The sequence below is a fragment of the Balaenoptera musculus genome, chromosome 4, assembly GCF_009873245.2.
Source record: "Balaenoptera musculus isolate JJ_BM4_2016_0621 chromosome 4, mBalMus1.pri.v3, whole genome shotgun sequence".
NCBI lineage: Eukaryota > Metazoa > Chordata > Mammalia > Artiodactyla > Balaenopteridae > Balaenoptera > Balaenoptera musculus.
In genome coordinates this window covers 135,848,960-136,100,461 of record NC_045788.1, presented here as the reverse complement: position 1 = coordinate 136,100,461, position 251,502 = coordinate 135,848,960, and the positions used below count along the sequence as shown (strand labels likewise).

Sequence of the window (251,502 nt, the reverse complement as noted above, 5' to 3'; positions counted from 1 at the left end):
TGAGGGACAGATCAACGTGGGAGCCTCAGCCCAGGACACAATGAGCCACGCAGCTAGAAAGGGTCTCATGGGACCTGAACACACATGAGCAACCAAAGAAGCCAAGGGCTGCTGAGGGTTTCACATTTGGAGGCTGGGAGGATGGGGGCGTCCAGCAAGGCAACCAGAAGAGGAACACCCCGTGAGCAAGGAGGACCAAACTGGGAGGTTCTGGAAGCCGAGGAGAAGGGAGCGGCGTTCAGTCACCTCTTTCTATCTTCACAGTAACTTAGGCACCATGAACAGCTGCATTTAACAGATGAGGAAACGGGGCTTCGAACAGAAAGGCACTTGCTGAGGACTGCTGCATGGAAGTAGTAAACTGCCGGGTAGGGAAACTTACGCACAGATTAGAAAATTCTCATTTCCAGTCTGTAAGGTCGCAATAACCCTTACAGAAGAATATGCATGTTCCTGCTCTTTCTGCATAAACATTAAGACATCCCTAGTTACAGATTTCTCCCTGGATAATAGAACAGGGCCTTCTCGCCGAGGTTTATACTACGCACCCCTAGAGAGGTGTGCTGATTATGGACTCAGCTCAGATTAATTATTTTCATATAAAGGGAAAAAGGTAAATATGTAAGATTTCAAGAGGAAACCATTATATTGAAATGTGTTATCGAAATATTTTAAAACGATGGCATAGTAATATTTGTCCTCCTTTACTAATGCACAAAATGACATTATCCAGCAGGGGAAGTCTAATAAATACTGCAATTTCAAAGCAATAATAAGCATAAAGGATATTTTAAGAAATTTGCAACGATTGTAATTTGATGTGAAAATATCTGTAATTTTCAAAGTTACAAGCGTTGAAATACCAAAAAAAAAAAAAAAAAGTAAAGCAACTTGCTCAGGTGACTTGAAGACACTTAAAGCCCCCTGAGCATGAGAAGACATTCATGCAACCGGAAGTTCAATTTTCCTTCTGCATGTAAGCGATAGTTCATTAAAATAATCCCTAATTGCTCCCCGGGGACCCAGAGGGTGTTAAGTGTGTACATCTGGGGTGGGGACTGCAGGACAGCAGGGTGAAACTGAGCACCGTTCCTGAAGACAGCAGAAGCCTGGGTCCTCCATTAACTCTCAGAACACCCCTTCCTCTGTTTGTCCAATGAACACAGTGATAAACCTGGAACTTCTGTCATTTGCGCAGGAAGCGCCATCTCAGTGCCCTGAGAGGATGAATTGTACCACTCGTGTCAAAAACCAAAATCCAGCCGAGTGAATTTGAAAGATCTAATTGGTTTTATTAGGCGATTCATGAGTTAGGCATCATCCCAGCTAGCAGCTAGAAGCACGCTCACAGGGATTGTACGTAATGGAAGGTTTTTATAGGAAGAAGGATGGGGTGAGGGAGCTATTAGCAAGAGAAAAGAAAGGATTCTTTTTAAGTCAGTATATCTTTGGTGGGGGGGGGGGCGATGACAAGGGTTTGTGGGGTTTTTAAAAAATTTTTATTGGAGTGTAGTTGCTTTACAATGTTGTTAGTTTCTACTGTACAGCAAAGTGCATCAGCTATACATACACATATATCCCCTCTTTTTTGGATTTCCTTCCCATTTAGGTCACCACAGAGCATTGGATGACAAGGGTTTGATCACACAGATTGCCCCTTCTTCCTCTGGGGAGGGTTGGAGGGGAATGAAGAGGGCCCACGTGATGGTGCTGACCAGGTTTGGTATCACGGGCTTTTAGCACAAGTAATGCTGTCTGGGGCCTGTGGCTTTCCTTCTAACACCCCAAAGGCACTGTTCCCATCGGTGATAGACCGGCCAGGGGGCTCCTCCCGGTGGAGAAGCACCAGGCACCTGATACCCAAGTCGTGGGTTTCAGGCCAGGGACCACTGGCTGCGGTTTGCTTGGTCCTCTCACAGGAGGGATGGAGAGGCAGCTTGCTAAACCGAGGTAGGCCAACAGCAAAGGCAAACCCATCACACATTTCTTATTCAGGAAACGTCCGTTTCAGGCAAATGAACATTAGAACCGGCCATGCTCTGAAGCCGAACAGTCACGGTGGGGAGAGGCAGGAGCAAGCTGCGGAGGTCCCGGGGGCAGGGCTTGGAGCGGGGGGGACAAGTGAGTGAAACAGGCTTAACTAAGCCTTCGAGGATTAAAGAAACAAGCCACCTCGCTTCTCCTGTAGTATCCCCACTCTCGCCCAAGAGACACAGGAGTGTGTGTGTGTGTGTGTGTGTGTGTGTGTGTCTGTGAGAGAGAGAGAGAGATTGAAATCTGAGGTCCTGTAATATCTGAAGCCTTTTCTTGAATCAAAAAGCACAAAGCTATTTTCTGGGCAAATATCCAAAGGAAAACACAGAAATTTCATTCTAGTAAATTATTTTAAAATACCACCAACTGGCTTTCACAGGTGTGTGTGGCAGGGGAAAGGCATTAGCAAACAGCCCATTTCCTGCCTGAGAAAGGCCAGTGGAGGTCACCCCATCAATCTGGGAGGGCCCAGCCCCTGGGGGCGGATCACCTGTACCCTCCTCACACCTCTTGCTCTGCCAGCTGTGCCCCAGGAAAGCTCGGCACAACATACTCCTTAATTCTTTTCTCCTGAGGGACTTTCTGTTTAAAAGCTTGCCACCCTCCCATCCCTGCTGAGTAAATGATTGACAGGCTCGAGCTTTCCATCCCACCAGGGCTCCTGCAGGGAGTGTCAGCTGCCTGCAGCTTGTGGGGGGGGGGGAGGTCTGGGGTTGTTTTAGTCATCCCAGGCATTTTCCAAAATAAAGCATTTGCATAGGTTTCCTATCCAGCATAATAAATAGCAAGAAGGCAGGACTTAACAGCCAGGAAGTCACTGGAGAGTTTTGGTCTAGTGGCTCCACCAGGTGTCTGGGGAAGCTGGTGCCTGCCTTGGGGAAGAGCTCATCGTGACCTTGCTGAACATGGGCAGTGGGGTCCCAGGACAGTGAAGAGGTTGTGGGGAAGGAGAGACCCAGTGCTGCACTCGGGAGTCCTTGAGCCCAGCCCTCTGCCCAGACAACCCTCTCAGCAGGAGGGATGGTCTCTTTCCCATCCATAGCTCCATAGATATTTCTGCTATGAAATTCATCATTCACCTTTGTAGGCATTATGAATCGCTCCATAATACCCAAGCATAAGAATAACACCTGCCTTTGCTTTTTTAAAAAATCAAATCTGGTTCTGTTTAAAGCACAATGAGATACCGCTACCTGTGAACAGCTAAAATGTAAAGGATTGACGATATCAAGTGTGATGGTGGTGGTGGACACAGCTGAGAATACAGGTGGAGAGTCTACAGTTAAGAAGAAGGGCCCCAGGGGTTTGAGCGCAGGGCCCCACGGTCCGGAAAGCTGGAACTGAGGGTGGGGAACATGTCGGATTCAGAGCTCAGCAGGAAGTGGGACCGGAACTTGGCAGATGCCGTCGGGAAGATAGGTACTGGTTTTGGATTAGGACTTGTTTTCTCACTTACCTTCTTTAAAAGAAGAATGTGGCCATTAGCCTTTGGTTCTGGAATGGGATTGGGAATGGCCTACTCCAACTGTCAGCATGATTTTCAGGCTCCATATCTTCTTCTTTTTTTTTTTTTTTTTTTTCAGTTGAACACATTTTAATATGTTTAAGCGGCATTTTAACCTCTTTTTTTTAATTTATTTTTTTATACAGCAGGTTCTTATTAGTCATCCATTTTAAACACATCAGTGTATACATGTCAATCCCAATCTCCCAATTCATCCCACCACCACCCCACCTGCCGCTGCAGGCTCCATATCTTCTACATGGAAAATATGTCAAAGAGCAGAAACAGTGACTTAACATCTGAGAACATCCCAGTGGGAGGGAAAGAGAAATCATGTTTATTCCTCAGGAATACTGAAGTGCCCTGGAGTAAGCTGACACTCTTTTGTAACAATGTTATCAGTAATGCTTTAAACTCCAGCACACTGTTTATGTATTTGAAACCAAGTCTGTTTCTTGTTTTATATTTTCTCTCTGGAAATTGCAAGGAGGTGGTCTTAAAAGAAATAAATTAAACAAAAATAGGCAAAAAAAAAAAAAAAAAAAAAGATGGACCTGACCTAGGGCAGACCCTAGGGATATTCAACATGAAGGCTGACAAAGAGCAGAAGAGGAGGAAGAGGAGAGTGGAGGTGAAAATGCAAAATGCAGGGGGTTACTTGTTTATTGACTCCCCCCAGCCCTACCACACACATACAGAAGGTTCTCCTAAAGCAACTGGACAAACTGTCTGGGGAGAGAATGATTACCTGGGAAGAGGCAGGTAGTGTAGGTGTCAGCTTCTACTTCAGGCATTTGAGAAGTCCTTGGGATAAAACCAGCTTCCTACTCCCTCTGGGTAAAGGGAAGCTTTCCTTTTGAGAAGCCCGGCTTATGTAAATAGCACTCCCTGCCAGTTTCTGTATTGCCTTAAACTTCAGAGAAGCATCAGACATTTGAGGAAAGCCTGCAGCATGAAAGAGAGAGAAAAGATAAACAAGGAGAAAAAACTGACACCCGAGGAAACTGATAGTTCAGGGAAGAGAAGAAAAGGTTTTAAAATCTGTATTCTCTATTCTCAGAGAATTCAGGATCTTATTTCATCCATCACAACAGAATGCCATGGGAAAGATGAGAAAATGGAAAAGGCTCTCAAGTTAAAATTTTTCTAATATTACATTAGAAAGTAGAGGGATTGGAACATATAGTAGAGAAAATGTTCCAGAGCGTAGCAAAGATTAAAATACAAATAAAAAGGCACCATGAACTAGAAAACATCATATAAAACATATGAAAGACACAAAACATCATTGTAGGAGGTCAAACATCTGACAAATGGGAGTTCCTGAAAGCAATAAAGAAAATGGATGAGTGGGAAGAAATGAAAAAAATTTCCTGGAACTGAAGGGAGACATGAATTTCCAAATTTGTAAGGGCTTAACAAGTGTCACATGGAATGAATAAACGAAAATTTACACTATTAAATGAGATACATCCCCATGAAATTTCAGAACATCAAAGTAAAAGAAGCAAAGACCTTAAAAAAAACTCCCAGAGAGAAAAAACAATCCAGATCATATAGAAAGAATAACTGGCTCCTTCTCATCCAAAGCAGCCCTATATCCTTGTTAGTCTCTGTCTCAGCACACTGTGAACTCCTCTCATAGGCCTCCTCAGAATGTGTGATTGTTTTCTTAATTTGCACATGCATTTTTTCCTGACTCCTCTGTTAGATTCCAGGTCCTTCAGGGCAGAGATTTTGCCCATCTCATTCACTGTCATGTGTGTGAGACCTGGCACAGCCCTAGGCTGAAAATATGTCTGTGTTTTAACTGGAGGGGAGCAGGGAAGGCAGGAGGCATGAGTCCCTCCCTGGAAAGTCAGCAAACCAGCATTGATTCATACTACCATGTAAATGACTGCTACCTCAGCAACTTCAAGTACCTGAGGGTGGAGGGAAAAGGGCACCAAGAGTTACTTGGGTCCTACACCACTTGGCAGCCTACCCAACTGAAGAACATTCTTGGGAGAGGCCTCAGCCCAGCTGTCTTTGGAGCTTGAGTTAAATTCAGTCTCTTGTCCGCCCTTCCATGTTGGCCAGGCCACATTGGCATGGCAATCCTCCTCTTTTATGTGCTTTTTCCATTTCAGCCATCTACTTTTTCCACTCCTGAAATACGACACTGCAAAGGCAAAGCAGTGTGTGAGGGCTCAGGTCTTATAGGATTAAGAAACTCTACCAGCACACACCTTAGAGTCCATGGGTTCTATGAGAGCATTTCAAGTAGGTGAGACTGGAGAATTGAGAAAGTGTGAAATGATGGATGGGAATCCTACAGGAAGCCACAGAAAATTGTAACCAACACATTTTGAAGAGAAGAGAATCCTTCAAATTAAAATGTAATAATGACCCAGCAATTTCACTCCTAGGTATATACCCAAAATAACTGAAAATAGATACTCAAAAAAAAAAAAGAAAGAAAGAAAGCAGATAAACAAATCTTTGTACATGAATGTTCATAGCAGCATTGCTCACAGTGGCCAAAATGTGGAAACAATCCAAATGTCCATTAACAGATGAATAGATAAACAAAATATGGTATGTTCGTACAGTGGAGTATTACTCAGACACAAAAAGGAATAAGGTAGGAATACACGCTTCAATGTGGTTGAACCTCAAAGAAAACATGCTAAGTGAAAGAAGCCAGACACAAAAGGTCACATATTGTATGATTGCATTTATATGAAATTGCATGATGTCTTCAAGATTCATCCACATTGGGCATGTATCAGAACTTCATTCCTTTTTATGGCCAAATAATATTCCATTGTATAGATAGACCACATGTGCTGTGTGTGTTCCCTGCTGGACCAGCCCATTCAGATTGGAGGTTCCCAGGGATTGTGGGGGAGAAGAATAGGGAGTGACTGCTTAGAATGTTCTACCATTGCAGATCAGCATCAAGGCTTAAAGGAAAGGCTCTCAACTAAAGCAGCACCAAGCTTTTTCACAGCTCTGGACTTCTTTATCTGCTGTTTCTTCTACCTGGAATGCTCTCTCCCTAAATCTTCAAATGGCTTATTCCTTTCCTTCATTCATGCTCCTACTCAAATGTCAACTCCTCAAAGATGCCCTCCTTTCCTCACTAGGAAGATCTGGAAGCTGCAGACAAGTGGCAACTGTTGGATAAAATAAGTGCTAATAGGCAGAAGAAAAATCTTACAAACCAGCCTACAAGGCATCACTCCAACTCAACTTCTCAAACCAATGCAGAGGAACAAACTGAAATCCAAGGGTAACCCCACATGCACAGAGCAAGATAAGACATCAACCCAGTTTCCAATAGAGTCAACAAGTTCAGAGAGAAACCACAGGGCCAGAGTTTCCAGAATGCAGCTGTACATAACCTTGGTCCTCCTTCCAAATCCTCAAGCAGCTGAAGATCTAAACAGAGAATAGAAATTATTAGCATCTCACATTCCAAAATAAATGCTAAGGGGAAGGTTCAAATAGTGCTCAGGAACACAGGAAAGAGAAATTCCACCAATATTATTTTTGAACAATCAAGATAATAAACATCTCAAAAAATTTAGTCATGCCTCTTTGCAATCTATCCCTCTCTCCACCCTCATCCCCAAATAACTACTATATGGTTCCCTTTATAGAAAACTCTAGACAGATCTTAATGTTCTCACCACACACACAAAAACTATAATTATGTGGTATGAGCTAGAGCTATGGTGGTAATCATATTGCAATATATAAATGTATCAAATCAACATGATGTACACCTTAAACCTATACAGTGTTGTATGTTATCCATATACACTGTATATGTATTGTTATATGGTATACATATACATTGTATATTGTCATACATATACATATACAATGTTATATGAAAATACAAACAGGAATAATTATACTTTGTCACTTCTTATCATTATGCCTTCATGTCCTTTTCTTGCTTTATTGCAATGTGTGTAACCTCCAGAACAATGTTGAATAGAATTGTTGAAAGTGAGAATCCTTGCTTTATTCCCAATCTCAGAGAAATCAACTGTCTTTCACCATTTGATATGATGTTAGCTTCAGTCAAGTATATTTTAGAGAAGACTATATGAATGATACAGTTCATGAATTCTTGACCATTTGATAACATATTTCTGTTGCCTTGTCATAGGAATGATAACTTGACTGGCTATGGAAAATTGGGTCATACACAACCCCTCAAACAAAACACTCATTAGACAGTGCTCCAGTTTCTTCTTTCATTTAAAATTGCTAAGGAGAAATCTGAAGTTAGACTAATTTTCTTTTAGTATATAACCTTATTTTTGCCATATTCCCTTTAACCTTGCCCTTTCAATAACTTCACTCAGACTTTACAGTTCTTTATTATTTTTGTCCTAAATAATGAAGGACTCTATTGATGTACAAATGTATGTTTTCCTTCATTTCAGGAAATTCTGGTTTTTATTATACTTTTTAGTTTTTTATCTACTCATTTTGTTCTACTATATTTTTTAGGTCTACAAAATTAACTGTATATTGGATATTTGGGTTGTCAGTCCTCCGTATTGAGGATTGCTTTTTTTCAGATGGAAAGGGTCGTCATCTTGATCACAGTGGTAGTTTCACAGAAGTGTGTGTGTGCATGTGTGTGTGTACATAGACTGATCTTGTATACTTTATATATGTGCAGTTTGGTGTACTTCAATTATACCTCAGTAAAATTGCAAAAAATTTTACTTGAAAATGTAATCTGAGAGTTAAAATAAAAATAAATAACTCAGAAGTGGGGAAGTCATAGGATGAAATATCAGCTTTGAGTCTTGAATCTATTAAATATAAATTACATCTAAATAAGCAGACATTCTAATTACAAGAATTCTAATTCCTGGAAAAGAGGAAACTAATTATTTTTAATTGACAATGGTATAAAGTAGGACAAAAGCTCCAGAACAAGCAAATAAAATTGGGGAAGAAGAGAATAGGTGGTCCAAAAGTGCTAATTTTCTCATCTTTCATATGAGAAAATAAAGAGGGACGATTGTGCTACTGAAATTGATATATTGGGAAAAATAGGCTTAAGTATACTTTATAACTTTAAAGTTATTTAAAGTTATAAAGGTAAATACTGGAACCCAAACAGACTATATGTCTTCTAAATTCAAAGGAGAAAAAAAGTTAACATAGCAAATGTTTAGAAACAGGAAAATAGAAAGGAAATATTAAAAATACACTCTTATATGTTTTCAGTTAAATGTAATCATTTATAATAAAAACAGATAACCTTACTAAAAGGTGAGAATTCTCATATTGGATTTGAAAAAATCTGGACTTCCCTGGTGGCACAGTCGTTAAGAATCTGCCTGCCAATGCAGGGGACAAGGGTTCGAGCCCTGGTCCGGGAAGATCCCACATGCCACGGAGCAACTAAGCCTGTGTGGCACAACTACTGAGCCTGCACTCTAGAACCCGCGAGCCACGACTACTGAGCCCACGTGCCACAACTACCGGAGCCTACATGCCACAACTCCTGAAGCCCGCATGCCTAGAGCCCGTGCTCGGCAACAAGAGAAGCCACCACAATGAGAAGCCCGCGCACCACCACAAAGAGTAGCCCCCGCTCGCCACAACTAGAGAAAGCCCGTGCGCAGCAACAAAGACCCAACGCAGCCAAAAATAAATAAATAAATATTTTAAAAATCTAAGTATATGCCCATGTATTAAAACAAAATGACTTAGAGAAGTTGAAAATAAAATTACAAACAAAATGATAGGTAAATGGTGAGTAAAATGATGACAAATAAAAAGAAAGCAAGGGAAGGTGTATAATATTAAAACCAAAGAAATTTGAATTCAAGGAAAACTCACTAAGTTATACATAAGGGTCACTTCGTCATGATGAATTTTATAATCCACAATGAAAAGATCTTTCTCATGAACAGGAAAAAACTGGCAGAAACACATTAATGGCACAATATTTTAACTCACTATCATCAAGTAAGACCAAACAAAATAAAACAAAAAAAAGTAAAAAAAACCCCAAAAAACCAAAAAACAAAAACCAGATATAAATGGTCTGAATAATAGGATGAACAAGGTTGATCTTATACATGTATGTCTAATACTTCGTCCTGAAACAAAAGAGAAAATATAGCACACTGTCTTTTCAAAAACAATAGCAAACGTGTACAATTTTACAATATATTAGATCACAAAGAAAACCTCAATAATTTCCAAGAAGTGAAATAGGAACCACATTCTAAAGCTATAATAAAACTAAAAATAATAAAGTTGAAGTAAAAAAAATATTAATACCCAAGCTATCGGAAATGTTAAAAAGAAAAGTCTGTTTTTCCTTGTTTCAAAAAGGAAATCAAACTAGAACTGCAGACTATCTAGGAAATTACAATAATGAGGATATTATATATCAAACCCCAGGGGATAGGGTCAAAGTTGAAGGCAAAGTAATAATCATATCCTTAAACACTTCATGCAAAAATGAAGCGAGCATTTGGGTGGGGGAGGGACTAGAAAAATTAATACAAAACTTAATGAAAACATAAGGGGAAAAAAACAGAAGAGTTGATAATGAATTCAAGATTTAGGGTTTTTGAAAAGCAAAGTAAAAAGGCCACAAACTAGCTTGATCACTTTTTTTAAAAAAGGCAGGGATGGGAGAGCACAAATACGTAAAATCGGGATCAAGTAAGGGAAGCAATTATAAAACAATACTTTTAGCAACCCTTGCCAGTTAATGGTCTTCTGGGAAAGTGCATCTTACTGAAATTGGACTGAAGAAAAGATGCGAAGGCTAACTCAGTAATTTGGGTAAAAATTGTAAAAGCTGTCAGTGAACTGTTCCCCCACAAAAACCTCATGCTCAGATGGTTTGATGGCAATTCTTTCAAACTTTGAAATAACAGGCCGTTTTGAGGCTATTTAAACTCTTCAAAGGCATGAATATATGGTGGTACCTTCCACTAAAGTAGATTGTGTGTGTGGAGGATAAAGAGAGGTAGAGTTTCTGTTGAAACTCACCAGCATGTTTGAATTTGGAAATGCTTTCTCAGCTATAGGTTCTGATCTCAGAAGACCCATATGAGCCAGAGACAGAGCTTGGGAGATGTGAGCATACAAGCCGAAGGTGACGCCTTAGGTAGGTGATCACCATTGAGAAATGCACAGAGGAAAAAGGGAAGGGAAACATCAACGCAGAAGGGTGGGTGGAAGAAAAATAGCCCAAGAAAGAAATTAAGGAGGATTAGCCAGAGATTTAGATACATGTCAGTGAAAGACAGACCCAGGGAAAGTGACCAACCGTCAAATGCTGATGTGGGCCATTCAGTAGAGAGGGCAGGGCGATGGTGAGAACACAGCCAGTGAGCCAAAAATCGGAAGTATTCATTTCACAAATAGTTACTGAACATCTACTAGAGACTAGGCACAGAGGAAAAAGAAAAGGATGTAAATTTTATGTCCCTTAACATTAATAAACAGGAACAATTCAAATTATTCATTACTTTAAAAAAACTATTCGGGCTTCCCTGGTGGCGCAGTGGTTGGAAATCTGCCTGCCAATGCAGGGGACACGGGTTCGAGCCCTGGTCTGGGAGGATCCCACATGTCGCGGAGCAACTAAGCCCGTGAGCCACAACTACTGAGCCTGCGCGTCTGGAGCTTGTGCTCCGCAACAAGAGAGGCCGCAACAGTGAGAGACCCGCGCACCGCGATGAAGAGTGGCCCCCGCTCGCCGCAACTAGAGAAAGCCCTCGCACAGAAACGAAGACCCAACACAGCTAAAAAATAAATTTAAAAATAAATAAATAAATAAATAAATAAAATAAAAAAAAAATAAAAAAACTATTCAAGGGCATGGAGAAAGAGAGAAAGGCTCCAGACTCTCTCAGGTGCTAATTATTCACCTACCATTTCTCAGGTCTAAAGCTACCCTTCTGTGGTCGGCTAGATAGAGGGCCTGGGACCACCTTGCCCATCAGACTCCAGCAGGACGCGCTAGAGGGAGGTGAGCGTCCGTAGCTGCCCATGGTTCTGACTCCAGGTCCCTTGGCTCACCCTGTACAAGCCTCATTGCACCTCCTCAGAGTGACACGGCAGACAGGTAGTGCCCCTCCTCAGAGGTCTAATCTCTGGCTCTGAGGGGGCCCCTCGTGTGCCCTTTCATCTCCAGCCCTGGGGGTGGAAGCTGCCCCCTGAACTCTGGATTTACCATGATGAACCCTCTTTGTTTTTTTCAGCCCATCAGTACCTGTGTGACAACCCCCCGTATTAAATCCCTCTGTTTGACACACCTAGTATGGTTTCTGTTTTGCTGGCTGAACCCTGACTAATACAAACACTGATAGCAAAGCCAGTGAAAAATTTCACACAGACACACACACACGTACACACCAGGCCAAGCTCAGTATCTCAGTTATAAATATTGACACAGATCCTTGATAAAATATTAGCAAACAGATTCCATAAAGATAAATATACACCATAAATAAAATGCATTTATTCTAAGTGGATCTCAGAGACCTCAGTAGGTCAAAGAAGAAAGAAAGTATAATATGACCATCACAAGAAGAGCCATTAACACATTTGATAGACTTTCACAGCCTTTTCTTTTCTTTCAGTGTAGTTGTTTTTTTAATTGAAGTGTAGTTGGTTTACAATGTTGTGTTAGTTTCAAGTGTACAGAAAAATGATTCAGATATATATATATATGTATACACTTTTTTGGGGTTCTTTTCCATTATAGGTTATTACAAGATATTGAATATAGTTCCCTGTGCTGTACAAAAGGATGTTGTTGTTTATTTTATATGTAGTAATAGTATCTGTTAATCCCAAACTCCTAATTTATCCCTCCCACACCTTTCCACAGCCTTTTCTAATTGCAAGAAAAAGAAGAAGAAAACAAAGTCAGAAAAAAAGCACATTTTTAGGTATAAAACAAGGGGACCTGCCTCTGGTGTTGAACATCGTTCTGAAAGTGTTGAACTATACTACTGATCTAGAGAGTCAAGAAGAGAAATAAATGATTGAAAATGGAGGGAAAGTTATATTTATTTCCTGATAATATGGTTGAAAGCCTAGAAAATCTATTTCAATAAGATGGCTGGTTAAAGAACAAATAAATATGACTTCCCTGGTGGCACAGTGGTTAAAAATCCGCCTGCCAATGCAGGGAACACAGGTTTGATCCCTGGTCCGGGAAGATCCCACAAGCCGCGGAGCAACTAAGCCCGTGTGTCACAACTACTGAGCCCACGTGCCACAACTACTGAAGCCTGCGCGCCTAGAGCCCGTGCTCCACAACAAGAGAAACCACCTCAGTGAGAAGCCCACGCACCGCAACAGAGAAAGCCCGTGTGCAGGAACGAAGACTCAATGCAGCCAAAAATAAAATAAATAAATTTATTTTAAAAAATAAAGAACAAATAAATGATAGATGATATAGGTAGGTAGATAGACAGGGATAGATTTAAAACTTTCATATAACAAGCAATAACCATTGTATTAAGATCAGGCAGGATCTAGTTAAGAATACGGAAACTGCGCCAGTTATTATAAGAGAGTAGTTAATATAAGGAATTAGTTAAACAGGTATTAGAGAATGGAAGAAGTGAAAAGGAAACTGTGGTAAGCAAAAGAGAGTCCCCCCATAGATGTCCACTTCGTAATACCCAGAACCTGTAAACGTGGAGGGTTACAGGGCAAGGGGGAACTGGGGTTGCAGGTGGAGTTAAGGTTGTTAATCAGCTGACCCAAAGTAGGGAGAGCAGCCTGGATTATCCAGGTGGGCCCAATGAATTCACCAGGGTCTTTATAAGTGGGCGGGGAGGGGGAAGGGGAGGGTGCGGAAGAGGCACCACCAGAGAGACGGCAGCGTGAGACAGACTTAGCCCAGCGTTGCTGCTGGCTTTGAAGATGGACAAGGGGCCCTGAGCCCAGGAATGCAGGCAGCGCCTGGAAGCTGGGAAAGGCAAGGAAATGGATTCTCCTCCCCTAGAGCCTCCGGGAGGAACCAGCTCTGCCTACACCTTGGTTTCAGCCCAGGGAGAGCGGCACTGGACTCCTAACCTCCAGAGCTGTAAGATAATCACTTTGTTTTAAGCCGCTATGTTTGTGATGATTTGTTATAGCAGCCGCAGGAAATCAATATGGGGACCCTGAATGAATACAGAGAAAGTAATTGCAGGAAGCAGCTGTCTCCGGTAGGGCTGGGAAGCACGGGAAGAGCTGAGAGGTTTGGAAGCTCAGAGGACAGGTCTGCAGAGCTGGGGCCCAGAACTCTGGGGTCTGAGCTGCTACTCTGGGACCTCTAAGGGGAGGGGGCTGGACCAGGGAGTACAGACTGGCGCCAACCACCCTGTGAGGGTGAGGGCCCTGCTAGGCGATGCCAACAGGACAGCAAGCAAAGGAAGGTGCAAGTTGGCCCCCCTCTAGCCTGGCAGTCTCCTCTGCGCTGCTGGTCACAGAACCTAGTGCACAGTCAGCTTTCAAAGGAGAAACGTAAGCGGGGGGATCCTTGCCTCGTTCCTAATCATAGACGAAAAGCTTTCCATTTTTCTCCATTGAGTAAATGTTCCTTGTGGGTTTGTTGTGTACGGCCTTGATTATGTTAATGTATCTTCCTTCTATACCCAATCTGTTGAGGGTTTTTATAGGAAAGGGTGTTGTATTTTATCAAATGCTTTTTCGGCATCTACTGAGATGATCGTGAGATTTTTATCTTTCATTTTATTAACGTGATGTGTTACGTTTGTTGATTTGCATATGTTGCATCCCAGGGATGAATCCCATTGGGTCATGGTGTATAATCCCTTCTATGATGTCCTTGAATTCGGTTTGCTAATATTTTGTTGATAATTTTGGCCTCTGTATTCATCAGGGATATTGGTCTATAGATGTTTTTTCTTGTGATGTCCTTATCTGGCTTTGGTATCAGGGTAATGCTGGCCTCGTGGAATGAGTTTGGAGGTATTCCCTCCTCCTCACTTTTATGGAAGAGTTTGAGAAGGATCGGCGTTAATTCTTGTTTGACGTTTGGTAGAATGTGCCCGTGAAGCCGTCTGGTCCCGAGGTTCTCTGTGTTGGGAGGTTTTTGATTTCTGGTTTAATCTCTCTGTTCTTTTGGTCTCAGCACTCTTATTTGATATGGTGTTGGGAGTCCTAGCTAGATCAATTAGGCAAGACAAAGAAAACAAAAAGCCATCCAAATCGGGAAGGAAGAAGTAAAACTGTTATTTGCAGATGGTATGATTCTGTATATAGAAGTCCCTAGACTCAGTGAAAAAAACTGTTGGAACAATGTAGGGAACAAACGTATGGACATCAAGGGGGGAAAGTGCGGGAGCAGGGGTGGTGTGATGAATTGGGAGACTGGGATTGACACGTATACACTAATATGTATAACATAGATAACTAATAAGAACCTGCTGTATAAAAAAATTAATTTAATTAAGTTTTTAAAAAATTGTTGGAACTAATCGATGATTTCAGTAAAGTTGCAGGATACAAAATCAACATGTGGAAATCAGTTTGAGGTGGATTTTTCCATTACTGGCAACAGAAACATACCCTAACTGATACATAAAACTGCAGTTATTAAAACAGTAACTGGCTCCACAGTAGACAAATTCATGGATAGATTTATAGGACAAAAGAGAATAGAGAAAGAGATTCATCAACATATGGAAATGTATTAAATAATAAAAGTGACTTCAGGGAATTCCCTGGCAGTACAGTGGTTAAGAATCTGCGCTTCCAATACGGGGGGGTGCAGGTTCAATCCCAGGTCAGGGAGCTAAGATCCCACATACCCCAAGGCGCGGCCAAAAAAAAAAGTGACTTCAGATTAATTGGGGAAAAATAAATTACTCAGGAAAAGGTGTTGAAGTGGCTGGCCAGCTATTTGGAAAATGAAGCTTGACTTTCAACCTCACTTCTGACACCAAAATAAAACAAGTCTCATAGAGCTCAAAGATTCACTCTTAAAGAAACTATAAAACCTAGAAGAAAAGGAGTGAATATTTTTATAGTCTTGGAGTGACAAAGGCCTTTCTAAGCAGAAAGCAAAAAAACAAGAAATTTAACTATATATAATGTAGAATTTAAAGTTAGCAAAAATAACACTTAAAAAATCAAAACAAACTAGAAAAAATTGTAATACATATATAAAGGAGCTCTGATAAATTGATAAGAAAAAAACTGAAAAGAAAAATGGGGAAAAGATAGGCATACAAATGGCCAATTAAAAAAAAAAAAGAAATTAATGGAGATTCCAAATGAAAACAAGATATTTTTCAACTACCAGCTTACCAAAGATTTCACTTTATGTTAAACTGACACATACACTGTTGGTGGGAGTGTAAATCAGTATAATCATTTAGTAGACATTTGACAATACGGATTACACTTTGACAAATGCATATCTTTTGACTCAATGGTTTCTAGGCCTTATCCAAAAGGAATACTTTCACATGGTAGCAAAAATAGTTGCATAAGATATACCTTGTAGCATTGTCTTCATTAGCAAAAAAGAAAAGGAAAAAAGTGAACAAACGACTCAGGAGTGCATGACTGGGGGAATGATTAAGGAAATATGCTAAGTCCACTAGGCATGTAATAAAACCTCTTCCCAGGGTCGCAAATGGCCTCTACTTTGCCAAAACCACTGGTCATCTTACCTCTCGGCAGCCATGTCACACGCGGACCACCCCCTCCTCCTGGAAGCCTCTTCTTTAGGCCCGAGGACACGTGGTCACCTGGCCCTCCTCCCGCCCACTGCTTTCCCTCCTGCAATGTCTTTGCTCTTCTTCCCTCCCAGACCCAGATCTCTGTCCTTGACCTTTGTTCTCTTCCTTGACTGATGAGATCATTCAGTCCATGATTTTAAAATCTCATTCATATGCTGCTCTTTCTTAAATCTGTATCTCTCCAGAGCACCAGGTATGACTATTCCACACGTCCTCCATTTCTCTACTCACAAGTCCCCTAGCATCTCCAGCAACACGGCTAAAAGAGAAACCAATGTTTCCTCCCAAACCCCAAGGTCCCCCTATCTCAGCCCATGGTATCGTTGGCCTCTCAGTCCTAGAACCTAGTGTCATTCTTGTTTCCATCTTTGTACAACAATTAGGCAGTAAGACACTGGGAAAGTGCTACTAGCTGTGGACCTGTTATCCATTCTACCGTTTTTTCTTACTAAGAGAACTCCAGTTTTCTTTGGGGGTAGCAATGTACTCAGATAAACACATTTATATTTCCTAGCTTCCCTTACATCTAGATTTGGGCCAATTAAATATAAGCGGAATTGCTAAGGCTTCCAGGAAGTCATTTTAGCAGCTTTTTGTCAATGCCTGGAACACAGATGTGACACTGGAGATTTGCAGCCACTTTATGACCACAAGGCAGCATACATGAAGTACTTGATTTTTATGTTTAAATCCTTGTGGCCTACACTCCAGGTCTGGCTTCTCTCACCACCTAAATTGGAAATTAGGGAATTCCCTGGCAGTCCAGTGGTTAGGACTCCGCACTTCCACTACAGGGGGCCTAGGTTCAATCCCTGGTCAGAAAACAAACAAACAAGCAAACAAAAAATTGGAAATTAGCTGCAAACAGACTTATCAATGTCCCCAAGGCTCAGCAAACCATAGGATCCTCTCCTGTTCCCTTAATCTTCCTGAATGTTTTTCTGCTGCAGAGTGATTTTTTTTAAAGGAAAATTCATAAATCCGAGAGCTGTCTGACCATCTAACAGTTGACACCATCTCTGATCCCCAGGTTGGAAAATGGAGATCCAATAACAGACATATACAGAAGAAACCGCCACTGTAACTGGTTATGAAGCTCGTAAATACGCCCAGCCAGGCACCTGGTGAAAATGTCATTGCAAATGGGGCCCACTTGGAAAAACGCTTTTTCCACTGAGCATTAGCACCGCCGAGAGGGGGATCAATCCCTTGGACTTGTTACAAAGGAACAAAAAAATGGACCTTTCAACTAGGCATTTTATTGACTTTTAACACATACCGGTCACTGCCTTTTGGTTTTTTGCATTTCCACAGTAATTTCCTCTCTCTACCCCACTTTTTAATCTCTAAAGATACATTTTTTTTCTAAATGGACTAAATAAATAAGTGTGAAAGGGTTGAATTCGTAGCAGGATATGGGGGACATGTTGGCCGCGGGGCAGGAAATGTACTTACCAGAGAATCGATAAAGCAATCTCTCTTTTGAGGGTATGCTTTTGAATTTGGGAAACAGCCTGAGTTTGTCTGGCAAGAGGAATAACATTCAGCAGCCCCAGCCCTCTGCAGGATGGTTCGATGCAGACGCAAGTCTCAGCAGGACAGCCTAGAAGGTGCTAGTGATACGCTGAGAGCCTGGGGAGAGGTAGAGCCCCTGTTACAACTCCCGATTACTGGGACTTGTTGCACCCTTCCACCACCTGGCTAATTCTTGGAAACCTCTCTCTCCTGAACTAGGACTTTGGCTTCCCTTTGATCTGGACCCTTCCAGAAGGGGCTATCTAGGGATAAGCCATTGCAAATTAAAACCCCAGATGGCATCAATTGACTTATTCAACAGTTGTCCTCCTTGTGTTTAAGGCGTGAAGAAAATAACCCTCTTTGCTCCCAGCGGTCAGGGCACGTATGCAGGTGCTGTCTCTAGTCTGGGTGTCATGTAAAGGAAAGGGAAGCCCCGCAGGTAGCAGAATCGTGTCCCCTCTGAGGCGGGGCCCCCCCGAGCCTCCGGCTGGATGCTGGTAACAGTAGCTCCCGGCTCAGCTGAGATGCTGGGGCTCGGGTTTCCTCCTCTGTAACTGAGGGAGCCAACTGAGCAACTCTGCAGTCCCAGGCAACTCTCTTCGTTCTATGGCTGCAAACACTTCTTATTTCATCCTAGGGGTCAAGGAGAAAAGTAAGAGTGGTGGGGTGCAGGGAGCAGCTGCAAGGGCCCATTAAGATGCCCTGCATCTCTCTCTGTGGGTGGGAGATTGTCAAGCACAGAATCACCGGGTCCAGACAGACAGATCCGCAGGTTGACCTTTGGAATAACCAAACCTGCAGCTGGGCCTCAGGCTGCCTACATTCCCGAGTTGGCGAGGTCTGGAAGGAAACCTCAGAAGTCTCCTCATTGTTTTGAATGCAGGTAACCTTCCTCTTAGGATGCCTTGAATGGGAACTGACCTAAGCAAACTACTGCTCCCGCTGGAGTAGTTTGTTCAGAGCCAATAGGGGCCACATGACCCAAGCACCAGGAATGGGAACATGGGTAGGTTGGTAGTAGGGGAATGGGTGATGCAAGGTGAGAGGTAGACGAATAGGTGGGGGAGAGGGGATGGTTATACGGCAGGTAGATGGTGTGCAGATGGATGGACGGATTGGTTGGAATGGTGGCTGGGTCATGGCAGGTGGATAGGCGGGCGGATGAGTGAGTGGCTACAATAAAGAGGCCATTTTTGGGACTTCCCCGGTGGTCCAGTGGTTGAGAATCCACCTTCCAATGCAGGGGACACGGGTTCGATCCCTGGTCAAGGAACTAAGATCCCACATGCCACGGGGCAACTAAGCCCGAGCGCCGCAGCTACTGAGCCCACTAGCTCCAACTAGAGAGAAGCCCGTGGGCCACAAGGAAGAGCCTGCCCGGTGCAACTAAGACTCTATGCAGGCTTCCCTGGTGGCGCAGTGGTTGAGAATCTGCCTGCCAATGCAGGGGACATGGGTTCGAGCCCTGGTCTGGGAGAATCCCACATGCCGCGGAGCAACTAGGCCCGTGAGCCACAATTACTGAGCCTGCGCGTCTGGAGCCTGTGCTCCGCAACAAGAGAGGCCGCGATAGTGAGAGGCCCGTGCACCGCGATGAAGAGTGGCCCCCACTTGCCACAACTAGAGAAAGCTCTTGCACAGAAACGAAGACCCAACACAGCCAAAAATAAAAAATAAATAAATAAAAGATTACTATTAAAAAAAAAAATCACTGTCCAAAGTAATGACATAGTAATATGTCTTCAGGGCAGAAAAACATTTAAGACTCTATGCAGCCAAAAATAAAAAATAAAATTAAAAAAAAGAGACCATTTTCGTAATAGCTTTTAGAGAGAAATGATCAGTGTTTACAGGGATTCCAGAAAATCCTCCGGCTAAAGAGCAGGCTGAGAGACAAGTGTTCCTCCTTGGTTTAATGTTTCCCAGCTTGTGAGCTCACTTTTCACAGAACCTGGCTCTTTCAGCCAAGTTTTTATTATTTCCCAGCTGTCTTTTATAGAGTCACACCACAATGCCTTTCTTATCTTAATGGATCATTCATTCATTCAACAGCTATTTATTCATTGTCCAGCTTTTGTCGGGCACCATACAACATATTGTTTCTATTTTTTTTTCCAAATAAAAGGCAAATGCTGACATTCTAGAGTAAGCAGACAAAAAGCATACAAGAAATAAATTTATAATCATACACTACGATCAATGCTGTGAAGAAAATGAGCATGAAGTCATGAGAGAATGACAGGTAGGTCTCAGCCAGAAAGAGGTCAGCAGGGACCTCCCCAGGAGAAGAGGTTGAAGCCAAGACCTGAGGGCCAGCAAAGAGCCAGGTGGGAGGAGAGCAGGGAAGGGGCCTCCAGTCACGGGACAGGGTGTGTGCAAAGGCCCCGCACAGGGAAAGAGCTGGGTGTTCAGGGGCAGATGGAAGGCCAGCATAGGCGCAGTGTGATGACCAGGCTGACCTCACGTCCTGGTGTGCTGGGACCATCCCAGGTCACACCTGTTATCCCAATGTATCTGCCCAAAGTGCCCTGGTTTGGGCAATCTATTTCACGGTCACCCTGATGATAAGGAAGAAGGAAACGATAAGAAACAAGTCAGAGAGGAGTGTGGGAGCCAAGTGCACAGGCTGTGCAAGGAATTCTGTCTATTCTATGCACACTGAAAAGCCACTGGATGCCGCTTCTGTAACCTTCCTCACACACACTTAACAAAGGCAGCTGGGAAGTTCGAGACCAGGAATTTCCATCCGTTCATAAATCAAAATATATTTATTGAGCATATCAGACACTGTGTTATGCACTGGAGATGAGGGACTTGCCTGGTGGTCCAGTGGTTAAGACTCCGCGATCCCAATGCAGAGGGCACAGGTTCAATCCCTGGTCAGGGAACTAGATCCCGCATGCCGCAACTAAATATCCCGCATGCTGCAACTAAGACCCGGCGCAGCCAAATAAATAAATAAATTTTTTTTTTTAATTTAAAAAAAATAAAAATGAAAAAGAGAAGGGAATTCCCTGGTGAGCTAGTGGATAGGATTCCAGGCTTTCACTGCCATGGCATAGGTTCAATCCCTGGTTGGGGAACTGAGATCCCACAAGCCGCATGGCATGGCCAAATAAAAAATAAAATAAATAAATAAATAAGAGAGGATATACAAATGGCCAATAAGCACGTGAAAAGATGCTCAATGTCATTAGTCCTTAGTGAAATGTAAATCAAGATAACAATGAGAATTACCACATGTATTCTTAGGGCTGCCATAACAAAGTACCACAGACTGGGTAGGTTAGACAACAGGAATGTATTGTCTCCTGGTTCTGGAGGCTGGAATTCCAAGATCATGGAGTGGGCAGGGTTGGTCTTGTCTGAGGGCTGTGAGGGAGCATGTGCTCCAGGCCTTTCTCCTGGGCTTCTCAATGGTCATCTTCTCCCTGTGTCTTCACCTTGTCTCCCCTCTGTGCATGTCCATCCCTGTGTCCAGATTGGATAAAGTCCCACATTAACACCCTCATTTTAACTTGATTATCTCCGTAAAGATCCTATTTCTAAATAAAATTACATTCTGAGGTACTGGGGATTAGGACTTCAACATATCTTTTTGGGGGGACATAATTCAATCCATTATGTCATATGACCCAACAATTCCACTACTAGGTATATACCCGCAAAGAATTAATAACAGACTCAAATAGATACTTGTACACAGTGTTCATAGCAACATTATTCACGATAGCCAAAAAGTGGAAACAATTCAAGTGTTCATAAACAAATGAATGGATAAACACAATGTGGTATATCCATACAGTGGAATATTATTTGGTCATAAGAAGGTGTTAAGTTCTAATACATGCTGCAACATGGATGAACCTCAAAAATATTATGCTAAGTGAAATAAGCCAGTCACAAAAAGAACAGATAGTGTACAGTTCCACTTACATGAAATATATAGAATAGGCAAATTCATACAGACAGAGTAGAATAGAGGTTACCAGGGGCTGTGGGGTGAGTGGATAGGGAGTTGGTGTTTAATGGGTATGGAGTTTTTGTTTGGGGTGATGAAAAAGATCTGGAGGTAGATGGTGGTGCTGGTAACAACATAATGAATATAATTAATGTCACTGTGTTGTACACTTTAAAATGGCTAAAATGGGGCTTCCCTGGTGGCACAGTGGTTAAGAATCTGCTTGCCAGTGCAGGGGACATGGATTCAAGCCCTGATCCAGGAAGATCCCACATGCCGCGGAGCAACTAAGCCCATGCGCCACAACTACTGAGCCTGTGCTCTAGAGCTCACGAGCCACAACTACTGAAGCCCGTGCACCTAGAACCTGTGCTCTGCTACAAAAGAAGCCACTGCAATGAGAAGCCCACGCACCACAACGAAGAGTATCCCCTGCTCGCCACAACTAGAGAAAGCCCGCACGCAGCAACGAAGATCCAATGCAGCCATAAATAAATAAATAAATAAATAAATAAACAAATAAATAAATAAATAAAACTAAGCCCAAAAAAATGGCTAAAATGGCTAATTTTATATTTTGTGTATGTTACCACAACTTTAAAAAAGAAGATCTAGTTCCTGCTTTCCATGAGCTCACAGATGGGTGGTGGGGTGGGAGTGGTAAACAGATGGAGCTGGAGAGAGAACTGCTTTCCCTCCTGAAATGCCCCTTGGGAGTGGGCTTGGTGACAGCATCCACCCTAGACAAGGGCTGGAAGAGGTGGCTCCCAGGCACCCTGAGACTCCGCTGGTGGTGACAGGTAAGAATCCCAGGCCAGGCAAGGGCTAGAGCCAGCTCCAAGAGAGACCAAGATGATTTCCTATCAATGGTTTTCAAATCTAAAAGCAAAACACTGTTGGGGACTTCCCTGGTGGCACAGTGGTTAAGAATCGCCTGCCAATGCAGGGGACACGGGTTCAAGCCCAGGTCTGGGAAGATCCCACATGCCGCAGAACAACTAAGCCCGGGAGCCACAACTACTGAGCCCGCGTGCCACAACTACTGAAGCCCGCGCACCTAGAGCCCGTACTCCGCAGCAAGAGAAGCCACTGCAATGAGAAGCCCGCACACTGCAATGAAGAGTAGCCCCCGCTCACCACAACTAGAGAAAGCCTGCATGCAGCAACAAAGACACAAAGCAGCCAAAAATATTTAAATAAATAAACATTTTAAAAAAATAAAATCAAATAAAAGCAAAACACTGTTGATGAAAAAAATTAATCGATCTAAGAAAGAAATGGAAATTTTTATTTGAACCAACCTGAAGATTATAACCTGGGAGACAGTCTTTCAGAAAGCTCTGAGGACAGTTCTGCCTGTCATAGGTTAAAGCACAGTTACATAAGTTTTTAAGACAAAGGTTTATACATCAAACAGCATATTATTGACAGTTTAAACAATCCAGATCTACACGTACAAAGTAAGTAGTGGGTCATGGGTCATTGTGGTCCCTTAAAGATTAAGAAGGAAGGTTATTTCTTAAGGAGTTGTGACCCTTTATGAGATTAAGAAGGAGTGTTATCTCCTAAGGAGGTCTTAATGCAGCATAATATCAATACATGCTAAAGGGGAGGGAGGAGGCCCAAATGGGCAGAGAAAATTTTTATGTTTAAATTTTCTTGTCTTGACATAAAATATGAATTTTATTTCATCAGTTTTCTCCTTTAGATCATTAATCTTTCAACAGAAAGCACTAGGTGATCAAATATTTGGTCCCTCGATATGCTAGAATGATTGCTTACCTGCCCTGGGTCCGTCTTGTCCCTTGATGTTGGTTCTTAATAACCTGGTTCTTTCTTTCCTTTTAGGGGGTTGTACTAATAAGATGTCTGGCAAGGGCTAACAGTCAATTGCAAGTTGTCCAATAGGACTTCTGCCAATTTTACCTTGCCTGTGCACTGTGCATGTTCATTAATTATATAGAGAACTATAGTTGTGATCAAAATTGACAATAGGAGTAACAAAGTAATTAGTAAAGTTTTCTTTTTTTATTGAAGTATAGTTCATTTACAGTATTGTGTTTCAGGTGTACAGCAGAGTGATTCAGTTATATATATATATATTTTTTCAGATTATTTTGCACTATAGTTTATTATAAGATATTGAATATATTTCCCTGTGTTATACAGTAAATCCTTGATGCTTATCTATTTTATGTATAGTAGTTGGTATCCGTTAATCCCACACTCCTAATTTATCCCTCCCCTGCTCCCTCTCCCCTTTGGTAACAGTAAGTTTCTTTTCTATGTTTGTGAGTCTGTTTCTGTTTTGTATATAGATTCATTTGTATTGTTTTTTAGATTCTACATTTAAGTGATATAATATTTGTCTTTCTCTGTCTGACTTACTTCAATTAGTATGCTATTCTCTAGGTTCATCCATGTTGCTGCAAATGGCAGTATTTCATTCTTTTTTATGGTTGAGTAATATTCCATTGTATATAGATACCACATCTTCTTAAGCCAATCATCTGTTGATGGGCACTTGGGTTACTTCCATGTCCTGGCTATGGTAAATAGTGCTGCTATGAACATTGGGGTGTATGTGTCTCCTTGAATTAGAATTTTCATTTTTTCCAGATATATATCCAGGAGTGGAACTGCTGCATCATATGATAGCTCTATTATTAGTTTTTAAGGAACCTCCATACTGTTCTCCTTAGTGGCTGCACCAATTTAAATACATCCTCACCAATAGCATACAAGGGTTCCCTTTTCTTCACATCCTCGTCAGCATTTATTGTTTGTAGACATTTTTATGATAGCCATTCTGACCAGTGTAAAGTAATACCTCATTGTGGTTTCAATTTGCATTTCTCTAATAAATAGCAATGCTGAACATATTTTCATGTGCCTGTTGGCCATCTGTATGTCTTCTTTGGAAAAACACCTATTTAGGTCTTCTGCCCATTTTTTGATTAGGTTGTTTGGGGTTTTTTTGATATTGAGTTGTATGAGCTGTTTGTATATTTTGGATACTAACCCCTTGTTGGTTGCATCAAAACTAGAATTTAATACTGGTGGTCCAGTGGTTAAGAATCCACGTTCCAGTGCAGGGGACGCAGGTTCAATCCCTGGTCCGGGAACTAAGACCCCACACGCCGCAGGGCAACTAAGCCTGCACTGCACAACTACTGAGCATGCGAGCCCCAACTAGAGAGCCCGCGTGCTGCAAACTACTGAGCCCACACACTCTGGAGCCCACGCGCCACAACTAGAGAGTAGCCTGTGTGCTGCAACGAACATCCAGTGTGCCGCAACTAAGACCCGTCGCAGCCAAATAAATAAATAAATAAATAAATAAATAAATAGAATTTAAGATTTTGGATATTAATCCCTTGTCAGTCACATCAAAACTAGAATTTAATATTCACTGAAACATAATCTTTTTTCTCTCTAAAATTACCCTAGTTTCTACCAAATGTAGCCAAATTAAGACTAATTTGTTTGCAAAATAAGTCTGGTTAATGACCACATAGACTCTTTTAAATTGTCTGTGCTGGAACTTTTCATAAGGAATCTCAGATTGAATCTTTTTTTTTTTTTTTTTTTAATATTTCAGCTTACTTTTTTTTTTTTTTAAACTTTTGGGTTTATTTATTTTATTTATTTATTTATTTATGGCTGTGTGTTGGGTCTTCGTTTCTGTGCGAGGGCTTTCTCCAGTTGTGGAGATCGGGAGCCACTCTTCATCGCGGTGCGCGGGCCTCTCACTATCGTGGCCTCTCTTATTGCGGAGCACAGGCTCCAGACGCACAGGCTCAGTAACTGTGGCTCACGGGCCTAGTTACTCCGCGGCATGTGGGATCTTCCCAGACCAGGGCTCGAACCCGTGTCCCCTGCATTGGCAGGCAGACTCTCAACCACTGCGCCACCAGGGAAGCCCTCGGATTGAATCTTTAAAAGGCCAGGAAAGCCACGCCAAGGACTTGTCACAGATTCCACCTGCGATATCATGGATATGGATGAATTCCTCTCTTTTCAAGGTCCCCATAATACCTTGAGATTCTTGTATCTGTTAGGAGGTGGCCTTTCTTATTTACCTGATAAGACTGCTGGGAACCTAAGAGTTTCCAATTTCAGGAGGGATCAGGTAGAGAGAAAAGATAAATGTTTCAGTTTCACTTACAAAGATATAATTTATCAAATTGCCATTAAGTCATAATTAGCTTGAGGGGAAAGATTTCCTTATATCTGGAAAACACCGATTAAAAACCAGTCATATTTCAGACAAATAACCAAAGATTTATAACCATATTAATCAGTTCACTCAGTCTTATGTAACTAATTCTTTTTTTTTTTTCCATTGAAGTATAGTTGATTTACAATATTGTGTTAGTTTCAGGTGCACAGCAAAGTGATTCAGTTATATATATATTTTTTAGATTATTTTCCCTTATAAGTTATTACAAGATATTGAATATAATTCCCTGTGCTATATACTATGTGACTAATTCTTGATCTTAATCCTCTATTAACAGTTTTATGAAGCCATCAGTATTTCCATTAGAATTCTTTAGTTTCTTACCCAGTTCAGCAGTATGATCTGAGTTATCAGAAACTCGTACTTGTCAAAAAGTCCTTTCTATGAATCTTTTTGAAGATGAAGCCCTTTTTTTGGAAAAGCATCAGGTGAAACAATAATTATCTACCTGATTATAATGCAATTGACAAAGAAACTTGGTTATTTCTCTGGCAAATATTTAAGATCATTGCTAGAATTATGACTGATAACATTTTACAAGGACATTTTCAACTTTTAGAAATTTCATATAATTTCTAGAACGTTTATATTAATGGCACTTACCCATACAATATATCCTAAGGTTTATCACCACTCATTTGACAATGCTTCCCGTGTAATTTAACTTACCAAATAAGCCTAATTAGTTTAATATTCTTCTCTCTGAGATGCTTCAGGGGCCCTCTCTGAATATTTAGGACTATTAATGAATATGTTTGGTGCCACACTAAGACATTTTCTGTTTGGAAGAACAAACAAGTAAATGTTTTCTAGAAACCATAAATAGTATTTACAAGTTTTTAGTTTCTCTGTAAAAGGAAACCTATGTTCAGTAACTAATGTTCCAGTATCTTATTTGAAAATGATCTGAATATTCAATGAATTCCCATTATTTAATTTAGAAAAACTCTAAAGTTTCGAGTTACCAAAATCTGGAGAGACTATTTTGGATAGACATTCCCAAAATATAATTATTTCTAAAGAGTTTACCTGTAGGCTCTTATCTCATTTACCTCCATTTTATTTACCTAAAATTTTCATACCAAGTTATTTTTCTTGCTGACAAATTTTGAAACAGGAATAATAAGATCTTATTTGATTTCTAGTAAACCTAGTTACAATAAAAGTATTATACTTAATGTTGATGACTCTAAAGACAGGTCTATATTAATTAAACCAACAAACTTGTTTTCTTTCATTAAAATTAATCTTAGATCATGTGATTCTGAAATTCATTTGGGTTAATTTCTTTTATATTTCTGAGTATTTATATAAGCACTTAACTTCCTTTAAGCCAATTAAATAGAGCTCTTTTACAAATTAATTTTGGCAATACTACACATCTACAACACACATGCATAGATACATACAAACAGACACAGAGACCCCATAGTTCCCAGTCCAAAATTTCAGCCATGATTGAGGTACAGTAATACAAAACCCATCAGTTACAAGAGGCTGGATTCAAACTGGGTCTCTGGCAGATGGAACAAATCAAGGTCACCTGTTTAGATGGCTAAATTCTTTTTACTAATATTAATAGAGAAGACACTTAAGATTTGTATTTGTCCTTGTCAAGTTCCAAATAACCTATCCCACTTTTGTTTTTTCTTTCCATAAGAGTTTACCTTCCTGAAATTTGCATTTAAAAAGATGGCCTAGATAAGAGTACATTTGCATCTCAAAGGCATAGGAGGAAAAATTCAAGTTCTTAAGGCCAGAATTTTTTTTCAATACTTAAAATCCTCTTAAGATAAATAGGGGAGGGACTTCCCTGGTGGTCTAGAGGTTAAGAATCTGCCATCCAATGCAGGGAACAAGGGTTCGACCCCTGGTTGGGGAACTAAGATCCCACATGCCGCGGGGCAACTGAGCCCAAGTGCCACAACTAGAGAGCCCGCAAGCAGCAACTACTGAGCCTGGGTGCTGCAACAAAAAACCCCACATGCCACAACAAAGATCCTGTGTGCTGCAACTAAGACCCAATGCAGCCAAATAAATAAATAAATATATATATATTTTTAAAAAGATAAATAAGGGAGGGCTTGGGAGTGGTAAAAGAATAGGTGGGCCTTTGGTCCTGGAGCCACACCTCTGGTCCTGTAAAGATTAGATTTGTAAAACAAGGATAGCTGTTTTTAATTCCTCAAAGAGTTGGGCGGCCACCTCAATGATATCAAAAGACTGACGTATCTATTCACCTATGTTGAAATGTTTTACTTTCTCTCATTTACTTTAGGCGAGAAGGCAAAAAAAAAAAAAAAAATTCCTATCAGGCTCTGGATATCAGCTTTGGTCAGTTTGCTCAGACCAGTGTCCTCCTTGGTAATGTAAGCAGATAGGGTAGGGGGTCGCTGGAGAAAGAGAACCAGGCATGGATTTCTTTACAGGAAAGCCATTTCTGGCCTAAGCTATTTTGTGATCTAAGCCTGGCCACAATGCTTGTCCTTGAACAGGTCTCAGTAACTAATGATCTTAAGGTAACAAAAAGAATGCAGAAACAAATGACCGCTATCAGGCTGTGAATGAAAAAATGTTGCCTGCCATATCAGTAAACAAAGGATGTTGCAGCCATCACGCCATCACATTACAGCCGCCCCGATGGTGAGCCCTGAGGGAACTCAGGATAGAACCAGGATGCCTGCCGTCAAGCCATCAGTCACTGCAGCCCCCCCCAGAGGTGTACCCTGAGGAGACTCAGAATGGGAAAGAACAGAATACTGGCCCTAGATAGCTGAGGTGCATATCAAAGAAATGATTTCAGTGAGCCCAGACTCTTGCCTCTTTCCATACATAGACAAGCACTAAATTCCTTAACTTGAGATGTCTGGTCTTCTTTAATTAACAGTAACCTTTTGATGTTCCCACTACCTGGTCTTTGTTGCAGAAAATCCTATAGATCCTGGCTCCTCTCTGACCTCTTTGGACCAGTTCCTCAGAGCTATCTGAGAGACTGCATCCCGGGCTTGAAGTCCTCAGAACATCCGTGGAATAAAACATACTTCTCAACTTCTAGGTCGTGCATTTTTTTTTTTTTCAGTTGACAGGCAAGAGAAATAACAATAGCAAAAATAACCTGTCAGTTGTAAAGACTCCCAGTTCTGTTTCAATGGTAAAGATAAGCCTGAAGCTCAACCACCAGATCAACTGGAAGCTAAGGGAGGATGATGACGACCTTTTCTGGCCCTCATGACTTCCATCAACTAAAGCTTGGACACTATCACAGCCCAAGCCGCTTCATGAATATGCATGTACCCTTAGCTTAAAACTTCCCCAATTTTTCTGTTCAGACAGATACTGCTTTGGGAAAGATCCCTGGTCTTCTCCTTACTTGCTGCAAGTAATATTAAATCCTTCCTTCTCCCATCTTTGGCTTGATTGTGTATTTTGGCTCAGCACCCAACAAGAGGCAAACCCAGTTTTCAGGTAACAGTAACCCATTTACAAAAGTTTTTGAGGATCCTCCCTGGGATTAAGAAACTATGGCTCTCAGTTCCATCTTTGATCTGAAGAGGCTCACCTACAGCTTCAGGTGGTCCCATTTCTAAAGGTAACTAGTTAAATAGTCTCTTCAGAGTGGAAAGGCAATTCAGACAGAGGATTACTAGAATGTGTACTTGAATAAAGGAGGATAGAGGGGAGAAGTAATTAAAGTTTAAGTACCTTTTGTATCATTAATCTTTCATCAGCTTTCTACAAGTCTTTCAATGAGGCTGTTTTGGAATTTTGAAAACTTTTGGGGCTGTAACTGAGCAGGGCCCTGTGGGGCTCCTGTGCACAAAGCCTTTCTGTGCCCCCCATTTCTTTGATTATAGGAAATAGCCTTCATTCAGCCTCCATGACCTTCCCTGAGTTCCAACAGGCAGATTCAAGCAGTTGTTAATTAGGCAAGGGAGGGGATGTGAGACAAGAGAGAAACAAATAGTCAAGAGAAACAATAGTGCAGCCTTGGGGCAGGGTCCTGGTTCCCCATCAAGGGATACACACAACAGTATCTTTGAGCTGTTTTGCAGCTAAACCCCCCCCGCAGGTGGAAGAAGTTAATGGTTAACGATGGTATGCTGCCCGCAAGCACTAGACCCCAGACCAGCTGGAACCAGAAGGTTGGTGATGCTGGCTCCCACTTACCTCACCACCAACCAATCAGAAGAATGTCCACAAGCTGATCACACCCTCTTTGCAACATTAGTATAAAATTTCTCGCTACCCTCTCCAAGTTGGGACACACAGTTTTTTGGGGTTTTTTTGTTTTGGGTTTTTTTTTTAATTAATTAATTTATTTATTTATTTTTGGCTGTGTTGGGTCTTCGTTTCTGTGCGAGGGCTTTCTCCAGTTCCGGCGAGTGGGGGCCACTCTTCATCGCGGTGCGCGGACCTCTCACTATCGTGGCCTCTCGTTGCGGAGCACAGGCTCCAGACGCGCAGGCTCAGTAGTTGTGGCTCACGGGCCCAGTTGCTCCGCGGCATGTGGGATCCTCCCAGACCAGGGCTCGAACCCGTGTCCCCTGCATTGGCAGGCAGACTCTCAACCACTGTGCCACCAGGGAAGCCTGGACACACAGTTTTGAGGGCATCAGCCCACTGTGGCCCCCTTTGCCTGGCAAAGCAATAAAGCTATTCTTTTGTACTTCACCAAAACTCTGTCTCCGAGATTGAATTCAGTGTCGGGGTACAGAGGCTAGATTTGGCTTCAGGGCTTCTGCATACCAATTAAAATAGGTACAATGTTTTAAGATGAGAGGCTTCTAAAATTTTAACAATTTTAGAATTCTTTCCAATTCAAAGAATCCTAGAAGCTAGCCCTATAAATATTCTCTCCTGCTAATCTAATTTTAGAAATTTACCACTCTAGTTTCCAGTAGACTCTGCAGGCAGGGATCCAGGAGATGGACATCCCCATCTTGGCCATTTCAGGGCAGAATTTCCTTTAATTCCCAACTAAGTACTTGCGACATACATAAACCCAGCTGGTATCCCCATAGGTGGCTGTCTGTCCACAAACTGTTTGGACTTTGAGGCACAATTTCCCATTATCAATTTGGTAGCCTAATTCAAATATGAGATATGATCTGAACAACTTTCTGAGGACAGCATGGTGGATGTGGCCTGCTTCTGAGTCCAGCTCCCTAAGCAGTTACTTTTGGGTCAGTTTGACTCTCTTTTTTTTTGGCTGAGCCAAATGACTTGCAGGATCTTAGCTCCCCGACCAGGGATTGAACCCGCACCCTTGACGGTAAAAGCACGGAGTCCTAACCACTGGACTGCCAGGGAATTCCCCAGTTTGACTCTCTTATGTGACTTGGTTTCTTCCTCCGATGGTCTAAAGCTGCTGTGGTCTTTATATCCTATGTCCCTGGAAGAGCAGTATTTACCTAATGGTTGTAGTGGGGTTTGCCTGTAGGACCCCAATGCATCACAAGGATTGATCCTTAGAGACCTCCACTAGGTTCTCAACCACCTGAGAACACCTTGTGCCCAGAAGGAGCACATGTCTCTTATTCTTCAGAGCTCAATTAATTCAGTTTCTCATTTTATTAGCAAAAGTTTTGTTCAGACCATATGTCAACTTTTTTTTTTTTCAATTTAAGCCAAATTTAACAAAAACCCAGCCGCCTATGTTTCCCTGGGCCTCCTACCCAAATCCCCCTAGGTCCCAGCCAAGGAAATGCACTGCTACCCCTCAAGACTCCAAGTCTTAAGTAAAAGGAGCTGGAATAAAATTTGGGGGATCATCACTTAAAATGCGGATATCAGGAGAACTCACCAGAACACCTGAGGAGTACCGAGAAGCCAGTGGGGCCCATGCTGGTACCAAGTGCCAATTCGGGGTAGACTCCAGGTGTCCTCTGATGGGTGTCTCTAATATCCTGCATATGCCATGCACATGTCAATGAAAAAAATTAATCAGTATTCAATCTAAGAAAGAAATGGAAAATTTTATTCATGTCAACCTGAGGTTTATAACCTGGGAGACAGTCTTTCAGAAGGTACCGAGGACTGTTCCACCCATTAGGGGTCAAAGCAAAGTTGTATTAAGTTTTTGAGACAAAGGTTCCTACATCAAACCATGTATTACTGACAGTGTACACAATCCGGATCTACCCGTACAAAGCAAGTAGTGGGTCATCGTGACCCCATACGAGATTAAGAAGGAAGGTTATCTCCTAAGGAGATCTGGTTAATGCAGCATAATACACGCTAAAGAGGAGGAGGCCCAAATGGGCAGAGAAAATTTTTATGTTTAAATTTTCTTGTCTTGCCATAAAATATGAATTTTATTTCACCAACACGGATGCTCAGTGAGCACCTACTACACAGAAAGCCCTGCACTGTCTCATTTCCTCCTTATGGAACCGAGGAGATAAGAGCTGTCTGCAACCCCATCTTTCCTGAGGGAAACCAAGGTGCAGTGAGGCCACGTAACTTGTCCACGGCCACCGTTGTTCGGTGGTGGGGCTGGGACTCGGGGCCGGTTCTCTGGGCCCAGGGCCGCCCCCTTTCTGCCAAGGAGAGCCCAGCAGATCCATCCTCGCAGGCGGGAAGGGGTCTCTGGCCAGGCCAGGCAGGGGGTGGCGAGCTCCATCTCCCCCTTGTGATCCCACCGAGTGTCTTCACAGCCCTCACAGAGCATTCTGGGCTCTGCAGAGCTCACCTCAGGACCTCCAGCACATTCCGCCAGTGCTAAGGTCTGCAGTGGGCACGGCCAGGGACAGAAAAGAGACCCCGCGTAGAATGACCGGTCCCAACTCCTCCAGCGTCGCAGAGCTGAGCCCTGAATGGTTCGTGCCCAGAGAAACCGACTTCCCTCCCAAAGGCGCGTCTCCACCGAAGCCCTACTTTGAATTCTCTCGTTTAGTTAAGTGCAGTATGACACCCCTACGCTGCATTGGAAAAGAGAGCTCTGGTTGCACAATTCCCCACGCTGCTGAGCAGACAGGCACTAGAAACCAACCAGAAGATGAAGGTAAAGGCCACACAGTGCCCCAGACCACGAGAGCGCAGAGGTGGTGTCCGCCCGCCCCGCTGAGCTCGCCGCCAGCACCCCCCAACGCCCAGGCCTCTGGATGGCCAGATCCTGTTTCTTCCATCTGCTTCATCAGCCAGGAAACAGGAGCCCCCGATTAAGCCAAAGCTCTGGACCTAGAAGTAAAAATAGCCAGCGGCTCACGGCTGGCGCTGAGATCAGACGGACCCGGTTCTGTCACTCGGGCCAGGCTGCTCCACGAAGCTGTCGTTTCTTCCACGGCTGCCACAGTTTCCACTACCCAGGGCAGGGCAGTGGGTTGGCAACCCGCACGATGGAGGTCCTGCTCTTTCTGAAGCGTGTTTAGCCTGGAAAAGAGAGCCCCGAACGAGAAGGTGGCGTTCTGTGAAATACTGGAAAGAGGGCGCAGGCTGCTCTGTGTGGACATGACCGGGGCCGGGTTTGAGTCCGTAGATGGGAGACCTGTCTACCTAGGCTGAGTGGAAATGGAACAGGCATCCTCACAAGGTTGAGGGCTGAGCTCCCCGTCACTGGAAGGGTCCAAGCTGAGGCTGAGGGAGATGAAGCAGCAGCAATGCACGGTATCCCCAGTTGGGAGGAGGGGGAATTACAGGAGCAGACCTGTCAGTGGTGGTCAGGGGCCTGGCCCCGGGGCCCTGCTTTCCTGGAAGCCAGTTTGGCATCTGCCCCTCATACAGCCCAGCGTGGGCACCTACCCTCCCGGGCTTCGGTCCCTCCTTTTCCTGTAAGAAGGGAAATTGGACAGACACGAGGGATCTCACCAGAACGGCTGCTTCCGGCTCTGAAACTCAAAATCTCTAAGGCCCACCCGAGAGTGCAGTCTTAGAAGTTCACGTCATCAGTAAATAACTACAGTAATGAGAGTCCGAGTCACTGCCGTTGTCATCTTGATCTCCAAAATGCTCCTCAAGTGTGGCCCCCTGACCGCACGCCAACCTTCTGGCCCAGGCCCTTCACCCCTGCCTGGACCACTGCAGTAGCTCCCTGACTGTGGTTCCCTGCACAACCCATTTTCTGCACGGCGGGCAGAGGGCTCTTTCTGAAACACAGGGGCGAGCAGGTCCCTGCAAGGGGTTCTCCTTTGCACTTTGAGTATATTCAGGCTCCTCTCCACAGCCCCTGCCCTGTGTCTAACCTCGTCACACACCATCTACTGGCTAGTTTGCAAAGCTCCAGCCACATGGGTGTCTGTCTGTCCCTCCGTTCCTGAAATAGGCCAGGCCTTCCCACCTTGGGGCCTTTCTGGCTGTTTCCTCTGCCCACCCACTCCTCATATTTCAAATCTTGGCTTAAATATCATCCCTCAAGTCAGACTATGTGAACACACTTTGAAAAATAGGTCCTCTCTCCCCAACCCCTGCCCCTGCCCTTCCCCACTGCAAAGCCCTGTAGTACGTGCTCCCGTAGAGGAGGGGTCACGCTCAGTGGTAAAGGTGTCAAGAGATCTGGAAAGGAGCAGTAATGGCTGATGTGCTTTTTGTTTGTTTTTTTTTAATTTATTTATTTTATTGATTTTTGGCTGCATTGGGTCTTCGTTGCTGCGCGCGGGCTTTCTCTAGTTGCGGTGAGCGGGGGTTACTCTTCGTTGTGGTGTGCGGGCTTCTCATTGCGGTGGCTTCTCTTGTTGCGGAGCACAGGCTCTAGGCACGTGGGCTTCAGTAGTTGTAGCTCTCGGGCTCAGTAGTTGTGGCTCATGGGCTCTAGAGCGCAGGCTCAGTAGTTGTGGTACCTGGGCTTAGTTGCTCCATGGCATGTGGGATCTTCCCAGACCAGGGATTGAACCCGTGTCCCCTGCATTGGCAGGTAGATTCTTAACCACTGAGCCACCAGGGACGCCGGCTGATGTGTTTTGAGGCTCAATGGGGGGCACCCTGCACCGTGCGGCCCACCCACGGCTTCTCATTAAATCCGTGTTGCAAGTCCATGAGGCAGGGGCTCTCTGTGATCTCATGTTACAGGGGAGAGACAGGCAAGGCTCAGCAAGGCTAAGCAACAAACCCTTGGCCACACAGCAAGTGGTAGAGCCAGGGTTCAAGCCCAGGCAGGCTGGCTGGCTGGCCCCAGAGCCTGTGACCTTCAAGCCCTGCAATTAACGAGAACCTGTGTTCTGCTGGGTTCAGCTATCACAGGTTAACTCACTGGTGCTTCTGGTTGTACCTTCTCATATGAACCACTTCCATGCTATTTCCAAAGTTCCTGTATTGTTCTTTCAGGAGTTCTCAGAGTATCGTGTATTCTCATTTCGTAGATTAGGATATTTGAGTGAAGAGAGGGCATTCTATACTAAACGTCTTCGAGACCAAATTAACCATGAATTAGGGATCTGGACCCATGGCTGTTCAGAGGCCAGTCTGCTGGTCAGCTCACCAGGCCGTGGGCATTCTCAGTTCCCAAGGTTGGCTCGAATTGGTGGTTGTGATGCCTAATTTTTTTATGTGAATTAATTTATTTTTTATTGAAGTGTAGTTGATTTCCAATGTTGCGTTAGCTTCAGGTGTACAGCAAAGTGATTCAGTTATACATATACATATTCTTTTCCATTATAGGTTGTTACAAGATATTAAATATAGCTCCCTGTGCTATACAGTAGGTCCTTGTTGTTTATGTGATGGTTAATTTTAAGTGTCCATTTAGAGTGTTTTTGGGTGAGGTTAACATTTAAATCTGTGGACTTTGAGTAAACAGATTGGATGAGGCCCACCCAGTTTAGGGAGAGCAATCAGTTGAAGGCCTGAATAGAACAAAAAGTCCAGCCTCACCAAACAAGAGGGAGCCCTCCTGGGTTTCCACTTGCCAGCCTCTGGACCGGAACTGCAGCATTGGCTTTCCTGGATCTCCAGGCTGCAGGCCCACACTGCAGATTTTGGACTTGCCAGCCTCCATAATCATGTGAGCCAATTTCTTGTAATACATCTCTCTCCCTCTCCCTCTCATTTGTGTATTTATATATGTATATAAATACACATATATATGTATATTTATACACATATGTGTGTGTGTATTTATATACATATATAAATATATGTGTATATTTATATACATATATAAATATGTATGTATATTTATATATACGCACACATACTATTGGTTCTGCTTCTCTGGAGAACCCTAATATAGTGGTTAAATATCTCCCCAGAAATCACTAAATTTCTCCCCTGAGAAAATGGAACTCTCAAATGGAACTCTCAGCTTAAGAGGAAGATACATGTCTCACTCAATCCTTTCAACGACCATATGAGGCACTGAAATGCTGGATTCCTATTTCACAGATGGGAAGATTGAGGCCTAGGGAGGTGACATAAAACGTGCCAGGTCACACAGCAGCTTAGCAGTTGAGACAGAATTAAAACCCCACACTTTCTAGCTCCAAAGTCCATACCCTTCCCACTGTCCTGGTCATGTATCCCACACCCCCTTCACACCATCCCACACACTCCGGCAGCCACATTTGTGGGGAGAACCCCACAATCACTTGGCCTCCTGGCCTAAGTTCCCCCGCCACCATCAAGGACAACTCCCTTGCCAGTCTTTCACGCACGAGCGTGTGGAATGAGGGCCAAAATTGTTGTGTGCTGGCTTGAAATCTAAAGCTGGAAGGGCCTTGACTGTCCTAAGCAGAAGTCCCCCTCCTGCTCTGCTCCCGAGGATAAGGTCCAGAGACAAACACTCCTCCGATCCCAGCACGGTGCCTGCTTTCCCTGAGTCTCGCGGGCCAGGCCCCTCTCAGCTCTCAGGGAATGTGACAAATCAGACTTCACCTTCGTTTTTGCACTTAACATCTTTCCACAGCAGTCCACGTGGTCCAGCTAACAGCTGCATTACATGCCACCGTATAGCTATACTGTAATTTAATTAATCTCCTTTTGGTAGACACTTGGATGACTTTCAGCCCTGTTTTCCATTTCAAAATATTGCAACAAATCTTTGTGCATATATCTTTGTATAGTTGTGAGGCATGGCGGATATTACATTTGTTGCTAACGTAGAGAAATGTCATTAAGACTGTATTTTTTTGGTTCAAAAATTTAAAACCCTTTTTGAGGTTACTGTCTTCCAACGCATTATACCTTTGACTACACTGAATATAAATACCTTCTAAATTTAGCTTATATGTATGTGAAACGCTCCTGGAGTGCTCTGCCAGCATATGACTTGGATTTATAGAACTCTTTGGAACAACAAAATAGCGTTTAACTACCTAGAAAGTAATAAACATGAAAAATGTATCGTAATAGATAACACACTACTTCCATAACAACGGGATTAAAAATCCTTTTTTAAAAATGCATGAAATTAGTTAATAAATTTGACAGTGGAGCGAAGGCCTAGCAGTATCGCCCTCTAGTGGCTTGTTGGAGTACTCGTTCCATCAGGAATCGAAATTCATCACTTCCGTAACCACATTCAGGAGGTGGGAGACCACTGTGCGGCGCTGGCTTTGGGGGAGGCTCCAGTAACACAGCATCTCCTCATTCCTGTAACTGCTGGGCTAGAAGCAGAGTGACACTGGACCTGGGGGGCAAAGTTTTCTTCAAGATTCACCCTCTTCTTGAGTAGCTGAATATGGAGGTTCTTTATGAAATCAATGAGCTCAAAGAATTTTAACTGCCCGTCACTGGTGTATCTTCAGATTTCACAACTCCTACCAGTTCTCAATGCTGACTGCCCGCTGAATCTCTCGGGTTTTTACAATGCACGTGCCCGGCTGGGTGTCTCCCTCACCTTTAGAAGCTGATTCCGGGGTCACGAGCCTGGACTTGAGTTGGTTTTATTTTGTTTTGTCTGTAAAGCCCCGCTGGAGATGTGGAGCAGGGCCAGGCTGGGAAGCACGGGTGCTGCCAGCTCCGCGTACTTGGTGGGCAGGAGGAGACTGGGAGAGCAGAGGGAAAGAGGGCCTGGAGGGCTGACACCCAGCACTGCACTCCTCCCAAGCAGGCACTTCTCAGACCTGCCAAGGGTGCCGACCAAAGGCAGAGAGCCCTGGAGTTATTACAAAGACTTGTTATTACACTGGAAAATGCCTTTCCAGGTAACCTTCTATGACAGAAGGCGACACAAGTCATTTGGGGTGTTAAGAAAAGAGGCCGGAGTGTGGACGCTGGACAGTCACCACTAAGCATTTGTTCTTAAAACAGCTTTTTTTTTTTTTTTCTGCGCCATGCAGCACGTGCGGGATCTTAGTTCCCCAACCTGGGATCGAACCCGTGGCCCCTGCAATGGAAGCGCGGACTCTTAACCACTGGACCGCCAGGGAAGTCATGCAAACAGCTTCTTAACAGAGGCCATACTTGTTGCTACAGCGTCTCTCAGAGCCGAAACCAGAGGGAAAATGTAGGACTTCTGTAAGGGATCCAGGCCAGCGAGTCCTTTCCTCTGCATCCTGACACTGTTTGTGCTGACGCGGGCAGGACTCGGGCGCAAACTGAAGAAAGCAGCCACCGCCTCTGGCGATGTAGCTGTTAAAGCCACCGTAGGTCTTGCTTAAAAGCAGGAAGTGGAAGGAAACAGCTGGGTGATGTACGGCTCGGCCTTTGATCTGGCATGCGAGCTGCACCAGCGATTCACAACTCAGAAGGATTTCACTCCCGCTGGAACATGACAGGGCGCCTTCCCGACCCCGATGATAATCAGAGCAACGGTCGGCCTCAGCCTGGTCTGGACCCCCCGACCAGCGCCCCCGGAGACGCGCACAGGCAGGTGTCGGGCCGACTCCCAGCGGCGAGCGTGAGGAGACGGGGAGGCCGAGTAGCTGGTGGGGCTCCATACCAGCAGGGCACTGCAGGCTGCCCTCGCCCGCATCACCCAGGGAACCCCCAGACACCCAACCCGACCCACAGAATGCATCAGAGACGAGTAGAGGATTCCTTGCCTCTGGGAAGTCCTAGAACACCTGACCTGCTTCCTTCCTTCCTCGTCCTCCCCTTTGTTCTGTTTCCGCCTTCCCGAGAGGTCCTCCCACTTTAAGTTCTCAGCCACTCTCCACCCAGCTCTCCTAACACCCCTCACCTTTCTTTTTCCCATAGTCATCTTCTAATATATATTTACTAGCTTTAGTGTTCGTCTCCCCCAGTCAGAATGTGAGCTGCAGGAGGGCAGAGAGCTTTGTCTGTTTTGTGCCCTGATGTATCCGCTGGTACCTAGAAGGTGTCAGATAAGCATTCCTTGAATGAACAGATGAACAAACAATTGAACACGTGGACGCGTGGATTACTTCCGCAATCCTCTCCCACTACGATCTGTTGAATGATGCTTCCCTTCGTGTCTGGCCGCCAGGGGCTGAAGCCAGTGTCCAAGGCCACTTTGGCCAAGCCTGACATAGACGTGGAACCCTCAGGGGAGGTGGGGCTGAGTGGGCAGCAGTCTCCGAGCCAAGGCAGCCCTACCGCCAGGCAGATCCAGTGGGGACAGTGCCCTCCAGGGGCCACAAGAGTTCGTGTGAGCACAGGTGCCTCTTACCTCCGTAAGCAAGGATCTGGTTTACCCTCCAGCCCTTTAATTCTGTTTCTCATTTCCACCCTCCTGCCTTTTCTCTGACCCCTCTCCCCTGCCAAAGGAGGCAGTTTTCAGAGCTGTGAAGAAACTTCCTCAGATGAAGCAATTTGTCTCTGAGAGAGAGAGCGAGAGAGAGAGAGAGAGAGAGACACACACACACACACACACACACACACACACACCAGGTGAGAGGGAGCTGAGACTGAAATACAGCAAAATAACCCCAAAGGGAAGATGCAGGCGTACTGGGAGATTCCACCCCGTCTCCTCAAGGACTCACGACCTACTTAAAAGGACACCGGCAATATTTTGGTAAGAAGGGTCAACAGCACTGTTAAAATGCAGAAGTGAGTGCTCTCGGCAGGGACAACAGACGGGGCTACAGGGGACAAAAACGGGCCCGAGCACTGGCTGCGACCCACCCTCCCACTCGCCCTCCTGCCTCTCTCCACAGGGGGGCCCTCGCCCTGGCGGGCACGCTGCTTGGGGAGGCGCCCCTGCCGACGGCTGCAGCCTGGCCTGTGACAAGCCTTCACCTCTGCTGCCGGCGGCCCTCGCTCGCTGCCGGACTCCACCAAGTTCTCCCCGAGCCCTCCCGCGTCTCCTCACCTGGCAGCGGGATTCAGGCACGAGCCCCACCCAACTGCAGATGCAGGATGGCCCTCAGCGGGCATACAGCCCCCCCAGCGGGCGAGGCTCCTGCCGCAGAAGGCCTCCCTTCCCCAGTCACTACCCAGATGGAAGCAGGTGGCTTTGGACGAGGACCCTGAGGTGACACCGCCTGGGCTTTTATTGCCGTGTCTGTAATTTACCGTCATGGAGACAGCTGACAAACAGGCAGTGGTGCCTATCGACGTGCACTTCCGCTGAAGGGGCGCCGGCCCCCTCCCACCCATTCCCGTCGCCCCTCCACTGGGGGTGGCCGGGGAGCCGGCCGGTTCACAGAGACAAGGGACCCATGACGACTCCTGTTGGCACGGGGATCAACCCCTGCAAAGCACACCGCGCTCCAGCCGCAGGCGATGGAAAAAGACCTTTTTCCTCTGAAGGGCTGACAGCATCTCACACATTATCCTTTCAGTTTGGCAGCCCGGGTAGAGAAGCTTTGCTGTCAATCAGTGATGAACCAGAGAGGAAGCCAGAAAGAGCTTTTGGTGCAAATGCACTTAACCAGCAGAGACCATCTCCGGGGAAAGCTTTCCTCTCACGATTTCCCGATCTTGGCTGCGCATCAAATCACCAGAGGAGCCTTAAAGAATCCTGACGCTCAGACCGTGCCCCAGACCAAGGAGGGCAGGACCTGGGTGTTGATGTCTAGCAGGTCTGTGGGTGACGTCAAGGTTGAGAACCACTGGTCAAAACAGCTGCTATTTGACATTTTTAAATGTCTTCATGTCGAACGTGACCCACACCTGCATTATTACAACTCTGCATGGATTCACCTGCCAGCTCTCCACGTGGTAAATCATCCCGCTTGCCACTTTCCCACGTAGAGAGAGGCAGAGTCTTTTTCTGGTTAACTGGGTTGTGGATTAGCAACAAGGTGATGCTTCTTTCCAGCTCTCTTCTTTGCTGCTGACCTGAGCTGACAAGGGTGTGTTCTTCCATCCTCAGCGGCTCCCTGCCAGAGCCTGGACCTGCGGGTCCTGAACTTGCCCTCTGATTTGGTTCAGACAGGGAAGGGGTCCTGGGTGTAGCCTCACGTGCGGGACTCACCGAGTTCGCCGTGCCAGAGGGACAGCATCGAGGGCCACGAAACCATCTGTAAACTCCTCGACGTGAAGCAGCCGCACCAGCTTCTGGGCTCCACCCATCACCACCTGTTGGTCACATCACCAGAGTCTCCTGCGCTAAGAGGAGACTCCAAACGCGGGAGGCCTCCTGCAGCGACAGCACGTCACACGTCTCAGCCCATGAGTCCGCTCTGCTCCCAAGAGGGAAAGGACCAGGCCAGCATCCCAGGGACCGAGAGCAGAGGCACAGACTGCTAAGGCAAGGTACTTTTTTTGCTTTGAAAAATCAGTCTAAGAAGTTAACCTATTTGGATACCAAACTGTATCTAAAGTAAAATCTCAACTCTCCCCCCTCCCCAAAATAAAATAACATTAATAAAAACATAGAAATTTTAAGGAAATATGCCAAAACAGTAACAAGGGTTCCCTCTGGTGGTGAGATGGGTGATTTCCACCTCCAACCCGTTTTTTCTACTTCACTCTTTACTAACTTTCTAGAATGTGCATTACCACCTTTAAAATCAGAAAGCAAACATAACAAACTTCCAAAAGTTAATCAACTATTTAAAAGCTAAGGTGATCTAATAATCAAACACTCTAAAATTCAACAGAATAAACCTTCTCAAATCACCTTCTCCTCTAATTAATTCTAGCTGTGGAAGGAGTCCACCCATAAAGTGTCCGTACTTTCAGACAAGTATTCCAAGGGGGGGATTTACTGATTTTCACACTAGGTAACACTGAACTGTTCCAGTCTCAGAAATTCATCAAAAAGAGAATTTAGTCTATTAAAATGTTCACATCTCTGAGGTAAAAATGTGTGCTAAATACAACAGCCAACATATTTCTGGAGAAAATCGGTCCACGTGTATCTTCTGTTACAGAAATCCATTTTCTAGTGTCCGTCAGGCTCCGTCTGATTCCACTGGTCTCAGGTGTGTTTGGTCTCGCCCCTCTCTGGGCACACGGGGGTCCCCAGACCTAGCAGCCTTCAGGCACATGACAGGTCTCATCAGGGGTCCAGACCTTGGGGACCTTCTCTGTGCTCACTGAGTCTGGGCCGCTTAAGCTCCGGGGGACTGACCTGAAGGTCTCCAGGCATCTCTAAAATGTGAACACACACGGGGTGGACACGTGAGTGAAGACGTCTTTAAGTCAAGAGCTGACGTTTACAAACTAAATTTCATGCGCAGACAAGGAACTGAACTGCCTGGCCAGGTCCTCTATGGATCTAAGGGGAAGATCTACCCCAGGGGTTCTCAACCCGGGGCGACTGTGCCTCCCGAGGGACAGTGGGCAGTGTCTGATGACATTTTAGAGCATCACAAGTTGGGGCAGGGGATGGGTACCGGCATCCAGGGGTGCTGCTAATCACCCTGCATCCACAGCGCAGCCCCACAGCGAGGAATGACCTGCCCAGATGCCAACAGTGCCGGGGCCGAGAACCGGCTCGACGCCATCTCCCAAACCCACCGTCTGCCTGGCAGGGAGCGCCCTGGCGGGAGGGTGGGCTCCCGGATGAGAATACACACGCAATCAGTGGGTTTAAACGACGGGCCTGGTGAGACGCATCCTTGCTTTCTCAGAACTGACTTCAAGCTAGGTGGTGTTCATTTCCAAAGAGATGGTATTCTATCTTTAATTATACTAAACCAGTAACAGTATCACTTACCTGGTTGAATTTCTTCTGTGGAAGGGCTGGAAATTACGCTGGTTGGTATACAATTCGGTGGAGTATCTGTCTTTAAGGGTATTAAGTTTATTCTCCTTGATGAAAAAAAGAAGTAAAAGGCCCTTAGTATCATAGGAATGGTTTGTATACAATACCAAATTTCAAAGGAAACATTTAAAACTTTCAGCTCATATCATGCAAGGAACTGAATATAATGTCAATGTGCCCCCTTTAGTAACTAAGGATCATGTATTAAGTTAAACCATCACATAAATAATAGTCAACTTAAACCTTAACCAGTCATCTAAAAGTTTCAAAACCCGTGTTTTGTGAACTACCAATGACATGCTAAACACTCTGCTAGATGTTTCCTACATAAGCCTATCAGACATGGCTTCCAGTGTGGAAAGCTCCAAAATATAGATGGTTCTTTTTCAAAATCCACAGTCTTAATTCTCAACAACTATTTTTTTTTTAAATTATAACTGCGAGAAGCTCGCAAGAAATTAAGAGGGGAAAAACTTTAATACCAAAAATATTTCTAAGAACACTTTCCCACTCCCTTCCCCCACCTAAAAATAAATTTAAAAAACATTGCTAAGGACTTCCGTGGTAGCACAGTGGTTAAGAATCCACCTGCCAATGCAGGGGACACGGGTTCGAGCCCTGGTCCGGGAAGATCCCACATGCCGCGAAGCAGCTAAGCCCGTGCGCCACAACTACTGAGCCTGCGCTCTAGAGCCCGCGAGCCACAACTACTGAGCCCACGTACCACATCTACTGAAGCCCACGCGCCTAGAGCCCATGCTCCGCAACAAGAGAAGCCACCGCAATGAGAAGCCCATGCACGGCAACGAAGAGTAGCCCCCGCTCGCCACAACTAGAGAAAGCCTGCACGCAGCAATGAAGACCCAACGCGGGCAAAAATAAATTAATTAATTAAAAAAAACATTGCTAGTCTGTAGAAAGAGATACAGAAAGAGCCCAGCATTACACCTAAGCCGCATTATGGATCCGCCAATGAAGTCGCGTGAACATGGCAGAGCGCGTGGGAGGTGGGCAGTGCTCCCCTCACCCCCCCGCCCCTTCCCCAGGCCGCCTCCCGGTGTTGGGCGGTGGGCGGGGAGAAGGCCGTGTGCAGGATCAGAGGCGTCCAGGGAAGGAAGCCTGGAGGCCGGCTGCTGCCTGACGACGGGGGCCATGCTGGGCAGTTCTGTCCGCTCTGCAGTGCCAGCCGTGAGCTCGGGCACGTTCACCGGCCAGACGGGCATGAACAGGGGAGAAAACAACAGCAGCGTCCCCTGGAGGCTATTCAGACCAGAGGTACCGTTCCCCATGAGCCAGTCTGCTGGACACGCCAAAACCACCTCAAGGAGATGCTCCTTTGACTTCCTACCTATTGTAAGTGCCTGTTACCGTCTGGGCAGGAGAACACGGGTAAAGAACGGGGACACGCGTCCTGTCCTGGGGGACTTGTACTCTAACTAGGGAAACAGAAGCATAAATCAAACACCTGCTATCGAATGTGACGTGTTGTGACAGAGAAAAGGGCTGAAGGGACATCCAAATGGGTCTTCTGGGAGGACTCTAATGTCACCCAGGGGAGCAGGTGTCCAGGGCGTCCCCAGAGGGTAAAGGCACAGAGGCCTCCAAGGGCAGAGTGTGCCCCGGGGACCGGACGTGCAGAGTCGGGCTGGAGGGTAAGGCACGCGGGACGAAGGAGAGTGAGGGGTCACCGTGCTGGGTGGCAGGCTGCCACAGAGCTGCTGACGGGCCGGGCAAAGAGCCGGGACCTCACCCGACAGGGAGGAGATGGAAGCAACAGAGGTGTGTAAGCAAGGAAGCGGCACTCTCAGGTGTGATGTTAGGAAACATCTCTCTGGCAGCTGTGTGGGATTTCACCTATCAGAGGGGCTTTCGGCTTATCCTGTCTTTTGACAAGGCAAGGCAGTTTCTGTTTCCACCACAGCTCTCACCGTGGTGTTGACTTGCTCCAGGCCTGCAGTGTGTTCAGAGTGACCCTCCGGGATGGGTGGGCTTTCGCATTCTGACTGCCGGGCTGCAGGGTCTTCTCCTCTGAGGGCCCTGCCAGGAAGCCTCTGGCACCGGGAGTGGCCACAGGCGTGTCCTTGGCCGCCGTGGGGGCCGGAGACTGTTTCGCCTGAGGGGGCGTCGCGGAGGGGCTGCTGGGGTCCCGGACTCTGCTGCTGGGGGTTCCCTCTCCCAGCCTGGGTCCTGGCGAAGACCCTGGGTGTGTCTGACTCTTGGTTTTCTTCGCTGTATCGGGAGTTCTCACGCACAGAACTGGCTTCTCTTTCAAGCGAATTCCAAGCTCATCCTTCTCGAACGTCACGAAGGAGCAGTAACCGTCCGTGGAGGAGATGGCCAGGAAGGCCCCGTCGCTGGACCTGCGTTCCCGAAACAAGAGAGGAAGCGAGAAGCTTTACCAAAGTCTACAGGCCACTCTTAGCGCCCTCATCACTGGCTAGGAAGTGGAAGTTCAAGCAAACTCACAAGCTTTGTCTGAAGGCAAAGCCGTCAAGGGAAAAACACGACTGAGAAAGGATCTGCGTGGGCTCCTCCCTCACGCCCTTTCGCCTCCCAACCCACCTCTGCTTCGTCATCAAATTCACCGGAATGAAGGTGAGATGACCTTGTTTTTTTTCTTTTTTTTTTTCCTCCAAGAGAAAAAGAAGATGAAAAGAAGATAAAGAGTGATAAAGAGCAAGAACTAGAGGGCAGGTGGGCAGGCCCAGCCTGGGCCCGAGCAGACAGTGGAGACAGAACTGGGAGCCCAGGGGTGCTGAGAACCCCAGGCAGAAAGGCGAGGGCAAAGTGACCCCTCAGGACGGGCACAGTTCTGGGGCCCCTCCTTGTCTGCGCAGCAGGGGCCCGCGTGTGTGGGCTTCCTCCCGGAGGGCCCAGCGAGTCCCCACAACACCAGGGACCCCGGGCCTCCCCTTGGTTTATGAGGATTAGATGAACCACACACAGTCTGCATGGAATCAACACCCACTGCAGTCACAACAGGAAGCAGTATTTTAGCAAGTTAGAAACAGCTTTCCTTTTTACATTGATTCCTTTAAAAAAAACTGGTAAATAAGGGCCAAAGAAGCCAACTGTAGGATGAAATGCTCCCTGACCCGAGGGGCAACTCCAGGGGAATGCACGCTGTGCCCCCCATCCACTCACCAGGAAATATCGCTCAGGGTGTGGTAATGTATGTTAGACACGTAACCAAACGGGAACAGCTGCTGGGTGTCGTACAAAAGCACAGAGTCTTCAGAAGCCACAGCAAACACCAAGCGGTACGGCAGGCTCACCAGCTCCACACCTGGCTCTGGTGACGGGCGAAATCCGGAACAGAGAAAGTCAAACAAGCAAAAGCGAAGTTCCCAAAGAAAACAAATTTCCCCCAAAAGCCCTCTCCCCAGGGACGTAAGTGATGTAATTTTACCAAATGCTTTACGGAAGAATTCAGTTTTTTGTATTATTTTATATAGGAATATAAGAATCAAGGAGAACCATGCAGGAACCAATGAGGACACTGTGTTATGATTCAACACTCATGGGCACCTGTGGTTCAAAAAGAAGAGAAGTAAAAGTTGTGTGAATGAGGCAAGTCACCCTGAGGGCTCACTGCCTGATAAGGAAAAATCAGGGTCACGTAGAAGCATTTCATGAAGTGATGTTTTAATGCTGTCAAGTTAATCATAGTCATTCACATAAAGGATTAGAAACTTAAAAACAGCTTCTGCGTCCGGCCATGGAGTAAGAGAGACCTGACTGACCCTTCACCTGAAACAATTAAAATACCAGGCAAAATACTGAAACAGGTTTTTTTAAGACACTGTCCATTAGGCCATGAAGGACAGCAATCCCTCAGAGACAGGAAGCGAGAGAGGTGAGCCCTACAATCACCTCCGCTTACTGCCTGGAGTTTCCAGGCCCAGCAAAGGTGGAGGGAACCCAGGCAGTGCCTGGCAGACGCCCTGAGCTGGGAGGCCAGGAGGCCAAGGCGACTGGAGCGCGTGGGTGGAGGAGCAGAGACAGAGCTACAGGGGCCTCGAGTCTTCAGCTGAGTGCTGACCAGTGCACGCACATGAGAAAACTAGCCAGGGCCAGAGTGAGAACCAAGGGAAAGAAAGAGCCGTCCCTAAGGAAACCGTAAGCAAAATGAAAAGACAATCTACAGAATGGGAGAAAATATTTGTAAATGATGTGACCAACAAGGGCTTAATTTCCAAAATATATAAACAGCTCATAACAACTCAACAACAAAAAAACAACCAACCCTATCCAAAAATAGGCAAAAGACCTAATAGACATTTCTCCAGAGAAGACATACAAACGGCCAATAGGCACATGAAAAGATGCTCAACATCTCTAATTATTAGAGAAATGCAAATCAACACTACAATGAGGTACCACCTAACACCAGTCAAAATAGCCATCAAAGCCATAAAAAGTTTACAAATAACAAATGCTGGAGAGGGTGTGGAGAAAAGGGAACCCTCCTACACTGTTGGTGGGAATGTAAGTTGGTACAGCCACTATGGAAAACAATACAGAGGTTCCTCAAAAAACTAAAAATAGAGCTACCATATGATCCAGCAATCCCACTCCTGGGCATATATCTGGACAAAACTATAATTCAAAAAGATGCATGCACCCCTATGTTCATAGCAGCACTATTCACAATAGCCAAGACATGGAAACAACCTACATGTCCACTGACAGATGAATGGATAAAGAAGATGTGCCATACACACACACACACACACACACACACACACACACACACACACACACACACAATGGAATACTACTCAACCATAAAAAAGAACAAAATAATGCCATTTGCAGCAACATGGATGCAACTAGAGATTATCATACTAAGTGAAGTCAGAAAGAGAAAGACAAATACCATATGATATCACTTATATGTGGAATCTAAAATATGACACAAACGAACCTATCTAGGAAACAGATAGAGAATCACGGACATAGAGAATGGACTGGTGGTTGCCAAGGGGGAGGGGGTCGGGGAGGGATGGAGTTGGAGGCTGGAGTTAGCAGATGTAAGCTTTTATATATAGAATGGATAAACAACAAGGTCCTACGTATAGCACAGAGAACTATATTCAATATCCTATGATAAACCATAACAGAAAAAAAAAAGAATGTATATATGTATAACTGAATCACTTTGCTGTACAGCAGTAATTAACATGACACTGTAAATCAACTATACTTCAGGGTTTCCCTGGTGGCACAGTGGTTGAGGATCTGCCTGCCAATGCAGGGGACACGGGTTCGAGCCCTGGTCTGGGAAGGTCCCACATGCCGTGGAGCAACTAGGCCCATGAGCCACAATTACTGAGCCTGCGCATCTGGAGCCTGTGCTCCTCAACAAGAGAGGCCACGATAGTGAGAGGCCCGCGCACCGCGATGAAGAAAGGCCCCCGCTTGCCACAACTAGAGAAAGCCCTCGCACAGAAACGAAGACCCAACACAGCCATAAATAATAAATAAATAAATAAATAAATAAAAACAACAAAACTATACTTCAATAAAATTAATTAGTTAATTAATTTTTTAAAAAAAGAGCCACCCCTGAAGCTCACACAAGGCTAGAAACAGCACATGTTCCCACCAGCCAGAGTGGAAAACCGCCCACTTCATGGGCATCAATTAGAGCATCCAGGTGGCTCTGCCTCGGTAGTAGAGATTAGCCCTAGACTAAATGCCCCTGTGATCCCACTTGACAAAGCCTAACAGCAAGACCCCTAAGATGCAAAGTGTTTCCAAGCAACCTCACTGCATCCCAGAATAAAGCTCAAGGATATTTATAAGGATGAAAGTATATCCGGCATCCACTAAGGTAAAATCCACAATGTCTAATAAAAAATTATCAGATGGACTTCCTTGGTGGCACAGTGGTTAGGAATCCGCCTGCCAATGCAGGGGACACGGGTTCAATCCCTGTTCCGGGAAGATCCCACATGCCGTGGAGCAACTAAGCCCGTGCGCCACAGCTACTGAGCCTGCGCTATAGAGCCCACGAGCCACAACTACTGAGCCCATGCGCCTAAACCCCGTGCTCCGCAAAAAGAGAAGCCACTGCAATGAGAAGCCCGCGCACAGCAACGAAGAGTAGCCCCCGCTCGACGCAACTAGAGAAAGCCCGCGCACAGCAATGAAGACCCAATGCAGCCAAAAATAAATTAATTAATTAATTTAAAAAAAATTATCAGGCATTCCAAGAAGCAGAAAAATATGACCCATAATGAGGAGGAAAAAATCAATCAAAACCAATCCTTTGTACACAAAGCCATTAAAAGAGTTATTGTAACAAGTGCATTCCACGTGTTCAAGAAGCAAGAGGGAAGGTGTAAAGCAGAGATACGTGAGGAAGACCCAAGTTGAACTCTAGAGATGAAGACTACACCGTCACAGATAGAAAATACACTGGATGGCACCAAGGGCAGGTGACACGGAAGATTAGTGAACTCAAAACAAGCTGTAGAAACTATCCACAGAGAGGAAAGAAACAAGTAAATAGAGCATCAGTAAGCCATGGGTAACTTCAAACAGCCTAATACATGTGTAGCTGGAGCCCCTGAAGAAGAAGAGAGAGAGGGGGGATGACAGAAAAAGTATCTGAAGAAATAACTGGCGAAGTTCTCCAAATTTGATGAAAACTATAAATTCGTAAATCTAAGAAGTTCAATGAACGCCAAGCACAAGAAACATAAAGAAAACGGCAGCAGGCACACCGTAATCAGATTGCTGAAAGCCACTGATGAAGAGAAAAATCTTAAAAGCAGCCAGTGGTGGAAAAACAGTTAAACAAAAATCCAATTCATATAATTTTTCCATAATTTTCCATAATTTTCACTGCATAGGAAATCAATAATAAATGACATTCAACCTGCTTCAGTAGAGAAACAAAGCTAGTATTTTTAGTCCTTTAAAGTTGCTTGCAGCAAAGAAAGTGTATCCTAGACAACGCAAAATCTGACACGTATTTTGATAACATCAGTCTTTGCTCTCAAGACTGACCAAACTGAACCAACCCACATACTCACCTCTCCCCACCCACCCTGGTGACCTGCCTCAGAGAACGTGACACACCCCTGTGGCTCTAAGGTACCTGCTTCCACCACTGGCCTCAGCTCAAAGTAGACGGGGCAGCAGCGAACAGCAAGCGTCGCCTTCCCAGGACACGGAAGATGGGCGATAGGCCTGCAAGATGAATCGCGGTTTTGCAAAAAGGCACCGTCACTCAACAAAAGCAAAAAGAAAGGGTAAACATTTCAAAGATTTCTTCAATTGCATACCTTTTAAGATTTTTCCTGGAGAAAACATAAGTTGTATTTGCTACGTTTTCACCGGATTCCACACATCCAGCTGGGGAAGCAGTAGAGGAAGGCAAGGCCATGTGTTATTAAACTGTTCATCAGCAAAGACGCAAGAGCATCAGTTCTGGTTTGTAAAAGATTTTCCCCAAAACATTATTACCTGGACAATGTTTCTGTGACTGAGGACAAATGCAAACACCCTGTCCCTGCCTGGGCTCAGCCCTTTACTCCAGTTCTACCCACCTGTCACCTCCCCAAGGGGCTCAGCTGCCCCAGAGCCCCTTCCAGGTCTGGGTGGGAAGAACATAAAGCAGGGAGCCCTGACCACAGCAGACCTTTGCCTGGGAATCCAGCCAATTCCTGCTAGTGAAGTGCTATGATCAGACCCCCGGCTCTCTGTCCCCTGGATTCTGACCTCAGTTGCCACCCAAAACCTGAGACTCAGGCCTTTTCCCATCAGCCTGATGGAGCCCAAAGGCTGCCAGGAGACCAGCCCTCTGCTGACATCTCCAGCCCCTACAGAAGCTGCCTTTGCCCTGGGGAACAGTCCACATCTGAGAGCCCTGCTACACTCACCTCAGGCTGTACTCAAAACCAGGTCAGATCCTGTTGGAGAATGACCGTCACACACAGTTACTCTTGGGAACATCTCCCTGTTTTACGTTAACATTTCCTGACACACACACACATATATAATCTTCCATGTGACCATTTCATACCCGCTGGGGAGGGCAGCAGACACAGCCAGTAGTCTTTCTACTCTCTTCCCATCTCACCCCATCCTTCCATCCCCAAGTAATCCATTTTAACAAACCATCAGGTCATTCTATATTTCCTCCATGCTCACATAATTGTTCCAACCAGTTATAACTCAATCGCTTGTATATTCATATGGTGGGTTTTTTAAATCTATTTTACAAAATTGGATATTATTTATACTTCTGCTCATTTTGCTTTTCTCAGTCAATTACTCATGACAGTTAACCTGCGTGACACTAATGCATCCTTTCTTCAGTAGCTACCTACTATGCACTGGTCTGAAAATACCGTAATTTATTCACCCATTCTCTGTTAACGAGTATTGTTTTGTTTTTGTTTTTTTACAACTAAGAGCCATGCTTGGACTTCCCTGGTGGCGCAGTGGTTAGGAATCTGCCTGCCAATGCAGGGGACACGGGTTTGAGCCCTGGTCCAGGAAGATCCCACATGCTGCGGACCAACTAAGCCCGTGCGCCACAACTATTGAGCTTGTGCTCTAAAGCCCGCGAGCCACGGCTGCTGAGCCCATGCGCCACAACTACTGAAGCCTGCACTACTAGAGCCTGTGCTCCGCAACAGGAGAGGCCACCGCAATGAGAGGCCCACGCACCACAGCGAAGAGTAGCCCCTGCTCGCCACAGCTAGAGAAAGCCTGTGCGCAGCAACAAAGACCCAACACAGCCAAAAATAAATAAATAAAATAATTAATTAAAAAAAAAGAACCTGTCATTAAAAAAAAAAAAGCCATGCCTGCAATAAACATCCTTGGACATATACTCTTACGTACTGTTTTCATTTCTTGAGGAAGTGAATGTCAGACAAGGGGCGGACTGGCTGAAGAGTACATGCATTAAACGGTTACCAGACTGCCTTCCCAGAAGGCTCTAACAATCCACACTCTCTCCAGCAACAGCCATACACACGCCCATCAGCGACAGATATTTTCACTTTTTTCCAGCCTGAAATGAATAAAGGGATACCTACTGACGTCACATTAACTTGCGTTGCCTTGACTGTCGGGTTTCCGAACACCTCCCTGTGTGTGCCAATTTTGCACATAGATTTGCTCTTCTATGAGCTGCCTTTTTGTACCTTTCTCTCGTTTTTCTCTTTTGGGTTTTTCTCCTTTTGTCTTTTTGTTCTTCTTGCCAATTTGGAAGAGCCATTGTATATGATATCTGTTAGCGCTCTCTTTTCTGTACCATAACCATTATTTTCCAGTCCCATCATATGACTACTGATTTTGCTTACTGCATCTTGTGCCATTCAAAAGCTCCACACTCAAATACAGCAAAGTAGGTCTATCATTTAAGAGCTTCTGGGTTTCCAGTCTTAGTTTGGTCTTCCCCAGTCCTAGAATGTCCTCCTAGATTTTCTTGCAAGAGTTTTACATTTTTACCATTTTTAAGTATTGACTTCACCTGCAGTTTATTTTATTTATTTATTTTTAAGATTTATTTATTTATTTATTTTTGGCTGCACTGGGTCTTTGTTCCTGCGCGCAGGCTTTCTCTAGTTGCGGCAAGCGGGGGCTACTCTTCACTGTGGTGCACGGGTTTCTCATTGCAGTGGCTTCTCTTGTTGTGGAGCATGGGCTCTAGGTGTGTGGGCTTCAGTAGTTGTGGCACGTGGGCTCAGTAGTTGTGGCACGCAGGCTCAGTTGGTCCGCGGCATGTGGGATCTTCCCAGACCAGGGCTCAAACCCGTGTCCCCTGCATTGGCAGGTGGATTCTTAACCACTGCACCACCAAGGAAGCCCACCTGCAGTTTATATATAAGCTAAGAGTCCAATTTAATTTTTTTCCAGACAGCTGGACACTCCAGAACCATTCACTCAATAATCCATTCTTCCCACTGAAATACCACTCAGGTCACCTATCAAATTCCCTTTTATCCCAGAATCTATTTCTGGATTCTCTGTTCTGATCCACTAAGCTATATGTTTATTCCTATACCAATACCATACTGATTTGATAACAATAGCACTACAGAGTCTCTGACATTTAGACAGGCAAATGCCTGCTCAAGTATTATTCTTATCTTTCATACTTTTTTACTATTCTTTGCATTTACTCTCCTAAACAAATCCGAGATGTCATCCAATTAATTAAAAAACCAAAAAGCCGAAACAAACCAACAACAAAAAAAACCTTAAATGGGATCCTAATTGGAAATCAATTATCATGTTAATTTTTAGAACACGAAATCTATTTGTTCAGAACTTGTTTTATAACCATCAATAAGACCTTCTAGTCTTCTTCATAAAGGCTCTATGCCCTATTAAATTTCTTCCTATGCATTTCCATGTCTTCTGGGGTTTGCACTGTTATGAATGGAACAATTATCCTTTTCACATTTCTAAGTACTTATTCTACTGTAGCAGATACAGATTTTATGTATTTTACAATATCTAGCCACCTTATCAAATTCTTTTTTTTATTCTGATAGTATTTTTTAAATCTCTTGGATTTTCTAGAAACACAATCCTATCACAAAGTTTTATCTCTTCCAATCTCTGTAATTTCATTTCCTGCATTTATTAACACCACCAAGAATAATAATGGTGGTGGCAGATACCCATCTGGTAGCCGATTTTAAATGAAAATATTTTTGGAGCTGCCATTTAGGAAAGGACCTGCTACTGAGTTTAGTAAACAACTTTCAATATACTTAAGCAGCTACTTATTCTTGGTCCTGGGACCCCCCTAGGCCAATGTCATTCTCACGTGTTCCCCAATGTCCTTTTACAGCCTAACCCACACATGTGTGTATGTTTCACACACTCTTGGAGTCTCCTCTGCCCAGCCTGGCGAGGACACTTAGTGGCAAACCTGACCTGTGCCCTCCCGTTTGGCCCAGCCCTGGGTCATGTCATCGTATCATACTCAGGATGGTATCTGAGCCATGGAGAGCAGGGGACGGTCTCCTCTGAGACCATGTTGGCAATAGCACTGCCCTGGCCGATCCTGCTAGACTCAACCTCTCGCCCTCCTGCCAACAATGACCCTGACGTGTCCTTGCTGATTCTGCTGACCTGTCAGACTTGACCACTACACTCCCACAAGTTATTCCAACCAGACTTGTCTGTGCCTAGACCCTGTCACAACAGGCTGCTTCATTATTGAGAATAAAAATGATAAAGGCACTTTATCATTAGTTTTAGAACGATGATCTCCATATACATGTCTAGGGAAAAGGCATTCATTAAAATTTTTTTAAAGTTGAATTTGCCTGCGGGAGTATGTTTATCACTCTAGTCTAGTGGCTCCCAAACTTGTCTGTACATTAAAATCACTGGAAATCTTCTCAAAATTCCAAAACCCAGACCACACACTCCAAACCAATTAAAACACAATCTCTGGGGGTGGGACCCAGGTACCAGCACTTTTTGAAGCTCCCTGGAGGTTTCAGCGTGTGGACAAGTTGGGGACCACTGCTTTCATCAGAATTCCCTGAGCTGCATAAAGCGTCAGAAAATCAGGAGCACAGACACCACCACTGCTGCTCTCACGCCCTTAGATCAAAAGCTTTGTTAAACACACCTGGTGTGAGGAGCAAAGATCCATCAGGAGTGAAACTAAGTCTACGAAAGAATGATTTCATGCTGTCGTCATGGAACATCCGGTAACTTCTCGCCTGCGGCACACAGAGTCTAAACGTTATTCCAAACCTTCGCATTCACAATAAAGGCTTACCAATTCCTATTTTTTTCTTTACATGTTGTCATTTCTTACTGACATAATAATAAGTGAAACTGAAATAAATTACATATCAAATAATCACGCAAGTCTGCAAGGGCAATCACTCATGAACTGATCGCCCATTTTTGGTAAGGAAAGCTGTGTGTGTGTGTGTGTGTGTGTGTGTGTGTGTGTGTGTGTGTGTGTGTGTGTGTGTGTGTGTGTGTGTGTGTGTGTGTGTGTGTGTGTGTGTGTGTCTACGTGTTTGTGTGGTTCTATAATTATTATACAAATAACCCTCTGTAAGAGCACACACCACACTGTCAACAGTGGTTTGTCCGGGGAATGAGACCGGGAAAAGGCAGGAAGGTGACTAGGAGCCCTTTGCTTGTTATCTGTGTGTTTATATTTAGAATCTCCAACTGAATGAACCCTTTTTAAAAAGAAAATAGTAATCCTATCATCTTTTCAAACAACAGTTCCTGAACACCTGTGTGGAACAGTTTTCGCTACCATGCACTGACACTTTATGAACATTATGCATTTAATCCCCAACCAGCCATGACTCTCCTAACTACACAGGTGACCTCTCGGCGCCGGCCAGCTCACAGCCCACTCTGCCTTAACGCGCTGTCCCAGGACTGGATTTGCACCTCATCTCTGCTTTGGTTTTTGTTGTTGTTGTTGTTGTTTGTTTGTTTTTAATTTTATTGAAGTATAGTTGATTTACAATGCTGTGTTAACTTCTACTGTACAGCAAAGTGACTCAGTTATACATGTATATATTCTTTTCCATATTCTTTTCCCTTCTGGCTTATCACAAGATACTGAATATAGTTCCCTGTGCTACACAGTAGGACCTTGTTGTTTATCTGCTTTGTTATAGTAACCAACTTGCTCCCTTTCACCTACTAGGATTAGAGTGCTATCTTCATTTGCCAGTTCTTTTAAAAATCAAAATCCTTTCCATTCCTGAGTACCAGCCCGATGGCCAGAGTCCCCCTCCACCTGCCAAGAAGGTGTTATCGCCACGGCTGTATCCACCTGCCTTCCTGTTGCCTAGTGCTGGGATCTTCCTAGTCAGTGGTTCCTGACCCTCGCTGCACCTCAGACCGCGGGGGCCCTGCCTGCCTCAAGCCAAATGAATCACAGCTCTGGGGGTGGGGCCCAGGCACCCTTATTTTTACATGCTTCCCAGGTGACTCCATAGTTCAGCCAGGGTTGGAAACACCATCCTCCACCATCACCTCTCCCCTGGCTCCCAGACGTCCCCACCTCCGTACAGGCCAGCCCAGACCACCACGCTGAGACTTGGTGGTCTAAGAGGAAGTCATACTGCAGTTCAGGTGTCGGGTCCTGGAAACCAGGGGTTTAGCTACGAGCGGTGGAGGAGCTCGCGACTTCCTAAGTCCCAACTACAGTACGGCTAAGATGGAATGTCAAACGCTTTGTACCTCTCCTTCAGCCCCTACTCCAGAGAGCATCTTTGAGACGTTAAAGGCCACACGTTTCTTCTGTGCGCTGTACACCCTCAGGGTCCTAAGTAAAGAAGAAAAGTCTGATTTATCTCTTCTAGTAAATGAATTATGTTTCACAGAGAAACAATCTATTACCAGAACTGAAGATTGCTTCAACAACTTTTGGCCTGCAAAATCATTGATCAATGACTTTCACACTTAACTGAATGACAGAGGCAAATATTAACAACCAAAAGGATATCACTAACCAAGTGGGGAAATATGTCATAATTTCATTCTTTATTGGACGTTTCAACTTGTCAATGGACATAAACTTGTAAGCCTGGCCCTATTTTTCAGGTCTTGGGCATCCGGCTCAGTGGCCATCTGTATGACTGCAGTGAAGTTTATTTTGTGTGGAATGGTCTCGCCCTCAGGGATTTGCAAGAGTAAGGAAAACAGCAGCAAGTAAATTGGTTGTTGGTAATTCATATTATGCCCTGAGCTAATCAAATTGTTTCACTCCTGACTGCCTGAATAAAACACTTATACCAGGGGACTTCCCTGGCGGTCCAGTGGTTAGGACTCTGCGCTTCCACTGCAGGGGGCACAGGTTCGATCCCTGGTCAGGGAACTAAGATCCCACAAGCCACTCGGCATGGCCACACAAAAAAACAAAAAACAAAAAAAACCACGTATGCCAGAAAATAAATGACATTTGGAATGTTACAGGAGATTCTATGAAAAATGAACACTTCCTTAGTGCTTTCATTCCAGGGCCATTTGAAATTCAGTTTGTTATAGTTAAAAGTAGTTGGATAAACATTATAAAGGACCATTATGACTGGTGAGTGATATGCTTGGCACCCCTGGGTTTTGTTTTTTTTTTTAATTTTTTGTTGCAGGAACACAATTAAATTATTGTGTTTAGGGCTTCCCTAGTGGCACAGTGGTTAAGAATCCGCCTGCCCATACAGGGAACATGGGTTCGAGCCCTGGTCCGGGAAGATCCCACATGCTGCAGAGCAACTAAGCCCGTGCACCACAACTACTGAGCCTGCGCTCTAGAGCCCGCGAGCCACAGCGACTGTAGCCCGCGTGTCTAGAGCCCGTGCTCCGCGACAAGAGAAGTCACCGCAATGAGAAGCCCGCGCACCGCAACGAAGAGCAGCCCCCGCTCGCCGCAACTAGAGAAAGCCCAAGTGCAACAACGGAGACCCAACGCAGCCAAAATAAAATAAATAAATTTAAAAAATACGTATTGTGTTTAAATGTACCAGTAAACACAGCCACAAGACCTCCTTTCAGAGAAGACAAAATATCTTATTTTCATATTAATTTAAATGGAGTTGTTAAAATCACTATAGCAGTAAACTCTAATCAAAAAAATGAAGTAACTATCCAACCCTACCACTAGTTATCTCTTCTTGCTTAAGTCATATTTATAAAAGACTTTTTCTTTAAAAGTTTCCCAAGAAGTTTAAATTTAATTCAAAGCTATTTCTGCATTCATTCACCCACTCAATAAAGATTTATTAAGTACTAACTTCGTGTAAGGCTCTTGTCCTAATTAGTTGCCAATTTCTTATTATGTTGTAAGAATAGCAGTAAAACAAAATGCTTTATATGAAAGCAAGAATGAAAGAATCAAAGCCAGACTGTGGTTTACATTGGTTAAGCTGTAATAAAATACCTCTGAAGAAAATTTCAAGCAAACAGAGATGAAAACAAGTTGCCAAATACTAACTTACCTGTCACAGCTCAGGGTAGCAACATACTGACCCAAAGGATCCCAGGTTACTCCTTGTACATAACTTTTATGTTCATTAAAAATTGAGATCTTTTGTCCTACGAATAAAGCACACAACACACACTTACCAAAACCCACTAATGCACAAATGGTATAAACTACAATTTAAGTATTGTTCCTTTATGCCGTTCCATAATTCAGCAGTTGGTAACTGAGACTCTACCAAACTCCACGTCAGGCTCTGGGGACCAAAGATGACTTCACATGGCCCCTCCTCCCAGGGAGCTCACAGCTCATGGTGGGGACAGACCCACCACCAGGCATGCATACTGTGACATGACGCAGAGGAAGAGGGCAGCTAACAAAGCAGGGGGTGAGGTCGAGAAGGAGTGAGCTCAGAGTTCGGTTCTCCAGGTCAGGCAGGATACAGGGTGCCGATGAGGGGAGAAGAAGGTATTCTGAGCAAATCCAGGGGGTGAAAGTCAGTTTAGGCCTCTGGAGCAGTGACAAGTAGCCAAGACTGCTGGTGTGTGCAAGACCCTCGTGTGCAAGGAAACGGTTCTGGGGGTTCGTGGTGTGGCTCAGAGCAATGCTGAGCTGGGAAGTGACCTGCATTATAAAGATGAAACTGAGGGTCGAAGAGAGCACAGAAAGTGTCACTAGTTAGGAGGTGACAGCAGACCAGGTGAGAGATGAGGGCCTGAACCAGAGCATTGTGACTAGGGATGGGAAAAGGGCTTTGGGGGAAACATTTAGAAGATAAAACCAGTAGCACACAGAGATTACCCGGATAAAAAGAGGAGGGAGTTAGGAAGCCTTGGCCACTCTTAAAAAAACAAAACCCAGGGACTTCCCTGGCAGTCCAGTGGTTAAGACTCTGCACTTCCACTGCAAGGGGCGTGGGTTCGATCCTTGGTTGGGGAACTAAAATCCTACATGCCGCATGATGAGGCCAAAAAAAAAAAAAAACCAAAAACCCAAAACCTTCTTCTCTGGGGAGTGGTCTACACCCCGTCACTCACTCTCCCGACCTCCTCACCTCCCACTCGCTCAACCCTCTGCCATGGGCTCCCGCTCCTCGCCTGCCCCACCCTGGCCCCGAAGTCGCCAGTGACCTGCCGGTGACTTTCGTGTGTAAAACACACTGCACAAACGTCAGGCTAACTTTCCTTCCCCCTCCCCTTCTTGAAGCCCTTTAGGGGAGTCTGCTGAGATTAAGGTGGCCAGGGGTGAAGAAGAAGGCTAAGGAGACCTACGGAGGTTTGCGGGAGCTGCCGGGGAGAACAGGAGTGGGATCGAACCTTGCAAGCAAAAGGGGTTGGGACCCCAGGACCCCATCTGAGGCTGGTGAGGACGAATTTGTAGCGGCCCAATCTGCAGGGTGGCCGGTTTGTGACCAGCTGTGCTCAGCCCGGGACCAGGAAACTGTCAGTATTGTAGCACCAATCCTGGGCTGGGGTTTTCTTGGTACGTCGGGTGGAAGAAAAGGGTCTATGTACATAAATGATCCCCTTGGGGAGCAAACTGGATAGAGAAAATAAGAGGTCAGAGGGGCCGACAGAGCAGGAATCGAGAGGGCTCAGGGGACCTGAGGGCTCTAGGAAGGAAAGGAGCAGGAAGCAGAGGTGCTGAGGGGCCTGAAGGCAGCGGCTCTGGCAGGAGAGCAGGACGCCTGGCTAAGATGTCACTGTCAGAGCACTTAAGTGACAGGCCTTCAAAGAGCCCAGCTACAGAATAGTGGACTGACTGACAGGACAAGTGTGGACCAAGTGGGTGTTCTTTTTAAAGGGCCACCTTGAAGATTATGACTCAAACTTTGAAGGAACTAAGGTGATGGGCAGGAGAAGGAATCACAGCATGTGAACTTCCATACATAAAAATGTACTGACAGGGGCTTCCCTGGTGGCACAGTGGTTAAGAATCTGCCTGCTAATGCAGGGGACACGGGTTCGAGCCCTGGTCTGGGAAGATCCCACATGACACGAAGCAACTAAGCCCATGCATCACAACTACTGAGCCTGTGCTCTAGAGCCCACGAGACATAACTACTGAAGCCCTTGTGCCACAACTACTGAAGCCCATGCGCCTAGAGCCCGTGCTCTGCAACAAAAGAAGCCACCACGATGAGAAGCCCACACACCACAACACCATACATAAAAATGTACTGACTTTAAACAATTTTGCCCACGTTACACGTTAAGAAAAAAAAAAATGACGGAGGAGGCCTAGGATGTGGTCTTGATTTCCACGCTCCTCAAAACTACTCCTTCCCCGCCACCCCCTGCTACCTACTGTGTTGTCCTAGGAGAGTTTGCCACATGCCATCCAAAGACATCTTTTTAAAGCATAAGTAGGGGACTTCCCTGGTGGTCCAATGGTTAAGACTCTGCACTCCCAAGGCAGGGGGACCGGGTTCGATCCCTGGTCGGGGAACTAGATCCCGCATGCATGCCGCAACTAAGACCCGGCGCAGCCAAAATAAATACGTAAATAAATGAATAAATATTTTTTAAAAAATAAGTAAAATCACATCAGTCTACTGCTTAAAACCCTTCAGTAGCATGTGGTCACACTTGGGTTACAATCTGAGACCCGACCCCTGTGGCCTGGACCCGCCACGCTCCAGCCTCAGGTCCTCCCTCCCTCCTGCTGCTGCCTTCCGTCGATTTCCTGTTCCTTGGACACAAGCAGCAGCTCCTGCCGCCGGGCCTCTGCACCGGCTGTTCCCATGAAATAATGCACACGGCTTGCTCCCCGGCTTCATTCCAGTCTCTGTTCAAACTCCACAAGCTCAGAGAAGCCTTCCCAGATCACCCTATCACTCCCGGACCCCTCAGCGCGCTATCACTTCCTGACATCATGCGTTTGTGTATCCGTCTGACACCCCACTAGGACGTAGCCATTGTATTCACGCATCCTCCAGCACCTGCAAGAGCGCCCAGCATGCTGGCAGCGTTCAAGATCATTACAACTGGTTTCAGGGGGTGCTGATGGAGTGTCCACGGACACTGAAATTATCCAACACACGGCCAGATTTGGGAAAAAGGAGACAGTGACGCTGGTCCTCCACATTGCCGAGTGTCTGGGATTGACGAGAAAGAGCATGACAGAAATGAGGCAAGACAGAGGACGCTTCGGCTGGACCGCACAGAACTAAGAACAGAGGCCTTTACAGCGTGCATGAAAACTGGGCTGATGCAGCGTTGAGACCACAGGGGACGCCAATGCCGCTGCCTGACTCCCGACCTGGGCCCTTGGGTTGCAGGAGAATCAGCAGATAAAGCAGAAGAGAAGAAGAGGTTTGGGAGAAGACATCAAGCTTGAGTACAGGCCAGCAGGAGGTAATAGTGGTCAGGCGTCAGCCACCACTGGCTTTTGGCATTTCACTGCTATTTTCGTACTACGGTAGCTTCTCACATGTTTATTGTCCCCTCAACTAGTGAACAGGTTCTTTCAAAGCAGTGAGGTGTCCTTGGCTTTCCTTGATGTCCCGAAATGGAAACCTGATCCCACCTACCCCAACATCGAGCATGCAGTGCCTCACTGATTATGACTTGCTAACTTCCCGAGATCCTAAGCTCCAGGGCGGCAGGGATCAGCCGAGTCCCGCCCCGCCGCCCCCGTCATGTCTGCGTCCCCAGGCGTGTGGGGTCTACCTTGCTTTGGCACCAGCAACTCATGACACCACTGCTAAGCCTCATACATTCTGACTGAGCCCTTAAAAATGCAGTGGGTCCATGGCATATGGGGTTAATCCCTAACCCGTCATGCCAAACACCTATTTCAGTTCACTAAAAAAACTCTTCTGAAGCCTTTAAAGGTTTGGCTTTTTAGACACTTAGAACAGTCCTTCCCCCGATAATAACAAAAACATATCAGCTACCTTTACTGACATCCCATACGATGGCCGTGTTATCCACAGAGGCAGAAGCCATTAAATTCCCATCGGTTGCCCAGCAAATATCATACACATCTTCTAAGTGGCCCCTAGAGTCCAAAGAGGAGAAAAAGCAATTCTTGTCTCAAGGAGAGAAAAAATTGTCAAAAATTTAAAAGCAAACTCAGGGACCATACATTACAATAGGACTTTAGGAATTTCCACTAGAGCTATATTAGCTATAGCTATAAACTACTACCTTCAAGGATATTTGAATCTTTAAAATTGATTCAAGTGTACTAAGGAAAATTTTATAAGACAAACTAAGAAAATCCATTTTAATCATATTTTTATCTTTTAAACTATTCCCGTATTACTGTCTTGCATAAGTAAAAGTTTTAAGTGAGATATAAAAGTCAAAACGCACATCAGCTTAATGCCTTCAGGTGGTAAAGATGAATCCCTCCCAGGTCCCTCCCGAGGTTACCTCAGGGTTTTTACGACAGTCCAGTTCTCCTTGTTCAGCTGAGCCTCATCCTCGTCCTGAAAAGCAATCTGTTCTGGTTCCTTGTTGTCATTCACCTTCCACAGCAGAATGACAGCATCTGTGGAGCGAGTCAGTTAAAGATAAGCCACGCTTTACAAAGCATGGCTCCTTCGCTTCTGGATTTTTAGGGTATTAAATAATATCTATGTTGTTCAATAGACACTATGGCCACAAGGATTTACTTCTAAGAATTCGGGCAGGAAAAGCAAGTTTGCCTTCCGAACAAAAACTCCAAAATCAAACCCATACCAGATCAGAGCTATACAAGGTCACCTTAAACAGAAGTGTCCCCAGGCCGGCAAAACACTACTGCAAAGCGACTGACTACATTAACAAATCCACAGGCATAACCTGTAAGTGGCCGAATAGGGAAACAACAACAGAGGCACCAACGCAAGGGTTGGCAAATCATTCCTAGCTGTGTAACCTACGGCCAGTCACCTCCCATCTTGATGCCTCGGTCGCCTCACCCGTAAAATGAGGAGGCTAACAGGGCCTAGCTCATCAGCTATCGTGAGGATTAAATGGTGCAAGTGCATAAAGCGCCTACCACACGATGCCCGGCACATGGTAAGCCCGTACATGTGTCAGCTGTTAACACCATGGACGTGTCAGATACCTTAGCATGATGTCATCGATTGTGTGAGTCCTCTAGCTCCCCACGTTCTGACGCCACGCTCACCACATAACCTTCTGACCAAGACGTGGCTCCCCTTCGAGGAATGCCCGAAGGAGGAGAGTGAAGGAGCCGGTGGCGTGGACACACACGTGCTCTCCCTAAATTAACTGGAATCCTGGGAGCTTGGCTGAGATGAGACTGGCCCTGACGGACCGGCACTCGCCACGTGCTGACTGACTGACGGCAGGTTTCCAGGCCCTCGAGGCCAAAGGACTTGGGCTGCCCCGTGCGGCCTCACAGAGGACGGCCCGCCAGCCTCCCCACTGCCCCCCGTGGTGCTGCCACTCCCCACCCCTCCCTCGACGGAAACACTGGACATCAAGGCACTGAATTCAACCAGGCTTCTCTTCCTCCTTCTGCAAACAACATCTGAGATTTCTTCTTTCTTTTTATTCTGACTTCTAGACTATGTTAGTTTTAGAGCATGATAAAAAGATTTACTTCTTCTGTATCATTTTATGCCATTTAAGCACAAGCAGAAAGGGAATTTCCTGGCGGTCCAGTGGTTAGGACTCCGCGCTTCCACTGCAGGGAGCACGGGTTCAATCCCCGGTCGGGGGACTAAGATCCCGCATACCGCGTGGCGCAGGCAAAAAATAAATAAATAAGTAAAAATAAGCACAAGCAGAAAATATGAACCAATCTACTCCCACCAAAGAAACATAATTTAGAGGGCTGTTTAGACAATACTCCCCAAGCCAATTAATTCATTAATTACACAGAGACATGGAACTGGGGCTGTGATCACTTACAGATGCTAAACTGACAGCCAAACAAGGCCAGGCCAGTCGCCTTGGGACTTAGAATGGTAAGCACCTACCTACTTGTCTCCAGTCAGCCCAGTGGGAGCAAGTGGGAAAGGGGCCGTTTTCAAACAGGTCTTCCCAGTTTAAGCTTTGCATTCTCCACCCCTTCCCACTCCCCACAACATTATTTTACTAAACTATCTAAATGACAGATTGAGAGGGTCAAGCCACCTCTAAAGTAACAAAGTATTGTCTAGCTCAAATCTCACTCTTCAACATGAGACACATAGGTATCTGGTTTCTGGAGAATCTTGAAGTACAATACTCACCATCCCCTCCTGATGCTAAAATTTCCCCATTTGGAGAAAAACGCACGACATTGACAGCTTTGGTATGGCGAGCAAGATTGGACAAAAATTCAACAATGGCCTTTCCATCTGGTCCTTTTTCTACCTTCCAGATCTGCTGATACGAACACATTCATTCAGAGAAACGTAGAGCGAGCACGCACCATACTGTACCGACGAAAACACCACTATGCTGATTTTCAGAAAGAAAACTTAGTCTTTCTTTTGAAATGTAAGAGGAAGGAACTCCTATCTGAAACATAAACCTACAGTCCCATTGCCTCCCACCTCCTTCTAGTGCAAACTGTTTCCCAGGAGGAAACTGGCTCAGGGTTCTACAGCAATGGGCATCCAGTGACATCACTCTAGGTAACAGGACCCCAGGAAGAAAGGTGCTCTCCTCTGCTTTCGTTGTTGACTCAAGGCCCTGAGAATTTAGCCCTCTGGCCTAGATAACTAAGTAGTGTGTGTCTGTTGACACTCATTATAAATAGAAGAGTGGAGAATGCTGCTTAGTAGTGCTTCCCTGGGCCTTTCTGCCTCGGCCCCATTTACCCTGACAGCGGTGTCCACCCCCGCGGAGGCCAGCCTGTGGATCCTCCCGGCGGCTCCGTGCTGGAAGTCCAGGCTGTACACTGGCTCCTTGTTATGCCAGGCGATCTCACAAGTGATGACTTTCATCCTCCTGAGTCTTCAAGGGTCAGAATACCGTTCCTCGGGGACCGTTCTTTCTCCAAAGACAGAGGAAAGCTGAAAATCGTCGGTAATGAGGTGAATATCATAGCAGGAACGATGTACTGAGCCAGGAACTCTGCTAACCGTTAACAACGCACGCTGCGTTGGGAGAGGATGTTACTGCTGACCTCTGACGTTAACACCCAGCAAGTTTCACCTAAAATGGTTCGCTGAGTCGTGGCTGTTCAGTTTATCCTCCTGCTACGTCCGGAAAAGCAAAATGGGATACCCGAGCAGAGGAAATCAAGGCACCGGGTCGGGCCTGGCTGGGCGCCCGCCCCCGCTTAGGGGAAGCTGCCGGGCGAGCCCGGAGAGCCGGGGGCGGGCCGCCTGGGGGAGTGGGCCGCGTGGGAGGGGGCTACCCGGGGGAAGGGGCCGGGGCCGCGGGGGAGGGGCTCTCTGGGGGGAGGAGGCCGCCCAGGGGAGGGGCCTGCCCGGGGAACGGACCGAGGCCGGAGGCGAGAAGGCAGCTCCCTTCCCGCCGCTCCGGACGGGGCGCTGGGCCCGGGAAGCCGGGACCGGACCTGGCTGGGAGGAGGCCGCTCGGGGCCGGGGCGGGGACCGGCCGCGCGGACGCGCGCTTCTAGGGAGCTATCCCGGGTCCTCGCGGCCGGCCCTCAGCGAGAGCCTCTCGCCCCCCAGGTCCGGCCGGGAAACCGCGGGGACGCGGAAGCCAGCGTGGGGAAAGCCTTACCTACAGGGACGCGGTCAGTCCCCGGGGCCGCCAGCTCCCGCCGCCGCGCGCGCCGGTTCCCGCGCGCTGCAGGCCCCGCCTCCGCGTGGGCGGGACTCCCGAGACTCCGCCTCCGAGTGGGCGGGACTCCCTGGAGGCCCCGCCCCGCCGCAGAGGATGGTCCAGCGCCGCGAGTCCTGCGAATCTGGGCTGGCTCCCGCGGGTTTATTAATTCCGTGCGGACAGATGCACAGGTGGAAGAAAGGGGGAGTCCATCGATTCATTCGTTCAATCACTTATTCCCTTGTTAATTCATTCTTCTAGCAAACATTTACTGAGCATCTGCTATATGCGGAACCCTGTTCCGGCCCTGGATACACAGTGGAGAGCGAAGCTGACTCAGACTTACCCTCAATAGAATTTACAGTCCGGTAAAAGGAAAAGAAGAGCCGTCCTGTAGGACAGGTGGGGAGGCTGTAACTCTTGAGACCCGCCCAAGACTACCAAGTCTTTCACTGGTGCAGCGAATATTTGACAGCTGTAACCTGTATCAGGCCCCCGTTTTGGTCACTGGTGTTTCAAACATAAATAAACCACAGAAACGGTCTTCGGGCTTCCTGTCATGTACACAAAAAATTATAATTAAAAAATAAAGTGAAAGGAGTATGAAAGGAACAATGTGCTCTTACAGTTCTGAGTACGAGGTTATTTTGAATTTGAAGGCTCAAAGAAGTTTGAAGAGAAGGAGGCATTTAAAGTGGGCTTCAAGTGATAGAGTTTCGGATGAGCAGCTCTGGGAAATGAGAATTGAAGGTAAAGAAACTCACTGTTGACAATAGAGGCACAAAGGAGCAATGGGACCTGGCAATGAATGGGAAAGGATGGATGGCTCAATGACCCAGAAGCCTTTGGACATGAATAAGCAGGTCATATGCACATAAGTTTCAAAGGCAGTTTCAATTCTCCTTCTAAATTAACTGGAATCCTGGTTGCATACATTACTCTGGGAGCTTCCCTGAGATGAGATTGGCCCGGATAAATGGACAATCTCCTTGTGCTAACAGCAGATTTCTGGGCCTTCAAGGCCAAGGGGCTTTGTAAAATGAGTGCTACCCTGTGCAACCTTGCAGAAGACAGCTTGCCAGCCTCCCCTAGGTGACTCTCCCACTCCCCACTTTTCCCCTCCTCTCTCTCTCTGGATATCTTGGCCCTGAATTCAACCAGGTCTCTTCCTCCCTTTGCAAACAAAAACTGAGATTTTGGTTTTTTATATATTTTTAAGATATATATTGGCTCTAGATCATTTTGGAGAATTCAAAACTATGTGATTGTTCAGTACCTGGATTGCTTACAGTATACCTCAATTAGCAGATGTGGTTACAGACACTTTTTAAGAACAGAATTTAACATTTTAAAGTGAGGTTGTAAATCAGAAGGCAGAAATAGATGCAGCAGGCCTTTTGAAATGGGATAATTTTCCAAATGTGACATTTTATCTGTGAGTTTCCCAGAGGCCAGGAAAAAAATCCCTTGTGATGCATAGCCTTAATTGATCAAAGGAACATACAGGTTCATCTGAGGAGCCAATTCTTCCTGGCTTTTTAAAAAAATTTTTCTTTCAGCATTTTTAGGAAAAAGAATTGACATGGATTCTTATATAAATGCTGGTTGATGCTTGTAGCTGGTTTCAAGAAAGGTATAGAAATTGTCTACAGATGGATGTCTCATGTTGACAAACATGACAGGAGGCTCCTTAAGCCTGTTTTCTACAGAAAGCTAGGATAATGTAATCCAGATATGTAGTTTTTAGATGTTCTCTCGAGTCATGGCTAGGATTTCGAGAACTTGGACTGGGAATGACTAATATGTACTGTAGATAATCTGATTGTTTGAAAAGCACACATAAGAGAAAAAAAAAAAAAAGGAAAATCCCACTCCTAGGTATGTACCAAAAAGAATTAAAAGTAAAAGCAAGGACGCAATTAGATATTTATACAACAGTGTTCATAGCAGCATTAATAGCAAAAAGTGGAACCAAACTAAATGTCCATGGACGGATGAATGGATAAATGAAATATGGTACATACATACAATGGAATATCATTCAGCCTTAAAATGGAATGAAACTGATATATGCAACAAGATGGATGAACCTTAAAAACATTATGCAAAGTGAAATAAGCCAGACACAAAAGAACAAATATGGGGACTTTCCTGGTGGCGCAGTGGTTAAGAATCTGCCTGCCAATGCAGGGGATATGGGTTCGAGCCCTGGTCTGGGAAGATCCCACATGCCGCGGAGGAACTAGTCCTGTGCACCAGAACTACTGAGCCTGCGCTCTAGAGCCTGCGAGCTACAACTACTGAAGCCCGCGTGCCAAGAGCCTGTGCTCCACAACAAAAGAAGCCACCACAGTGAGTAGCCCCCACTCGCTGCACCTAGAGAAAGCCCGCACGCAGCAACAAAGAACCAACACAACCAAAATAAATAAATTAAAAATAAAAAGAACAAATATGTTATGATTCCACTTATATGAGGTACCTAGAATAAGCAAATTCGTAGAGACAGAAAGTAGAGGCCACCAGGGGGGCAGGTGGGAATGAGGAGTTATTGTTTAGTGGATAGAGTTTATTTGAGATGATGAAAAAGTTCTGGAAATGGATAGTGGTGATAGTTGCCCAACAATGTGAATGTACTTAATGCCACTGAATCATACACTTAAAAATGCTAAAATGATAAATTTTATGTAATGTATATATTTCCACAATAAAAAAATTAATGAGTTAATATTTACAACACACACACACAAAAATATTACCGGAGGGATAAGTTAATGGGGATATAGATAAGACAAGATTGACCATGAGTTGGAAATTGTTGAAGCTGAGTGATGGGTACACATGAGTTCATTATAATAGTTTCTCTATTTTTTAAAAAAAATTTTATTGGAGCACAGTTGGTTTACAATGTTATGTTAGTTTCAGGTGTACAGCAAAGTGAATCAGTTATAGATATATCCACTTTTTTAGATTTTTCTCCCATATAGGCCATTACAGAGTATTGAATAGAGTTCCCTGTTCTATACAGTAGGTCCTTATTAGTTATCTATTTTATATATGGTAGTGTGTATATGTCACTCCCAATCTCCCAATTTATCCCTCCCCGCTGCCACTTTACCCCCTGGTAACCATGTTTGTTTTCTGCATTTGTATCTCTATTTCTGTTTTGTACATAAGTTCATTTGTACCCTTTTGTAGATTCCACATATAAGCAATATCATATGATATGTCTCTCTCTGACTTACTTCACTCAGTATGACAATCTCTAGGTCCATCCATGTTGCTGCAAATGGCATTATTTCGTTCTTTTTTATGGCTGAGTAATATTCCACAGTATATATGTACCACATCTTCTTTATCCATTCCTCTGTTGATGGACATTTAGGTTGCTTCCATGTCCTGGCTATTGTTAATAGTGCTGCAGTGAACAGTTTCTCTACTTTTGTATGCAATTGAAAATTCCTGTTATAGAGGGAATTCCCTGGCTGTCCAGTGGTTAGGACTCCAAGCTTCCACTGCTGGGGGTCCCGGTTCAATCCCCAGTCGGGAAACTAAGATCCCGCAAGCCACCTGCTGTGCCAAAAAATTTTTTTAAAAAAAGAAAGTTAAAAAAAAATTCCCTTTATAGAGCTTAAAATATCTGAAACTGAAAAAAATCAATCTAAGAACACAGTAAATTAGTGGGAAATGAGAAACTACTGGTTAAAGTGATGACGGTGAATATGGTGTATAACACTATTATCATATACTTTATATAACATAATTATATGTAAGTATTATAATAATATGTAATGATTTTTATTATTGTCCTAGACCCCTGTAATTCTCTGCCCAGGAAAAGAGGTAACAGGTATAGTTAGTTATGTCAGACTGCGTCTCTTCTCTGGCTGTCAGCTGGTTAGACAACTCACACTGTAAAGTCACACAGCAAGTTGGGAAGAGCGCTTTCTAGCGTCTCAGATGTCTGCATGAACACCACAGTTTCACAGATACTCCACCAAGGGAATCGCAAAAACATGGGACAACTGCCTATCCAGAAAAAAGAAAATGAGAAGCCCACATCAAATTACTTCCAGTCAGCCCTGCTTCGGATCACAGTACAAACTTTCAAAACACAGGCCACACAGTTCAAAATACAGGCCACAGTTTTCAACAGCATTTAACAGGAATGAGGGAGACTGATGACTCATGTACGTTGTGCATATAAAGCACCATCACACTTTGCTATGAAGATACAGCTGAACTCTGGATAATATTTACATAATTGAGGACACTCATAACCTAAATATTAGCCAAGTTGGGGTAAAAAGTTCTTTTGAGTCTATTCTATATATCATTACCATAATGAGTCCTGAGTGCTTTGCAAGAAATTAATACTGAACCTTGAGGTTAAACTTGTTTTACATGTTTGAAACAGGTAACTGTATTTACTCAGCCCATTCTTATTAGAATGCCTGTGTAGGAAATTTACTTGTGACTCACACTCCAGTTTTATAATGGTTAATTCATTCTCTATGACCACACTCACCTAAAAACTTCACCTGCATTTGAATGGCTTGAATTTACCAAGACTTGTCTTCACAGGTCTTGACTTTCTCCCTAGAGGCCAGTATATGTAAATTACCTTCATGATCACAAAATTAATGCTAAAAAAGCAATGCATATATATTTTCCTCTATGCCAAGTGGATGGATATTAATGGCATTCTTTTTGTGAGCTGTGACCAATGTCCCAAAGACAAATACAGGGACCTCCCTGGTGGCACAGTGATTAGGAATCCACCTGCCAACGCAGGGGACGCGGGTTCGAGCCCTGGTCCGGGAAGATCCCACATGCCACGGAGCAGCTAAGCCTGTACGCCACAACTACTGAGCCTGTGCTCTAGAGCCCGTGAGCCACAACTACTGAAGCCCCCATGCTTAGAGCCCGTGCTCCGCAAAAAGAGAAGCCACTGCAATGAGAAGCCCGCGCACCGCAACGAAGAGTAGCCCCTGCTCACCGCAACTAGAGAAAGCCCGCGTGCAGCAATGAAGACCCAACGCAGCCAAAAATAAATAAATAAAATAAATCTATAAAAAAACAAAAAGACAAATACAGTTGACCCTTCAACAACACGGGTTTGAACTGGATGGGTTCACTTATATGCGGATTTTTTTCAATACATTGGAAACTTGAGGGGAGATTACAATTTAAAAATGCAGATAAGGGCTTCCCTGGTGGCGCAGTGGTTAAGAATCCGCCTGCCAATGTAGGGGACACGGGTTCGAGCCCTGGTCTGGGAAGATCCCACATGCCGCAGAGCAACTAAGCCCGTGCACAACAACTACTGAGCCTGTGTTCTAGAGCCCGCGAGCCACAACTACTGAAGCCTGTGCGCCTAGACCCGTGCTCTGCAACAGGAGAAGGCACCTCAATGAGAAACCCATGCACGGCAACGAAGAGTAGCCCCTGCTCGCCACGACTAGAGAAAGACTGCGTGCAGCAACGAAGACTCAATGCAGCCAAAAATAAATAAATAAATAAAAATAATAAAAAAAATAAAAATGCAGATGAAGTGCATAACCTAGAAATATCTAAAAATTTAAGAAAAAGCTGGGGGGAGGGTTAAATTAGGTGATTGGCATCAACATATACACACTGCTATATATAAAATGGATAACCAACAAGGACCTACTGTATAGCACAGGGAGCTATAGTAATATTTTGTAATAACCTATAAGTGAAAAGAATCTGAAAAAATATATATAACTGAATCACTGTGCTGTACACCTGAAACATGACATTGTAAATCATTTATACTTCAAAATATATATATATAATAAAATGCACGATTTCATGTAATAAACAAACATAAGAAAAATTTAGGTATATCATGAATGCATAGAATATATGTAGATACTAGTCTATCCTTACATAGGTATAAGGTGAGTGATACTTAATATAAAATTAATGTAAGTTTCCTGTTTTATAACTTTGCTTTCAAAGGATTACATTACCATACAGTATGCTTCTCTCGTAACTGGAGAAACTGCATATCTACACAGGTAAGAGGTTTTTAAAAAAATGTAATGTTTCCAATACTGTATTAAGCATGTAACTTTAGGGACTTCCCTGGTGGTCCAGTGGTAAAGAATCCGCCTTGCAATGCAGGGGACATGGGTTCGATCCCTGGTCAGGGAACTAAGATCCCACATGCCACGGGGCAACTAAGCCAGCATGCCACAACTACTGAGCTCACACACCTCAACTAGAGCCTGCATGCTGCAAACTACAGAGTCCATGCGCCACAACTACAGAAGAGAAAACCCACACACCACAGCTAGAGAGAAGCCCGCACGCTGCAACAAAGAACCAACATAGCCAAAAAAAAAAAATTTATAACGGGCTTCCCTGGTGGCGCAGTGGTTAATAATCCGCCTGCCAATGCAGGGAACATGCGTTTGAGCCCTGGTCCGGGAAGAACCCACATGCCGCAGGGCAACTAAGCCCGTGCACCACTACTGAACCTGCACGCTAGAGTCTGTGAGCCACAGCTACTGAAACCCGCGTGCCTAGAGCCTGTGCTCCGCAACAAGAGAAGCCCGCAGTGAGAAGCCTGCACACCGCAACCAAGAGTAACTCCTGCTCGCCACAACTAGGGAAAGCCCGCCCGCAGCAACGAAGACCCAATGCAGCCAAAAATAAATTTTAAAAAATTTTATAACGATTAGTGTATAGGCTAGGCAACCGTGAAGCAATTGTATTGATTACACTAGGCTACCAAAAAGCAATCATATTCCTTGCTGCTTCTTCATTACCAATGCATGAATCATTATACCTATAAATAAATGAATTTCTTTTTCACATTACCTTTTCATTTTCAATGGGTACACATAACATCTAGTGTTGTCTATCATTTAAGACAATACAGATGTACATACTGAGATGGTCCATCTTGTAAACAGACGACGAATTTGGCAGTACAGTACTGCATTTTCCTTATGATTCTCTAACAATTTTTCTCTAGCTTACTTCATTCTAGGAATACAGTAAATGATACCTGTAACATAGACAAAACATGTTAATTGACTGTTCATTGTTGTAAGGCTTCCGGTCAACAGTTATTATAACTTTGGGGGAGTCAAAAGTTATACGTGGATTCTTGACTAAATGGGGGTCGGAACCCACAAGCCCCAAGTTGTTCAAGGGGCAGCCTCATATAAAAAGACACGAATCCAGTGGGTCTCTCACTCCATTCCAATGAGTCTATGTGACACTGTGCAAAGTAAGACTGAACCAACTTCTGAAAGCTAGGAGTTGTCTGGGTAGTGCGTGTGGCCACATTAACAGGCATTTAGCTTCTTCAAAGCAATAAACCAAAGAACCCAACAGAAAAGAATAGGCAGAGAATATGACAGGGTACTCAGAAAAAGGAATTAAAATGGCCAATAAAACATATGAAAACATGTTCAACCTGAGACAAAGAAGTGCAAGCTGCCATTTTCCCACATATCAGTAAGTTTGATGGAGATAGGAAAAAACACACTCATACATCTATTTGTCATAGGAGTATAAATACTCGCAACCATTTTTGGATGGCGACATTTATTAAGATAAACACGGCATACACTCTTTGACCTATCAGTGTTCACTACAAGGTATTTACATTCTGGATATGCTTTAAAAAGTATGTGTGGTGTGTATTTTCACAGCAGCATTTTTTGTAGTAATATCAAAAGACAAGAAATAAATGAGGGCTGGGAGCATATTCATGTCATAAAATGCTACTAAAGCTGTTCAAAAGAGTAATATGGAAATGTTACCAATTATATGGTGTGATACCTGTGTAGATTTGATACAAATATATAATCAAATATAAAGATACAAAATTTAATATAAACTGAATGCATATATATATGAATGTGTGTATGTATGCAGCTAATATTTTCTGGAAGGACACAAGAAAACACCTTTCACTTTATACCATTCTGTTGTATTTACATTTCTAACTTGGGCATCAACTCTGCTTCCCTCTCCCTGTCCTTGCTTACCCTAGTGAGAAAGTGGTCATGCAGATCCTGAGTTTGTTTCAGGAACCACTTGAGTTCAACACTTACAAAATTCATCACTGGAGGGTATAGATCAATAGCTCTCAGCTCTGACGGTGCGCTGGGAGGCCTTAAAGAAGCCTGACAGTTTGGTCCAACCCCCAAAACTCTTAATTAGTACGAGGTGCATCCTCACACTGGGATTCCTAAGAACCGCCCAAGTGATTCTAAAATGCAGCCAGTGAGTGTTAAGAACCATCAGTACATATCACTTTAATTATTCCTCCATGACAAATAACAACCTAATGGGCTGTATGATAGCAGGAATCAAGTGTCTGAGACCATGGGCAGAGTCACCAGCACCTCCTGCCCACATTAGGAACTTGAGGCCCAAATAAAGGCCACATCCATATGCCACGCCTCTCCTGCTGTGTGAAAATTAGCTTTTACTGATTTTGTGGTCTTGGCTGAGGTCCTGTTTGTAGGGACTGTGGACTATTCTGGTTTACGTCCTCACATTGTTTTTAAGTTTTAAATAATTAGTTTAAGCCACACTATCCTCCCCCACACTAGCCTTTGAACAAATTTAACTTAACAAAAAAAGATAGGTATCGCTACCTCAACAGATGACATGAAAGCCCATGTACGTTCTTCTGTTAAATTTGCTAGCCACAAAGTCATATCTTGGCAATATTTTCTTAAAAAGTGAATATTAGGTAAGTATTTCCAAAGAATCGATTTAGCAAGCAAGTTTCTCTAGTTCTATGATTAACTTTGCCATTAAGCCAGTTAACAGCCATATAAAATATGTATTTTTGCAAGAATATAGCTGACCAAAAGGAAGGGAAAAATAGCAAATTCCAGAAATAAGTGCTACATAAATATTCACAAACTTAGACATGCTATACACAGCTGCTATCATTTAGGCAAGGTTTCTTTAGATTAAATGACTTACACAAATAAAGTTTGAGTGTAAAATGCACGCACACACTCTCAAGGTAAGCCCAGTCTTGGAGCCTTAATGGAAGTAAATATAACTTCTAAATTTTAGAAGTTATATCTTCTAAATATAACTTCTAATAAATATAGTAAAATGAGCTCAACTTGAGGGTCTTAACACACAATCTTACTTTTCAAAATATAACTTGAATACAGAATTCCTTAAAAGTAGTATCTGAAGTGTGAGCCATCATATATATTTTTATTTTATTACAAGATATTTTAAAATTTGAGCAGATACAACTGTGACAGAAAACCAGCTTCATACCAAAAATACACTTTCAATTACTTTATCAAGCAAATAAAAATTTCATTTATTTGCTTTTTCTAGTAGTTAATGTACAGTAAAAATTTAATATTGTACAAGACAGACATGTAATTAAGCATACAAAAGGAACATGTATTCAATGTTCAGAAACAAAAGTAAAAATAAATAGCAATGATAAAACTTTGAAAAAAATAATGCACATTTTAGTTGTGGAAAATATGATTCTTAATTATATATACAGTTATACTTAATAGAAAGCCATCTCTTTATAATTGCACAAAACACGGACCAGTAAAGCATAATTTTTATGGCATGTAATACTATAATCCTAGGTTGTTTGTTGCTTAACCCCAGGATATAAACACTTAGGTATGTAATATAATAAAAGGTATGCAGTACTGTTGGAGAAAGATTGTCTTCCTCAACTCATATTAACCTGTAGTAATCCTACAAAAGGCTGTACAGGAAATTTCACAAAAAGAAATATTGAACAATTATTGTGCCCACTCCATGCGGACTAAGCAGCCAAAAATGGGCTTCAAAGTAAATGTGGTGGGGCATTTAATATTTTTATACTAAAAATCATTATTTTTTTCTGTAAAAACACTTTGTGTTTAATAACCATGATCTGCAATCTCAGCACACAAAAAAAAATCCTGGCAAAATGGATGGAGTTGCCGCTTACTTTATTTTCATGAATAAAATATTTCAGGAGATAAGAATTTATAGAAAAGAAACATTAATGCTCAATTACTTACAACTTATCAGGAGTGTTATTCCATTTTTAAAAATCCTGTTTTAAACTTCTCTGTAAGAAAATCAAAGGTAACATTTCCATTTTATTATGGCACAGCCCTCAAGTCAGAGAAAAGTACATTTTGGGGAACCAGAAAAGACTGCACAAAGGTTAGGGGCAACCTGAAAACCTCTTGGTGAAAAACACTTGAGTCCTCTAGGGTAATAAAAAAATATGTGTGACTTAATTATAAATATTTACATTTCAAAGCAGAATCATGAGATAGCTATGTAGCTGCTCAATACCAATGATTCACAGGCATTTCAAAAGGTGTGATAATGTGTCCACAATATTTGTGTCCACACTTGAATGCATAGAATACAGAAAAGATTATGGTTCTTCAGTCTGTTCCATATCATATCTATAACAAAGTTGCTTAAATTTTGAAAGCTATACAACCAGAAAGACGAAGCAAATATATTTTATTATCTCACATAAAATACACTTTAAGTACTACTGATTTCACTCATTTGCTCGACAACTTGTCCTAAGATCTCATCAACTACATCAACATCATAATTCACTTGCTGAAGATCGAGATCAGGTACAATCATGGCCAGGAGCTGTCCTACGTTAACTCGAAGAGATCGAAGTTTGAGGCTGCAAATACAAACATTACACCTATTAGACGAACATTATAACAATACAGTTTAATATTCAGGTAGGCCTTAAAATTTAAGGGAAACATTAAAATGGAATCTCTGTAGAATGATATACAAACTAAATGAAAAGCAAAACTTCCTCAAGAGAACTAGATTTAACAATTCATTTAACTTAATAATTCATAATTTAATAACTAACTATAATATTTATCTGTTGGTAAGTAGAGTGTTTCATAACACTAGCAGCTCTGTTTGGTTCCAACTAATACAATTTTAATTCAAGACTGGAGAAAAGATGAACTGGTAAAATACATAAATTACAAGATGTTATTTACAATTGAAAATCTTGTTATCACCTGGAAAACAATAATGATACACTAGTGAGAACACTGGTCTAAGAATAAGAATGTGTCACTTTGAATTTCAGCTTCCTTTTGAGCAAAGTAAATTGAATTGTTCCCTAAAACATGTTCTATGAGATATAAAAGGAAAAAGAAATGGTCCTGTGGTCAAATAAGCTTATACAACTTTGGGTTAAATAATGGTAAAAAAGACTTTTTAAAATGCAGGATTTCTGGGACTTCCCTGGTGGCGCAGTGGATAGGACTCTGCACTCCCAATGCAGGGGGCCTGGGTTCAAACCCTGCTCAGGGAACTAGATCCCACATGCATGCCGCAACTAAGGAGCCAGCGAGCTGCAACTGAGGAGCCCTGGAGCAGCAACTAAGGAGCCCACTTGCTGCAACAAAGGCCCAGTGCAACCAAATAAATAAATATTAAAAAAAAAAAAAGCCTTTTAAAAAAATAAAATGCAGGATTTCTCTGAACCTATCACATGCTAAAGTTCACTAACTATCCGTTTTACTATGCATTTATTATAAACACTGAGAAACCCTGGATTAAATTATCATTATCATTCCTTCCGTTTTCTATACTGTATCTATCTGAATATCCACATTCTAGACTTCAAATTTCTACAACTACACAGCAAGCAGTCTTTGCGTCGAAGATTGAGACGCCTGGGTCAAGAGGATGTCACAGTTGTTTTTGTTCTGCCCCCTCCCAAAATATAAGAAGTCTACATTTAGTTTAGATACTGATCTTTCTAGGGTGGAAATCTCTGAAGGAGCGAGCTGCTCATCCTTGGGTTGACAACGCATAAAAATGTGATTTTAAATATGTTTTTTGTGAGCTTATGTTAAGATTCCATTGGACCTTTGATAAAATTTTACAACATCATCCCCATACCAGCTGTTTTTTGTCCAAGCTTTCCCACTCATCTTCAATCAGAGGCCCATTTCTATACAAAAAATTAAAAAAGACCAGTATGACCCTACAACCATCTCTGACCTATCCTATCCTTTAAGTCTTTTGACTGTCCTGGCTAATTCCTCCTCTCTACAGGACATACCACAGATCCCTATTTTAGTACACAGAACAGGACTGAGAGAAATATTGTGAGCTCCATATGCAACTTTAAATATTCAAATAGCCACATTAAAAAGTAAAATGAAACAATAAATTTTAGTTACATATAAAATATCACTTCATCATATAACCAAAATATTGAGGCATTTTATTTATTTATTTATTTTTTCATACCAGGGCGTCAAAATCCAGCATGTATTTTATACTTAAGGCACATCTCAATTCAAACTAGCTAGATTTCAAGTGTCAGTGGCCAAATGTGGCTATACTGTCTTGGAAAGCACAGGTCTAAAAGATCATCAGTTACTCAAAGTTTAGTGTGCAAGTGAATCATCTGGGAGATTGTTTAAAAGTTTCCAATTTAATAAACTGCACTGTGGTCCAAGATCTGCATTTTTACAAGCACCACAGATGCTTGTGGTTCCCATTTTCAGAAACATCAGTTGGGATTTTTTTTTTCTGACCCCTTGCCCCCCCATGCTTATATGCACTGATCTATTCATTCTATTTCCATGAATAGATTTAACGAAATCCTTTAAAACCTTAAGCTAAAAAACTAAGTCATAATATAATTAATGTCAAGTAAGGATGGTAAATTATTTCTCAACAATAGTACATTTTAGGTATCAAGTTTTATCATATTAGCAGGAAGAGTTGCACAATTTTTAATGACTATTTTTGTGTGTTTTTTTTTTTCTCTCTTGAATGGTTATCAACAGACCACCAACACTGTCAGAACCCCAAGCCCATTTAATATCTTACTGAGAGAGGATAATCATTCATTTACTGTTTTCTTATTTTCACAGAACTTCTTCCTAATTAATCACCTGTAATTAGGAATCACCTGTAATGGCAATTTTTAGTAATTTTGTGATTTCCTAAAAGTTAAAATTGGGGAAGGAATGTAGTAAAATGAGGTAGCAAACCATAAAGAAATGGTGCCAAGTACAGAAATTAAAGAAATCAAGGTGAAAAAGTAAGTTTCATGAAATAGACCCTTGTCTTCTAGTCACTGCCTAATTCAGCCCATCCTTCAATATCTGGCTCAATTTTCACTTTTTCCCAAAAAACATTCCAAACCACTCTGACCAATCAGAGCTTAATTCCTTTGAAATTCCTATTTCATTTAAGTTCACAAAATTGTTAGTTCCTTGAAGGGAAGAATGATGACATGTACTTCTTTTGTATCTCTGTCTATCATAATGTTGGGATCACAGCAGCCAATAACTTCTTTTGCTAGAACAATCTGTTTGATGTGCACTAGCAAATAAGTATCATGTTAACCAGAACTGCAGCCCTAGCCAAATGCCTCATTTCATGTTACCTTTCCCCATCAGTATAATTTACAGACTCCTCGATGTTACTTGACGTTGACACATCTCCGATTTGTCGACTTGTAGATTTTAATTGTTCGATTTCAGTTTTCAGTTCTTCACACTGCAAACGGATTTGTGATTTTTCCATTTCCAATAATTCAACCTGACAAAAAATTAATTAATTTTATAACTGTACAATTTAAAAATACTAATGTCAAAGTGCAAATTTAAGAAATGTACAAAATCCTGCTTGATGAAAATTACCATCAAAAAATTAGGACACCTCCCCCCTCCAAAAAGAAAACCAACAAAACACACACAAAAAACAATAGCTTTATATAAATAAAGCTTCATTTGTTTAGTTTCAGCTCTGTATCTTTTTATATTAGAAGAATACAAAATGTCAATTAAAGCATGACTAAAAACAAATGGGACCTAAAAACTGAAAAACCAAGATAAAAATGCCCAAATTATGTTGAGGTCATAGTGACTTTCATTTCTTGCACACCCACCAGCAGTAAGTTACAACAGAAAACTTATAGTTTTTTATGTATTTTGTCATCTAGCTCCTGAGCCAACACATCAAGCGGAATGTCTGAATGAGCAGTTATGTCGGCAGTATTTCCAGGAAGAAGGGGCAATTCGGTACCATACTGTCGTTTCCAAATTCCTTTTAGCAGAGAAACTCTCCTTTCAAACACCATGTAAATATAATACATAAAATATTTTTCAAAGGAGCTACCCAAATTTGAACTGGGGGCTCCTCCTTCCTCAGTAAAAGAACCCCAAATAAAGACTACATTTCCAAGGCATCCACTGGCCAGGTGACTAAGTTCTGACAGATGGCATATAAGCAGCTTTCAGAAACTGCACCCCTTCTCTTTCCTGTTGCCTGGAATGCAGATATATGTTGGCTGGACCTGAAGAGCCATATCAGACCACAAGCGCAGGTTGAGAAGCAAAGCAACGATGCAGAAGGAGCCTGTGTCTCTGACGACTGTGCAGCTGCTACTGTTACGTGGGGTTTTACTTCACCTTCAAAGGAACCTAATCATAACTAATACAGGGTACCTCTATAAAATGAGGTATTGTCATCTACCCTGTGTGGTTATTTTCAGGCTTATTAATAGCAGACGTAGAACTCCCGGCATGTTAGTAACTGAGCGTCTCAGCGGGAATGAGCAGGACGAGCCCTCACTGCAGAGCAGTGTCCTGTGCACCACAGGACATTTACCAGACCTGGTTCCCACCCATTCAATTCCAACAATGCCCATCCCTTCAAGACATTTAAGAACCGAAACTGCCCTACACATCTCCATATGCCCCCAGAAGGACCACTCCCAGTTGAGAACCAGGGGAGTCGGTAAATGGAAATATGATTAAGTGATTTATGCCCATCTAGCAACTGGCAGTTAAGCTTTAGATGCCCCTGGACTCCCACGGCTCTCACTATGCTGAATGACGTAACTCACCTCACTTTTATACTGGTCCCTCTCAACACTGCATTTGTCCAGCTGTCTAAATACATCATCAAGCTGCACAACCATCTCATCCATTTCACTTTTACTCTCGCTATTGGAACACTGACTGCATTCAGCCTTTACATGTTGCAAAGCACTACACTGTTTTTTCAGCCTTTCTATTTCTTCCAAAGCTTGCCGATACTGAGATACCATATGGTCTGGACTTTCAGATTTGCCATTAATACTTTCAAGTAAAAATACAGCATCAGTTTCAGTAGACTGATGGCAAGTTTCCTTCTTCACGTATTTGTCATTCATTTCCAGAATCCTCTGCTGTAACACTTTGATTTGGTCAGTAAACATGTGGCACTGTCTTTTATAATTTTCTTTTTCTTGGGTGACAAGAAGCAGCTCATTTCTTAGTTCATTTAATTGGCAACCAGCATCACCAGCAGATTTATCAAAGATTTCCTGGGTTTCATGTGTCTTTCCTTCAGTTTCCACACAGGATGGCAGTTTGGCTGTGTCATTTCTCACATCTATCTCATCTTCAATAGTTTCTTCCTTTTTAACGACTAAACTTGGTACTTCAGTCTGGGTGGCTGCAGTGGTTCCCTGATTGCACCTGGATGATGAGGTGCCTGTTGAACTAGTCTGGCCACACGGTTCATTATCACCCACAGGCTCCACCTGAACACCGCTTTGCTCCATGTGACTCTGTTGCAATTTCACTTCAATATCATCATCTACTGCAGGCTTGGGAGTACTGTTTTCTTCTAAGATGATGACATCTTCATCATCATCATCATCTTTATAAGAATTTTCAAATGCTGGATTACTCAATCTGCGATTCTTTGCATTCAAAATTGAGGAACGAGTAGAGAGTCTCCGTTTCAGGCTGGAAAAAATTTTATATATGAAATATAAGATTATAAAATGTAGATATGGAAAAAATAGACGACCTTGAAGTAATCTATCTTGAAATTCTAAGAAATGCCCATGTTCATTTTTTTTAAAAATGATATATTACACAGTACTGCCCAATGATTTAATGAAGTAGAGATTATTTTCTCCTTTTACAGATAAGGAAACAACTATTGAGACCTCTTTTTAAAAGTACCACATCCTTATACTGCCAAATATCTCTTCATTTGATGTCTTCTGGCATTTCAATGTAACACGTCTGAACAGAATGCCACCACCCACCCCAGGGCAGCTCTCTGAATTCCAGAGCTCAGTGAATGACACTGCCATTCCCGTTTGCCCATCATAATTTTTATCAACATTCAGTGATCAAAGGTGAACCACAAAGTAAACCAGCATGCCCTATCCTTTCATGGAAAACAATTTCCCCTGCATTAAAAATTGCCTCATTTTCTTCATTTGCTTAGTTTTCTGTGAATTTATCACCAATTGATTACTTTTTGCCTCACTTAGAGGGATATTTGTACTGATTTGCTATTTGGGCCTTATGTGTTAAGACCTCATCTCTCAAGAAGGATTTTCCCCTTTCTTAGGCTTACTCTCTCATATGGAGAGGGCATAATCTCTAATAAAATCTTGAGAAAGGGTACATATGACATAAAGAAATGTGAAATTTTGCATGGTGAAAATACCTTTATTCACACCTCTCAAGTTCACTGCTGGCTTGAAAAATATAGACTTCCAGGTTGGGAATTACTTTCTCAAAACTTTAAAAGCATCAATCCATTGTTATCTACCATTCATTGTTCCTGCCATTCTGATTCCTGATCTTTCGAATACAGCCTGTGTTTTTCCTCTCTGAGATATTTCTTACCTTTTCCAGCCACTATGCTGTGTATTTAGTGGCAATTAAGTCTTTCTTATATTATTCCCCCCCCCTTTGTTCTCTGATTTCCCACTCTGAAATGTCCTTATTCAGATGTTGGCCCCTCCAGTACGTCGTCTCTTCTTTTTTCTATCTTCCAACCATTTATCTTTTCGTTCTAGGAGATTTATCTGTTAAACATCTACCCACCTCTCAATAAATTTCACATGGTTTCTTCTACTCCCTTTGTTTCAGTTTTGTACATCTGGGGATCCTTGGCTATACTTCTATTTCAGACTAGAAGCAGTGAGGTCTGGGCATGTGAAGGATGCTCAGGCTGTCATCATCTTCTAGAGCTTTTCTCTTGGGAGCCCAGTGAGGGAAGGAAGGGAGGGGGATTTCTTGCCATTCAGTATTCAAACTTTCCCTTACTTCTTCTGTTTCCAAAACAGTGGCTCACCCACATCTTCAGCAGCAGAAACTGCTCCAGAAAGTAAACTCCCTCCCTTCTGACAGAGGAAGAGAAGCAGCACTGCTGGACTTCGCAGGCTGGAAAGAGGTCTAGGGAACTAGACCTTCCTTAAACTTTCATACAAGCTTCCTGTTCTCACCCCTATTTTCCACCTTCAGAAGTTCCCAATGCTTCCAAGTTCTGAGACTGTCTAGGGATCAATGGAGTTAAGCACTTAATTGGAAGTTGTCCTATTATTTTTCTTACCAGGCCAATTCCTATTTGTCTCTCTCAAGACTTAGTTTAGGTACACCTTTCCACAGACTTTGGCTCTATGAATTTAAGAATAAATACAGGCTTTAAAAATTAATGAAGGGGACTTCCCTGGTGGTCCAGTGGTAAAGAATCCTCCTTCCAATGCAGGGGACGCTGGTTCGATCCCTGGTCGGGGAACTAAGATCCCACATGCCGCGGGGCAACTAAACCCACACACCACGACTACTGAGCCCCCGTGCCTCAACTAGAGAGCCTGCGTGCTGCAAACTATAGAGCCCACGTGCTCTGGAGCCCACACCACAACAAAGAGAGAAAACCCACATGCCACAACTAGAGAGAAGCCCACGCACAGCAGCAAAGAGCCCGCGTGCTGCAACTAAGACCCGACACAGCCAAAAATAAAATAAATAAATAAATATTTTTTAAAAATTTAATGAAAAATTTTACTCTCTTCTCTTCTTCCATTTTGATGGCAGTCACGTCCGAAATTAAATTCCATTATCGCGTCTGTAACATTACAAATTTTACTTTTTCTTACTTTGTCTGGAACCATCTTTATGAAGAAAAGCCAACATTATGGAGACTAGTTAAAAAAAAATTCACACATGTTCTCAGTTAAGTAGCAATCCAGCCACAAAAGAAGACCTCAAAATGTAGGCTATAAACAGCAAACTATTTCAAAACATGCCCTCCCTGATGTATATATGTGTGAAGACAATTTCTAATCTTTTCTGAATTTTCAAAAATCCTTTTAAGAATTTAATGAAGGCTACAAAACCTCTGGGAACACCTGGCCTCACTATTTCAGGGAATCTTGTTTCCATGTTTCTCTTTCAATAACAAATATCAGACGGAGTCAGTCTAATGTCCTAGTTCACTGGCAGCACACCCCTTTTCACCTGTGTTCATTCTATCCCCGTTGAATGGGCCACCCGTGCAGAGTACTGCTTTCAGAATTTCAGGAACCAACCGAAGTACCACCTCATCATAAAGCCTTCCCTGACCATTCCAGTCAAAAGAGCTAACTGTTCAATTCATGTATCACTCACACCTTTCCTTCTCTTCCTTCTCCATCCACTCATCCGAAGTACACAGCATGTCATGGGCTCTGCTAAGAACTTATGGGTCACATTTGACATTACTGCGTTGTACTGTTAACTGCTTCAGGTTTTTCTTTACTCAGATACTGATAATCTTAAAAGCAGGAATTTTCATACTATACAGAATTTCAAAGAGGTGACAATTTGATCAATCTCCACAATAAAAACAATTAATATTCTTTTAATTGATTTAAACAGGTAACGTAAGTGGGGTGGGGGTAAGTTCAGACAATGAAAGCAAAGTAACTTGTCCTTAAGGCTTTTCACATGCATGTAAACTACACTTTCTTAGAAGTGTATTACTGCATTGAAGTGTCAAGTAAAGGCTGTTTAATATTCATTCCCCAAATGGAAAAACACACTTTAGCCACTGACCTGTTATTCTCAGGTTCAGACTGGGGTGAACCTCGATGATTATTTATAAGTCTCGTTGCGTAAGTATTTGCCACTTCTGAAAGATGTCCTCTTGCAACATTTTCCTTAATGGGAGGAAAGCTTTGACTTGACACAGGAGTTGTTGGAAACAAGAGTTCAGCAGGAATCTGTTGAAGGCAAAAAAACTGATCTTAAAGAAATTTTTAAAGTGTGTCATGTTCCAAACACAAGATATTCTTTCCCCTTTCCCCCATCCCAGAAGGCACTGAGAACTATCCTAACCACATGAACTCCTTGTGCTATACCAGACCAGGGAGTGACAAACAACAGGCCAAAGAGCCAAATCCAGCCTGCAAGTGAGCTAGGAATGGTTTTACATTTTTAAAGGCATGAACAAAACAACAAAACAAAGAAAGAACATGACAGAGAGACTGTATATGGTCCACAAAGCCTAAAATATTTACTATCTGGCCTTTTACTGAAAGATTTGCTGACCTCGGACTATATAGAACGTATAGAGATATAATAAAAACTTATTTTTCTAAGAGAAAGAAATTGAGGATAAAGTCACAAAGACACTGCCTTTAAAAACCAAAGTAAGCCCACTATTCTTTTTCTCCCAGTTCTGTTCTCACCCTCAAACCCTCAGCCTTTATACATGAAAACATTTCAATGTAATGATAAGCACACATACACAACTGCAGCAGACCACAACTTCTGATACAAGAAGTACAACTGCCTATTTATACACTCAGAAAAAGCTCAACACCATTAAGCATTAAGAAAGATGGGCGGGGGCTTCCCTGGTGGCGCAGTGGCTGAGAATCTGCCTGCCAATGCAGGGGACACGGGTTCGAGCCCTGGTCTGGGAAGATCCCACATACCGCAGAGCAACTGGGCCCATGAGCCACAACTGCTGAGCCTGCGCGTCTGGAGCCTGTGCTCCTCAACAAGAGAGCCCGCAATAATGAGAGGCCCGCGCACTGCGATGAAGAGTGGCCCCCACTTGCTGCAACTAGAGAAAGCCCTCGCACAGAAACGAAGACCAACACAGACATAAATACATAAATAATAAATACATTAAAAAAAAAAAAAAAAGAAAGATAGGGGGTATGGAAGGACTTCCCTGGTGGCACAGTGGTTAAGACTCCACGCTCCTGATGCAGGGCACCTGGGTTCGATCCCTGGTCAGGGAACCAGATCCCAAATGCATGCTGCAACTAAGAGTTCGCATGCCACAACTAAGGAGCCGGCAAGGCACAACTAAGGAGCACGCCTGCTGCAACTAAGACCTGGCCCAACCAAATAAATAAAATAAAATATATATATTTAAAAAAAGACAGGGGTATAGATTAAGAAATAAAAACTACTATGTATAAAATAGATATGGACTTCCCTGGTAGCACAGTGGTTAAGAATCCGCCTGCTAATGCAGGAGACACGGGTTCAAGCCCTGGCCAGGGAAGATCCCACATGCCGCGGAGCAACTAAGCTTGTGTGCCACAACTACTGAGCCTGAGCTCTAGAGCCCTCGAGCCACAACTACTGAGCCCACGTGCCACAACTACTGAGCCCACGTGCTGCAACTACTGAAGCCCACGCACCTAGAGGCCATGCTCTGCAACAACAGAAACCACTGCAATGAGAAGGCCGCACACCGCAACGAAGTGTAGCCCCCGCTCACTGCAACCAGAGAAAGCCCACGCACAGCAACGAAGGCCCAACACAGCCATACATACATAAATACATAAATAAATAAATAAATGCAACAAGGACGTATTGTACAGCACAGGAAATTATAGCCATTATTTTGTAATAACTTTTATTGGAGTATTATCTGTAAAAATTCTGAATCACTATGTTGTACACCTGAAACTAATATAATATTGTAAATCAACCGTACACTATGGTTGAAGGGTCAACACTATAGCTTTGGTCCAGGTTAGTACTAGCATGTGGCTCCCTGGGTCTTCCTATGAACTTTTCCTTGACTGTCTACCTAACAATAAGATTCTTAAAAGAATATCTGCCTTTCCTCAGAAGATGCCCAACTGAATAATAAAATTGAGAAGTTTGAGTGAAGTTGTGGGTTAGAAGTCAGTATTGGGAAAGAGGGTAAGAAGGGGTACAAGAGAAGAGAAATGTGAACTGAATGAACGAGATTGCTTCAATTTGTTATGTAACTCCTAAGCTTAAAATTGAGTATTAAATTAATCACAACACAATACAAGACACAGCTATAAAATGGAAGGCCTAATTACCCGAGGGATTGCTTCTGGTTGTCTGATCCTGAATTTTTCCTTGTCTCTTAAAAAAAAAAAAAAAAAAAAAAAAAAGAGAGAAAAGAAAAAGAAAAATGTATTTAAATTTACTTCATTATGATTTTTCAATTCTGTTTTCGAATGACATACTTGCCATTTCACTACTAAGTCAATAAGATAGGTACACTGAACTTTGCTTCAATTTTGTTATAATCAGTGGTAAGCCCTCAGGCAGGGAAGTACTTTCCACCTCTTATCTCAGCAACACCCTAATGTCTTCCACTCCTGCTACTGGACTTATCTTTAAGAACAGTGCACTATAAATCAAAACCACCCAGAAGATCTTCATCAACTCAGCCTTCCGTGTGCAGTACATAAGCCTAACGTTCACCATGGTTCACTATCATTCCCCAGCTTCTCTCTCCCACCTCTATTTTCCATTATCCCCATTCACGTATTTACTGTAGTTAAGCTGAACAAACTATTGCTTCCTACCCAACAAATCCTACCTTTCCTTCAAGGCCTATTACAAAAATGTCCTTCATGAATTTTCCTGATCCATTTCCCCATCCCCAACCAGAAGTAATTTCTCCTTATGCGCTTCCTCACAGGACTGGATCATGCCTTTTACGGGAGTCGTCAACTTCAAATTGGTAATACACACATCTCACTTTCCCCGTTAGACTATGAGCTCATAAAGGGCAGTATTCACTTTTGATTCACTGGTGTGTAGTCCAAAAGCACAAAACTATACTGCAAATTCAAAGTATCTTGTAGATAGGACAGCAATAAACAGCAGGCATCCACAGTATAAACTTTAAAAGCACTTGATGTTATGCACTCCACATCATATCTTTTTTTTTGGAGTCAATCTTTTTTGGCTATACTGCTTTATCTTGGAGAAATATCAACTAATGCTGCAGACACACCACTGTTGATGATCTGGGTATTATTTTCCCATCATACATTAATATAACACTCACTTCTTTTTGTAGGTTTTTTCATAAGTGGGATGCACCAAATCTTCATCTTCAGGTTCTTCTGGAACATCACAATTTCTAGTCAGAAAAATCACATGGGAATAACACGTCACCAGCGCCTATTCATACACCTTGAACAGTACTTTCTGCCTTTCCAAAAAGGCTACTACCAACTATATGGTACCTGAACTGTGGGTCAGGGTTATTGGAGCAATACCATTTTTCTGGAAGTTGATCTATCCCATCTGGTAATTTTCGCCACTTTAGACAGGAATCACATTGAACCCATGTCTGATCAGGACGTTTCCTGTAACAAAATAGCAACTAAATATTAGCATGGAAATATGGATCTAAGTACTTCACTAGACTTTCCACATCATTTCTACCACAGAATGTCCCTATTATTTAATTCTGTCCCTGAAAATTCTGGAACATTTGACAGTGAGTTAAGATTTTAAAAACAACAATTGTGGCTACCACTGAAGGTTAAAAGTGACAGACCAATTTAAACAAAGTGACTTAGTCTTGTTTAATAGCATACTATTACATTTTTTCTATAATAAAAACTAAAAAACTTAGAAAATACTACAAATGCCTTGCCCTGAAATTTATGTTAAGTTAGCATCTGCAGTGTCAAATCTAATATACTTATTAGCACAATAAACCATTCAAAGTACAGAAAATAGGCAAGTTGTATTATTGTAATTTATGCAATTTTTATAACTGTATTACATTTTACCCTCTATTATAGCACAGCTCTGAATAACTTAAATGTATATATTCTTTTAGTTTATAAAAGGCTTTCGAGTTATGGGATTTATTTCTTACTATGGATTAGATTCAAAAGTTTATGAACACTGTAAAATCGCCATGCCCTCCAATATCACATCTTGATATTACAGTCACTTATTCTTTTTTAAATGTACTTACTGTATATCTTCAACCAGCAAAGTCAGAGGATATTCTGCATTTTTCTTCACTTTCATTTCATTCCAGTAATCATTGAGCTTATCTCCTAGTGCTGTTATTGTAAGCCTTAAAAAAAAAGTAAATTATAAAATCAATTCAAGAAAAAAAAAAGATAAAGATTAAATCTTTGACAAACAGAGAAAGCATAAACAACCTGGTACTGATCATGTGAACACGGGGGGAGGGGCCTCCAAAAGGCATAGTTAAGAACACTTAAAGTAATGGCAATTTTCTCTAAGGATGTAGATAAGTTCATAGAACAGAGCCAGGACCATCTAGGAATAAGACAGACAATACTAACACTTTGGGTCCTCTGTTGAGGAAGTGTGTTGCAGACCAGCTACTGGGAGAACCACAGGCTTTCTGAATTTCACCCCAACCAACAAACTTACAAGCTTCAATGCAAACCAGAATGCAGCTGTTTGCTTTATAAAAGTATGCAACCATTACCAGCAAGTATAATTCAAAATAGCTTCTGTCCCACAATTAAGACTTTCACTTTTCCCACAATAAGGTGTCAGTAAAAAAGCAAATCAACAGGACCTACTGAGATAAACATGACTACGGCCATAATTGAATAATCATTTGTTAATGAGTTAAGTATCTACTGTGCCAGGAACTGTCTGCACGCACAAGATACAGTCAGTGTAACATCTTAAATTCAAAACAGACAATGTGATCCCTATCAAATTACCCATGATGTTTTTCACAGGACTAGAACAAATAATCCTAAAATTTATATGGAACCACAAAAGACCCAGAATTGCCAAAGCAATCCTGAAAAAAAAAAGAAAAAAGCTGGAGGCACAACCCTTCTGGACTTCAGAAAATACTACAAGGCTACAGCAATAAAAACAGTGTGCTACTGGCACAAAAACAGACATATAGATCAATGGAACAGAATAGAGAGCCCAGAAATAAACTCACACACCTACAGTCACTTAATCTTTGACAAAGGAGGCAAGAATATACAATGGAGAAAAGACAGTCTCGTCAGCAAGTGGTGTTGGGAAAGCTGGAAAGTCGCATGTAAATCAATCAAGTTAGAACATTCCCTCATACCACACACAAAAATAAACTCAAAATGGCTTAAAGACTTTAATATAAGACATGACACCATGAGACACCTAGAAGAGAACACAGGCAAAACACTGACATAAATCGTAACAATGTTTTCTTAGGTCAGTCTCTCAAGGCAAGGGAAAAAAAAAAAGCAAAAATAAACAAATGGGATCTAATCAAACTCACAAGCTTTTGCACAGCAAAGAAAACAAAAAGACAACCTACGGAATGTGAGAAAATATTTGCAAAGGATACAACTGCCAAGGGCTTAATTTCCAAAATATACAAACAGCTCATACAACTCCGTAACAAAAAAACAACCCAATCAAAAATTGGGCAGAAGATCTAAATACACATTTTCCCAAAGAAAACATACAGATGGCCAACAGGTACATGAAAAGATACTCATCATCACTAATTATCAGAGAAATGAAAATCAAAAAGACAGTGAGGCATCACCTCACGCCGGTCAGAACGGCCACCATCAAAAAGTCTACAAATAATAAATGCTGGAGAGGGTGTGGAGAAAAGCAAACCCTCCTACACTGCTGCTGGGAATGTAAATTGGTGGAAGCACTGTGAAAAACAGTATGGAGGTTCCTTAAAAAACTAAAAATAGAGTTACCATATGATCCAGCAGCACCACTCTTGGGCATATATCTAGAGAAACCTATAATTCATAAAGATAGGGCTTCCCTGGTGGCGCAGTGATTAAGAATCTGCCTGTCAATGCTGGGGACACGGGTTCGAGCCCTGGTCTGGGAAGATCTCAAATGCCACGGAGCAACTAAGCCCGTGCACCACAACTACTGAAGCCCGTGCGCCTAGAGCCCGTGCTCCGCAACAAGAGAAGCCACCACAATGAAAAGCCTGCGCACCGCAATGAAGAGTAGCCTCCGCTCGCCGCATCTAGAGAAAGCCCACGCGCAGCAACAAAGACCCAATGCAGCCAAAAAAAAATTAATTAAAAAAATTTTTTAAATAAACAAATAAAAATCAAGACTTAAATTCTGTACTGACAGGTTAATATTAGATATATCTATCCCCATTCATTATCTCTATTTTTCCCCACCAGGAAGCCCCACTATCACAACATATAAACATCCAAATAAGAATGTATCATCTCCCCTCCCAAATATGGTTCTCCTTTCATATCACTTTTTCAGTTCTTCCTCGTCTCCTTTTCTTATCACCTTTATTCCTCAATCCATGAGACTGCACCCATTTCTGTTGAAAATATACCTAGGAGTGGAACTGCGGGGTCATAGGGGTGGGCACTGATGTTCAGCTTTACTCAATAGTCTAGTAACTTTCAAAGATGATCAACAATTTTCACACCCAACAGCACGTACAGGAATACCAACTGCCCTACATCTTACCAACATTTGCTATATCTTATTCATTTTAGATAATTTTTCCATCTTGATCTAATATATCAATACTTTTTGCATCTTGTTAAAAAAAAAACCCACCTAAATTAAAGGTTATGAAACTATTCTTGTTTTCATTTCGTTTTTGCCTTTCTCATTTAGGCTTAAAATCCATCTGGAATTGATATTTTGCTTCATATAAGAAGGAGAAGTTAATGTTCATTTTGTTCATACAGGTAGTTGAACCATCATTTTTAGAAAGATGATCATTTTCCTACTACACCTTTGTCATAAATCAGCTGACCATATGTATAAAAAGCAGGGATTTGTTTCTGGCTTCTCTATTCTATTTCACTAGACTATTTTTTCATTAATACCACTCTTTCACTACAGCTTTTTAAGTACTGATATTTAGTAGTATGAGTCCTCTTGATTTGTTGTTCTTTGTCTTAACTATCTTTGGTCTTCTGACTTTCCACATAAAGTTTAAATTAAGCTTGATAACATACACACACACCTGCTGGGATTTTTTTTTAACCTGGAATTGTATTTAATTACTTTGGAGAAAAAAATGACATTTTATAATATTCAGCCTACCAACTCCTGAACCTGGTATACCTATTTATTCAGATTTGAAATTTCACTCCACAATGTTTTATAGTTTTTAGTGTGTTGAGGTCTTTGCATATTTTATTTACTCCAAAGCACTTGCTTTTTTCATGTTATTATGTATAAAATTTTTTTGAATCTCATGGTTGTTTTTTTTTTTTTTGCTGGTAAACAAACTTCTGAATACTTCTTATCTAGCAATCTTAGACTCTGTATTACATTGCAGATTATTTTGGACTTTCTATATACTTGATACTGTCACCTACAGAAAATTATTTATTCCTTTCCAACCCTTATACTTTCATTTCTTTCTTTTTTGCCTTATTTGGTCTGGTTATTTCCTCAAGAACAATGGTGAATAGCTGATAACCTTATCTTACTCCCACTCTTAAGGGGAAAACTGTCAATAATTCACCATTAGGAACTGCTGTTTTTTTGCTAAATAGTCAGTATTGCTAATATGCCCTTTCTATTAATGGTTTTGTAAGAGTTCCCTTTTTTCCTACATCACAAATTGATATTGTGGTTTCTCAAGTGCTTTTTCTGCACCTATGAAAATAACCATGAGATTTTTCTTTAACATCAATGTGATGAATTACATTGAATTTTGAATAGTAAAAACCACATGTGCCATCTTGGAATACAATCCACTTGGTTTTAACGTATTATTCTTTTTACAAGTCACTAAATGGTATCTGCTGTTTAATTAAGATTTTTATATCTTAATCATGAAAGAGTGACATAAATTTTCTTTCTTGTAATGCATTCGTGAGTTCACTACTAGTTATGTGGTGTCTTAAAACCTTTAATGATTGTGTAAGCTGGTGCCGCCATATCCTTAAATGTTTGAAAGTATGTGGGAAATTTTTAATTTGATTCAGTTTGAAAGGAAGGTGTCCATATCATCTAAAATGGTCTAAAATTGTTCATGCTACCCCTCTATGTTTTTCTGTCTGTAGATCTGTAGTAATGTCCTCCTTTTCCTTTCTGATATTGATGATTATTTTTTTCCTTAGTCTTGCCAGATGCTTATAGACTGTTAATCTTACCAAAGAACAAACTTTGGGCTTTTGATTGTGTCAATTATCAACTTATTGTCTTCCAGTTCCAAACAGGGGTTTTTTTGGTTCAGTTTTGTGATAATGGAGCTTGATCCTGTAAACATTCATCCTTTGCCAGCCTGAGGAATGTTACACTGGGTTAACGGGACAATGAACCTACCAGGTGAGAACAGCAAGACACATGGCCTTCAGGTCTGGTGCTCCATTATTATTTGGCTGGAGCCCATGGCCTCCCAAAGGAGCTCCAGCTGTGCTTTCAGGCCACGCTCCTCCCTCCAGCAGCAGGAACCAGTTCCAGCATATGCTCACACCCTTGGGCAAAGACAGGTCTCCTCTACAGAACAGCTCCAGCCCAAGCCCACCCACATCCCCTGGCAACAGCAGGCCATGTCTACAGACCCAGACTGGCCAGGCCTTCTGGCAAGCTTTTTGCCATGGCAGGTAGCCTGTTCCTGTGTTTGTTATGACCTCTACAAAGAGATCTGAATCTCCGACATCAGGGACCGGGGACCCTCTCCTAGTTCCTTTATTGTCTACTCTTTTTCAACCTAGAGGTAACAGCTGCTGTTTTGTATCAGCTAGTTCTGGACATCTACTGTCCTCTTTTACCTCTCTGAGTGATCACCTTCTACTCCCTATATTTTCCCTGTTCAGATAACAGGGGTAGCTTCTGCCTCAGGACTATACTCTGAATATTTATTGACTTTCTCTATTGTGTGTTTCCTAATTTGCTGATTTTGCTCTTTATCATTTCCCTCCTTCCACTTTGTTTTTATATGAAGTTTGCATTCTTCTTCATAATATACGCTCATTAGGACAACTGTTTGTGCTTCCTAAATTTACAAGTAAAATTGATGGTCGTACTTATTTTATGGCTTCTGATCACTCTTAAAAGATATGAGCATTTCTGTCTCAAGTACATAGGACTAAGTTATCTTAAAGTTCCCATCCAAGATCAACGTTTCTGGATTTTATATTACACAAAAAAATGTTACCAAGAAAGCAGGAACTTCCTCTCTTTAGTACAAATCTCAAAAATACTTCATCAGTAAAGACAGAGGAGAATATATTTCTATTTGTGACGGAGTAGAATACAATCCCCAGGGATGAGAAAATGATTACATGCGTTTTCTACGCAAGCTTCCCACAAAACAGAAAGAAATCCAGCTTAGAAAAAGTTATGAAAGTATTTCCAAAATAAATTGTAAGAAGGCAGTCATTTAAATAGGTAACATACCTGTATTCGTTAGTATAATCAAAATCTTGTTTATTATGAGTCGGCTTTAGGAAATAACAGTCTATAATCCCCACTACTCCAACACCCATGTTGTTTGCCTGAAAAATAAAACTGGCATTTTAAACATGAAACATGATGCTCCAAACAATTATCCCTTCACCAAGATTTAAGATCTGTATGAAATATTTTCCTATATTTTATCTCATGATTCTCATGACATTTAGATTGAAAAACAGTGTCTGGTAGGTAATTTACCTTTCTGGGAGCTAACTCCTAAACATGTAACAACAGCTTTCCTCCAAAACCACTTCCACTGTTATCAAGTATTCATGTAGACAAGTATTATCATTCCCGATTTTACACTAGGGAAAAAAGATCCCCTCTACTGGGATGCAATTTCTTAGCTACTAAAAACCACAACTAACTCCTTCCTGTATCCATAGTGCCTAGCAAAGGCTTTGGCACATAATATTCCGTAAGTTTGTTAGATAAAAATTAAAGACATTTATCCAAAGTTACACATTCAGTTGTTAATTGTGATGAAGTAAAAACTTTAATTCAACTGACCTAGGTTTTTTTTTAAACCTGCTAGCTAAAACACTGAACTCAAAGTATCTGAGTCATTTTCTGATTATCTACATGTGATTAACACATGTACTTTGTTCACGACTATAGCTGAGTCTAAGTATAAAGAGAAAGAGTGAAATATTGACTTATGAGAATTTTCATAGATAACAACTATAGACAAAACCATGAAAACCTAATCATAATGCTACTGCACTAAAAACCATCAGTGGTTCCTCATTTCGTACAACTTGTAAACCACAGAACCCTTCAATCTTAGTTCTTTTTCACCTCCTTTCTGGCCTAATCTTCCTCTCTCCCATTCCCCACTTACCACCTGGTCCAGGCATAGTAACTCCCTTAATGATGCCATCCTCTCAGAAGCCTCTTTCTTTTCCTTTGCAGACATTCCTTTCTCTGTCTAGAAAGCTCTTGCCAGACTTTCCAAAACAGTAAATCAACTCAGTCTCATCTCAATCACCACTTTCTCCAAGAAGCCCTTTCTGCTGCTCCAAGGATATACCACATTCCCCTCATCAGAAAGAGCTCTGGGGCTTCCCTGGTGGCACAGTGGTTGAGAATCTGCCTGCTAATGCAGAGGACACGGGTTCAAGCCCTGGTCTGGGAAGATCCCAGATGCCACGGAGCAACTAGGCCCGTGAGCCACAACTACTGAGCCTGCGCGTCTGGAGCCTGTGCTCCGCAATGGGAGAGGCCGCAATAGTAAGAGGCCCGTGCACCGCGATGAAGAGTGGCCCCCGCTCGCCGCAACTGGAGAAAGCCCTCGCACAGAAACGAAGACCCAACACAGCCAAAAATAAATAAATTAATTAATTAATTAATTTAAAAAGAAAAAAAGAAAGAGCGAGCTCTGGGGGCATGTGCTGTACCTTTTCATCTTTTTATGCTGAGCATCTAGCGTGGAAAATCATACCAAGTGTTTAATAAATGTTTACTGAATCCAAATACTACGACCAGTCCATCTTCTGGTAAAGAAAAACATTAAAAGTTGGCTGTAGGGCTTCTCTGGTGGCACAGTGGTTAGGAATCCACCTGCCAATGCAGGGGACACAGGTTCCATCCCTGGTCCGGGAAGATCCCCCATGCCGTGGAGCAACTAAGCCCGTGTGCCACGACTACTGAGCCTGTGCGCCTAGAGCCCGTGCTCTGCAACGAGAAGCCACCGCGATGGGAAGCTCGCGCACAGCAACGAAGACCCAATGCAGCCAAAAATAAAATACATTTATTTAAAAAAAAAAAAAAGTTGGCTGTAAAAGCTTATTTTTTACAAGGTTAAACTTAACCAGAAATTATATATAATGCAAATTTAACTGGGTTGGAAAAATGGATTATGTACCTTAAGTCAAACACTTGAGAAATAAGGCCTATTACCAAAAATACATTTCCAATTACCAGTGAAATTCAGAACTTTATAATTATACAGTATTTCTGGCAAAAATTACTATTCCAATTATAAATAAAACTTAGCATTTTAAATAAGTTATTGATACCTTGTATCATGGTTGTCATATTTCTGGATTTATTTTTCTAATTGAAATCAGTGGTTATAAAGAAGAGCCCAACAAAGTTCATTTACTTTTTTAAAAATTGAAATATAGTTGATTTACAATATTATATTAGTTTCAGGTGTATGACACAGTGATTCAATATTTTTATATACTCCATTTAAAATTATAAGATATTGGCTATATTCCCTGTGCTGTACAATATATCCTTGTAGCTCATTTATTTTATACATAGTAGTTTGTACCTCTTAATCCCCTACCCCTATCTCCCCCTGCCACCCTGCCCCCACTGGTAACCACCAGTTTGTTCTCCATGTCTGTGAGTCTGTTTCTGTTTTGTTACATTCATTCACTTTTTATTTTTTTGATTCCACACATAAGTGGTAACATACAGTACTTGTCTTTTCCTGACATATTATACTTCATTAAGCATACTATGTTCCAGGTCCATCCATGTTGTTGCAGAGAATTTAGAATGAAATAAAATGAACAGAAAATGAACATCACAGAATTGGAAAACAAAATATGCCTGGACTTAAAACCTTTAACAAAGCTGAATTTCAGAATTTATCACAAATTCTTAACACCCACCACATACACCAAAAAAATTTTCTGTGAAAACAGGTAAAGGATAAACAGATCAACATAGTGGGCAATGTTCACCATCCTAAATTAAATTCTACAACAATGGAAGTGGTTTAGGAGGAAAACTCTGATATATTCAGGAACTAACTCCAGAAAAGTAAATCACCTATCAGATCCTATTTTTTAAGCTACTGAGTCAACAACTAATTAAAACCAATCAATTTTATTCTAGCATGAAAAAAATCAAGGATCCTTTTCCAAGTGTAGAGAAAATATCTGCACCTGTGCCTGAAGTCTAAGGCGAGTTACTTATTAGCCCCAATTCCCTCACCTGTAAAACAGAGATAAAATGTTCTGTCCTCAAATTAATATAAAAGTGTTCTAAGGTCAAGTGCCATACCAATGTTATTAAAAACATTGACATTTAAAAGTCATTAGGCAAAAAGCACATTATTTCACATCTGACCCGATAACATGTTATCCTAACTTTTATAAAAGATACAGACATTTTCAGATATAAACTTACCCTTAACTGACATCCAACTTTTTCATAAGCTTTGATGAGTCTATTTCTGTGATACATCATTATCCCATAATGATCTTTATTTCTGCAGTTGAATCCAAAAGTAATTCTCACAGTTTTATTAGTCTTAAATGTTAAGGAAAATTCTGAACACACCACCTCACTCCCTTTAAACCACCCTTCCTATTTCATTATTTATTGAGTCCAAAGGTGCAAAAAAGGGCAAAAGTTGGAGAGGATTAGACTCTATCAGGATAAAAGGAGAAAGGGGGAAGGGAAATACACTTGACTGATACCTATCTATATACAGCATCATAACAAGCAAAATAAAGGATACTAAAAATTTGGGTCGATAAATATCACGTTCAATGTAGGCAAGACTCTTCGAAACTAGCTGTGTCTTCACTTTCTGTCCACGCAAGATGATCTGCATTCGTGGCTTTAGATATAATATACTGCAGTAAGCCTGCAAAGACACACAATTATCTGTCCTTTCCAAATAATTATCTATGGATTTGTTCAACATTACTTACGCATGTATTTAAAAAGAAAGCTACTGCCTTGCTTTGATAAAAGATGTATTAACTCTTCAATAAAATACTATAGACTATAAAGGTGTATTAGTTAATATCTGAACACTTTTTATTAAAAACAAGCTCAATATACTGTAGCCAGTAAAAATGACTTACAGAAAACAATCTACTGAACTACATAGATGTTGATATGTTAAGTGAAAAAAGTTAAAAAAACAGCACGTATAGTATCATTTCATTTTAAAAAAATGTTTATGTGTACAAAAAGGACTATTTTCTGACTCTCCTGTCAAAACTATATATTGCTATTATAATTTTAAAAGCATCAATAAATTTTATTTGGGCAAAAATAAGCAAAATCTAATATAAACAAAAGGGACTATTATAAGCTTGAAAAGGAAAAAAATCATAAATAATGCACCAACATTTAAGCAGAGTAGACAAACAGCACTTTTTCCATATGAAGCTGTAAATATCAGCAGTCATCTAAATGTGTTTTCAAGTCTTTTTTTTTTTTCTTTCTTTTTTTTTTTTTTGGCCGCGCTGAGGCTTGCAGGATCTTAGTTCCCTGACCAGGGATTGAACACGGGCCATGGCAGTGGAAGTGCCTAGTCCTAATCACTGGACCACCAGGGAATTCCCTAAACGTGTTTTCAATTCTTAATACGTGGAAGTTTAGATACCTTAGAATTGTGACCAAACTTTGCATCCTAAAACATGTTAAAATATGATCTCCTGTGCCTTCCTCCAAGCTATCAGAAATCTCTGAGGGAAATGAATTGAACAATTCAAGAAGGATATATGAAAAGTTCAACACAAACTAAAATTTGAACATTTCTCTTATTTTTTTTTCCTGACTCCTGATTTCAAAATTAGTGGTGTTTTGCCCGTTTATAAAATTCATTAATGATATTTTAAAACATTTTTTTCATGGTACACTAACATTATACCATCTGCTCTGGTTACCTCTGGATATTCTTGAGTTAAGATTTTCTTAACAACTAGGACATACTTCACTAACACACTGGGGTATATCAAGGAATAGTAATAGCTGCCATTGTAGTTGCTAGAATCTCAGAAAAAATTACATAGTATACTTGTAAACGTCAAATGAATCCTTAGCTTGGGGTTATGAAATAATTTTAGCACAAAAAAAGGGAAAAGGGGAATTCCCTGGTGGTCCAGTGGTTAGGACCACTCTCCCTGGTCGGGGAACTAAGATCCCACATGCCGCAGTGCAGCCAAGAAAAACAAAAAGAAGGAGAAAAAAAAGGGAAAAGTTAGTAGTATATGTCTTATCATAGTGACTAAGAAACTTAATATTCTTTGTTTTAATTAATTTATTTATTTTGGCTGCGTTGGGTCTTTGTTGCTGCGTGGGCTTTCGCCGGTTGCAGTGAGCGGGGGCTACTCTTTGTCGCGGTGCACCGGCTTCTCATTGTGGTGGCTTCTCTTGTTGCGGAGCACGGGCTCTAGGCGTGCAGGCTCAGTAGCTGTGGCACACGAGCTCTAGAGCGCAGGCTCAGTAGTTGTGGCGCATGTTCTTAGTTGCTCCGCGGCATGTGGGATCTTCCCGGACCAGGGCTCGAACCCGTGTCCCCTGCATTGGCAGGCAGATTCTTAACCACTGCGCCACCAGGGAAGCCCGAAACTTAATATTCTTATTATATCAACACTGTTATATTGAGATATTAATTCCTTCAATCTTAAAAACATTCTCATCTCTAAGGTCAAATCTCAAAGATATTTATCACAAAATTATATTAACATGCATTACGTATAGGCTATACATAATTTATTGCTTTAGGGTATCAATAATGTGTGTGTGTGTTCTAGAGAATATTTTAAATTTTTAAAGACACACTCTGAATCTGGCGTTTTGATTGAATCAATCAATATGGCCATCACATAAGGATTCATTTGACGTTTACAAGTATACTATGTAATTTTTTCTGAGATTCTAGCAACTACAATGGCAGCTATTACTATTCCTTGATATACCCCAGTGTGTTAGTGAAGTATGTCCTAGTTGTTAAGAAAATCTTAACTCAAGAATATCCAGAGGTAACCAGAGCAGATGGTATAATGTTAGTGTACCATGAAAAAAATGTTTTAAAATATCATTAATGAATTTTTGCAAACTGATTCTAGTATTCCCAATTCAAATAATTAACCACACAGTGAAAGAACTTTTACAAGCACTGTTAAGACCTGATGATTTCGCAATTAAAAAACTTTTCTAAGCAAATAAAACAAGCAGTGTGCACAAGACAAATTTAATAAACTGGTTCATGTCTGAGATACTTAGAGATTTCTGGCAGCATTTATAATACAAGTGGTTAACAATTTCCATTATTTGATGATATTCTCATTCCCACAAAGAGAGCTGAATACATACCCTCAGAGAATAGTCACTCTCAGGGGCAATTTGGTCCATCCTTTCTTGCTTCTTGTACCCTTTCTTCCCTGCTATCTCATCTAAATCTTCTGGAATTCTGATGTCATATTTATCCTTATCAAAATCAAACTCTGTTGCACTTTTGTAGCTGCAAAAATAATTTTTTTAAAAGAGCTAAATTTTAACTTCACCATAAGATAAGCAAGCAAATAACTTTTAGTTAGCAAAACAAAACACGAACATGTGGTGGGAGTTAAGGTCAGAGGAGTTGGAGGGAGGGAGGGAGGAAGGAAATCCAGAAGGTACAGAAAAGAACTGTATTCATTCACACATTGCCATTGGGAATGTCAAATGATAGAGCCACATTCTGATAGTTTCTTAAAAAAATAAACATGCAACTACCATATGATTCAGCAATTACACTGCTGGGCATTTATCCCACAAAATGATGACCATACTCCCACAAAAACCTCTATGCACATATTTTATAGCAGGGGTCTCCAGCCCCCTGGCCTGTTAGGAACCTGGCCGCACAGTAGGAGGTGTAAAGCTTCACCTGCTGCTCCCCATCACTGCATTACTGCCTGAACCCCACCCCTCGACCCTGTGAAAAAACTGTCTTCCATGAAACTGGACCCTGATGACAAAAAGGTTGGGAACCCCTGTTTTATAGCTCTATTTGTAATAACTGAAACTTGTAAACAACCAGATTGGTAAACACACTGTGGTCCATCCATATAATGCAATTACCACTCAGCAAGTAAGAGGAAGCAAACGGACACACACAAGAACCTGGATGAATCTTCAAAAAATTATGCTGAATGAAAAAAGCTAATCCCAAAAGGTTTCACACGGTATGATTCCAGTTACAGAATATTCTTGAAATGACAGTTATAGAAATGGAGAACATGTTAGAGGTTGCCAGGGTTTAAGGAAGGAGTGGGTGTGGATATAAAAGGGATCCTTGAGTTGATGAAATTGTCCTGTACCTTGACTGTATCAATGTCAGTATCAACAGTACTATTGTACTGTAGTGTTCCAAGATGTTATCATTGAGAGAAACTGGGTAAAGGGTACATGAGATTTCTTACAACTACATATGAATCTACAATTATCTCAAATTAAAAGTTAAAGAAAAAATGGTGGTGGGGATGGGAGGGGCAGGGAAGAAAGTAAGAAAAAGAAAATAAAAGAAAAAGGGAATACAGGTGGTCAGAAAAACACAAGAATTAAAGGATTTTAGTATTATCACTATTTGTGCTTTATTCCTATGGTTCAACAGATCTTAGATCTCTCAATATCACACATTTACCCTAAATTTTAAAACTTTATTTGCAAAGGATTTTATCCTCACAAAGATTTAGCAACACAGAAGTCCCACTTATATTATTTTTCTCAACAGATGCTAAATTGTGCTTAGCTTTATGTAATTAACCAAACAGACAAAGATTTCTCTAACTTACTCTAGTTGGGACTTGTTGGCTGGGCTTTTCGTTTCATTTCTTTTTTTTTTTTTTTTTTTTTTTGAGGAGAGGGATGGTATAACCAAGAGCGAAAATAGAGTGCTATGGAGACAGAATGGCAGGGCTAGGACATTTATTTTTAGTGATATGAAATTATCTCAAATTGAAGCCAAAGTAGCCTCAATAAAATACCCTTGGAAAAGGTAAATCATTAACTATGCCATAACATGAGGACCTTCCAATATATTTGCACTCTGTGTAACAAAGCATGAATGTAATGAAATTATTCCCGCACATGCAGTTTACTTCCCAAATGGTGAACAACTAGCTGAGGTCTACCGTTTACCTTCTGAGATTCCAAATGATGATCCTCGTCCCCTTCTTACCGATGATAGCTTTAAGTTCTGCCAGTAATTTCTGTTCCGTAGAAAATAGAGAATGTTCCAGAATTGCAGCAAGACTCGCTTTTGATTCTGTTAAATTAATTATCTGTTGTATATCCTAAGTTAAAGACTTAGACCAACGATGTATTTTTCACAATTACGATATGGAAACCAACTCAAACTAACTGAAACACCATTTCCTAAATTATTTTCTAAATTTTAAAATGATAGTGTGATTTCAAATGAACACCAAGAAGGATAAGTATGCAGAAGTTTATTATTATTCCTACTTTAATTATTTCCAATATTTGAATGTTTATACAGAAGACATTTTCCTAAGGATATCTTGCTTTTCATGGTTTTTGGTGAAAATTTCAAGCTAGATCATAAGCTTATCAGACCACAAAAAGACTAAAATAAAGAAGCTTAACATAAAATGCAATCGCCTTATGCTAAGGATTTCCATGACACAATTCCAACAGAGAACACAAAGGGACAAACATTTAGCCCAGATGTAGAGTAGAGGCAGTGGATAGGAACAAGAGCTAGAATGAACAAGAGCTAAACAAGAATCTGGAGGAGGGCAGAAGGATGGAATGGTTCAGATTATTGCCTCATAGTTTCAACTTCAAAATCAAAAGGATATGGTCTTTGTTGAATGCCACTATTGGGACAACAACATGTTCTGCTTTTATGACTTCCAAGTAGGTCTGAGACAAGAAGCCCACGCTCATGCTTTCTTCATTTTTGGTAAAAACCATTGCATCTTTACCCAAACGCATAGAACCTGACTTGAAGCCATTCCCATACAATCCAACTGGGACGTGACCATTCATGGTGACTTTGTCACTGAAGCCAAAGCTAGAAAGAAAAAAAAATTTAGTAAGTATGTATAATCTTCATTTATTTTAATTCAAAAACTGTAATACCAAGTAAAGTGCCTAAGTTTGAATGTTAGCCTCATCCTTCCTTGCTATATAATCTTGGGCAAATTACTTTTAATCTGTATTGATGTGTTTCCCTATCTCTGAAACAAAGGAAACCAAATCCACATTATAGGGATGTAAAGATTACACATACTAAAACAGGAGCTCATTGCCTGGCACATCCTAGCTAAATGGCTGAATTATAATTTAGGCTCCAGGGACCTTGAGATTTCACCCTATGAAATCTCTTCCTCTAAGTGTGAATGATTCTCTTGTTCTCAGCAAGCCTGTCGTACTGTGACTATTGATCGGGTGAACCTGCCTTTGTTATCAGTGTAAGGAGTATTTGAGAGACAGCAGAAAGGCCTCTGAGGCAAATCCTCCCTCTACCTCATACCTGTACTATGTATCTTAGCTTCTATTTCAGGCACATTTGGCTTCGTCCTGACATCCTATTCTGTGACCCTAGAGCCCAAGCCCTTACGACTATGCTACTTCCTCATCCTCTGTGTCACTTTAAAATTACCAGTCCCCATTCCCCAAAGTGGTAAGTTTTATTGGAAACAGTAGCTAAAACTATTTCCACTAAAGCACAAACAACTGATGTCAATGTGCTACAACTCTAAAGGAATGGTGGAATTTTAGATAAGTCAGACATGGGGAGCGGGTGATGAGAATGGCAGGGACTGCTTAATAATCTAACAGCAGTAGAAAATGACGGACGACTTAAGAGAATAGAGCACACTGTGGGTATAGCATTTCATGTTTAAAAAACAAAAACTACAGGCTCTAAGTATGACACATGAAACACCTGAACCAGGTAAAAGCAATGATTTTAAGGAGTGTGACACTTTTACATACCTCAGCATTTTATGTAATTTGTCTGAAGTCATACCATTCCCATTATCAGTAAATGTCAGGCATATATGGTCATTTATCACTGTTTTGTCAATCCATATCTGTTTAGCATTCACATCAGGATCGTAAGCATTATCTGAGAAACGAAAGTTTTGCGAAATTTTGATTTTGCATTTTAAAGAAGAGCAATTAGTTCAGAACAACACTTTAACAAGCAACAGAATATATTTTAAGGAAAATTTAAAAGCTGAAATGTTTCAGAACTCCTAAGATTTGACCATTTGAAATTAAACTGTACTATGCTATATATTGTTCATTGACTATTACAGAATTAACTCTATCTAAAGCCCTCCATTTGTTATATAGAGAGCAGACACTGGTACCCACTACACTGAAAAGGTGTAAAGCCAGAAGAATCACTGCACTGAAGAGATGATCAAGACAGGAAAGTCTTCTTCTGCCCAAAGAACTAGCCTAGCTATCACAAGGGAAACTGAGAGCTGCGTGTCAACAGCACTGCAAGTTAACATGGAAGGTCCACAACAGTTACTGAATAAATGAGAAAGCAGTATGCTAACCTATACACACAGATGAAGGTTTACTTCTACACAGTTCTTCAAATTGTAGCCCTTTTCAATCTAACAGAAGTTTCTGGTGGCTGGTACATTTTTCTCATCTCTGTACACCTCACCATTTAACACCCTTGCCTAGCATACTTGTTTCTCTCAGAATAGGTAAGTAAGAGGAATATCAAAGAAAAATGAAAAAATTTTCAACAGTAGTAATAATAAAATCAACTTGTGAAAAAAAAAAAAATCAACTTGTGAACTATCTAACATCTATCAGAATATCCCTAACTGACTAAAAATACCTTTGAGGTATATTTTGAAGTCTTCATTATAATATAAATAATGGTTCTCAAACTATCCTTCCGTAAGCCTTCAATTACAATCAAATAATCTTTTTCATCAACTACCTTAGCTTCATAAAAAAACTTAAAAATTCGATACACCACAAAGAGCACCATGACTTTCAGTTGCCCTAACCCAAAGCTAGAGAAGCACTATGTATGAACAACCCCAGGCTACATAGCTCCTCCGGGTTGCCATGAAAAAGAATGACCGTGAATAGTTGCAAAGTTATCTCATTTGCACTTCAGAGTCTACATCGGAACAGCACATGTTAGCTGAGAGACTCTGGAAAATCTAACTTCACCAAAGAAAAGAAGGGTTCTCAAATTTTCTTTCTTTTCTTTTCCTTGCACATCCAACATAGGACTCTTTCTTGATAATGAATCTAAAGTATATCTAAGAATTCCCAAGAATTCATGTGCATTAATTTTACCAAGAAATAAAAAACATGACCCATAATGCAAATCTGAACACAACCTTGCCTCTTTTCTCATGTTCATTAAAACACTTTTAAATGTAATCCTATACCTTGATCATTCTATCTATTGGAAAAACCAAGAATTTATTATCACAAATCTAACATAATATAATCCTCCTAGTTACTAACACCAGAAAAATGAATCCACTGTTATAAATATTTTCCGACTATTAAAAAAAAAAACCATAATTCTCACTTTTTGGCAATAGACGTATTTCTTTTATAATGGACTAAAAATATTTTCAACATAAATGCTTTAGGAACCTTGCAAATTAAAGTACTTTGATAGTAATATAGGGAAATACTCTGACAATTGTATAGGGAAGGCTGAGCAGTGATTAATTTGACATCAGTTTGAATAGTTGTTATGATAGGTAACCTTTACCAATGTTATTGTTGAGATACATTTTGGTTTTTTTTTAAAAGCACATCTGCATGCTATTTTTCAATAAAAAGCTTTTTAGAACTTCAATTGCAAGCAACAGATTATACACGAAACACCAATTTACTTACCTATTAATTCAGCAACCGCACTAAATGGCCAAGTGTGACTCGTAGAATTTGTATGTAAAAACTTCGGGCAAAGCTGAAATAAACCAATGATTCACGTAAATTAATTAAGGTCTTACTTTTGAGAACAGACGCCAAAATAATTTTCTGTCCCAGTATTAAGAGAGACCAAGCAAGAATGACTTAGCTGCTTGTGTCAGGATATACCTGGAAGACATAACCCGGAAAATGAGATTCCTGGAAGATAAGGCTGTAAATCAACTAAATAGTTTCTCATCAAGTTGTGCTGCAAAACCCTTGCCTCCTTGTGTAGACCAATCCAGAGCCATATCATAAAGCGCCCAATCCCAAAGCTATCCACCCTACCAAGACCTACCTCAAAATTACCATGAGATAAAACTAAGACTTTGTCAAATGGGTGTTTTCTCCTTTAGTGCATTAAGCTTAATAAACTTAGCTTTGCTTATTAATCAACAGGCTTTTCTCATGGTCTCTCCAAGTTCATTATATCAACAGTTGAACTTGCAGCACTGGAGCAGTATACATCTATAAAGCCTTCAAACAATGTCAAATAACAGTTCAAATGCAACAAACCTTCTTGACCTCCAGAGAGTTTATGTCTGATTCATGGTAATACAGTATGGAAGGGTATGTTAATCAACCTCATGCTATAGGGAACTCTCTCAATTCCTGAATAGTGCAGGTATCAAATGCCTAAAAATGTACAAATGGTTTAAAAAGGTTGAGGCTTGGAAATTTCAATATGCAGAGTATTTCCATGAAATGAGGACTTTTTTGTGTTCATTTTGAACAGATTATCTCATATTTAAGGGGGGAAAAAAGAGGCACTTTAAGTGTTTCATGTGAAGAGCCCTAGAAATATGATTAGATTATAAATCCAACCAGCTGCATTTACAGTGTTCAGCTGCTGCCACAAGGTGTCAGAGAGAGGTCTACTTTACCTCTCTCCACCCTCGATTTTAGACAATCCCCAAGCATTTGTTTACTATCAGGTTAAAGTACACATGTGAGAAATGGTATTCTGTAGAGCAGTGGTCTTCAAACTGGACCATATGTAATTCAGACCTTCTATGGCATACTTTCTATAGCATACATCCACGTAATAATGGAGTATAAGGAATTCCCCAACTTCCTAAAACAAGAGTTTTTATAAAGAAAATCAATTTCTAGGCCTTCATCTTCTACAATAAACCTTTTGTCAAATTAGTCTACCTGAGTCCTGTCCCAGGCCCTCCCCTTGCACAATCATCAGTCCTCCATTTATAAAAGAATACATAGTGTACTCCTCACCCATTCTAAATCTTACTATGGGGCATGGCTTTGGGGTGTAAAGCCTCTGGCTACCAAAGGAGAAGACGATTAATCAACACCAGAAACCCTTGGAATAGTTTCTGTCTTTGCTCTCTATTTTATGAATTTGTTAGGTGTGAAGTCTGGAGTTAGAAATTGGGTATTTTGGCCCACGTTGTAATACTTTGATTTTAGATGTACGGCAGACTGTGGGCAGACTGTCAACTTACTTTCAATGACTTCATCCTATATACCAACTCCAGACTGACACGGTACACATTGTTCTTGAGTAAGAGTCCCGGGGGAACAAAGCAAAGAAGGCATCAGTAAGAAAAGATGAATGCTAAACAGTGGCTTTTTGGGTATTTAAACAAAAGCATTATTTTCAACTACTCTTAATTCTCATCTCTAGAACATGTCATCAGCTGGAAAGAAAAACACCCTTCAACAGCCAACACACACACACACACACACACACACACACACACACACACATGACATGGACTGTGGAGTACCTTTAACTAGATGTGTGATCCTGGGTAAGCAACTTAACCCTCTGTGCCTCAACTTTTATCATCTGTGAAAATGAGGATGATAATAATATCAGCTTACCAGGACATTAAGAGAATTAAAAAACTTAATATTTGTAAATGCTTAGAAGAACACTTGGGACATAATAAGCATTATAAGTGTATGTTTTTTTAAAAAAGTAAGTATACCTCTAAAGGCACAACCGAGCTCATATATAAATAAAGAAAATCCTCATGGGCCTCAAGTAAAGAAGGAATTAAAAACTAAAATAAAATTTGAAAATGGGGATTAGAGTGGGGTGCTTAACTGGAATACACAGGTTTCGATTTTAATGGTGACTCAGGGATAGGAGACATGGCAGAAGAGAAGCACACACTTGAAGTAACTGCCCCCTCTTACCTCCTCAGTAAAAAAGGGGGTGGGGGGAATATGCCCAATGGGAAGCTTTGGTCTGGACTCTAGGTTAAAAAAAAAAAAAAGTGTAACATGAAATTCTGTAAAGAGGCATGCCTTCACTTGGGTTAAGCATTTCAATTTATATAACCTGCAGAACCACTGTGGAGACACAGCCTCAACCAGACTGCATAGGATTCTCCCAGAGACATTATTTGGGGAATATTTGAGTACACAATCTAAAATAACATTTAAGGAAACAATCCACCAGGAGAAAATATTAGCAGACAAGACACAGTAGTATTAGACATCGCCCCCCAACACTAGGTAAAAGAAATATCAGCCTATAAAACAGGAATACCCTGAAATAACTAGACATTTAAAAAGTAATCCTCCCCTCCAAAAAACACACAAAAATGAGACAATGAAGACCACACAGATATTTTAAGGAATCAACAGAGGGACTTCGGACTTCCCTGGTGGCGCAGCGGTTAAGAATCCGCCTGCCAATGCAGGGGACACGGGTTCGAGCCCTGGTCCGGGAAGATCCCACATGCCACGGAGCAACTAAGCCCGTGCGCCACAAATACTGAGGCCACGAGCCACAACTACTGAAGCCCACACGCCCAGAGCCCGTGCTCCACAACAAGAGAAGCCACCGCAATGAGAAGTCCATGCACAGCAACGAAGAGTGGCCCCTGCTCACCACAACCAGAGAAAGCCCGCGCGCAGCAACGAAGACCCAACGCAGCCAAAAATAAATAAATAAAAAATATATATATAAAAAAAAATCAGTAGAACTTTTAGAGTCAACAAATAGTCACAAATTTTAAAAAATCATTTAAATATAAGATGGAAGCCTGAACACATGGACAGTGTTTACCTCTGCTGCCTCCCAAAGCCACTCTATAACGAAGGGAAAAAAGGGGCATAAACCCAGAAGAACAAAAAGAATCAAAGAAGTGATTACTAATAGCAAACAAAATAGTCAGAAGTTTGCAAACTGGAAAGCACAGACTAGTGACAACTGATTTAATAGCCTGGAAAAAGCTAAATCCGAAGCCTGTAGGAGATGAGAAAGCCAACCAGAAGCAGGTCAGGAACCTTGGCAACCCCAGAAAGTCTTAGAAATTAGACTTTGTACCTTTGAAGTAAAAGATACTAGAAGTTGTATGAAAACAAGATAGGTTGAAAGTCTTTAAAAGAAGAAAGATTCCCCAGCTCCTTCTTTTACCCTGAGCAGCCCTTCAACTACCCTCAGCAAACCACATAAGGCTGGAGGTCTGTCCTCTGGAGAAACTGACGGCGGTGGGCTCACAGACAATCAAAAGCAGGTGGGTTAAAAGCAGGTCAGCAAATAGACCAGAAATAAACCCTCTCGTATATGGTCAAATGATTTTCCACAAGGGTATAAAGACCATTCAATGAGGAAAGGACAGTTTTTTCAACAAATAGTGCTGGGAAAACTGGATATCCATAAAAAGAATGAAGTTGTACCCTTACCCTATACCATAAACAAAAATTAACTCAAAATGGATCAAAGAGCTGAAACCATAAAATTCTTAGAAGAAAACATAGGGGAAACCTTTTATGACGTTGGACTTGGCAATGATTTCTTGAAATCACCAAAATTTAAAACTTCTGTACATCAAAGCAGTGGTCCCCAACCTTTTTGGCACCAGGGACCAGTTTCCTGGAAGACAATTTTTCCACGGACTGGGAACGGGGGGCGATGGAGAAATGGTTCAGGCGGTAATGCAAGCGATGGGGAGCGGCAGATGAAGCTTCACTCGCTTGCCAGCCTCTCACCTCCTGCTGTGCGGCCCAGTTCCTAGCAGGCCGTGGACCACTGCATCAAAGGACACAATCTACAGAGTGAAAAGGCAACCTACAGGATGGGGGGGAAAATCTGCAAATCAAGTATCTGATGAAGGGTTAATATGTAGAATTTACAAAGAACTCCTACAACTCAACAAGAAGAAGACTACAAACAGATTAAACAATGGGCAAAGGACTCAGATAGATATTTCTCCAAAGATGCTCAACGTCTCTAATCATTAGGGAAATGAAAATCAAAACTACAAGGAGATACCGCCTCACACTCAAAGGGTTGGGTATTGTTAAAAATCAAAACAAAAAACACAACAACAAAAGCAGAAAGTAAGTGTTGGGGAGGCCGTGGAGGAACTGAAACTCGTGGGCACCCTTCGAGGGAATATAAAATGGTGCAGCCACTGTAGAAAACAATATAGAGGGGCCTCAAAATATTAAATATACATTTGCCATAGGATCCAGCAATTCTAATTCTGGGTATATACTGAAAAGGACTGAAAGGAGGGTCCTTTTTTTTCCTCCTTAATTGAAGTATAGCTGATTTACAATGTTGTGATAGTTTCAGGTGTACACCCAAGCGATTCCATTATACATACATACATATATACACACACAAAGATATGTGTGTGTGTGTGTATATATATATGTATATATGTATGTGTGTATATATATATATTTTTTTTTTCCAGATTCTTTTCCAGTATAGGTTATTACAAGACACTGAATATAGTTCCCTGTGCTATACAGTAGGTCCTTACTGTTTTTTATTTTGTATAAAATTTATCTATTTTGTATATAGTAGTGAAAGCAGGGGATTCAAGAGACATTTGCACACCCATGTTCACAGTAGCATTAGTCATAATAGCCAAAAGTGGAAGCAACACAAATGTCCATCGATGAATGAATGAACAAACAAAATGTGGCATATTCATAGAGCGGAATATCATTCAGCCTTAAAAAGGAAGGAAAATTTGATACATGTTACAACATGCATGAACCTTGAGGACATTATACTAAGAGGAACAAGCCAATCACAAAAAGACAAATAATGTATGATTCCACTTATATAATGTACCTAGAGTAGTCAAATTCACAGAAGGTAAAACGGCCAGGAGCTGGTGGAAGGGGGAACAAAGGGTTATTTTTTAATGGGTACAGAGTTTTAGTTTTGCAAGATGAAGAGTTCTGGAGATTGGTTGTACAACAATGTGAATGTACTTAACGTACTGAGTTGCACGCTTAAAAATAGTTAAGATGGTAAATTTTATGTTATGTGTATTTTACCACAATAGTAAACAAATGAAAACCAAATCTGCAAACTGAACAATGGGATACTCCTATCTCCTTTTCTCTGCTTCAGAAGAGCTAGCAGCCAGGATTATATAAGCCATGGCAGGAGACTAGATGTAGAATTCCTCTCTGGAAAACGGAATGATTTCTATAATTTCTATCTGGTTCTTTTACAATTGTGCCAGGCCATTCTGGATAGCTTTTTCTAACCCTCACTTGAAAAAAAATTATTTTACAAGTTTTCAAAGTTATTTTAAAGATACTTACTTTATGGTCTAACAGTTCCATTCTTTAGGGTCACCAGATACTGACAGAGAGTGCTCCAACAACACTGCTGGCTCCTACCTGATCACCCAACACTGAAGCCCACCAAAGGACTAGCTCTACTCGGGTATGAACATTCATTTTTTTAGTGTCTCACTTGGAGATATAAGTAGAAGGCTGACCATCTCCAGACATTTGAGAATGTGTAAAATTAGAATAAAAAACACACAGTAAAAAGAATGTAAAGAAATGAGAGGCAATGCAGTAAGCAAAAGAAAACTTCAAAAATACTATGATTAATATACCCAGAGATAAGAACAAATATTTTGTTGAGAAAGATTTTTAAAAGATACTCAGAGAATAAGACAGTGTTTATAATAATTAAATATATGGTAAGAGAAAGGAAGGAGAAGAAACGGAGGAAATCTCCCAGAAAGAAAAAGCAATGGGAGGGAAAACAGGAGACAAAAGAAAACAGAAAAATAAAGGGAAAACTGGCACCAAATAAATGAGAAAATTTTCCATACATTATGGACTTGAGTTTCCAGCCTAAGTACCAGTACAATGCATAGGACTCTACTGAACAATAAAGCATGCTTTTAAAATTCTAAAAAGAAATAACTTCTAATCTAGAATTACAAACCCAGCCAAATTATATGTAAAGAGCAAGGGTAGCAAAAACATATTTCCAAGAAAAGACATAAATTTTCTTCCCATGTACTCTGTTCTCAAGAAGCTACACCTGTGTAGCTACAAGTGGATAGGCTTCACTGCTAACAGTAAAAAAAAAAAAAAAAAAAAACAGCAAATATTTACTGAGTATTTATGGCATGCACAGGACCTTTATAAGACTTTTACAGGTATTGGCTCATTTAAACCAACTTTCCAGCGGGTAAGATTATTATTCCCACTCTTCAGGTCACATACACAGTTATCAGTCAGGATTTGAACCCAGGCATGTGAGCTCCAGAACCAATGCTCTAAATCACAAAATGGTATTAGCATTTGAGAGCTATACCAAAGGAATAAGCAAGCCTTTATTCCAATGAAACTTCATATATGGGAAGTGAAATGTCTATTTCACATAATTTTCAGGTTATGAAATATTATTCTTTTATCTTTTTCCCCCCAACCATTTAAGGATCGTGTGCCATACAAAACAGGTGGCAGGCTGGATTTGGCCCATAAACTGCAGTTTGCCAACTCCTGTCCTAAAGCAAAAGACCAGTGGAAATACACTCCAGAAGCTGCAGATGGGAGATTTCTGTCAATGAGGTTCCAAACGGCCCATTATTACCCACAAAAGAAAGATTTAGCACATGGACAGCTGCTACACCCAGAGAGCCAGCTAACAACAATGCCAGTCTCTCAAGACTGTTTGACCCTTACATTTGCTCCCTCTGTCTTCTCAATCTTGAAGAGACAGAGATAGCAACTTGGGAGGAGCTGGGGAATGGGGAAGAGAATCAAAGTGCAGAAATAGCAAGAAAAAACAAACACCCAGTTCACTCCTTTTTCTCACCACAGTTTTCTGGGCCAGAATTTGGCCCAATATGAGGGGAAAGAGCAGGGCTTTAAAATGAATAAGAGCTTTTAAAGTAGTTAAGGTCTGACTTAACTGTACCTGAGGCTAATTGGAAAGCATCAGAATCTGTCCAGATTCACCTAGGTGAATTAGTAAATAATGTTTAAAGCCAGTGGTAAGAGTAAAGTTCCTCTCTGTCTTCCATCTACTAAATACAATCTCATTCAATAAACCAGTTAGGTAACCAAAGAGCCTTTATTCCGAATATGTACACTCATAAATCAATAAAAATACCCCTCAGAAGAAAAAGAAAATAGAAAAATGGGCAAAGGGTATGAAGTTTTTTTTTCTTTTTTAAATCCCAAACCAAAAAGGGTGAAATGTGACAAACTTTCAACTTCACAGTCAAGTAAATGTAAAGTAAGCACAGATACCATTTCACACTCATCAGGAAAAACGTTAAAGTCTAAAGATACCAGGTGTTGGCAGGAATCTGGCTAAGTGAATCCAAGTCAATGGGCAAAATACCATTTTAAAAGCAATGGTATTACCATTCGAATAATGAGACTGCTGCAGCCATTCTTTGGCCAGCACCAACACCCTCCAGAGAAGAGGTACATTTTTGCATAACAACGCCAACTTTTTAAGGAGAATCATGTAGGGAGGCCACGCCCACACCTTAGGCTGTGAAATTTTAATTCATATTGTGTGACCGCTCCCTCCGAAAAAGACTCACAGATACAAAAAACATGCTCAAGGATTCCCAAGAACCCGAGACGCTCCGGAACAGACACGACCCGGAGACTAGAGGGGAAACGGGAGAGCTCGGTGGTGACCCAGTAGCGATTTGGGCCCGAGGGCTTAACTGGAGGGAAGCGGCAGGAATTTAAATGAATCAGGAAGACTAGTCCCAGCTCGCAGCACCCCGTCCCACCGCCAGGAGGTCAAGGCCGCTGGGCATTTCTGGCCGCAGACTACCTCTCCCTCCCCCTCCGGGACACCCCGCGGGCCCGCAGGCCAGGATGGGTCAGAGGCCCCGCGGTCCGAGGGGCGGGCGGGCTGGCCGCCGAGGCCTCGCCCTCGGACGACAGCTGCAGGGCAGCCAAGAGGGAGCCAGGAGGAGGGGCCGCGGCCCCGGCCCGCCCCGAAGCTGCAGAGGCAAAACAGAAACGCAGCCCGACGCGCGCCGCCCGGCCCGGCCCTGCCCTGCCCGCCGCCGCGCAGCTCCGCCGTCGGTAGCGAGATGGCCGCCGCCGCCTCCCCCGGCCCCGCCGCGGCCCCAGCCGCCGCGCCGGGCCGACGAGTCGCCACCGCCCACTGCGGGCCCCCCCCTCGCTTGCCCGCCTGCCCGCCCTCCTGGGACACGGCCCGCTCCACCCCTCGCGGCTGCTCACCGCGCTGAGGCGGATCCCGCTGGGTGGCTGCGCCGCCATCTTGAGCGAATTACAAAGCCAGGACCGGCCTCAGCCGCAATCCGACTGGGAGGCGGCGGGAGACAAATGTGGAGCCCGCAAGGCCCGCCCACTTCCGGGGCGGAGCGCGCGGGTGACCCCGCCCACTCACTTCCGCCTCCCGGCGCTGTGGAATTGGGAGTGTAGGGAAGGTAAATCGCCCTGGGGGTTAAGGGAGCCGGGACAGCGTGAGAGGTAGGCTTCAAGCTCCGGGGCCCTGCAGAGTAGGGCGCATGCGTGAGGCACCCGTAGGGTGCCTGCGGTAACTGAACCTAGAGGCTTTGTCAAACAGTAATCAGCATGCAGGCCGCAAAGAGCTTTATTTGGGACCTTGGGAATTGCAACTGGGGATAGGTGCCAGCAAAACAGTTTGGGAAAGAGAGTCTGAGGCTTATAAAGGCAAAAACCACAAGGTTGTTAAAGTTGTCTTGCAGGAATTATGATTGACTTTGATGCAAAAAGGAAATATTTGTCCTTAAGGGATAGACTGTCACGAGTTATTTAGGGTAAGGGCCGGATAAGTATCTTGAATTTCTGGAACATCGTGCAGATGTTCTGGATACCTTTGTTAGACGATAGATAAGCGGTCAAAAGGTCAGATTCTTTCTGGGCTGAGACATGCATAAGTCACACTTCCTCAATGGCCTCTGGCTCCATTTTAGAGAGATCTCTTAGCAACACCTACTCCTTTTTGATTTTCCTTTTGCAGCTTGAGGGCCCCAACTTTGAAGCCGGGTGCCATGGGAGTTGGTGACCCAAAAATGTGCACTTGAGGTGCTTGACCAATCTGGACATGAATTACACTGAAGAAAGCCATCACATGCCCACCAGTGTCAATGTAATTTGAAACCTTATTAATGAAATGAAGACTGTACTTTTGGGATGTACCTTGAAAATTATCATCCTTCATCCTGATAAAACGAGTCCTTTCTCATATTGCAACTTATTGAGTCCTTTTGCTCGTGCACATTTATTCAGTATCGACTTTGAGCTGGGCCTTGGGCTAAGTTAGTAGTATATAGAAATGAATAAGTTGGGACTTCCCTCGTGGTCCAGTGGTTAAGACGGCAGGGAGCACGGATTACATCCCTGGTCAGGGAACTAAGATTCCGCATGCCATGAGGCGTGGCAAAAAAAAGAAAGAAAGGAAGGAAGGGAGAAAGAAAGAAATGACTAAGTCAAGGGCTGTCAGATACTGCGGTTAAAGAAACAGTTTAAAGGTTTTTAAAATATTCATTGCGTTTTTATAATTGTAAAAGAAATACATTTTCTTTGTAAAAATTCAAATAGTACAGAAATGTAAAACATAAAATTTACCCCAATACCTTTACCAGAACATATAAATAATTTGGCGTACATTACTCCAGATTTACTATATGCTAAATATTGGGTTGGCCAAAGAGTTCCTTTGGTTTTTTCTGTAAGATGGCTCTAGTAGCACTTAGTTGTCCTTAACTTCATTTGAAACAATTTTGTTAGATTGCAGAGTGACAGCTGTCATATCAGCGTGCATTTAAAAAAAAAAACATCAAAATTGGTGATTTTTAAAAAAATTTTATTTATTTATTTATTTATTTATGGCTGTGTTGGGTCTTCGTTTCTGTCCGAGGGCTTTCTCTAGTTGCGGCAAGTGGGGGCCACTCTTCATCGCGGTGCGCAGGCCTCTCACTATCGCGGCCTCTCTTGTTGAGGAGCACAGGCTCCAGACGCGCAAGCTCAGCAATTGTGGCTCACGGGCCCAGTTGCTCCGCGGCATGTGGGATCTTCCCAGACCAGGGCTCGAACCCGTGTCCCCTGCATTGGCAGGCAGATTCTCAACCACTGCGCCACCAGGGAAGCCCAAAATTGGTGAATATTTGTGTAGCCATTTTAATTGAAGATGGAAAAAAAAAGCAACATTTTTGGCATATTATGCTTTATTATTTCAAGAAAGGTAAAAGCGCAACTGAAATACAAAACAAGATTTGTGCAGTGTATGGAGAAGGTGCTGTGACTGATCGAACATGTCAAAAGTTGTTTGCGAAGTTTCACGCTGGAGATTTCTCACTGAACGATGCTGCTTGGTCAGGTAGACCAGTTGAAATTGATAGCGATCAAATCGAGACATTCACTGAGAACAATCAACGTTATACCACACGGGAGACAGCCAACATACTCAAAATATCCAAATCAGGCGCTGAAAATCATTTGCACTAGCCTGGTTATGTTCATCACTTTGATGTTTGGGCTCCACATAAGTTAAGCAAAAAACACCTTCTTGACCGTATTTCCGTATTTCTGCATGCAATTCTCTACTGAAATGTAACGAAGATGTTCTGTTTTTAAGACAAATTGTGACGGGTGATGAAAAGTGGATGCTGTACAATAATGTGGAACGGACGAGGTTGTGGGGCAAGTGAAATGAACCACCACCAACCACACCAAAGGCCGGTCTTCATCCAAAGAAGGTGATATTGTGTATACCGTGGGATTGGAAGGGAGTCCTCTATTATGAGCTCCTTCAGGAAAACCAAACGATTAATTCCAACAAGTACTATTTATTCCCAGTTAGACCAACTGAAAGCAGCACTCGACAAAAAGTCTGGAATTAGTCAACAGAAAACGCATAGTCTTCCATCAGGATAATGCAAGGCCGCATGTTTCTTTGATGACCATGCAAAAACTGTTACAGCTTGGCTGGGAAGTTCTGATTCATCCGCCGTATTCACCAGACATTGCACCTTTGGATTTCCATTTATTTCGGTCTTTACAAAATTCTCTTAATGGAAAAAATTTCCATTCCCTGGAAGACTGTAAAAGGCATCTGGAACAGTTCTTTGCTCAAAAAGATAAAAAACTTTGGGAAGATGGAATTATGAAGTTGCCTGAAAAATGGCAGAAGGTAGTGGAACAAAACAGTGAATACACTGTTCAATAAAGTTCTTGGTGAAAGTGAAAAATGTGTCTTTTATTTTAAAAACCAAAGGAACTTTTTGGCCAACCCAATACTATTTACAAATATGGAAGTCTAGTTCCTCTGCAACTTGCGTTTTTGTTTTATCTAATTATTTCAATTTGAGGTTTTTAGGTTCTCAAATATTTTTGAATAACTGAATGAGGAAATGTTAAAAAAAAAAAAAAAAAAAGCTTGTGTTCTGTTGCCACCCTTGCTACTGACCACTGGGTTCTCAAATGAAAAAAAAAAAAAAAAGCACAACCTAAAAGTTGAGAATTATGTTTTATTCGGTGGACATACCGAGGACTTAAGCCAAGGAGATAGCCTCTCATTAGCTCTGAGGGACTGTTCTGAAGATGTAAGGGGGGAGCCAGGATATATAGGGGTTTTTGCAAAAAACCCAGGTAGTCGGAGCATCAAAAGATTACTGTTAATTAAAGAAAACCAGACATCTCAAGTTAGTGAATTTAGTGCTTTTCTAGGTATGGGGAGAGGCAAGAGTCTGGGCTTATTGAAATCACCACTTTGATGTACACTTAACTCTCTAGTGCCAGTATCTTATTATTCTCCATCCCGAATCCCCTCAGTGTGTACGCTGGGTGATGGCCTGATGGCCACAACATCCTTTCTTTACTGATATGGCAGATGACATTCTTTGTCCACAGGGTAAATGACATGTGAAACACCTAAGTAAGAGTGCTAGTTAATACCATTTGCAATCCTCTGGACTGGGTAATTTCTCAGTTTCCTCCAGCTTTCACATTGTATTGTTATGTGAGAGGCTCTTTCATCAACTGTTTGTTGAGAACCTACTTTGTGTCTATCAAAGTGAGGGCTCCAAGAATGCAGTGATGAGCAAAATAGAGGATTCCACTCTTGTGGAATCTACAGTCTCTTGGCTGTTTATTCAATAAGTTGTAGCCCATTAGTGAGTTGTGAAATCAATTTGGTGAGTCTCAACCAGCACTTTGCAAAAAAAAAAAAAAAAAAGAATTTTAATTTAATAGTATAGTGTAGTGTCTGTCTGGGCCTAAATCCAACTTATTCACTTATTAACTATGTGATGTTCAGCAATGTTGATTTTGAAATGAGATTAGCCTGGAATATCCGGGTGGACCCTAGATGCAATCACAAGTGTCTTTGTAAGACCGAGGCAGAGGGAGATTTGGTCACAGGAGGCTACTTGACCACTGAAGCATCTCTCCAGAGACTTGAAGATGCTATGTGGATGGTTTTGAAAGTGGAGAAGGGCCATGAGCCAAAGGATGCAGGGAATGCAGCTCCAGAAGCTGGAAAAGGCAAGGAAACTCCCTTCCAGGGCCCCTAGAATTTACAGGGAGCACGAGCCCCTGAAGACACCTTGGTTTCAGTTCATTTCTGACATCTGGCCTCCAAACTCGAAGAGAATACATTTCTGCTGTTTTTTTTTTTTTTTTTTGGCTGCTTTGGGTCTTCGTTGCTGTGCACGGGCTTTCTCTAGTTGCAGTGAGCGGGGACTACTCTTCATTGTGGTGCCCGGGTTTCTCATTGCGGTGGCTTCTCTTGTTGTGGAGCATGGGCTCTAGGTACGTGGGCTTTAATAGTTGTGGCACGCGGGCTCAGTAGTTGTGGCTTGCGGGCTCTAGAGTGCAGGCTCAGTAGTTGTGGTGCACGGGCTTAGTTGCTCCACGGCATGTGGGATCTTCCTGTACCAGGGCTCGAACCCATGTCCCCTGCATTGGCAGGCGGATTCTTAACCACTACGCCACCAGGGAAGCCCCCTTCTGCAGTTTTTAAGACACTAAATTGTGGTTATTTGTCAGAACAGCAACAGGAATAGACAGTAGTCTATGCATGTACAAGCAAACACTTAACCTGTACATACAAATTCTTGCCTCCCCACTCCTAATCTTTTTTTAACACAATTGAGCATACTGTGGAGTTCTACATTCTCAAGGCTTACTCATATGGAAGAAATGTGAGGCAAACATGTACAGGCTAAACTTAAACCAGGTTGGTTTAAAAGGGGCTTTTTCAGGAAAGTAAATGCTCTGCTGCACGCCTCTGGTGCTTGTGTTAGAGAAACTCAAGCTGACTTGGAAATCTTTATCTTTAAAAATGTCAAAGCTGAGTTTGATGTAATTTTTTTATGGTAAAAACTACCTTCTTTGGTGAGTGCTGTTTACTGAATGTTTGTCTCCTCCCAAAATTCATATGTTGACATCCTAACCCCCAATGTGATGGTATTTGGAGGTGGGGCCTTTGGGAGGGTGATTAGGTCAAGAGGGTGGATCCCTCATGAATGCGATTATAGTCCTTATAAAAGAGACCTTACAGAGATCCCTCAACCTTTCTGTTAGGACACAGCAGGTAGAACCAGGAAGGTGCTTTTTTTTTTTTTTTTGGCTGCACTGTGCAGCTTGTGGGATCTTTGTTCCCTGACCAGGGATTGAACCCAGGCCCTCGGCAGACAGAGGGCGGAGTCCTAACCACTGGACCACCAGGGAATTCCCAAGGTGCTTTGACTTTGGACTTCCCTATTACAGAACTGTGAGAAATAAAAGTCTGTTGTTTAAGCCACCCAATCTATGGTATTTTTATTTTAGCAGCCCAAACTAAGACAAGAAAAGAGAAATTTTAAAATTCCATACAAGAGTTAGAATATCTGAAGAAAATAAAATCTCTAACCGATTGATCTAAATCAAAAACAACGTGAAGGGGTTTCCCTGGTGGCGCAGTAGTTAAGAATCCGCCTGCCAATGCAGGGGACACGGGTTTGAGCCCTGATCCGGGAAGATCCCACATGCCATGGAGCAACTAAGCCACAACTACTGAGCCTGCGCTCTAGAGCCCGCGAGCTACAACTACTGAGCCCACGTGCCACAACTACTGAAGCCCGCGCGCCTACAGCTGGGCTCTGCAACAAGAGAAGCCACCGCAATGAGAAGCCCGTGCACCACAAGGAAGAGTAGTCCCCGCTCAGCCCAACTAGAGAAAGCTCGCGTGCAGCAACAAAGACCCAGTGCAGCCAAAAATAAATAAATAAAAATAAATTTAAAAAAAAGAAAAAAAACCAACGTGAAAACTGGTTGCTTTCACAAACCTACACAGTTACACATCTCGACTTTTACACGGAATATATCTCAGAGAGCCTCCGTAGTTGTACATGAAAAACTTCATCACGTTGTTTTACAGCTTCATAACATTTCATTATATTGATGTATTGCGATTCATGTAGTCAATCTCTTACTGGTGGACACTGAGGTTGTCTCCAAACTTTTTGCTATTATCAATATTTACAATGAATAACTTGTACATAAGTCCTTTTGCACATATGCATGTATATCTGATAAGTTCCTGGAAGTAGAATTGTGAGGTCAAAAATACATCCATTTTTACTTTCGGTAGAAATTGCCACATTTTCTCCACAGAGCTTGTACCAACGTATATTCTGTAGCAATGGAAGGGGGGAGGCTCTTTTCCCTCCATCACTGATATTCCTGAAATGGTCAGTGACTAATATCTCAGAGCAATTTTAATTTTTTTCGCATATTGTAAGTTTGGATGTCTTTTTACATTTGTAAAAGGCAATTGTGTGTGTGTGTGTGTGTCAGTGTGTGTGTGTGTGTGTGTGTGTGTGTGTACTCCCTGTTTTTTTTAAATAAATTTATTTATTTATTTATTTATTTTTGGCTGTGTTGGGTCTTCGTTTCTGTGCGAGGGCTTTCTCTAGTTGCAGCAGGTGGGAGCCACTCTTCATCGCGGTGTGCGGGCCTCTCACCAACGCGGCCTCTCTTGTTGCGGAGCACAGGCTCCAGACGTGTAGGCTCAGTAGTTGTGGCTCACGGGCCCAGTTGCTCCGCGGCATGTGGGATCTTCCCAGACCAGGGCTCGAACCCATGTCCCCCGCATTGGCAGGCGGATTCTCAACCACTGCACCACCAGGGAAGCCCTGTACTCCCTGTTTATATCTTTTGCCCACTTTTCTGTTCTGTTTCTTTTGATAGTTCTTTCAGTATTGAAGAAATTAGCCCTTTGTAATATGTCTCAAATATTTTTCTGTTTGCCATTTGTCTTTTACTTTGCTTATGATGATTTTTGTTGTGCAGAATTTTAAAAAGAAAATTTATATAGTCAAAATTATAGAACTTTCTCTTAGGCTTCTGGAATTTATGTTCATCTAAGAAATTTCATCTCCATTGTTGGCTTATATAAATATCTTTTCCTCAGTTCTTCTAGCATTTTCATGGTTTCTTCATAGTTTCAATCTTTGATTTGTTTGGAATTTATTTTGGTGAAAGATGTGAGATATGAATCCAACTTATTTTCCCCCTGTTGGGTACCCAGTTATCCCAACACCATTTATTGAATAAGACGCCTTTCTTTCCCCCTATGGCTTTGAAGTACCACCTTTATTATATGCTAAACTTTTCTATGTGTTTGGGTCCATTGATAGACTTTCATTTTGTTCTATTGACCTCTTGTCCATTCCTGCATGGGTACCAATTATCTTAGCTTTATAATATAAAGATCTGAGGTTAGTTCTCTTCATTACTCTTTAACTTAGAATTTATGCTGTAAGTTAAAATTTACAACTTTATGATGTTGAATTTTCCTCTTCAAGACCTAGTAAACCTTCCCTTTAGCTCCAAGTCTTCTTTTCTGCTTTGGTAGTGTTGTCTTCAAGGAGGTCTTATAAAGTTTTTTTTCCCTATTTTATTATTGTTGTTGTTATTGGCAGTGAGAGTTCATCTATCTCATAAGTGGTCATAAATATATAGATAGATAGATATTGATGTCAAAAAAACTATACTGATGTGTACATATTAACTTCTGATTGAATTTTCTTGCCTTTAGGCCAATCATACTCTTCATTTGGCCACGAGCTCCACCCCCTGCCCCCAATCATATTAAACAACTTGTCTTTTTTTTTTAAATAAATTTATTTATTTATTTATTTTTGGCTGCATTGGGTCTTCGTTGCTGCACGTGGTGGGCTTTCTTTAGTTGCGGCGAGCAGGGGCTACTTTTTGTTGTGGTGTGCAGGCTTCTCATTGCAGTGGCTTCTCTTGTTGCAAGGCACGGGCTCTAGGTGTGTGGGCTTCAGTAGTTGTGGTGTGCGGGGCTCAGTAGTTGTGGCGCACGGGCTTAGTTGCTTTGCAGCATGTGGAATCTTCCTGGACCAGGGCTCGAACCTGTGTCCCCTGCATTGGCAGGTGGATTCTTAACCACTGTGCCACCAGGGAAGTCCCCAAACAACTTGTGTTTTTCCTGAGGGAATTTAGATTGATAGGCTGGCTTAGATTCAGAAACAAACAGAAAATAATTGGAAGGAAAACATGGGACAATATACAATCAAGTGCTTATTAGTTACTGTAGTATCTTTAATAGAACACAAAGCTCTCTGAGCAGTACGGTTAGTGCACAGAGTCAAATGTTCCCTCTCCGTACAGTACCGAAGTGTTTGGTTGTCAAAGGGTCCGGTAAGAATTAAGGACAAGCCAGGTGAAGACAGAATGGGTGGTTCTCACAGAGATGCTTCAGATGGGTTGGGCTGACCATGTAATCAGGCAGTGCTGGGAGCAGCAGGACAGAGCGGGGAAAACACGCCAAGCAGAACACCTCACATGTCCAAAGTGGTGGTCCGGGAAACCACATGAGTCGCAGGGAGGGGATTCTTAGAGTGATGGAGAGGCCAAGATTGGGGAAAAAAACCCACTGTTCCCTGAGCCCACACTGCCTAGTCCTGCAAATCCATTCATTCAAACTTTGTTTTACTCCCCTTTCTTCTTCCATCCAGCACCACCTTGGGCAGATAAATCAACATTTATGTTTTCCATTTAGCTATTTGCTGGTTGCTCATTGATGCCAGATGCCGAAGGAACTGAAGATACAGGCTCTGTCTTTTCCACAAAAGGGCGCTTACCTTGGACCAGTGATCGGCTACTACGTTATTCAGTGCTTTCATAGGGCCACACTGGGAAAGTGCCTCGCTGTGAGGTGTAGAAAGAAGCAAGGCCAGGGAGTTTGGATCTCGAAGACGGGCTCCCATATATTTGTTAAATAAACCAACAAACGACTTGAGTAGGACTTCGCCAGGTGAAAGAGGAGGAGAAAATAGTATCAAGTGGATGAAACAACATATGTAAGAAATGCAGGAGAGGGACTTCCCTGGTGGCGCAGTAGTTAAGAATCCGGCTGTTAATGCAGGGAACACGGGTCCGGGAAGATCCCACATGACGCGGAGCAACTAAGCCCGTGTGCCACAACTACCGAGCCTTCGCTCTAGAGCCTGTGAGCCACAACTACTGAGCCCGCGTGCCACAGCTACTGGAGCCCGTGCGCCTAGAGCCAGTGCTCCGCAACAGGAGAAGCCACCGCAATGAGAAGCCTGCGCACCGCAACGAAGAGTAGCCCCCGCTCGCCACAACTAGAGAAAGCCCTTGCGCAACAACGAAGACCCAAAGCAGCCAAAAATAAATAAATAAATAAATAAATTTATATTTAAAAAAAAAAAAAGAAATGCAGGAGATGAGAAACCCCGAGTGGTTGGAGGAGACAGGAGAGGTATCCATTAAACACTAACTCCTCAGTCCTTTCTCCCCCAGCCCCTGGCCACCACCATTCTATTTCCTGTTTCTATGAATTTGATTATTCAGGCACCTCTTGTAAGTGGAATCATATTTGTCCTTTTGTGACTGATTTATTTCGCTTAGCATCATGTCCTCAAGGTTTATCCATGTTGTAGCACGTGTCCGAATTTCATTCCTTTTTAAGGCTGAATAATGTTCCACCGTATGTCTACATCACATACGTTAATCCATTCATCCACTGATGTACATTCAGGTTATGTCCACCTCTTGGCTATTGTGGATAATGCTGCCACGAACATGGGTGTGCAAATATCTCTTTGTGACCCTGCTTTCCGTCTTTAGCGGAATTGCCGGATCATAGGGTAATTATATTTTAAACTCTTTGAGGAACTGCCATAGTCTCTTCCTAGATCCAATTTTAAAGTCCATTTCCGCCTTGGCTTAAAGTTAGGCGTATTGATTTAGATGCAGGACCACTTGGAAAGAGCTACCTGTATAGGATGAGAGGTAAGCAGACAAGCCTCCCCCTTGCGGGTTTCCTCATTTGCATCAAAGCCATCATCTCTGCGAACTCGTGGCTCTGCAAACTAGTGTTTCTCCAAGAGTGGTCCAGAAAGCACTGGCATCAGAGATAACTTATTACACAAGCAGATTCCCGAATGTCACCCCATTTACTGATTCAGACTTTGTGGAGCGGAGGCTAAGCCTTCTGCAAGTTAGCAAGCTGTCTGGATGATTCTGTGCACACATCAGAGAGCGGACCCCTGTTAAGTAAAGTTGCTTTGCTGGATCCTAACCACAACAGATTTCTAACTGCCGGGTCCTCATAACCATCCTGAAAGAAGGTTGAAAGGGGTCTCTCCACTCAACTTCAGAGATGGCACAAAGTCCGATTGAAGATGATGGAATTCAGCTTATGGAATGATTACTATACGACTTAACAAAACATGTAAGCATGGTAGGATACTACGTAGTGACTCTCACAACGTCCAGTTGCCCCTTAGTGTAGAATGGGTGGACTCTTCTTTGATGGTGTCACTTTTCCATGTTCATGCGTCTGTGTGTCCTGCTAAACTGCAAATGATACCTGGTAGAAGGCATTGTCTTACCTCAATTTAATTCCAAAGGCCAGATTCTGTCTGATCTCCCAGGTTGTTGTTCAAAGCTTTTTTTTTTTTTTTTCAAAGCTTTTAATTACAGTCTTCATCAACCATCTTGATGAATCCAGCTACTTCTAATTTAACTGGGCATAGCACAAATGCTGGAAAATAAGGCTTGTTCCGCTTTAAAACACACCTCACCGCACCTTGAGGGGCAGGAGCCACCTTCTCTGTGCCGAGGCCCTGGGAGGAGCCGCTTCGGCAGAAAGCCAGCTGGGCAGGAAGCCGGCTGGGCAGGAAGCCGGCTGGGCGGGGCGGCCTCGGAAGCTGCCTCCCAAGCGGCCCCGCGCGGCAGCAGCCCTCGCAGCGTTTTCCTGTTTAACCTTCTCAGCCCTGGGCTTGAGAGCATAGTGGCTCTAGAGCAAGACAGACCTAGGCTTCGGTTCCTGGCTCTGCTGACTGTGGAGAACTGAGGAACAGTCCCTACCTCCTAAGGGGGTTAGGAAATCATCCACGTGATGCGCTCAGCGCTACGCCTGGGCCCTGGGAAGCCATCCAGTGGTGACGACCATTCATGCCCGCTCATAAGGGATACGTCCCCACCACACCCTCCTGCAGCTCCGTGCGCTCCAAAGTCCGCTTTGTTAGCGCACGGGACCCAGCACACTGTTTGCCCCCAGAGCAGTGGCACTTTGGTCCTTGGGCTGGACACACGGCTTAACTTCCTTCTGAGAGGAAATGAGTCACAGCGGCCGTCTTCCACGTGGGGTGCAGAAGCGTCTCCGGTGGGAAGGAAAAAAAAGAACTGCTAATTTTGCTTTTCCTCATACTGAAAAAAAAAATCTCCATTTTCTCTTTTAAAACTAACACAACATTGTCAATCAACTATACTCCAACATAAAACAAAAAGTTAAAAAAAAAAAGACATCAAAGAGCCAAAAAAAAAAAGTCAAGTGAAAAAGAACAACTATATAAACCACAGTGGGAGCACAGAGGGGGTTAGTTGCTATAACCCTGAGGGGTAGTTACAGTCGATATTTCCATTTTATAGATGAGAAAACTGAGGCACAAAGTATATGTCCAGCCTAGCATGTGGGTAAAGCTGAATAACAAACCCAAATTGAATTCAGAGCCTATGTCCTCACCCACTGTGGTGTGTACACTGACAAAAGACTTAGATGTACATCACATTTATAAGACTTCTTTCTTGGTGTTCTATGATAAACAGAGATGTACTATTAAATCCCTTTTAAGATTTCCATTAATAAATAAGGATTAAATTATATATGGTATTGACCGAGACCATTAAGCTATTTTAGATACTGGAGAGAAAAAAAGAAAAAATTTGTAAATCTAGGTACAGATACAAGAACTACCTTTCATGGCATAATAGCTACTGATGATATAAATAAGCTATTAGTTTTGTTGTCAATTTTGATACATGATCATATGCACCCAGCTTGATGTTAACTATTGATCAGCATACGGTTATCTCCTCACAACCTGAATTATGGGGAACTCATCATATAAGTTACATTGAATTCACAATTCTACACTTCAATATTTAACATTTTAGTGACCAAACTTGCAAATGATTTTAAAGATACCCCCCCCACACACACAAACAACATAGTTTCCATGTAATTATTTATTTTGTTTCTTATTTTTTTTGGCTGTGCCACACGGCATGCGGGATCTTAGTTCCCCAACCGGGGATCAAAGCCGCACTCCCTGCAGTGGAAGCGAGGAGTCTTAACCGCTGGACCGCCAGGGAAGCCCCTCCATGTAATTTTTAACACGTATTTGTATGAATACCCATATATGGTGGTGCTTTTTGAGTCTTACTTTTAGCCCTTATTTAGGGAACCAAGTGGTTCTGTGCTCCCCATATCCCATCTTGGGGCTAGTGACACAAATTGCTTCTGCAGTGTCACAAACTAATACGTAGTAGAATGTTAGGAGAAACTTAACCAATAATGTTGGTCAAGTTCCCAAACACCCTTGTCTATAGAAAGGATGGATCTGAGAGCACGCATTAGGACAGTTTGCATCGTCTGGCCCGGAAAATGAGGTCATGGAACGCCCTGGTGGCTGAAAAGGGGACATGAGCTAGGCAGGTCTGGCAGGCAAGCCCCGCGCACTGGCGCAGAGTGAGGGTGTTCACCGCAGAGGATGGGCACCAAGAGGGAGTCTAAATAAGGAAGTTGGCATGAGACAAAGAGGCTCGAAAAGAGTGGGGTGACACGCTGCCAGCCTGGAGGAGTCCGTGCCTAGGAAGGGATTATTTTCATCAACAGTGATGTCTGCGGAGAGGTAAAGAGATCCCAGAAAGGACAGAGTAATAAGGAAGAGTCCAAAGAGTGAGTTTCCCTGACAATAGTTTCAGGCATTAGAGGCTCCGTGACCACGCTGACTGCTTTATGTTAAATGGAAAGTGCTGGCCAGGCACACTGTGGTACCACAACTAAGGTTACAGCTGTCAGACATTTGAAAACTATGTATTTCTTACCCAGCAGAATAGTGTGAGCACGTGACTTTTACTGGGCATGAGTTAAATACACTGAGATATCTTCAAGCTCCCACCTCTGCTGAATAGTCAATGGTAACGGGCAATTAGTATTTTCAGAAAATAATATATTTTCATTTTAAAATGTGGTACCAAAATAAATGTTTAAAGGGACATATGTAAGAAAGGTTAAAATAATAGTCAACAAGTTAAGATTTTTAGAGAGGTGTACTGACGCAGACCCATATATCTGCAACAAAGAAAACAACTCTTCAATCTCTCCATCCTCTACTTTATATTACAAATTTTGTGCCACCATTAGATGATATATTAATTTTATTTCTTTACATAAATTGAGGAAGAAACATAAAATCAGATCCAAAAATATTACATGGCATTCAGGGAGGTGTATTTTGTTGCCCACCAGAAAAATGATCTGAAATTTACTTTCAAAATTGAGACAGACTTGTTTAAAAGCACTATCCTGGCTCCTTTTTTGTTTTGAATATATCCTGGTTTTTCTCGAAGTCTCAGTAAATGGATTAAACAAGTTCTGGCTTACAAGGTTAACATTCTAGATGTTCCAAAAAATCATATTCGACACATTCTTCCAGTTGCTTCAAGACCCTTGAGCTATCTGCGACGGGAAACTCCACAAGTAGAGGGCCTCGGGTGTCAGCAGGCAGTTTACTTTGGGTTTTAAAAGCACAATTTAGAGTCTTGAAGAATGGCATCAATTGCCTAATGCTGGAAAGAGAACGCTGGCGCAGAAGAGGGAACTCGCTCTTCGTGGTGATCTCATCTGAGCTGCCGATTTCCTGCAAGAGACCCACAATGACATGGCTTTGCTAAGGGTTAGAGATGCACGCGAGGCACATGCAGGCGGTGAAAGCTAAGAGATGGGTCCTTTATGAAATTCACTGTCAGCGCTGATGGTAGCAGCATCAACTCAAATCCTAGGTCTTCAGCTGCCATCTTTCACCAGGATTTCACCCTGAGCCCAGCCCGCTGGGGCCACGGTCACCTCTCCTGCAGGCTCTTCCTCTGAGTCACAGAGGAACTCTGCGGGCAAGACTGCTTCTACAGGACTGTGTCACCCAGGAGGCTTTACCTCTTAGCAACTGGGATGAGAAAGTGACATAGAAATGCTAAAACAGAGATGAAATTTATAACCATCTCCAAGTTGGAACACTCAGTTAGGAGGCATTCTGAAAACGGTTCAAAGTCATTAAAATCAAATAGCATATGAAGTACTTCACTCACTGCCTAGCCTTTCTCCCCTCTGCCACAAATATAACTGTTAGAAAGGAAAACATTTACCCCATATTTTAATTTTAGAAGTTCGAGAATCCTGACAGTGTGGGGTTTGCATTCTTGGTGATTCTCCTCTAGATCCGACGGGAAGGCAGGGCCCTCTGTGTCCACTTCTGGAACAAATGCCCACCTGTAACTGGAGGAAAAAAAATCTGAGGTCAGGCATGCTGGCTTGGAGCCCACTTAAAGAGTTATAAACAGTTTTACTGAGATGTAAATCACATTCACCGGTTTAATGTGTACAAATCAATAGCTTTTGGTATATTCACAGAATTGTACATCCATCACCATAATCAATTTTAGGATATTTTCATAACCCCAAATAGAATCCCTGTTCCCGTTAGCTCTCACCCCTCAATCCACTACACCCCTTTGATCTAGGTAACCACTAATCTATTTTCTGTCTGTACAGATTTTTTTAGACTGGACATTTCATATAAATGGAATCACATAATACATGGTTGTTTGTGCCTGGCTTCTTTCACTTAACATTGTCAAGGTTCATCCATGCTGTAGCATGTGTCGGTACTTCATTTCTTTGTATTGTAGAATATTTCATTGTATGGACACACCACATGTTATTTATCCACTGGTCAACTGATGGACATTTCTCTACCTTTTGCCTATTATGATTAATGGTGCTGTGCATACTCATGTACATTGGAACTCACTTAAAAAAAAAAAACTTTCTTTTTTAGAGCAGTTTTAGGTTCACCCAAAATTGAGCAGAAAGTACAGAGGTTTCCCACTTGCCCTGGGCCCTGCTCTGCCGTGCACAGCCTCCCTGACTACCAGCACGCCCACCAGAGGGGTACATTTGTTACAGTCGATGAACTGACACTGACTCAACATCATCACCCAAAGTCCAGAGTTCACCTTAGGGTTCACTCTTGGTGCTGTAACTTCTATAGACTCGGACAGGTGTGCAATGACATGTATCATACGAAGTAGTTTCACCGCCCTAAAAATCCTCTGTGCTCTGCCTCGCTCTCCCCTCCCCCCGGCACACACTCAGCTGTTTACTGTCTCCACAGTCTTGCCTTTTACAGATCATCATATAGTTGCGATCAGACAGTATGTAGCCGTTTCAGATTGGCTTCTTTCACTTAGTGTTTCTAACCACAAACATTTCTACATGATTTCACTCTTTAGGGGAATAGGACAGAGAGAAGTGGCATCTGGGGCCAGGCATGAAATTAAACATATGAGCAGCTGTGTTAAGCCTACAGGAAATGTGAGCCAACAAGGGCAGAGCCAATTGGAGACGGCATGTTCCATTTATTTAATTAAAAACAAAGAGACAAAAAAATTATACAAACCCAGTGTGGATCACCAGTGGGCGACTCTGTTTTATAAGAACCCAATAGCAAAACCCACCTAAACACACACACACACACACACACACACAGAGAGAGAGAGAAAGAGAAACCCATACATAAACACTACTGTGAGCCAAATTCACCAAACCACAGATGTTGCAAGTAATGTGAAACTTGGTATTCTGAGCAGGCCCCTCGGCCACTAGTAACCCATGCTGTGGTGTCTTATATACTGTACAGGAAAGAAAAAGTGAAAATGCTCGCAAGGAAAGAAAGTCACCTCCTTCAAAGAAGACACGTGGTCTTCCCTGACTTACATCTGAAACAGCGGCATCTTGTCAGGTGGAAAAGAAAGTGCTGTGTCCAAGAATTTGCAAGCTGATAAATATAGGATAAGTTCACTCTGGGGTATCTCCCCCGTCGAGGGCCCATTTCCATCAGAGACTGAAACTTTTATTCTGTTGATTTTGTTGCTGTTTCTGTAAATTTGCAAAGAAACTCTTGTTATAAATTCATTCACATCTGCTGTGGTCCTTTTGCCTATGCAATGTCCGTAAGAAGGTTTTCCTTTTAAGAAATGGTCAGAATAGCTGGTCCCTTCACAACTACTTCAGGAAAACAGTATTTAGTGTTAGATAACCCTGCATCATAAGGTGATGTCCATTAATCTTCATATATGTGTGCAGACTGCTGTACTACTTACCTCAATGATTCATCGTCCTCTTTCAGATCTTCTTCAAGCTGTATGAATGTCTGAATCTTTAAAAAAAAATGTGAATTCAAGTTACTATTTGAGAGAGTAAACCTAGCTTAATGTTTAAAATTTATATGTCCATACAAAATAGCAAATAAAGCACAAGAAACAATCAAAAAAATGAAAAGACAACCTATGAAATGGGAAAAAATATCTGCAAACCAAATATCTGATAGGATAATATCCAAAATATATAAAGAACTCATACAACTCAGTAACAAAAAAAAAGCAAATAATCCAATTAAAAAATGGGCAGCATTATTTGCAGTAGCCAAGACATGGAAACAACCTAAATGTCCATCAACAGATAAATACATAAAGAAATTGTTTTATATATACACAATGGAATATTATTCAGCCATGAAAAAGGAGGAATCCTAGCATTTCCAGCAACATGGAAGGACCTTGGGGGCATTATACTAAGTGAAATACGAAGAGAAAGGCAAATACTGTATGATCTCCCTTATAAGTGGAATCTAAAAAAATAAAACAAGGAACTTCCATGGTGGTCCTGTGGTTAAGACTCCGTGCTTCCAATGCAGGGGGCGTGGGTTCAATCCCTGGTCATGGATGTTAACTAAACTTACTGTGCTAATCATTTCATGATATACTTCAGTCAAATCAAGTTGTACACCTTAAACTTACACACGGCTATATGACACATATCTCAATAAAATTGGGAAAAAAAAAAGAGTTTAAAAAATAGCAAATAGGGAGTTCCCTGGTGGTCCAGTGGTTAGGACTCAGCACTTTCACTGCCATGTCCTGGTCGGGGAACTAAGATCCCTAAAGCCACATAGCACGGCCCAAAAAAAAAAAAAAGAAAAAAGCAAATAATATCAAACTGCACAGATTAATTGGAATAACTGACACTGAGAGAGCAACTATGATTATAGGATAAAATATCTCTATTTAAGCAAGAGCTGACTATGCACTACCAACGTGATTGAAAATTTTGCAGATAAAATTAGATATATATGAAATAATATATTATTCCTGAAAAAGCATTTTTAAAAGCTCCAATTTTGCTTTCAAGAGTGAAATATTTGCACTTACCAATTCAGAGACCATTATTGGCCACAGTGAAGTCAAATGTTGAGGAGATATTCTTAGCAGCAAAACTCTGAAAAAAAGAAACATCTGAGCAGCAACTATGGATGTCTGTCCAACTCTGAGATTGTCTGTCAGGCGTTCTAAGGAAAGAAGATTTTAGAGATGTCACACAAATATGCAGTTCGGAGTTTCTCACTAGACAAAGAGGAATAATAAAATTGCAATTGCTTTGACATTTGACAAGAACCTCATACATGAGATGGGTGCTGGGAGAATGGTTTTGTGCCCCGTGTTTGCCCCCAGCACTGTTCTTTGTGAGGCACAGCAGTTTGTGGTTTTTGCTAAAGAAGTGAATCAAGTTCCTCTTATTCCCCTGCTGCAGCTGAGTAGAAAGGCATCAACTTCTGGCTCAAGTCAGAAATCCAGTGTGTGATCAATGAACATGTAATTATTCTTCTAAGAATATGAAACATGAGACACAGAAACTGAAGAGTCTTTGGCGAGTGATGCAACTATGAGATCATATAGATTGGTTGGCAGATGACACTATATTTTGGGGGTGAGGAATGGCAAGTGAAGTGCGTGAATAAAATAGAATTATTCAGTAAAGTTTAGATTTGATGACCATGACAAAAACTTTAATTCCTGCAGGAAAAAGAAAAAAAGGTAAACTCTCTAGTCCCTAACAGTCTTCCCCACTTCTCCACTGAAATAACTGTTTGCAGAATGTGATTTTTTCCCATAATTTAAGGTTTCTTAGGAAGATGACAAATTGCCATAGGAAACAGCTGAACTATGGTCATGCTGCTTAAGATTCGCTATAGTAAATTAGTAATAAACTTCTCTTTACTTGAGGTAGCTTAAGTGGGTTTTTACTTCTTGCCTTTAAAAATACTCTGACCAAATGAAGGATCATGCATAGATCAGACACTTGACAAACAGGTTGGCATTTTTTTTTTTAAATGGATGGATTTTATGTTTATTTTTTATTTGTTCATTTATTTATTTTTGGCTGTGTTGGGTCTTCGTTGCTGCACACGGGCTTTCTCTAGTTGCAGCGAGCAGGGGCTACTCTTCGTTGTGGTGTGCAGGCTTCTCATTGTGGTGGCTTCTCTTGTTGCAGAGCATGGGCTCTAGGCACGCAGGCTTCAGTAGTTGTGGCACGCGGGCTCAGTAGTTGTGGCTCACGGGCTTAGTTGCTCTGCGGCATGTGGGATCTTCCTGGACCAGGGCTCGAACCCGTGTCCCCTGCACTGGCAGGTGGATTCTTAACCACTGCGCCACCAGGGAAGCCCCAGGTTGGCATTTTTAAAGAGTGGTTTGTGCTTCTGGTTCTGGACAAGATGGAGTAAGTGTAATACATCCTATTTATCTAACTGCAAACAAACAAAAACCTTGAACAAAAATACATAAACCAACTATCAGAAAACAGGTGAAGGAAAGGTGGCAGGACTGGGTAGGAACCTTGGGACTTAAGGAATGACCTGGAAGTGCGTTCCATGTGGTTTTTAAATTTTTTATTTTATCCCAGCTTAGGCAATTGAAAAGAATGTAACCTGGAATGCCAAAAATCTCAACTTGAATGAGAAAAGATACCCAAAAGACACCAATGCAGACATAATACAGAGGTTGGAATTATTGGAAAAGGATTTTAAAGCTGCTATCTAAAAATACTCTAATAACCAATTATGGACACTTGAAACAAATAAGAAATAGAAAGTGTCAGCAAAAAAATACAAGATACAAAGAAAAGTCAAATAGAAATTTTAGAGCTAAAAAATAGAATCACCAAGATAGAAAAACTTACTGTTGAGCTCAACAGCAGAATGGAGATGACAGAGGAAGAGGGGAATCCAAGACAGAATCAATAGAAATTATGTGAGCTGAACAAAGGAGAGAGAAAATATCAGAAAAACAAAAAATGAACAGAGTCTCATAGACCAGTGGGACAACCAAAGATCTAACATTTGTGCACTGGAATCACAGAAAAAGAGAAAAAAGAGTATAGGTTGGAAAAATATTTTAAAAATGACTGAAAACTTTCCAAATGTGGTGAAAGACGTACATCTACAAATAAAAGAAGCTGAGTGAACTCTAAAAGGGATAAAACCAAAGAAATCATGTTCAGTCACATAATCAAACTTCTGAAAACTAAAGACAAAGAAAAAAATCTTGATAGCAGTCAGAGGGAAATTATACATTACCTAAAAGGGAGAATAATTCGAATAATAGCAGATTTCTCATTAGAAACCATAGAGTCAGAAAGAAGTTGCCATTTTTCAAGTGCTGAAAGAAGAACTTCAACCCAGAATTCTTCTATTTCCAATGAAAACATCCTTCCAGAATAAAGGTGAAAGAAAAAAAAAAAAACAACCAAACCAAACCAAGATGAATGAAGGTGAAAAAAAAAAAGGCTCAATGAAGGAGAACTAAGAAAACTTGTTAACAGATTTGCCCTCAAAGAATGGCTAAATGATGTTCTTCAGACAGAAAGGAAATGATAATGGTAGGAAACATGGAACATCAGGAATGACTAAAGAGCAATAGAAAGGGTAAATAAATGAGTATAAATAATATCCTTTCCTCTTGAGTATTTATGTTGGACAGTGAAAGCAAAAAGTGTATCTCTATCTCTTATGGTTCTAGTATGTAAACGTAGTATTTCAGACAACTATATCACATGGGAGAAAAGCAAATGGTGGTAAAATATTGATACTAGTAGATCACAGTAAGTATGTATATTCTATGTTCACTGTAATCCCTAGAGCAACCACTGCAAAAAGCTATATAAAGAGATATACCCCCAAACCACTTTAAATAAATCAAAATGGAACGCCAAAAAAATGTTCAGGTAACCTCAGGAAAATAGGAAAAGGGAAACAAAAGGAATGAAAAACAAGGAACAAACAGAAAATAAACAAAATGGCATAATATATCCTGACATGACACGTCAATTAAAAGAGACTGGTTGAATGGATAAAAGGAATGACCCAGTTGTATGTTATCTTACACAAAACTCACTTCAAATATAACAACATGGCTTCCCTGGTGGCGCAGTGGTTAAGAATTCACCTGCCAATGCAGGGGACACGGGTTTGAGCCCTGGTCCAGGAAGATCCCACATGCCGCGGAGCAACTAAGCCCATGTGCCACAACTACTGAGCCTGCGCGCCACAACTACTGAAGCCCGCACGCCTAGAGCCCGTGCTCCGCAACAAGAAAAGCCACCGCAATGAGAAGCCCGTGCTCAACAACGAAGAGTAGACCCCGCTCGCCACAACTAGAGAAAGCCCACGCAGCAACGAAGACCCAACACAACCAAAAATAAATGAAATAAATAAATTTTAAAAAAAGATAAAACTACTTAAAAATATATAATAATATAAGTAGGTTAAAGGTAAAAGGACAGAAAAAGATACAATATGCAAACATTTTAAGAAAGCCCGAGTGGCGCTATTAATATAGGACAGAATAGAGTTCAGAGCAAAGGAAAGTACCAGGGTCAAAGAGGGACATTACACAGTGGTAAGGTCAGTTCAACAAGAAGATATAACATTCCTAAATGTCTGTTCACCAAACAAGAGGTGTAAAATACTCGAAGAAAGAACTGCCAGAACTCAAAGAAGAATAAGTACTGACAACTGTAGCTGAACTTCAACATCCCTATCCCATGACTGATAGAACTCCTAGGAAAACAGTCAGTAAGGATATAGAAGTGAGCAGTACCTTCAGCCGACAGGATCTAATAAACACTTGTAGAACACTCCACTCAACACCAGCAGAACACATCTCATTACGTGCTCGTGGAACATTCACCAAGACTGCTTTATGACCCATGATATAACCGAACTTCAAGAAATTTAAATCCTACAAAGAAGGTTCTTTGACCATAATGGGATCAAACTGGAAATTAATAACAGAAAGATAACCAGAAACACTTGGAAATTAACAAACTTCTAAATTAGATACGGGGTGAAGAGGTATCAAAGGAAATAAAAAATATAAAGAAATGAATGAAAATTACAATATATCTGATTTTGTGGGATACAATTAAAGTATTGCTGAGAGGGAAATTTATAGCACTAAATGCTTACATTATAAAAGAAGAAAGCACTCAAATCTATAATCCAAGCCTCTACCTCACAAGACCAGAAAAAGAACAAAATAAAACCAAAGCAAGGACAAAGAAGGGCATAATAAAAAGCAGAAATAAATGAAACTGGAAACAAAACAAACAAAAATAATGTAGAAAAATCAATCAAATTAAAATGTGGTTATTCGAAAAGAACAAGAAAAGTGACAAACCTCTAGAAAGACTGACCAAAAAAGAGAGAAAGCAAATTACCAATATCAGGAATGAAAGTAGGGGTATCTCTAAACACATCAAAAGGATAATGAGGGACTTCCCTGGTGGCTCAGTGGTTAAGACTCCGCGTTCCCAATGCAGGGGGCCCGGGTTTGATCCCTGGCCAGGGAACTAGATACCACATACACGCTGCAACTAAGAGTTCACAAGTCACAACTAAGGAGCCCACGTGCCACAACTAAGGAGCTGGCGAACCTCAACTAAGGAGCCCACAAGCTGCAACTAAAAGGAGACCACCTGCCACAACTAAGACCCAGTGCAACCAAATAAATAAATAAATATTAAAAAATAAAATAAAAGTGTTAAAAAAAAAAGGATAATGACATTTGAATTACTGTTTAAATGGGAATGCAAAATGGTGCATCCACTCTGGAAAACAGTTTGGCAGTTTCTTATAAAGTTAAACACACGTTTACCATAGAACCCAGTAATCAAACCCTTGTGCATTTATCCCAGCTTGCAGGATCTTAGTTCCCTGACCAGGGATTGAACCTGGGCCCTCTGCAGTGAAAGAACAGAGTCCTAACCACTGGATCGCCAGAGGCTTTATTTCTTTTTTTTTTTTAATTTATTTATTTCATTTATCTTATTTTTGGCTGCACTGGGTCTTTGTTGCTGCGCGTGGGCTTTTCTCTAGTTGCGGCGAGCAGGGGCTACTCTTCATTGCGGTGAGCGGGCTTCTCATTGAGGTGGCTTCTCTTGCTGTGGAGCACAGGCTCTAGGCGCGTGGGCTTCAGTAGTTGTGGCACGTGGGCTCAGTAGTTTTGGCTCACAGGCTCTAGAGCGCAGGCTCAGTAGTTGTGGTGCACGGGCTTAGTTGCTCCACAGCATGTGGGATCTTCCTGGACCAGGGCTCGAACTCGTGTCCCCTGCATTGGCGGGCAGATTCTTAACCACTGCGCTACCAGGGAAGCCCCTAGGCTTTATTTCTAATACCAAAAACTAGAACAACCCAGATGTCCATCAGGTAAATGGATAAATGAACTGCGGTACAGCCACAAAATGGAGTATTATTACTCATTAAAAAAGATCAAACTCTTTATACACCCATGAACATACCCCACTTGCCTTTGGATGGATCTCAAAAGCACTGTACTAAATGAAAAAAGCTAATCTCAAAAGGTGACATTTACATAATACGCATGATGTATGATTCCATTTATATAACATTAAAGTGATGGAGAACAGATCAGTGGTTTCCAGGGTTTAGGGCTGGGTGGAGGGTGTGACTATATAAAGCAGTGAGTGACTTGAGGGTGTCGCTTTGTAGCGAGGGAAGAGTTCTAAATCCTGGTTGTGGTGTTGGCTACAAGAATTTGTATGTGGGATACGTTCATAGAACTAGACACACAAACACACACATAAAGAATGCATTGTAGAAACTGGTGAAATCTGAAAAAGTCTCAAGTTGAGTTATGGTAATACTCCCACATCAATTTCCTGGTTTTGATGAGGAACTATGCTTATGTGAGATGTCATCATGGGGGAAGCTGGACGAACAGTACACAGGAACACTAGGTACTATTTGTGCAACTTCTTGTGAGTCTTAATCTACTTTGAGATAAAAAGTATTAAAAAAAAAAGTGGTTTGTACACATGGGGCATATTTCATATTGATGCTCCAAATAAAAGCTAAATTCGTGAGATTATTCTTCAGCCAAGATGATCTATTTTAGAATCTCTAATATTCCTTTCTTAGCTGAGTGATAAACCTTACAGGCTTAAGGAGTCCTGGTGAGCAGAGCCAGAGAGAGCCCTGAGCCAGAATCCCTGCACCACTGTCAAGGTTGCAGAACCTCGTTTAGGCTGGCCGCATAATCTTGCTGAGCCCATTTCCCATCTGTGAAACTCGCCTGCCTCAAAGGGTACCTACTAAAGAACACAGCCTGCTGCTGGGAGCCACAGGGCTCAGATTTCAGTCCAGGTTTTGCCAGTTAGCGGCAATGCAACCTTAAGCAGGTGTTAGTCTCTCTGAGCACCAGTATCCTGATGTAAAAATGGAGCTGATAAAGGACAATGAAGAAAACTTAAACGATGGGAAGGACTTCAGTGGACCTGGAATGAGCCACACTCATCAGCTTAGAGGGAACACAGTGTTCCCTCTAGACCTTTCTGATCCCCTCATCAGGGGCCTCTGTAGTCTGTCCTCCTTTCATCCTAGACAAGCAGCATTTTATCGTCCCTCCTGTTTAAAAAATAATTGCTTTGAGCCGATTTACTGCTTTTGAGATCAACGTAAAATTTATGTCACTACGAGCCAAGATGTAAGGAGCTGCTCAGCTCTGCACCCTGAGTGCATCGATCGACCTCTTCCAGTGCTACTTGATGATGGTCAGTCGGGGGTGAGGACCCCAGAGGAGAAATGCCAGACCTTCCCCATTCCTGCCTCTTTTGATTTGGCCTCAACTATTCACCATGGTGTGCAACTTAAGAGCTTCCGGATGCCTCTACTCCCTTGACTGGGGCGTCACTGCTCCATGGGGCCAGTCAATGTCCCAAGACTGTCAGAGAATGTTCCGAATCCCATCACCCCAGGACCTCAGGGAAGCTGGGCCTGTCCACAGTCCTGGAGACAATGACAGTACAGAGGCAAGTGCTTTGCAAACTGTCAGTTAGCAAAAAACGGAAGGGGGTAAACATGTTTACTTCTTCCTCTTATTTTTTTAAAACAAGGACTCAAACAGGTATTTTTATTTTATTTTATTTTTTACTTTTTGGCTGCGTTGTGTGGCATGAGGGATCTTAGTTCCCCGGCCAAGGATCGAACCTGTGCCGCCTGCAGTGTAAGTGCGAAGCCCTAACCACTGGCCCACCAGGGAAGTCCATCCTACTTTTTCAAACATGTAGTTTTTTAAAAAAAGAAAAAAAAAACAGCACTTGAGCTATCCAAAGTGGAGGGTATTTATTTGGAGAAATTCCTCTTTCCCCAAGGACCCCCAAACCATCTCCTAGTTAAAGTCAGCATTATGCTGACTTTCATATATGTTGTATGTATATAATATATAATGTATATATTATGTTGCCTCTACTTCTCTCTCCCTCTCCAAGCCATGATTTCTCAGAATTGGATGTTTACACCCTGCCATAGTCAGATTCTCCATACCACTGATTGAAAAAGGCCATTGTCTGTTCTCTTCTTGTTCTACACATCTAATACTGTCTCTTTAGCTCTCTGGGCCTCACCCCAGGTTTTAGGAGAGTATGTGATGGGACATGGGGGAGAGAAGGCGCAGGTGTTTCTCCCAAAGTGAGAAGGCATGGCAAGGATTGTACAATGCACTGCCTACCATGCTCTCCTGCTGAGAAAGTGAACTTCACGCTGCCCTTTTGGACCACCGTCTGATGGCCAGGTGCATAAAGCACCATCACAGACGCCGCCCGTGAACTAGAGGAAATGTGGTTCCCGTTGTTCTCTCTCCCCTTTAAATCCTGTAAGGATGCAACAAAGTTCAGCTTTGACTCTGCACTGAGCAAAGTCTCTGGAGGGCTGCCATCGCCTTTAACGGCATTCCTGGTCACCCTCTGACCTAAGCAGCCTCCTGTTAGTAATTCAAGTAAGGATTTGTCAATATCTGAATATTCACTTTTATACATCTTAAGTATTCAAGACGTTAGGTCATGAACACCTTACGTGCTTTACAGGCTGAAATTATGTCAGTAGAAGTATAATGGTATTTTCATTATTGCAAATATAAAATACTGTCATAATTAATACCCACGAAAGCTGTTAATGTTTTGACCTAAAATAATTAAGACCTTTCAAGTGGTTAATCAAGTAGGGACGTGGGCTGAGAATTAATACAAATATTTACGAAAAGCACATGCTTTGTGAGCCGACAGATATTTATAAGAGCATTTTTTAAGAGGGTAGAGTAAGAGATTTATATCATAATTCTATGTGGAAACAACACAAATGTTCAACTGGTGATCTGGTAAACAAATCACAGAATGGAATACTATAGATAAATAGCAATAAAAAGAAATAAGCTATTGATAAATACAACAGAATGAATGACTCTCAAATACAAAAGAAGCCAGACTCAAAGGCTATACACTGTCTAATCACATTCACATTTATAGGACATTCCAGAAAAGATGAAACTATATGAACAGAAAGAAGATGTAGTGGTTGATAGGGTCAGGGGGTAAGCAGAGGAGATGCCTTCTGAGGGGCACGAGTGAACTTTCTGGGGTGTTGGAAATGTTCCGTATCTTGACTGCAGTGGTGGTTACGTGACTACATGTGTTTATCAAAATTCATAGAACTCTATAGCCAGAACTGTATGTAAATTATACTTTAATAAGTCTGAGCCCCCCAAAAGGATTTACACCATAATTCTAATATTTGTAAAATTGTTTGTTATACTAGTCTTCATGATATTTCATATGATTCTTGAAAGCTTTTTTGTTTATTTTATTATATTCCATTTAGGCTACGTGTCTTAAGGAAAACACATTCCTGTTTGAGAGTTCTTTTGTGTCTTGGAGGAGGATGAATTAAAACAGAATGCTCACTTTGCCACCTCAACATTTTATGAGGAGGGGGAAAAACCTTTAAAACCATGTATAATATCCACGATCATTCATTCTTGAAGCAGACAAAAAATACCGCGAGTATGAAGAAGAGAAAAAACTGCTAAGGAAAAATCAGGTACTTCTCCAAAATCTTGCTCTGTCACTGGCCTTAGTATCTGTACTGCAGGAGGGATCCAGCAGGAGACAGTGCTGAAGAAGCACTGCCAGACTTTAAAAAACAACCTAATACAAACTAATAGCATTATAGGACTTCCCTGGTGGTGCAGTGGTTAAGAATCCGCCTGCCAATGCAGGGGACACAGGTTCGAGCCCTGGTCCGGGAAGATCCCACATGCCGCGGAGCAGCTAAGCCCGCGAGCCACAACTACTGAAGCCCCCATGCCTAGAGCCTGTGCTCTGCAACAAGAGAAGCCACCGCAATGAGAAGCCCGTGCACCACAACGAAGAGTAGCCCCCGCTCGCCGCAACTAGAGAAAAGCACATGCACAGCAACAAAGACCCAACGCAGCCAAAAATAAATAAATAACATTTTCTAAAAATTTAAAAAACTAATAGCATTATAATAATTGATTTTTCTCTTGCCTTTTTTAAAAAAATAAATTTATTTATTTATATTTTATTTTTGGCTGCGTTGGGTCTTTGTTGCTGTGCGCGGGCTTTCTCTGTCTGCGGCGAGCGGGGGCTACTCTTCATTGCGGTGCGCGGCCTTCTCATTGCGGTGGCTTCTCTTGTGGAGCACGGGCTCTAGGCGTGCGGGCTTCAGTAGCTGTGGCACGTGGGCTCAGTAGTTGTGGCTCATAGGCTCCAGAACGCAGGCTCAGTAGTTGTGGCTCACGGGCTTAGTTGCTCCGCAGCATGTGGGATCTTCCCGGACCAGTGCTCGAACCTGTGGCCCCTGCATTGGCAGGCGGATTCTTAACCACTGCGCCAGCAGGGAAGTCCCATAATAATTGATTTTTAAAATAAAATTTCAGATTTACCGATATATTTCCAAAGTTCTTCTACAATCACTCTGCTGAGTACTCATTTAACGTTTGACCATACTGCCAACACCTGCCCTGGGCCCCTCTGGTTTCCAGCCACGTTGGCCACTCTGGGCCTGTCTCTGTGGGGGGCGGGGGGGGTGGGCTGGGGGAAGGGCAGGGCTTCTTACCTTGGATCAGAGGAAGGTAAAGGTGGTACTGATCAAGTTCTCCACTTAAGACGGCAAAAGCCTGGCGCTTTAGCAGCATGGCTTTCTGCTCAAAACTTGAGAACAGTTTTAAAGAACTGCTCTGCATGCCTGGAATAAATAGAGCAAATAAGTTCCATTTAGTGAGAACACTACAATGAGAGGTAAGTGATGAGAAATTCCTACTCTTCCTATCTTCCCTGGTGAAAGATCATGATCTTGATTAAGGGCATGTAGTTGTTACTCAAATATTTAAATTTATAAAAGTACTTGTTTCTTTCATGATACTGAATGATGGGGTATTTGAAGAGGATATGAGGTACAGGATAGTACTCCTAACCAATTGTGGTCAACTTATCATTACTTTCAAAAGAATTTTCTCTGCTACAAAACTGCAAAAAAGGTAGTTAAAGGCATTCGTGTCAATAGACTGGAAATAGGAAGGCTCATTCACGTAGTCCCAACATATCCTGCACATCACATTACACTCTGTGGCTGAAATGGCCCTAAAAAATGTTTGAGCTGGGCTCTGAAATACGTGGTAAAAGTTGATTATGACCAAAAGGAATTGGTCCTTTAAAGTGTGACTTATGTGCACATAACAGAAGAACTTACTCATTAAATCTTTAAACATTGTTTTCTCATGAGTCAGAAGATGGTCAATAATGGACTTCCAACTGGATATTAAAAAAAGCAAAATTAATTAAATATGCAAAGGGTGACAGTCTGATTAAAAGCATCAAGAAAAGAACATGTCCCTTTAAGATCTATTAAAAACTGCTTTCTGAAAAGTTAGTGAAAGGGATGAATAGTTTTTATATAAGGAAACGTTAAGCAAAAGCTTTTCATTTATAACCTTAACATAGGGAATGAATAACATAGGGAATAATGAATAATTCCCAGCTCACCATAAAAGAAAACACAAATTGTCAAGGTACCTTGGCTTTTGCAAGGGTTGCCCTTAAATGTGTTCACACAGATGATGTCCATACACTTGTGTTAATGGAAAGAATTGGGGTTGTGAAGACAAATACCACTAGTTCTCAACGGGCTCCCCGCAGTACAACAGGATTACAGCCATGGCCGCTGGCGGTGGCTGGACAAACCCTCAGCCCATATAGAAAAGCTGACCAGTCTCCACCGTCTACCCCTGCCATTAATGAAGACCTGTTCAGTCAAGCCAGGGGCAGAGTTACGAGTGGTTCTGCTGACCTCCAAGAAAAAGGCACAGCTCGTTCATCCTGTGCCTGTGATTCCACGGATCTCCACCGCCCGCGCAGAGCCTGGCCAGCCTCAAGGTCTCAGTGAGGACTCGGGGAGTGCAAGCCGAGAAGTGGGACAGGGACACCGCGGTGTCGCCATGGAGCTCTGTCATCTTAATGCTGGTCAAGCATTTTGTGATTACAAGATAAAGCAGTACCAGACCAAGTACCACTGGAGCCCCATGCTATGCTCTTTAGGAAAAATATGCTCTCTTACTTGAAATTCTTCTCCTGATTAAAAAAAAGACACCTCTGTAGTTTTTAAAAGACTTAATTCTGTTCCCAGAAATACACAGTTAACCTGCGAGTGGTGTCCTGTGATTTGGGTTGATGCTAGCTCTGCTTCCATTTCAGGAAAGAGAATTAATTACAGAAACCCAAACACTTTTCCACTTGAAGATTCAGGGCATGTTTTTTATCAGGACAGCATTTCTTACTGCACACAAGAAGTGTCCATCTGGAAGAAGGCCGGGTCCAAGAATAATTCCAGGACTTCTTTTTTCCAGGCTCGTTTCGTGTAGGCATAACCGCTCAGAGAGCTCAGCAGCTGGGCGCCAGCCCGGAAGCTGGGGGCATTGTAGGCGCTGAAAGGGGTGGGAAGGGGAAAGGGTCAAGGTCAGAGACGGTGCAAGGAACCCCGCTGGACACATTTCCCATAAGCTATCTTTCCACACATGGGTGGGGTACAATGGAGAAGGTGGCGTTACCTGTGATTGCGTAAGTAAGGAAAAACATAGTAAAGCAAACGTGAGATCAACGGCACTGCTTTCTCCTTCTCATCACTTCGATAAACCATGTCCAGGAGGGACGCCAGAACCTAGAAGAACAGGACCACCAGAAAACAGAAATCTCCTAAAGCAGGCGGCAATACAAAATTTAGCCCTCGGGGTATACACAACCTAACAAGGAAACTCCACGGGGCAGCTTGAGGCCAAGACTGGCTTATGAACTCACCCGGGACAGTGCAGCCCGTGCGCCCTGGCCCCTGAGAATGAACGCCCTTGCAAAGCCTCACTTCTGTGGGGGGATGACAAGTCAGATGCATATGTACCTCTGCCAGGAGGGAGAGGGCTTGCACGCTGTACACCGAAGGGGCAGACGCGGACACCATTGCTGAAGCGGCGGCAGCAGCATCTGCTGAAAGAGGCATGTGTGTTTTAGTCAGGACAACAGGTCACCATTTATGCCCCCAAAGCATCAGATGAACTTGAGTCATGAGCCCCCGCCTTTCACACTGACTCTGTACGTACGTACATGTTACGTATTCTTCTCTGCTAACATGTTCAACTTCAGCAACTAAGAATCTGGGTATTTTGATCAAATAAATCAGCACCAACTAACTGTCTTCCTCCCCACTTCTATTCTCATCACCACTTTTGGAACTTCAACATCCCCTTGGATGATCCCTCTAACATCCTGGCCTCTGAGCCCCTTAGTCTTTTCTTTTCCAGCAAGCTTATATTTTGTTCCAGCCCAGCCAGCCACTGTCGTCATCATACCCTTGACCTCATGAATTTCCAAAGTCTCCATTTCCAGCACCCTATCGTGACCACATCTTACCTTTCCTGCTCACTTACTCCTGGAATGCTGCTCTGACAATTTCCTGAATCCTTGCACAAGCCTCCAACCCCCTGAGTTCACCTCCGTAACTACCCATCAATCCCCCCAGGTCTTCATTTCTCTATCTCCCCACCCACACCTGGGGTCTATCGTCCACCTTGCGAACATCCTTAACTTTTTTGCTTCTCTCTCTCTCTGAAGCACTCACCCAGAAAAATGCAAAGCTGGCTAAACCCAATGATTGCCTATGCAGTTCTATGCGGCTAAATGCTCCGGAGAAAACCAGACCACTCTGAAAAGGATCTCACTTTATGTCATGACTGTGCAACTCAAAAATGACCTGATGCTACTAGATAACCCTCCCCCATGTCCCTCAGCGCTGTGCTGGCTTTCCCAGTCTCCAACATAATTCTTTCACCTTCTCCCTCCATAACCATCGATACCTGTCCCTCCTCAGCTGGTAACCTCATCTCATATTTCACTGAGAAAATTAATGTAAACAAACAGAAACGCCCTCAGTTTGGCCGCTATGCGTTATTAACCTGGAACATTTATATCCGTGTTCTCTGCCTTGTCTCCTGTTTTGATAGACATGTTCCTGGCTCCTGTCAAAGAACGCTAATTCCATTTACGATATTAATCCCGGCCCAATGGCTGTCGAATACTTTGCTTTCTAACTATCCTTTCACTCTTTGGTATTAATTTCTTCCCCTCTGCTGTACTATTCCATCACCATACAGATATGCTTTGGTTAACTCCAATTGAAAAACAAACCGAATAAAAGATATTCTTTGGTCCTTAGCACTACGTCATTACTGCCCTATTGACGACTAAACTTCAAAGAGTTATCAGCACCCACTGTCTCCTCTTCCTCGTCTCTGTCCTCTTCTCCATCCAATCACGCCGTCCCACCCCCATCAAATCCAGGGAGTCTCTGTCCTTATCTCACGCTACTTCTCAGCAGCCTTCCACTGCATTCCTACGCCCTCATTCTGGAAACACTCTCTTCTCATAGTTTCCATGACTCCATGTTCTCTTGGTTTTTCCTCCTACGCTGGTGACCTTTTCTGATTCCTTCCCAGACATCTCAAATTTAACACATGCAAACCCAAGCTCCATCTCCCTCTCCAAAATATTCTTGCTTCAGACTTTTCCACATCAATCAATTGTTTAAACCAAAAACGAAAGCCATGGGACTTCCCCGGTGGCGCAGTGGTTACGAATCCGCCTGCCAACGCAGGGTTCGAGCCCCGGTCTGGGAAGATCCCACGTGCCACAGAGCAACTAAGCCCGTGCACCACAACTACTGAGCCTGCGCTCTAGAGCCCGCGAACCACAACTACTGAGCCCGCGAGCCACAACTACTGAAGCCTGTGTGCCCAGAGTCCGTGCTCCACAATGGGAAAAGCCACTGCAATGAGAAGCCCGCGCACCGCAACGAAGAGTAGCCCCTGCTCGCCCGCAACTAGAGAAAGCCCTCGCGCAGCAATGAAGACCCAACGCAGCCAAAAATAAATAAAACAAACAAAAAACCAAACAACAAAAACCCCAAACTCATCCTTGTTTGCCTTTTTTTTCTTTAAACTACCACTTGCAATCCATCGGCAAGTTCTGCTGACGCTGCACTCACACCAGTCCGCCTTTCTCTAGAGCCCATGCCTCTAAGCCAACATCTTCTCTTGCCCAAAGCACCAGGAAATCCTTTTAACTGAACTCCCAGTTTCTCTTCTCGGTTGCTGCAGCCCATATTGCTCCCGGCAGCCAAACTGATGTTTTCTGAAAACTCAATAAGATCCTGTCACTGCTCCAAACACTTTAATGGTTTCCCACAGCAAGCGGGCTGGTGGCCAAGCTCTTAAGTGTGCTCTGCATCAAGCCCGACAACCTTCCACCCCCGCTCTCGCCCTGACCTCGCATGACCACGCATTAGGCTCCAGCCAAGCCGGTCTTCAGGTTTCTTGGGCCTGGCCCACTCCCACCTCAAGGACTCGCCATCCCCTCTGGGCAGCGCCTTCCCAGATCTTTGCCCCCTTACCCTGTATTTCTCAGCACAGCTGACACTTCCTTGGGGACATGTTCTGTAACATCTAAAGTGGCCCCCAGCCCAACTCCAATTAAAAAAAAAAACTTTCATTTTGGAGTAACTTTGGATTTCCAGAAGAGTTGAAAGATACCTTTGTTCATTTACTTTGGACTATCACCTTCCGCGTCACCCCTGCAAGAGCAGAGGCCCTGCTCATTTTGTTTCCTGCTGCAGCGCCAGCATCTAGAACATAGTGCATGGCACATGCCAGACACAAACATACAGGAAAGACCCTGCACGTGTACTGCAAACATAAGAACTCTAAGTGGAGAAACACATCATTTGAAGCCTCATTCTGTTTCATGATTTAGACGGCCAGTATGCATACTTAGTTTGGTCAAGACTGAAACAAAATATAGTGTATGATCCAAAGAGTCTTTTGGTACTCTATAATTTGCTAATTAAGTCTTACTGAGAAGCCCCCAAATCACCTCTAGCTTTGGAATTCTATGCTTTCTTTTTTTAAATAAAAATCAGGTAATCATTTTACTACAGTACCGTCTTGAGGTTAAATTTACTTACTGCACAAAAGCCAGGCCCAGTGACACTTGACTCAGCACAGCTCAGCTGCACTGGTGGTGGAGAAGCAGTTTAATCCCTATATCAGTACCTACATCGGAAATAACTGAGGGCAGATGAGCCAAGGAGATGCACCAGCTCTCTTTCCCTAGAACCACAGCTATAATCATAACCGCAGCCTGAGAAAGCATTAGGTGTTGGTTTACATTAGTAAATGATAGCATACTAGTTATAGGATCTTCATTACAGAGTAAAGTATAATTATTTTCTCATGTAAACCACAAAACTAGCTGTCAAACAAATATGGCAGAAGTAATGGAGGGGGTACTATGGCCTGCCTGTCTAACACCATCCTTCCTCCTCCTGGCAAGAGAAGCCCCTCCTGGGTGGGAGCCCATTTCTCGGAGCTCCAGGGCACCAGCCTTTCCTCTCCTCCTCTGGGTCAGCCACAGGCCCAGAAGAGCCAACCGGAATCTTTGCATGAGACTTGATGAACTTCATCTGAACACCTAGCTCCCGCTCTGACTAAAACCAGATGTTGACGCCTGGGCTTTTCCTGTACATGAGCCAGAAAGTTTTGTGCTGCTGTGTTTCTACACGCCTGAAGTGGGTTTCGTTTACTTGCAAGAGAAAAGAGCCCAGACTTCTTGACACACCTTCCTTCGTATATTAAAAGCCACAAATTCAGCTTTGTTTCTGCTGATATAACTACCGCTAACAATAATGACAGAGGTCATAAAATATGACAGAACTAGCAGTTTTTGAACATTTACCTTGTGGAGGGCACTGCGCTATGTAGTTCCGACTGAGAACTTAGATGTAATTTTTTTGCTCGTGTTAACAAAACTGAGACCAAACTGATTTTCTTGTCCAGTGTTGAGCAACACGGTACTGGGCATACTTTCCTGTCTGTGTTAAATAACACTGAGAACTTGCAAAAATAACTACTTGCTCTAAGATATGCCTAATTCTGAAAGAACAACTCAACCAACTATAGTGGCTCACTTACCAAAACGAGCCGCATCTCATCAACATCGACTTCTGGACCCTCGCCTAGTGCTGTGCCCACCAATGCAAAGGTATCTTATCACTAACTCTGCTCAGTCCCCACCTGGAAAGATCTGCCACAGACAACTCAGCCAAGGCCCTACAACCTTATAAATATCCTCCCCAAATTTCCCCTAGAGTTGAGACACCCCTGTGACTCAGCCAAGTTTCTCCCTCACTGCAGCAGGTCTAGTAACCTGAGATTTGCTTGATGATACATTCGTCTGGTGGTCTTTAGGGCACCGGCAACTGACAACCTGCCCTGTTGCGTTTAATTCAGACTCTTCAAGAGTATCTCTGGCTGATCAATGGTCCTCCGAGTAAACAGATGAGTCTCCTTTGAGAGTCTCCAGACCATTCTCCTAGGAAGCTGTAACTAATTATAAGGCTGGGCTGCGCCCACTCTGTGTGGCCTCCATGATAAAATCTTCACCACCCGGGCAATGACCAAACACAAGGATCATCGAGAGGCAGGGGTGTGTTGGCCAGAAATGAAATACAACATCAACTGCCTGATGACAGTTAGCTGGTTTACTAAGTTTTCTTTCCACGGTTCCACAAAAAGAAAAACATACATTCTCCTGTTCTTTATCCCACACAGATTTCTATCACTGAGTCCGTGTAAATTATCCTGGGAAGTCACTTTCTTGGACCCCCATCTCGGCTCAGTGAGGGCTTAACACGGTAGCATGGGCCACTCGGGACCCTTCCAATGGAATCCTACTGTTTATTATACATACAACGTATGTTGTAAGAAGTAAAGCCAGTTTACTTTTAAGGCAAAACTAGACCCACTAGCTGGCACTGGGCATTACTTTTTGACCCTTCTACACCTACCGTGCAAATCTTCCTCATCATCAGATTCTTCTAGGGAGATCTGAGGCTGAGCCTTCACTTCCAGGTTTCTGCTCAGCCAGCTGGTTTGTTCCAAGGAAGAGCCAGCAATGTTCCCGACAGCTTCTAGAATTTTTTGAGTGACTTCCTGAGAGTAGTCAGGAGAAAGAGGAAAGGAAGTTAGTTAAGGAAAAGAATCTTAAGTGCCTAAAATAGCACCATCCGATATAAATATAATGCAAGCCGCAGCTGTGAACCATGAAGGTAATACCAAGTTTTCTAGGAGCTACATTAAAAGAAGAAACAAGTTCATAATGTTTAACACAATATATCCAACAGAGTATCGACATATAATCAATATAAAATTATTAGCGAGGTTACGCATTCTTTGTTATGCTAAGTCTTTGAAACCCGCTGTGTGTTTACAGTTACAGCACATTCAGTTCAGACAAGCCACATTTCAAGGGCTCGACAGCCACTTGTGGCTCAGGCTACTCTCTGGCCAACTCGGGTAAAACAGAGACACAGGAAGTCACAGAGGCACAACGCATTTGGCAGATTAGATTTCCGGTTTCTTTAGGACCATGGATTCTTGCTAGAAATGCGCCTTTGAACAATACAAGAAACAAAACTGCATAAATTAAACTGACTCGAGGGCGAAGTGAGGAGTCATCCGTATCAGGAGTACCATCAGGAACGAATGTGGTCAAGTAGCTGGGACAGAGGTAGAAACACTGAGCGGGTATCATCGAGTGTTGCCAGCTAAGAGGGGCTGTACATCCCTGACGTCTGAGAACTGAACAGTCCTGACTTCCACTATGAGCCCAGCAGCTGTGTTCGGGCATGAAGCAAGAGAACGTCTGCCTGCCGGTGGCAAGCGGGGTGCACCTGCGGGAACTGTCCGCGGAGCACCTGGGCAGAGGTGTGGGGTGGATGATGGCAGCAAGGAAGGTCAAGAATAGATGGATGGACCTGGTGATGGTCATACTGAGTGAAGTAAGTCAGAGAAAGACAAATACCATTTGCTATCACTTATATGTGGAATCTAAAATATGACACAAATGAACTTATCTACGAAATAGAAACAGACTCACAGACAGAGAACAGACTTGTGGTTGCCAAGGGGGCGGGGCAGGGGAACGATGGAGTGGGAGTTTGGGGTTAGCAGATGCAAGCCATTATATATATAGGATGGATAAAAAACAAGGTCCTACTGTATAGCACAGGGAACTATATTCAATATCCTGGGATAAACCACAATGGAAAAGAATATGAAAAAGGATATATATATGTGTATAATTGAGTCACTCTGCTGTACAGCAGAAATTAACACAACACTGTAAATCAACTATACTTCAATAACATAAATTCTTAAAAAAAAAGATCAAGAAAAGGGGTTGAGGACTTAGAAGAGCTCCCATTTCAAGTGCAGTGAATGGATGGGAAAGAAGTTGGGGTGTCTGGAGACAGCAGGAAGGAGTCAGTGTCAGGGAGGCTGGGACCTCGTGGGGTGGAAGCAGAGGCCCACCGGCCCCCTGACCCACAGGAGCGGAGCGAGCTGCACCAGCTGCGGTGGTTAGTGCCTGTGGCCACAGTCTGGCCCGATGGACTGGAAACGGAGGGGCCGCGGCGGGCAACAGCCCACGGAAGGGGGTGGGTTTCCAGGTGAGTGCAGGAGGTGCTACCCGAGGGCTGGGCTGCAGCACTTGCCCTCGGATGATGCTTTCTTCTCTACCGGTTGAGCCAAAGGAGTCACTGTGCTTCACGCAGAACTCCGGTGCTTCAGAATCAGGGACTGGACAGATACTTCACAAACACCAGGGACCACAACGACTAGCGGCAGTATCACCAAAGCCATAAACTACACAACCCAGTTTAAAGACTTTGACTCAAAAAGCTCCTCACTCAAGGATTATAATGGTTGCAAAATAGTGATTTTTCTAACTCCTTCATTACTTCTATGTATTATTGGTAGTTGGCATGCTACTCAAAGGAGAAGATTTTCCTTCTCCTATGGGTGAGTTTTACTTTTGTTTTTCAGTGTTTCTGAAATTTCCTGTGAGTCTATATTGCTTTAAAAAGACGGGGGTGGGGGGGGCTTCCCTGGTGGCACAGTGGTTGAGAATCTGCCTGCCAATGCAGGGGACACAGGTTCGAGCCCTGGTCTGGGAAGATCCCACATGCCGCGGAGCGACTGGGCCCGTGAGCCACAACTACTGAGCATGCGCGTCTGGAGCCTGTGCTCCGCAACAAGAGAGGCCGCGATAGTGAGAGGCCCGCGCACCGCGATGAAGAGTGGCCCCTGCTTGCTGCAGCTGGAGAAAGCCCTCGCACAGAAATGAAAACCCAACACAGCCAAAAATAAATAAATAAATAAAATTAAAAAAAAAAAAAAAAAGACGGGGGAAGGTTCTAAGGAAAGGGATCTGTGCATAAAGATAGACTTATTGTTCCAATCATGCTGCAGAGTAAGTCCGCACACATCCGTGTACAGTGGGAAGCGAGAGGGTGCCTTGTAAACTGCACGGTCGACTGGTCAAGTCTAACACGAGAACCTTCATCAGGAGATTGTATAGCGCCCTCTAAAGACAGTAACGGAGGGAATCAGACGTGGGAACAAATGCAAATCTAAGATCTGGTTCTGCGCAATGTTTACTATCTCCAGTGAGACCCTCTAAAGGTGGGCGATACTGCTGGGACAGTAACAGCCTGCCAGACTTGCACATACAGACCTGCAAATCTTTTTGATCCTTCTTGCTCTCCAGGTTGGGAGTTCTTGTTACGAAGTCGTTCAGCATGCTGTTGAGAGACAATCAGCTTCAGACCAAGAATGCTGCAGAAATAAAAACATGTTCCCGAAGAAAACTACGGTGACGTGAGTGCTGGGACACGGTACCTGAGAAGCAGAAAATAACCAGGGGGAGCGAGATTCAACTGCACGGACTCCTTTAACACACCCAACAGCGAAGGGAAGTTTGCTTGCAAGGCTGTTGCTGGGAGCCTATTTAAAAAAAAAAAAAGAAAGAAAGAGAAAATATCCAACCGTGAACAGATCAAAACAAAACGTTACTTATAAGCACATTTTAGATCCAGGTGGTTGGAAAGCACAGGAAGATGGCATATCTGCCTGACCTGTTTGCTCTTCTTTAAATTACAATAAACACAAGCTAAATTTTGGTATTCTGCCAAGAACTTGGAGTTTGGAGACCTGCAACCCTGCTGAGAGGTCAGATGCCCCTGGTTTCCTCGTCTATAAAGTGAAAGCCTTGAACTAGAGGACTGTCTGATCTCTGGGCCTGTAGTTGTGGCATTCGGGCTTAGTTGCCCTGTGGCACGTGGGATCTTAGTTTCCTAACCAGGGATTGAACCCACGTTCCCTGCATTGTAAGGCGGATTCTTTACCACTGGACTACCAGGGAAGTCCCTGTTTATCTATTTAATATATAGTAGTGTGTACATTTTAATCCCAAACTCCTTGTTTATCCCTCCCTGCCACCCCTCCATTGTATTTCTTGATTACTGGAGAGGCTTAGTTCAGAAAGTATCTGAATGGTGTCCTTATTTCCTCTCGAGGCATGGGAATACCCTGATGATTTTACTTTTTCTTTCTGCAGAGATCTAATCTGACATTTTAAAGTCTGGGTGCTATAGCTTTAATACTTACATCAGCAAAGCTTTATGTGAAGCCTGGTAAACTTTAGAAGAAACAGTTTGCATTAAACTGATACCAAAAAAGGAGGGGAGATTTTAAGGACCTCTTTTAGAAAAAGGAGAAGGGATTATTTTTGGTGCTGTCCTCAATGCTCTGCCCTGTTTTCTGCTGGATGGCTTCTGTGTGGGTTTACTATGCTGAATATCTGCATGCAGGGGTCTCAGCTATAGGGGTTTCCCAGGTGTTTCTCCACGGGTAGAAAGGACGCTCTGCTGGGCCTCGTGCAGATCTTACGGCAGGTCCCGGGTGCGGCTCCCGGACCCCTCCCTCGTGTGGGGTGTTCTCGGCTGCAGTAATGAGGGTGAAGGGAGTGTAGCCCCGTCTCAAGGAAGCCTCAGTATTCTCACGTATCTCCGGGGGTTCACAATAAGTAAATGTGACCACCAGCTGCAGGCTCCCTGGTTAACAAGCTCATGTTCCGTGGTTATTCCAGCTCACTGTATCCTGAGGTGGCAGGAAGGGTCACAGTCCCAGGAGTCCCTGGGTCTAGGGCTGAGTTCAGACCAGCTGTTCATTCTTCACCACAAGCATCCCTGTACTTCTTTCCTCCAGGAGGTAAAGATGAGCTGGTCACGCCCCTTCTCGTGGTAACTAATGCGTATTATATCACTAGCAAGCGCCTGCTGCAGGGGCCTGAGTGATATCTGAGCCTTCCCAGCAGCTGCAGGAGCTGCGGGCTCCTTTTACAGAGGAGGCCCTGCCCAGGTCAGTCAGGAGGCAGTAAGTCGGGGACGAGGACTTGAACCTGGGGCCCTCTGGCTGCGGCCAAGCTCAGCCTTTTGTGCTGTGCAGCCTCGCTCCGTAGCCACAATCCGAGTCCTTGTTTCCGTGAGGCCTGACCTCGCCCTCTGTGACCTTCTGATGGTTGACTCCGTGGTTCCAGCGACGTTGGGGAGGCCGAATGGTAGAGCTTGCGCGTCTCAACTAGAGAGCCTGTGTGCCGCAAACTACAGAGCCCATGCACTCTGGAACCCTCGCGCCGCAACTACAGAGCCCACGCGCCACAACTAGAGAGAGAAAACCTGCACGCCACAACTAGAGAGAAGCCCGCACGCTGCAATGAAAGATGCCATGTGCAGCAACTAAGACCCGACACAGCCAAAAATAAATAAAATAAATAAATAAATAATAAGGGACTTCCCTGGTGGCACAGTGGTTAAGAATCCGCCTGCCAATGAACGGGACACGGGTTCGAGCCCTGGTCCGGGAAGATCCCACATGCTGCGGAGCAACTAAGCCCGTGCACCACAGCTACTGAGCCTGCGCTCTAGAGCCTACGAGCCACAACTACTGAGCCCACGAGCCACAACTACTGAAGCTCACGCGCCTAGAGTCCATGCTCTGCAACAAGAGAAGCCACTGTAATGAGAAGCCTGCGCACCGCAACGAAGAGTAGCCCCCACTCGCCGCAACTAGAGAAAGCCTGCGTGCAGCAACGAAGACCCAACACAGCCAAAATTAATTAATTAATTAAAAAATAAACAAATCCTAAAAAAATAAACAATAGCACTGGGAACTATATTCAATATCTTATAATAACCTATAGTGGAAAAGTATCTGAAAAAGAATATATATATATACATATTCAGATATATATATATATATATCTGAGCCATTTTGCTGTACACCTGAAACTAACACAACATTGTAAATCAATGATACTTCAATTAAAAGAAAAAAAAATGGAAATACAATCAGAGGAATTATTTATAATCATTGCAATAGCATCAATAACTGAGAAATGTCTTTGAGGGGCTGCATTACCTTTGGATGAAAGCATAGCAAAACTGCAACACAGGGACATCCACGAGGGGGGATTTCTGAAAATTAAAGCAAAGCTAATTACTCCAAGTTGGTAGGAAATAAGACTAAAAAAGAATTCAAATACAGAAATGAAACAGATTCTATATCCTAACAAAGCAAATGTTTGCAGCTAAAGAGTCTTTCAAATATAATAATAGAAAGTATCCCCCAAGTGAAACAAAAACAAATGTATCCTGTGAGGTCCCAAATCATTAGTGCCCCTCTCATCAGACTCCCAGAGTCATTCCCTTTATGTTTACCTACTTCCCATTCCAGGCTTTTAACAAGTATTTAGGGAAGATTTGGCATTATAACTGAACCTCCCCAAACACAAAGTTGGTGGCCAAAGTTGACCCTCAGGAGGTACAGTCGAGAGACAACGCCAAATTTGAATTCTTAGCTCCAGGAATTCCCTCAAACAGCCCAGACAACTTCCCTAAATCCCAAATGGCTGGAACTACTTAGAAATAGGTTTTCAAAACACACATTTTTCCCCTTCTTGCTTGTAAAAGGCTATTTGTAGAAGTTATAGAAGTTGAGCCAATTAACTAAACTAACCACAAAATGTAATTTTGTTATTCAAAAAGCCAAAAACCACTCAGCTAGACGACGTCTAGGTTTTTTTTTTTTTTAAGCCCAGGAGCTGCAGGTGTTTGCGGAAATTCAAGTAACATGAAGGAACAAAACCTAAAAGCGCCTGCTCTGTGTGTAAAGCTGTTGCAGGGCCAGCTCCCACGTGGCTGCAGCTGTAACCCCATCCGTGGGGACTGACCGGCAGCGCGGAAGGTCAATCTCCCGCCAGCTAGACTTGCTCAGAGATATAAATGCCAATCCACCCAGGATCTGATGCTGCGCCTGCCTGCCTCCACCACCCGCCTCCCTCTCTTCAGGGTCCATTACTTTAACATTTACATTCAAGAGTAAAAGGCAACAAGACTACCAGGCATTTGGGAGACTGGGGGCAGACGTCCGACAGATGCCATGAAGTTGCCCGTGTCCATTTTACATCTGACTGCTTAAGCACTTGGCCAGTTCCATAATCTGGCCTCACAGTGTAAACCTGTAGGCTGCCTTATCTTCTCTCCCCAACGAGAATACAGGCTGACCGTGGGCAGGAACAGTGTCAACTATTTAGGACTCCCCACTACGGATGCAGACTTGATTTTCAATAAACACGTGGAATGAAGGAAGAGGGCCAGAGTCCCGAGTGTAACTGACTGGTCAGAAGCCCCCAGTGGCCTTCCCAGTGTGGACATTCCTGCAGAGGGCGACCCTGTGCCACGTGCCTTTCAGAGGAAGAGCTTCAAGTGGGGAGTTCTCCTCCAAGGCAGACATAGCCCAAACTGCTAAAGGTATTCTTGGTCACCTTTCCCACTCTGGGGTGAAAACGGCTGAACACATCTCTGATTCCAAGGTTTAGCTTTTGTTCACCACCCTTAGTGCTATGACCTTAATATCTAAAAACAAGATTTCTTTAATTTGTTGTAAAAATTTTTTATTTTGGTAAAATATACTTGACAAAATCTACCATTTTAAACATTTTTAAGTGTACAGGGCATCCAGTATATTCACATTGTTGGGCAACTATAACCACCATTCATCTGCAGAACTTTTTCATCTTCCCAAACTGAAACTCTGTCCCCATTAACTCCCATTCCCTCCTCCCCTGCAGTCCCTAGTGACCATCATTCTTCTTTCTGTCTCTATGGACTTGACTACTCTGGGTACCCCAGATAAGTGGAATCATATAATACTGTCCTTCTGGACTGGCTTATTCCCCTCAGCATAATGCTGTCAAGGTTCATCCATGGTACAGTATGTGTCAGAATTTCATTCCTTTGTAAGGCTGAATGATAGACAGTTCATTGCATGTACAGACCTCATTTTGTTTATCCATTCATCCACTGATGGACACTTGGGTTGTTTCTACCTTTTGGCTATTGTGAGTCATGCTGTTATGAACCCTGGCGTACAAATATGTTTGATTAAAACTATTTTTTGGCAAAATCACTTGGTCCACTCCCTTAATTTTCACTTAGGGAATTATTCTTAAATTGTTCCTAACTGTATAATTTTAAATTACCTAAGAGAAGGCAATTATTTCAAGGTTGGAACAAATCCCTGCTTTCTATCAAATTAATTAAGAACAAAACAGCTCCAACACTTTCAACGAAGAGGTCTGCTTTGGTAAAACCAAAAATCTCTCAGGCAGAAAACTGTTAAACCACACAGTCTGTTCTGTTGCAAAATCACTGTGTATAAATGAAAAGGTGCCCCCCTCGAAACTGGGCAGAAAAACTATAAGAGATTTATGGTTCAATCACGTCAACCTTCAAAGGCCACTGTTTTCCCTGCAGCCAGATGAAACCTCTTCTTTCTCAGCATGTCCAGGATGAGTTAAGTCCTCTGACGTGTATTTTGTACCTTTGTAAAAATTATGCAGATTTTTAACTCGCCCATTGACAAAGGTGTTTTCCTTGACCTAGTCTAGTCAGCCTCCTTTGAGTCCTCTTCTTCTTCTTCTTTTTGAATTTTACATCATATAGTTTTTCTTCCTCCTACAATATTTTTGCTTTCCGACAGTAAAAGAAATGGTACAAGAATCTGGCCCTTGGTCACAAGCCATTTTGGGGAATTCCTCAATATTCTCACTCCAATTTTTTTTAACAATCAATGAATGAGGTAATCAATGACAGGGTTAATCGTTAGATTCCAGAGCTTCTAAAATATCTCCCATTACTCAACAGTCCCTTTCTCTTCCTCTCCCTCCCTCTCCCCCCTCTCTCCTTCCCTCCTGAAAACATTTTACTGAAAATGCAAGAAAAAACTGAGAATTATGTTTCTGAGGAAAGCCCAAATCCTGAGATGCTCAAGTCAGACTGTAGGGTCTGTATTTACAATTTCCTAGCCTTTTTTTTTTTTTTTAATTTATTAGTTTATTATTTATTTTTGGCTGCATTGGGTCTTCGTTGCACGCGGGCTTTCTCTAGTTGCAGCGAGCGGGGGCTACTCTTCGTTGCAGTGCGCAGGCTTCTCATAGCAGTGGCTTCTCTTGTTGCAGAGCACGGGCTTCAGTAGTTGTGGCACATGGGCTCAGTAGTTGTGGCTCGCAGGCTCAGTAGCTGTGGCACACGGGCTTAGTTGCTCCGCGGCATGTGGGATCTTCCCAGACCAGGGCTCGAACCCGTGTCCCCTGCATTGGCAGGCGGATTCTTAACCACTGTGCCAACAGGGATGTCCCAACAGGTTCCCAGCAGCTCAAGGCCATGTCCCTAGGGGGATGACCTCAACTCCCTTAAAATGCCTGCCTAAGAAAGAAAGCTCAAGGCTTCTGAAGGAATCTGCTGTGTGTTTAGCCAGCTCCTGATTGGTTCCTGACCTTCCTTTCTTTGAGCATTTATTAAGAAAAGCTTACAGTTATAAATCCTTGCTCTGTCCCTTTGAGATGTGTATGTATCTCCTACAACCCAGGAATGTCTTTCTCAAGGACCTGGCAGCCATCCCTTTGAAATACCATCATCAAGAAAGACAGGGCCCCTGTTTCCCAGTCTCCAAGGGAGCACAGGAACCTACCTTGCACTTTACAGTCAGCAAACCCCGATGGCCTAATTACATCCACCAGCCCCCTTCTTGCTTGTTTGTAACTTTCCACTCCCCTGACTTTGCTGAAGCCCCTGCTTGTTCACCCCCCCTACTCTTCATTCTCTGCTTAAAATACCCAGGCACCTCTGCACAAACTGGAACTGAGCACAATTCTTTCACCCGCTGCAGTTGTTACTGAATAAAATCAGTCTTTTCCGCCTTTAACTAGTGTCTGGCTTTGTTTAACTCTGACGCCTTTTCAGCTGCAAGTTCCTTGAGGCAAGTGCCATTTCTTCTTTCTAACAGAGTTATTCGATTTGAACCACTACCGGGCAGAGCACCCTGCAGTGGGATGTAAGGATGGAAGTCCGTCCTTCACCTCAAGTGGCTTGCACCCCAAAACAGGAGCCCATGAAGCACATTTCATGGATCTCTGCAGAGCCCGGTAAGAACACCTTCGTTTTACAGCCCCCGAATTCCTAGTTGCTGCTGTAACCTCTGTTTCCCTCCCAAACACAGTTTATAAGACGTGGAGTTAGAGTGCTGCGTTCCTCTGAGGGTCCCCAGGCTCCTGACCTCGTCCCCTCGGACCTGCGGCGGCCTCTTCACCACCTCCTTCACCAGGTGCAGCACCGTGTCCGTCTGCAGGGTGCTCAGCGCACAGATCAGGTCCACGAGGGTCAGCTGGGACGCGCTGGCCGCCGGGACCATCTGCCAAGGAAAAAGTCATTCCTTTAAGGCCCGCAGAGAGAAGACAAAAATAAGAAGGACGCACAGAAAGTACTCTATAATACTTGCTCCTGGAGAAAGAGATTTGTTTTAATCTTTTAAAGAAATATTTAAATGAAAACTGGACTGAAAATGGACTCTATTGGTGATGAAGAGTGAGGTTAGCATTTAATCACAGTAACCTAATCAGTATCTGATACAAATAAGGAATAAAACGTGTAGCTGATGATGGGCAGTCACTCTGGTATGTTCAAGCTGAGAAAGCATTGTAGAAACAGATACATTTAATTGGAAGGAAACAGGTTGATATCGAGACAGCCCCCAAAGTATGAGGACAGTAAGAAAAACAGGTAAATCAGGTTCATGCGAGCTGGCCGTGGCAGGCAAGTCCCGGTGAGGGAGGCACGTTTTGATGATAGAAGTCTGTGTAGGGTGGTGACATGCACTTGCAAGCATCAGGTTTCTCGCCCGGAAGCCCCAACAAGTGCTAAGGTGGGTGGCCTGGGCCACCAGCCTCTCACACCTCCTCAGGGAACAGGGGCCTACCCTGGGCCCTCAGGTAGTGCCCGGGGGGTGGGGCAGACCCTCTGAGGGAGGTACCAGGTAGGAACCTGCATGGTCGACAGAGGGGACCAGGGAAGAAGTACGTGCTGGTTCTGCAGAAGCACGTGAACCAAGCTCCTGGAGGACCTCGTGATGGACCAGTCAGTGGAGAAAGAATGGACAAAATGCAAACTGAAGTCTGGGCGTAGGAATGCGATGATTTAAATTTTCTTGACCATCATGAACAAGCATTATTTTTATAAATTAAAAAAGCCGAATGTAAATTATGGACGTGTCAGTGTAGGTTCAGCAACTGTGACAAGTATACCCCTCTGGCGGGGGCTGCTGGGGGGAGCAGGGTGTGCACGTGCGGGGACAGGGGAATATGGGAACTGCCTGTACCTTCCTCTCATTTTGTTGTGAACCTAAGACTGCCCTAAAAAGATAAAGTCTTTAAAAAGATTAGTTAAAAAAAAAAAAGCTATCAGATGGTGTTACAACCAGGGAAGGGCCCACAAGGGTCCTCGTAGGTAGGATGGTGAACCGTTTCTTAAGCTGGGTGGCAGGTTCATGGCGGTGTTCTTCTTTAAAATGTACATTCTTGTAAGCAGATTGTTAGTAGATTAAAAAGGTTAAATAGAAGCACAATATACTCACTACAGAAAGATGAGAAGAGAGAGATTGGGGGTGGCCTCCACTCCCTACCCACCCGACACCCCATCTAGTTGTAACTGGCACAGCTAGAGTACGTCATGCATTTAAAACGGTGGAACCGGGCTTCCCTGGTGGTGCAGTGGTTAAGAATCTGCCTGCCAATGCAGGGGACACGGGCTCGAGCCCTGGTCTGGGAAGATCCCACATGCCGTGGAGCAACTGAGCCTGTGCACCACAACTACTGAGTCTGCGCTCTAGAGCCCACATGCCACAACTACTGAAGCCCGCGCGCCTAGAGCCTGTGCTTCGCAACATGAGAAGCCACCGCAATGAGAAGCCCACGCAGGGCAACGAAGAGTAGCCCCTGCTCGCCGCAACTAGAGAAAGCCTGCACGCAGCAACGAAGACCCAAAGCAGCCAAAAATAAATAAAGAAAAGAAAAGATTATAAAAAATAAAAAAATAAATAAATAAATAAAACGGTGGAACCACTGCCCCAGTCTCCCGTGTGGGCCTCTGGCGTCACCTTTGATCACACAAGACTCTCTGGTATTTTGTCAGAGTAAGTTTAGCTACTGCTTTGATTTCTGGCTTTACCTTTGTCTTACTGTGGCGTTTCACTTTCTTCCTGCTCCACACTGCTGCAACAGCTGCTGTCAGCTGAACTCCAAGATGGGCTGTCAAGGGGTTTAAGAAGTCTAAAATTTTTTGTCGTATGGTCTAAAAAATAGAAAAATGAAGAGTTAGAGCAGAGTAGAATCAGGGCTACGGTGGCCTGTGCACTTCACCACCAGCGCCTGTAAACCCTGGGAGCAGGGGCGGGCCTTTGTCTCAGCATCCCGGGCACCAGGCCGCGGGAGGAGGAGCTGGACGAGAGGCACGGTGGGCAGCCCAGGCGGACGACAGACGGCCAGTGGAGCCGAGCAGGAAGAGGCCTTTGGGAGGTGATGAATACCACCTTCGAGCAGCTGTGAGCAGGGCAGGGCTCGAAGGAAGCCACCCAAGGCTTTGCAGACACAGTGAGAAAGGGGGGGGGGGTACCCAGCAGTGGAGTCGGCACTGTTCCCATCCTGGAAGCCCCTAGCCTCACTTGTCTCAACCAGCCTTGGAAGGGCTTATATGCATTAGGAAGGATGCTTTTCAATTTCCAGAAATATGTACCATTTAACTAACTTTGTTATGTAACCAACTAAAAATAAACTCACAGCACGGCCCCGGACGTCACTCATCACCCTCCCTTTTGCTGAGCCTGGATTTTCCTCCATTCCTGAAACCTCCATGTTCCTTCCTCTATAAATCCTGTGGGTCTCACAGCCTCTAACACTTCCCTACTCTGGCAAATCCCCTCTTCCTGTGTCTCAGCTCAGCCCCTCTGCCTCAGGAAGGCCTCCTCGACCCCCGGACCAGGAGTCACGGCCTGTAAGAGTGCCCCTCATTCTTTGTAGCACTTCTCATCATTATTTTTAAACTGATGGTTAACGTCTGTATCTGCCAGGCAGACAAGGACTTACTTGCTCTATCTTATCCACTAGTGGATAAGCAGGGCCTGGTACACAGCAGCAGACGTACAAATGTTTGTGGAATGAATGAATTTACCTTGGGCTTCCTCTGCCCCCACTGCCTTAGTTTAGCATCTCATTAGATACAACTGACCATGGGATGGAGACATCCTCTCCCTCCCGCCATGGTTTCTGCTCCAGAGAAACCACGGGGGCCCCAGCTCAAGGCCTGGGGTCCTTCAGGGAGGGCTTAAGCTCAGTGCTCAATAAATGTTAGCCATCGCCAAAATGAATCCTTCCATCAGCCCAGGAGATAGGCTACTAATAACAGACTCATTTCACAGAGGAGGAAACCGAGGCTCAGGCTGCATGCCTGAGGATTTTCTGAACCTTTCTAGAGCTTAATTTTTAGGCTTAAATTAAGCAGGTTCCTGTGGCAGCTTGAAATACAGCAGATTTCCCTTGGAGGGTATCTCTGGAACTGACAGAACATTTCGGAGGCCACCTGTGCAACTGCCTGACTCACTATAGAAAGATCAGAAAACGGAAGTCAGGGGCGGGTTCCGTTCCCTACCCACCCTAATCCCAGCATCACTGCTTATCAGATGCACAATTGAGGGCAAAGCACTCACTCTCTCCACACCCCAACGTCCTCATCTGTAATCTGGGAATAATAATAGTGCCCACCTTGTAGGTGAGGACTAAATGTGCCAATAAACGAAGAGTGCTTGGATGACGCCTGGCTTCGTGTTTCCAACTGAGGAAACTACAGCACAGACAGGTTAATGGACTTGCCCGAGGTCCCACAAAGCACCTGAGCAGGGAGCTGAATCCAGGTGATCTGGCTCCCCGGGTCCTGATCTGTTCTGCTCAGCCCGGGCCGCCGGATGCCAGTGTAAGCTGTGACGCCACACCTGGCACCAGGGGTGCTCAGCTAAATGAGACACAGCCAGACAATTCTGAGCCGCCAGACACAGCAATCAGAGACTGAGTCGGGATGCTCACAGAGAGAGTGAACTGTAACCGAGCAGGATCCTATGGGGGCCTTCCTGGGACAGACCCCTCCCCACCACGTCCTCTGCCTCCCTCTTGTTTGTAGAAAAGCTTCAGTCTCCCAGGCCTCCCCTGAGTCACAAAAGCCTGGCTCAAGAATTAATGATTGCCAAGGATGTGAACACATGATGACAAAAGTAGCAGAGGGGTAAAGAGAACTGATAACAATTTAAACAGTAAATCGGCCATATGGCAGTCACAGAATCTTTAGTTCCTCCCTGAAGTACATAGATAAGTGTCTGAGGCATATTCCTGAGTTCCTTTACAGATACTAAAACCCCCACCAAAAGGAAGAAGTTAACTGCATGATGGCCATAAACAGGTAGCCCCCAGACCCGCTGGAGCCTGAGGATTAATGACGTTAACTCCTGTGACACGGCCCTGTTATCTCATCATCAACCGATCAGAGAACTGTACATGAGCTGTTCACCCACCCTGCAACTCCCCTCCCTCACCTTACCCTTAAAAACTCTTCCCTGAAACCCGTCAGGGGAGTTCGGGTTTTTTTGAGCATCAGCTGCCCACACTTCTTGTCTGGTGCCTTAAAATAAACCCCCCACTTTCCTTTAACACGACCTGGTGTCAGTAGATTGCCTTTACTGCGTGCAGGTGAGTGGACCCAAGTTTGGTTCGGTAACAGAACTAGAAATGCTCTGGGTTGTGAGCTTCTGGTTTAATAAAAAACTCAGAGACACCTCAACACTTGTTCAAGGCACCACTGAAAGCAGAATGTAAGAGCTAAGCTGTCTTAGTAGAGATGCTTAAGAGAAACAGGTTGAGGACTTTAGGTACCCTACCTGGAACCCCCAGAGACTTTATGTTTGGCTTAAAAAAAAAGGGCCAAGGGGAAAAAATAAACTGAAAACTACTCACAAAGCTTTTCTTTCCATGAATAGGAAACTTATTCTAATAAACAAACTGGAGATTTCTACTTCCAACTTACTTCTAATGTGGGTTTCTCTGAGCACATTACGTTTGATTATTTATGTATATATCCCTGTATGTTTTTATTTTTGGTGGGACAATACAAGACAAAGGAAATCGTAAACACACAAAGGAACCTCTCTCACTTTGGTGGTTTTAAAGTAAACGGAAGAAGATCCCTTCGTGGCTCCAAGGAGATCCATGGGTCTCTTTTGAGTCTCCTCCTTTCTGAGAACGTTCCAGAGAAGGGCCATGGTGTTAACAATTCGAGGAAGCTCTTCCAGAATAGCATTCTTGGCATTTTTCAAATTGGTAGGGTCACTCACAGCAGTGGTCTAAAAACGAAAACAAACATGTGAGACTCGGCTGCGTCTGCGGCTGCGTCTGCGGTGGCACCATTTCCCTTTCCACGAGGACAGTGGTGCTGATGGGATAAAGTCTGGGCTGTAGCACTCTCCAGAGCAAGTCCCACGTGTGCTCTGGAAGTAAACCGCCTCCCTGAGCGTTTAAACCCATGATTTTCTTCCAGAGAGGGAGGTCTGTGCATCTGAGGCTCCTCATTACAAACTCTTCCAATCACTCAACCAAAGCGCTAGCTGCGTTCTAAAATCTAACCCCAGATAGGGTAGAGCAACCAACAGCTAAAACGCCTTCAAACTCCATAAGGCCAAGTAAAAAGTACCCGGAAAAAAGATTACATTCTATCCCATACTGGTGGAGGGCTGAAGTCGCCCACAGAGAGCGCCAGCAAGAACAAAACCACATTTGCATTACTTACATACATACATTTGCATGTATATTTGCATACACTTCATTATTTGCATGTGTGTTCATGTGCATTAACATTTGCATACATGTTTGTATTACATACATACATTTCTTATTTGAAACAGACGTAACCCCAATGAAAACAAAACGATATATGAAAACTGTCTCAAACTCAGGAAAAAATGATTTACCTTTTTGTTTTGGTTGGGTTGTTCCAAAAGACAAAAATGACTAATGGTTGTTAGACCTTCCAAAAGAGTGAGTGGATAATCCGGAGAAATGTTTTCCCTCTTGGAGGTTATGCTTTGGTGAAGAAACGAGAAACTGGTTTTGAGAATCTTTAAGAATGAGGCCATAAAGGTTTTTAATCGTACATATAAACACGGAAACCACAGAGACATCACGATCTTAAAAAACTGGGGCTCTCATAATGAAATACTGTTACAAAAAGGACAGGCATCATTTGTGCTGTTTTTACATTTATACAGTCGTTTTGGAAAAATGTTTCCAGGGGTTTTAGAATTTCTGTGAAGATCCACATTTTTCTTTCTGTTTTGCAAAAATAATGAAGAGAGACTGACTTGTCCTGTGTAGCACTGATCTAGCCTGGGTAGTCATGCGGAACTGAAAATAAAGGAGCTGAACATTTAGTTCCTGGTTACCCCTTCTGACAGTGCTAACTAGGCTTCTGATTAGGTTGAAATTATCCTCCAATTGGCTGCTAGGGGCAATCAGCCGTCTGTGACCAAAGCTGTCATTAAAGAAACAGTAACGCATCAAAGGGCTCACCGTACCTGAAAGAGAGCTTCGCCGATTCGCTTTCATACTGCTTGACCAGCTCGTCCAAGTTTTTGCAAATCTGGACGAGGAAGGGGGTCACCGTCCAGCCCAGGGACTTTCCGAAGTACGGCAAGGAGTGCGTGACCAGGCTGACCCAGGCCGGGTGCATGCCGTAGCCGTAGGCCGGCTGCAGGCCCCTCACCACGGCGGACACCAGCAGCCCCTGCGAGGTGAGCCGGTGGGGCTGCACGTACTGCGGGGCGCTGATGGCCTGCTGGAAGTTCAGGGTCTGCCGCCACTCCCGGGACAGGTCCGCCTGGTGCTCCGCCTCCTCGTGCACCTGCCCCAGGTGGTGCTCCAGGACGATGAGCACCTGCAGCAGCTTCAGCAGCTCAATCTGCAGGGGGTGCTCGCTCCAGATCTGGCCCTGGCCCAGGTTGATGAGGTTCTCCTCGAACAGGCCGTCCTCCCGCTGGGCTCGGCCCCGCTCCGCCACGGCCAGTCCGTAGCGCTTCTGGCTTGTATACATGGACGCGGACAGCGAGAGCAGTACGAACTCCTGGACGCTGCACCTCTGCAGCAGGCTGTGGATGAACTCCACGTTCTTGCCTTCGGCCGACTTGGCCACCGAGACCAGCTGCGTCATCATTCTGATCAAAACCTCGACGCTCTTGACCTGCACGTCCCGGTTGCCGAGGACGTCTCGGTGGGAGACCTTCAGGTAACAAGGGTAGTAGCTGCGCAGGAAGCTCAGGCACAGGTAGGTGAGGAGCTCGATCAGCAGCGAGTGAGGGCACACGTTGGGAGACTGGGTCTGGAGCTTTCCGTAGAAACTCTGGCCGACGAGCGCCTCCTGGTGGCGAGCCAGGAGGTTGGAGATGAGGTTGAGGTGCGCGGTGGAGCTGGTGTCCATGCTGGTCCGGGACACGGCCTCGATGAACTCTCTGGGGTTGGTTTTGAGCACGGCTTCTAGCACGGAGAAGGCGTACAGCACTCGCCGGGAGTCATAGGGCTGCAGGTAGAGCAGGATGTGCTTAAACAGGGCCTCGACCGTCTCCCGCCTCTCCCGCTGCTGCTTCAGCAGCCGGGCCGTGCTCAGGGCCTGGAGCTCCGCGGCGGCCTCCTCGTCGCTGGACAGCGACTCCGAAGCCTGGGTCTTGTCCGAGTCCACGCGCGCCAGGCTGCACCCGACGGTGGACTTGAGGCTGGCCGCCGGCTTTGGGGGCGCCGCCGCGGGGAGGGGCGTGCAGCAGAGCTCGCCGCCGCTCAGCTCCTGCGGCTCGTGGGAAGGGGAGGAGAAGGAGGACGTGCGCTCGCTGTCCGTGGGGCTCGTGTCCGCGGACTCGGTGCGCTCGCTGTCGTCCGCGGCGTCGCAGGCCGTCCCGTCCAGCGGGTCCGCACAGCAGGGAAGGTCTTCCTCGCTGGGCTCGCGGCCCGGCGGGTACACCTCGGGCTCCTTCTCCACCTCGGCCCAGATGGCCTCGCGGTCCACGGTGGTGAACTGGCTCAGGGGCGCGCTCTCTTCACCACCACCCTCCTGAGGCTCGGCTGCGCCCCACGCCGCTCTGAATGAGGTGCGCTTCCTGTTAAACCAATGATGCCAGTCTCCTGAAAATTACAGAACAACAGACGACTTCAGAACAGGAGGCTCAGTTAGGACAAGTCGGTTCTACAGTGATCTTTGTCTTAAAGCCAGGCAGAAAGGTCAATATTAGTAAAATTCTCCTGTGGGGGGAGGGACAAGATAAATTCTTTGCAACAACGTGGACGGACCTGGAGGGTATTATGCTTAGTGAAATGTCGGACAGAAAATCACAAATACTGTATGTTATCGCTTATATGTGGAGTCTAAAAATGAAAACAAGTGAACAGAAACAGACTCACAGACACGGAGAACAAACTAGGGGTTACCAGTAGGGGCAGGGGGAGACACGGGTAGGGGGTTAAGAGGTATGAACTCCTGTGTATACAATAAATAAGCTACAAGGATATACTGTGCAGCACACGGCATACAACCAATATGTTATAATAACTATAAACAGACTATAACCTTTAAGAACTGTGAACCACTATGTTGTGCACGTGAAACTTACATAGTATTGTAAATCAGCTATACCTCAACAAAAAAAATAAAGTGTAAAAACCACAAAATAAAACATAATTCCCCCATGAAACAACACTAGAGTCTAGATTACATTACAGAAGGAAGGCAGACAAGCAAAGTGAACAGGTCTTTTAAAATGTTCAAGAAATTGGACAATTTAGTTACACTGTCATAGGAAATATAAATATCCCGAGTTTAGGGGAAGGGTGATTTAAAAAAAAAAATGCCTATCATTTTCTCCCGGGAGTTTCCTTTCAAAAATGGTATCCTACAGAAATGTCAGCAGAAGGTTTTCAAAGCTAAAAGGGCATCACTGAAACGTCTTGAAAAAAACAAACTGGAAAGCAAACAAAGCATCCACAGTAAGAGGACTGAAAAAACTCATGGCACAGGCACGCAGAGGGCTACTACTGTTTGGGTTTTTTAAAGATATTTCTACACGTACAATATGGAGCAATGTGTAGAGTACAGTAAGTATTGAAGAAAAAAGACCAAGCTGCAGAATCTAGCTGGACAGAATAAGCCCAATCAGGGGGGAGTGTCTATAATACGCAGCTATGAAAAAGTCTGGAATGATAGCTACTGAACCATTAACAGTAAGGCGCTCTATCAGCCGGCATCGCAAGGGACTTTCACTTGTGCTTTTACTTCCTGATTTAAGATTCCAGTTCTTAAAATAAGCATGCTAGTACCTCTGAGATCAGAAAATACACAACGCTTTAAAGTGCTCAGGTCTCTTTAAAAAAAGGAGTGAAAAGCCAGACGTCTTTGGTACTGCCAAACATTTGTAATAGGCAGCTTTCAGCAAATCTATTCCATGAACACTAAGCCAGGTTAGGAAAGAAGGAAGAATAAGATATTAGAAATAGAGGAGCTGCCTGGTGTACACAACAGTATTTAAAAAGTAGATTTCTACAGGCTCACAGAGGTAGCATGGAGGGTAAGCAGAACCCTTCTAGTTGTTTCCAGGGAGAGAACGTGGCAGAGAAAACGCATTTTTCTCTTACTAGGCAGGTAGCATTAAATGTCAATTAGAGGGGGCAGCAGGAAGTGCCACGAGACTTTTAAAACCCAGTGAGCCGTGGAGTTAAAACTTTCTCTTTAAAGCAAAGGAACGCCTAAAATCTAGCTTCCCTTAATGAAGAGCAAACTTTTAAGAAGGTGCTTAGTTTATACTTCTTTGCGTTTTACTTTCTTATAATTGTGGAGTAATAAAATGCCTCTTCTTTGAGAAGGCACCTAAAGGAAAACCAGAAGTTACAGTTTTAGGCAAGGAACCTTGTAAGGAAAGGAAACCACCTCAGGAATCTTTGCTTATTTAGGTGTTAGGCTGCTTTTCTCTGTAAGATAAGACTGTGACAAACACTGAATATTTACAACCCAGTGGATCTAAACAAAATAATCAAAGCTTGTAAAACCATCACTTAGAAAACTGCAGGAAGTCATAAAATACACCTATTGTGGGAAGCAATGTTAGATCATAAACTGCTCTAGGTATTGGTCACTGAAGTTTAATGAACTCATCGGTTTTATTTTAGTCTTTCTTTTCTTCTTCCTACCCATATTCTTTTAAATTTATGTTAAAGATGCCTCTGAAAGTTCTCAGAACCCAAAGGTCTATTTCTTCTGCATTTCTGATTATATGTTAACAGCTGGAAAGAGCCTTGGAGAGCAGATAGAAAAGAAACCACTTACCTTGTTCTTGACAGTTCTGGAGCAGAAGTAATGTTTATGAAATACAACTGACTAGGTTACATGCAGATTTCAACATTCTTGATCATTCATACCTGCAGGCAACCTCAACTCTCCCGCCCAGGTCTGAGAAGTGCTAGCCTAGCCAACCCAAACTGAACTTCATGCCAGACCTCAGACGTCTTTCGTAAGTGAAGGGTTGGCCTTGGAGACCTCCGGATGGATGGTCTGTTTTTCTCTCCTCCTACCTTACATGCACTTGAATTGCTTTCTCTACCAAAAGAACCAAGAATCAGCTATATTTATTGGAACATGGGTTACTAACATTTTCCTTTTTAATGTAAAAAAGTCATATTTTTCAGTGAAAACAACAAACCCACTACCTAGCAGTTCTAAGTGCTGGTTCATCTGATTCTTAAATTATAAGAGTCCCCACAAAGTACCTTCATACCTTCTGAATCTGGCAAAACCACCAGGGAGGTCTAAGCGCCTTGACTGCTGCAGCCGGCAGCTGGGGTCCTGGTCACCCCTTCCTGCCTCCCAGGCCCAGGGCCCCGGGGACAGAGAGCTGGCCTGGCCGCCCGCACGGTGTGCTCACCCGTTGAGTTCTCCTGCTTGAGGCAGTGAATGGAGGTCCTCTGGGTTTTGGGCTGGAGCAGGAGAAGCAGCACGGGCTCCAGGATGCGGGCCACGTCGCCGAGGGACAGCGCCCGCACCAGCCAGCCCTGGGCCGTGGCCCCGATGGCGCCGTCCGTGCAGGCCAGGCTGTCGAGCACGACGAACAGGGACCTGGGGGGTGATGCGAGCCGTCAGGGCGGCCGGGACGCCCTCGGGGAGCTTCACCCGGCCTGGGCTTCCCGACCCAGGCAGACGAGGACCAGGGACATTATCCCTGCTCTCAGCTAGAGTCTCTGGGGGGGAGCTTTTAAAATCCCGATGACCAGGCCTCACCCCAAATGGAGGCGGGAGGAGGAGGCATCAGAATCAGCTGGCATCTCTCTAAGGCTGTGTGTCTGACCCCCGCATCTAGAGCTCTGGAAATAAGGTAAGGATTTTCAAAAAACAATGTAGAACAGAATGCGCCTACAATACAGTTCACGTCTTCAGCATGTGGTGGAGGACATCGCAGGTGCACACACCCAGTGTGGCCGCCACCCCAGTCAAGATCTAGCCCATCTTCATCTCCCTACCAAGCCCCCTCGGGGGGCACGCTCTGCCAGCTCCTCAGGTGAGTCTGAGGCACGGGGGGCTTCCTCCTCCCTCCAAGGCCGAATTAAGCAAACTCCTCCCAGGTATTCACACCCATCTGGCCAGAATTCACTTAGGGGATCACAGGAATCGTTCGCTCTGCATCAAGAACATGGGGTCAGGGTTTCCATCGCACACATCTCCCTCTCCCCAGCCCGACACACTGACCCGGCACCTCTGCAAAGTGTCCCTTTGCTTTAAGGGTAAGTTATAAAAAAGTCCCCCCCTCACCTGTCAAAGGAGCGATTGTGAGATGTCACTCGACTGCCTTGGATCTCTCTCGTCAGGTGCCAGATGACGGAAAATCGAAACAGAGCTTCCAGTCTCGTTCCCTTGAATAGGACAGAAACGGGAGCGAGGAACCTGATGCCTTAGCAGAACACTGCTCCCAGTGGCAGCAAACCCCACTTAAATAACAGACAAGAGCTCAGCAGAAAGGCGGCAACCCAGGCAGAGATGCTGGAGTCTCACGAGTGCCTGGCGTCCGATGGGGCCTGGAGCAAGGAGGACCCGGGTCCTCGCCTTCCTTGCTCCCATTAACACAGATGTGCTTTCCGGAGAGTGCATATTCCAGACTCAGCGTCAGCCCGAGTCTGGGGTCACACCTAGGCCTGTGGCTGAAGGAAAACACAGAGCACAGCCTTCTCATGGCCTTTGGCAGTGCCAGGCTGAATGGCTTAGAGAACAGGACACGACGGCAAAGCAGAGCCAGGGCTTCCAAGGCGACACATTCTCTACGACTGCCTACTTCACCGAGAGCTCTAGAAGCCCCGCAGGCATCATGGGAGCCTGGGCAGATTTCCCTGGTGAGCCTTAATATGACACAGGGGATGGCTCGTGCCTCTGGAGGCCTTCCAGTCCTGAAATTATTAATGTATTAAAATGTTACTAATGCGGACTTCCCTGGTGGTGCAGTGGTTAAGAATCCGCCTGCCAATGCAGGGGACACAGGTTCGAGCCCTGGTCCTGGAAGATCCCACATGCCACGGAGCAACTAAGCCCGTGCACCACAGCTACTGCGCCTGCGCTCTAGAGCCCGCGAGCCACAACTACTGAGCCCACGCACCTAGAGCCCATGCTCCGCAACAAGAGAAGCCACCGCGGTGAAAGGCCCGTGTACCATGGCGAGGAGTGGCCCCCGCTCGCCACAACTAGAGAAAGACTGCACGCAGCAGCGAAGACCCAACACAGCCAAAAAAAAAAAAAATGTTACTAATGCCATAGCCCTGCCCGTTAATCAGGATGTCCACTGAGCCCCAGAAAGACTCCGGTCGGATATAGGTAAGTCTGTCTGGGCTCACGGTGTCAGGACCGATGTCAGAGGGAGGTTGTCGGCTGCAAAGACTCACCTTGTCAGGGTCCAGGAGGGCGTGACAGATGATGTCCTCGCAGATGTTGGCTGTCGGGGCCAGGCAGTGCAGGCGGTAGAACAACTCTACACACGTGATGTGATGCTCCCGGGTCTCCTTGTTCAGCTGATTCCAAAGCACACGAGCCACCCTCTGGATGGAGGGGAGACAGTGTGAACACAGGCAGCTCCCGCCCATTTCCTCCTTGTGGCAGCCCAGTCCCGGCCGCCAGGTACTGGCTTCTGCCTACATTTGCTATGGGAGAATCCTCAGTACACAAAGAACCACCACCACCAAGCAGAACAGAGCGAAGCAAACCCAAACCACAGTACAGACCCCTCAGGAGTCATCCGGGCAAGGGCAACGTGATAGGTTAAACTTGGATGTCTGAGACGAGCTCAGAACGCTGCAGCTCTGGCCCAGACCTTCACTTTCAGAGCGGAATCATCTGGAAGCAAGAACCTATCAGCTGAGGCATCCTTTCAACAAGCATACACCAAGGCTCCCTACATGCCAGCACTGGGGTTCCAGAGACGCACCCTCTAGGAAGTTTGGTGGATTTGCGGTGGTCGCTATCCTGAGGTAGACACCGTAGGACCTTACCACCTAAGGTTGGCTCAAGCCGACGTTCAGCTTTCATTCCCCAAACTTGTTTGTTCCCATTTCTGTGCACAACGCTGTGGCAGATGCCCTGGCTCACCTTCAGGGCACAAATTGTATCCCAAATAGAGCCCGTCATCTCCCCAGCCCTGATGTCAGCGCTTTAAACATATGAGGTCTGCAAGTGGCTGCAGCCCCTCCCCAAGTCCCAGGGAGCACGGCGGGTGCCTGACCCAACCAGGGTGAGACTCAAAAGGAGGGCTGGTGCCCACTTCCGGGAGGGGAATTTCTGAAGGCATTCTTCCAGGTCATGGAAAAAGATGATGTCTCACAGATTATAACTTTTTATAATGTACATCTTAGATCAAAGAACTTCTTTTGGCTCATTTATTTCTCTTTAACAAAACTGTCTTCTCTGCACAGATCAAATTAACCCCTGACTGGTTTGAGCCACTAACCATTATTTATTTTTTTATCTAAGGGGCCATGATTTCCAATTAACAAGTTACCCGTAAACTTCTGATACAAAACTTCCGACTAAGTGAAGCAGTCCCCTTACTTGCAGCCCCTATGGCAAATGTACGAGTAAGATGCTCCACCTGGAAGCTTTCAGGTTTTTTTTGGAGGGTTTCTGAGACTTGACGTTGATCACAAAAACACCCCTGCTCCTTCATCTGTCTTAGCCTTCTCAATCCCTACGTTCTGGACATTTTCTTAGCGGTTGGCAATCTGCCCTACAACCTAGAAAGGGCAGGGTATTCTTGGGATATCTGACCTTATTCTCATTTGCATTGTGTGCAGAAGGAAAGCTGGTAGGTGGGCCATTCCATGGGAATGAGAAAAAGGCTAGAAGATGTGGAACCAGCCCAACACCTGGAATCCGAGAACCGGGGGCACATCCTGGCTATTTTGTGCAGGTTGCTTTACCACTTCTAATTCCAGCATCTCAATGTGGGCAGGTACCAGCCACACCCAGCTCTTGAGACCCTGATAATATATAACGTATGCTCCCGTGCTTGGCAAGTAGTAGATACTCAGGCATGTACTAAATCTGAGTCAAAATAAAAATCAAGGCTTTGGAAAGAACTCATAAAAGTATACTTCCCACCAAACAAGGGGAAAGTATTGAGTGCTACCATTTTACTCTATTAATAGCTTTCCAAGGATTCAGGGACTCAATTCTTTCTTCTCTTTTCTCCCCTGTGCCCGCGAGGTAATTATGTCCAGCTTTGTGATGTACGCAGCACCAGGGGGGATCTGCCCAGTCACCGTGCTTACAGTTGGCCCTCGTCCTGGTTCCAAGTTCTACAGGGTCAAGATCTTTACTGTGACTCAAGTTCGGTAAGAAGGAGACAGGGAGAATGAGGGGCAGAGGCTGAAGAGCAGTTAAATCCAGGATCTGCCAGGACCCAACATCGTAAATGGGGCTCGACTGCACAAACCGTGGACCCTCTACCAGCAAAACTGCCATAACCAGTGAAAATTATAGAAAAAAATTAAACAGCCAGCCATTTAGAGTTGCTGGAAATTATCCTAAGGGCACTCAAGAGATGAAGAAACACTCAAGAAAGTCTACGAAAATTCCAGTACAAGTAGCAATAGTCTGTGCCACTTGAACCATGACCCCTATCCACCTCTCAATCAAGCTTGGCTTGGCAGGGTGTGGCCAAGAAGATGGGCACCCCCTCCTTCCAGCTCCCAGTCAAAGGCTTTTGCATCTCCCTGGGAGGAACAGGCCACCGGCATTTTACTCCTCTGCCCCAACTCTTGCATGGAGGCTCTATCCAGGCACAGCAGGCTAAGAATACTGGGGTCCAGATCATTCTTGCTCCAGTTTGCTTGTAAGGGAAAAGTTACGTGCTAGGAGATGAAAAGAGGCACACTCAGAAGACCAGAGGCTAGCACCCTTGCCCAGCACCCTGTAGGGATACTGCGCCAAGAAAAACAGACAACTGTCCCAGTCGCAGCTCTTCCTGCGCAATAGTGTTCAGAGAATTTGCCCAGGGGGATAGGCAAGCCATAAAACAGAGAGTTGCGTAGCTCTCTATAAGGGAAATGAGTTTATCTGGAACAGAGCATAGGTATGTGTTCAAGTCTAGGAGTGCTCTCAAAAACCACAGAGATTTTGGTGGTAAGCAATTAAGAGGAGGCTGGTAGCTCCATGACAGCAACAAGCTAAACCACAGGCCTGCTCATTTACCAGAAATAACCAGGGAAACAGAGAGCTAGGAAAAATCCTCCTGTGTCAAAACAAATCTCAAAGACTGGCCTCAAAAAACTACCTGAGAGAGGAGTGTAAATTTCATTGGCTCAGACTGTGGAGTAATTTATGCCCCCAGGGCATTGTTGAAAACAATAGAGCAATCAGCCGGTGATTAGTGGAGCTTAACATCTGGGTGTGATACCAACAGAGCTTAATAGAGACCGGACAGTCAATGAGAATAGAAAGCAGACGGTCAAGGAGAATCTTGCTAAGATCACTATCATCTCAGACTGGCTGCACATTCCTAAGGCTGAACCCTCCAAGAAGCAGCGCCAAAGGCCTCACACTGCAGGGCAAACAGACATCACTAAAACAGTCAAGTCACTAAACAAACAAAAAAGACAGCGAGTCACCGGTGGGGTGGGAGGGAGGTGCCAGAATACAAATTTACAACAATATATTACCTAAAATGTCCAGTCTTCAATAAAGATTATAAGACACGCAAAGATACAAGAAAACGTGACCCATACGTTTAGAAGAGGAATAGAGCTATTCAAGAGGGATGTTTCTATATCTCACTGGAATTTAGTATGAATGTGAAGTCAATTCTGATAAGATGTATATGGTAAACCTTAGAGTAACCACTAAAAAAAATAACTCCCAAAATATACTGTAAAGGTCATTAAGGAAATTAAAATATTACACTGGGAAATATTCACTTAATGAAAAAGAAAGTAGTAAAAGGGAAATAGGTGGAAAAAAGATATGACACATAGAAAACAAGGAATATAATAAAAACCACTGAACTGTGTGCTTTAAATGAATGAATTATATCTAAATAATGCTGGTATTTTTAAAAAAAAAAAAAAAAAGGAAACAAAGCTGAGAGGTGGCCTCAATTACATGACTTGCTTGATAGAGCTCACCTCCAATAGGTGAAAAGCCAGCCCATTTCGAAAGCCTTTCAGAGGACGGGCTGTCAAGACCGAAAAGGACAGTTTAATTCCGGTACCTCATTCCCACATACAACATCTAAAATGTCTCTTCCTTAGCATCTCCGAGTTTGCAGGGCATCCGCTGTCCCGACCACCTGCAGGGGAGATGTGTTCCATCTACAGGCCCCAGTGAGTGGGCTGGTCCCTGTCTATACCACACGACCACCTCCCCCTGGCCTGCGTCACCGCTGTGGTCGACTAGACGGCAGAAAGCACCTGACCCAAGGGTGCCCCACTGGCTGCCTGTTTAATAGCCTTGGCCAGTTAGCTCAGAATTGTAAGAAAGTGATGCAACTGCCATTAGCTATGAGTAGCAAGCCTGAGGGTCCTGAGGCAGACTGAAGGTCAAGTGGCCACCAAGTTAGGTCCTGGTCGGCAGGGAGATGTGCAGAGCAAGCAGCTTCGGGACCTGACAGCTTCCCAGGTGAGACCCCGTGAGACCCAGCTGCATTCCACCCCCGCCCTTGGACTCCCACGGGCTCCCCTACCTTTACAATAAGCAACAAGCTAAACCACAGGCCTGCTCGTTTACCAGAAATAACCAGGTAACTTTTCTTTTCATGAGCTAGCTGGAGTATCTTTCAGCTTCTTGCAATTAAATGAGCCCTATACTACCTTATTTTCTTACTCTGTCCCCCCAAAAGATGGACAACACTTGCTCACCATCTTCAGCAACAATCGCTCTTACACTTGACACGAACTAAGTTTTCCGTGAGGGTAAATAACCTCAAAGCCTCTAACCTCACAAATTAGGACAGAGTCTCTTTTTCTGTATATTTAGATAACTTAGGAATCCTGCCAGATGGAGTCTGGTCAGCCTAAAACTGAACACAAATATTACTGAACACTTGCTGTGGGAACAGAAACTGTGCCAGGAGCCTGGGTTAGAGAGATGGACAAGGCAGGCAAGGTCTCCAGCCACCCTCACCGGCTGCCACCCAAGGCACCATATTCTTTGTCACCACCGCTACAACTTTTGGGACAACTTCAAATAAAGAGTCTGGGAAAAGGGTCCCAGGGTCCCAGCCACCCTCCTCTGGATGGGAAATACCTGATAGAAGTCTGTTTTCTCTGCGATGACTTTCAATATTCCTGGAGCAATGGGAGGAACCGTCACCATCTGCAGCTTGCTGAAAAATGGGTTGTGCCCGGAGCTTTTATAGCGTTTCATCTTGTCTTCAATGACAAGTGCTAGGGACTGGGAGTGGTTTATCACTTCAAGCAGGGTGGAGATGGCCACATCCTGGAGGTAGCAGTCAGTCACACAGCAGCAAATGGTCATCATGGATTTCAGCCAAGATGGAAAACTGGCATCGCCAGCTCCTGAAAGGAAGCCAACCAGAGAGGACAGAGAGAGACAGACAAAACCTCATGAAACTCGCTTACGGACCTGGGAGCCAGTCTCTAAGACATTTAGATCCGGGAAGTCACCTGGACAGCAGTGTGATAAACTTCTGGTGGTGACAGGATACGCTGTCCCCATTCAGGGCCAGAGGAAAAATGAGACCAAGTCTGGTTTCATGCGCTTGTCAGATTATTCAAATTCTGCAAAGTCTCAGGGCTTTGAAATGATTCGAAATGTTTGTTTTTATGTCATTTAAAAAATTTGTAAATATAGTAAAATTTGAATTAAAAAACTTTTTTTTGAAATTTACACAGAGTCAAAATCACATTTTTTTGGTGCAGAGTTCAAAACGTGTTTTCAAAGCCCTCTTGGTGGTAGGGCACATGCCATTAGCTTTAAAAGTGGCCGAAAATATACTGAAACTATCAATTCTAAATGCATTTCTTCTAAGTATACTGTCATTTGCAGCTCATGAGCCAAGAGACAAATTGCATGGGACGTTTAAGGTAATGACAAGCGGAGAAATCTTTACCCTCTGCTCCTACCAACTTAATCACTCTTTCTTCTTTTCCACTTTTTCCTCCATCCCTTTTTTCTTTCAAGTGTTCACTGCCTGCAATGGACTCAGCTGTGTCTGCCCAACATTCACATGTTGAAGCCTCCACTCCCAATGTGATGGTATTTGGAGGTGGGGCTTAGGGGAGGTGATTAGGTCTAGATGAGGTCCTGAGTGTGCAGCCTTCAGGATGGGACTGGTGCCCTTATAAGAAGAGACAACAGAGAGAGCCCCCTACCACTGCTCCCCACCCAGGATGTGAACATACGGTGAAAAGGTGGCAGTCTATAACCAAGGGGAGAGCTCTCACCAGAAACTGACTATGCTGGCACCCTGATCTCAAATTCTAGCCCCAGAGTTGTGAGAAAATAAATGGCTTTTGTTTAAGCCACCCAGCCTACGGCAGTTTGTTATGGCAGCCCGAGCTAAGACACTGCCTGTTATGGGTTGAACTGTGTCCTCATAAAAATTCTTACGTTGAAGTCCTAACCCCCTAGAATGTGACCCTATTGGGAAATAGGTCATGCAGATGTAATTAATTAAAATGAGGTCATGGGGAGTTCCCTGGTGGCCCAGTGGTTAGGACTTGGAGCTTTCACTGCCATGGGCCCAGGTTCGATCCCTGGTTGGGGAAGAGACAAGCTCCCGCAAGCTGCGTGGCATGGCCAAATAAATAACTATTGAATAAACTAAAATGAGCAGAGTGGGCCCCAAATCCAATATAACAGGTGCCTTATAGAAGGGAAATCTGAACACAGACGTATACACAGGAAGAACACCATGGAAAGATCAGAGTTGGGCTGCCACAAGCCCAGGAACTACCAGAGGCTAAAGGAGGCTTGAACACATCCTTCCCCAGCACCTTCAGAGGGAGCATGGCCTTGCCAACACGTGGACCTCAGACTTCTGGCCTCCAGACCCATGAGACAATCCATTTCTATTGTTTAAGCCACTTAGTTTGTGGTACTTTGTTATGGCAGCCCTAGCAAACTAATATGTAAAGCTTTAAGAGCAGGTCTCAGAAATAGTCCATTTACTAACTACCATAAGCACCTTTAATGTCCCAAACTTTTTTTTCTTTTTTTGTGGCGACGCCCCGTGGCATGTGGGATCTTGGTTCTCCGACCAGGGATGGAACCCGTGCCCCCTGCAGTGGCAGCGCGGAGTCTTAACCACTGAACTGCCGGGGCAGTCCCAGTCCCAGACCTTTTGACGGGCTTTGCTAGACACCCCTAGTTTAAAAATACAGACCCAGCCTCATCAATTTCCCATCTGGTGAGACAAATCCAGACCATACACGCTAACTACAAAACCGGGAAGGAAACAAACGTGGCACACAGCTCCTTCTCGGCCGCTGTGATTTTAGCTCGTCTCTAAACCTCCACGGCCCGAGTCCCACGGCTCCTCCACGGGACTCTAGCCGGGCCGCCCTCTCACCCGGCAGCTGGAAGAGCGCGTCGCAGAGCCGCTCGGTCTCCTCCTGGGACAGGTACACGGGGAAGGTGGCGCAGTCCAGCAGCAGGTGGCAGGCCGCGGCGAAGGCCTCCCTGCAGCCCTCCCTCGAGCTCCCCGGGTCAATGACCACCTGGTCCACGGCCCACGCCTCCTCCTCCTTGCGGCCAGGGCTGCTGGGCAGGGGCGACGGCGACTCCAAGCTCTTTGTCTTAAATGGAGACCCGCGCACCGCGAACAGGTCCGAGAGCATCTGCCTGAACTGGGGCCCGCCGAGGGGCTTCGCCTCCCACGAGTTCTTCCTCCCCGAGTCGCTGCCCGCCGGGCCCCGCATCCCAGCCTCCTCCCTCGGGCCCGCGGGCTCTGCCGACTTGGTTTCTTCTCCGGATGCCGTCAGCTGTACTCCAAAGATGTTCTTGTGGGCAAAGTTGGCAATTAGCTCCTGGAGGCAAAGAAACGTCCTCTGCATGCTCCCGCCCTTCTTCCAGACGTCGTCTTTGTCCGGGGAAACCCTGGGAACCCTCAGGTGCTCAGAGAGCTCTGGCGACGAAGCACTGAGGCCGATGCCACTGTCTTCAGATTTAAGTGGAGGAAATGAAGCGTCTTCATCACCAGGAAGCACTGCGTTTGTGTCTAAAATTACTTCACTGTTTTCACCTTTGACTGGACTCTGCAAAAAATGGAAGTTTGTAGCGTGTATCTCGAAAGACCAAGGGATTCAAACATCAACTGAATCAGGCTACGAATGCGCCCTCCCGGCTTTTCAAAATCACAGTTCTCTACCCCGAGAGGATGGATCCCTGTGTACACGTGTATAATGCAATGGAGAGGGCACGCAGGGGGCAGGAGAAAGGCGGCCGGCCCAGCGAGGCGGCTGACCAAGCCCCGTGCTCTTTGGGTGGGCTGGCTTTGAGCCCACTTTATTTATTTAGGCCCTTCAGGGGCCAACAGGGTTATTTAGAAACAGCTTCTGGCAGATGTAAAAATATGAATGAGGAAATTGGGCTGAGTGTAAAATAAAGGCACAAAGGAACGAAATAAGGGGAGACAGCTAGAACAAAGTGTTTACCCCCGTACGTGTTTTACACACACACATATATATGCGTATATATATTCTGTAGCTTTTCCAAAAGGATGACACTTCAACCTTTAATGAATCAACCTCTCATACTGTTACTCAGCTCATATGGCATTAAACTGAAAACTTTTCAGCATTTGACCCACTGTGCTCTTTGGGGAAGACTGAGACAGTATCATGCAATTTTAGAAACATAGTGTTATTTATATTTGTACACTACACATGCTTAAACTTTATATCTTACATCCTTTTTAGGATATTTTTTTCCAACAGCTGTAACAGCTAGGAAAAAAGAAAAAAAAAAAAAGACTAACTTAGAGAATGAAGCAACAATCTGTAATTAGTTTCCAAACTGAGATTCAAGCCCCATCGGGCAGGCATCAGCCCCCAGCACTAACCAACACACACAGCTGTCTTTCAGGAATGCTTCGCTTTTTTAGTCTGTTTGCACACACACCTGTCTGCCATTGCACCGAATGGATTTCAAGGGCAGAATTTTCAAATCCCTAAACAGAGTAGAAAATAAAAATAATTCAAAGACCATGGGCCTCAGACTGCTTGTGGAACCATAACTCTTACAGTCTTTTTGGAGGACAATTTGGTAGCATCTTTCTAAGGTAAGAAATGGGTTTGACGGCAACCCATTTCTATAAGCTGATCCCTCAGAAACACTTGCAGCCCTGAGAACAGGTTGTGCGAAGATGCTGACTGCAGCGCTGTAACAGTGAAAAACTAGAAATAACCAGAATAACCTCGACAGGGGAAGAGGTGAAGAAACTGTAAAGCCATACCATAGAGTCTCATGCAGAAATGAGAAAAGAGTAAGATACCTCTGTGTACACAGATATGGAAAGATGTCCTCCAGATAGTGTTTGGATGAAAACCAAAGTGAATCAGAGAATAATGTATGTTACGGGTTCAACTGCGTCCCCTAAAAGGATGTTGAACTCCTAACCTCCAGCATCTGTGAACGTGACCTTACTTGGAAATAGGGTCCTTGCAGATGATCAAGTAAGTGAGGTCATTAGGGTGGGTCCTAATCCAGTATGACTGGTGTCCTTAAAAAAGGTGAAATTTGGACACACAGATATGCACACAGGGGAGATGCCACGTGAAGAGGAAGGCTGCGATTGGGGTGGTGCGTCTATAAGCCAAGGAACACCAGAGATTGCCAGTGAAACACCAGAATACAGGCAAGATGCATGGAGCGGATTCTCCCTCACAGCCTCAGAAGGAACCACCCTGCTGACACCTTAATCTCGGACATCTGGCCTCCAGAACTGTGAGACAATAACTTTCTGTTATTTTGTCACCCAGTGTGGCACTTAGTTACGGCAGCCCCAGGGACTACTCTCTCACTTATATTTCTAAAAAAAAGCAAAATTACACGCATACAAACATACACATAGAAAGGTCTGGACAGTGAGCTATGTCTAACCGTTACCTTAGTGATGGGCTTTAGCAGGAAGTAGCAGGGCAGAGGGTGAAATGACCAGGGTTGCTTCTACACTGAAAGCTTTTATGACGTGTGTGAGGATTTTAGAAGCGTGCTTTAGATATTACCGATATATCTTCTAGTTTTTATCCCTATGCGGGAAGGTACAAGGTTCCTTCAGCCCAGAGAACCACTTCCGCTCCTCCCAGCACGTACCAAGCTTCCACTTGCAGGCTCTGTGTCCAGGTAGGAAGGCGGCATCTGCACCTTGCTGAGCACTTTGAAACATGTCTTCAAGGCGTGCGTGAGTTCAGGTAAGCTGAGCGCCTCCATTTCCTTGGCCAGAGGCTGCACCACGCAGCCAAGCACCTGAGGCAGGTACTGGGTTTGCACCTCAGGGTAAAGTTCCTGTGAAACAGAGACATGGGTTTAATGTGTAACCAGTAGAAAATTCAAATTTTTTTTTACAGCATAAGTGTGTTTCACATTAATGCCCAAATCGGAAAACAAAATAACATTTCTTTTTGATCTAAATAAATCAATGGATGTTCTTCCTCTCCTTTCAGGTGGCTTTCCTCTTTCTAGCAGAAAATAACTGCCACATTTATTTCTATGTTAAAGAAATCAATTTCCTTTGAGAAAATTAGCCAAGGGCGTGACTTTAACTAAGAAATGCATTTACTCTCTGGGACTCTCCCTGGCAAGCCAGTGGTTAAGGCTCTGCGCTTCCACTGCAGGGGTCACAAGTTCTATTCCTGGTAGGGGAACTAAGATCCCGCATGCCGCGCAACGCGGCCAAATAAATAAATAAAAATTTTAAAAAAGGACATACGTTAACTCTCGCTCCTAAATAACTGTTGTTATTTAGTACGGATGACACTCAGCTCATCATCTGGTTTCCATAACTTCAGCTCAGCCCACTTACAACTGGCTCAGAAGTTATAACCCCTTATATTAAAAGGACCTAAAAGATACAACGTCCAGCTACATCTTCCAGGCTGAAACAAACATTAACACAGTGCTATGTATTTATGTAAAACTATTTCCTCAGTAAGTTTAGGTTCATAAAAAGGCCAACAACACTAATCAGAATGTAAATAGCAGCCAGCACTGGGCCATCTCCTTAGAGCAGAGGACCTACCAGGGGGATCACGTCCAGAAGGAACACGAGGAGGGTGCAGAGCTCCGAGACTGTCGGGGGAGGGCCCACGCTTCTCCCGACAGCGTGACTCTGCTTTGCGGGTCTGCGTGAGTCACAGGAAAGAAAAACAACTCTCTTAAAATAATTTCAAGCGTTTCCTATGATTTCCAATAAAGTTGCTTATTCTATTTCAACCATAATGAAAGACAGCTTCTGCAGTTCTAATAATTAAGCTTTGGTGCCAAAAACTACCTAACATAGAGAAGTGTCAATAAGTCTTGAATCTGCTTGTCTCCAAAACAGGTTCACTCTGACTTGAACTTCCATCAGATCAGGTGAGGGTGGTCCATGCCCACGTGGGATTCCCTACCCAGCAGATCTGGAGCTTTCAACAGCAACAATTCCAGGCCCCCAGCCCCAAACCAAAGGCATGTTCCCAGGGAAAGAGCCTGGTGACAGAATGCAGGACAGCTGTTCAATTTGCTGTCAGAGCAACCAGAGACAGCTCCCTCATGTCACCAGGAGCTCATCCCCACGAGCTGCTTAGAATTTCTCAGCTCCCACAGAGAAGTGTAACTCCACTGGGCTTATCTTATTCTCAAGCTCAACACTTCCTTTTCAATAAGTAGGCAACTGGATATGTAAGTTAAAAAGTCAATATACTGGTTCCCAAAACAGTAATTTTGGATTCATCTAGCTGTCACAGTACAATTCAACCTGAGTTAATTTTCTTCATTGTAAATTATCGCTTAGTTATCTTGGCATTTATCTTGGTAAGGGACTGAAGAACTGTGTCCACTACATCTGGGAGATTCTGCTTCTGGGTGCCTGCTCTAAAGAGACCCCATGCATCTGTGTGTAAAGAGACAGGACCAACACGGTCACCAGAGTACTATTTGCAACAATGAAAAGACTGAAACTGGTTTATTCACACACTGGACTACTATACCCAAGATGAATGAACTAGGTGTACATAAATCTCCAAAGGGCTGTGGACCACCCCACCCCCCAAAACAACACATTGCAAAAAGTTATATACAACTTGATAGTATTTATATAAAATTTGAACAGACAAAACAGACTATATCGTTTCTGGATACACATGTCATAAAAGCACAGATATCACAGGACAGTCATGAATTTCAGGACAGAGATGAAAGCTGGGATGAAAGGAGGGAAAAGTGCTGGGAAGGTGGGGAGTCAGCTCTATCTGGGTAGCAACATTTTATTCCTTTAAAAAAAAAGATGTGAAAAACAATGATCAAGTGTGGTCTATAATTTCAGCAATGGGTGCATGTGTGTCTGACGTCATTTCCCATCCCTTCTTACACTGGAATGTTTCATAGTTAATTTTTTTTTTTTTTTTTAAAGAAAGCACTCCTCGTAAGTCTGAAATGGAACTAAGCTGACCAAAATACACTCTAGCCTCAGTATAACATGGCCTTGCTGCCCACCGTGGATCCGATTACAATTAATTTACTCATCACAGGTTTGAACGCCTGCTGGGGCCTGGCACCAGAGGAGGCAAAGGGCATGGCAGGAGCAGCTGGGACGTTGGGCACGCCTGGTTCTAATCTCAGCTGCTGCTGATCTGCTGTGCAATGTCACACAAGGTACTTCACATCTCTGAGCTCCGGCTTTCTTATATGATGGATGGGCCTGCTTCTCCTGGGGGTGTCCAGGGGATGGCCCGCGGCAAACGTTAATAAGTTATGCTTTGATCACAGTTGCACGTACAGAAGACATTGTGAGAACACAGAGCATTCCAAAGGACGTGATAAGAATGAAGTTTCACAGCATGACTCACAGGACAAAATGGGGTTTGAGAGATTGCATCAGTCCTCCTTAACAGCGCAGATCACACGGGAAAGGACTCCACGTGAAAGTTTGCTGTCCTGAGCACGCCACCGCCAGCAGTTTGGAGGTGGTGCAATTCACCAGATTGAAAGTGACAGGAAAGCTGATTACAGTAGCTTAGAACATGAATGCTTTCATCTGAACAGTTACACACTAATTTCAATAAGAATTTAATAAGATGACTGATGATTTCAAAAACACTCTTTCCAGTCCCAGGACCACAAAACTAAGCTTCTTGAATAGATTAGGGCTCCAAGGGCACCATGCAAAGAAAGACAATTAGATCGACCTAACCAGAAAATGCACAGACGAGTTTCTGAAGTTCAACTTTCATAAGGAAGCTTCAGTATCATGTGAACCTTCTCAATGGCACTGTTTTTAGTTCTATTATGATTTTAAGTGAATTCAATCGTGTACTCAGCAAAGATAACCCAGCGTTAGCGAGTTAAGTATAATCTGACCACAATAAGCAGCTACGAAACCATGACACCCTCAGTTCCCTCCCACATGTTCATAACCCCTGAACTGGAGGCTTACCTAAAACAGTCCTCAAAACACCTTGCCATGTAATCCCAGAGGAAGTCTGTGCTTAGGGATGTGATGAGCAAATTCACTGTTTTAACAATCTCAGAGGCATTTCTGTTTTCTTTTATTGTACTGTAAAGGAAGAGGGATATTTATAAATATATCTATGAAAAAACCTGTATTACGGGAATGCCATGTCTGAAAAACGAATTCACTGTACCATTTACAACTTATTTCTAGAGAGACTGACAAACTCGGTCATAGATAAGAAGTATTACTGTTCTTACGTAGGGAAGAGAAGGCATCGTGCCATCCTAAACGGTATTTATACTGATCCATTCCCTCAGAAGTTAGCGTAAGAGCTATGGTAGGACTTCCCTGGTGGCGCAGTCGTTAAGAATCCGCCTGCCAGGGGGCTTCCCTGGTGGCGCAGTGGTTGAGAATCTGCCTGCCAATGCAGGGGACACGGGTTCGAGCCCTGGTCTGGGAAGATCCCACATGCCGCAGAGCAGCTGGGCCCGTGAGCCACAATTACTGAGCCTGCGCGTCTGGAGCCTGTGCTCCCCAATGGGAGAGGCCGCGATGGTGAGAGGCCCGCGCACCGCGATGAAGAGTGGCCCCCGCTTGCCGCAACTGGAGAAAGCCCTCGCACAGAAACGAAGACCCAACACAGCCATAAATAAATAAATAAATAAATAAATAAATAAATAAATAAATAAATAAATAAATAAATAAATAAATAAATAAATAAAAGAATCCGCCTGCCAATGCAGGCGACACGGGTTCAAGCCCTGGTCTGGGAAGATCCCACGTGTCGCAGAGCAACTAAGCCCATGCGCCACAACTACTGAGCCTGCGCTCTAGAGCCTACAAGCCACAACTACTGAGCCCGTGTGCCACAACTACTGAGCCTGCGCTCTACAGCCCACGAGCCACAGCTCAGCCTGGAGCCCACGCTCCACAACAAGAGAAGCCACCACAATGAGAAGCCCACGCACTGCAACGCAAGAGTAGCCCTTGCTCGCGGCAACTAGAGAAAGCCCGCGGCACCAACGAAGACCCAACACAGCCAAAAACAAATAAATAAATACATAAATAAAAATAAAGAAAAAAGAGCTATTGTAAAAAAGAATGTTATGCGGAAAACCAGCTTTAGTCCAACCATAGGTAATTACATACTCTATTGGTGGAATAATACAGTACAGCCATTTAGGAGGGAAATTCGGCTAACATTTAAATGCATATCTTCTATGACTCAGGAAATTTATTCTAGGGATTTATCCTACAGAAATCCTTGTAGAGGTACACAAAAATGTATGCAAAGGGGGACTTCCTTGGTGGTCCAGTGTTAAGACACTGCACTTCCAATACAGGGGGCATGGGTTCAATCCCTGGTCGGGGAACCAAGATCCCTCATGCTGAACAGCTTGGCCAGGAAAAAAAAAAAAAAAAAAATGATGTAGGCATAAGGATATCATGACAATGTCATTTTGAGGCAGGAGATAGATGGGCTCCAGGCTAGGCATTTACAACTGGCCTCCTGTTAATATTTCTTGGGGCAGGAAAAAGGTGGGCTTCAGGCCAGACACTTACAACTAGCCTCCTGTTTGCATTTCCTGAGACAGGAGATAGATGGGCTCCAGGTTAGGCATTTACATCCAGCCTCCTGTTTGCACTTCGAAAGAGAAATAACAACAGAAATAGAGTAAATAGCCAGGCTTTGTCTCCTGAGGACACTTTAAGATAACAGTCATGGCAGGAACAGAGAGGGGCTAAACCCTGTCTGAGTAAAAGATGGAGAGGTCACATATTTCCCATCCTTGGGGCAAGGGAGACATGGCGTGTGCGCAGAAAGGCTCCTTGGGGGTCAAAAAGGAGGGGGCGCCACCCCACAATAGGTGATGCCAAGGCCCCCGCCACGGGCCTCTGGGCTGGAATCCGTCCTGGAAAAAAGCTGCACACACATATCAGGGAGGGTCCTAGGGCAGGTCAGGTGTGGAAAAAGAAACTTAAATAAACGGTTTCTCTGCGTGCTCTCCCACTTGTTGTGCTGTGCCTCTAATAATAAACTTTGCACCTGCTTTTACAGTTTTTGCCTCCTTGAAACAGTCTTGCTTTCAAACGGAGGCAAGAGCCAGGGAAAATTTGAGTCTAGTCTCTTGCCCTTGCTGGTCTAGTGGCTAGGATTCCCGGTTTTCATCCAGGCTGCCCAGGTTCAATTCCTGAGCAGGGAACTAAGATCTTGCTTCAAGCCACCACTTACTGCTGCTGCCTCTCCGAGATCAATTTTAAAATATTGAAAAAGTGGAAACCGCCCAAAAGTCAATCAATAAGAGATTGGTCAATCAGTCAGGATTTCTTAAATAAGTATAACTCCTTACTGAGGACTTAAAGGCAACCACTATCCTCCACAGGAGAAGAGTGTAGAGCCATTCACAACTTGCCTTAAAAAAAAACAAACAGGCAACTAAACAGGTACTGTAACTCCACCTTAAAAATAAATGATAGGCACCTGTGTACTTATGCACTGAAAGTCTGGAAAGAAATACAAATGTTTTATGTTTTTCTCTGAAGGGTGGTGGGATTATGGATAATATCTTTTTCCTTGATGCCTTCAAATATTGGTATACTCTACCATGAACATGTATTACTTTCATATTCAGGAAAACAATAAACTACTCTCATTCCGCGAGCAAAAAAGCAAACACTAAAGACTCTTGGTACACTTACAATTAATAAACCAGAAAAATCTTCTAATTGATTTAAATTTTTAATATACCCAATGCCGAGTCAGGGAGAAGGAAATTATATTAAGAGTAAAGTAAAAAGGAAGAGGTTGTACTACCTTAAAAAGTACAAAGACAGAACAAAACACAGGGCTGATGGCTAACTACACACTTTAATAAGTTATCGCCACGTCCGCTGTCTCCCAAACCCCACTCACCCTACCTCCAGGGCCCTAGAGCGCCTTCATGCCCCTGGGGTGCCCTCGTCTTGCTCCCTGCTACCCCCCTTCTGACCGGTCTCCTGAAGACTCACACCCACTCGCCCCACTTCCTGACCTGACCTCCCGCTGGCCCTCCTCCCTGTCACTCACCACTTGTACACCAGACCCAGTCGCCTTTGTTGAGCAACTTTTCACACTTGATCAGTAAATACGGTTTGTACTTCCCAGTGTGGGGCAGAGACAAGATCAAACTCCTTTTAATCATCACAGTATTCAATAGGGAAGAGTCGATTCATATTGATTGATTTAAGAGCACAGGTTATTTTAAGGCGTGGCCTGACCCTCTGCATCCCTACTTTCTTGAGCACTTCACAATTTATGGTAAACAGAGAAAAAAAATCATGGCATTAGGGAGGGAGGAAGAGTGAAGTTGGAAGCCACACCAGTACCTTATCAGCGAATTTCCACTCTGAGTGTAGCTCAGTTTAAGATCAGAGCCGAGAGCATCTCTGCAGTAAGAATAAAAGGCCCGGATGACTTCGAGAAACAAATTCCCAACAACTTGAGGCCCTGCAATTGAAAAGAAAATGTCCAGATAAATAAATAATCAAAATGTTTTTTAAAAAATCCATTTTAAGCCAGTGACAAACGTATAAAGCGTATTGAGAGTAACTCTATCTAACACATAGATCATTTATATAGTCTTAAATGTATGGAAACTTTAGTTGTGACAATGACACCTTTAGCTGGGGGAATAACGTCTGTGAAAACAGCCAACATTTTTGTAGAGCTTACTGTGTGCTGGCCACTGTTCTAAGCATTCTATAACTATTAACTTATTTAATGCTCACAATAGCCACAGAACTAGGTATGCAATCAGGTGGGCTGTCCTGATTACAAGGGGACAAGAGGACTGAGGCCCAGACGCTGAATAACTTGCCCCAGGAGGATTCACGAAGGAGGCAGGGAGTGGGCTAAATGTTTTAAGTGTGCAGAAAGTGCCTGGCCAGAGGCTGTCACTCCACAGAAGCACTAACAGAGTAGGGCAACTTCCTATTCTGAATTCTTTTACTGATGAGCTAGAACGACACAAAAGAAATAACACCAACCCAGAAAAGCCTCAGATGGCACAAAAGAACTGGACCCTGCCAGACAGGCAGTTGGAAGGCGGCTGGACATTTCTGCTCCACAAACATCAACCAGCAGGCCAGATGGGAGGGTGTGACTTCCCACTCATGTATTCAGAGGAGTGAACACAGGATGATTCAGAGAAAACAAAAGCTCTGTCAAACAAGGAATCAGCAAATAATCTAATCTCTTATGCTTCCAAAGACAAAAAGTCTCTCTTTCACTACAAGTCCCAGGTGTATTTTATCTATAGCATAAGACTGCCAAATGCTTTTTACTAGTGAAAGAAAGCTTGTGGTCAAGATTCAAGGAGAAGAAATGAGGAGGTGGCTAAAGCTTGGTAGCCAAAGCACAGATAAGACTGACCTATGACCCTCCTATGCCTTCTACTCTACATTATCAATCCACTCCTTTGCCCTTCAAGTGTGTCTTTCCTTGGAAAACTAAATTATCAGATAGGGCGAATTTGCTGGGATGGGGCAGAAGCCTGCCATTCACCCCCCTCCAGAAAATATGACCTGGAGCCCAAGCTAGCTCAACGTTTTACTTGGCTCATGTCAAAGCCTTGACGTAAAACACCCATCTCCAAGGGCGGGGCCTGGAGGCACAAAAGCTTCGTGCTTTGACTTTGGTCAGGAACAGCCAGAGCTGCACCTGTCACGGTACCCAAGTTCATTGGTGTTACATGAGTAACATCTCGGGGATGGGCCGTCCGAGTGCCATCAAGGAAGCAGCAGAGTCCTGACAAAGAGGGCTCAGGCTCTGGAGTCAAACAGACTCCAGAGTTTGAGTCCCAGTTCCTGGGTGGCCCCTGGCAAATGACTTAGCCTTGCTCAACCTTAGTCTCTCCCTCTGTAGAATGTGTATAGTAAGAAAATCTACCCCCCAGGGTTGTTGGAGGTACAGAAGTATGCTTGGAGATGCGTATTAACGATGCACAAAAGAACTGCTCAAAAAAGTGTCACCATTATTATTAACAGCAGTGAAAACACACCAGGACCTCAGTCTCCCTTCCGTCTCCCTTGACCAGAAGCCCTTGTTTCCCTTTGTACACCTAGAGCCTAGCACCTTCCCTGCTGCACAGATGCCCCACGCCTGTCTCCGAATGCATAAACAAAGGGTCCCCATCCTGAGGCCAGAGGGCGGAGGAACTTAACGAATGCCCTCAGCTCTCGTTCTCTGCAAACGGCGCCCAGACGGTGGGCAAGTCCTGAGCACTCAGATGATGCCATCGGGGATGAATCCCACGGAGAAGGGGGTTTCCTTCCCTGTTACCGTGTTCAAGAGATGAGATGTTGAGATCTTACAGTGAATGGATACCGGGGCAGTTTCTTTTTCTTAAAGGAAGGGAGAGAAGGTCATTTTCCTCAATGGGTGCCCAGGGGACCACGGTATATAAGGGGCAACCCTTTTGGAACCAGAGTCTAGTTCAAACCCCTTCATTTGACAGAGGAAAACACTGAGGCCCAAACAGCAGAAGGGGCTTGCCCAGGGTCACAAGGCAAAAAGATGGAGGAGCGTCCCCTATTTGCTTGAGAATACAATCAAGGCTCAGTTGAAGAAATGATTTGATTGAAGAAACGTTCTCACAAGGTCAGTACTGTACGTGCCCTGCAGGCACGCGCGCAGACGAGCACGACAGCTCAAAGGCATTCTAATTTCTTCACAAAAACATTCAAGTAATTGTGCAAAACTTTTAAGTGGTGCCCAGATAATGAAAACTGAAGCACACAGCATGACTAAACTACTTCAAGATTCTGAACTTCCAAAGATTAAACTGTATTCTAAATAACACGTTGATTGTATCTCACCGGAGTTTTAACGGTGTATGATGGTAAAGCTCATCTAATGTTACCTATTTCTGGCTTGTCAAGCAGACTGAGAAGGATGCGGAAAGGCTTCAGGTACATGTGGTGGCGTTCCTCCACGTCAGCATCAGGGAACTTCTGGTGCAGTATCTCAGCCAGACCCTATTTTTTTTTTTAAAGCCACATATTAGGGTATTATATAAAGTACAGTATGACTTTATTGGTTGTTCTAGTTGTTAAATGCTCTGGGATAGAAGTAAAAGCAGTCATGCAGCACGAGGTGACTACAGTCGGCCCTCCATATCGTGGGTCTTGCAGATTGAAAATATTCGGGAAAAAAATATTCCAGAAAGTTCCCAAAAGCAAAACTTGAATTTGTCGTGCATTGGCAACTACTTATATAGCATTTACACTGTATTCGACAACTATTTACACAGCATTTACATCGTAAGTAATCTAGAGATGGTATCATAAGTAATCTAGAGACGGGTTAAGGTATGAGGATGAGCACAGGTTATATGCAAATACTAGGCCAAGTTATAAATATAAGGGACTTGAGCATCTGTTGATTTTGGTATCCATGGGGGTGGGGTGGGGTAGGGGGTGCTGGAATCAATCTCCTGCAGATTCCAAGGGACAACCATACACGAGATTTTCCCAACCGTGTACTAAGGAACAGGCCCCCTGTCTACTTCTGAGGTCCCACAAGGAACTCCACTGAAGAACCATGGTCAGGAATGCCCTAATTGGGATCTACTTTCCAGAAATGCTCCCTTACCTCAACTAAAAGATCCTTGGAATATTTCTCAAAAAAATACGAGGACTGGTCTTCATAAGAATTTGAGATTTCCGATTCCGGCACAACGGTATTTCCTTTAATATCTGAACCTATAAAAGAACAAGCACCATGAGCTGTAAAGAAATCTATACATTTAAAGTACATCTTATTGTGCAAAGGTCTCACGCTCTGACATTTTTAAAAATAGAATTCCTCCAACAGAAAACCAAAATCAGATCCAGCAAAACCAAGACCTATTTTCTTGTGACAGTGGTGGGCCAGGGATCAGACAGGCAGAATTCCATCTCAACGGGCATCAATTTAGTTTACCCCAAGAATTCATCCTGATTGTCTTCGACAAGTATGATTACGAGGATCTAATGGAAGGAGTATCATTTTTAAAAACCAGTATTTATTTGTATGGCACTATGTGAAAATCAAGGTATTCTCAACTATATGCCCTCCTTTTGAGCCTTGGTAAGTCTCTAAGGTCCTCAGGGCAAGGAACAGCATCTTTCTAAGCAGACAGTCTGGACTCCTGGGGTCGCGGCTAAGCATGTCGGAGCCGGTACTGAACTTGGGTCCAGGGTCCTGTCTACATACAGTGTGCCTAGCCCCACTGGAAGGCAGCCGTGCATTTAACAAAATCATTCTTTTAACAAAAATGCTCAGAGAGCCTGTAAATATCCTTCTGGAAATCCTTCATAAGCTTCTGTGCTATGACTTCTGGAAGTTTTACAACTAGGGGAAGAAAAGGTTAAGAGGACTTTCTGACGTTGGTATGAGAAGATCTATGAGGGTTGAAAAAAAAAAAGCTGAGAAGCAGAGGATTTTTAGGGCAGGAAAGTACTCTGTGTGACACTATAACGGTAGACGCATGTCATTATACCTTTGTCTAAACCCACAGAATGCACAGCACCAAGTGTGAACCCTTGTGTAAACAGCCGACTGTGGGTGACAATAAGGTATCAGTGTAGGTTCCTCGACTGTAATAAACGTGCCACTCCAGTGGGTGATGTGGTGATAGGGTAGGCCGTGCTTGGCGGGGAGGAGGGGGGAGGTGGGAACTCTCTGGACCTTCCTCTTAGTTTTGCTGTGACCCTAAAACTGCTCTAAAAAAATAAAGTCTTTCTAAAAAAAAAAACTACGGAGTTTTTTCACAATCGCTCTGTAAACCACCTTCACTTAGGTACATGGACTTGGGAATTTTAGGCCCTGTGATTTCCTGGACTTGTCCCCCTGAAGCCTTCCATCCAACCAACGGTCAATGGCTCTTTTCCTACAGGTCTGCAGTCTGTTCACAAGAATACGTGCTCACAGAAACATGAACCGGGGTCTCATGCTCTTCCAAAGTCATCCAAATATCTCCCCAAACGTGTCAATGCCACAAACGTTCCCATCCAGACAAAACCTTCTTTTACATATATTCCATGTTTCTGGGTTTTCTCACACACAGTCTTATCCCATGAAACTTCTTCCTACCTGAATAAGGCTTTAATAAGGAAGCTTCAGTATCATGTGAACCTTCTCAATGGCACTGTTTTTAGTCCTATTATGAGTTTAAGTGAATTCAGTCGTGTACTCAGCAGAGACGACCCAGCGTTAGCGAGTTAAGTATAATCTGACCACAATAAGCAGCTACGAAACCATGACACCCTCAGTTCCTTCCCACATTTTGTGGTCTTCCAAGCTTCTTAAAATGGAATTCGGTTAACATTTTAAAAATCCCATTACTTCCGTGTTTTTATGTAACAGCTGCAAAACAACCAAAATGCGGGGGTAGGCAGCAGAACTCAGCTGACCAGTGCCAATTCAGTCACCGTGTTATCTTTCCACACTTTGTGATGCAGAAATGTATCAACAAGATTGCGACTTTATTCCAAAAATCAGCACTCAAAGGTTTCACCTTAACGCTGACTTTTCAACTCCCACGTATTACTCAGTACCTAGTAACCACGCGTAAAGCCTTCTGTTCAGAGACATATCTCTTCTCAGGAGGGTCTGGGTGGCGGCCGAGAGGACGCGCACCATGTCGGACCGGAGCAGGGGGATGGCTCTCTCGTTGGAATCCTATGAGGAGGAAAGAGAAAACTACACTGCAAGGAGATGACATAGGAAATCGCCGGCATTGCTGACATGTGGCCCCTCCTTACCAATCTACAAAAGCTTTATCTTAAAGAGGGCGGTTCTCAAAGGGGATGGTTTTGTACACGCTGCCCAGGGAAAGAGGCTATTCAATTTTCGCTATGGAACAACCACCCTCACAGAAATGTACCGAGGACCCTGAACGGCTGAAAGCGAATGGTTGGTCACTGAGTGGCTGCCCTCCCCTCGGACGAGAGGGCTCGGACCTCTCCCGTCTACCCCACGGCCTCCTCAGGAAAGACCAGCGACTCTCCCTCGAAGAGCACAAACGGCTTACCAGACAGGTATAAAATGGGAAGAAGAACAGGACAATCTCCAGATTATTTCTTTGCACAGCACGTTTGAGTCCAACAGGGCCGCACATAAGGACTTGACCTACAAAAGACAAAAAGCCCGAACATTTCATGCCAAGACATGGACATCATTCGCAGGCTACTCTTTATAGTCATAAAAATGAAAATAACTTTTCCTGGGAATCTTGAAACCACCGTGTTATATCGTGTGGAACAGAATAATAGGATATAAATATGGGAAACTTGGTTCTAGCTCCAGACGCTAGGGGGCTGTGTGACATCGGGAAGACCTTCAGCCGCAGCCCTCACTGTTCGATCTCAGAGACGGAGGGCTTTGGACCAGATCGTCAGATTCTAAGACCTCAAATTCTATAATCCCAGAAACGAATACATTTAGGTGCCAATAGGAACTTTCAGCTACACTAAAACTCCAAAGAGTGTCAGTCAAATGGATTCCAAAGCAATTAAGTAGACATTTTGAGTGTCTTTTCTGAGTATAGATAGATGTAATACAGCTGCATAATAGATAAGAGCCATAAGACAAGTGGTAACAAAAAGCTATGAGAACTGGGAAGAGGAGAGGGAGAGATCTTTCAACTGGCGAGAACAGTGAAGCTTTGGGGGTAAGCTGAGTTTTTCGTAATACAGGCAGGAGACACGCTGAGACGGGGGAGAAGAGGCACCGGCAGTGAGTGCAGGTCGACGGGCTGGCTGGAGCAAAGACAGCATCACAGACGTGCCAGGCCAGGCCAGGCAGCCAGCTCCGGGAGTGTAATGGGCCTGAAGTGGAGAGTGAGGCGTCTGGTGAGCTGGCTGCAGACTGTTAGAATACTCCTGAGGATGGATTTTATCTGCAGCAAACAGGTATTTTTCAAGCACAGTACAGATCTGAGCAAAGCTATGTTTTAGCAAAGTGAATCTGTTACCAACCAAAAAAGGACTGGACGGGGAGAGGAAGGGATGGGGAGAAACCGGTTAGAAAATTACGTGATGGTCCAGGAACGAGACCTAAGAAGCTGAGGCAGGGCAGTGAAAACGGAGAAAGAAACAAAGTGGTACTGACAGGGCAGGGAAAAAGGGAACGTGACTATTGAGGGTCTCCTCTGCCCTAAGCAGATATCCTTTCCATCACTCTTTTCCTCAGAGATCCCCGTGAGGAAGCTCCATTATTCGCACTTTGCAAAGAGGAATGGACTCAGAGGGGTAAGTAATCGGTGCAACTTTGTTAATGATGGATTCAGTTTTGAACATTTTAATTTCAAAGCCTGGGTCCACCACTAGGTGGCGACAGACTGCAGGCCATTAAACAAATGGTAAGTTTGGGGAAAAGGGAGAAAGATCTGATAAGTTCCCATTCTTCAAGGTCATGAGAAGGCAGGTCGCTGCCAGAGAAGAGGGGCCTGGGCACGGACAACCTAGGTGTGAGAGCAGCCAGAGGAGAGGAGGGCGGCGGGGATGACGGCAGGAGCTGGAGCGAGCCTACTGGGCGGGCACAGTGGGCGGTGTGACGGGGCAGGGGAAGAAAACGAGGCTGTGGCTCAACAGCAGACCCCAGCCAGGCTCCGCGGAGCGCCGTCGACGGCCACCCGTAACGTGGACGCTGCGGGGCCTCCCGGAGGGCCCTCCTCGCGTGAATACACAAACGTGACGCAGGTGTTAGGCAGGTGTTAGAAGCCAACGCCGCCATCGCCGCTTACGCAGTGATGCTGCCTCCTCGCCTGCCCAACCTCAGAGCGCCTCTGCTTCCCGCTGCCCCGCCCCCTCCCCTCCCCCTCCCTCCCCCGCTCCCCACCCCGTGGCCCCGGTGACACCTGTGCCGGGGAGCCACCCCGCCGGGAGCACGGCACCCACCGTGAGCTGGTAGTCGGTCCCCAGCATGTACTTCTGCTCTCTGCCGGGCGAGCCCCGGCTGATGTGGCCCACCACAAAGAGCGAGGCGGGCAGGCGGATGGACGGGCTCGCCAGGACGCTCCCCCAGAGGGCGGCGTAGAAGACCTCCCTGCCGACCACCAGGGACAGCTTCAGGAGCAGCGCGTCCGTCCTGTGGGCGGGAGAGCATAGAATTAGGGCGCACCGCGCGGGCTCTCACGGGCGCTGCTCACTCTCCCTGGCCGGGAAGCACCATCTTCCTCCTCATTTGGAGATGCTGCCATCTCTCCCCCTTCTGTGTTTGTCCACCTGCTGGCTGTCACTGAAACTGAATTTGCTAAGACAAACATGTCACCGAGGGGTGCGGCTTCTTGGCCAAGAGGCGGCATCTGACCCGTTGTGTCACACTGTGGCAGAGATCCGTCTCCGCCTCCGGCCTTGCTGTGGACGCCATGGTGCTTACAGGTTCCACTGCCCCAAAGTGGATGAGCAGATCAACCACTCTGTATAAAAGTAGGAGTCATTTAAAAAAAAAAAAAGGCTAATGTGACTGATTGAAGACCTAAGTAATGATAAAGACACCCCCGCCCTGAGCACAGCCAAAAATGTGCCCAGTGACACCGGATTTTAGAAACACTGGGGACAACATTCCCCTGGGCCTCCTGCCGCACGGCACATTCCAGAAGGTCTGGAGCCGAGTTCCCATCACTCTGCCCACAGCACCTCCATACACCGGCTCCCACTCCAGGAAGCCCTCCTGCGGACGGCCAGCATTCATTCGTCTCTTTATCTTTATCCAGGTCTCCCGTGACACGACGTCAGCGACTTCACGGCCGTCCTCTAAGAGAAGCAGCAGCATCAGTGGGTGCGGGCTTGTTTTTCCACTGACACTGACCGAGGCCTGGCCCTTCTCCGCTCGGGGTGCACCTGCAGCTGACGGGGCACCTTCCCGCCGACTGCGAACACAAAGCTTGCGGGCCAGGTGATAGCATCTATCAGTACAACAGCGGAGGCAAACTCCCACAAAGGGATTTCACTCGCACAGAAGTGAAACCTCTGTGCGTTTCAGCTCTCAGCTATGGTAGGGAAAAGGGATGCAAATGTTGTGAAAATACCTGAGAGTCTTTGAGCAAAAACTCAGCACAGGAGAACAGCTGACGCTGAGGCCACACAGCCACCGTCACCACCAGGTCTGCTCTACTGGCTGACGCCCCCCAGTGCCCAGATGAGCGTCTGACACACAGCTGGCACTTGAAAAAACTGTCAGATGAATGCCACTCTTTCCCTTTTACTATAAGCCAAACTGTCTTCAGCTTACTTTTTAATAACCACTACCGTGTATATTAAAACATTTCATACAAAAAATGCCAACTACCTTTTGATATTAAAAATAAATTTTGTTCTCCTTAAGCCTAGTCTCCTTAAGCCTTCTTTTTGACTCGTAAAATATTTGTAGCAAAAGATGCAGAGAAAAAAAATGAAGACGCACAAGTAACACCCAAACGTTTAGGAGAAGGACACAGAATGGTTTAGTGGCTAAAGGTACTGATGGGTCTCCTATCAAGGCTGAGCAAACAAATAGAGCTTATCTTTGCCCAGCTCTGAAAACAACCAAACAAAGGCCCTAATTTGGGGCAGAAGCACCATTCAGCAGCTGCGGTTACAGTAAGTCGGGCAGATGGGTCACCGTGTCCTCTGGACAGAAAGCGTGGTCCTGAGCTAGGAAGAGATTCCCACAGCAACAGATTAATTTAGGAAGGCCCTGGAGTGCTCCTCTCTCCAGGATCCCAGAAGACCACCGCTTAGCTAAAACCCAACACAGACACTACAGTGCACACACTGCTGTCACATCCCCTTTGCTTAGGACAGCATATCCCCAAAGTACGTTCCACGGAACCCTGGCCACTTGGGCTGTTCCACAGTAGAGAGGTTCCACTGTCTGAGAGCCTGGGGAATGCCACTTATGCTATCCTTTCTTCAATATTTACAGAACACTGGCTAGTTTTCTTTATTAAAGAAACACAGCTTTATATATAAATATAAAAATTCCCATTTTATTCTAAAAATTAATGGATATTAAAAACTGAAATGATGCTACAGGTCCGAAAATGGCAATTATGACAGGACTCTGCTATGGAGAGCAAAGTAAAGAACAAGCTAACTGGGGTTAAAAACTAAGTAACTTCCTACTAAGTAAGAATTACTCACAGCACCTCAGTGGTGAAGTTCCAAAATAAGTGTGCACAGTTTAGTGCCCAGAACGGTAATCTTTTCCATTTAAAACCAACAATCAACAAAACAAAACACACACACCAACCCCCAATGCCTGCTCCTCCCGTCCTCCCTCAGCCACCCTGGCTGCTGCTTTCATGCCCCCTGCAAACGCGAGCTCACGCTGACGGCACCGACACGCTCTCCTCTCCTCAGCTGACGGCAGGTGAGGGACACAGGCCGTGCGCCGTGAGCCCCAGGCACTGCACGACTCTGGCCTTGCGGTCGCTTGCCAAATGGACCCTCGTGGAAAGCCGAGCTGTCACAAGACCGAACAGCGTGGGGTGTGACCGTCTGAACAAGCAGGGCAGTGACAACAGCGCCCCGCACCACCATAGTCGGATATACGTCAAAGAAGGGGGGGAAAGCTCTAGACCCAGCAGAGCTCGTCATCATGGTGCCTGGAATCAGCCAAAAGAAAGAAAGAAAATAAATCTTTTTCAACTACTATCTAAATCGGGGTTTCTCAACCTCCACCCTGAGGCCCCCTGGGGCTGGACGCTCCCGTGCTGTGGAGGCAAGCGTGGGCACTGCGGGACGTTCAGCTGCACCCCCGGCCTCCACCCGCTAGATGCCAGAAGCACCCTCCCCGCCCCAGGTGTAACAACCAGAAGTGTCCCCAGATATTGCCAAGTGTCCCCTGGCGGACAGAAACCACCCCGGGCTGAGAGCTACTGACTTAAAGGGGCATCTCTGGGGAGCCGGGTTTTGCCTGCTTTCTTCCCCTCCGCCTTCTCGGAACAGAAGTGGAGTATTCCCCCGCCCCCAATACCACTAATCCTGTTTTCTCCGTACAGCAAAACACAGCACACTACATGGCTACTTCATGGGCACTTTAGAAAGGAATTCTGGCCAGGAGTGATCTGCAGACATCAAAGGGTTATTAGAAAGCCAGGGTGAATAACGAGTCCTAACACTGGCCAAAATTTCCATTCCCTTATGGTTCACTGACAAGAACAGACCAGGAACTGTCCCCGCCTCCACAAGACCCCTGAGTCACCCGTCCTCACCAGCCCCAAACCCACTCACTCACCGCTTCGCCTTTTCCACCATCTTGGACATCACGACCCCCCGCCCCCAGAGCCCCCCTTCCTGTCTCTGCAGAGTATTTGCTGGGGTCGGGGGTGTCTGACTCGATTCCTATGCACGTTGGGGAAGAATCGTTGCTGAACTCTCTCAAACTGACACGGACACGTGCGGTCACCCCTCTGCTGTGCTCTGAGACCACACAACCCCAGACCAGCCTCCACCTCGGAAGGCCAGTCACTCCCACCTCTGAGGGCTGCAGACGCCGGGCTTGGCTTTCTGTCACACCTGCAGCTACTCGGCGGTTCATGCAGCTTCACTCGGCTCTTGGTTCAACGTCAAGAAATCACAATGTGGGGAGAAGACACCCGTGTTAAGCAACTTTAGCGACTGTTCACATGAACGTTTGTTTATCAACTAGGAGAACAGATGACAACACCCCAACTACCGACATGCTCCTGGTGTGATTCACTCTTACAGATTAAAAAAACTGCAATACACTTTGGGAGCTGATGTGTTCATCTTCAGATGATGGGAAAGAAGCATTTATATACACACATCTGTTAGGAAAATGTGAATGGATCAGAACTCTAGAGAGAGCCTGGTACTAGGAGTCAAGAAACAGAGTCTGGTAAAGGTCCTCTTGTTGACCCCATAGGACCTTGACTGCTCCCTTACGCACACACCTACCCAGCCTCTCAGGGCACGGTGCTAGGTTTAAAACAGCAACGAGACAGACCCTGCCTCCTAGGGAAGTGGATCCTAGTGACTCAGTGCACCGCCGAGGTGGATTCCCCACTGGGAAGTGGATGGCCACCATCCGCTCTGTGTGAAAGCTCCAAACGGTCAGATGCGCATCCAATCCCAGCACGGAGGCTTGTGACTTTAATGCACCCTTGGTCACCAGCGACCGTCCCACAAACCATTCCGATCATTTGGTTTCCTTGAGGGGAGCACTCTGAGCGGACTTTGGATTGACTGTGAGATTCCACTCCACACCCCGTGCGCGCTCCAGTCACTGCCGACACAAAATAGGCCCAGGGGGCGCAGCTGGGGCCTCTGGCATGGGGAAAGTTCCGAGCAGTTTCTTGTGTAATCAAATGGAAACTTTTGCAAGCACACAGGTTTCTAAACCTCCCAGTCAGGCTGCACGCGGGCTCTGAAAATGGGTCCTATGAACAGAAGTTAATCACTGCGGCATCACTCAGAATAGTTAACACGCTGGAAGTGAGCTCTTACATTATGATTCTCCAGAGAAACAGGACACTCTGTATACTCAATCTGAATGGATACAGCCTCTCTCCTGTCTTCTGTTCCTAAGCAATGACCAAAACAAACACCACTGCATAAACTTACGTGCGTATGAGTTTGACAAATTTCTCCAAGGTGCTTCTGAAACTTGTCAAAAGCTATGCTGCTTAGCCTCGCCCCTTTTTGAGCTTATCCATCAATGAAACGTGGCCTTGCTTTTTCATTTGGAAGCAGCCTCGTATAACAGGAGGGAGGGGGACTTCAGAATGTGACATATGGGGAGTAGAATCCCACCTCTGCTGCCCACTGGCTGCGACTCCAGGAAACTTTCTTACCTTCTGACCCTCACCTGGAAGTGAGGTAATTCCCAGGCACACACACTATTTCGTCAGGCAGAGACCACCACAGAAATGTAAACATCAACCCGCCCTGCTTCATGGGTCTCTGCACTTCTGTCCCCGCTTCTTTATTTTTAATTTTTATTTATTTATTTATTTTTTGGCTGCGTTGGGTCTTCTTTGCTGCGCGCGGGCTTTCTCTAGTTGCGGCGAGCGGGGGCTACTCTTCATTGTGGTGCACGGGCTTCTCATTGCGGTGGCTTCTCTTGCTGCGAAGCATGGCTCTAGGCACGCGGGCTTCAGTAGTTGTGGCACGTGGGCCCTAGAGCGCAGGCTCAGTAGTTGTGGCGCACGGGCCTACCTGCTCCGCGGCATGTGGGATCTTCCCAGACCAGGGCTCGAACCCGTGTCCCCTGCACTGGCAGGCGGATTGTTAACCACTGCGCCACCAGGGAAGCCCCACTGTCCCTGTTTCTTACACAGCAGCGAAATAAAATACAAACCACACGGGCGGCCCCCCTGGATGGGCACAGCCGTCAGCTCTGGATGAGACCCACCTGTCGTAGATCTCCGAGCCCTCCTCCAGGCCGGGCAGCAGGCCGATGATGAAGGCCTGGAGGCTCGGCAGGAGCAGCTTCTGCAGCGGGAGAAAGTACTTCTCGTACAGGCCAAGCAGCACGGGCCTCACCGACATGGCTGCGTGTGCCAGAAGGGGGAACAACCCACAGCTTTGGGACAGAAAAAGGGAGAGGAGGGAAAATGAGACACCTGCTCAGAAGCTCCAAGGGGCTGGCCAGCCCAAGGGGGTTTTCAAAAGCAGCCAGCCAGCCAGCCGGCCACCTACACTGGTGATGGAGATGCTCGCTTGTCAGGAGACGGTCACAATGAACTGTTGGCCCAGAGCAGGTGACAGGCAGTATGCACGTTACACTCCGACTTAGAGAAAAGTCAGGGACGACATACTCCAGAAGGTGAGCCCTGGTTACCTCTGTGATGGCTTTATGGTGAACTGACACACCCCTCTGTATTTTTTTGTTTATCATTTTCTCATCTTGTGAACTGAAATATGGATTACTTGGGTAATAAAAAAGTAAAACGGCGGGGATGCTACCATACCTGTATAGGAACAAATCCTTGGCCAGCCATTTGGTCCCCACAATTTTAAAGATAATTTCATAGGTTTCTAGGGCTTTTAAGTGCACACCGCTGGGCAAAGCAGGATGCAGGCACTGAGCTAATCTCTTGCTGATAACGAGCCGTCTTGGCAGCAAGGAATACCTCAGGTTACTCTGGAGAGCCTGGAAAACAAGAGGAAAAGCACATAAGGAAGAAAGCAGTGACACTGACTGTGGAGAGGACATCTGCCGAGGCCAGGAAGACACCAGCAGGCCCCTGTGTGGCTGTAAGAGGTGGGTGACAGGACAGGACAGAGGACAGAGGGACTGCGCGGGAGGGCTTGGGGAGGGGGTGCCACGAGCCAGCATCAGGGACGCGGGGCTGGGAAGCCCCCAGCAGTGAAGGGAAACCCTGCATCCCTTCAAAGGGACTCTGCCCCTGTCAGGCCAGTTGCTGATGGAGCTGTGTGCTTCTGTTTGGGGAAGCCTCTAGTCTACACACGAGACTAAGCAGAACACAGACTTCCCGTCCCCAGGAAAACCCTCGTCTGTGCGCCACGGAAGCCCTGGATCTCCCCATCATTATCCCAACCTGGCTGCACAGCCAGGTGGCCCTGAGTATGTGGGACGCACCTGTAGGCCATGACTCCTGCGTCCTCACCATTCAGTTCCCCAGGAGGAAGTCAGATCCCTGTTGGCATGGAATGACAGTCCCCCTGAGCTGGGCCTCCTCCGGCAGGACACAGGCCTGGCCTGCGCTAAAGCATCCCCGGGCACTGGCCGCACCTGAGAAACACGGTCGGCGATTTCTTGCTAACACGGCCTCTCCCTGTCGGGAGTAGGTCAACGCCGGTCTTCATGGCATCGAGTGACCACACGCAGAGCACTGGGTGGGTCCTCATGACTCAATCTTCTACACCAAGTGTCCGTCATCACAGTGGAACAATCCATACAACTCACACAAATATTTACTGAAAGCCGACAGGGTAAAGTCCACGCTTTTTAAAAAGCTTCTCAAAGGCCTTCACAGCCAACTTTAGAGTTGGCTTCTAAAGCCTGTGCCAGAAGTGACATTATTCCATTCATCTCACTGGCCAGAGTAAGTCACGGTGCCATGCCTATGTTCAAACAGGCAGAGAAATGGGATCCTGCATAATGAGGTTATGTAGGAGATAAAGGGAAAGGAAGCAAAATAATATTTTCCATCAGAAGCATGTGGTCTAATTGAACTCTCAAATTCAATAAACCTACATCTAAAAGACCAGCTATACCTAGAGGTTGTCAAGAAATACCTTAAACTATTATTTGCAAGAGTCTGATAGCTTAAAACAAAGGGCAAGCCAACAAAATAATTTTTTTAATGTGCTCGTGTCAAAAAGAAAAATTGAGGAGGTGACCTGGAAACACATGCTGTAACAGCAGGTAAGAACTGAGGTGTCGAGGAAGAGAGGAAACAACTGTGGGAAATGCACAGGAAAGACTGCGTTTTATTATGGACATTTTCAAACACATAGAAAAGCAGGTAGAACAGCAAAGTACCCGTCACCCAGTTTCAACAAGTATCAGCTGGCCAGTCCTGAAGACACAGCTTTTAGGAAACCATGTCTGTGACTCACTTATCGATACTGCAGCTGTGGGCTTTCTCCATGATCTCGGAGGAGGAGAACTAAGCTCTGTCTTCACCTGTTATGTTTGTCAGGCAGAGCTCTTGCTTTTTAAGTCACAGTCTCACTTTTGCTTAGCATAGTCTAAGGACTTTTGCTAACTGAGGTGCAAAAGATGGGCTGTAGCTCCTAAGGTGGTCATCTGGGATCCAAAAGTATTTGGCTCTCTCGGGCTGTACAGCAGCAGGATCCCATTTCTCTGCCCTTTTAAATGTAGGCGTGGCCAGTGAGATGAGTGGAATGATGTGTCACTTCTGGTACAAGCTTTAGAAGCCAACTCAAAGCCCAGTGGGTTTTCTTTCCTGGCCTCTAAGATCACGGAGACACAGGTTGAACTGGAGCCCCTCCCAGCTTGGGTCCCTGAGAAATTAAGAGAGCAGAAACCACCCGCTGACCCACTGAGGCAGAACTCAACAATACTGTAAAAATCACTGAGCTTGGGGACTGTTTGTTACCATGGCATAACCTTCCCTATTCTGACGAATACACTTCTTCCCATATAAATGGAATTACAAGGAACCACAACCATTCATTTCAAGTGAACAAGGCAGGTTGCTATTTCTTTCTCATTTAAATTTGTTACCCCATTTAATTTAATTAGAAAAAGAAACATAACCAAAAACTGAGGGCATGACCAGGACATGTGGAATGGACTGTTCATTGTATGCTGCCCATGTTAATCCAAGCAACACAGCGTATCTGAGTCGGGGAGTCAGTGCCTCTTGAGGGAAAGGTACACTGAAGATGAAGGAAGCCTCTGATTTGAAAACGCAGAGAAGAACAAAGGATATAACCAGATAATACTTAGAAAAATGAGAAGATGCTCATCCTTCCTGATTTAAAAGATGCAAATTAAAACTACTATGAGGGACTTCCCTGGTGGCACAGTGGTTAAGAATCCACCTGCCAATGCAGGGGACACGGGTTCGAGCCCTGGTCTAGGAAGATCCCACATGCTGTGGAGCAACTAAGCCCGTGTGCCATAACTACTGAGCCCACGTGCCACAACTACTGAAGCCCATGCGGCTAGAGCCCATGCTCTGCAACAAGAGAAGCCACCGAAGTGAGAAGCCCGCGCACCGCAATGAAGAGTAGCCCCAGCTCGCCACAACTAGAGAAAGCCTGCGCACAGCAACGAAGACCCAATGCAGCCAAAAATAAATAAAATTAAAATTTTAAAACAAAACAAAAAAACTACTATGAAATGCCATACTTTTCACCCATCAGATTGGTAAGTTAGATCAAAGCACACAGGTTCAGGAGTAGAGCAGAGACACCCAGAGATCATGAACTGGTTTCATCCAACCTACAGTCAGGATTTGGCCGGACAGGATTTGCAAGGCTGCTCCTTGGAGCAGCTATGACAGTGATTCCCCTCTGTACCATTCTCATCACGAATAATGGGGCTAAAATAGTGCCTGGGTCATAGTGATTCTGTTAACACACTTCCCACAGAGCCTGGCACTTAATATGTGCTTCAACACGAAGGTTAAACAAACAAACAAGACTGAGGCTATTATAATGCCTGGTTTAAGCTTGTGAGCTTGGGGGTCAGAGCCTGGAATTCCAGTTCCATCATCTGTTGGGTAAATCCCTTAACCTTTCTGGGCTGAGGTTTCACAGGGATAATGGTGCCTAACAAAGTTTCAAGCATCATGAGATACCACCCTTAAGGAAATTAGCTCAGGGCCTGCCACAAAGCAAGCAATCAACAAGCATCTCCTCTTATTATAATGACAAGCTGACTGTTAAGCACCAGATTTAAATGTGGAGACAAAATGCACTGCATTTTAAAAGAACTGACAGAAATCCAATCATTCACAAATAATATCCTTTATTGTCACAAAAGCAAACAAGGGCACTAGTTAGATGTGTTAACAAGGAAGTTTGAGGAATACATTGTATTAGAAAAGAAAAACTCAAACTCTTGTATATTTGGAGATGAAATCAACTGCAGACCCAACAGATGATGAGAATTCCAAGAGACACTGAAGCCAAGGAGAAAGTCTGCATACAATAAGAGGTGGAGTTGGAGAACTGAAGTTTCTTTTTAAGGCAACAAAGGAAAAGGTAAATAGTCATTAATATTTAAGATTAAAAAGGAAAGAAAATATTATTTCTTAAAGGATATTTAATGAAAAAACTCTAAAGAAACGTTTTGCAAGTGGTAAGACCGGAGGGATGTCCCTGGTGGTCCAGTGGTTAAAACTTCGCCTTCCAGTGCAAGGGGTGTGGGTTCGATCCCTGGTTGGGGAGCTAAGATCCCACAGGCCTCGTGGCCAAAAAACCAAAAAAAAAAAAAAAAAACCACACCACCAAAACACAGACCAGAAGGAATGCTGTAGCAAATTCAATACTTTACAAATGGTCCACATCAAAAAAATCTTTACAAAAAAAAAAAATGTGGTAAGACTGGAGATCAGAACTGCCGGGTGAAAAGGTTTTCCATGTTGTAGATTGGAAGCACTTTTGGAAACAAAGGCTTCCCCTAGACAGGGTGCCACCTCCCCCAGTGTGACTTAATTTACACAGGAAGTGGGTGTGGGTCCCACTCAAAGACACCTTCTACCTGAGTAGTACTAAGTAGCATCTCAAATTCTACCTACGTGAGACTTTTCCTCTGTCTCACTGAGGACTAACGCACGGCCATGGGGGAAACAGCTCCATGTTTTTAGGGCAAACTTAAAAGAGAATGAGATCATTAGATGTAATGATTCATTCCCCATCTGGCTGCTACATAGTCAAAGCTCCGTGTGCTGGTTCAGCCCGGTGGCTTTCTTCAGGCAGACACCCTCGATTCAGAAGCTCCTCTACCTGTGGGCTGTCAACGCCAGCGCCCAAGCCATCAGGCCTGGGCACGAGTCAAGTGCCTGGCCAGCGCGGCCAGCCCACTTTAGGCTCCCAAAGACACTTCTCAGTAGGAACCTGGAGGGGTTCTGCTGCGTCCTCTCTGGGAGGTGGGATCAAGACTGATGCCCTCAGCTGCCACTGCTTTTGAAAAAGAAGACATTCTACTCAGAGCGGCCCTGTCCTAGGACGTTTCAAAACCGAGCGCTGTGCACTGCTGGTGGGACTGTCAAACGGTGCAACCGCAGTGCTCCTCAAAATGTTAAACATTTGCTTTGTTTACCAAATTACCATTTGATCCAGCAATCCCACTTCCGGGCACACACCCAAAAGAACGGAAAGCAGGGGCTCAAACATATTTGCACACCCATGTTCACTGCAGCTTTATTCACAATAGGCAAATAGTGGAAACCACCCAAGTGCCCATCATGGATGAATGGATAAACAAAATGTGGTCTATATGCACAAAGGAATATTATTCAGCCTTAAAAAGGAAGGAAATTCTGACACGTGCTACAACCTGGATGAACCTTGAAAGCACTGTGCTAAGTGAAATAAGCCAGACACAAAAAGACAGATGCTGTATGATTCCACTTACATGAGGTCCCTAGAGTAGTCAATCCATAGAGACAGAAAGCAGGGTGACCAGGGGCTGCGGGAGGGGGAAATGGGGAGTGAGTTCCCAGCTCGGGAAGATGCAAAAGTTCTGGAGATGAATGGTGGTGATGGCTGCACAACAATGAAACACGCTGCAAGCCACTGAACCGTACACTCAAAAATAGTTAAAATAGGTGAATATATGTTGTGTATATCTTACCACCAAAAAAGGAGAAAAAAATGAATGCTGTGTTCCCCCAACTGCTCTTGCCGGACTGGCCTTGAGCTGCAAGGAACATGAACTCCCGAGTGACGTCCCCACCTTGGACTAAACTGAAAACTCTTTCCCGACCAGAGAACAAAGGGCCTCCTTTTAACAATCCTGAAGGGACACAGGGACTTGGTCCAGCCTGTCCTGAGTGAGAGTTTTTTTTTTTTAAGGGAATTTTTTTTTTTTTTAAATTTATTTTTGGCTGTGTTGGGTCTTCATTTCTGTGCGAGGGCTTTCTCTAGTTGCGGCAAGCGGGGGCCACTCTTCATCGCAGTGCGCGGTCCTCTCACTATCGCGGCCTCTCTCGTTGCGGAGCACAGGATCCAGACGCGCAGGCTCAGTAGTTGTGGCTCACGGGCCCAGTTGCTCCGCGGCATGTGAGATCCTCCCAGAGCAGGGCTCGAACCCGTGTCCCCTGCATTGGCAGGCAGACTCTCAACCACTGCGCCACCAGGGAAGCCCTGAGTGAGAGTTTTTAACCCTTAATTGGCAAAATAGCCCCCTTGAACTGAGTCGCACCCTTTAGGGGTTGAAAATGCCTGATTCCCTCCTCATGCCCCTCCTAGCTGTTCAAGAGCTGCCAAGACTGGACCTGGTTCCGGTCAGGGAAGGCCACCCTGACTCTGCCTCCCTCTCTCCAGCCTCCATCTGGGCATTTCGCTTTGGCAAGAGCCTTCTCCAGCGAGAAAAGCTCAGGGAATATTTCCAGGGAAGCTTCATGGTTTGGGTTGTGTTTTTCAGGAAAACAGAAACCCAAAGTGACTGGCCAGTAAGCTTAATATTATATATATACGTATATATACATATATATACGTATATATATATATATTTTTTGTTGTTGTTTTAACTCTGAATGAAAAGGATGTATACTTAAAAAAAGAGAGAAAAAGGTTCTTCTACAACTGTAGAATAAATATCTCAGGGAAACAGATGAATTGGGAAGGAAAACATAGCCATGTTTTCAAAATTACTTTTTTACGTGCTAACCAGAAAGGAAAAATATGATTAGACAGGAAATTAAACTTCCTTATTTATTTCACCCAGGCACTATACTATTTTAAAAGTATTCCTTAAGATATAATTAAGATATAATTACAATATTTTTAACCTCATTGTATTCATAGGCTTAGCAGACTGACCTTAGAACAAAGTAATAAAATACAAAATGTAAGTTTGAAAAAAAAAGTTTGAACCACATCTGAGCTCCACTAATAGAGACCAGGAAGTGCCTCGCTTCACTCCACCCAAGGCAATGTCTACGTTTCACTTTGTTTTACTCTGACATTATACAGTCTGACAGTCTGATATTCTCCAGGACTCTCGGCATGATTTAGAACGGTTCTATGTAAAAAACATGATTAAAAATTCCAAAAGGGTAGCCCGAGGACTCAAAAAGTAACTTAATACACTTAAAAATGGTTAAGATGATAAATTTTATGTTATATGTATTTTATCACAATTTTAAAAACTTTAGGGTAATTTAACAATATGGGTGAGGGGAGTTAAATTATATTTAAAAATGCTCTAGCCTTTAAAATGAATTTTTAAATGTTTCCTTTAAAAGTTCCCAGAAGAGAACATATACACACTACTATATATAAAATAAATAACTAATAAAGACCTACTTATAGCACAGGGAACTGTACTCAACACTCTGTCATGATCTATATGGGAATAGAATATAAAACAAGAGTGGATATATGTATATGTATAACTGATTCACTTTGCTGTACAGCAGAAACGAACACAACATTGTAAACCAACCATAATCCAATAAAAATTAAATAAATAAATAGATAGATAGATAGATAAAAGTTCCCAGAAGAGATAGCCCAGACCTGCTCTCCCAGTGATAGCACTGACCTCAGAATGCCTGATGCTTGTCTATAAAGGATGTAAGGGAGCCAATTTGAAAGCATGGCTCTCATCAAGCAAATGGTAAAGTACTGGCATGTCTTCCTTCTGGAAGTCAGTCATCTTTATAAGGATGTTCATTTCATGCCACAAAAACGAAGCTGAACAGTGAGTAAGACTGGCCAGTTGGCACAAGCTTGAACACTCATTTAATACTTGCCAGAGGACCGCAACAGCAATTCCGCCCTTCAGACAGAATAAAAACAGAACAGACACTGAGCAATAACAAACTGGCCAGGACTTCCCATATTTAAGTAGGCCGCGCCGGGGAACATCAGGCCGTCCCTGAAATGGCAGTGACCGAGCCACCGCAGCAGCTTGGGAGGGCGAGGGAGGGAAGGAGACAGGTGGGGAGGCTGGCACCTCATCAAGGCCCCTGAGAGCCGATTCAGGGAGCTGGGATCCACAGGTAGCCGGCGAGGCCAGCTTTGGTTTAACTGGGGGAATGACACCAGTACAACTCCCTTGTCAAGGAAGAGCTTCCTTCTCAAAAAGGTCACCGACTGGAGAATCACTGCACTGCTTTCTTCTGTTCGACGCTTACAGCAAACCTGCGGGGCCGTGCACCCAATTAGTCAACCCTCATCCACGTCCCACGGTCCTGGCTTGCACTGAAGCTTCCAGCAGGGCGCTGGGGTCTCCGGCTCACTCAACCGCCTGCATCAGAGACCCATTAGAACACATTTCTTTTCTTTTCATTTTCTAAAAATTATTTCCTTTGCATCAGTTTTACCTTAGTGTTGTAGCTTATATTGCCTTGCACTTTCTGAACGAACACCATGCTGCTTGTGTAGGAGGACGACTAAAGGCTGAGCACCTACACGCCCGGAGACCTTACAAAACGTGGCTGAGAGGTGAGGGCAGCAGCCCCCAGGCCAGGCCTCGGCCGAGGGGCACAGGGGGGCAGTAACTAACCATCTGCGGGAAGAACCACCCGATCGAGCCCTGGGCCTGGGCCTCGGCTTGGCAGGTTCAGAAACTCATTTTTATCAGTTTACCTGGAGGGCTCTGCTGCAGAGGGAACGCTTTGCTGGCCTAGCTCCTGAGAAAGATCAGGAAGGCAACGGCAGGGGCAACAGGATGCAGAGCACAGGCTCGGGACGGGCGGACCTGGGTCAGAGTCGGGCTCGGGCCCGCACCAGCCGTCCAGCCTGTCACAAGCTGCTGCCCACGCCGACGCCCCAGCTTCTCACGGAGAAAACGCGCCGCTGCCTGCTCGCAGGCTGGCCCTGCAGGTCAGACTCCAAAGGGAGCAGAGGCGTCCAGGGTGTTCACTCCACTTCCACCCCCCCACCAGGGCATCAGGATCGCACACATGTACCCACGTGTACACGCAATGCGCGTGCACGTGGGACACAGCACCGGGGGCCATCCCAGGCTCCTGGCTAACACGACTCCGGAATCTAACACTAGGTCAGAAAACCACGTCGTGAAACATCACAACAAACGCTTCGCTACCTCACAGAAGGCAGGCTACGACACACGTGCTCAAATATGGCTCTTCTCCCCCTTTGGAATTTATTACATTTAGATTGTAAAAGTCACTCGCTCTCACCGCTGACACCTACTTTCCCTGTCTCCCACGTGGGAACTTCAGGGGCTACTGTGATGCTTCCCAGCGCTTTCTGTGCTTCCAGACTTTATTCTTTGCCGAGTGCAGTGCCGGTCCTCCGCCCTCCCTCACGTCCACGCGCCACCCCCAGCCCCATGGGCTTTGCAGGCGCGCTGGCTGGGCGGAAACACTGTACGCACAAGAGCCTGAGCTTCACTCGGTGTCTTTATCAGTAAAAGGAGTCACGAGGCACTGATTTTGGAGGATTCTACGTTTGAAAAATAATGGGTGGGAAGCAGATAACACGGGCTCACTAAAGGGAATCACTATTTGGCAGGGGGCTAATGATGGAAAATGACAGGTGAAGGTCAAGGCAACTGAGTTCCACAGTAAACCACAGGGAAGGAAAATGAACACGTGGGGCAAACATGCCCTTCAGGGTACAGTCTAAACCCTGAAATACACACGATGCAGTGAATACTGAAATAATTAAGGATTTATAACCACAATCTATACAACAGATACATTAATAAAAGTAAGCATACCATTCAGATACTAGATGACAAATGTCTGGAAATATGTTATTTTTCTGCTTTTTGAACTTATTTTAATCCACATACAAATGACATATTTAACAAACAAACCAAAAGCCTAAAAACCAACTTGTTAAGAGCCAGAAGGGAAGAAGGAACATTTTGGGTAGAGAGTCTCATTAAAATTCCAAACAGGCTTCAGTCCCAAAAGTTTTACTGGTAGAACTCGATATTCTTTCAAATTCATACCCGGGAGAACAGAACTGGCATGCTCAAATGAGACTAAATGTTGGGACTAAAAGTCCCAGCGGCACCTCCCGATCCTCACTGCCAGAGCAGAAGGGCTTCCGAATGGCTGTTCAGGGCCTGGGATGTGTCCTCCCCGGGTGCTTGGGTTCCGCCAGCCCACAAGGGCCTCGGGAACCAGAAGGCACCAGGACTGGGGGTAGAGCACGTGTGGCCCCAGCGGCAAGGAACGTAATTCAGCCTCAGGTTGGGAGGCGAAGAACACACCTCTCCCATGAAGCGCCGCCCGTTCAGATCTGGCCTGAATCCCACCCGCGGTCCCGTTCCTCGGTGCTTTCCCTCGGCTGCCCCGTCCCTGAGATGAGCTCTGTGCACAGAAGCAGGCGACAGTGAAAGAACCAGCTCTGGGTCGGGGGACCACCAACAACACGCCCAGGAACGGTGACCAAGGCCTGAGAGCCTGGCTTACTCTCTCCAGATCAACTCAAGCCCAACGCTGCCTCTCCTCTCCAAACCCCAGCAGCTGTAAAACTGCCCGGGACACTCAGAACTGAGAGGCAGACGTGTGGCTGGCATAAAGCAGGTGCTGGAAGAACACGATCTCCGCAGAAATATGAGGAGGTTCTGTACTTAGGAGGAAACCTGTGCAGATGGGGAGACAGGAAATCATCGGCAGTTGCTCCAGAAAAGCGTGATTCCAGCGAGAACCACAGGAATGCCAATGGCAAGGGCACAGATCAGCACAGGACATTCTGCATTTTTAAGGACACACACACCCCCCTGTTGTCAAGAAACAAGTGTGCCTGCATCAGCTCGTAGAGGAAACAGGCTCCCCATGGGTTAAGGATGGTCCAAGGTTGCAGATCAGTTACGAAGCTTTTGGATGTAAAGGATAGGATATCTACTTCCCTGGTGGCGCAGTGGTTAAGAATCTGCCTGCCAATGCAGGGGACATGGGTTCCAGCCCTGGTCCGGGAAGATCCCACATGCCGCAGAGCAGCTAAGGCTGTGCACCACAACTGCTGAGCTCGTGTGCCACAAGTACTGAAGCCTGTGCACCTAGAGCCCATGCTCTGAAACAAGAGAAGCCACCGTAATGAGAAGCCCGTGCACCACAACAAAGAGTAGCTCCCTCTCACCGCAACTAGAGAAAGCCTGTGCGCAGCAACAAAGACCCAACGTAGCCAAAAATAAATAAATTTAAAATAAATAAATTAAAAAAAAAAAAAGGATAGAATATCTGACTATACAAGTCTCAGTGAAGAAATCTACCACCTCACAACCAAAAGTCCAAAGCAGTGGTTCTCAAACTGGGGTAATTTTTCCCCCAAGGGACATTTGGCAATGTCTGGAGACATTTCTGGCTGTCACAGTAGGGGAGAGGGGGTGCTCCTAGCATCTGGGGGACAGAGGCCAGGATGCTGATAAACACCCTACAACACACAGGACAGCACCCCAGCTGTCCTGACCATCGGAGAAGGTCAACAGTGCCGAGGCTGAGAAACCCCGGTCTAGAGGAACCTACTTCTGCGTTTGGTTAATGCAAGGGCTCAACGACATCCTAAAAGAACCCAAACCTTTTCATGCTTATATGCTCCCAATGGTGAATTGACTTATCTTCAGTCTTTTCCTGCCACAACCTCAGATATCTGTCACATATCAGGCATTAAATTCTCACATGACTACAGAGAGCAGTAAAAAAAAAAAAAAAAAAAAGTTTGTTCCTTTTTTGTCTCTCTGTATTAGAGGAAATCCTTTCCAGAAGCCGGCTGGCCACATCTCATGGTCAGAGAAGGTCATGTGCCTGTGTCTAAAGGAAAATAGAACAACTAGGATTAATCCCAAACAATAATATTCACCACTGGGGCTGGAAGATGGGGGCTACCACCCTGTAGCACTTTACCACCTGACCCCTAAACATACCTGGGTTCATTTGACAAGAAGGAAGAGGGGGTGAGTGGGTGGCAACCAGCACGTCTGCCCCAAGCTGAGAAGTGGTGAGTCTGACCATGAACCCTGGTGCTCTGCCCCCAAGCTCGGTGTTCCTTCCTTCACCCCACAACATCTGAATCAGCACACCTTCCAACAAATTTACTTCCAAGACATATCTCAGGCATTGGGAGAATCTGGCTTAAGCCAGATAATAATCACCAAAAGCACATGAGTAAAATGTAAGGCAGAACTGTGCTGCTTGGGAAAAACACAATTAACACCTTACAAACTGATCAGGTAGTGAAATGACATATATTTCTTGTCATATAAAGATAAGAGGTTATTAAGGTTAGTAAATAAGGAACAAGCTGATCCTTGATGAGACAAGCAATATGATGGATCTGCAGGGCTGAGGCACTCCCATTAAGATTAGTGCACGCCAGGTAGGAGCAGGGATGGGGACCGCCCACCTAAACCAAGTCCCCTCCTGTGCTAAAGGGTACAGCTGGGCCAGGGCTGCTGGACCAGCTGATATTTTTCTCCCTTGAAGATATGAGTGGAAGTAACATGTGCCATTAAGGTCTAAGCATGCACCTACATGCTCTTCCTCCTTCCTGTGGGACAGAGCGGCAGTGAATAGAGCAACTCTGGAAGGCACATGTTAAAGATGGCAGAGTCCCTGGCTTGAGTCTCTGGAATGACCATATGGAAGAGAGCTGCCCAACCTGGACCAGCAAGCAGAACTGATTCATGAGCGAGAAACTTCAGTCTTATGGTGGCACTGAATTTTTGGACTTCTTTGTTACAGCAGCTAACGTTACTGTTACTGATACACTGATAGTATCGTTATTATTTAACCTTGTTCCAGAAAATGCTAACAAAACACTGGGAAAAAACACAAACTCAGGGCTGGTTGATGATATGTACACCTGTCTACCCAAAGAACTCAACACAATTAGCTGAAAAAACTTAGAAATAAATTCACTAGGTTGGCTGGTTTCCAAATTCTATAAATTGATAGTTTCCTACATGGCAACAACCAGTTAAAACATACAGTGGAAAATAACCCCATTGATAACAGCAGAAATACATGTATAAATGCTAATATTTTAAACAAGAAGGACTTATAGAAGAACAATTCAATGCTTAGGAACCTAAGTGAATGCTTTTTAATCAATGAAGAGACCACCACATTTCCCTGTGGGAGGAGAGCCCAACTGTGTGAAGACGTTGCTTTTCCTTGAAATGTACAATAACTGTTACCTATACCAACCAACCCCCATAAGAGTTTTTAAAAATTTTGCAAATGATTCTAAAGTTCATCTGGAAGAAGACCACCTGGGAATGGTAGAAAAATTCTGGAATAGAAGAGTGGTTAGGCTGGGGTGGAGAACACGGTCCTGCCAGATAAAGATGTAAACACAGCAGCTGAAAGGCGTGGCTCTGGCACCGTGCAGACAATTTAATTAGTGCAGCAAGATAAAGTCCACACAAAATAAAGCTGTGTGCCCAAAGATTTAACTCTACGTTCACTGACACAGCAGCTCCACCACGGGAGACATACCTTACAAAAATAGCCACAGGCAGAAAGATGCTCATTAGAGCCTCCTTTAGAATTATGAAAAACTGGAAGTAAACTAGGCCAACAACAAAGGGCTTCTAGATCTTGTCCACTCCTATACAATCCCCCTTCACTCCTTTCTTCTTTTACATAAACACACACGCACACACACAAACACACACACACAACACCGCTATACATGAACAGTTCGACCTGTCTTTTTTTGCCCCCTTACTTTACTGTGAGCATCTTTCGTGTTAGTAACTACAGTTGGATGCTGTTGTGTCATGTCTTATCCTACTGCCACTCCCCTACTGAGGGTGGTCATTTCCAATTTTTTTTGCTATTACATACAAAGAAACAGTGCAGATTCTCAGAGCTCTCTTTGTGTTGTATTTCCATAGGATTAAAACAAATTTACAGGGCTTCCCTGATGGTGCAGTGGTTAAGAATCCATCTGCCAATGCAGGGGACACAGGTTCGAGCCCTGGTTCGGGAAGATCCCACATGCCATGGAGCAACGAAGCCTGTGCGCCACAACTACTGAGCCTGCACTCTAGAGCCCACGAGCCACAACTACTGAGCCCACGTGCCACAACTACTGAAGCCCGCGTGCCTAGAACCCATGCTCCGCAACAAGAGAAGCCACCGCAATGAGAAGCCCGTGCACCGCAACAAAGAGTAGCCCCCGCTAGCCGCAACTAGAAAGCCTACGCACAGCAACGAAGACCCAATGCAGCCAAAAAATAATTTAAAAAAACAAAACAAATTTACGATGATCATGAACTTTCTTTTTTCTTTTTCTTTTTTAAATATTTATTTATTTCAGCTGTGCCAGATCTTCGTTGCAGCATACAGAATCTTTAGTTGCGGCACGCAGGATCTCCTAGTTGCAGCATGCATATGGGATCTAGTTCTCCGACCAGGGATCAAACCCGGGTCCCCTGCATTGGGAGTGTACAGTCCTACCCACTGGACCAACCAAGGAAGTCCCCTGAACTAACTTTCTGATCATTAATTATTTGGGAAATGCAAAAGCCATAGGGAGATACTACTACACTAAGATCGCAGAAATGAAAAGACTGCTGTAACACGTGTTCTTGGATTGGAAGAATTAATATTGTGAAAATGGCCATACTACCCAAAGCAATCCACAGATTGAATGTGATCCCTATCAAGTTACCCAGGACATTTTTCACAGAACTAGAACAAATAATCCTAAAGTTCATATGGAACCACAAAGACCCTGAATTGCCAGAGCAATCCTGAGAAAAAAAGAACAAAGCTGGAGGAATCACCCTCCCAGACTTCAGACTATACCATAAAGCTACAGTAATCAAAGCAGCATAGTACTGGCACAAAAACAGACACACAGATCAATGGAACAGAATAAAGGGGCAAGAAATAGACCCACGCACCTATGGTCAATTAATCTATGACAAAGAAGGCAAGAATATACAATGAAGAAAAGACAGTCTCTTCAATAAGTGTTGCTGGGAAAACTGGACAGCCACATGTAAAACAATGAGATTAGAATATTACCTCACACTATATACAAAAATAAACTCAAAATTGATTAAAGACCAAAATGGATTAAATGTAAAGACCTGAAACTGTAAAACTCTTAGAAGAGAACATAGGCAGAACACTCTGCCATAAATCATACCAATATTTTTCTGGATCTGCCTCCTACGGCAAAAGAAATAAAAGCAAAAATAAACAAGTGGGACATAATTAAACTTAAAAGCTTTTGCACAGCAAAGGAAACCATCAACAAAACAAAAAGACAACCTACAGAATGGGAGAAAATATTTGGAAATGATATCACTGACAAGAGGTTAATATCCAAAATATACAAAGAGCTCAGACAACTCAATATCAAAAAAACAAAAACAAACAAAAAAACCCAACACAAACCCACAAACAACCCAATCAAAAAAACAGGCAGAAGACCTCAACAGACATTTTTCCAAAGAAAACATACAGATGGCTAACAGGCACACGAAAAGATGCTCAACATCGCTAATTATTAGAGAAATTCAAATCAAAACCACAATGAGGTATCACCTCATACCTGTTAGAGTGGCTATCATCAAAAAGTTTACAAATAAATGCTAGCTAGGATGTGGAGAAAAGGGAACCCTCATATATTGTTGGTGGGAATGCAAGTTGGTGCAGCCACTATGGAAAACAGTGTGGAGGTCCCTAAACTAAAACTAAAAACAGAGTTACCATATGATCCAGCAATTCTACTCCTGAGTATATAGCTGGAAAAAATGAAAACACTTATTTGAAAAGATACATGCACCCCAATGTTCACAGCAGCACTGTCTACAACAGCCAAGACATAGAAGCAACCTAAATGCCCATTAACAGACGAATGGATACAGAAGATGTGGTGTGTGTATGTATATATATATACACACACATATATACACACAATGATATATACACATATATACACACAATGGAATATTACTCAACCGTAAAAAAGAATGAAATTCTGCCATTTGCAGCAATGTGGATGGACCTAGAGAATATTATTCTTAGTGAGATAAGTCAGACAGAGAGAAAGACAAGTGTTATGATATCACTTATATGTGGAATCTAAACAAAATACAAATGAATGTATACCTAAAACAGAAACAGACTCACAGATATAGAAAACAAACTAGTGGTTACCAAAGGGAAGAGGAAAGGGCTGAGGGGCAAATTAGGGGTATGGGATTAAGAGATACAAACTATTATGTATAAAATAAATAAGCAACAAGGATATATTGTACAGTTCAGGGAATTAAAGCCATTATCCTGTAATAACTTTTAATGGAGTATAATCTGTAAAAATACTGAATCACTATGCTGTACACCTGAAACTAATAAAATATTGGAAATCAACTATACTTCAATTTAAAAAAAAAGACTGCCCGTACCAAGTGTTGGCAAGAATATGGAAGAACTGGAGTTCTCGTAACTGCTGGTGTGGTGTAAAATGACACTCTGGAAAACAATTTGGCAGTTTTTTAAAGTTAAATATATACCTACTGGAAGCAACTCGATGTCCATTAACAGGCAGATGGATAAATAAATGGTGTATATCCATAAAATCTTACTCAGTAGTAAAAAGGCAAAAACTATCAATACATAGGACTTGGATGGCTCTCAGAATAGCTTGGCTGAGCGAAAGAAGGCAGACCAGGAAAAAAAAAAAAGAGTATATACTGTATGAGTCTGTTTATATAAAATTTTAGAAAATGCAAACTAGTCGATGGTGATAGAAAGCAGATCAGCAGTTGCCTGGGGATGGGGGAGGGGGGGAGGGGGGGAGGGAGGGAGGAGGGACCACAAAAGGCCAGGAAGAAACTTCTGGGGGTGACGGATACATGCTCATTATCTTATATGGTGATGGTTTCATAGGGATACCCACACGTCAGAACTCATCCATTATACACTTTATATACGTGTAGTTTATTGTACAACAAAGTTGTAAAAAAAAAGGGAAAAAAGAGAAGCCCATTTAAAAAGATAAATAAATGGGAATGCCTGCTCAGATGCAAGCTTGTATATTGGTGTTCATGTTCAATCAGTCGTCCTTTTTGAAAAATAGCCCAGCTTAAACTTATTTCCTTCTGTATTAGTTTGCCATAACAAAATACCACAGGTTGGGTGGTTTAAACAACAGAAATGTATTTCTCACCATTCTGGAGACTGGAAGTCCCAGATCAAGGTACCGACTGACTCAGTTCTCCTGGTTTGTAGATGGTGCCTTCTCGCTGTGTCCTCATGTGGAGGGGAGAGAGCTCACTCTTCTAAGGCCACAGTCCTATTGGATTAGGACCCCACGCTTATGACTTCATTTCACCTTACCTCCTGAAAACCTTATCTCCAGATACGGTCACACTAGGGGGTGCTCTGACTAATGCATTTGGTGGCTGAGGCGGGGATTGGGGGGGACGACACAGTTCAGTCCTGACATATTTCTGGTTTCTTAGCTTTTTTGATAGTGTTTATAACACGCAAGGAAACCACAGCCCTTTTCCTTATCCATAAACTCACTTCTGCTAGATGAGCCTTTTTTTTTTTTCAGATGAGCTTTTGTCATAAGATTACTGGAAGACTAATTCACCTGTCCAAATCTGGACTATTTCCATCCCTCCAGCAGATCTGAAAGGAAGACCAGCGGGGGGGAAGAAAAAAAAACCTTTGGCTCAGATGCAGAGTAAATAGAGTATCCTAGCTATCAATTATTGGAAGCCTATCAGACTCCCTTCAGCAAAAAGAAATGCTCTTTTCCAGAAGGACCATGTCAGCCTTACGGTGTTTGAGTGGCTCACGGTGAGGCCATTCTCTCAACCCTGAACAGCAAAGCGCTTGCGAGTTCTCAGCTTGCGAGTTCTGGAGAACCTGGGGCAGGGTAAGAAGCAATGATGCCACCTAGGGCATCACCCACCAAAAGAAGGATGACAGAACAGTGGCATAGGATGGGGCAGGCTTCACGCATTAGGAACGGGAGTTCCATTAGCTGCATCTCTCAAGCCCCGGGGCCAGGAAGACCAGAACACCGCCAGAAACAAATGGGCCCTGTGCTCACCACTCCCCTGCAGAGGTCCAGGATCTACTTTATTTACAAGCGAAAGGAGTCACTAATTGCCAACAACATCCTTTAAGTTTGGTCTCTTCTCAGAAGGCATTTAGGCCCATGTCTTTCCAATATGACCCTGACACCCCATTTATGTGACACCTTCTACCCTCAAGGTCACCACCCCAGACAGCAGCATAGGTTGCTGGAAAATGACTAAAATAAATGCCCTAAACTGAGACACCATTTCTCTACCAGATGGGGGCCCAAAAGTGAGTTGACAAGATGGAAGCAGGCATCGTGTGGGCTGAGAGGGGCTCATGGCCTGACTCCAGCTCACTTGCTAAGCAGAGTCTGGTCCAGCAGGGATCACGGGCAGCAGTTTCGACTGTGTCTCAGTGGGAGAAGGACTGCAAGGGTCCTCACAGGGAGACAGATGGGGAAGTCCAACCTGGAGGGCTGAACTCCCCTAAAAGACACCCCGCAAACAGCTCCACAGAGAAGCTGGTGCAGAGCTGCTGAGGTGCAGTCAGGTGGGGCACAAGTCATCAGGGTCATGGTCTAAATGTCTGTGTCCCCCAGTGTGATGGTCTTAGGAGGTAGGGCCTTTGAGAGGTGATTAGGTCATGAGGGTGGAGCCCTTGAGAGTGGGATCCCTGCCTCTTCCACCACGTGAGGACACGACCGAAGACAGCCAGCTGTGAACAAGGAAGAGGGCCCTTACCAGACACTGAATCTGCCTACACCTTGACCTTGACTTCAGCCTCCAGAACAGTGAGAAATAAATGTCTGTTGTTGATAAGCCCCCCAGGCTGTGGTATTGTTACAGCAGCCCCAGTGCACTAAGGCAGTCGGGAAGGCTGCCCTGAGGGACTCGGAAATTCCGGGCACATCTTGTATTACTACACACACAAGAGCTGAAGTTCTTCACAGTGCTCCACGGCAGTAAAAAAAGATTAAATAAATAACGCTCTACTCTTCCATGAGGCACGTGACGAAAAGCCACCTGGGCTTCCACCAGAAATGAACTTTTTTAAACAGTTGATATGTGGAGAGACAAATTGCAGTTCATTATCACACCCTGTTATGGGCTGAACTGTGTCCCCAAAATTCATATGTTGAAACCCTGACCCCTGGTACCTCAGAACGTGGATGTATTTGGAGACAGGGTCCTTAAAGAGGTGACCAAGGTAAAATGAGGTCATATAGGTGGTGTCCAATATGACTGACTGGTGGCCTTCTAAGAAGAGGAGATTAGGACACAGACACACACAGAGAAGAGGACACAGTGACAAGCAGCCGTCCGCAAGACAAGGAGAGAGGCCTCAGAAGAAACCAAATCTGCCGACACCTTGATCTTGGACTTCCGGCCCCCAGACCTTCGAGAAAATCAATTTCTGTTCTTGCAGCCACCCAGTCTGTGGTATTTTGTTATGGCAGCCCTAGCAAACTAACAAAGACCCCAAACTAAAGAGGCTTTATCTGAACTAATGCTATTTAACAGAGAAGCAGTTATCAGGGCTCGGGTAAACATCAGGATCCAGGTGAGACTCATCAAGTTTTTAGGTAGACGAGGTCTTGGAGCTGATCTGTAAAGAGCCGGAACAGTTCACCTGGTCTCCGAGCTCCGGCCACTTTCTTCCCATCATGCCACAAGGAGGCTCTGCTTTAAAAAGCAGGTGCTTGTCATTAAGCGTTAAGACTTTAGAAGATGAAACACTTAACAACACACAAGACCTATTTTCCTTGCTACTCATGTCACCTGCTATCTGGCCATTCTGTGAAATAGTGGGATACTGAATAAAAGCAGCAAAAAAAAAAAAAAACCCCAAAAACGTGGTTCCTTCAGAACCATTATGATTTTTTTTTTAAAAGAAGCTTTAGGGCTAAGGTTTTTTAAATGTACAGAGTTTAAATAAGCTATCCTTCATTTCCATAATCAAAGTTGTACCCCAGCCTTGGTACAGTGGTTGGGTTCACAGGGCTCAAATGCATTTGATTAAAATTCATCTAAAAATGATCAGTGAAAGGTGACAGCTTGAACTCTCAGATAAACAATGAAGCAAAAATTACCCTATTCAGGTTGATACACATAAAACTATAAAAGATAAACTTTTCCATAATACAGAAAGATTCTAAAAATGATACTGAAAGTTTAGCAAGTTTTAGAAACAATACAATTAGAACCTGTCTATAGTCTGACAAACCAAGACCTCTTGGGGCTCAGTTTTCTCTTGTCAAGTTGAGCCAGATGCACTTCTGCTGTTGAGTATACGGTTTATGTTTTATAACTTGCAATCGTCCACCTTAATTAGAACACAACTGCACCTAACTTTGCACACCACGATATCGTTTCTGCTTGCATTTTTTACTAATTTGTCACAAATTTACTCACTGAATTTCTGTGTCCACACAAGAGTCCAAGAAGTCTAAGCATCACGAAAGCCTTAAGAAAATTTTTTATTCACACCAACTCCTATCACGTAGCCTTGAATGCAGAAGTCGCGAGTCTCCCAGAAGTACGTGATCGCTAAGCTGATCGAGGCTCACTCTCTCCAGCACCTTCCCACGCCCTCCACGTCCAGTAACTCTGATCCGGGTGCTCAGGCTGCCTGCTCCCACCCACAGCCTCCCGCGATCAGGCTCATTCCCCACGCATCGGCCGGAGGGGTTCCTCTACTGAGAAAGGCAGCGATGGGTCACCTTGCTCAGAGCCTTCCTGGGAGCTCAGTGGCGTCCCTCCACCGCAGGACAAAGCCCGGTGACCTGCCCTGGCTACCTCTCCTCCCTCATCCCCTACCACCTCTCCTCTCCAGCCACGCCCGCCCCCTGCCGGACCTTGGACTCAGGCCCGTGCCCCAGATGGCCTCCCCCACCAGCTAGCTCGATGCATCCAGGCCTCTGCTCAAATCTCAAATGTCACATTATCAGAGAGCCGTCCCTGTCTGAGCTAGCAACCCATCCTCCTTCCTTGCTACCAGCTCTCCTCGTTAACTTCTCTTCTTAGCATTCAGCACCCGACGGCACGTATTTATTCGCTGTCTGTCTGCTACCAGCAAAGCCTTATGTTCCATGAGAGCAGGAACCGTGTATTCAGTGCTGGGTCCCAAGCACCTAAGTGTTCAGTATACGTTGGTTCTACCACTGTATCAGTTTGCTAGGGTTTCTGTAACAAAGCACCACCCGCAGGGAGGCCTACAACAACAGAAATGGAGGCCAGGAGTCTGAGATCAAGGTGACGGCAGGGCCGGTTCCTTCGGAGGCTGTGAGGGACAATCTGCTCCAGACTGCTCTTCTAGCCTCTGGCAGTTCGCTGGCAATCTTGGCATTCCTTGGCTTTTAATTGCATCACCCGGATCTCTGCCTTCATTCTCTCATGGCGTCTTCCCTCTCTGCATGTCTGTGTCTGTGTCCAAATTTCCCCCTTTTATAAGGATACAGTCATACTGGATAATGACCTCGTCTTAACTTGACTGGCTCTGTAAAGATCAGATCTCCAAGTAAGGCCACACTCTGAGATACTGGGGGTTAGGACGGGTCTATCTTGGAGGACACAATTCAACCCCTAACAACCACCGAGCAGCCATATGACATGGGGCAAGTTAGTTAACTTCACCAGTAAAATGGGGCTGATAATCGGATCTGCCTCGTTTGGCTAATGAAGAAAGCAAAGAGGTGCATCCCTGACCCCTTATGTGACCCACAGATACTGACATGAAACAGCTGGGGGTCCTGCTCCAGAGCACGGTGCTGGAGGCCGGCAGACAGGGTCTGGGTCCTCCCTCTGCTATTTGCCGGCTGTGATCCTGCACAAGTTGCTTAGTCTGGGTCCAACCTCAAGACATGCTGTAAGTCTATACAAGGATGCACACCAGGTCCTCAGCACACAGTGCGCTCTCTACGGATGTCAGCTGCCATCGGCAAGGCTGGGGGACAGATGACGGTGTCGCCCTCATCCCACCGACATCTTGCAAATTCATCAAGGGGGCTGCTCACCCTCATTACCTAATCACTGCAGCAGAGGCCAGGAAGCTGGAGCAAAGAGGACACAGGAGCGGGGTTACATGGAACTGGGTGACAACAAAAAGTTGTCTTTTTAAACTCATCCAATACAACTCTTATCCCACAGCCCATGGACGTCACGCTGGAACGTATTCCAGATGCTCAAACTAACACCTTCCAGCGGGAGCCCCTGGTCTCCCCGCCCAGCCCACGGGGCCCCTGCTCCCCAGTCTCCCTATCGCATCCTTTCAGCTTCTCAAGCCAAAGACCTGGCAGAAACCTGCAAGTCGTACTGGACTCCTCTTTCCCCCTTATGTCCCACATCCGCTCCGCGAACAAAGCCTGTTAGCAACGCCTTCAAAGGACATTCAGAATCCAAACACGTCCCTGCTGGCCCACCTACGTTACAGCAACAGCTCCTAAATGGTCTCCCTGCTTCTGCCCGACCCCACCCAGTAGAGCAGCTAGAAATGGTTCTAGCACCTAAAAGGGAAGCCAGGCTGTGCCACTCTGCTGGGCAGCCGCCCCCAACTCAGGGGCCACTGTCAGACTCCAGCTTTAAAGGACCAACAAGATCAGACGTCCTCCCCACCCGCTTCCTCTGCAGCCTCGTTTCCTACACTCTCCCCACCCCTCGCCTGCTCTGTGACAACCTCCCTGGCCTCAGACACACCAGAGCCTCTGTGCTTGTTCCAACGGCACCGTCTCAGCAACACTCACCCTCCCCTCCCTTCTTCACGGTTCCCACAGCACTCAACACCACCTATCAACTCATCTATTTTATCATCCAGCTTCCCCCATCCCCACCAGAATGAGGGCACGGTCTTGCCAATTTTGCTCTCTGCTGCACCCTGGCACCTACTGGCACATTTTAGGCACTCAGATGGCCACTGAAAGAATGAATGGCTAACGCTTTCAAAGCTCCTTAAAGAAAGATTCAACTGTACTCAATAACCTGGGTTGGGTTAAAATGATTAAACATTTCTGAAAGTTTTTCAGGTACACTGAAACAAAGCCTGTTTCACAGAATACCTCAATGCTCAAGAACTTTACTTTCCAAGTTTATAATTTTACCTACCTCAAAATATACGTGTTCCTAAATAAATGGAAAGACATTCTGTGTTCATGGATTAGAAGACAATATTGTTAATATGGCAATACTCCCCAAAGTGATCTACAGAATCAATGCAATCCCTATCAAAATCCCACTTGGTTTTTTTGCAGAAATTGACAAGCTGATCCTAAAATTCATATGGAATTTCAAGGAATCCAGAACAATTCTGAAAAAGAACAACAAAGTTGAAGGACTCTTACTTCCCCACTTCAAAACTTACTACAAAGCTACAATAATCAGAACGTGTGGTATTGGCATAAGGATAAACATATAAATCAATAGAAAAAAATAAAAGTCCAGAATTAAATCCATCTCTCTATAGTTAATTGGGATTCCAAGACCCTTCAAAAGAACAGTCTCTTCAACAGATGCCTTTGCACGTGCAAAACAACTGGATTTCCACACAAAAGAATGAAGTTGGAGCCCCACCTCACGCCATGTACAAAAATTAACTCAGTCAGAATGGCCATCATCAAAAAGTCTACAAACAATAAATGCTGGAGAGGGTGTGGAGAAAAGGGAACCCTCTTGCACTGTTGGTGGGAATGTAAATTGATACAGCCACTATGGAGAACAGTATGGAGGTTCCTTAAAAAACTAAAAATAGAACTACCCTACAACCCAGCAATCCCACTACTGGGCATATACCCTGAGAAAACCATAATTCGAAAAGATACATGCAAAAAAAGGGGGTGGGGGACTTCCCTGGCGGTCTAGTGGTTAAGACTGTCCTCTCCAATGCAGGGGGCACGGGTTTGATCCCTGGTCGGGGAACTAAGATCCTGCATGCCACACAGCATGGCCAGAAAAAAAAAGAAAAGAAAATATACATGCACCGAAATGTTCACTGAAGCACTATTTACAATAGGCAAGACAATGGAAGTAACCTAAATGTCCATCGACAAAGGAATGGATAAAGAAAATGTGGTAAATATATACAATGGAATATCAGCTGTAAAAAAGAATGAAATAATACCATTTGCAGCAACATGGATGGACCTAGAGATTATCATACTAAGTGAAGTAAGTCAGACAGAGAAAGCCAAACATCATATGATATCACTTATATGTGGAATCTTAAAAAAAAATGATACAAATGAACTTAATTACACAACAGAAACAGACTCAGACTTCAAAAACAAACTTATGGTTACCAAAGGGGAAAGGTGGGGGGAGGGATAAATCAGGAGTTTGGGATAAACATATACACACTACTATATATAAAATAGATAATCAACAAGGACCTACTGTATAGCACAGGGAACTCTACTCAATAATCTGAAATAACCTATATGGGAAAAGAATCTAAAAAAGAATGGACATATGTGTATGTATAACTGAATCACTTTGCTATACACCTGAAACTAATGCAACATTGTAAATCAAGTATACTCTAATATAAAATAAAAAATTAAATTTAAAGAAAAAAAAATGTTTCCAGAACATCAGAATGCATGCACTTGCCCCAAACCCACCCCCCTTCCATCCCAGAGATATCTAATATCTCTGGTTATATACAATAATATAGTTATTGTGTTTATCATGTATTTTTTAGAAGTTTTGGCACATATGTTGTTTGCATTTCCCAACGGTAGATTGTTTAATTTTACATGTTTGAATTGCATGTGTGCTATGAGTTAATTTTATCCTTACTACATACTTGATATTCATCTATGAAAAACAAAAAAAACAAAAACAAAACACGAAAACACAAATTAAAACGAATCAAAGACCTAAATGTAAGAATTAAAACTATAAAACTCTTAGAAGAAAACACAGGGGTAAATCTCCATGATCTTGGATTTGGCAATGGTTTCTTAGATATTCACCAAAAGTACAAGCAACAGAAGAAAAAACCGAAAAATTGGACTTCATCAAAAATTAAAAAATTTTATGCATCAAAAGACACTATCAAAAAAGTGAAAAGACTGCCTAAAGAATGGGAAAAAAATATCTGCAAATCATATATCCAGTAAAGGATCAGTATCCAGAATGTACTGATATAAGGAACTCTTACAAATCACAACAAAAAGACAAATAGCATAGTTAAAAAATGGACATAATACTTGAATAGGAATTTCTCCAAGGAAGATATACAAATGGCCAATAAGTAAATGAAATGATACTCAAAATTTTAGTCATTAGGGAAATGCAAGTCAAAACCACAAAATACCACTTCACACCCACTAGGATAGCTATCATCAAAAAAAAAACCCTGAAAATAAGTGTTACTGAGACTGAGAAGAAATTGGAGCCTTCATACATTGCTGGTGGGCATGTAAAATGGGGCAGTCACTGAGGAAAACAGTTTGGTGGTTCCTCAATAAGTTTAATATAGAATGACCACATGACTGAGTAATTCTACTCCTAGGTATAGACTCAAAAGAAATGAAAATAGTGTTCAAACAAAAACTTGTATGTGAATATCCATACAGTACTATTCACAAGAGCCAACAGGTAGAAACCCAGCTGATGAATGGATAAACAAAATGTGGTCTATTCATACAATGGAACATTATTCGGCCATGAAAAGCAATGAAGTACTGGTACACACTACAACGTGCATGAACCTTGGAAACATGCTAAGTGAAAGAAGCCCAACACAAAATACATTATTGTACCGATCCTTTTGTATGAAATATTCATAGACACAGGAAGTAGATTAGTGGTTGCCTGGGACAGGGGAAGCGGAGTAACGGAGAGGGTTTCCTTTGGAGAGGTGAAAATGTCCTGGAACTAGATAGTGGTGATGGCTGCACAACATCATGAATGTACTAAAAGCCATTTAACCGTACACCTTAAAATGGCTGAACGGTAAATTTTATGTTACATGAATTTTAACTCAACAAAAAAATAATGAACACACCCCCCTCTCCCCAAAAGTATGCTGTTTTTAGATTCCAGGAGAGTCAAGTACTAAGACAGAGAAACATCTAAAAGAACCCGAATCTGTCCAAGTTCCATTCCAGGGCTTCTCGCTTTCCCCTGAAAAGGCAACCCACCTTCGTTTAAGACAGTGAATGTTATCTTCAGCTAGAAAAAGTCCTGAGTCAGAGCTCTACAGCCAAAGCACTCTCCAGCTCTTATTTGCTGTTTTATTACACGTCTCCACCCCAGCCAGCACCAGCCGTGATGTTCACATGTTGTAAATACACTTTGCCGAGACCGTGCAGTTTCCCGGCCACTGCCTGTAATAACCGCCTGTCTCCTCTTTGCCATCTGTGGGTGCTGATAGCTGCCTTCAGGCGGTTGGTGCTGGACGGCTGCCCAGGCGCTGCCCCCGTGGTCAGGCTGCTCTCGTTCTCACTCCCCCTACCCTGGTTCCTTGAAGAGGTAAACGGACAAATTCTTTCTCTTTAGCGAGGTTTGTTAGAGTCCCCTGGTGTGTGTGACCTGGGGAATGGGGACCTCCCAGACTAGGCTGGGCATATCCTAGCTCCCATATGGCACTCGGGCTCCAAAGTCAGGTATCACAGCCAGGAGCCCTGGCCAGGCAGTAACGGAGCTAGGCACAGCCTCTTCGAGCCCAGGTATCTTCTTCCTACAGGTCACAGTGGTCACCTGAGTGCTTGGGCATCACTGTGTCACCCTCCTTCTGGGCAGGATGGAAAAATACAATCGTCCCCATCCACAGAACACGAGGTCAAGCCCACATGCGACCAGTTTTGGTTTTCTTAGACGCAACCCGTTTTCCCTCGTCCAAACACATGCACAATTTCTGGGCAGATTTCCATAATTATTTCATCCTTTATTCTTCTAGGAGTTACCAGTCTGCAGTAAAATGGCGAAAAAAGTAGACTGGAGAAGAAAAAGCCATAAAAATCCTAAGCAGTACACGAAGGACGATTCATCTCGGAATAACTGGATAATTTATAAATTTATCTTGTTCAGACCTAAATATTGTTGAGACAAAAGACTGTTCAGCTGTTCTATCGACTATATCCACACTATATGTCTATGCTCAGAAAAAAAGGGCTGAAAGGGGATGTACGTACACCAATAGGTTAATAGTGGGTAACTCTGGGTGACAGAATTATGGGTGGTTCTTCTTATCTAATGGCTGTAATCAGCATGTAGTGTAATATTAAAAAGACAAGTCCTTGAGACAATAAAAGAACAGCTGTGTCCCCGCCTCCCTGCAATCCAAACACTCCCTGCCCCACATACCTTGTTGAGCTTGCCCAGTGAGGATATGAGATCTGCCCATTCGCTGGAGGACTCAAAATTTCTTAAAGCCTTTTCAATCACAGAAGAGTAATTTCTGTATCTGTAATCATTCAATAGCTCCTGCTCTTCTGGATCCATCTTACATTCTCGCAGTAGAGAAGGTATCTAAGAGGGAATCAGAGAACAAACAAATGAGGCAGCTCTTCGAGGATGAAAAGCATTCCCAGCCCAGAGCCCCAGAGGACACGCGGCCACAAACGTTCCTATGCACAAACGTGCTGGGCGATCCAACTCAAATATTTAGCAAGGCCGCTGAGCCAGGCACAATGGTAGATAAGAGATAAACGGTTCCGGCCCTCCTGGACTCTGAGGGAGACAAATGGACAGAGCAGAAAGAAGTAAAACGCTAGGGTTCCACTCAATGGACAAAATGAATTCTCGGAACAAAGTCACAAAGTGGCTCACTGCACGTTGTTGCTGACGGGTGATTCTCAGCGCAGGCGGTCCCTCCCGGCACAGGGCATTTACAAAACCTAAGGAAAAGCAGATCTATGGTCTTAATTGAACAGTTGGTTTAGCAATCCAGTCCTCTACAACTAGACTCGGAGAGAGGATTGGAAATATTCTACAAGAAAACCAGGCGGAAAAAAAGGACCTAAGAGTGAAGCGTCTGACAGCAGTGGTGGCAGAAACCCACCGCGTGCCTGTTCATTTACTAAGTGCCAATTATCTGCCAGGCCCCCGATAGCTCTATGCCGCTGGGTGAGGAGTCTGAACGGAGGTGTGTCACACCAGGGCCCAAGCAGTCATCATTTTATTCTGGCCCTTGTATATTCTTTTTTTTTTTTTTTTTTTAAATTAATTAATTCATTCATTTATTTTTGGCGCGTTGGGTCTTTGTTGCTGCACGCAGGCTTTCTCTAGTTGCGGTGAGCGGGGGCTACTCTTCATTGCGGTGCGGGGGCTTCTCATTGCAGTGGCTTCTCGTTGCAGAGCACGGGCTCTAGAGCACAGGCTCAGTAGTTGTGGTGCACGGGCTTAGTCGCTCCGCGGCATGTGGGATCTTCCTGGACCAGGGATCGAACCCGTGTCCCCTGCATTGGCAGGCGGATTCCTAACCGCAGCGCCAGGGAAGCCCTTCCTTGTATATTCTTTGATGGACTCTTTCTTTCTTTTTATTTTTTTTTCCTGTGGCTAGATGCATTCATTATCTATGAACCACTGCAGCTACTGCAAAGCCTGAGACATCGACTGCCTGAGCCCGATGCCAAAAGCAACCATTTCCTTTTCTTTTCATCCTCAATGTGACAAAAGGAAACAACGTGAGATGCTGCAGATTTGCCTTTTTGAAAACATCCATCATTTATACATTATAACATATAGAAATTCATGCTTAGGTTTTGTTTTTACTCCTTCATTTAAAAAAAAAAAAATCTGAAGGTCAAGCCATCAGTCTATTCAAACAACTTACAGCTCTGAAAAGCACTCCACAAGGCGTGGAAATGTCAAATCGTTCCCTTGACTTGTCGCCAAGCTCCATACTCCAGTGTTTTCTCAAAAGTGATGACTTAGGGTTTCCACTTGCCTCCCTTCTTTAGTCTTCGTCTGATTAAGATCTATTTAAAGTGTGGCAGGCACCCACACCAAATTCCCTGCCCCCTTTTCCACACTAAGGGGACCCTCATTTTGCTCAGGGCGGCACTCTAGTTCCCAGCCTCCCTTACAGCTAGGAGGCCGTAGGACAGTGCTGGACAAGTAGAAGTTGCTGGTGGGCACTCTTCTGGCCTGTTGTCCTCCACCTTTCCCCTTCTTTCTGCCTGAAACAAAGGTTTGATGTTGGAGCTGAAGCCACATCTTGCAACCACGAGGAAAGAGCCATCTTTAAGGCATGACTTCCCTGCATAAGTGGAAGGACAGAGCAGTTGAGGCCCCAGATGGCTTTAAGAAGGTGCCATACCAACCCTGGACGCTCTGCCCCTGGACTTACTGTTTTCTGCACATAAGAGCTGATTTGTTTAAGCCGCCGTTCAATCAAGTTTTCTGTTACTCACAAACACAATCCTGTTTGATTTATGAACCTAAGTAGTATCTCACTAGTACGTGGTCTGAAAGGAGAGAGAAATACGGAGCAATGGTGACATGATTAAATCCCCTGAGTTGGAGTTAGTTGGCTAACCAAGCTGCATGTAGTCAGTCAAATAAAAAGCCAGATATCACAGACGGAAGAAACTGAACTGCAGGGACAACATGATCTTTAAGCCTCAATCTTTCATTTATTGGCCACAGTGAGGTTGTAAGACTCCCAGGATATCTTCTACTTCACTTTCCGATTGCTCTGGGCCCATTGTGGTCTTCTTAAGGCCAACACAACTTTCAAGTTGCCAACGTCAGTGGACCCTGTTTCCTCATTCACCTCTCAGGAGGATTGTGCAACAGGCCACTTCCTCCTTCTCCAAACAGCTTCCTGTGTGCCCACACTCCTCTGGCCCGCCGACATCTCTGCTGTACCTTCTCTGCAGGCCCATCCTCCTCTACACGACTGCCAAATGCTGGCACTCCCAGGCACCAAGCTTGGGCCTTCTCTCTCTCTCTACCCTCAATGATCTCTCCATTCCTTTAACTAACAAATACCATCTTCATGCTCATGACCCACAGATTTATAACCTCCCGAACCTCCCCCTGCAAGGCCCAAATTCATGCAAATGTTTCCTTGACTTCTCCACCCGGATATGGCACGCGTGTCTCAAACCAGGTGTGTCCCAAACTAGACACTCGAGTGTCCATCAACAAAACGTGGTCTAGCCACACGATGGCACGCTATTCAGCAATGAGAAGGAACAGAGTCCTGAAACATGTGACGGGGTGGATGAACCTGGAAAATACAAGCTTAGTGGAAGAAGCCAGTCATAAAAGGCCACTTACTGTATGATTCCATCTATATGACATGCCCAGAATAGGCCAATCTGTAGAGATGCAAGTAGATTAGATAGTGGTTGCCTAGGGTGGGGAGTAGGAACAGGGGAGTATCTGCAAATGGGCACAAGGGATCTTTTGGGGGGTAATGGAAATGTGCTAAAATTGGATTATGGTGATGTCTGCACACCTCTGTAAATTTACTAAAAATCACTGAACAGTATATTTCAATGAATGAATTTTATGGTCTGTAAATTATACCTCAATAACACTGTGTTTGAAAAACCCTCTACTCTTTTTTTTTTTCTTTTCCAATATAGTTTATTCCAGGATATGGAATATAGTTCCCTGTGTTATACAGTAGGACCTTATTGTTTATCCATTCTATATATAATAGTTTGCATCTGCTAATCCCAAACTGCCACCCTAACCCTCCCCTACCTCCCCTCCCCCTTGGCAACTCACAAGTCTGTGAGTCTGTTTCTGTTTCATAGATAAGTTCATCTGTGTCATATTTTAGGTTCCACATAGAAGTGATATCATATAGTATTTGTCTCTTTCTTACTTCACTTAGTATGATAATCTCTAGGTCCATCCACGTTGCTAAAAATGGCATTATTTCATTCTTTTTTATGGCTGCGTAATATTCCATTGTGTGTATATACAGCATATCTTCTTTATACATTCATCAGATGATGGACATTTAAGTTGCTTCCGCGTTAAAAAACCCTCTGCTCTTGATTCTATCTGCTCAACCTGCTCCTTCTCCACTCTTCTTTTCCTCAGAAAGTGGCCCCGCCATCTATGGGAACTTCAACATCGTCCTGGACTCTTCCTTCTCTTCACCTGTCACACTCAACCCAAGTCCTGTTGGCTCTTCTTCCAAAATACCCGTGAACTCTCCACTGTGCAAGCCACCTTTCTCCTGAAAGCCTGCAGAAGCTTCCTAAGGGTTCTCCTTCACTCTTGCCCCTCTCCAGTGTACTTTCACACAGCACTCCAAGTCCTCTTAAAACATAAAGCACTTCCCCACCATGTTTAAGCTCTTCCCATTAAGCCTACAGTAAGTCCACACTCTCCCCACCCCACTCTGTGGCCTACAAGCCTCCACCTGCCTCTCTCCTCAAGGCACTCTGCTTGTCCTAAGACAACTCATTCTACCACAGAGCCTTTGCACATGCTGGGCCTCTCTGCAAAAATATACTGTGCTATGCATAGGCACACAGTAAGATTGCCTGCTCATTCTTGGAAAGGCCTGCCCCTTTTTCTGAAATAATAGCCTTCATACTTTTTGAAAATATCAAGGATGGTAATGAGAGGTGTAGTTTGTTTTGCCAAGTAAAGAGATAAGACTTTAGTACATCCCAACAGTCCGTAAGTTTTTTTGCTTTTTTTTTCTAATTCCAGGAAATGTACAGGTCTGAAATCCCGTGTCTCTGAACCACTGCAATACTCCATGCAGTCTGTTCACTGTATTAGGTGTCTACGCACTGGAGAAAGAAACATGAACAAGGCAGGGTTCTACTCTCACAGTTCAGAGCCTAATAAAAGAGGAAATACCTAAACACATAATTTCAATTTAATGCGGCACACACAGTGATGGAGGGTGGGCTGATGTAACAGAGTGATGCTGGCAAGAAGGGCAGAGGAAGCCCAGCTACCAGCAGAGACGTCCTCAAAGTCCACAGGTGTGGGCGCTTGTTAGCAGGAAGAGAGCCTTGTCAGCGATAACATGTGTTTAGGAGGGGAGGTGGCAAAAGGGTACCACTGCTCATGGTGAGGAAGGCGTCAGCCAGGTAAGAGCAGGTAACTGGAGCAGTTCAATGTTATGGTTGGTTATAAGAAGAAAGTACTATTCAATGTAACTAAGGGTTAGCACTGGTGAGAAGTTTGGAAATATGCAAGCTCTTTTATTTCAAAATATGGGGCACTTGATACTATGCTAGTAAGCAAGTCTTCTGGGGGGGCTTGGCAAATCCATCATTTCTGCATGTATTTCTCTCACGCAACACACAAGAGTCCTAAGAGATGGGTATTATCAGCCTCCAGATGAGGATACTGGGAAGCAGGCCCTCCAGAAAATTGCTGGGGTCACATAGCAAGCAACTGGCAGAATTAGGATTCCAGCTCAGGCCAGCCAGGTGCCACAGAGCCTCGACTACGTTAAGCTACAGGTAAAATTAATAGTGCAGCCCTTATAGAGCTCTTTTGACAATGTTTTTGCAATCTACTCTGGATACCTTTTCTGTGAGAGATTCAATAGCTCAGTAAGACTGATAAGAGTTCTACAGCCTACTAACAATTACACCCAAAGGAGTAGTCGTATAAACAAGCGTATCAGACCAGATGAATCTGCCAGAAAATGGAAAATGTCAGCTGGGAATCTCTCACCTTAACCATTCTTAATTTCTTAGGAAAACAAGTTTGAGTGAAAAATCAACTGTCTAGATCCAAAAGAAGTTAGTATTAAAGATGTTTACACGAAGGACCGTTTCTGAGTTAGATGAAAACATCGGTGAGTGAACAGTGTCAGAGTCACCCTCCCATGAGCCAGAACACTTATCAGTAGATAATGATCCTTAGTCACAGCACAGAAACACTCATCTGCAAGTGGTTTGATCAACTGTAGGGCACATGATTTTGAATCGGGTCTTTCAGAGTGGTAATTAAATTGAGGTGGCAAAAACGTAAGACATAATGGGAGCAAGCTTTGGAAGGAGAGGAGCGCCTCCACTGCCTTACCAAAATATCCTGCAAAGATTCTCCCAAGTGTCGGGCAGCTGTCCCAGGTTAGGGAAACACCTGAGGGTAACAGCCTCCATAAGCAGCGGCACTGAGTTGCTAAAAAGCCATCCAGGAAGGCAGCAGCCGGCAATCCTGCAAGACGGAGGGGCCAGGCGGCTGAGCGCGCACTGCGGCTGGGATCCCTTCTCCTGAGGACAGTCGGGAAGACTTGGGGGTCTTCCCTTAACAGGAAAGCCTTCATCTTATAAAGGTCTCGATCCCTAGCCCTGCTCCCCGACCAGGACCGCGAGCAAACAAAGCCGCGGCTTCGGCATCCACCGGCCGCGGTGAGGAGCGGGCGGGCCGTGACCCACCTGACCTCCACCTGCCAGACGAGAGGCCGCGCCGGGCCCGGCCGCTCTTCCTTCGCTGCGGGGAGCCGGGGGAACTGGGAGGGGACCCCGCTCAGCCTCCCGGGCTGCCCCTTGCGGGGCCGGGGCCCACGCCCACTAACGGCCTCGCTAGGGCCGCCCCCGCACTGCAGCAGTGAGCGCCAGCGGGCCCGGGCCGCGCTCGGGGGAGCCACCTGCACACCGGGCCCGCCTCCAAGGCGCCGCCCGAACCCTGTGCACCCGGGGAGGACGCACCCGCCGCTCGCGGACCCGCAAGAGGAGACGCCCCGGCTCCCTCGGCTTCGCCTAGAGGCCGAAGGCGCCGGCCCGACTTACTGGCGGCGGCGGCCTTCTCGGCGGGCGCGCCTACGGGAGGCGCGGAGGAGCCGAGCTGGACGCGAAGGGTTAAACGATCGGCAGCTGCGGCGCGGCCGGGAGCCGGGACGGCGGAGGAAGCGCAGCGCCAGAGCCGCAGCGGCCACGGCTCCAGGACACTGGGCGGGTCGGGGGGGGGGGGGGGGCGGATCTTAGACGCTTGGGGGGCGGGGACAAGGGCGGACCCTCGGTGCGTGGGGCGGAGCCTAGAAGGGCTGGGCCGGGAGACGGGCCCTTGGCGCATAGGGGCGCGGCCAAAGGAGGGGCTCCTCTGCGGACGGGGCGAGGCAGGGCGGAGAGGCGGGCCCTCGGCGCGTTGGGGTGGGGCTAAGGGTGATCCCTCGGTGAGTGGGGCAGGGGCCGGGGAGTATCCTCGACGCTCGGGGCACGGCCCGGAAGGCGGGCCCTTGGCTTGGGGGGCGGGACCAGGAGGCGGTACCTCAGCTGGCGGGGTGGGTCCCGGGGGCGGGGCCTAAACGCGGACTCCAGGGCGCCGGGCTCCCACCCCAAGTCTCCCGCAGCTTCCCGGCGGTGGGCGTCGCTGGCAGCCAGAACAAGTAGCTCCCGCCCTCGCCGCGGGTCTGCTTCTGGGGAGGCATCGCACAGGTTGGGGGGAGGTTTGGCTCCGCCTCTCATCTGGGCCTTCCCCCGACACACCCAAATGGAAGGGGACATCGGTCAGTGAATCAGCCGGCCCGAGGAGAGGTTTGGAGTTACAGGCAAGGAGAACCGATGGACCCGAGAAAGGTGGGCTCCATGGCACCTGGCCATCGGGACTACACCCAAACTCTCGGGGAGGAAGCGAAATGAACCCTTCTGTACTCTCTCGGGCTGCTGGAGGTTTGGGGACCCTGGTAAGGTGCGCCGGCCCCACAGGCCGCACTTTTCCGACCCTTGGCATCGGAGAAGGTGAGGTGGATAATTCCTGGAATGAGCTTCTTTATGTGGGCTCTGGCTCAGAAAGGAGACCTCACATCAAGTCTAAAGAGCGTTCATGTTTCCAGATAAACTCTAACCCCTTCCTGTCATCCTCAGGAGCATTCGGACTTGGACAGTCCAGACGCACCCATCCTGGCCTGACAGCTGCAGAGCAAGAAGCACCTGATGACGGGACTCAGGCAAATTTCACCTGAGCATCCTGATTGCACCAGCTCAGGCTCCCAGCCAACCAAAGCAGTGCCACCTGTTGATTGAGGTTGTGATTTCTATGGAAGCCTCTAACAATTTAACCCCTCACTGTCCCCTGGGAATTTTCAGACCTAGTTTGGGGCTCATAAATGCTAGGCCATCCATGAAAGAGTTTGGGGGGGGGTGGGAGTGGGGAGTCCATGAACACGTTGAAATTGTGTAGAATATTTTGTGTTTATGTATGTTTCTGGAGAAAGAGTATAGAGTTTGTATCCGATTCCCAAGGGGATCTATCACCTCCCCCCAAACATCAAGAACGTTTTAATAGTTTGGGATGCTGGACCTCTCACCAGCGAGGCTTCTGATTCTGATTCTATCTCCACCCAATTGGCATATACCAAGTGTCCCAGATGTAAATCCTCTAATGGTCAATTCTAGGAATGGTCTTAAAGTAAAAACAGAAGAAAACTAAAAGATTGAGCATTTGCAAGACAAAGAATTAATTTCATGAAAATTGATTTCCTAATGAAGATGTGATAAACTCCATTTTTACAAAAACAAAGTTGACAAACAGGTGAGTTTCTTTTCTTTTTTTTAGGTTTCTCAAATCCTAGCCACACTGCACATGGCATTGAACTAACAGAGATAAAAGAACTGCTTATACCCACCATTAAGGAGAGCGAATCAGTTTGTCTGTGCCAAAACCACCATGTACAACTTTGTCCTAATGAATTTATATAAAATAATACACTTGCCTTATAGTTAGGTCACCTAGCTCTGAAGAATGCCAGGTGTGTGGGAGGTTAATGTAAATTAACTTTGACAAATAAGGGTAGTGTAAACCCTTAAAAGAACTCCATTTATAATCAGGATTATATGTAAATGTACAGCACTAAGATTTAGAAGTTTATTCTTTTTTTTTTTTTTTTTTAGAAGTTTATTCTTACAAGGATCTGTTTACTTGGGTCAAGCTGTCTTGTCACCCTTGATGTACTGAGCTGTGTTCATCTGTTTAAGACATGTAAATAGCGTAGGTTCCTTGCATAATAATACTCAAACTAATTAGGGCACTTCAGATTTAATTTAAATCAGAATTTTACCCCTTTTGACAGTAAAGAAAGCACTGTAAGTCAGAGGAAGTGGGTCAGGCTGGCCCACCTCTTAGGAAGATTGGCCCAGGGAAACTCATTCTGAGTTTCCATGTGCAGATACTGGTGACCCTCCAAGCCCATCTCTTCACCCATCTGTGTAGAAATCTTGCATAGTTCTGTAGTTGATGCTGTTCCCACTTTGCGGTTGACTTGCAGTAATGAGTAAACCTTTGTCAGGATCGTCATTATCACCTGCTTTGATCTCCACTGCATCACTGTTTGGGCTCTTGGGCTGTCAAAATCCTGTTACAGTTCAGTAGGTGAGGGCAAAGTCTACAGACCAGGTCTAAAGCTGATGCTGTGTTTGGGTTTCCCACACAGGTGTCAACCTAGAAAAGTGTATCACAGAGAAGCTGATGTGGATGGGATCTCTGGCACCATTTGGTGGCTAAAAACACGTATGAGATAATCCATTTAAAATATGCCACTTCAGGGAATTCCCTGGCAGTCCAGTAGTTAGGACTCCACACTTCCACTGCAGAGGGTGCAGGTTCGATTCCTGGTTGGGGAACTAAGATCCCACATGCCGCGTGGCACGGCCAAAAAAATAAATAAATAAATAATAAAATATGCCACTTTAAAACCGTATTTCATGTATCTACTTTATGGAAAAGTTCACACAGAGGCTGGTTTGGGGATCTAATAACCATATGGCTTACAAATCCCTTAGATTCAATGTATCATCTCCCTTAATTTTTACACCAAGGGAGTTGCCTGTGGTCTTTAGACTCGTAATAGTGAAGCTGGATGTACCAAGTGCTAGGCACCAAGGAATTTTTCTGTCAGACAGTCCTGGATACAATTCTGACTCTTGGCTCTTAGCTGTGTGATCTTGAGTAAGTTAATCAGCCTCTCCAAGCCTTTATTTCCTCACTTGAAAAAATGACATTAATACCTACCTCAAAGGACTGTTGTGAGAATTATGTAAAACAATGTCAGGAAAGTATTAAGCGTGACATACGGACTAGCACACCATGGGTTCTCACTTCATGATATTTTTGCCTTGACAGCATACTATGAAACGTTTTCATGCACTTCTGTTAGATTCCTTTTGGTTGTAAGCAACAGTAAGTCACTTCAAACCAGCTTAAGGAAAAGGGAAACTTCTTTAAAGGATAAAAGAGTTGCTTAGAGCATCTCTTAGAACCTAGGGTCTCAGGGATGGTCTGAAGCTGGGGAATGGATGCCACTGTGAGAAGGGGGGCCATCTCTCTTCGGGCCACTCTGTAGCTGCTTTTCTTGAGAGTCAGTTTCCTCCTTCTCTGACTATGCCCTGCTTCCTCTGCTCCTTAGACCACGTGGGGGGGGCGTGGCCACTCAGTAGCAGCTCTGAGTGTTCCCTGATGCAGTCCAGCTGGTCCTGCGCTTCAGAGGAAGGGTCTACAGCTGGAGCAGTCAACAGAGGCTAGCAGGACAGAGTCATCTTGCAGCTGCCGCAGCTGCAAACATGGGGAAAGAGCAGGGGGGATGGGTCCGGGAGAGAATTCTTGGGAAGAGGGTGCTGGGCAGACCATCGAATAAGAGCCCCCAGTGACCTTCCCATAAAAATAAGAAATTCCATTCTGATCAGCAGTTTTACAGTTAGGGGTCTTCTAAGTGGGCTACATGCTGATCCAAAAAATGTCAAGGTGGGATATGGCTAGAGACAAAAAAGGGAGAAGACATCAAAGGAATTGGCCTGTTTACTCATGCATTTCCTGTCTGTGACGCCATCAGGCAGAGCCTGAAAGTGCTCTACGGCCCCTGGGCTTCTGCCCATCGTTGGCAGGAGTCTGGAGGCTGGCTGCAGAAGTCCAGAGTATGAAAGGTATTCAGGAAACTTATGGAAAGCCATTAAAATGTTTTTAGAACCAGGCAAGGAGTCATTAAAATGTCTTAGGAGCTATGGTCTGAGACGAATATAAGAGCATGCGGGATTTAATCAGGCAATATAGAGACGGCTAGAGGAAGTGAAATGCAGTCTGGGTGGGATTCAGACTTCCCTCTACCCCAAGTGGATGGAAAAGGGATGTGAGGGTTGTGAGAGCTGAACAGACACTTTGCAAGGCTGCCATCGCAAGTCAGAGAGTCGAGAATAATAAATACCTTGCACCCTGTTATAGACCAGAAATACTAGTGTCACCTGTGTAGTCCTGGTCCCCCAAATAAGTGAAACCTTCAGCACTTTCATACTTTACTGATCTCCAAATGAAAAACACCATTACCCCTTATTTCTGCAGTGCTGTTGTCAGGAGATACGACGTGACCCTTGTGGTCACAATCAAGTGACAAAATTGCTGCTTCCCACTGTGAACAGCCCATCACAACTTGGTAAACCTGTGGTTTCTTTCCTTTGTATTTTGTCCATCGTGCACCTGTTGCATTTTTGTTGTTTGGCTACCCATTCCTTCTGAAGTCTTGACTCCCTAGCAAACTTTCTTTGCAAGTATATTTCTTGTCTTTCGTAACATCCTTTGGTCTCCAGGTCTTTTTTCTGCAGGGTATAACCAGAACGCAGGAGGCTGGTTGCAAAACCAATCTCATTTGGAAGCAGTGGAGTTGCCTGTTGTCAGAGAGACTGCAAAAGGGGCTCAGGGAGGGGCATCCGAAGAACCACCCTGGGCTGTACCTTACAGGGGAGCAGAATAGGTTAAGGAGAAAATATCTGCATGTGTCGGAGCAAAGAGATGGTCTGGACAAAGTTGCCCAGGCATGAACCAGATGAAAAGAGTGGCAGGGCAACCTTGCAAACTTTCTGAGAAGAACACAGGATGCAAAACCCAAACGGAAAACCTATTACGGAAGAAACCATAACCCAACAAAATAAGGACATTCCTCCCCGAGTCCCTCAAGCCACACAACTTCATAAGTGTAAGAACCAATTTCAATGTACTCAAATGTAGGAAAACAGATTGAGATATAAAGCAGGGTTGCAGAACTAAGGAAACAGGATAAATCACCATCCTTATAGAGTTGACAACCCGGAAACAGCAAGGGACACCTGGAACGCGACTGGGACCCGCTCTGCAGCCCTGGGACCTCTCAGGAGGCTAGTGGTTCTCTAAGTGCCATCCCAATACCAGCAGCACCTGGGAACTTGATAGAAATGCCCACTCTTGGGCCCCAATTCCAGGCAATGTTTTAACGCACCCTCCAAGTGATTTGGCTGCCCTCTAATATTTCAGAACCACTGGACTATGTGCATCTCCCTCTCAGGCTAGAGCTTGGGCAGAGCAAAATTGCTCAGCTCCATTCCAGAACTAGACACTTTTTTTTTTCTTTTTAAATAAATTTATTTATTTATTTATTTTTGGCTGTGTTGGGTCTTTGTCGCTGTGTGCGGGCTTTCTCTAGTTGTGGTGAGCAGGGGCTACACTTTGTTGCGGTGCACGGGCTTCTCTTGTTGCAGAGCACGGGCTCTAGGTGTGCGGGCTTCAGTAGTTGTGGCGCAGGGGCTTAGTTGCTCCACGGCATGTGGGATCTTCCCGGACCAGGGCTCGAACCCGTGTCCCCTGCATTGGCAGGCAGATTCTTAACCACTGAGCCACCAGGGAAGTCCCAGAACTAGACACTTTCTCATTGACGCCCCGCAAGGACAGAAACAGAATCGGACTACAACACCAGAATTCATTCATTCCCCAAACATTTATTAAGCCTCAAGTGCCAAAGCAGACATTCACCAGTTTTGGACGACTTTGTCCCAGACTAGCTGCCCGTGAGGTTCGGTGGCATCTGGAGGCAGGAGGGCCAAGTAGACGGGAGTCTCAGCCCCCTCCTCCACGGTCCTGCAGCCATGAGCCCCCGCCATGTCCGTCTTCACCCACCCGGGGCAGCATGCGTTCAGCAGAATCCTGTCCGCTTGTCTCTTCTCATCCAGACGCCGGGCCAGGATTCTCGATAAGACCGTGACCCCCAGTTTGGACACCCCATAAGCAGAGTTGGGCCAGCCCTCCCTCTCATGCACCTCATTTTTTGTGTCCTCCACGAACTTTTTCATGAGCTCCACCAGGTCTTCCTCTGTGAGTGTCTTACATCGGAACTTCTCCTGCAGGTCTTCGCTGCAATTTTCAAGGGCTTTGGAACCCTGTAAACTACTGACATTCACCACTCTGCCTGAAACAGAATAACAAAAATATAGAAGCATGTCACAAATAAACAATCGTTGGTTGACTACTGACAAACATGATTGAGTCATGGGGCAGGTGTAATTGCTGATTTAAAAAATGATTCTAGAAGGCATTAAAAGAAAACCTCCAAAGGCATTCAAAAATGCCTCAAGAAGGCACCAGTGGGTTTTAACTTTTTGTCCCCTGTTCTCCCAAAAGGAAGAACACATTTCTGTCAATAACAGGGGCTAAAGAGCAGTGATTCATTAGGTGAGCAGAAGTTAGGTCTGTAGTAGAATCACCGGGTAGTTTTATAAAACACACCCTCCTACACACACACACACATTTCCAGGTACTTGTGAACTTGCTTTCCGGAGGACAGCGCCCTCACCCTTAGATTATTTCCTAGGGTCCTGGGGCCACCTCTGTACCCCTGAGTGCCAAAATCAGGTTTAAGCAATCCCTTGCCAATGACCCTTGTCTATCCTTAATGATGGATACTTTCACATGTGGAATGGGTTGATTCTCCATCCCAGTTTTGATTTTCATTGCTTTTTTTAGCCCATAGTTAACAAATAATTAAATATAATTAGTGAGTTAATATTCATATTAGCAATGATTCACAGCTACTAAAGAGACAGATCTGTCCATAAAATAAAATATGAAGGCCAAAAACTAGACAATAATTTGAAGCATTGATTGAAATCCCCAAACCAGTGAACGTGTGAATTTACACATTCTGTCCAACATCAAAAAGCACCAAATTTGGGGGGTTCTTTTCTCACATATTATCCTGAATCCATATTCTTTGCATCCAACAGGATAACTGGATTTTATTTCATTTTCTGAGTGGCATTCACCACAGGTACACATTTGTCGGTGGGGTGTGTACGTGCTGGGAGATTCTTGTGGGCCCAGCCCCATATGGAGATGCCCTCACTCTGTCCTTGTACATAAGCATCTCACATAGCCCGCAGGGACCCAAGACTCTTCAGTATATTCTTTCCTTCCTTCCTTCTCTCTGTCTCTCTCTGGTAATAACATATTTCTTTCCCAACTTTTAACTTTGAAAAACTGCAACCTACAGAGAAGTTGCAAGAATGGTTTAATAAACACCCATATATATACCCTTCAGCTGAGTTCACCAATTGTTAACATTTTGCCACATTTGCTTTCCCTCTTTCTCTTAATTGTAGACAGATACCATAAAACTTCACCTTAAAACACTGTAGTATACAGAAGGGCATTCCCTTCCAAAACCGCAAATGTGATCACATTAATCATGATACAACACTATTATCTAAACTATAGTCCATATTCAAATGTCCCTAATTGTCTCAATAATCTTCCTTTATAGGTTTTTTGTTTGTTTTCATCCTGGGTCCAATGGATTGCATGGACCCTGGAGGGATAAATGGATTGCATTTAGTTGTCCTATCTCTTTAGTCTATTTAGACTAGAGCAGTTGACAGTGATCTTTTTAAAGACTCTAAGCCATTATTTTATAGTATTTCCCCCAGTTTAATCGATTGGCATGACTTTTTTTTTTTATGATTAGATTCACTTCAATATTTTGGCCAGGAATTCTGCTTTGCTAAAGTTATGCTCTTCAGTACTTGCTAAGCAGCTTTGTACTCAAACGCTTGGCTGCTACAAGGAATTAAATTCAAACAGGAAAGGAGGAAAGAAAAGGAAAAACAAATTACAGGAGCTACTCTATGCCTTCGATGGAAAAAAAAAACTTCCTAAGAGGAAGAGGCGTCCTCTTTGATCTCAAGGCACACCCCTGGGGGAGAGGCCAAGGGGTGACAGTTGCAACAGCTAAATGGGCCCAATTAGCCCTGAGAAGGGCTCAGCCCACACCATCACCACCACTCTTTGCTGAGGTCCAGGTGGCTCCACGGTCCGGAAACAACCCCTACTGCGTTCCAGCAAGAGTGGGCAAGTAGCGCCCCCTAGTGGCTCAACAGCTGCTTAACCTATTCACTCAATCTTTAAAAATTATTATTTATTTATTTATTTATTTTTGGCTGTGTTGGGTCTTCGTTTCTGTGCGAGGGATTTCTCCAGTTGCGGCAAGCGGGGGCCACTCTTCATCGCGGTGCGCGGGCCTCTCACTATCGTGGCCTCTCTTATTGCGGAGCACAGGCTCCAGACGCGCAGGCTCAGTAGTTGTGGCTCACGGGCGTAGTTGCTCAGCGGCATGTGGGATTTTCCCAGACCAGGGCTCGAACCCGTGTCCCCTGCATTGGCAGGCAGATTCTCAACCACTGCGCCACCAGGGAAGCCCATATTCACTCAATCTTGAACCAATAAGCAAGCGGGATAACTTTCTTTAAAGTGATATTATAAAGCTAAATAAAGAGTGGCTTTTAAATCAGCTTTGAATGTGGAGAAAGTGACTCCCTACAAACCAAGGGGCAGATGCTCAGCGTTTTGCCCTCCAGGGTGACGTTTATTGAAAAGTCACCACTATTCTCAATGTGTTGTAAACCAAAGATTCCCGCTTTGGGAATTACTGTTACAGAAAACTGGTTAAAGACAGTGATTCACCAGCACTGGGTTGGTCCCTGAGCCCCACCCTCCCCAAAGACTTCTTTTACCTTTCAAAATGGTTAGTTCACAATCATTTGGTGCTATAATACTTCCCTCACTAGAACTAATTATCCTGGTTTGATTGAGGGGTGAAGTTAGGAAACTGGGATACTGTTTCCAGCTCTATTACTACCTGGCTGTATTCACTTCTCTGGGGCTCAGTTTCCTTCTCTATAAAGTGAAGGTGTAGGAATGTAAGTTTTTTTCAATACTTTGCAGCTTTCAAATTCTATGATTCTAAAATCCATAGGAAGAAGATTTCATGATACTTGGTAAAAGACACAGCTATAATGGAATACTATGCAGCTGTAAAAAAGAATAAGAGCCCCAGATATAGTAAGTGAAGAAAGCAAGGTGGCAAACATTATACTTAATGTCCTTTTTTTTTTTTGTAAAAAGGGAAGCATATATATATATATATATATACACACACACACACACATTTATTTTTGCCTAGATTTGCATTTAAAAATTCCATCCCCTTGACCCTGGACACTCACCAACTCCATGCCCCTGGACCCAAGGCTTCTTTGAGCCAGTACGTGAAACTCTACCTGTGAGCTTTCTATGATCCCATCCCACTAAGAAACCAGTAACGAGAATCACCTGTGGAGGATGGGGAGGGGCAGACAGGTGGAACTCTCACCATGCATCTTTTTAAATTTAAATATTTTTGCACTGGAGATCATCTTTCTTCAAAATGTTAAATTAAGAAAAGCATGTTTCTAGAAAGAACCGCAGAGCTCTTCTTCCTAAGAATCACAGTTGATTTCTTGGGAAAGAAAATCCTCAGGGAAGCAAGGCTTCTCTCCCCACCTCCCAGCACAGTTATAATTTACACAGCTAGGATTGTTTGTCAGCAGTGGTCTTCCCCGCTGGACTCTGTGCTCCACGGACAGGACTGTCCATGCCCACAGTACTCACCACTGTATTCCCAGCACCAGAGTAATGCCTGGGTTATGGTAGGTGCTCAATAAATGTTTGTGGGAAAAGTAATAAAAGTTATTCATTGAATACTTGAAAGTGTGGGAAAGATATTTCCTAATAAAGAAAAGTTTCTTTTGGATGCTCTGAACCAGCTTGGCAAAGGTTGGTACAAGAAGAAAGGAATAGAGGAAAATTCATAGTAATGAGAGAACAGACCCTTACCCCAAGCCCCAGGTGAGCTGGGTGAGGCCCGGCCACCTTGGGGAACTGAGAAGGACTGACTGAAGTTGCTCAAAGGCAAGAGGCCTTTGGGGACTTGAAACACCTTATCCTTCTAGGATTCAGTTCATGACTTGGGACCCAAGAGCATCATCATGTATCATACACATCTTTCTTTTTGGAGGTGGGGGAGAAGATGAACTTTTCATAAATGTTGAGGGAACAACTGGGTAGCCATATGAAAAACGGTACATGTAGAGCCATCTCCTTCCTACACAAGGATAGACTTCAAATGAATCAGGTATCTAAACATACATGCATCTATACACGCCTAAGTGCACTCATGCCTGCAGGCATACAAACATACAAGTTCTGGAGGAAAAGTGAATTAATTCTTCCATAAACTTGGTGTGGGGTATACATATCTTTCAATGAAGCTGAAATGTTCGGGTGAGGAGCCGGATACTCTGAGAAAATAATGCAGTTTTCTATTTTTCCCCCTAAAGAGAAATAGCACCCCTGGGTGATTCCTGAGGGACAGTCCCCCGGCCACCCCCCCCCCCGGGGGGGTGGGTCACGCCTTGCCGAGGGGAGGCAACCTGACAGTCCACAAAGCTGGACTTACCATGAGGTTTCACTATCGGCAGTAATTCGCTGCAGACATTTCTCGTGGCAAAAAAGTTTGTCTTCAGTGTCATCTCAGCTTGAATGTCAAACGGTGTCGGATCATCAACTTTCAAAAAGAGAAGGAAACAAAGTCATGCATTTCCTCTTGAAATTCATAAGACAAACTGGATCTTATCTCTAATGAAAGACAAAACCAGCTAACTTTTTAAAAAATAAATTTATTTATTTTTGGCTGCCTTGGGTCTTCGTTGCTGCGGGAGAGCTTTCTCTAGTTTTAGAGACCAGGGTCTACTCTTCCGTTCGGTGCGCGGGTTTCTCATTGCGGTGGCTTCTCTTGTTGCGGAGCACGGGCTCTAAGCTCATGGGCTCTACAGCGCAGGCTCGGTAGTTGTGGCGCACGGGCTTAGTTGCTCCCCAGCAGATCTTCCCGGACCAGGGCTCGAACCCGTGTCCCCTGCATTGGCAGGTGGATTCTTAACCACTGCGCCACCAGGGAAGTCCCCCAAACAAACTACCTTTAAAACAATTTTTAAACCAAGAGATCCGTGGTTCTCAAACTTGGAGCGTGTATGGGAAGCACTTGCGGGGCCTGTTAGAACACAGCATTCTGGGCCCCGCCCCCAGAGCTTGGGATCCTGAAGGTCCGGGGTGAGGCTCCAAAATTTGCATTTCTAACCAGTTCCCAGGTGACGCTACAGCTACTGGTCTGCGAGCCACACTCTGAGCAGCAGTGATCAAAGTTCTCAGTCTTGGATGGGCATAGGAGGCACCTGGGGATTCTGTTAAAATGCAGATTACAATGCAGCACGTGTGGTGGCGGGGCTGGGGATTCTGCGATTCCAGCGAGTGTCCAGGGGGGCAGGCGCTGCTGGCCGACAGCCCACACTCTGAGGGGCAAGAGCTTCCAGCTGAAGTCAGTGTTCCTCCGTGTGTCCTCCAGGAAGCCGGGTATTTATCCACCAATTCCCCAGCTGTCGGCTCCAGGGGCTGTCAGTCGCCCCCCGCCCCCCGCCCCCGCCTGCGCTCGCAGAAAGCCCGCAGACCGAGTTGCAGGTGCAGGTGCACGGCGCTGCCGAGGGCCCAAGGCCAAGGGGGTGAAGACTTAACGCTTCACAATGCTTCGTTTTCCTCCGCTCTGCCTCTTAGATTTCTCTTCCCCACTAGGTTGTAAGTGAGGCTGACCTGTTTATTTCTACCCGCAGCACATGGCAGATCGATAACTCGAATAATAAGAGTAAGTAATCTCCTTGATCTCCTCCCTCCCGCGCCCCGCCCCCCGGCCCCAAAGGAAGATGCTACTTCAAACCACACTTATGTATGTTTGATAACAAACATAGCTTCCCTGGGGGTGGGAACCACGCTCGCTTCCTTTTTGCCAGAGCCTATCAAAGCTCTCCATGAAAAAGCTCCATTAAAGCTCTCTCAAGTCCACTAGCGCGTGCACGTGCGTGCTAATCGTGCTCCCGAGATCCACTTCCTGTCCCGAGCAGATGCCTCCCCGCATCTATGAATGCGCCGTTTCACGGAAAGAGAAAGCCCAAAGTGAGTTTGGAGACCCTTCGCAGAGAAAATGTTTCTTGCATTAGAAAGCTCAGGAGCTTAGCAGGGCGTGGTCCCCTCCCAGGAGACCGATTCTCTTGCAAACCTCAGCAGCTGTCTGTTCTGGGAGGGTCCTGGGCTGAGCCCTGGCGTGCTCAGGCCCGCACAGGCCGGCAGGCGGGTGGGGCGCACTGTGCCCGGCGCCCGGGCGGGTCTTGAGCTAAACGAACCGCTCCCGCGACTCCGTGGGAAGCGGGAACAAGCCGTGGGAGGCGAGAGCTGAGTGCATCCCGAGGGGCGGGCTCTGCCTTCCATAACTTAAGTGGGCGGGTAGGGGGCGTATGCGGCTCACTGTCTCGCACCCACGGAGCGCCCGGGGACCTCCCGCCCCCCGCACCTACTCTTAAAGGCGATGCCCGCGTTGTTGACCAGCACGTTGAGCCCCCCGTACTCCTTGCGTAGGAAGGCGCGCAGGGCGCGGATGCTCTGCAGGTCGTCGATGTCCAGCTGGTGGAAGCGCGGGCTCAGGCCCTCGCCCTGCAGCTGCTGCACGGCCGCCCTGCCCCGCTCCACGTCCCGAGCCGTGAGCACCACGTCCCCGGAGAACTGCCGGCACAGGTCGCGCGCGATGGCGAAGCCGATGCCCTTGTTGGCACCGGTGACCAGCGCCACGCGGGAGTAGGACGGCATGGCCGGGTGCCGGGCGCGCGGGGCTGTTGGGTGAAGAGCGAACCGGGCCGTGGGCCACGGGCGGTGGGCGGTGCGCGCTGCGGAGGCCCGGCCACAGTCAGAGAAGCCAGGAAGAACTGTGTTCTAGGATCCAGCGCTGTGACTTGCAGAGAACGAGGCTCCGGTCCTCGGTCCCTCCCCTCCGAGGAGGGGCCGTCTGTTCCTGAAGGTTTGGTAACGCCCCATTCCCGGGTCCGCCCCCTCCCCGCGATGCGCCCGCTTTTGATCCCGCCTCTTGAGCCAAGCTGTGGTCTGCGGGGTCGAGACATTGTTCCCCTAAAGCAAAAGCGGACGGTGACGGGTCGATAGGGTCTAGAGATTCCTTGCAGTTGGATTGAAGAAACTATTGTGGGAGAACCCCCAAAGGAGAAAAACAAGTGCTGAGTAATTTTCTTGGGCGTGCGTCCGTCATCCACTGCAAAATGAGGGTGTTCGCTTTTTCCTTGACTACAGTGAAATTATTTCGACACGGTAACTGCTTCTCAGGACATAGATCCCATTCCTTGCTTAAGAGAAACTCAAGAGAGGAATGAGAGAAAAAAAGGTCCCAAGAACAGATTTACAGGTGTGGGCAGGGTACCTAGCTGTGTGGGATCCTAGCTGTGTGCGCCCCCAAGTGGGAGAGAATGTTTATGAAACTCTCATTGTGGGTGAAGCCTCTTACCGGGATATTTTTATTCATCTTACACAACTCCTACGGGTGCTACGTGTGTGCATTTTAGGTTTGTCCAAGGAGGATACATATATGCATCTTTTTCTCTCAGTGAAATTTGTGCCCACAAAGTTCAACTGAAAATGAATCTCCAAAGGTGTGTCACGGTGTGGACAAGCAATTAGAATTCTCCCACCCACCTTCTTTAGTGTAATCTGAATGTGTTTGATTAGTGACTTTTAGATTTATGGAGAGCTACCATCTCATTATGACTCATCTCTACCCAAGCACAGGTTGGCTGACCTGCCTGTGTCTGTCACCTTGACTCCACTTTCTCCATCAAGTCAACAGGTGAGGTCAGGAAGGTGGGCACCTGCTGGGGCTCACCCAGTATTTTCTTTTTTCTCCTAAAGATTATTTGGAACTCTATTTTAAAGATATAGGGCTCTTCGGGTTTTTTGTTTCTTCTTGAGTGAGCTTAATTCATGTTTTTCAAAAAATTTGTGTATATCACCTAAGTTGTTGACTCTGACATGAAGTCGTTCATTACATGCCCTTATCAATCCTTTTAATATCAAGAGTGATACCACTTCTCTCATTCCTGATATTGGTATTTTGTGTCTTTCATATCTTTTTCTTGATCTCTCTGGTTAGAACTCTTTATTTTCTTGAGGAAAAGCTTTTGGTTTCATTGATATGTTTCTCTATTTTTTCTGGTTATATTTCCATTCTAATCTTTATTTCCTCTCTTCTCACTTTGGGTTTTATTTGCTCTTTTTCTAGTTGGTTTGTGTTGTGGGTTTTTTTGTTTGTTTGTTTGTTTGTTTTGTTTTTTAACCATGGAAGCTGAGATCATTGATTTAAGATCTTCTTTTCTAATATAGACATTAAGGGTTATTAATTTCCCTTTCAGTACTATGTTAGTGGCATCCTGTAAACACTGATATGTTGTGTTTTCAATTTCAATCAGTTTAAAATACCTTCTAATTTACTTTTTGACATCTTCTTTGACCAAGGATATTTAGAAGTATATTTTTTAGCTTCCAACTATTTGGGGGTTATCCAGATATCTTGCTGTTATTGATTTCTTAATTCTGTTGTAGTCGAGAACATACTTTGTATGATTTGAACTCTTTTAAAAGAGTTTTTAAAGCTGGGAGAGAGAGAGATGAAAGCATGTTTTTATACAGTAGTAATCATCTAAACATCAGCGTGTGTGGGTCTACTTGTAGGATGTTGGGTGGCTCTCCTTGAGGGCACTGTTTTCTCTTTGAAGGATGAGTGATTTGAGGTCATTAGCAAGAAGGATTCTTTTAGGAAACTTGAGGAAAGCATAGCCATCTTGCAGAACGGGAAAGTGAATTTATTAGGGAATTAGGCAGCATTGACCAGCAGAGTTGGGGGCCCATATGAGACCTGTGGTCATAAATGTCAAGACAGCACAATCGGCCTCTTTCAGTTTCCCCCCAGCATCGTCCAGTCCCTAGTGCAACTGGTGGAGGAAGTTGGAGGGTTGGTGTTTTGCCAGGCTCACACAGCACAGGGAAAGATGTTTGCAAGGAAAGGATTGTAGTGTAGGGCTATGGCCTCTAAGGACAGAAGAAAGGACACGAGAGGGTCGGAAATTCATAATAAGAGAAACACAGTAGGGTTGATGGAACAGAGCTCTCTGAGGGCAGGGCACCCCTGGAGGCGAAGCTTGGAGACTGGAGCCAAGCCGGGTCCTGGGGGTCAGTGTGGGATGCTTTGAGATCCAGATCTCAGAGGTTGCACAGATGAACCACATGAAGGGGACAGGGAAATCTTGTTGGTGTGAAGGAGGTCAAGGGACTGGGAAGCCAAGACACTGGATGGATCCTGCACATAGCTACTGACCTCCTCAGAGGTGAGGAGGGAAGAAGATGCTGAACAACGTGCTGGCCTCAGGGTCTCTGCATTTTGCACTGGGCCCCGCAAATTTTGCAGCAGGTCAATGAAGGGGTGTTTAGGGTGGTTTGGAGAAAGTCTGCTGCTCATAGCAGTCATTCCCAAATTTTTCACATCAGAGTGCCCTGGGGAATCTTTAAAAAAAAAAAAGTGCTGATGTCTGGCTCTATCCCCAGACATCGTGATTTAATTGTGCTGGGGTGTTACCCAAGCGTTGGGAGATTTAAAAGCTCTCTGATTCCAATGTGCAGCAAAGGTTGGGGAACATTGGGTTGCATAATGAGGAGAGTTAATTGGTTAAAAGTGACACAATCTTCAAAAAAAGAGCTAGGGGTTTTTGAGAGAAAGGAGGAGAAAAGTTCGAAAGTTCGAAAATGGCACAGGTTCCAGTCCCCTCCCCCCTCCTAGATGTCCAGTCCTAATCCCCAGAACCTGTGGATGTCCCTTTGTATGGCAAAAGGGACTTTGCAAATGTGATTAAATTGAGGATCTTGAGACAGGAAGATATCCCTGGATTATCTTGCTGGGCACAATGTAATCCCAAATCTCCTTATTAGAGGTAACCAGGAAGGTCAGAGGCAGAAGAAGATATAAGATAAAAGCAGGGAGAGGGAGGGAGGGAGGGAGGGAGGGAAGGAGACTGAGACTGATTTGAAGATGCTCCCGTTGCTGGCTTTGAAGATGGAGGAAGG

The 251,502-nt window shown here is 44.3% G+C and overlaps 5 protein-coding genes across 8 annotated transcripts; 1 reads left to right on the top strand and 4 right to left on the bottom strand.

Moving 5' to 3' along the window:
• The first annotated feature begins 3,366 nt into the window (after positions 1-3,366).
• Positions 3,367-4,059, top strand: LOC118894729 (MICOS complex subunit MIC10-like). Its single transcript, XM_036851230.1, has 2 exons — positions 3,367-3,578; positions 3,782-4,059. Exons 1-2 carry the CDS (start codon positions 3,390-3,392, stop codon positions 3,827-3,829), a joined length of 237 nt encoding a protein of 78 aa, XP_036707125.1. The 5' UTR covers positions 3,367-3,389; the 3' UTR covers positions 3,830-4,059.
• Positions 4,060-36,221: 32,162 nt separating this feature from the next.
• Positions 36,222-65,669, bottom strand: CHAF1B (chromatin assembly factor 1 subunit B). Of its 3 annotated transcripts, none has more exons than XM_036851256.1 (14): positions 65,593-65,669; positions 64,719-65,099; positions 64,146-64,278; positions 62,332-62,449; positions 61,851-61,954; positions 57,969-58,065; positions 56,215-56,299; positions 54,623-54,716; positions 50,301-50,370; positions 50,114-50,205; positions 46,150-46,297; positions 44,934-45,365; positions 42,958-43,052; positions 36,222-42,389 (listed from the first exon to the last, which is right to left on the bottom strand). In XM_036851256.1, exons 2-14 carry the CDS (start codon positions 64,842-64,844, stop codon positions 42,298-42,300), a joined length of 1,686 nt encoding a protein of 561 aa, XP_036707151.1. In that variant the 5' UTR covers positions 64,845-65,099; positions 65,593-65,669; the 3' UTR covers positions 36,222-42,297. The 3 variants fall into 3 exon arrangements, with proteins under 3 accessions (XP_036707151.1, XP_036707150.1, XP_036707152.1); XM_036851255.1 differs by having other exon boundaries at positions 64,719-64,913; positions 65,593-65,667; XM_036851257.1 differs by having other exon boundaries at positions 64,719-64,913; positions 65,597-65,628.
• A 9,169-nt stretch (positions 65,670-74,838) lies between these two features.
• On the bottom strand, positions 74,839-114,408 carry MORC3 (MORC family CW-type zinc finger 3). 2 transcript variants are annotated; one of them, XM_036850208.1, is made up of 17 exons: positions 114,270-114,408; positions 105,732-105,804; positions 103,833-103,965; positions 102,692-102,906; positions 102,009-102,156; positions 100,200-100,347; positions 97,606-97,734; positions 97,272-97,394; positions 94,071-94,168; positions 88,693-88,797; positions 87,947-88,069; positions 87,766-87,840; positions 86,783-86,828; positions 84,522-84,688; positions 80,540-81,428; positions 79,076-79,230; positions 74,839-76,321 (listed from the first exon to the last, which is right to left on the bottom strand). In XM_036850208.1, exons 1-17 carry the CDS (start codon positions 114,306-114,308, stop codon positions 76,168-76,170), a joined length of 2,820 nt encoding a protein of 939 aa, XP_036706103.1. In that variant the 5' UTR covers positions 114,309-114,408; the 3' UTR covers positions 74,839-76,167. The 2 variants fall into 2 exon arrangements, with proteins under 2 accessions (XP_036706103.1, XP_036706104.1); XM_036850209.1 differs by lacking the exon at positions 114,270-114,408 and adding an exon at positions 111,354-111,533.
• A 13,335-nt stretch (positions 114,409-127,743) lies between these two features.
• On the bottom strand, positions 127,744-235,341 carry DOP1B (DOP1 leucine zipper like protein B). Its single transcript, XM_036851233.1, is given in 38 exon segments — positions 127,744-128,257; positions 128,760-128,889; positions 130,390-130,551; positions 130,776-130,831; positions 131,883-132,019; positions 141,935-142,063; positions 142,568-142,629; positions 143,652-143,798; positions 143,922-144,031; positions 144,266-144,348; positions 149,261-149,405; positions 151,990-152,056; positions 152,154-152,258; positions 154,734-154,789; positions 158,931-159,065; positions 160,877-160,999; positions 163,902-164,090; positions 164,715-164,826; positions 165,318-166,911; positions 169,698-169,888; positions 170,579-170,679; positions 171,697-171,849; positions 176,546-176,817; positions 178,833-179,517; positions 181,577-181,768; positions 182,502-182,604; positions 184,896-185,015; positions 188,280-188,400; positions 190,814-190,928; positions 191,545-191,654; positions 193,491-193,614; positions 193,967-194,025; positions 194,028-194,064; positions 195,834-196,023; positions 201,295-201,465; positions 201,854-202,035; positions 228,829-228,993; positions 235,194-235,341. Coding segments are annotated over 37 exon segments (6,858 nt in total). The 5' UTR covers positions 228,967-228,993; positions 235,194-235,341; the 3' UTR covers positions 127,744-128,005.
• Positions 235,342-241,115: 5,774 nt separating this feature from the next.
• CBR3 (carbonyl reductase 3) lies at positions 241,116-248,525 on the bottom strand. Its single transcript, XM_036849595.1, has 3 exons — positions 247,905-248,525; positions 245,963-246,070; positions 241,116-241,603 (listed from the first exon to the last, which is right to left on the bottom strand). The coding sequence occupies exons 1-3, from the start codon at positions 248,191-248,193 to the stop codon at positions 241,167-241,169; spliced, it is 834 nt and encodes a 277-aa protein (XP_036705490.1). The 5' UTR covers positions 248,194-248,525; the 3' UTR covers positions 241,116-241,166.
• Between the last annotated feature and the right edge of the window lie 2,977 nt (positions 248,526-251,502).

Excerpts from the sequence above, each read along its gene's own strand:
- LOC118894729 (XM_036851230.1), top strand. The coding sequence starts at position 3,390 with ATGTCGGATTCAGAGCTCAGCAGGAAGTGGGACCGGAACTTGGCAGAT. Across the intron at positions 3,579-3,781 it reads ACTGTCAGCATGATTTTCAG|GCTCCATATCTTCTACATGG; the intron begins GCTCCATATCTT and ends CTGCCGCTGCAG.
- CHAF1B (XM_036851256.1), bottom strand. The coding sequence starts at position 64,844 with ATGAAAGTCATCACTTGTGAGATCGCCTGGCATAACAAGGAGCCAGTG. Across the intron at positions 56,300-57,968 it reads GCTACCCTGAGCTGTGACAG|GACCCTGAGGGTGTACAGCG; the intron begins GTAAGTTAGTAT and ends TTCTTTACTTAG. Across the intron at positions 43,053-44,933 it reads TGGAGCAAGTCAACACCACG|GAGAATAAACTTAATACCCT; the intron begins GTGAGAGCTGTG and ends TTTTTCATCAAG.
- MORC3 (XM_036850208.1), bottom strand. The coding sequence starts at position 114,308 with ATGGCGGCGCAGCCACCCAGCGGGATCCGCCTCAGCGCG. Across the intron at positions 102,157-102,691 it reads AGTGGCATTCAACAAAGACC|AACAGATAATTAATTTAACA; the intron begins ATATCCTTTTGA and ends CTTAGGATATAC. Across the intron at positions 81,429-84,521 it reads TCTGAACCTGAGAATAACAG|CCTGAAACGGAGACTCTCTA; the intron begins GTCAGTGGCTAA and ends AATTTTTTCCAG.
- CBR3 (XM_036849595.1), bottom strand. The coding sequence starts at position 248,193 with ATGCCGTCCTACTCCCGCGTGGCGCTGGTCACCGGTGCCAACAAGGGC. Across the intron at positions 246,071-247,904 it reads CGCGGGCATCGCCTTTAAGA|TTGATGATCCGACACCGTTT; the intron begins GTAGGTGCGGGG and ends TCTTTTTGAAAG. Across the intron at positions 241,604-245,962 it reads GCCGATAGTGAAACCTCATG|GCAGAGTGGTGAATGTCAGT; the intron begins GTAAGTCCAGCT and ends ATTCTGTTTCAG.